The 288,358-nt window shown below is 42.6% G+C and overlaps 1 long non-coding RNA gene across 1 annotated transcript; it reads right to left on the bottom strand.

The window, feature by feature from the left end:
- Positions 1–49,680: 49,680 nt before the first annotated feature.
- Positions 49,681–258,488, bottom strand: LOC115080079. The gene is made up of 3 exons (XR_003853505.1): positions 257,511–258,488; positions 50,079–50,163; positions 49,681–49,877 (listed from the first exon to the last, which is right to left on the bottom strand). It is a non-coding gene; the product is annotated as an uncharacterized LOC115080079 (long non-coding RNA).
- Between the last annotated feature and the right edge of the window lie 29,870 nt (positions 258,489–288,358).

Raw genomic sequence — 288,358 nt, 5'->3', positions numbered from 1 at the left:
AGAACATAATTGCCATATTGGGTCATACCGAGCGTTCATCAAGCCTAGTATCTTGTTTCCAGCAGTGGCCAATCCAGGTGACAAGCACCTGGCAGGATCCCAAACAGAAGATAGACTCTATGCTGTTAATATCCAGAGATAAGTAGTGGTTTTTCCTAAGTCTATTTAATAAGTCTGGTTAATAATAGTTTATGGGCTTCTCCTCTAAGAACTTCTCCAAATAGTTTATGGGCTTCTCCTCTAAAAACATGTCCAAATCTTTTTTAAACCCATGTACTCTAGTTGCATTTACCACATCCTCTAGCAATGAATTCCAGAGTTTAATTGTGCATTGAGTGGAAAAAAGGTTAAGTCTATCTCCCAGCTTCATCCTCTGGTCCCTTCCCTCACAGAAATCATTAGCAAGCAGCCCCTATGGCTGATCCCCCTCCATAGCAAGCCAGCATGGAGCAGATGGAATAGTGTTCCACATCACTATGCCAGAAAAAAAGACAAGTAGCATTCAAGTAGCATACAAGCTGGCCACAAAGTCCCCTGCATGACTACATTTGGTAGGCATGTCATACCCACCCTGTACACTCAGGGCCAGATTTTCTAACCTATGCGCGGGCGTAGATTTGTGCGCACAACCCAGTACATACAGATCTATGCCCGATTTTATAACATGCACGTGCAGCCGTGCGCATGTTATAAAATCCAGGGTCGGTATGCACAAGGGGGTGCACACTTGTGCACCTTGCGCATGCCGAGCCCTAGGGGAGCCCCGATGGCTTTCCCCGTTCCCTCCGAGGCCGCTCCAAAATCGGAGCGGCCTCGGAAGGAACTTTCCTTTCGCCCCCCCGCACCTTCTCCTCCTTTCCCCTATTTAACCCACCCCCCAGCCCTACCTAAATCCCTCCCCTACCTTTATTATTTAAGTTGTGACTGCCTTTGGGCAGTCTTAGGGTGCGCGTGCCGGCCAAGTATGATACTGAATTGACTCTCGGGCAGATATCAAAGGAACTCTAGTCAATGACAATGGCCTCTGACATAGCAGAGCATCCTTCCTGGTCTACAGTTGCCCTTTAATGTCTTCTTTTAGTTTATCCCACAGCATTTCGACTTGTCCTATCTTACCTCATCCAGTTACTGCTCCTTAAGGAAACATATATAGTGCCAATGCTCTTTCTATTCCATATTAAAGTGTCTTATAATTATATCCAGTCATATCTATTTGAGACTGCCAGTATACCCAACTTAGCCTCTTCCATGGCAATCTCTATATCTGGAACTTCATTTCTCATACTATGAGCATTATTGTGAATAGCTTTTCAGATGTTGCCATTTTCTCCCATTTCACTATGGGGCGGATTTTCAGAGCCCTGCTCGCCTAAATCCAACTAAATCCGGGCGGATTTAGGCGAGCAGGGCCCTGCGCGCCGGTGCGCCTATGTTCAATAGGCCTACCGGCGCACGTAGACCCCGGGACTCGTGTAAGTCCCGGGGTTTGGCGAGGGGGCGTGTCGGGGGGCGGGCCCGGTCGGCACGGCGTTTTGGGGGCGTGTCGGCAGCGTTTTGGGGGCGGGCGCGGGGGCATGGTTACGGCCCGGGGTGGTCCGGGGGTGTGGCCGCACCCTCTGTACCCGCCCCCAGGTCACGTCCCGGCACGCTAGCGGCCCGTTGGCGCGCGGGGATTTACGTCTCCCTCCGGGAGGCGTAAATCCCCCGACAAAGGTAAGGGGGGGTTTAGACAGGGCCGGGCGTTTGGGTTAGGTAGGGGAAGGGAGGGGAAGGTGAGGGGAGGGCAAAAGAAAGTTCCCTCCGAGGCCGCTCCGATTTCGGAGCGGCCTCGGAGGGAACGGAGGTAGGCTGCGCGGCTCGGCACGCGCCGGCTATACAGAATCGACAGCCTTGCGCGCGCCGATCCAGGATTTTAGCGGATACGCGCGGCTATGCGCGTATCTACTAAAATCCCACGTACTTTTGCTTGCGCCTGATGCGCCAGCAAAAGTACGCCAATTCGCGCGGTTTGAAAATCTACCCCTATGTGTTTAAAGATTTAATGTCCTAAGAATTTTACTTACCTTAGGTATTTGTCCATCCATCCTCAATCATCCTAGTTTAAAGCTCTCTTCAGTAGGTTTGCCAGTCTATTTTGGAAGATGCTATGCTCTTCTTTGACAGGTAGACCTCCATCATTGTTCATCAGTTCTTGGAACATCAACCCATGGACCATGAAGCTAAATTTGCTCTCACTGACAATATCTATGCAAGCATTCATCTCAAGAATAAGAACTTCTCTGCCAGGGAATTAATCCTTGACTGGGAAGACTCAGGGGAATACCACCTGTGCACCTATCTGCTTCACCCTCTCTCTCAAAACCATTTATCACTTTTGACGGGTTCTGTGTGGCACCTAGTAGTATCATTTGTGCCAATGTAAATGAGCAGCATCTGATAGTAGTCAGTAGGCTTGATGATTCTCGCAATCTCTACATAATGGGGCGGATTTTAAGAGCCCTGCTCGCCTAAATCCGCCTAAATCCGGGCGGATTTAGGCGAGCAGGGCCCTGCGTGCCGGTGCGCCTATTTTACATAGGCCTACCGGCGCGCGCAGAGCCCAGGGACTCGCGTAAGTCCCGGGGTTTTCTGAGGGGGGCGGGCCCGATCCGCGCGGCGTTTTCGGGGCGTGTTGGGAGCGTTTCGGGGGCGGGCCCGGGGGCGTGGCCGTGCCCTCCGGACCTGCCCCCAGGTCGCGTCCCGGCGCGCTAGCGGCCTGCTGGCGCGCGGGGATTTACGTCTCCCTCCGGGAGGCGTAAATCCCCCGACAAAGGTAAGGGGGGGTTTAGACAGGGCCGGGCGGGTGGGTTAGGTAGGGGAAGGGAGGGGAAGGTGAGGGGAGGGAACGGGGGTAGGCTGCGTGGCTTGGCGCGCGCCGGCTATACGGAATCGATAGCCTTGTGCACGCTGATCCAGGATTTTAGCGGCTACGCGCGTATCTACTAAAATCCCGCGTACTTTTGCTGGCACCTGATGCGCCAGCAAAAGTACGCCAAATCGCACGGTTTGAAAATCTACCCCAATGTCTCTGATCTTGGCACATGGCAAACCAAACACCTCCTTGTACAACATGTCTGGTCAGCAGATAATTGCCTCCATACCAATTCCCCTCAGAAGTGAGTCACCAACAATCACTACTCTTTGCTTTCTATGTGCAAAGGTTGCTGAGCCTGCAGCATTGATGTTTATGATTTCCAGTTCTTCATTTCCTGGGATGGTTTGTCCTCCTCTGGTTCCTCCTATTCATGGGATAGTTTTTTCTCCTTCACTTCCATCTCTGTATGCTGATTCTCTAGCTCAGTGGAAGTTGGAGACAGCATGTAGGATCAAGTATCTGTGCATCTATTTAAAGTTGGTACCATTCCATGATACTCCAAAGTATACTTGTTTAGATCTTTAAATCTGTCCTCATATATTTTAATATGAAGACCACTGACCATTTTAGTATGCTCCCTCTGGACCAACTTTATTTGATTTATATCCTTTTGAAGTTCTGGTCTCTATAACTGTACACACAGTACTCCAAATGCTGTCACACCAAAGATTTATACAGAAATATCCTCTTTTCTACTGGCTATTCCTTTCCTTTTACACCAAAGGTCTGGAAAAAGGACACCTACCTACCCAGTATAATACCTGTATCATCAGTCAGATGCAAATTCACACATCTGGATAATGGACTTGAATTTATGAGTATTAATCAGTATACTTTTATTTAACACCCAGACATAGTCTTATCTGAATCTTTTCAGCCTCTCACCCCATGAGAAACATCTACAGTTCTGACACACACTGCTGACCTTTTCTCATTGTCTGGGCCATAAGCGAGAGCTTCCCCCTATAAAAAAGAGTCCCCCCAGGGATTAAGAGTCAGCATGGGATGGAATAGTTAGCTGGAGCAGCCCCTGAAGAAATAAATTAGTTGTGCCCTTAGGAGCGACAATCCTCAAGGAAAGGGGTTACATATATTTAAAGATGTAGTATGAAATATGCCAGAGAAATGGGGCTTCCTAGGGATCCAGCAATGATCTGCAAGTATGTCTTTAGGCTAGTGTCCTCACAGATTGCAGGTATTACCAGAAGTGAGCTACAGAGTACAGGTACCACACCATAGGTGCTGTACATTTTCATGAACTAGACTGAGTTTAGCAGTGGACTTTCATTGGGCCATATAGTTTGAGGACATAGTTTCAATTAGTAGCAAAATATCTGTTGAGAATTAAATATGAGATACTTGGCTAGTCTGGGGAATTGAAAATTTTTTGCCTGACTGATATTCATTGTAATGTACCCACATTAGGGATGTTCTTTCCTTTCATTTTGTTTGGAAAACAAAAATTAAAAAAAAGTTTTTTATTTTCACTTCAATTTTCACTAAGTAACCATTAGCTCTAGCACAGGCCCCCACCATCCTTTCCTGTCCTCTGCCAAAACAGAACACCATTACAAAATTTGAAAGCGCAAAACCCCTCCAGGAGGCCTAACCTATACCACACTCAATTGGATGCATTTTACCTCTTTATTTAAACTGCTGTACAACAAAATGGTGGCTTCCATTGAGGAGGGAGATTACAGAGATAATTAAGTCTGGTGTGTCCCCAGCAGATGCCATCATTGTAAGGAAGAAAGATGAGGATGACACGTTGGAGGCTTTGGTTCTAGGGATGTGAATCGTGTCCTCGATCGTCTTAACGATCGATTTCGGCTGGGAGGGGGAGGGAATCGTATTGTTGCCGTTTGGGGGGGTAAAATATCGTGAAAAATCGTGAAAAATCTAAAAATCTAAAAATCGCAAAACCGGCACATTAAAACCCCCTAAAACCCACCCCCGACCCTTTAAATTAAATCCCCCACCCTCCCGAACCCCCCCCCCCCCAAATGAGTTAAATAACCTGCGGGTCCAGCAGCGGTCCGGAACGGCAGCGGTCCGGAACGGGCTCCTGCTCCTGAATCTTGTTGTCTTCAGCCAGCGCCATTTTCCAAAATGGCGCCGAAAAATGGCGGCGGCCATAGACGAACACGATTGGACGGCAGGAGGTCCTTCCGGACCCCCGCTGGACTTTTGGCAAGTCTCGTGGGGGTCAGGAGGCCCCCCACAAGCTGGCCAAAAGTTCCTGGAGGTCCAGCGGGGGTCAGGGAGCGATTTCCCGCCGCGAATCGTTTTCGTACGGAAAATGGCGCCGGCAGGAGATCGACTGCAGGAGGTCGTTCAGCGAGGGTTCCGGCGCCTCGCTGAACGACCTCCTGCAGTCGATCTCCTGCCGGCGCCATTTTCCGTACGAAAACGATTCGCGGCGGGAAATCGCTCCCTGACCCCCGCTGGACCTCCAGGAACTTTTGGCCAGCTTGTGGGGGGCCTCCTGACCCCCACGAGACTTGCCAAAAGTCCAGCGGGGGTCTGGAAGGACCTCCTGCCGTCCAATCGTGTTCGTCTATGGCCGCCGCCATTTTTCGGCGCCATTTTGGAAAATGGCGCCGGCTGAAGACAACAAGATTCAGGAGCAGGAGCCCGTTCCGGACCGCTGCCGTTCCGGACCGCCGCTGGACCCGCAGGTTATTTAACTCATTTGGGGGGGGGTTCGGGAGGGTGGGGGATTTAATTTAAAGGGTCGGGGGTGGGTTTTAGGGGGTTTTAGTGTGCCGGCTCACGATTCTAACGATTTATAACGATAAATCGTTAGAATCTCTATTGTATTGTGTTCCATAACGGTTTAAGACGATATTAAAATTATCGGACGATAATTTTAATCGTCCTAAAACGATTCACATCCCTATTTGGTTCTGTCTTCCGGGCCTGGATCATGGCCAGGTGTAATTCTGTGCTCGTGTATTTCCAAGAAAGTCCTTGACAAGGTTTTTGAATGACAACCTAGCATTCTTTTGGAGTTCTGACATTGTCCCAATGAAATGTTCATCTTTAATGAGCTGCCGAATCTGTGGACCATCAAACACACCGCTAAGATAGGGCACTTTGAGATAAACAGCCTATTACCATAAAACACGCCCCTTTTCCTATTGCATGCGATATTTAGTGCATTTTGATAAATCCAGGCCTAAGATAGGCTGTAGAGAAAAAACTTGACATGATAGAAGAAAACTGCAGTTTTGAAATCAGCTGAAAAATCAAACTCAACAGGAATTATGTTAAAAATTGTTCCCCAGTGTAATTGGAGCCAGGTAAAATAATGCACATTAATGCATATCACAGGTTAGTAAATAGACCTCTTAATGAGCTATTCACTAAAACATGTAAAGTCTTTGCTGAACAGCATACAAAAAGTTATCACACATCTTTTTTAATTTATTTACCTACTGCCAATAACACATCTGCATCATTGATCATGGTAAAGCCACACCAAACCTCTACCATACCAGATGGGCCCTCTGCAGCCAGATTCCCCTCCCCCTATCGCAATTAAAAGGCCCACTGTGCCTCAGGTGGCCTTCCTCATATGTGCTCTACCTCCCTTAGATGGTATTTCCTCAGAGTTGAAAAAGGGCTCAGAATGCTGATGTCCCCTTCCCAACTCACTCTGGTATACTCACATTCAATGCCATAGGAAGTGTTCCAGAGGCAGGAGGGATCTCTATTCCCTCCTGCCCCATTTACTCATGTTGAAAATAGCACCAGTTGACCTAATGCTCTCCTTGGCCCCTCAAATGTGCATTGCAAAGGCAAGCATAAGGTAAACTGGTAGCAATTTCAGCACTGGAGCAAATGGTGCAAGAAGGAGTGGGGCTTCATTCCTGTTCCAACAAACTTTCTGTGGTATTTGATTGGTTAAGCAAAGATGGAGGACTTGACAGTAAATTGGGTGGGGTATACTAAGGCTCAGAGCCATTTGTCAGGTCTCAAATATGGTTGACACCAATGGCAGATGGTGTGGAGTTTGGCAATGAGTTACTCAGCCCACAGCAGACCATTTATTCACCTAGGTGGGAGGAATCAGTTTGTGGAGGGCTAACTTATATAAATGGCTACTTGTGAATATTGAGGTCAGACTAGGTCATATTTGGGACATTGAGACATTTTTAGCTCATATTGAGAATTTGAAGGATCACGTCTTTTGTTTTTGGACACTACTGTGTAATTTTTTTTATTAAAAATATTATTGAACTGGAGTAAATGATTGATCCATCAGGGCACTACTGGCAGTGAATCAGCTAAGCTCATAGTGGTTCTGACACATCTTGTTTTCTACAAATAAAAAGTAAAGTGCTTTCTAGAGTAGCTAAAATATTCTTCGACATTTCTACCTTACTGTGCAACCTTTTTGATTATTATAGGTAATTTTATAATAACCCACATAGGGTAAAGTACCTGCAAACATTAGCCCAGATTTTGAAAGCAGATTTATGTGCATAAGTCTGCTTTGAAAATTCATGGGCTGTCCTGGTATATAAATAAATATGTTCATAAAGTTATATGTACTTCCCAGCAGGTATAAACTTCTGCATGTACATTCATACATGCATTTTTGAAAATTGAAAACATGTATGTAAATGCTTTACCTGCCATGGCTCCACCAACCTTCACATCACTGAATGTCTCTTCCTAGGCTTTCATATGCACTTTTACATGCACACAACCTAACTGATTTTCAAAGTGACACATAAAATATGATGCTATGTGGTAAGTAACTTTGAAATCTAATTTTTTAACTTGAATTGTATTAAATAGGCTCCCTAATGCTCCAAAGATATCTCCTAGCTGTCAACCATATGAGCTTGACCATCTGCAGGAGATCAATTATTTTCCTTCTGTCCTTTGCTGGTCACCTCAATCAATTTAACTTATTGCCCTTGCATTGACACTTGCCACCTCCCCTCAAGTATATCTGAGAATGCACCTAATCCCTGACGCCCCTGCATGTGGATTAATTTAGCCTTGTTTTGTTTTGTTTTTTTGGAAACTTGATACAGTCATACTGTCATTCTATGGAAGTTAGCTTTGTTATCTCCTCTATTGGCCTTCTTTTATATTGGGGAGATAACTATAGGTTTTCATACCTAATCAATATCCAGATTCACATTTTCTTTTTTCTATCTTACCCCACTGCCCCCATGCCTGCTCGTACCACTATCATCTGTATCTGTATGAAACAATCTTAAATTTTATCATTGTTTTAGTTCCTACTACCTCTGGTGATAGGCTATTCCTAGTATCTATACCTAGTTACTTAGAACTCTTAAGTTTGTTCTACAAAAACAAACAATTCTAATATTATACTGTGAGGAAGACTACATACCCATGAGCAGGAACTATCCCAACTAACAAGAAGAAAAAAAAAGCCAGGGGTACTGATAAAACTATTCAAAAAATAAGAAATAGAAAAATGGGTGTCCCTGACACAGAACTAGGAGAGATGGAGGGGCACAAATCTTCACAAGTCAGTTCTGCCATACTGAGCAAAATAAATAAAAAGAGAAAGTGGCAACAGAAGCTCAGCAACAAATCATGCAATAGCTCATATGACAACAAGTAGGCTAATCCATGATAACTCCTGGTACTTAGAAGCCAGCAGGACCCCCAGGTGCATCAGCATTATTGAGAGTGTGCTAAACAAACTGAGGCCTGAAGATAATATCAAAGATTTTGGTGAATTCTGAGTATATGACTGAAGCCTCCACTTGTCTACAAAGTTAGTGGGCTATAAGGCTAGCCTAGGAACTGATGGGAAAACCCCAAGCCACCTAAAACATCTTATCTGAGGAAGTGGACAATGATTTTAACAAAATCAAAGAAGTAATATTAGATAATTTCAATTTATTCCAAAAATCTAAAGGTAGAAACTGTGGTCACTGTGTTTCAGTCCAATGACCAGACCTTGGACTCTAGTACAACAACTAAAGGGCATATGTTAGTGATGGTTACAACTGACCAGGCAGACAGGAGAATCCAGAGCTCAACATATACTACTAGAACTTTCATAAAAATCCTACTAGAGGGAATGCAATAATAAGCCTGTCAACAATATGTCCTATCACGGCAGAGGCAGTAAGACTGATGGAGAGGTTCATAGATTGAGAAACCACTAATCTTCTACAGATCTCCTAGCTAGAAGGAGGACCATGACATAGTCACAAATAAAGGTAGGTCGCTCAGACTCCAAATTAATTGGTAACCAACAGAAACATTCTTAGAGTTACTAGATCAAGAAAGTTTGCCTCAGACAGTGGCAAAGTCATGAGAGACTAGTTTCTCCTGTGACCGAGAAAGGACATTGGACATTAGAGATGTGCAATCATTTAAAACAAAAGTGCAAAATGTGACAAATAAGGCTAATTCATTTCATTTGGGGGGGGGGTCTGAACTGAATCAGAGCCCCCCCGAATGAAACAAACTTTATCTGTGCATTTTGTTTTAAACTAATGCATGGGGCCTAGACCTAGGCCGGAAGCTGGGGCCTTGCCTAGGGCATAGGCTGAGGCCAAAAGCAGCAGCTGCAGCCTATGCCTGAGCATGACACTGATGCCTCGGCCTAGGACCGAAGCTGGGACCTTGCCTAGGGCCTACACCGAAGCCCAAAACAGGGACTATAGAATAGTCCCAATCATTAAGTCTCAGCAGAAGCATGGGCTGATGGCAGGGCGTTCGTCAAGACCCCCCCAAATTATTTTTTTTAATATTAAACATGTTTATTGGTTTTCCCACTAGAGAGACCATAAACAATACTACTTATGCAAAGCAGTGAAATAAACAGGTCAACGGGTACAGTCTGTTGAATAAATGAAAAAGAAATTTTGAAAACAATTTGTAATAAGACAATACATTAGTTTGTATTAGTTAGTAAGCAGATGAAATGAATCTCTTTGATGCTTTAATCCCACTCTCTCCCCATGTTCCCAGGCTTTCTATGGTAGAAATTGTAGACAGGTATGGGTGTTCAAATGTTGCCCTCCAAAGCGGACCCTGGACCTTGTTGGTATGTCTTATTTAATTTTTGTTAATGTTTCTATGCTCTAATTCTCTTTTGTATTATAGAATGGACCCGAGGTTTGCCATTCACTACATGTACCTGTCTATGAAAATGTTTGAAAAAATATAACCTATCTGATCCGTTGGGTAACTCATGAAGGCCGAATCCTGACATCAGGACCTAGGCCCAGACATAGGCCTGATGCTACGACCTGACCCGAAGGCTTGGTTCCAATGATTGGGCCTCAGCCTAGGCCAGAGCCTGAGCCCAGGCATGACAACACGACCCAACCTGAAGGCCGGGTCCCAGGACAGGGCCTAGGTTTAGACCCAGGCCTGATGACATGACCCAACCTGGAGGCTCGGTTCCAACAACGAGGCCTCAGCTTAGACCCAGGACCGATGCCACGACCTGACCTAGAGGCTGGGTCTTGATTCCTTTGCCTCGGCCTAGACTGGAGACTGAGCCCAGGCCCAACACAATGACCTGATGCAGATGCGGGCTCCCTGTGCTGAGGCCTAGGCCCAGACCCAAGCACAACGCTGAAACATGATCCGAATACCAGGACCTTGGCAATGAGGGTGGATGCCAATGCCTGGGCCTTAGCCCAGGCATTGGATCCCAGGCCTAGGAGCTCCTCTTAGGATCCTCTTCTTTCTTTGGCTCTTCAACACCAAATGATGGCATCTGCTGGGGTCGTGTCAGAGTTAATTAACTCCAGCACATTCACTCTAGCAGATGATACCATTTTGATGTACAGCGTTGTACAGCATTGCTGTGCATCAAAATAGAGCTATCCTCTGGAGTGAATGTACTGGAGATAACTCCGGCATGACTCCAGTGGACACCATCATTTGGCGAAAAGCCGAAGAAAGAAGATCCAAATAGGAGCTCCCAGGCCTCGGTTCCAAAGCCTGGGCCTGACCCTTTGCTGAGGCACAGAGATCGGGACTCGGCCTGCAGGCCACAGTCTCAGACCTGGGTCTAGGCTCCAGTCTAGGCTAAGGCGTAAGCCTTGATTAGGCTGAAGCCATAATGATCTATTGTGGCTTCAGCCTATGCAAGTCCAAGGCTTCAGCCTAGTCCTTGCCAGCGGATCCCCACCGAACTGCGTAATTGGGGGCCAGGGGGATCATGGCCACAGTATTTTTCCAGGAGTGTGAGAGGAGGTTTCACTTTTGTCTTTTGGAGGTTTTTTTATTGCATGATTTTTTTTTTTTTTTTACATGAATGAAGCGAAATTCATGGGAAAAAAAACCTCTTGAAAACAAACCGCAAAACAAGAACACATTTTTTTCCACTGTACATCCCTATTGGACTGCTCCTACATGGACTGTTCCTTGGATGACACATTCCTTGTGAATAAGGGTTTATCCCCACTCCATGAACTGCTTTAGATAATGCTACTAGTGAAGGTCATCATTTTTATCAAGTTTCCTGATGGAATCTGCTTTGACTAAGACTATCAAACATTTATAGGAAAGCTATTTTTTTTTATTTTATTTATTCATTTATAGATTTTATATACCTTCATTTGGGGTACCATCACAACAGTTTACATAATTATAATAGAATAGAAACACAATAAAATAACAATAATAAAAATATAAAATTGAACTAAATCAAGTAGTAGAAAAATTAAATGTATGTTTAAATAATAAATAAATATGCAAGAAAAAAAACCCCAAAATATTTATTTACTTGACTTAAATTCCACCTTTCAGGCACGTCAAAAGATAAGATGAATAATCACAACTGAATCCCTTATTAAGAAAACCATCTTTAAAATATGGTTTTGATGAAGACTCCTTTCTCAAATGTTCTCATTTATCTACTGACTTTATTATAATATTTATCATGATAACCACTTGACTTATCTGGAACTGTATCAGAAATATGGCAAGCAGCTTTTTTTTATCAGCACTAAAAGGAGAATTCACCCTGTTTCTTACCAGCTGTCATCTACATTGATGAACTTTATACTGTATACAAAAAATCAGATTGGTCAAATTTTTTTCTGACATATATATGCTCTCCATACAAGAGTTAAAAGTGAAGAAAAGGGTTAAATCTGCCCTTAAATAATTTCTAGAGCATTTGATTTCTTATTCATATGTAACCCCTTCTCAAGTTACATAAAATAATGGGAGATTTTTCCCCAATGAGAGAAGGATCTGTCTATGAAATTTCTTTAGTGGATTCTAACTGATGGGTCATGCAGATGGCAAAGTAGACCATTTATTGAGACAGCAGGAGTGGTTTATCATTCTCTATCTTTGTCAAAGAGAATTACTGTCAGCCTCCCATCCATGAACCCTGGCTACAGTAAAACTAACATGTAGTATTAGCATTTTTGGAGCATTACGTAGAGTCACACCATTTCAAATAACCAAATAAGCTTTATTTCTGGTGAAAATCTAGCAAATATATAGATGAATAGATTGAGGTAGACCATATAACTACTAGAGATGTGCTTCTGGTTTAAATTTCGTGTCGGGCTTTGTTTTGGGCCCCCCCCCGTGGGAATTTTGTTTTTCCCGCGATTCAGGGTTTTTCTTTCAGGAACCCCAATTTTTAGGTTAGTGTGCACTAAATCCCATTAGTGTGTGCTAACTCCCGATAGTGCGCACAAACATGGCAGAGTTAGCGTGCACTATCGGGAGTTAGCACGCACTAACTCCCACTAACTTGAAAATGAATTTTTTCCGAAATTTTGTTAAAAATTCAATCTTCCAAACCATTCCAAATTAGGCAATTTCGTTGAAATTGCCTAATTCAGGAAACACGATTGCACATCCCTAATAACTACTGCATACACAGAGCTCATGGGAATATCTACAGTCAAAATAATTTCTTCACAACTTATATAAATACCTCACATAACATTAGAGTATTTAGTCTTTCCGTCTTCATTTGAAAAATCACACAAATCTCCCAATTCCACATTCAGTACATCTTTCCAGGAATATAAAGTACATTCTCCACTATGCAGCCTCCCCTCTTTACACCTGCAGGTATTATTCTCTCCCATAACTCAAATCCCATCACAGCACCTGTCTCAACCCTTCTGACTCAACAAGAAACATCCCTTACTCCTAGAACCTCTCACTCCTCATCCCATATTAGTTACTCATGCCTCCTCTTAAAATTCTCCTGGATCTTCTACTCTCCATCCTTCCAGAAGCATGGTCATCTCCACTTTCTGGAAACTCACAGGGCTCTCCTCATCTTATATAACCCCTTCCTTTAGGCCTTTATCTTCATGGGGAGGAATTACCACATCTCCACTCTGGAATCTTGGACATTACCTCAGGAGTGGTGGGAAAAAAACATCTTCCACCTCATGGCGTTGGGTCTTTTCCATTGATGGGAAAAGCCCCTGCAGGGTCTCACTTCACATTGAGGTGCTCCCTAGGTCCCCTAGTCCACAGGCTGGCAAATCCAGGCCACTACATCCTGGAGATCACTTTCTCTGCCAGCTCCATACTAGAAAGGGCTAGAAGAAAGGGCAAACTCCTGTCAACTCCTTCCATTTTTATACTCCCTATGTAACCATATCCCACCAGTCAGTCACTCTGGATCCTTAAGAGAACACCCACCATCCCTTAAGCCAAACCATAGGAATATATCACATTACAAAGGTACATCTCTCTGTGGTCACTAGCTATTACTACAAGTACAAATATTCAAAACATTCCCCAAATTATCATCTATGATAAATCCCAAGCTTCCACTATTCAGAATAGCTTATGCAACTAGAAACCAAAAAGAAGGTCAAATTTGAGCATCTCACCACATGTAAATTAATGCTATCTCCACAGTATAAAATACAACTAAAGGAATTATTAAATGTTGTGCCACATAAATATGCCTTAAAGCCTGAATTTTCAATGGCCCATATGCATAAAATCTGGGGCTTTTGTGCATAGCCGGGCCTTGCATGCATGAGATAATTTTTTAATTCTAAATTCAATTACAATTTGTGATAAAAATTCCTAAACAGAAAACACATACCACGACCGTTAACAACCTGCTTTACTCATTGTCTATTTTCATTTTTCCTGATGTCTCTATTATTAAGTACCTGTTTCTCATCTATTATCACCTTCATTAAATGTCTGTTGAAAAAGCCATGTTTTGATTTTTTTCTTAAACATTGTGTAACATACCTCTAGGAACTAGGGCAGAGAAATGTTGAATCATCATTGTGACATGAAAAGACTGACAATAGAGTGCTGTCTCTTTAAGAGCTGGGGGGGGAAAGGAGATTCAAAATTGGATTGTCTGAGCATGTGCAAACAGATCACTGCTCAGCTTGAACAGAGTTCCTGCCCTGCTCTGAATTAATAAATATTATCTGTACTGATTAAGGTGAGCAGCCCTCTATAATTGTATTCATGTGTAATGTATTTATGTTAGTTAACATTGTTTTGAGATGTATTGAAGTTGTTTTTACTTTACCTAAAGAGATTTATAAAAATTGGATTGTCTGAGCATGTGCAAACAGATCACTGCTCAGCTTGAACAGAGTTCCTGCCCTGCTCTGAATTAATAAATATTATCTGTACTGATTAAGGTTCTCTTTTCTGGAACCCTGCTGTGGACGACTTGGGAGTAGTTGAACTGTGCCCTGTCAGGATTTGAAGCTCTTCTTTCGGATAGAGGCTGCTGTATTGTGGATTTGGCAGTTGGAGCAGCAGTACTGACGCCCTCTTCAGTTCTATATTCAAATGGACACACAGTAGGATACAATCTGGGACTTTGCTTGTTCAGAGACTGCTTAAGGTCGGGTGCTATATCACATGCTGATTCTGGTTGAAATACTTAACATGAGTTTATGACAAAGTTGAGTTTTCTCTTGTACTATATACATGTGTTTATATGACAAATGCAGATGCTTAGGAAGTGAACAGATTTATTTCAGTCATTCATTCCAGTAAAGATAAAACTGTTACTCACTAAAGAGCGTGTGGATTCATTTCTGATACTGGGTTGGGAATCAAAGTGCAGGTTTCAGACACAAGAAGTCATAAAGAAAATTGAACTTCAAGGGTTACAACAAATTCTGGCGCATCAACGTGGGGCAGTGTTTTTTTTTTTTCTCTTCTCTCTGTCTGACCTGCTACTGAGCGACCCAGCATCAATAGTGAAGTGAGCACAGTATTCTCTTTGTTTCTTTCTCATACAAAATGGAGTATTGCAAGTACTATGATTGTATTCCTGATAGATCTGTTATTCTGAGTTCTGTAAATCCTGAAATATCTTTAGCAAGTGTAGAAGATGCATTAAGCCCAGCAGGTGTAGTTACAAAATTGAAACGTTTAAGAGCTGAGTCATCTGATCAAGTTTTGTGTGAGTTTGAAGAACCGCTTTCTATAATTATTTTAGAAAGAATGAGCTTAAAAGGGGAACTGGACAGTCAGTGGATAATTTTACCTGTCTTAGATGAGACAGTATCAGAACAGGATGTTGAGTCAATGTCCCCTGAAGCATGCACTGACCCACTAGTGAGTGACATACTTTTAGATATGACAGATCGACTTCAAGAAGAATTAGCATATATAGCTGACAGTCATAAAATCAATATTCAAGATCTGAGAAAAAGAACATCTGCTCTCATGATTGAGAGTTTGGGGTCACAAGAAAAAGAAACACGAGATATAGATCAATCACCCCAGAGTATATTGCAGACTCCAGTTAAAAGCCGAAAAAGAGTCCCCAAGTGCTTGGATGCTATGCTAACCCAACATCCTGTGGCAGTCAATTCTTCTCAATATTCCATTCCACCAATTTCTATTCCTGCGGATGTTTCAAAGGTTATAGTGGAGCATGTGATCAAAACTCCTAAGGAAAAGGGCGCAGAGTTGAATCATACGTACTACAAAATTAAAGTTTTCTCTGGAAATGTCCCTAAACCTAGTAAGGAAGGAGACTATGAAACTTGGCATATTCAAATTAAGCAATTACTGCAGGATCCAGATCTCACCGCAGGTGCAAAAAAAAGGAAATTAATTGAAAGTCTCCTTCCTCCAGCTTTAAATATTGTCTCTTACATAGATAAAAGCGCCACAGCAGAGCAGTGTTTAGAGGAACTGGAGAAGGCATATGGCAGTGTAACTAATGGAGAGGAATTATTTTTTTCAATTTATTGAAACTTTCCAGAATGGCAAAGAAAAATCTTCAGACTATTTGAGAAGGCTTCAGGTCCTGTTACAGAAAGTCGTGGAGCGGGGAATTTTCTTTGGGCTCGCCCCAGACAGGAAGTTACTACAACAGTTTGTACGTGGGTGCTGGGAGGAGACCCTGACTACCCGACTGCAATTGAGGGACTTATTAGAGAGCCAGTCGAAGAAACTGCCACAGTACTCGGAGCTGCTATTTAAAATCAGAACGATTGAGGAAGAAAGAAACATGAAAGAATCTAGGAGGATACGTCAATTGGGAGTTACCCAGATTAAACCTGTAAGCAGGACTTACCTAGCAAATGACATAAGCATTGCTCAACATATGACACCAGAGGCAAGTGAGTTTAAGGTGGGATCTGAGTTGGGAACATTTTCAGGAGAAGATAATGTTTTGCTCGCCCCATTGATCACTCATTGTAGAGCTGCCAATTCAGAAATAGTAAATAGCCCTGTTGCAAACAGCATGATGCGAAGAAACTCTTGGGTAGAGAAGATGCCTCAAAAAGGGAGGCATCATCCCAAGATACTTTCATTTTGCTATAACTGTGAAGAGAATGGACACATGATGGGAGAATGCATCAATCCTGTAAATGCTGCTCTAGTCCAACAGAAATTGCGGGAAAAATTTGAAAAAAAAAATACCCAGCATTAGGCAGGTTTCAAATACTCCTTTAAACTAAAAAGGTGCTTTTGCGAGGGGCAGACAAAGGCACCAAATGCAATTCAGATAAGTCCCAAAAGAAAAATATCCAGTGATCATATCCCACCATGTCCTCTACCAGATGATGTTTTGAAACGCCTCGTGGGAAAGGTTTGTTCTGCAACCGCTTATTTGGATGGTGTGCAGTGCCCTTGCTTAGTGGACACTGGCTCTCAAGTGACGTGCATAACACAAACCTTCTATGAAGACTATTTATCACATCGGAAGCTATACCCGCTAGAAAACTTACTTTGTGTTACGGGTGCAGGAGGTCAACCTGTTCCTTATCTGGGGTATATTGAAGTTGAAGTACAGTTTCCCAAGGAGGCCTGTGGAAGTGGGAACAAATATTCTGTCCTTGCTCTAGTCTGTCCCGATCAAAAGAACAAACCCCTGCCTTTAATAGTGGGAACAAATATTCTCAGACATCTAATACATGACTGTAAAGAACTGGCTGGCCCAAATTACCTTAAGGAGTTAGCCATGGACAAAAATTGGGTAACTACATATCAGACCTATGTTTCTCATCAAAGTTCCAATCAAAGAGTTACTAGGCCAATGATGGCTAGATTGACCAGCACCAGACCAATAGTGTTCGAAAGGGATGAAGCGAAGGAAGTGGAATGCATTCTGAGAATGCCCAGACATGGTCAGAGTTTGTCCATATTGCTTGAGGCTTCAGAAAATTATCCTCTACCCGGAGGCTTACTAGTACAACCTCAACTCATCCGAACTGGCAGTAAGTCGCACACAAAGGCTAGGGTGCTATTGAAGAATATATCGGATTGTAGCATCAGTTTGCCTCCTAGAAGGACATTGGGTGTAGGTGAGCCAGTCGATATAGTGAGGACCATGAACGTTACAGGCTCGACCTATAAGGATGGTGCTAAACTAGAATCTATTGGAGAGGGTAACATGGAGTCTGAGAAGGTGTCGCTAGACTTCGGAGATTCTCCAATATCTGAAGAGTTTAAACAGCATATAGAAAAGAGAATTAATCAAGAGGCAAAAGGAGCATTTTCCTGTCATGACCTTGATATTGGATGTATTCCAGGAATAATGCATAAAATCACCCTGTTGGATCCAACTCCATTTAAAGAGCGCACACGTCATGTATCCCCAGCTGACTTTGAGGATCTCAGGCAGCACCTGAAGGAGCTATTAGCCACAGGAGTGATTGAGGAGTCTGATAGCCCTTATGCTTCACCTGTGGTATTGGTTAGAAAGAAGAATGGTACCTTGAGGATGATTGTTGATTATCGTAAATTGAACAACATAACCAGAAAAGACTCCTATCCGTTGCCTCGAATTGAGGAGACATTCACTCTCCTATCAGGTAGCAAGTGGTTCTCAGTACTAGATCTCAAGAGTGGGTACTATCAGATTGAGGTAGAAGAAATGGATAGGCCTAAAACTGCATTTACCACGCCCTTTGGAAACTGGCAGTTTAAGAGAATGGCTCAAGGACTGACAAATGCTCCAGCAAGTTTTCAAAGAATGATAGAGAAAGTAATGACTGATATTAATCTACATGAAGTTGTGGCCTTCTTGGATGATCTTATAATATTCTCGGACACACTGGAAGAGCATGAGGACCGATTGATGAGGGTGTTACAACGACTGTTGAAATGTGGATTGAAGCTCTCTCCATCTAAATGTAAATTCTTTCAGAAGTCAGTGAAATATTTGGGTCATCATATCTCAGAGAAGGGGGTGCTCCCCGATGAAGAGAAAATTTCAGCCATTACTAAGTGGCCACAACCTAAAAACATTAGAGAGCTGCGATCTTTTCTAGGATTTGCGGGCTATTACCGAAGATTCGTGAATCAATACTCACGCTTGGTGAAGCCGCTCAGTAATCTGTTGGTGGGACTAACAAACAGTCGAAAGGATAGGAAAGAAGCCCGGATTCAAAGTCAGCAGCTATTGGGTACGCGGTGGACCTCAGAATGTCAGAAAGCATTCGAAATTATAAAGGAAAAACTCACGGTTACCCCTGTGTTGGCTTTTGCAAATTGGAAGCTACCTTATGTATTACACACTGATGCCAGCACTACAGGGCTAGGCGCTGCACTTTACCAAATTCAAGAAGGAAAACTGCGAATGATTTCATATGCCAGTCGTGGGCTCACTAAAAGTGAACGGAATTACCCTATCCACAAATTGGAATTTTTAGCCCTTAAATGGGCAGTTTGTGAAAAATTTCATGATTATCTATATGGTGCAGAGTTTAAAGTAGTGACAGATAATAACCCTCTGACGTACGTCCTGACGACTGCTAAACTGGATGCCACAGGTCATCGATGGTTAGCATCCCTCTCCCTGTACAACTTTGACATCGGATACAAATCTGGTAAAGCCAATATAGATGCTGACGGGTTGTCTAGGAGACCACATGATCCTGAAGAAGATGATGAAGAATTTTTGAAATATGAGGAGAGGGTTGCCAAGATGCTATCTCGTGTGAAGACAGATCAAGAAGGAATGGACACTCTATCTAAGGTAATATGTAAGGCGGCATTCCAGAAGCATGATGTCTCTATTTTGACACATATTTCTGAAGATTCGGGAGACTACGACACTCCCATTACACCTCATTCTACTTCCAAGTTTGAGTGCAGCCCTGGTGCCTTGGTGGAAATCTTACCTGCAGGAGGAGATGCTGTTCCAGATGATTTTGATGACCCGGACCTGTGGCCTGAACAACCCACCCTACCTGGGTTTACCTTGGGTGACTGGAGAGTGTTCCAGAGGGAAGATCCATGTTTATCCCAAGTCATAATGATGCTGGAGAGAGGTGAGAAATTTGAAGATCGAGACAGGAATCGGGAGCATCCAGAATTGCGATTATTCTTCAGAGAATGGCAAAAACTATGTCTTCAAGAGGGAGTACTTTTCAGAAAAGTGATGAGGAGTGGAGGACCACACCAACAACTTGTGATTCCAAGAAAATATCGTCATAGAGCTCTGGAGGGGGTACATGATGAAACTGGCCATCTGGGTTGTGAACGGACCTTGGACTTAGCACGTGCACGTTTTTATTGGCCGAGAATGGCACATGGGGTAGAGCAATGGGTGAAGACATGCGAAAGATGTGTGCGGAGAAAAGCTAGAGCAGAAAAAGCAGCCCCCTTGGTAAATATAAAAGCTTACGCCCCCATGGAGCTAGTTTGCATTGACTTCATTACCTTAGAGCCTGACGACAAGGATACACGAAATGTTTTGGTAGTCACGGATCACTTTACTAAGTATGCTCAGGCATATCCCACTAGAGATCAGACTGCAAGAACTGTTGCTGTTACCCTGTGGGAGAATTTCATCTGCCACTATGGATTTCCAAAACGAATCCATAGTGATCAAGGAGCCAATTTTGAATCTGAACTCATTTCAGAGCTATGTAGAATAGCAGGCACTAAATCCAGAACCACTCCATATCACCCTCGAGGAAATCCAGTAGAACGCTTCAATAGAACCTTAATAGAAATGTTGGGTACATTAGAGGATAAGCGTAAGGAACATTGGAGAAAATATGTTCGGCCACTAGTACATGCCTATAATTGTACTCGGAATGACAGTACTGGAATTTCTCCGTTTTTTCTCATGTTTGGAAGAGAACCTCGACTTCCAATAGACTTATGCTTCGGCATCAGTCCAGTGGGTCATAACGCTAAAACTCATCACCAATATGTACGAGAGTTACGTCAGAGGTTGAAGTATGCATACGAGCTGGCTACTCAGGAAGCTGAGAAACATCAACTAGCCAACAAACGCAGATGGGATGCGAAAGTAATGCCATCCTCAGTGGAAGAGGGTGATAGAGTATTGGTCAAGAATGTGAAGTTGAGGGGCAAGCACAAATTGGCTGATCAGTGGGAGTCTTCAGTGTATATTGTGGTAAAACAAATTGAAGGTATACCAGTCTATGTGGTGAATCCAGAAACAGGGGATGGACCCGAAAGGACGTTACACAGGGATCTACTGCGCCCCTGTGGATTTATTTCTGGAAGAGAAGAGGCTGATATTCACTGTGAACCATTCAATAGTACCAAGCAATTGATGAAAAAGCAGAAGGAGGACGCTGAGGATAGTATGGATGGCTCTATCATGGAGAGCGGAAGTTCAGATCCAGCTGAACTGGAAGAGAGTCCAATTACTGGTGAAATTCAGTCAAATGGAACATTAAATCCTAATGCGGAGGAGTTTCATCCAGAGTCATGGGAAGAGGATCCTGTGGAAGTTAGTATACCAGTAAATCATAACAATTCATGCGATTTGAACAGCTCAGTCAATGAAGAACAGAGTGCATCCTCCTCGGGGAAGAGGAAAACTCTTGATGAATCAATGACCAAAATAGGACTTCTACCGTTACCTCAAAGATCGCAGAGACCAAGGAGACTGCCTAGTAGATTCGATGACTTTGAAGTGCAATTGCCCAAGGGGTTGCACAGCCACAACATATTGAGACAGTCATATTCAAGGAATCCATTGGAGACGTGTATATCCATGCAGCAACTAAGTAGTATGATGCAAGAGATATTGAGCAAACAAACAGAGTTAATATATAAGCTGTGGACATAAATACCTGCCGGGGACGTCAGGTTTTAGGAGGGGACCATGTAACATACCTCTAGGAACTAGGGCAGAGAAATGTTGAATCATCATTGTGACATGAAAAGACTGACAATAGAGTGCTGTCTCTTTAAGAGCTGGGGGGGGAAAGGAGATTCAAAATTGGATTGTCTGAGCATGTGCAAACAGATCACTGCTCAGCTTGAACAGAGTTCCTGCCCTGCTCTGAATTAATAAATATTATCTGTACTGATTAAGGTGAGCAGCCCTCTATAATTGTATTCATGTGTAATGTATTTATGTTAGTTAACATTGTTTTGAGATGTATTGAAGTTGTTTTTACTTTACCTAAAGAGATTTATAAAAATTGGATTGTCTGAGCATGTGCAAACAGATCACTGCTCAGCTTGAACAGAGTTCCTGCCCTGCTCTGAATTAATAAATATTATCTGTACTGATTAAGGTTCTCTTTTCTGGAACCCTGCTGTGGACGACTTGGGAGTAGTTGAACTGTGCCCTGTCAGGATTTGAAGCTCTTCTTTCGGATAGAGGCTGCTGTATTGTGGATTTGGCAGTTGGAGCAGCAGTACTGACGCCCTCTTCAGTGCTATATTCAAATGGACACACAGTAGGATACAATCTGGGACTTTGCTTGTTCAGAGACTGCTTAAGGTCGGGTGCTATATCACATGCTGATTCTGGTTGAAATACTTAACATGAGTTTATGACAAAGTTGAGTTTTCTCTTGTACTATATACATGTGTTTATATGACAAATGCAGATGCTTAGGAAGTGAACAGATTTATTTCAGTCATTCATTCCAGTAAAGATAAAACTGTTACTCACTAAAGAGCGTGTGGATTCATTTCTGATACTGGGTTGGGAATCAAAGTGCAGGTTTCAGACACAAGAAGTCATAAAGAAAATTGAACTTCAAGGGTTACAATTGCTATATTTGTTTCAAGTCGTATGTCAACTGGTAGATTGTTCCAAGTTTTTGGGCCGGCAAATGACAGGCCTCTATCTCTAACCACTGCTATCCATGGATGGGATGGATAGCAGGCCTTTATTGGCAAATCTTAAATTTCTTTGTGGTATATGCAAACGTATTGCAGCGTTCAGCCATTCGACCTTATCCCCATGTTTCATCTTGTGGAGAATACATAGGGTTTTGAACTGTACCTGCTGTTCGATTGGTAACCAATGAAGTTCCCTCAAGATTGGGGTGATGTGTTCTTTTCTATTAGTACCCGTCAATATTCTTGCGGCAGAGTTCTGCAAGATTTGTAAATGTCGAATAGTGGAATAGGGTAGTCCGAGAAGCAGGGTGTTACAATAATCGGTGGATGAGAAAATTAATGCCTGTAAAACAGTTCTGAAATCTTTTAATTTTAATAGGGGTTTTAGTCTCCTCAGTATAAGTAGTTTATAATAACCTTCTCTTGTTTTGTTGGCAATATGATTTTTGAAGGTTAACTCTTGGTCCTTGTGAACCCCTAGGTCTCCAATTGCAGGTGACAGATTAATTTGAAAGTTCTGTATATCATCGGTGTACAAGTAATATTTTAATCCAAGTCCTGATAGCAGGTGACATAGTGGAATTAAGTAGATGTTGAATAAGGTCACTGACAACGCAGACCCTTGCGGGACTCCGGTATCAAGATTTATAATTTCAGATGAGACGTTGTTGATTTTAACTTGGTATGTTCTGTTACTTAAGAATGATGTTAGCCATTTTAAAGGCTTACCGCTTATTCTGATTTTGTTTAGTCTATGAATCATAATTTTATGTCGACGGTATCGAATGCTGCTGAGAGATCAGGGAGGAGAGGAGAGGAGAAAAGGAGAGGAGAGGGAAAAAGGTAGGAAGGTTAGATAGGGGTATAGGGTAGGGGTATAGGGTATAGGGTAGGGGTAGAGGGAAGCTCCCTCCCAGTCCGCTCCTTAATTGGAGTGGACCGATAGGGAACTGGGGAAGGCCTACTCACATTGCCACACATTGCTTTTTAAAATGCCCCTCTGCATGCGCGAGTCCCTACCCACTCACACATGCATGCAAAATTTAAAATCTGATGCACATGTGCACGAGGGAACTGTATTTTATAACACGTGTACGCCGACGCTCGTGTCTTATAAAATAGCTGCGTCCATGTGCGCGTGCGGGATCCGCGCGCCCATGGATGCCCGCACGCGTCTTTTAAAATCGACCCCTAAATGTTACTGCATGGCAATAAACTATAGGAAAATATATTGATTTTGAAATGAAAAGTAAATTTGAATACCTGCATCTATATAAAGTAATGTGGTTGATATATTCGTTATATCGTAATAAGTATATCATGTTGAAGAAGAAGTACTATACCAGAAGTACTATGTTTATTACATTATACTACATATAATATAATAAGAATGAGGGGCAGTGGAACATCTTTTTGGTTGGGGGGACCAAACCAATCAACCACTCACCCACTCCCAGCAAATCAGCTTGTCCGTCTTTACCCTTGCTCCCTCCCCTGCAAGTCAGTCTGCCTACAGACACCCGCTACCAATAGCAAGTCAAACTGCCAGTTTCCTCTCTCCTTCTCCATAAGTTAGCTTGTTAGCCTTTAGTCTCTCCCCCAGCAAGCCAGCCTGTCTGCCTTCAGCCCCCCCCCCCCCCCACCCCTGGCAAACCTGCCTGCCTTTAGGTACCCTTTCCATCAGCAAACCAGCCCTATCAATCCTTGTTTGTCATTTTCAAATCTCCATCTAGCCATCTTCAGAACAGCTACTGGCACTGAATTGCTTTCTGTGAATTTGAGCCTCCTGGGTGCATGTACTCTTGCACTGATCTAGGGAGATTGTGACTGTGAGAACAGTGCAAGAATACAGAGAGCTACATAGTGCCAGCAACTGGAAAAGGCTGGATTAAGACTTTAGAGCAGTGGAAAATTTAGTCGGACCAGAAGAGGACCAGAAGGCTTATCTGCATACCTTCCCCAGCAGCCCCTGAAAGATGACTCCAGAGGTCATCATGAGTGAATCCAGGCTTCAAGCTCCACAGCCCCAGCTTCCAGAGGTCCACACCCAATGCAGCAGAAGAGAACTGGAAGTGTGTGCCAGATAGCATGCATTCCTCAAAGCTCTTTACTATAAATTTACTAACAGATTTTATACAAAAAGAATTTAATTCAAAACAAGAGTCAATAAGGTGGATAACTAGGTAGATATAAGTAGATTAATTGTAGTATTTTGAAGGTCATTGACAGGCAAATATAAAATTAATCAATAGACTAAATGTACTTTAGATTAGCTTTACATCCCTTCTCCCTTAGAGATTTTAACATGATAATAAATCCACAAAATTAAGATGCAGACAAAGTCCAGCAGCTAGAGGGAGGCTTTCCAGTTTTTTGCAATGAGTGCTAGAGATGTGAATCGTGTCCTCGATCGTCTTAACGATCAATTTCGGCTGGGACGGGGAGGGAATCGTATCGTCGCCGTTTGGGTGTTTAGATTATCGTGAAAAATCGTTAAATCGTGAACACACACTAAAACCCCCTAAAACCCACCCCTGACCCTTTAAATTAAATCCCCCACCCTCCCGAACCCCCCCCCCCAATGCCTTAAATTACCTGGGGGTCCAGCGGCACACTAAAACCCCCTAAAACCCACCCCCGGCACACTAAAACCCACCCCGACCCTTGAAATTAAATCCCCCACCCCAAATGCCTTAAATTACCTGGGGGTCCGTAGCTGCGGTCCGTAGCTTAAATTACCCCCGGGTCCGTAGCTAAATCGGGGAAAGGGGGAGAGCAGGAAATCAGGCACAGTAAATCGTGGTGTCTTCAGCCGGCGCCATTTTGCAAAATGGCCACCGCAAAATGGCGGCGGCCATAGACCAATACGATTCGACGCAGGAAGGTCATTCCGGACCCCCGCTGGACTTTTGGCAAGTCTTGTGGGGGTCAGGAGGCCCCCCCAAGCTGGCCAAAAGTTCCTGGGGGTCCAGCGGGGGCCCCCTGGAGTGATCTCCTGCCGCGAATCGTTTCCATACGGAAAATGGCGCCGGCAGGAGATCGACTGCAGGAGGTCATTCAGCGGCGGTCTGGAACCCTCGCTGAACGACCTCCTGCAGTCGATCTCCTGCCGGCGCCATTTTCCGTACGGAAACGATTCGCAGCAGGAGATCGCTCCAGGGGCCCCCGCTGGACCCCCAGGAACTTTTGGCCAGCTTGGGGGGGCCTCCTGACCCCCACAAGACTTGCCAAAAGTCCAGCGGGGGTCCGGAACGACCTCCTGCATCGAATCGTATTGGTATATGGCCGCCGCCATTTTGCGGCGGCCATTTTGCAAAATGGCGCCGGCTGAAGACACCACGATTTACTGTGCCGGATTTCCTGCTCTCCCCCTTCCCCCGATTTAGCTACGGACCCTGGGGGTAATTTAAGCTACGGACCGCCGCTACGGACCCCCAGGTAATTTAAGGCATTTGGGGTGGGGGATTTAATTTAAAGGGTCGGGGTGGGTTTTAGGGGATTTTAGTGTGCCGGGGGTGGGTTTTAGGGTGTTTTAGTGTGCCACTGGACCCCCAGGTAATTTAAGGCATTTGGGGGGGTTCGGGAGGGTGGGGGATTTAATTTAAAGGGTCGAGGGTGGGTTTTAGGGGGTTTTAGTGTGCCGGTTTTCCTGCCTCCCCCTTCCCCCGATTTACGATTTTTTGACGATAAATCGGGGGAATTGGTATTGTATCGTGGCCCTACCGATTTTTGACGATTTAAAATATATCGGACGATATTTTAAATCGTCATAAAACGATTCACATCCCTAATGAGTGCCACATGTATGATTTTCTCCCAGCTGATGAGATAGTGCATGTGTGCACTAAGTGCAAAGAGCTCAAAGCCCTTAGAGAATGAGCCTGATCTCTGTAGACTACAGTGGGCAGACCTGGAGGAGCTAAGAAAGCCAGAAATGCATATCGAGTATGTACTGCCTTGGGGAGAAAGGTCATCTGGAAGGAAAGCATCACCTTGGTGAGGCAGGAAGCAAACTTATAGCTAGGACATGCCCTCAAGGTAATGTAGTATCCTATCACAATGAGGATATATCTCCCAGGACATGTGCCCAGGAAGGAAGTATTAGGATGGCCATTGTAGTTGGTGATTCGATTATTAGGAAGGTAGATGAATGGGTGGCTGGTGGATGTGAGGATCATATGGAAACTTGCCTGCCTGGTGTGAAGATGGTGGACCTCACATATCACCTAGATAGGATTTTAGATAGTGCTGGGGAGGAATCAGCTATCTTGGTACATGTGGGTAACAATGACATAGAAAAATGCAGGAGGGAGGTTCTGGAAGTCAAATTTAGGATTCTATGTAAAAAGCTGAAATCCAGAACATCTAGGGAAGCATTCTTAGAAATGGATCCCATTCCACATGCAGGACCCCAGAGGTAGGCAGAGCTCCAGAGTCTCAATGGATGGATGTGGCAATGATACAGGGAAGAGGGTTTTAGGTTTTTTAGGAACTTAGCATCATTTTGGGGAGTGGGAGTCTTTTCCAAAAAGATGGGCTCTACCTTAACCAGACTGGAACCAGGCTGCTGCTGTCCCTACCTTTGAAAAGTAGATAGCACGTCTTTTAAATTAGATAATGGAGGAAAGCCAACAGTTACTCAGAAGTACAAAATTTTGAATAATGTATCTTTGATGGATACTAAGAGAACATAGAAATTAGGGCATAAGTGCTAAAGTGGAAAGGTAAAGAGCTGACAGAACAGAAATATTCCAAATTACTCCAACCGATAAATAGGTTGTTAATACAAACAAAAAACATACTTTGAAATGTCTGTATACAAATTCTAGATCTAAAAAATAATAATGGAAGAGTGTATAGCACTAGGTAAAGAGGTAGATATAATTGATATCTCTAAGATCTGGTGGAAGGAGGAAAACCAATGGGACTTTGTGATATCAGAGTACAAATTATATTGAAATGATAGGATGGATCAAATTGGTGGAGGGGTGGCACTAAATATTAAAGAGGGCTTTGAATCAAACAGATTTAAAGTTCCGTAGGAAACAAAATGAAATTCCATGTGAAAAGGGAAATAAAATGGCAGTGGGGGTTATTACCATCCACCTGGCCAGAATGAAAAAAAAACCAAACAATGAAATGCTAAAAGAAATTGTGGATGCTTATAAAATCAGCAGCAAAGTAGTAATGGGTGATTTCAATTATGCCAGAATTGACTGGGTAAATGTCACATTATGACATGCTAGAGAGGTTAAATTTTTAAATAAAATAAGTGACTGCATCATGGAGCATCTGGTATAAGAACCACAAAGAGAGGAAACTATTTTAGACTTAGTCCTTAGTGGACCATAGGATTTGGTGCGAGAGGTAACAGTGTTGGAGCCATTTGACAATAGTGATCACAACATGATGACATTTAAGTTAATAACAGGTGGGAGGACACTAAATAAATCTATTGCAACCGCATTCTACATTCAAAAAAGTAACTATAATCAAATGAGGAAAATTGTTAGGAAACAATTGAGAGGTAACAAAGGAAAAGCGTTTACATCAGGATGAACATTGCTTAAAAATACCATCTTGGAAGCCCAGATCAGATGTATTCCACACATTAGAAAAGATGGAAGGAAGGCTTAATGACTAACAGCATGATTGAAAGGTGAGCTGAGAGAGGCTATAACAGCTAAAAAAAATCTTTTAAGAAATGGAAAATGAATCTGAAAGAAGAAAATAGGAAATAGCACAAGCACTGACAAGTTAGATGCAAAGCATTGATAAGATAATTTTTTGAAGGCTAAAAAATGAGCATGTGGCTGAAGGTGAGCCACTTGATATAATATATCAGAATTTTCAGAAAGCATTTGACAATGTTCATCATGAGAGACTTCTTAGGAAATTAAAAGGCCATGGAGTAGGGAGCAGTAGGTCTCACTGAGGACTGGAGACTGGTTAAAAAGGAGAAAACAGAGAGTAGGGCTAAATGGTAAATTTTTCCAATGGAGAAAGGTAAATAGTGGCATGAACCAGTGATCTCTTCAGGTACCACTGCTTTTTAATTTATTTATAAATGACATGGAAATGGGAACAAATGAGGTGATTACATTTGCCAATGGCAGATAATTATTAAAACTTGTTAAATTGCAAGAGAATTATCTGAAATTGCAAGAGGACCTTGCAAAACTGGGAGACTGGGCATGCAAATGGCAAAGGAAATTTAATGTGGACAAGTGAAAAGTGATGCCATTAGGGAAGAGTAACCCAAATTATAGCCTTACAATGCAAGGTTCTATATTAGGAGTCTCCATTCATGAAAAGGACCTAGGCATAATTGTTGATGCTGAGGTAGATCTTTAAAAAGTACGCGCGTGCGTACTTTTGTTCGCGCAACCGGCGCGAACAAACGTACGCCGGATTTTATAAGATATGCGCGTAGCCACGTGTATCTTATAAAATCCGGGGTCAGCACGCGCAAGGCTGCGCAAAATCGGCAGCCTGCACGCACCGAGCCGCGCAGCCTGCCACCGTTCCCTCCGAGGCCGCTCCGAAATCGGAGCGGCCTCGGAGGGAACTTTCCTTCTGCGTCCCCCCACCTTCCTCTCTCTTCCCCTACCTAACCCACCCCCCGGCCCTACCTAAATCCCCCCCCCCACCTTTGTTGGGCAAGTTACGCCTGCTTGAAGCAGGCGTAACTTGCGCGCACCACCTCGCATCCCCCGGCACAGGCCGCAGTGCCGGGGGACTCGGGACCGCCCTCCCGGCCCTTCCCCGAACCGTCGCCACACCCCCAGATTCACCCCGGACCGCCCCCCGACCCCAGACACGCCCCTGGACATGCCCCCGGACACACCCCCTCCCACCCCTTTTACAAAGCCCCGGGACTTACGCGCATCCCGGGGCTTTGTGCGCACCAGCGGCCTATGCAAAATAGGTGCGCCGGCGCGCGAGTGCCCTGCGCACGTAAATCCGGGAGGATTTACGCACGCAGGGCTTTTAAAATCTAGCCCAATATGTTGAAATCTTCTGCCCAGTGTGCAGCAGTAGCCAAGAAAGCAAATAGAATGCTAAGAATTATTAGGAAAGTAATGGAGAATAAACAGAGAATACCATAATGCCTTTGTAATGCTCTAAGGTGTGAACTCATCTTGACTGAGTACTGTGTTCAGTTCTGGTCACCACATCTCAAGAAAGATATACCAGAATTAGAAAGGTACCGAGAACTTGGAGACTGCGCATGCAAATGGCAAATGAAATTTAATGTGGACAAGTCCAAAGTGATGCATTTAGGGTAGAGTAACCCAAATTGTAGCTATATAATGCAAGATTCCACATTAGGAGTCTCCATTCAGGAACAGGATCTAGTCATCATCTTTGATAATACGTTGAAATCTTCTGCTCAGTGTGCAGCAGCAGCCAAAAAAGCAAATAGAATACTAGGAATTATTAGGAAAGGAATGGAGAATAAAACAGAGAATATCATAATGCCTCTGTATCATTCCATGGTGCGATCTCATCTTGAGTATTATGTGCAGTTCTGTTCATCACATCTCAAAAACTAAAGAGGTTAGGTCGCATCAGCTTGGAGAAAAGACGGCTGAGGGGAGACACATAAATGTTAATCAGTTGCTTACTGTTTCATATAGTACAAACACCAGGGGACACACAATGAAGTTACTAGGTGATACATTTAAAACTAATAAGAGATAATATTGTTTTACTCAATGCATATTTAAGCTCTGGAATGTGGTGAAAGCTATTAGTGTAGCTGCATTTAAAAAAGATTTGGACAAGTTCTTGGAGGAAAAGTTCATAAACCATTATTAACCTTTTAGGTACCAACGTTCCACAAATGAAACATTTTTTCATATACTTTTAATTACTTGCAAAATTTTTTATACCATATTTGGGTCTAGTTAACTAAGATATGTAAAAAGGGGCATCAGGAAATAATTCCTTCAATGAGCAGGATCTAAAAGGTTAAGACAGAATTGCAGAAATCTACTGCTTATCCCTGGGATAAGCAGCATGTATACTTGTGACCTAATTGACCACTGTTGGACACCTATGATATGAACACCATTTTTCTCTAACAAATTACATTTTTGTTATTTAATTGCTTTGCCAGGAATAAAACAAAACATCCGGCAAGTCAAGGAGAACAGAATCCCTTTACATCATGTACGCACCTTCCACAGAGTCTAATAAGAATACAAAGAATATTGACTAACCCTGCATCTCTTGTTACAGTGGCTCTCCTGCTTATGGTGACTGAGATGGCAATAAATATTTAAAGGGCTTTCTGGTGTCAAAACGTTGAGCCACTGGGTGTTAATTCAAGAGTGGGAGCCAGAAAGGACCCCTCCTTCCAGCCAGGTCTTCCAATAGGAAAAAGGGGTCTGAAACCCAGACAGTCTCCTAGAGGTAGAGCGGGAAGGCAAGGCTCTAAAATTAAAATCAGATGTAATGAGAGATGATTTTGAACCTTCAAATGATTAGACTTCATTTTGTTTAATTATGATAATAAGCTAGTAACAAACATTTAAGAATACTAAGCATATTAAAATTCAAGAAACTTTTTAAACAGTTAAGTGCTCTTTCCTTTTGTAGGATTAAAAAAAAAAAGACCTGACCAGAACTAGTTCTGTATCTAATGAGATTAAATATCATATATGTATATGTTCTGCTATTCACTTTATATTTTTCTAAGATATGTTCTACATTTTTGTTACCATAAGAAAAATGATTCTTTCATAAACTTTTCTTTTCCAGATGTTGTCAACTAGGAGTGGGCATTCTTTTGAAATGAAATAGGAAATTCCAACAATATTTCCTATTTTGTTACATTTTGGAATTTAAAAAAACAATAGGAAAAAATACAATAAAACTATGAACCTGTCCCATCCCATCCGCCGGCGTGCGCAGAACCCCGGGACGCGCGTAGGTCCCGGGGTTTTTGGAAGGGGGCTTGTCGGGGGCGGGGCCGAACGACGCAGCATTTTGGGGGCGGGACGCGGCGTTTCGGGGGCGGGACTGGGGCGTGGTGCCGGCCCAAGGGCGTGGTCCAGGCCTTCGAACCAGCCCCGGGGTCGGAGCACGGCGCGCCAGCAGTCCGCTGGCACGCGTAGATTTACGTCTGCTTCTCGCAGGCGTAAATCTACGGACAAAGGTAAGGGGGGGGGGTTAGATAGGGCCGGGGGGGTGGGTTAGGTAGAGGAAGGGAGGGGAAGGGGACGGGAGGGCGAAAGAGAGTTCCCTCCGAGGCCGCTCCGATTTCGGAGCGGCCTCGGAGGGAACGGTGACAGGCTGCGCGGCTCGGCGTGCGCCGGCTGACCAAAATCGGCAGCCTTGCGCGCGCCAATCCAGGATTTTAGAAGATAATCGCGGCTACGCGCGTATCTTATAAAATTCAGCGTACTTTTGTTTGCGCCTGGTGCGCAAACAAAAGTACGCGAACGCGCTTTTTTAAAAAATCTACCCCTATGGGGCAGATTTTAAAAAGTTGCGCGAGCGCATACTTTTGTTCGCGCAGCAGGCGCGAACAAAAGTACACCTGATTTTATAAGATACGCGCATATCTTATAAAATCTGGGGTCGGCGCGCACAAGGCTGCGCAAAATCGGCAGCCTGCGTGCGCCGAGCCGCGCAGCCTGCCTCCGTTCCCTCCGAGGCCGCTCCGATTTCGGAGCGGCCTCGGAGGGAACTTTCCTTCGCCCACCCCGCACCTTCCCCTCCCTTCCCCTACCTAACCCACTCACCCGGCCCTATCTAAACTCCCCCCTCACCTTTGTCGGCAAAGTTACGCCCCTAAGTGAATTTTGACTATATTAGTGAGACAAAAGAATGGATAAGCATCAAGTCCGTAGTCTATTTTCTTCAGAGGGAATAAGTGAAGCATGATGTTATATGTGTGAAATATTTTCTTCCAGTCTCTCTAACTTTTTCTCACTCTTTATTGTTTTCAAGCCTGATGAATATTGTGATTGCTTCAAATTATTTCTGAGGCAGAACCTGTTTCACCTTGATATCATTCAGAGCTTTTCCATATATATCTCCAAATTAGGATCAAAATATTAGGACCTAAGTTAATGTTTTCCCAACTTTTCCTCTCAAGGGAGAACATTTTTTTCTTAGAGGAGTATTTTATTTTTTCTTTAAGTTTGTTAAAACTGGAATTTTATATTTTTCAATTTTATTCTCATGCTGTCATTAATTATTTATTTATAAGATTTCCGTGCTTTTTCTCTTACTTTGATTTCTATCTTACTTCTTTTCATAAATTTATATGGCTGCCCAATTTACTGTAGCTGAATACAGATGGACAGACATTAACTAGTTTATTGGGGCACTGAAGCATATTAGAAATTTTTCAAACATCCTTCTTTCATTCCATATAATCTCAATAAACTGAATAAAAAACTTGTATTTCAGCTGTTGTTATTATTAACAAGAGCTACTCTGCTGGCTATCTCCAAACATCTCCTCTCAAGAGGATAAATTATTCTAAACAAGTATAATCACTTTTTTCCTCTGTGTTTGCAGTAACTTTAGACACTGGAGCAGTCTCTGTGAAAGAGAAGTGAAGAAACACTACTGCTCTCTACAGTGTCAACTATCACTCTCTTGAGTTCTATAACTGTAAAAGAACTTTCTTATTGTAAGATCCCTACTCCCTTGATATCATTAGAAAAAATAGTGCCAAGAGATGTTCTAATATTGTACTTAAAGAGATTTATATTTTCTAGCACCTCTCTTCCACAAGTGGTAATAAAAAGGGAGAACTTTTTATATCATTCACATTAATTAAATGTCCCCCCCAAAACCCCAGGTAGGATGGTAACAGCACGACTTTAGGTGCTTCTATGCCAACTATCTCATTCTGTTGTTTTTGTCAGCTCCTCACAAGGCAAGCTGGTTGCCTAGGCGACAGCTTCTGTAGCTGCTGTTAAACAGTTTGGAATCCTGCCTAGCTAAGCACCAGCACACCAAAAGTCCAGACCAGACTACTTATTTTTGTGTGGATCAGTTTTTGTAACCAAAAAGATATACTTTTAAACTTTATTTTCCTCAGAAAATATGCCTTAGCACTTTTAATAGGGATTGAATTTACCCACTTGTTTTACCCTTATTTTTGCTGTCATTTTTCTAAAAGGTGATGCCAAATCTGTGTACCTTTGGATGTTTTATAGCTGAAGACTCTGACCTCTGTGTGTCCCCTATTTTTATTTTAAATTATTTTAAACACTTACAGCTATTTTAACCACTTTGTATTGGCTTTGAAATCATCAATATTTTTTACATTTTTGAGCCATACAAACCCTCTCCAGAGTCTGATCAGGTTTCCATAACACCAACTCTGGCATCCTCTTTTGTTATTTTTATTTATTTTATTGTATTTTTGGCTGTTTTATTTGTTTCGGTACCAGGACCAGCATTTGTATTTCAGGACATTTATAACTTGTGGAGACTCATTTTAAGTTTCCCAGATCTTGAGATGAGTGTTTTTACTTTTATTTTTATTTATTTCTGCTTTACTTTAATTTTATTGCAGCAGTGCAGTGAAACTGAAGTGACGCCAATCACATCACCACAAAATTGCGGCCTATATTTCCTATTGCACCAGGTCTCTCCCAATGCCCCCGGACCCCTATCACAACTTTTTCCTAGTATCTGCAGCTTCCCAAGGCTGCTGTTGCCTCTCTGAACCAAGCTACAGCAGCCTGACATTGAACAGCAGCTCTGGGAGGGAATCACTGATTGCTCCACTCCCCTCCCATGCAGATGGCTGAACCACGGAAGTGAAAGCACAACCTTCTCTGTTGCATACCAAGACCTCTTATTACCCCCCCCCCCTCCCTCCCTCCCTCCCTCCCAGGACTGCAGGATGGAGCAGAAACATTCCTGCGGCTACTTTCCATTGCAGCCTGATATTGTTTTGAAATGCTGCCTTCTCATCTCTGTCGCCATGGGTCACAACAGCCACCCAAAAAATGCAAATATCCCAGCACTGCCTTGCTTGTCTACCACCTTCACCCTGGCCAGCCCCTGTACTACACTTGTTTTAAGACATTTTAGAAAATTAACTTCCATAAAAGACAACAAGCATTTTAAAATATTATATGCATTATTGAATAAAGATTTTTCCACAGGAATAGATTAGGGAAAAATCTTTTATGAATAAGGCTCATTGTAGGAAGTTGCTTGATGCTGTTTTGTTGTACTGCCTTCACAGCAGAAGCATATTCTAAAATGGCAGATATGCAGAACACCAGTTAGAAACTGAAAATTGCAGGTTGTCATGTATGACAAATGCTTTTAGTATTGCATTTCATAAGCATTTTAGAAATACTCTTCCAGGGGAGGCATGACCATTCTGCAAGAAAAGAGTAAAGTTCTAACAGTGTCACTTAGCTACTTTACAGCAGATCCTTGTCTGACTTACAAATGACCAACCAAAATGACTTCTCCACAATTTTCAAAATAGGTCATCTTTTAGGTTGCTCAGAAACAGGTAACACAAAGTTCTGAAAAAAATAACCTAAAATACAACTGTTGAAGGTAGCAGAGTATTGGATAAATTGTTGTGGACACAAGGGTAATGCTAAGTCAAGGGCCAGCAATAGCATTGTTTTTTTTTATAAAACTACTTTTTCTTTCTTTGATGCTTTATCAGAATTCTACAATTTGAAGCAGATTAGATTTGCCTTTCCATTTCTAGTCCCACACAAAAAAACTGTTGGTAATTTTTCTTAGGACATTATCTTTTTAAATATCTTGCAATAAAACAGTATCTAATTTCTCATAAATATATGATTCGCAATAAACATGTTTTCAGCCTTGATTTATTTAACATGTTTTGCTCAAGGCTTTTCATGTTTACTATCAGTTTCTAGATTGCTGTTAAATGTCCAGTGATGTTTTAAAGTTTTCTAATAGTTCCAACAATAGGTTTATATATGAATTATTTATTATTTTTTTATTTATTTACAAAATATTTGACGTGTTTTACTACTAAGGTAGTAAAGGTGACCTATGGCTGTGAATAAACATAGACAATAGGGAATAGTGTCCCATGGCTGGTAGAATGGACATCAAAATGAACGATATTGTGCTGAAAAAACTGAAAAAAAATTGTAATGGTAAATCATATCTTATGTACGAAGCAGGAACAAACGATTACATGAGAGGATTATTTCTCTGGAGGGAGAGCTCAAAAGGGCCAAGAGGGAAATGATACAAAACCCCACACAGGCAAATATTAGTGCCTATCAAGTTACACTGAGTTCCTTGCAAGCTTACTTACATCAGAAAGCTTTAAAAGCCTTTCATTTCAAGAAACATACATTCTATAGGTTCGGGAATAAGTCCGGTAGACTATTGGCCAAATTAGTGAAACTCAGACAAGGTAAAACATATATAGACAAATTAAAGACACCGCAAGGTCACTGGGTAGTTCAAGGGAAAGACATTTGTGAGGTGCTGAAAGGCTTTTATGAGAATTTGTATACGGAGGATAGACAAGGCGGCAGGGAGGAGGAAATCGCCTTTTTCAAACACCTGGACATTCCTCAGCTTACATCAGCACAGTTAGAATTCTTGAACTCCCCTATTTTAAATACTGAAATTCAAGCTGTTATTAAGTCCTGTAAGGCAGGTAAATCACCGGGCCCAGACGGGATTACCTACGATTACTATAAAATTCTAGGTGAGCCCATTTCTGAGGCAATGAGTTCATTTTATCAAGGAGCTCTTGTTAAAAACCATTTTCCACCACAGTTCAACCAAGCATATATTACTGTCTTACCTAAACCTGGCAAAGATCCCATTCATCCGGCATCCTACAGGCCAATTTCACTGTTAAATTGTGATCTTAAGATTTTGGCAAATGTTTTGGCAAAGAGGCTAGGTGAGATACTTCCGACCTTGATCTCTTCCCACCAGGTTGGCTTTGTAAAAGGAAGGTCGGCCAGTTCTCATATCGTTAAACTGGTCACTGCCATCACATATTGTCAAAAACATAACCTACCATCTATGGCCGTGAGTTTTGACTCTGAAAAGGCTTTCGACAGGGTCTCCTGGGATTACCTGTTCTCTGTTTTAAGGCGATATGGATTGTCCGGGGAGGTCCTGTCTTATATCTCGCTACTCTATAAAACTCCCTCTTCGCATATATTGGCAAATGGGCATGCTTCCCAAGCCTTTGAACCCAAACGGGGTGTGCGTCAAGGTTGCCCCTTGTCTCCTTTATTATATTTAATGGCAATAGATCCTTTATTACGCCTTGTATCTCAGGAAGAAACCATCAGAGGCCTCACTCATAATGGCTATATGTTCAAAGTGGTGGCCTTTGCTGACGATATTCTCATCTTTTTGACGAATCCCCAACAGTCTCTAAAGAAAATCCTTGAGCTGCAAAAATGGTACGGTTCCTTTTCTGGACTTAAAATAAATACAGATAAGTCAGAAGCCCTAGAAATTTATGGTGAATTGGAAAAAGTATGGGGTGCTTCGTTCCCACTTAAATGGGCCCCGGCGAGAATTAAGTATTTGGGAGTTCTCATTCCAAATTCCATTAAATCTATTTATGACATTAATGTGCAACCATTATTAAAAAAATTGGAACAGAGATTAACAAATTGGACCTCACTTCCCTTATCCCTAACAGGGCGGATACATTTATTCAAGATGATGGAACTTCCTAAATGGTTGTACTTATTCCAAATGCTGCCAGTGTGGTTAAAACAAAGGGACTTAGGCTCTATTAATAAACTTATGAAGTCTTTTATGTGGAGGGGGAAAAGATCCCGGTTAGCACTGCGATACTTACAAATCCGGCCCGGACAAGGTGGCTTGGCTTGTCCAAATTTTAGGGATTACAATCTCGTCAGTATGATGAGACATGTCCGCGATTGGATACTTGGTATGGAAATTTTTTCTCCTTCCAATCTCCTTTGTGGTTGGTTCAATAACTATTCTCTGTCCACACTCTTACAACTCCAGTACGGACGCCTCCCACTAGACTGTAGAGGATATTTGATACTACATTCTAGTAGGCAAGCATGGGCTTATTTATATACTAAAATGGGAATTCCTCGTGGTCCTCTCCCATTTGTATTGGACATATGTGATAATCCCCAATTTCCTCCGGGTTTAGGACAATCTGTATTCCAGGGTTGGGCACAGAGGGGGCTGATAAAGGTGTCACAATTGTTTGCGACTGGGGGGAGCACGCTGTATAGCTTTATGGAAATACAGAGCAGGTTTCGTATCCCCAAAGAAGATTTCTACGTGTATCTGCAGGTACGCCACTATATTCGGCAAGAACAATGGTCCTCTATTCCCATGGGCCTTCGAACAAGACTAGAAATGATGGTGTGTACCAGACCCCAAATAAAATATTCCTGCTCCATGTTCTCTACAATACTGCAGTCCCATTTGAATATTAATGCTTATGATATAATATTAACTAAATGGGCTCCTTTTCCGTCCATTTTATTAACTCCTGCCAATATTAAACAATATTTCTTACAGAGTAGTAAAATCACAGAGAATGTTAATCTGAGGGAAGTACATTTTAAATTTATCTGGCAGTTATATTGCTCGAATTCCATGGCTTACAAGGTAGGGTTAACACCATCCCCCTTTTGTATAAAGTGTGAGACTGAGGAGGGACATTACCTTCACGGTTTTTGGGAATGCCGTAAAATCCGACAACTGTGGGTAGCGGTTCAGCAACAATGCTCCAAGATCTGTGTTTGTTCCCTTCCTTTAGACCCCATGTTATGGCTGTTTGGTTTCTTCAATAATACTCATGTCTTGTTAACAGTTTCACAGAAACTTTTTCTACGTAAAGCAAGTATTGTTGTAAAGACTGTCATTCTGAATAATTGGATATCTAACGAAGCCCCTTGCTTTGCACATTGGAACAGAAAACTACTCCAAATAGCCACGTACGAACATATGACGGCGAAATCTTTGGGTGTCTTGAAACAAAGACAAGTGAAGGAGGTATGGTCAGCGTTCTTCCAACATCAACCATCTCACTTGGTCAAGCATATTGTAGATTTGGATTTGCCATGGAATTCAGAAGAGAACAAAGTTATTAGGACATAATGTTTGCAAAGTCTTTGCTACTTTTTTGACTGCTGTTCTCTGCATGATGTCTTATGTTTGTTTTTTGTGGGGATGATGCTACTCGGTGTAATAGACCATAAGATCTGAAGGATTGGCAAAGAGGCCAAATAAGGGATGTGTCATTTTTATTGTAGGACTTCTCTGAAGGTGATATTTTTACATGTGTTCTTTTTACATGTGTTCCTTTTACATGTGTTCCTTTATCTGATATTATCTGATATTACCTTATCATGCTTAAGGTTATTGGGCATTGAGTGTTACTGTACCTTATTGTCTCTTGATTCAACGTAGGAAGGATTGAGAGAGTAAGATTGAAAGCTGTTTAAGGGAGGGTGGGGGAAGGGTGGGGGAAGGGAACAACAAGCTTAATGAAGTAATGGAGGGACTCAACAGTTCATCTGAGACTAATAAGTTATAAGATACTTACAACGTTTCTCTGGGGTGGAGATAGCTTCGTCTATATTCTTACAATGTCTTACAATGTCTTATAGTGCTATACAACCCATTCTTTGGATACTTGTTATGCTGCACTGTATCTGTCTATATTACATTTCTTATCGTTCAATGTTCAGATTTTCATACAAAAAACCCAATAAAAATGATGTTTACAAAAAAAAAAAAAATTGTAATGAGAGACAAGTATACCTGAATGTCATTGGTATAGATTTAGGCCTCTGTCAGTGGCCTCACATAGATGTTGAAAATGACAGGGAGATGGATGAGACCTGCAGGACCCCACACAGCAGGATGAGACCTGCAGGACTCCACACAGCTCAATTAAACTGAATACTCATTCACTACCTGCTAGGTTCCAAAACTCAGGAAAGACCTGAACCATTCCAGAACTATGGCCTCAATACTAATGTCCCACAGCCTCTGTAACAGGATAGCATGGTTGACAAGTTCAAAGGCAGCCAAGATGTCCAGCAGCACTAGTATGCAGGGCCTTAAAAAAAATCACTGCATATTATCAACAGTACTGCCTTGGTATTGTTGCCTTTTCCAAAACTTGATTGACACTTGCCTAAGATGGCACATTCAGAAAGAAAATGTTGCCATGTGGCAGTACCACTTTTTGAAAACTTTGGCCAGTAGTGAGGTGTTAGTGGGGCTGTTTGACTATTTGGCTATGTTTAGTGGCAGCCATTTAGCTTGATAACTATTTATCTGGCTAAATAGTTATGCAACAGAGGGAATCATTTATCAAAATACATTAGGGAGTTATCACAGGCATTAGGGCCCTAACACCCACAATAATGCCATAACACATGCAATAAACATCGCATCGTGAAATGTGTATACAAATTTGAAAATTTTATTCAAATGGGAGGAGTTTGGGTAAAGTGAAATGAGGGCTGGTTAATTTTGCGTGTGATAACATAATGCACACTATCATAGGATTTAATGCTGGAAATAACTAGACCTTTTTTCTGGGGATAATGCCTACGATAGCTGTGCATTACGGTTCAAATGGGATTTACCACAAATCCCATTTCAGGAGGGAGAAGAGGAGGAGGAGGAGGGGATGGAAGGAGAGAGAGAGAGAGCACGCGAGCGAGCCTTCGTGGAGGCGCACTGATTTTTTTAAAGTTTTTATACCACTGTAAGAGGAGGCACTAGTAATTCGGGGTGAGGTTTGTGGGGTGGGGTGGGTTCTGAGGGGCAATTATACATGCACAGTCATATGTATGAACTGCACAGTTACCATCAATGAAGAGTTAATGTGATTTGGAAGGATGAAAGCTAGGAAGAGAGAACATGGAACAAATCTTTCACCTTTCATTCCTCAAATTCAGATTAACTCTACACTGATGGTAACTGTGCTGTTCATACTTATGACTGTGCATGTATAATTCTCCTCCAGAACCCACCCCACCCCACAACCTCACCCCGGGTTACTAGTGCCCCCTCTTATAGTCATGTAAAAAGTTCAGAAAACAGTGGACCTCCATGGAGGCTTTCTCTCACTCACTCTCTTTCCCCCCCCCCTCTCTCTCTCTCTCTCACTCTCTCTCTCTCTCTCCCATCCAAAATGGGATTTGTGATAGATCCCATTTCAGCCATAACACACAGCTATCGCAGGTGTAATGCCAAGGAAAAAAGGTGTAGTTAAATCTCCCGATAGTGTGTGTTACATTATCGCATGCAATGTTATCAGTCCTCATTTCCATTTACTCTGCCCAAACTCATCCCACTTAAATAAAATTTGAATACGCATTTCACGATGTGGTGGTTATCATGGGTGTTAGCGCCCTAATACTTTTTGATAAATGACCCCCTTAGCCGGATAAGTGCCAATATCCAGTCTTTTCTGGCTAAGTTACTCATGTTATTAAGTAAGTCTAGAGTTGGCTGATAAACTTATCCAGCTAACATTAAGATAGCAGAGTATATTCAGAGATGTTGCTACACTGCAGAATATCCTAGCTAAGTTAGCCATATATGTTTATTTGGTTAACTTTCTCAGCCAGATATTGACTGAATATCTACCTCAAAGTAATCTGTGACACTAGAATCCAGTGAGGGAAAAGCAACTTTCTTTAATGTAGTTGGCATTAACAAGGAACATTCACTTAAGAAGTTGCTAACAAACTGGTGATCTAGGCAGATAGTTCTACCCTTGCTATCTTGATCAATCTGGCTGGGCATGGGGGTTGAAGGAGCTGGAGGAGGGATTGTGTTATGCTACAATTTTTTCAATCTGGTCGCTGGACACTTCGTAAAATTGGTAAAATGAGGGACAGGAGGATCTGGAAGGGTTTCCAGGTAAAGTATACATATTCTGATTGTCCAGGACCACATGGTTCTCTGGGATATCTTCTTTATATGTAATCTGACTGTTCCGATTAATGTGTATCTTTTCAATCTTGTCTGTGAAACATCAGAAAATTTCTTCCACTCGGTCGAAGGGACGTGAAAAAACAAAGCAAGACCGAAGCCTTGGAAAGATAATTTCATCAATTGGATATAACCAGCCCGACACTGGCCAAAGTTTCACCTTTTATGGCTGCATCAGGGGCTCTGAAATTACATTATTTTTAATATTAATAGTAAATAGTAATTTAAAAACAAACCCAATATTAAATAATAATAGGTAGTAAAAGATTAAGTAAATATTAAGTTTAACAACAATAAGATAGAATAAAGTAAAATACAGTTAACATTTATGAACAAAGAGGACGACAGTGACTTTTCTAGACCGTTTACCATCCTGCTTTGTGGGTCCTCAGTAGAAGGGACTACAGCTTTTATGCTGGTATTCTGGCTGCAACAGCTCTTAGAATTTTAAATATTTTTCTGGTGCCATTCTGTGTGTTAACGATCAGTGAGGAGAAGATTTATTTGCCTGAAGCACTCTTGCTATTTGCAGTTTTACTTGTCTGAATCTGAGTGAGTTCAAAGCCACATTCTCTCTAGGCACCTTCTGTCTTCCTTAGTGAACATAGTTCATTGGTAAAACATTGTAGTGTTTTATGTTGTTTGACAAGGCAGACCTTCTCCACCATAAAGTGGTCTAGTGCTGTGTATATCCCTTCTTTAACCCACAGCAATAGCATGGTTTTACAGTGCTATTGCTGTGGGTTAAACAAGGGATATAAGCAGTTAAAAAAAACTTTAAAGGTTTATGCTCTTACGGCCAGATTTAAAGACGTACCCGGGGCACACAAATCTACGCCTGATTTTATAACATGCGTGCGCAGCCGTGCGCATGTTATAAAATCCGGGGTCGGCGCGCGCAAGGGGTGCACACTTGTGCGCCTTGCATGTGCCGAGCCCTAGGGGAGACCTGATGACTTTCCCCATTCCCTCTGAGGCCGCTCCGAAATCGGAGCAGCCTTGGAGGGAACTTTCCTTCCCCCCCCCCCTCACCTTCCCCTCCCTAACCTGCCCCCCAGCCCTATCTAACCCCCCTGACCTTTGTTTAATACGTTGTGCCTGCCTCTGGGTAGGCGTAGGTTGCGCACGCCGGCCAAGTGCCGGCACGCAGTCCCCCGGCACGGCCATATTAAAATCTTTGATATATGAAAAAGCTTTGGACCATCAGAGCATTGTTCTGCACTTGTTGTGTATATTGCTTGATTGCTGAGTGCAGCCCTAGCTCATGTGTTGGTATTAGGGATGTGCAGCCAGAAAATTTTCATTTTGTTTTTCGATTTGTTCCATTTTAAAATGTTTCAGTTCTTTTAAATCATTTTTCTTTTTTTAATGTGCACTAATTCAAAATAGTGCACAAAGAAATTAGTGCATACTAAACATCAAAAAATATTAAACTAATGTACATTCCTACTAGCTATTTTTCAGTAGTGCTGTTGAGATAATCTCAAGTAGGCCTTGTAGTTTATTGGATCCCCTGACTGGTACCTGATAAGTAAAGAGAAAAGTGAGATTTTGTGGCAGTTACTCTACCAGGAGGCATTCACAACCAGACAGTGGTGGATATTGGCTGCTAACTTGTAGACATTGCTGAACAGTACCTGCCCTTCCCAATTCTTTACTTGCTTTGATATTGAATAAACAAGCCTGGAATACAGAGATTCTTACTGTTAATCACACCACTTTCACTGAACCTATTTTCCACTGAAAATAAGCCAGTGGATTCTTTAAGCAACAAAATGACTATGATAGGGATTTTGTAATAAGCAGTTCATGGGTTCAGCAGAAGAATTTATAGATCCTAAGGAAATCTGATATTATAGGGAAACTAACACTTCTCAGAAGGTAGTCAGGAATTACTAATACCTTGCATGAAAACCTATTCAATATTTACCCTGGTTGATATAGAAGTAATGGGAGAGGGGCAGTAGTTCTTAGCATAACCAGCATAACAATGATCACAGTACATTTTAATCCAAACAGAAGGCTTGGACTAGAGGTTAGTAGGGATGTGCAGAGCAAAATTTTATGTTCATATTTTTTATGTCCGAAAGGGGGTCCCACTTGCGGCCAATATGGACATAAAAAAAATCCAATGAGTTGGGTATATGTACATATGTGCAAAAAAAAAATTTAAACCCCCTCACCCTCCTTAATCCCCCCCCCCCCCAGACTTACCACAACTCCCTGGTGATCGAGCGAGGAGTGAGGACGTCATTTCTGCAATCCTTGGCGAGAAGCATGTGACGTCGGTGGCACGTCGAGTGACGCGGCGTCACGTGATTCCCGGCGAGTTCGCGCCGGACGGCTCGTTCAGCCCAAAAAGAACTTTTGGCCAGCTTGGGGGGGCCTCCTGACCCCCTCAAGCTGGCCAAAAGTTCTTTTTGGGCCGAACGAGCCGTCCGGCGCGAACTTGCCGGGAATCACGTGGCGCCGCGTCACTCAGACGCGACGTCACGTGATTCCTGGCAAGTTCGCGCCGGGAATCACGTGACGCCGCGTCTGAGTGACGCGGCGCCACGTGATTCCCGGCTCGTTTGCGCCGGACGGCTCGTTCGGCCCAAAAAGAACTTTTGGCCAGCTTGGGGGGGCCTCCTGACCCCCCCAAGCTGGCCAAAAGTTCTTTTTGGGCCGAACGAGCCGTCCGGCGCGAACGAGCCGGGAATCACGTGACGCCGGCGTCACTCGACGTGCCGCCGACGTCACATGCTTCTCGCCAAGGATTGCAGAAATGGCGTCCTCACTCCTCGCTCGATCACCAGGGAGTTGTGGTAAGTCTGGGGGGGGGATTAAGGAGGGTGAGGGGGTTTAAATTTTTATTTTGGCTCAACAATCGCGATTTCCCACATATCGAACATATCTATGTTCGATATGTGGGAAATCCGATCGTTTATGTCGAATCAATTTTTTAAGTAAAAAAAAAATATGAGTTGCGTTTTACTAATGCGGTCAATCCGAATGCACACCCCTAGAGGTTAGGCATCACTAGGGATTTCTAACAAATCTACTGGAAGTCACTAGTGTCTTAATGGACTCTCCAGGAAACTTTCTAAGGGGCTTTGCAAGGGTCATCTTCCTATGAAATGCTCCATTGGCAATTCACCACCACTTAAAATGGTGCCTCTTGATGCAGCCTGGCTGAGGTACTGATATCAGGACACAGAACGAAGGAAGTGCTCTCTCCTCACTGATTTCCATGGCTCACAAGTATGCTGGATTGTAGGTGATTGAGATTGCCACAGAGGTCAGTCTCCAACGGGAGGCTTGGTTGGTAGTTGCAGGGGTTGGATGTGTTCAGCCTGACAAGGCCATTTGTTAAATATTTAGTGGGGTGAGGAAATTATGCCACTGGCCCATAATTTATTTTTTAATTATGACTTTGCATATTGACCAAAAGTTAATCTTCGAAATATAAGCACATTCCATCAATCTACATGAATTTATTTGATGGTGTCTTATAAATATGTATGGTTGCAAAAACAAAAGTGTTGATACACTTGGAGTATTTACCAAGACATAAAGTCCATGTTTCATTCATTTTAACAACAATATTTCATTAAAAATCAGCACCAAGCTGACTTCAGTATTTTGACACAACAGTGCTTCCTTCAGGAGCTGTTTATAAATAAAAAAATGTCTTCATAAAACAGATGGATAAACATGAAATACAATAGATACAAATGTCACAGGACTAAAATCTTAGAAATGCACATGCATTCAGAATCTCCATGGGATAAACCTCACAGGACTATAGAACTTAAATATGGAAGTAAAGTCTCCTGCATCATTCTAAAAAAAAAAAAAAAATTCCACGGAATATATTTGCTTCATTTTAAATACTTCTAAAAGCAAAAAATAACTAAGCCTAACTTAGTGCAATAAAAAAAATGTGAACTTATAGAAATGCTTTCCCAGAGTGTTTAACAAGGACTTGTATTAGATCAAGGAAGGGTGGATAGGAAGACATTTCAGTGTATGTGCAGGGACAGGTAGCCCCACCCAAAAAGTAGAATACTGTTAGAATATAATATTAACTAAGGATAAGAAAACTGCTTTTCCTAAATAAGCAAAAAGATGCCAAAATGTGTATGTGACTTTAAGCATGCAGCTGCTAGAGCACTGTGTTTACTGGTTGGGGTGGTGGCTGAGCTGTAAAGAACAAAGAAGATAGAACTGTGCTTGTGCAGGCCAAATCCAGTATACAAAGCACAAAAGAAGAAGAGCTGTGCTACAGCTTTCGGATGGATACATGAGAAACCAACATGATCTGAATCAACGCTGTCATCCTTGCACATGGGGGAAATTACACCCAACTTCCAAAGGAGAACCAGATGGGGACATGAACTCATCTGCTTGCTCTACTGAACCTTCACCTACTCCAAATATCCATGTAAATATCTCACTTGCAAGATTATATTCTGCATTGTCATATTGTTTACTTCTATTGTTCTCTTGTTTCCTCATTTCTCAGTTATTCTCATAAGCAGCCTTGTATTTATTGTTATTATTACAATACATGCATTTTTTTTGTTCACAACTTTGTGTCACATGACCTTATTTCCGCTGAGCTATACATGGCTTCGGTCCTTACAGAACTTCATTGCAAAACATCTGAGGTAAAATTCACTGATTGATACATTCAGCAATAAAAATAAGTCAAAAGCACTGGGCTAATCAAATTGTGACTTTATAGTCCCAAATGGTAAGTTTTATAAAACCACTGACCATTGTAACTCATTGCTCAATCCATGCAGTCCCTGGAGTTCAATCTATATATCCATCTCTGTTCTTTACACTCAAAATCATCTCTCTTTTTAAATGGTTAAATGTAATCAATTATGACAAAAATCAAATCTTTGAAGCAGCAATGTTTAGTGGTACAGTAAAAAGAGCCTCCATGCACCTCTGTACCTCTGTCACATATATCTCTGTTTTCAATCATAGCAAAGAGGCTGGCGGCACCTTAGTGCCTAATTAATTTATTGGGGCATGAACTTTCAAGCACAAGTGTCTATTTTATCAGATGCATGACATGTAATCGAGGAGGTGGGTGTATATATATATATATATATATACACATATGTGGGAGAATACAAAGTACAAGGAAGACATTAAGGAATGAAGATCAGAGTAGGGAAAGGGACCTAATAATATTCACTGCAACATTCAGGACTCATTCACCTACACTTGCTCTAATGTAATATATGCCATTATCTGCCAGTAATGGCCCTCTGCTAACTATCAGGTCGATACTGTAAGACCGCGGGAGAGCGGACGAACGCCCGCTCTCCCGGTGCGCGCACCAGCCCTTCGCCGGTGCGGGCGATTCAGTATTTAAATGAGGTGACGCGGGAAAAACGGGGAAAAGGAGGCGCTAGGGTCACTAGCGCGTCCCTAGCACCTCCTTTTTGTCAGGAGCGGCGGCTGTCAGCGGGTTTGACAGCCGACGCTCAATTTTGCCGGCGTCGGTTCTCGAGCCCGCTGACAGCCACGGGCTCGGAAACCGGACGCCGGCAAAATTGAGCGTCCGGTTTTCGGCCCGACAGCCGCGGGCCGAATTCAAATTTTTTTATTTTTTTTTAACTTTTTTTTACTTTTGGGGACCTCTGACTTAATATCGCCATGATATTAAGTCGGAGGGTGCACAGAAAAGCAGTTTTTACTGCTTTTCTGTGCACTTTCCTGGCGCCGGAAGAAATTAGCGCCGACCTTTGGGTCGGCGCTAATTTCTTAGAGTAAAATGTGCGGCTTGGCTGCACATTTTACTTACTGGATCCCGTGCGCATACCTAATAGGGCCATCAACATGCATTTGCATGTTGAGGGCGCTATTAGGTGCCGCGGGTGGGCCGCGTGTTTTCCTCCCCTTACTGAATAAGGGGTAAGGGAAAACACGCGTCCAGAGCAGGCTGACAGTGCGCTCCGACGGAGCACACTTTACTGTATCGACCTGTATATAGGTAAAAGGTCAGTCCCCAAGAAAAAGAGCAAATGGACACAAATCTAACATCAAAAACAGAAATATCCAAAAACCAGTGGGAGAAAATGTCAACCTTCCAGGTTACTCTCTAACTGAATCTATGGTTACCATATTCCTGCAGAGAAACTTTAAAAGGATATGCCATCATAAAACTACTGAATTAGAGCTTATCAAGAAGCTGGATACCATCTATCTAGGCCTGAATAAGGACAATGGTTTCATTGTTCACTACAGGTGTAAATTGACTTAACTACTGTAACAGGGTTACTGAAAACAAATATAAAGTTGAGGAAACAAATAAGTTGAGGAAACAAAGAAAACAAAGAAAACAAATATAAAGTTGAGGAAACAAATAAGTTGAGGAAACAAATAAAAAGTTGAGGAAAAAAAAGATGTTTGAAACCCTAGAGGAGTTGAGCACCTATTGCAAAGATTCTCCTTTTTTTTTTTTTTTTTGAAAGAAAAAAAAATTGGGCCAAGTAAAAGATTGATGCTCTGAAGAATTGTATTTATGCTCTATAGAGTTAAAGATAATTTTTTAATGGGTTAAGAATACTTTATAATGTTTGTGCACTGTTTGGGAATGGTATTCTCTTCACAGAGCAAAAGGGAAAAAAAACCAGGAGTCCAGCACACAGCTTATCTATAGTAGCTAATTGAAACCAAGGTTGCCATAGCAACTGTGCTTGATCCTCATGGCTGAGAGGAAAAACAGAGAAAGAAGGATTTTGCAGCACATGTTGTGGGAGTTGTCTGGAATAACTGAGAGGGAGAAACTGTGTCCAGGTTTGAAAAGAAATTGTCCAAATTGTCTCTTAAGAAGCTGTCTAGATAAAAACACGATATTTTGACTTTCTGGAAAAAGAGTTTTATGTGTTAATTCAAAGCCTGATGTGAATGTGTCGATGATTGCATTTATTTATATTTATTCTGCTTTTTCAGGCACTTCAAAGCATTTTACATTCAGGTACTCAAGGTATTTCCCTATTCCTGAAAGGGTTTATAATCTAAATATATACCAAAGGCAATGGAGCGTGAAGTGACTTTCTCAAAGTCACAAGGAACAGCAGTGGGATGTGATTGCTGGTTTGTAACTCACTGCTCTAACCACTAGGTTCCTCTTCTATCTGTGAAGAATGGCCTTTATTAAATTAATGATGGAGTAGATAAAGTAAACTCAAGTAGCATATGGAAAGTAATTGTTGCTCCATTTTAGAATGTTTTTGAGAATGAGTGTGAAAGCTAAAGAGTATTCTTTGTAAGAATAGACAAAGTGGAAATCTGACTGGATAAATACTGCTAATCCATATTAAGATAAGAAGTCTAGAGTGATTACTATTTTACATCTCTTTGGGAGATATGATCAGATACAGCAGAAAATCACTTGGGTACTAAAAGAAGTATTTCATAATAGAGACAGGATGAACATTGTAACAATTTTGTACTCTTTCGGAAAAGAATTTGGAGGGGGGGTGTAGTGCCTGCAGTTTTGGTAGAAAATATTTTTATTCTGTACTCAGAAAGGTCGATATTTAGCACTGGTTAGCCAGATAAGGACTTATCCTTGGTAGCAGTGGCTGAATGTCTGGCTGAATTTAGTGGCTGCTTCATATCCAGATACTGGTAAGTACTTAACTGGGGAAGTCCTTATCTGGCTAAGTGGGGGATGGGAAATGGGCATTTTGAGGAGGAGTTGCTTATTTGGTTAACTTAGCCAAAGAAATGCTGATATTCAGATTATTCAGTTAAGTTAGTCAGATAAGTTAGACCTGCTCAATAGCAGGTCTAAAGTTAGACAAATAAGTGTTATCCAGCTAAAGAGTGATTTAATTGGGGATATTCAGAAGCATAGCTGTGCTGCTAAATATCCCTTGTATGTTAGCCAGTTAAGACGTATTTGGCTAATTTACTTTGATGGATTTCTTTGAATATCAAGCCCAGACTATATAGGCCTCAGATCATGGTAGCAATTTCAAGATGCAGCCTTTTTTGCAGCTATCTGGTACAGATCATTACCCACTGTGCTTGTAGAAAAAAAAAAAAAAGATAAAGCCTGGGGTTTGTGCAGTTGCATGGCAAATTGCTATAAAGAGGAAACTGAGGGATACCGTGTGAGACAGTGCCTTTATAGGGTATACTAATATTCTTCTTTGAGAAATGTTTTACTAGTACTGTGCAGTTTACCTGAAATAAATGCCAGAGAAAAAGACAGATTATACTGCTTTTATTGTTTATTTTGCACCTAGTTAGTTGAACTCACAATTTGGAAAGGTTCCAGATTTAAGTTATCAACATTCATACAAAGTTTTCTGGAAGAAGATTTATACAGTTAGCATATCAAGGGTTTGCCTTTTATATTCCTGTAAAGACAGGGAGTAGTTACTCAAGAAGAAGAGGACTGCAGATTCTACTGGGACAACAGACTGCATTCCAGAGGTTGCCACATCCAGAGGAGGCAAAGCAGCTAAAGAGAGAAACAGGACAGAGATAAGTGTTTACATACCTAACATGTTCTTTTGACGGGCCAGACTAAAGAAACAGTCTACTAATGCTAATACTACAGACTGAGAGCTACAGATATACAGTCTAACAATATTGACTAGTGATACAGACTAGATATACAGACTAGATAAAATGAAACTTTTTTTGTTAAACATATACTTACCTGGGTGAATTTACAGTAGTCTCTTGCAAGAAAGAAATAAAAGATCAATCTTTATTCCACTGGAGTGCCTTTCAGGATGCAAAGTCTTAAAATAAAAAGATAAGACAGGAAATAAGATACTTATCTGTTTTACAGTATATGGTGAAGAGCCCTCGGTTTAAATGGTTCTTTTAAAGTGTTGAACTAAGCACAGAAAGCAATAAAAGGAAGAGAGATTTTGGTCTAACACATTTACTACTTATTATATTCCAGTAGACAAAAAGGGAAATAATTGTTAAGTCTTACATTGTTTGATTTCTGTTTATTCATTGTGAAATATGTTACCAAATGTTATGGAGTATTTTCTGCCAATTGCTATAGTTTATTTTATTAAATTTGCTTCATATTATAATAAAAGAAAAATATGTTTGAGGTGTTACAATAACAAATTGTCATTCTTCAACCAAAAGGTACTTGGTTCTTGTTTCCCCTCCCTAGTCCCTACCACCCTACCAGGGTGAATTTCCAGGCCCCTGTAATCTATAGAACCTGATAGGGAAAAGGAGTTATTTAAATTGTAGCTGCTAATGCAATAATTAATTTCTGAAAAACCTCTCAAATGAATAACAATAACATTTTCCCTCAGCCACCATGGTATGGGAGGGTTTTTCTATTCCTCTGGGTGTTACACTGTGCTCAGATTGTTTTGTTAATACTTTCTCTCATCCACTACAGGTGTTAAGTAGTATAGATATTCTGAAATTATCACTTCTTTCCAAACTTTGCTCTGCTGTTCTTAATATTCTCCCTGTATTTTTCATTTTACACTATCCATTTCATTTTCATTATATATGCATATGATGAAGTGTCCTTTTTCCCTTGAAAGCTCATGCTCCAATAAATTTGTTAATGTATATAGTGCCACTAACCTCTGCCATTTTTACTGTTATAGACTAACACAGTTAACTCTCTGGAATTTTATGTTCAATCATGTATGTCTTTCCTGTGCTCTTGATTTTTCTCACATTCAGTAATGATGTAGATCCTGGGTGGGCTCTCCAGTCCTATAGGGCCTCCTAACCATTCAGGTATTCATGATAACCCTAATGAATATGCATGGGCTAGATCTATATACAATTAAGGCTACGTGCATACAAATATATTTCATGTATATCTATTAGAGATATCCTGAAATCCTGACCACTTAGGGACTTTTGAGGACTGGTATGCCCATCCTTGATACAGACCACCCCTTTACTCATACTAACTTGAAATAAATAAAAAGAAATCTGTCAACCTCATGGTATACTAAACACAGTCCCATTAACTGATTTGGAACAATAGGAATATTTCCCACAGGAAACTGGTTTATGGTGTAAACAGCTTGGTCCAAAAACCTGAATGTATCAAACAATTCTGAATATTCCTACCACATTTAAAAAACAAATATCAATGAAACATAAATAAACTTATGTAGTCCCAAAACATGTTAATAATCTAGAGGTTAAAATTCAAAGATTTTGACCAGGTAATTTTGGGAGTCAGTGGGACAAACCTTGATGTTTGTCATTTCCCTGATACCCCTACACTTCATCCCTGGTTGACCAGATACATTTTTGTCTGGGCAAATCATAGCCCATACAATTTAGCAGGACAAAAAACGGTGTCACTGAGGGCACTCCTGAGGATCAGTTAAACTTTGTCTGATTAGTGATGATGTTCAGCGCTGCCCATTCAAAACCACTCAACTACTTCTGGTCAAGCAAACAGCAGGTCAAAAGTTAAACATTGTCTGGTTAACTTTAGACAGGATATTCAATCCAAACATTCAGGATGAAAATCCTGGTACAGTTAACAGGACAAAGCTGTCCAAATAAGTTTAACCACATACATCTAGATGAATACTGGCTTCATAAAATTATGAAAATGCTAAAATGCACACTAAGGGGCCGATTTTAAAATTTAAGTGCGTGGGATACATTAGTGCGTGCTACCCAGTGCGCACAAATGTACACTCGATTTTAGAACATGCACGCGCTTCCGCACGCATGTTATAAAATCCAGGGTCGGTGCGCGCAAGGGGGTGCACACTTGTGCACCTTGCACACGCTGAGCCCAAGGGGAGCCCCGATGGTTTTCCCCGTTCCCTCCAAGGCCTCTCCAAAATCGGAGCGGCCATGGAGGAAACTTTTTTTTACAACCCCCCCACCTTTCCCTCCCTTCCCCTATCTCACCCACCCCCCAGCCCTACCTAAATCCCCCCACTTACCATGCCATGCCCCGACACAGCTCGCTTTCGCCCTCCCCTCACCTTCCCCTCCCTTCCTCTATCTAACCCACCCCCCCGGCCCTATCTAAACCCCCCCCTACCTTTCTCCGGGGATTTATGCCTCCCGGAGGGAGAAGTAAATCCTCGCGCGCCGAGATGCAACCTGGGGGCGGCTCCAGAGGGTGCGGCCACGCCCCCAGACCGCCACCAAAATGCCGCGTCCCACCCCCAAAACGCCACGCCGATCGGCCCCGCCCCCGACACGCCCCCCTCGAAAAACCCCGGGACTTATGCGAGTCCCGGGGCTCTGCGCGCGCCGGCAGGCCTATGGAAAATAGGCGCGCCGGCGCGCAAGGCCCTGCTCACGTAAATCCAGGCAGATTTACGCGAGCAGGGCTCTTAAAATCCGCCCCCAAGTGTTTAGGCAGTATTATCCTTGAACTTGTTAATGTCTAAGTAGCTAATGTACTGGGGCAGTCATAGAGGTCAGTTTTTATTGAGCTTAATTTTAAATGTTTAAGATTTTGTTTATTGACATCAATGTTCCATATGTGATTTTGCATTTTGTTGTTTTATAATTCAGAGATTCACTAAAACATGCACCAAATGTGGTGTGTTTTATTGTGGTGTTCAGTACAGAGTACCTTTGGTGACAACTGATAAGACATTGAGCTAAATAAAATATTTTTCATTAAACAACTGATATAAACACTGTTACAATTTTCAAGCTGCTATTTATTTATTTTATTTATTTATTTATTTATTTATTTAAGGCCTTTATATACCGACTTTCTTGATACAAATCAAATCAACTCGGTTTACATCGAACTAAATATTTATATCAATTTAAAGATAATTTGCCCATGAAATAGTTTCTGCAGCTTTGTTGTTTATCTTTGACAAAATCTGACTAAAAGACTCAAACAGCCCCATGTTTCCAAGATTTGTGATACAAGATAATCCTACTAGGATTGGGAAATGGGCATATGAATAGGCATTGTTTATTTATTTAAATCAAATTATTATCCATAAACATCCATAATAGTTCAAAGCAGATTGCATTGAACATACATAGTTAAAAAAACATAAAAAAGGAAAGAGAACAAATACAGAAAAAAGGAACATCATACATTCTGCTACAAAGTGCTTAAATAACCCACAGATATTTTTAATCCTCTTTCGAAAAATTTAGCACAGGAGATAGTATGTAGCTGTTCAGAGAGGGAATTCCATAGCTTTAGGGCTGCCAATGAAAATGATCTCTCTCTAGTTATGAGCTTCTTTCAGTGAAGGTACCTCAAGGAAATTCTTATCACTAGCCATTAAAATGAGATTTGGTTTGTAAACTCGCAGAATGGAGTTGTAATAATTTGTGTACTGTGGTGATTATTTTGTATTGTACTCTGAACTGAATTGGGAGCCAGTCTAAGAAAATAATACAGGTGTTGTATGTTGACGTAATTTTGTTACCATTTATAGATAAGTGGCTGCATTAACCTGGTCACATTAGTTGGTAAAGAGTTGCAGTTTTCCATGTCTTTCAAGAGTAGTGCTTAGAGCACAGTGCAGCAGTCTTGGTGTTGAAGTAATGGCTTCAGTCTCCTGAGTAAGTGTAGTTTATAAAAAGAATTGTTCATGAGGTTGGCTATATGGGACTTCTTGGAAAGGGAGGATCAAAAATAATTCCTAAATTATGGGCTTGCTTTCTGATTGGTATACTATAGCTATTAACTGTGAATACTGTTGGAAATGCTATTTCTGGTTTGTTTGTTTTTTAAGTTGAAAGAATCAATATTTCTGATTTATCTACATCTAGTTATAGTTTGTTTTGTGAAAGCCAACTTTTTATTATGTTTAATTATATCCTTAATGAGTCAAGAGTGAATGACCAAGAGTATTGATATGGGGTAAAAATGGATGACATCAGCATAGATTCTGTAATTTAAACCAAAACCAGATAGTAATTAACAGAGAGGAGTGAGGTATATATTGAAGAGTGTCACAGAGAGAGCTTAACCCTGCAGCACACCAGAGGTCAAAGTATATCAAGCTAAATGAGCATTGCCAACCTTTACATGAAAGGTAAAATGTGAACCATTTTAAGACTGTTCCATCTATTCCTAGAGATTTAAGGCAATATTAGGGATGTGAATCGTTTTAGGACGATTAAAATTATCGTCCGATAATTTTAATATCGTCTTAAACCGTTATGGAACACAATACAATACAGATTCTAACGATTTATCGTTATAAATCGTTAGAATCGTGAGCCGGCACACTAAAACCCCCTAAAACCCACCCCCGACCCTTTAAATTAAATCCCCCACCCTCTCGAACCCCCCCCAAATGAGTTAAATAACCTGCGGGTCCAGCGGCGGTCCGGAACGGCAGCGGTCCGGAACGGGCTCCTGCTCCTGAATCTTGTTGTCTTCAGCCGGCGCCATTTTCCAAAATGGCGCCGAAAAATGGCGGCGGCCATAGATGAACACGATTGGACGGCAGGAGGTCCTTCCGGACCCCCGCTGGACTTTTGGCAAGTCTCGTGGGGGTCAGGAGGCCCCCCACAAGCTGGCCAAAAGTTCCTGGAGGTCCAGCGGGGGTCAGGGAGCGATTTCCCGCCGCGAATCGTTTTCGTACGGAAAATGGTGCCGGCAGGAGATCGACTGCAGGAGATTGTTCAGCGAGGCGCCGGAAACCCTCGCTGAACGACCTCCTGCAGTCGATCTCCTGCCGGCGCCATTTTCCGTACGAAAACGATTCGCGGCGGGAAATCGCTCCCTGACCCCCGCTGGACCTCCAGGAACTTTTGGCCAGCTTGTGGGGGGCCTCCTGACCCCACGAGACTTGCCAAAAGTCCAGCGGGGGTCCGGAAGGACCTCCTGCCGTCCAATCGTGTTCGTCTATGGCCGCCGCCATTTTTCGGCGCCATTTGGAAAATGGCGCCGGCTGAAGACAACAAGATTCAGGAGCAGGAGCCCGTTCCGGACCGCTGCCGTTCCGGACCGCCGCTGGACCCGCAGGTTATTTAACTCATTTGGGGGGGGTTCGGGAGGGTGGGGGATTTAATTTAAAGGGTCGGGGGTGGGTTTTAGGGGGTTTTAATGTGCCGGTTTTGCGATTTTTAGATTTTTAGATTTTTCACGATTTTTCATGATTTTTCACGATATTTTACCCCCCCCAAACGGCAACAATACGATTCCCTCCCCCTCCCAGCCGAAATCGATCGTTAAGACGATCGAGGACACGATTCACATCCCTAGGCAATATAGCATTACCTTGTAATCTAACGTGTTGAATGCAGCCGCTATGAACAAGAGCACAATAACATAGATGGTGCCTTGGTCATAGCCTTTGATGATGGAATACTTAGTGGGGTGTACTAAATTCCAAGGTCACACAATCTTATGTATATCTTCTGGGGCTGTTCCGGCTAACCATTCTCTCCCATGCTGACTCTTAATCCCCAGGAGGATCTTTTTGTTGGGGGGAAGTTCTTACTTATGGCCCAGGCAATGAAAGAAGTTCACCAGTGTTTGTGATGTACTTTTAGTGCTACTCATGGGGTGAGAGTTTGAGCAAACTCAGACAGCACTAGGTCTGGATGTTAAAACAAAGTATACTGATTAAATTAAAGTCCATTTGTCCAAAATGATGAGTGTACATCTGACTGTAGTTACAGACTTCTTTCTGTATAGGAAGATAACCTTTTTACAGACTTCTGGGTAGAGCCCATTAGAGATGTGCGTCGTACCGGCAATCGTTTCCAGTTTTGTTTCCCACTGTTCTGACTGTTTTTTTTTCAGCTGTCCTGATCCGAAAAAAAATAAACACTCTGTCCATTGCTCCTACCATGTGACAGGAACTGACCAATGGCACAGGTATCCCCTGTCACATGCTAAGGGCAAAGGGCCACGGCACCATTTTTATTTATGGCAGCCGATGGCTCGAGAGGGGGAGATTGCTCCAGGGACCCCCGCTGGACCACCAGGGACTTTCGGCAAGTCTTGAAGGGGGGGGTCGGGATGGTGGGGTTTCGTAATTAATTAAATTTGAAGGGTTGGTTGGGTTTGGGTTTTTTTTTTTTAAATATGCCCTTTCTTCCCCCCAAAAAACTATAGGAAAATCACACAAAAATGTGTGGGTTTTCCTTTCATTTTTTCAGCCCCCTCGAAATGCAACGAAATAGGAAATATCATTATTCCTTATTTCATTGCAAATGAATGAACATCACTACTACCTGCTAACTTCATGGAGTTCCCCTTAGTCCTTCAATTATCCAAAAGAGTAAATAACCATTTCACATCCCCCCTCAACTGTCTCTTCTCCAAGCTGAACAGCCCTAACCTCTTTAGCCTTTCCTCATAGGGGAGCCGTTCCGTCCCCTTTATCATTTTGGTTGCCCTTCTCTGATCAAAAACACATAAGAGGCAGTCCTTGCTCAGTAGATCTTACAATCTAATCAAGACAAACATACATTTACTGATCACTTCATTACAATCGTGAAGCAATTTAAAGGCATATGTCAAAATACAAGTACAAATTAGCAATCTTCATTTTCTATGGTGATAAATCATACAATAAAAGAAAACCACATCCAATGGAGTCAATTAAACCCAATTATCTTAGTGACACCATCATATATTTTCAGGCTTAAAGTGTATCACTTAAAAGTAATTAATGGTACCAGCACCAAGGCTACTTAAATGTAGTGTAGCACCTTATTTATAATCATTAGTCTCCTAAGAGTCACTATTTTTTTGAAAAGGATTATTTGTTGCATTTAAAAATTTGGGAAATGAAAAACATTGACACTTATCTGTTATGATTCCTACCTGTGGGGCTACTCCCCGCGAGCAGGCCTCTCCACCTACTTGCTCTCCGAAATGCGGCAAGCCAGGCCACTGCCATCACCGTCCCGCAGCAGGCCTAGCCGTGTTGCTCCTGGCTCCCCTGCAGACCTAGTGCCGCCGGCGGAGGTCTCCTCGCAGTGTGAGGCCGCTCCAGCAGCCTGCCTCGTCTTCCTCCTTCGTGGAGGGGCTGCCGCCATATGGAACTCCTCCTCTGTAGCCCAGAGATCCCCAGCATTGTCTTTGCACTGAGCGGCAGGGAGGCCGCTCAGTTCTCCTCTTTGTGGTCTGGTGCTGCCGTCAAGACCCTGCCACTGCCACTGCCACTGCCAGTCTGCTGTTCATCTTCGTGGTGATGCTGCTGCCGGGCCTCACTCCAAGCTGAAAAGTCCTAACCTCTTTAGTCTTTCCTCATAGGGGAGTTGTTCCATTCCCCTTATCATTTTGGTAGCCCTTCTCTGTACCTTCTCCATCGCAATTATATCTTTTTTGAGATGCGGCGACCAGAATTGTACACAGTATTCAAGGTGCGGTCTCACCATGGAGCGATACAGGTCAATTCTATAGCAGTTTTGAGTCTAGGACTCATTCTATAAATGTAACTTATCCTTAGTGATGAATTCTATTAAAACATAAAACATACACCCTTAGTGATTCCTGTTTGTGTGGGTGTTTCATATCTTGCACTTCCCTGTTTTGAACCTTGCATTTCCCTGGATTCTGTTCTCCCTTCTCTTTCTGAAAGGCTTGTTTAAATAGCCAAGGGGTAGATTTTAAGAAAGTGCGCCTTCGCGTACTTTTGTTGGCGCACCAGGCGCCAACAAAAGTATGCTTGATTTTAGTAGATACGCGCGTAGCCGCGCGTATCAGCTAAAATCCAGGATCGGCGCGCGCAAGGCTGCCGATGTCGTGTAGCCGGCGCGCGTCGAGCCGCACAGCCTGCCGCCATTCCCTCCCCTCATCTTCCCCTCCCTTCCTCTATCTAACCCACCCCCCGGCCCTATCTAGACCCCCCCTACCTTTGTCGGGGGATTTACGCCTCCCGGAGGGAGAAGTAAATCCCCGCGTGCCAGCGGGCCGCTAGCGCGCCGAGACGCGACCTGGGGCGGTTCCGGAGGGCGCAGCCACGCCCCTGGACTGCCCCGGGCCGAAACCATGCCCCCAGGCCTGCCCCCAAAATGCCACGTCCCGCCCCCAAAATGCCGTGCCGATCCGGCACGTCCCCGACACGCCCCTGACACGCCCCCCTCAAAAAACCCCGGGACTTACGCGAGTCCCGGGGCTCTGCGCGCGCTGGTAGGCCTATGGAACATAGGCGCACCGGTGCGCAAGGCCCTGCTCGCGTAAATCCGGGCGGATTTACGCGAGCAGGGCTTTTAAAATCCGCCCCCAAGTTTTTAGATTTTTTCTAAATGTTTTGTTTTCTCTTTGTAGTCTTAATTCCAAGGGCATGGAGTTCCATAGTATGGGTCCCGCTAATGATAACGCCCTATCTTTTACCTGGGTTAGTCTTGCTGTTTTGACTGATGGAATGGTTAGAAGTGCTTTGTTGGCTGATCTTAGATTTCTGTTGGGGATGTGTACGCGGAGGGCTGTGTTAAGCCAGTGTGCGTTTTCGTTGTGTATTAATTTGTGTATGGTGCATAGTGTTTTGTACTGTATTCTTTGTTCAATGGGTAGCCAGTGCAACTCTGCCAGTGTTTCCGTAATGTGGTCTCTTTTCCTTTTGCCAGTTAATACTCTTGCAGCCGAGTTCTGCAATATTTGTAGTGGTCTTATGGAGGTGTATGGTAAACCTAGTAGAAGGGTGTTGCAATAATTAGTGCTTGCAAATATTAGTGCTTGTAGTACTGATCGAAAGTTGGCGGTTGTTAGAAGTGGTTTAAGTTTTCTGAGGACCATGAGTTTGGCGTATCCTTCCTTTACTTTTATGGATATATGTTGTTTTAAGCTTAGTTCTGTGCCAATTATTACTCCTAGATTCTGTACTTTCTCTGCCAGTGTTATTTGATTGTTGTTATTGAGTGTGAATGGGTTGTGTGAGATCTCCATGTTTTTTTTTCTTTCTAAATGAAGGAATTCTGTCTTCTCTATATTAATTACTAGCTCCATTTGATTTAATAGTTGTTTGATAATGTCTAGATACATGTTCGCTATGTTTAGTGTTTTCTCAATTGTATCGTCAATGGGTAAAATGAATTGAATATCGTCTGAGTATATGTAGTGCGTGATTCCCAGACCGGCTAGCAGGTGGCATAATGGCAGCAGGTATATGTTGAAAAGTGTAGCAGACAGGGCGGATCCCTGTGGTACTCCTGTTTGAAGGTCTATTTTTTTTGACATGGAATCTTTGATTTGAACTTGAAAATATCTGTTGCTTAGATATGATCTAAACCAGCTAATTGTTTTGTTGCCTAATCCTATTTCTTCTAGTCTATTTAAAAGTATGTTGTGATTTACAGTATCAAAGGCTGCTGAGAGGTCTAGCATCAGTAAAATGTAATGTTTACCGTTATTGAATCCCCTCATGATGTTGTCTGTCAGTACCAGTAGGAGTGTCTCTGTGCTATAATGTTTTCGAAATCCATGTTGTGAGGGATATAGGATGTTGTCGTTATCTAGGTGTTCCGCTAGTTGCTTTTGTATAGTTTTTTCTATTAATTTTGCAGTTAAGGGTAGGTTTGAAACAGGTCTGTAGTTGCTCAGGTTAAGTGTGTCGCTGTTTTTCTTCTTTAAAATAGGTTTTACGATTGTTCCTTTCAGTGTATCTGGCATGGATCCTTCCTCTAAGGATAGATTAACGATCTTTGCCAGTGTCGGTGATACAGTGTTGGCTACTTTTTTTATATCTGTGGTAGTTATTGTGTCACAGGCATGTGGGGCGGGATTTAGTTTTTTTAGCATAACTTCGATTTCCAATTCTGATACTTCATAGAATGTTGACCATTGTTTAATTTCTCTTTTTTTCATTTTAATTTCTTGTTTTGTTGTATTTTGGATTTTAGTTTTTAGGTTCTTAATTTTGTCATTAAAAAATGTTGCAATTTCATTGCATCTATTTTCTGGAAGGTTTTTTAGAGATTCGGATTTGTCATTGGTGAGGTTTTTTACTATGGTAAATAATGTTCTTGGGTTGTTTTCATATTTTTCTATTTTAGAGCTATAGTACTGTTTTTTTGTAGCTAGAATGACTTGTTTATAGTAAGCTAGGTGTTTTCTGTATTTTGTTAAGTTTTCATTGTTTTTATTTTTTCTCCAATCTTTTTCTTTTTTTCTTAGCTCTCTCTTGATTTCCTTTATCTTTTCATTATTTCATTTATTGTTTTCCTTATAGATTGAGCTGTTTGTCCTATATAAACAGCTCCCATTTGAAACCACTGAAACATATCATCAAAGATCTGCAACCCATCCTGGAAAATGATATGATGATCTCACAGGTCGTCAATAGTCACCAGCAACCACAAATTGTACAACAATGACACCAACTCAAGAACCAGACCCTGCCAGAAACACAGATGCCAACTCTGTCCACATATTAACCCGGTGCTTGTATCAGAAGACTCAGTCATACTCAGAAATCTATAGTGACTTTAAGTTGCCACTAAGAATTGATTTTATAATAAACAGGTAACATAGTAACATATGAGGTCCATATTCAAAAGCCATTTAGATAGATAACTCAAAGGTTATCCATCTAAATAGCTAAATTGGCATATTAAGATAGGCAGCAGAACATCCGTGAATTGTAAGCTCTATTGAGAAGGGACTGTCTTTTTATATGTTTGTACAGTGCTGCGTATGTCATGTAGCACTAAGGAAATTTTAAGTAGTAATAGAATGCCTCGCGGCCTGGCAAAATAGTAGTTATTAAAAAAGAAAACCAGCAGAGGCCTTCTAGCCTGTGCCTTCCAAAGGACCTCCAGACCATCAGCAGGCCAGCCTGCCTGGATCCTCCCTGATCACTAATATATGTAAAAAAAAAAAAAAGCATCTATGTGAGTCTGTAAGCATGTTTGTGAATGATAGTATGAGAGAGAGAGAGAGCATATATGTGAGTCTGAGAGTGTGTGAGCCAGTAAGTGTGTGAGTGAGAGGTAAGAGAGAGCATATGTGCGAGCATGAGAGAAGGCGAGTGAGCCAATAAGCATGTATATCAGCCAGAGCATGAAAAAATATGTATGAATATGAGAGCACATGTGTGAGCATGTGTCTAAGCAAGAACAAGAACATTTGTATGTCAATATGTGTGTGAGAGAAAAATGTGAGTCAGTGAGCACTGGTGAGTGAGCATATGAATGCGTGTGTGTGTGGGAATAAACATGTGCATTAGAGAGAGAGGAGAAAGTTTGTGTATAGCCCTCACCCCCAACATAACCATGACAACCTCAGGGTGATTTGAATCAAACTTTTTCAGGTATGGCAAGAGGAGGATTTTTTTAAACCTTATTTTCAATTATTCAGTGTTATTTGATGTGTCTGCTGTTTTCATATATTTTATTGGTGTTTGGGAAATGTTTAAAAATGTTTATGAGTTTAATTATTGGAAGTTATATTCATCGGCTGTATTGAAATATTTATTCTTTTTATTAGAATGGTTTTACTATTGTGATTGATGTTTTATATTTTTTTATTTTATTGTTTGATGTTTTGAGGAATGTTGATTCTGTTTTTCCATTGTTGTACTGCATATACTGTAGAGTCTGGTTTGTTGTCGTTTCCAGTAAAGTTTTTTTGTCTGTATGTTTCTATTTAAAGTTTGTTCATTCTGTGTTTAATGAGGATCTGTCTGTGTTCCGCATGTGTGACCAAGGTGACTTATTTGCTAGTGTGTAGTTTCTGTTTACGATCTATAGTAGTCTGACTGCATTGGTGTTTTAGTGCCTTGTGTACTATTGGCAGGTAGGTTTCATAGGTAGGTTTATTATTGTTTGAGTACCACCAGTTAATTCTGCTTTAATATAGAAGGTTTTCTATATTGTAACTTAAATCAGTTTACTCATGGTTTTCCGAAGTCCAATCCCATACCCAACATATGTTACAATAGGTCTAATCACACAACAGAACCCACTCACACCAACTGGTGTACTCTAGTACACACCAATGTCAACAACCAAAAATAAACTGTGTACTAGTTAAAGAGCTAACAAAACACCCAAAAACGCCAAACAGTTTTTAAACAAATTTTGTAAGACCCTCTATTCACGAGAAGACATATTATGTGTTCAACCCGTTTCTCATAGGGGTCACTATTGCTTTTAATCATTCAAAACTTCAATTTTTGTTATCTTTTTCAAAGTTTTTTTAAAAGTTCCTCAACCAATTTTTTGCAACGGGTACTTATCCGCGCTGAAAAGGGACCTTTTCAGCGCGGATAAGTACCCGTTGCAAAAAATTGGTTGAGGAACTTTTAAAAAAACTTTGAAAAAGATAACAAAAATTGAACTTTTGAATGATTAAAAGCAATAGTGACCCCTATGAGAAATGGGTTGAACACATAATATGTCTTCTCGTGAATAGAGGGTCTTACAAAATTTGTTTAAAAACTGTTTGGCGTTTTTGGGTGTTTTGTTAGCTCTTTAACTAGTACACAGTTTATTTTTGGTTGTTGACAATAGGTCTAATGCCATATAGCAAGGGTGGCCAACTGTGATCCTCTAGAGCCACATAAAAGTTATTTTATTATTTATTTATTATTTAACAGTTTTTTATACCGACCTTCATAGTAAATTACCATATCAGATCGGTTTACAATTTAACAAAGGGAAAAAAAAGGGAAAAAACTAGAGTAACAAATTCACGTAAACGAAAGATAACAATAAGTAGGAATAAGTCAAAGTTACAATCAACAGGGGGAGAGAACTTGGAAGCTTGCAACAAGCTGGAAAGAAGATAGGCCGGTAAAAGAAATTTTACTATAGAGTGTACAAGTTAAAAACTTAAGGATGGTGCTTTAACCTGAATGTCTCAGAGTCCATTTATTTTTTCTTTGAGAAACGGAGTGCCAGACCGGGTAGGAATGAAGGCCGATTAGTGATTGTCTGGTGGTTCAGGGAAGGCTTGTTGAAAGAGCCAGGTTTTAAGTCTTTTTCTGAAAGTTAAAAGGCATGGCTCCAGTCTGAGGTTTGATGGGATACTATTCCAGATCGTTTCCAGATCCAAATCTGAAAACCTGGCCTATTTGTTGCTCTCGAAAACCAAATTTGGCAACCCCTGCCATATGGGATACAAGTGTCTTAATTTGTTTTTACATGGTTTTCTGGTTGGCACCACAGCAGTGCATGTAAATATAATATACATGTTTTAAGTGATGTTTTAACCTCAGAGGTCTGTATTTTAAATGTCCTTTTTATGTAAAATCTTTTATTATAAATGCATATTTTTTAATAATGTGTGGGGAGGGGAGGGTTGTGGGGTGCAAAGGTTTTAAGGTTTGGCTAAGGTGCTATTACCCCGGCTGCACTGGCTCCACATGGGAAATCAGGATTCCATCTGGAGCTGTGCTGATTTGTGTCAGTGGCTCTCCCTATTCTCAGACAGGGCTTAATTTTCTTTTAAATCCATGGAATAGCATGGATCACTTCTGGTCCACCCTTACCTGGACTAGGTATGCAGAGCAGAGCCTGGGGAACCATAAAGGCAGCAGACTGTGTAGCACACAGTGAATGAGAATGCTCTGGATGGTGGGAGTGAGGGGGCAGCAGCAGAACAGTGGCGGCAAGGAAAGAAAGAGAGTGAGCCAGGAGTATGTGCCTATGCAGTGTTGGAGAGGCTTCTGTTTGAGATGGCTGGGCTGAGTTCTGAGAGGGATAACTGGCTGTGGAACCATTAAATCTCCTGGTGAATAGGGGGTACTGAGAATGGTTGGGAATGAGATAGAGAAGGAGCTATTGCAGAATAAGGAAGGGCTGGCATCAAGCAAGAACTTTACATAATGATACAGCAGTGCTGATGCAGTGGGCATTCACTATCGGGTACATTTTAAATGGGCCACGTGCGTAAAAAATGGGGATTATGTGCGTGGCCTGGCCTTGTGTGTGCCACGCGCCTTTTCAAAGGGGATCAGCCATGAACTTAGCACCCGTTACATGCAGAAGTACCAGGCCCAAGGAAAGGAGAGGTCCGGGAGCGAGGAGGGGCGGGGCTGGATGTGGCCGGTACAGCGGCCATTTGCTGCTGTGCCGGGGTAGCATGTGCCGGCAGTTGGCCGGCACGCACAAGTTGCTTCTGCTCCAATGTAGCAGTAAGCAACATAACAAGAAAAAGTAAAGGTAGGATAAAGGGTTTAGGGGTGGGAAGGACAGGAGGAGAAGAAGGAGGGAGTATGGGTACGGGGGTAGGGAAGTTCCCTCCCAGTCCGCTCCTTAATTAGAGGGGAATGGGAGGGAACTGGGAGAGGCCCATTCTTGTCACAGCACATAATTTTCTAAAATTAGGCCATCCTGCTACGCCACTCACACATGTGTATGCGGATTATAAAATCTGGCGCACATGTGCTCATGGCCCCCGGATTTTATAACATGTGCGTGCCGGTGAGCGCATGTTATAAAAGTGGCATGTCCGTGTGGGAAGGTTTTAGAGTTCTCAGTCTTCCCCATAGGATAGGATCTCCATTCACTTGATTTTATTTAATTTTTTTCTATGGTATCGAAGACTTTAAATGCTGCTAGGGTGTCTGTAATTAAGGTTGGTAGTTCTTCTATTTGAAAGAGGTGGCTCACTGAGAAGTCCTCTTCTTCAGAGGACCATTCCCCTTCATGATTTTCTAATTGGTCAGAATCTAGGCTTCCTGGGGATTCCCTGGATTCTAGCGTTGAGGCTTTACTAGATGGTCTCAAGCTCCCTACCACTAGTTTAACCCATTTGTGAGGAGGGCCCTTCTGAGGCGAGTGTCCTGGGCCTTGATTTGTTTGCATTGTCTCATAAGCTTGGTGCCTAAGCAAGATAAATTCAGTTGAAAAGTCCCCAATATGGAACTTGCCCCCTGGTTTTGTTATAGTTGCCTTAGGGGTAGATATAAAAAAAAAGCGTGTTCGCGTACTTTTGTTTGCGCAGCAGGCGCAAACAAAAGTTCGCTGGATTTTATAAGATATGCGCGTAGCCGCGCGTATCTTCTAAAATCCTGGATCGGTGTGCGCAAGGCTGCCGATTTTGCGCAGCCGGCGCGCGCCGAGCCACGCAGCCTGTCTCCATTCCCTCCGAGGCCGCTCCGAAATCGGAGCGGCCTCGGAGGGAACTCTCTTTCGCCCTCCCCTCACCTTCCCCTCCCTTCATCTACCTAACCCACCCCCCGGCCCTATCTAAACCCCCCCCCCCACCTTTATCCATGGATTTACGCCTCCCGGAGGGAGACGTAAATCCACGCGCGCCAGCGGGCTGCTGGCGCGCCGAGACCCGACCCGGGGCGGTTCCGGAGGGCGCGGCCACGCCCCAAGAATGCCCCCGGGCCGGCACCATACCCCGGGCCCGCCCCCCAAACGCCGCGCCACGCCCCCCCAAACGCGGCGTCACTCGGCAACGCCTCCCCGACACTCCCCGACATGCCCCTTTTCAGAAACCCCGGGACTTACGCAAGTACCGGGGTTCTGTGCGCGCCGGCGGCCTATGGAAAATAGGCGCGCCGGCGCGCAAGGCCCTGCTTGCATAAATCCGGGTGGATTTACGCGAGCAGGGCTTTGAAAATCCGCCCGTTACTCTGTATGCTTCCAGAGGAAGGTATGGAGGGGGGTTTGTTAGGGATTGACTCTTCCATTCCTTCCCTGTCTCTTAGTTAGAGGATACCAGTCTCTTCCTGTCCCCTGGGGGGGTGGGGAGGGGAGAGGATGCATTAGGGGTGTGCATTCATTTGCAACATATTGGCAATCTGCAACATATAAGGACATATTTTTTGTATTCGTGGGGAAGCGAAATGTATCACGATTCCCACGAATACAACGAATCTTCACCGAATTATTCGGCCGTCTAAAGGAGCAATTTTAAACAAAGAACTCAGAGTGGTGTGGCATCTGTCTCCACCAATTGCAGAGAGGGGAGTTCTCTAATGTAAAGACTGGTGTAGCAGAAAGATAAAGAATACTAGGATAAATCTCTGCACACTCACTTAAATGTGCATAATATATGTTATACCATGAATAGGTTTGAAAGTAAGGTTCCCTCTATGTAAGTACACTTTGAAAACTCGTGTAACTTATTGCCAATTTATGTATGTATAAGCTGCACCAGCAATTTACAAAATTACCTCCTAAAGGGTACATCTAATGTTTTATTTGACAATTTAGCATCTGTTGGTTTATGATACCATTTTCAACTAGATTTGCTCAGACCTGATAAATATCCTCATCTTTATTTATTAATCATCAAAACAAAATTGCTCTTGTAATTACTGGTGCAGACCTTAAGTGTAAAAAACTACCTGTGCAGGTAGTTTGGATTATTGCCTGCTAAAGATTACTGGCTTCCCAGTAATTGCCTGCTAAAGATTACTCGCTCCCCAGTAATAGAAATATATCTCCAAAGTTTAGATTCAAGTGCATAGTTTTCCAATGAGGGTCTGACACATTGATAATGTTAAAGGATGTTATAGTTTCTTTCATTAAATTGCTCTATGTTATAATGAAACCTGATATTCTTGGACCTTTACTCTGGACCTAGGGAGGGTAAATTTATAAAAGCCCCCGTATATACATACATTGTACATGTAGGCTTTAAATACATAGATTTGGTTTGAAAATCTTCAGGTAACTGGCTGAGAATGCACACAAATTACTTTCCAAAAATGTACACCTGCTCCAAGTTGCATGCGTATTTTTTACAAACACTGAGCCCGTTCAACTTTAGAATAGACATTTACATGCATGAAACTGGGTTTTATGCACAAAAATGGGCTTTGGAAAGTTTCTGCATAATTCCAGTGGGCAACATCCCATTCCACAAAAGACATTTTCATTGATTTGTCTACCATTTAGTCATGTAATCCACATTATTTCTTGGAAATTTACATTAAAATTTCATCCTTCGAACATATGATTTCTCCTACCTTTTTTCTCCTTTCTTTTTCTGTTTTATTTGAGCAGCAAATGCCAAGGTAGATTCAATAGACTTCAAGGCATTTTATCACATCTGAAAAAGTCAATTAGCAAGCCAAGTGAACAGCTCCCGACATTTGGTTTTGTCACTCTTCAGAAGAGAGGTCACAGTTAAATTGATCCAATTTGTGGTAATTGTACCATGACTTTTTATTTTTAGGCATATTACCAAGACACACTCAATGTCTTAATGAAGAAAAAATAAAGGGAGGAACTTCTAAGAGGTGTTAGAATGTACCAATATCAGAAAGCCAAAGCAGTTATCACGTTAATAATGCCGTTGCAAAAGAGACAGTAAAATTATCTTGTGCCATCATGCAGTCAATCGGTCTTTTAATTTTTTATTATGCCACTTTATTAATAGCAACTGAAAATTAACATGCTTCCATTTCATGTGGTTATTTTAACAGATGTTTGTATTTTTCTGATTTAAAATGTTATTCAGGCTTACAACTGAATATGGGTTTAATACTGGTTTTTACTTGTGAAATTTAAAAAATGGTCTGGAAGATTCTGAATACTACAGATTAGTTAGTCTAACCTCAGTGGCAAATGAATTAATTAAATAACTACTAAAACCGAAGATAGTGGATTTTCTGGAATCTATTGGATTATGGGATCTGTGGCAGCATTTTGTTTTACCAGAGGTAGGTCTTCAGATGAATCTAATCAATTTCACTGAGTGGGTGAACAGAGAGTTAGATCAGGGGAGAATGCTAGATGTAGTATACTTGAATTTCAGCAAGACCTTGGACATGGGTCTGCATAAGTGACATGAACAAATTCAGTGCCCTAGCTATAGGCCCTAAAGTGTCTGACTGGAATAGAAGTTGGTTGAGTGGGAGATGATAAAGGGTAGTGATAAAAGGAGTTCATGCCAAGGAAAGTAAAGGTTTACTAATGATGTACCATAGGGATCAGTCCTGGTTCTGTTTAACAATTTTGAAGGCAATATTTTATGAAAGAGCGATCTGGAAAGATGTCTTTTTTGTGAATGATATGAAAATCTGCAGCAGAACAGATATCCTGGAAGGTCTGTAAATATGAGATGGGATGTAGTGAAGCTTGAGGAGCAGTCTAGAGTCTGGCAGTTAAGATTTAATGCTAAAAAATGCAGGGTCATGCATTTGGGTTGCAAGACCCAAAGGAAGCCATACAATAAATGGTTTAGGTTTTTCTGAGAACAAAAAGGAGTGGGATCTGGGGGTGATCGTATCTGATTATTTTAGGATGGTCAAACAGGTAGATAAGGCAACAGCAAAAAGTATGCCTGGGTGCATAGGAAGAGGAATAGACAACAGGAAAAAGGAGGTAATATTGCCTATGTAAAAGACTTTGGTGAGACCTCATTTGGGTACTATGTACAATTCTGGAGATAACCTTTAAAATGATATGAACTGAATAGATTCAGTTCAGAGTGCAGTTACTAAAATGGTCAATGGTCTTCATCTCAAAGCATATGGGGACAGGCTAAAAGATCTACATAGGTATACTCTGAAGAAAAGAAGGCAAAGGGAAATATGATAAAATGTTTAAACATCTCCAAGGAATAAATGCACAAGAGTCTAGCCCCTTTCAACAGAAAAAAAGTCTCTGGAATGAGGGGTATTAGGATGAGGGTGAAAGGGAGTAGACTCAATTATAATCTAAGGAAATATTTCTTTATAGGGTGATGGATACATTGATCAGCCTCACTGTGGAGTTGGTGGAGCCAAAGACAATATCAGAATTCAAAACAACATGGAACAAGCACAAAGGATCTCTGAGGGAGAAAAAGGGACTATAAAGCTGAACAGGAAATGTAGAAGGGCAGATTGGAAGGGAAGTATGGTCTGTATCTGCCATCATGTTCTATATTTCTATCTTGCCCCATACAATCTTTTTTCATGTAGATAAGAAGCTGGTTTGCTGACCTTCACCCCAAGTCCATGTAACCAAATGGGAGTTACATAGATGAATGAAAAAAAAAAAAAGGCTGGTAAAGTGTTTGTATACATAAACTGAAGAAAAAAATAAAAAGTGCTATACAGAATGCTAAAAGAAATCATCCCTGAGGTTAATGGTTACCTCCTCACCCACTACCTACCTAGGTGGCACTGGCCCCTTAATTTAAAATAAAAACCTCAGCCAAATGCATGGTAATGGCCCCACTCCCTTCCCCATCCCTTCCTTAAAGCCAAAAAATGGCTGTTTTGCATAGGATATCCTAGTCCAAACATACACCTCCTTTCAAATATAATTAAATCCCTGGTGTCTAGGGTCTCCCTAACCCTAAGCCCCAAATATTGACCATAGTAGTCTGGGGGCAGCAGGTTGACCCCCATCTCTACCCCTTAAACCCCCAGTAACTCAAAATGTTATCTTTGATAGTCAGCAGAGGGTCTGTGGTGCCCCTTTGTCCTGGATCCGACCAACGCTATTTTTCAAAATGGCATTGATCAGGCCTTGCTCCCTTTCATGTGATGGGGCAAGGCCTGGTTGGAGCCATTTGAAAAATGGTGTCAACAAGGCCAGGAGCTAGGGCCCTCTGCTGACTATCAAAGATAATATTTTGAGGTACTGGAGAGTTAGAAGTAGGGGTGGGGTTCCCCTGTCCCCAGACCATCAGGGTCCATTTGTTTTGGGGTTGAGGGAGCCCTAGATACCAGGGATTTGATAACATTTGGAAGAGAGTGTCCCATGCCAAAGAGTCCATTTTTTGAGTGTAAGGGGAGGGGATGGTGAAGGAAGTGGGCCATCACCATACATTTGGCCTTATTTGTTTTTAATTCGGGGGGCCTGTACCACCTTAGTAGGTGAAGGAGGGGCAGGCAGAGAGTCACCATTGACAACCCCAGAGTAATTTTTCTTATTCAGGGGAGGGCCATTTTTCAGGTTGCTGGTTCTTTAATTATTCCGTGGGAGCATCGGGGACTCATGTTAGCATTCCTTTCCTCCCCTGGAAAATACCTACAGCTCCCTGAAATGCAATAAAAATAACAGGGCTGAATTTTTTCCTAAGTCAGCTGTAATATTTTATTTACATAGGTTTGTTCATACATAAGTTGTTTTGCATGCATTAGGCAATTTTATGCATGCAAATGGATACAAAACAGCTTATTTCCATAGTGGGAGGAAATCTTTTGTTATATCATATCACTCTTTACTTCTTGTTGATTCTGCAGATGGAATACTCCAATCCACATCCGGCATGTTAAAAATCTCCCATCAATACTTCCCTCTTCATTTGCACCTTTGGATGTCTTCAGCTAGTCTCTGCCCAGTTCACCTATTTGAGTTGGAGGACTGTAGACCACAGTAATGTAGACAGAAGTGTCATTTCCCTTTTCTAAGACATTTCATAGTGCCTCTTCCTTTCCCCATTCAAGAAAGGTAAGATTGGCAGAAAATTGATCTTTATGTAAAAAATAATATCAAAGTGACTGAATTGCAGGGGGTATGGGGAAAGGAAGAGGCACTGCTTTGAGAAGAGTTGGTCTGGGCGGCAGCGTCTGACGCAGTAAAATCTTCGGGTATGATACAAATTGTTGGAGACTTAGGGCCTCATTTTCCAATATCGCATTGGTAACACAGTAGGGGGCATTACCAATGCAAATGAGGCTTCTGTCATGCAGTGGGGAAACATTAGTGCAATATTTGCCAGTTTTTCATCATGGGCCACAATAGTTCCAGATATATATAAGAGAGAGAGAGAGAGAGAGAGAGAGAGAGAGAGAGAGAGAGAGAGAGAGAGAGAGAGAGAGAGAGAGAGAGAGAGAGAGAGAGAGAGAGAGAGAGAGAGAGAGAGAGAGAGCGCCTTACTATAGTGCTTATGCCCTAGACAGGTATTTTAACCCCTATGGGAGGGCCACCTACTAACTCGGGGTGGGGATTAGGTATGAGCGTCGGGGGTTGGGGGCCACTTTCGCATTCCACATGAGACCTACGGAAAGAACAGTGGTCTCTAGTGAAGATTTGCTGGCCGTCGGAGTGAGGAAACTCACTCCAAGAAGAGATTTGGGCTACATTCTCTCCACCTAGCTTGTTGTTGCCCAGGTAGAGTGTCCATCAAGCTAGGTGGAGAGAACATTGCCCAAACCACTTCTTGGAGTGAGCGTCCTCACTCCGACGGCCAGCAAATCTGCACTAGAGACCACTGTTCTGTCCGTAGGTCTCATGTGGAATGCGAAAGTGGCCCCCAACCCCCGACGCTCATACCTAATCCCCACCCCGAGTTAGTAGGTGGCCCTCCCATAGGGGTTAAAATACCTGTCTAGGGCATAGGCACTATAGTAAGGCTCTCTCTCTCTCTCTCTCCTTCTCCTTGTAACTTGGTCTGCCAGTTAAATGGTTAATAATCGTGCCCCCATTGAATTGAGCTGTTGTAGACGTTGATGCTCAGTGCGAGTGATATCCACGCAATGAACATTATGGAATCGATTGATGCATGAACATTGAATATCATGTGTTATGAAGACTACAATACATCTGGTCATTTGAATATTACAGCACTTTCCCTGAAGAAGCCCCAAGGCAGGGGTGAAACGGGTATCCTGTCGGGCATTATATGGTTATGATCTTATTTTATTTAAAATAATATACTATACTGTTAATTGTTTAAACATTGTAGATACTTGGTATCTGTTATAACAATTGATAATATTTTTTGATTTAAAATACAATGATATGATACTACCTACCTGCTATATAGAGAATCATGATGTGTTGTAATATTGTGGGTATATAAGAACTGTTACTGGCATCGTTATTGTACATGATGTATTTTTTATAGAATGTTGGTTGTGGTGAGGGTATGTATGGTATGTATGGAAGTATGACGTGAGTATTTTTAATGTGGGTATTGCTTGTAGCACTTAGCATTTTTTGTGATAAAATGTATTTATGACATGTTTGTGAAATAAAATTATATAAAGAATATTGGTTTTGGCATGAATTTGTGCCGAGTTCCTCTGTGTCAGTAGTACTAGTAATTGTCTATGTATAACAGAGGTTGCACTGATGTATATGACCAAAAAAGAGAGTAGTCACATAAAGCACAAAGTCCTGAATTTCAATCTTACTGATTAATAAAATGATCAAGTACCTGAAAAAGGCACTAGCAGGGTGGGAGGTGGCAGGTAAAGTAGAAGCACAGTGGGCTAATCTAGAACAAGCTATTATAATGGCATCAAACATATGTCATGAAAGTAAACACAACTAAGAAGAAAGAGGTGGATGAAAAAAATATTGGCTAAGAAAGTAGTATTCAAAAAATACAAAGGACCTCAAAAAGAAGAACAAAGGGTAAAATATATGACAAAATTGAAGTAGACTAGGAAAGAGAACAGAGCTTCACAAGTAAGAATGGCAGTAAAAATAGCTAAAGAGGTAAAGCAAAGGGACAAGATTTTTTTCAGATATATCAGTGAAAAGAGGAAGACCAAAGGTGGAAATATAACATTGAAAGGAAATGAGGAGCAATGTATGGAAAGAGATGAAGGAAAAGTAGAAATGGCAGAAATGCAAAAACAAATATTTCTGTTTGGGGTTCACTGAATAACTTGGCGAAAAACCACAAACTGTTGGCAAGTGGAATGAATATGGCAATCATTTACAGAAAATATTGTTCTGTTCCTGTGGAGCTAGCAAAACATAAAGTGGACAAAGTCATGGAACTGAATATGATATTAAAGTCTCTTGAGAAGTTCTTGTGGGTGCACTGAAGGACCCGTTCAATAGAATCTTGGAGATGGGAGTAGTTTCACAGGATGGAAGTGGTCCCTCAACATGAAAGGGGTAAGAGAGGACGTTGGAAATTACAAACTGGTTAGTCTTATCTCAGTGGTGGGAAAATTAATGCAGGCTCTACTTAAGGAACAAAAAGTGAACTATTTACAATCTAGTGAGTTGTAGGATCAGATGAGGCATGGTTTTACAAGAGGAAGATAATTTCAAATTAATCTGATTGATATTTTCAATTGAGTGACTAGAGAGCTAGATCAGGGGTTTACACTAAATGTGGTTTACTTGGATTTCAGCAAAGCTTGTGATACTGACTTCCATCGGAGGATCATTCATAAAATTAGCAGTCTGGGCGGAGGTCACAAGGTGGTGATCTGGATTAGAAATTGGTTGACTGACAAATGGTAGTGGTAAATTGAATTCACAGAGGAGAGAAAGATAATTAGGGATTGGATCAAAGATTGGTCCTGGGGCCAGTTCTGTTCAATATCTAAAAGCTGAATTTTCAACAGGTATGCTTAAAAATCATATATATGAATAAATAGCTTAAGAACATAAGATTTGCTATACTGGGTCAGATCAATAATTCATCAAGCCCAGTATCATGTTTCCAACAGTGGCCAATCTAAGGCTCAAGTATTTGGCAAGTACCCAAACATTAAATAGATCCCATGCTACTAATGCCAGCAACAAATAGTGGATATTCCCTATTGATTAATAATAGTTTATGGACTTCTCCAGGAACTTATCTAAAACATTGTTAAACTTAGCTACCTTAACTGCCTTAACCATGTCTTCTGGCAATTAATTCCAGAGCTTAATTTCACTGAGTGAAAAATAATGTTTCCAATTTGTTTTAAATGTGCTACTTGCTAACTTCATCGAGTGTCATCTAATCCTTATATTATCCAAAAGAGTAAACAGCCAATTCACATTTACCCATTCAAGTCTTTTCATAATTTTGTAGATCTCTATAATACCACCCCTCAGCTGTCTCTTCTCCAATCAGAATTTATCCAGATAAGTGTAATATACTATATATATTTGTGCAATTTTTTACATGCATGCACATGTTGCAAGATACATTTGCAAATATTTTATAACCTGCGCATATCATATACTGCACGTACAGGTTATAAAGTGCAGAAGTTGATTTTCACAAGCCTGCTTAGTTCACCCAATGGGACACACCAGCATCGGTGTGCCCCATTCACATCTTCTATCCATCAAACAGTTTGTAATCCATAACACCACCTTGGAGCTCACTCCAAAGCTTCTCATTTTGTTGATGAGTCTTCTATGTTGGACCGTATCAAAAGCTTTACTAAAATTCAAGTAAATTATATCCAGCACTCTTCCCTGATCCAGCTCTCTAGTCACACAATCAAAGAAATCAGTCAGATTCATCTGACAAGACCTTCCCCTGGTGAAACCATACTTTCTTGGGTCCAGCAATTCTCCTGACTAGATAGTTCACTATCCTTTCCTTCAGCAGAGTCTCCATTAATTTTCCCAACAACAAGGTGATGCTAACCGGCCTGTAGTTTCTAGCCTCTTCTCTGCTCCTACTCTTGTATAGCGGTACCACCACTGCTCCTTTCCAGTCCATAGGCACTAAACCCTTATCCAGGTTTCTATTGAATAGGTCACACAGAGGACTCACCAGCACATCTCTGAGCTCCCTCAGTATTCTGCGAAGAACCTCCTCAGCCCCAAAGCTTTGTCCACTTTCAGTTTTCCTAGTTCTTCCCATACATTCTTTTACTAGCTATTAATTAAGTTGACTTAGAAATTAGCCACTGCTATTACTAGCAACGGTAATATGGAATAGACTTAGTTTTTGGGTACTTGCCAGGTTCTTATGGCCTGGATTGGCCACTGTTGGAAACAGGATGCTGGGCTTGATGGACCCTTGGTCTGACCCAGTATGGCATGTTCTTATGTTCTTATATTCTTCTCCAGGGTCTTCCTTAGTGAACACTGAACTGAAGTATTTGTTTAGTATTTCTGCCATTTCTTCATCTCTCTCCACCCGTTGATCTTTATCACCTTTCACTCTGTGAACCAGATTTGTTTATTTCTTTTACTTTGTTTACTTTTCTAACATAAAGATGTGTTGCTTTTGTAATTGCTCCTTTTAGTTTGGCCCACTGTTGTTCCACCTCTTCCATTTTCTTCCAGTCTTCAAGTTCCATTTCCAGGAATTTTCCCATTTTGACAAAGTCTGCATTTTTTAACTGCCAAACTCGGGGCTTAGTGTGACTTCTCCATAACCTATTTGCGATATCAAACCATACTGTTTGATGATCACTGGTGCTGAGGTGGGAACCCGGACATTAGAGACATTATCTCCATTAGTGCGCACTAAGTCACGTATAACTCCCTCCCTCGTGGGTTCCATTACCATTTGTTTGAATAGAGCCTCTTGCAGGGCATCCACTATTTCTCTACTGTTGTTAGATTCTGCAGAAAGGATTCTCCAGTCCACATCTTGCAGATTAAAATCTCCAACAATCAACACATCTCCCTTCCTTCCCACCTTTTGAATGTCATCTATCAGCTCTCTGTCTAGCTCTTCTGTTTGAGTAGGAGGCCAGTAAACCATTCTGGTAAAAATAGATGTACCATCCTCTTTTTTTTAGGATGGCCCATATTGCTTCTTCTCTACCCCCAAATCCTTGCAGTTTAGTTGCTTGGATATTGTTGTTGACATAAAGAGCTACTCCTCCCCCTTTTCTGTCCTCTCTTTCCTTCTTTAACAAAATATAACCCGGTATGGCCGTACCCCAGTCATGAGATTCCGTGAACCATCTCTCCATAACAACAACAACATCTAAGTCCACCTCCGTCATTAAAGCTTGCAGGTCTGGGATTTTATTGCCCAGACTGCAAGTGTTAGTGCTCATAGCACTCCAGTTTAGATCGATCTGATTAGTGCTTTTCTTATGCTTGGTTTTTGCCTTATTAAGCTTTGTTATTGTATTTGTTTTTGTCATTCGGGGCTGATGCTCCACTCTCCTGCTGCTAACCCCATTGTTTAGTTTAAATGCCTTATGGCATAGGATTTGAATTTATCCCTTAGTATCCTATTTCCTGCCACAGACAGATGTAAGCTGTCTTCGACAGAGACCTTTTCTATTCCATAAATTGCTCCAGCCTCCAATTTATCCAAAACTTTGTCCCTTGCACCACGTTTTGAGCCATGTATTGAATTTATGTATATTGCTTAGTCTTTCTTTCCCCTTTCCATGAACAGGTAAGACTTCTGAAAAGGCAATAGTCTTTGCCATGTGACCAATCTGCTTCGCCAGAGACTGGAAGTTACTCTGTACCACTTGGATGCTGTTTCTAGCAAGGTCATTGGTTCCCAGATGTATGATAATATCAACTTCAAAGTCCTTGCCTTCTTCTTTGATTACATTGACTATTTGATCAAGTGTTTGTCAATAAAGATTCACTTCAAAAAAGGGCAAAGGCATACATTTACGGGCGGATTTTAAATGCCCTGCTCGCGTAAATCCGCCCGGATTTACACGAGCAGGGCCCTCGCGCACCGGCGCACCTATTTTGCATAGGCCGCCGGCGCGCGCAGAGCCCCGGGACACGCGTAAGTCCCAGGGTTTTTTTAAGTGGGCGTGTCAGGGGCGTGGTCGAATGACGCGGTGTTTCGGGGGTGGGACCGGGGGCGTAGTGCCGGCTCGGGGGCGTGATCGAGGCCTCCGGACCAGCCCCCGGGTCAGATGACGGCGCGCCAGCAGTCCGCTGGCACGCGTAGATTTACGTCTGCTTCTAGCAGGCGTAAATTGAGGGACAAAGGTAAGGGGGGGGTTTATATAGGGCCGTGGGGGTGGGTTAGGTAGGGGAAGGGAGGGGAAGGTGAGGGGAGGGTGAAAGAACGTTCCCTCTGAGGCCGCTCCGATTTCGGAGCGGCCTCGGAGGGAACGGAGGCAGGCTGCGCGGCTCGGCGCGCGCAGGCTGCCCAAAATCGGCAGCCTTGCGCGTGCCGATCCAGGATTTTATAAGATACGCGCGGCTATGCGTGTATCTTATAAAATCTAGCGTACTTTTGTTCGCGCCTGCTGCGCGAACAAAAGTACGCGATTGCGCTCTTTTTTAAAATCTACCCCTTAGGGTGAAGAAGTCTAAAGGAAATGTATGTGATGGGGGTGAGACACTGATGTGAACTGGCCAGAAAAAGGACCTGGGGGTAATAATATCTGATGATGCTGGGGTACATAGGTATAACCAGTAAATAAAGGTAGGTGGTAATCCCTCTGTACAGGTCATTGGTGAGGCCACACCTAGAGTACTATGTTCAGTTCCGGAGACTGAATCCCAAAAAAGATAGAAATGGACTAGATAAGGTCCAAATAAAGCAATCAAAATGGAACAGAGTCTGCACCAAAAGCTGTATGAGATGAGAATGCAGGAACTAAATATGTATAGCCTAGAGAAGTGGAGAGAAAGGAGGGTTATGTCAAAGAATTTTAAATACCTTAAAAGGTATTAATCATAAACCAGAAACAAACCTATTCCAGTGGAATGGAGCATGTAAATCTAGGGGTATGATGTGAAGTAATAACAATAAGAGATATATTTCATGGAGAGAGTGATAGATGCCTGGAATATTCTCCCAGAGGAGAATTCAAAAAGGCATGGGATAATCAAAGGCATGGGAGAATTCAAAAAGGCATGGGATAATCTTAGAGGATCCTCACTAACAAGAGAATGCTAATGAAGCACTGGGAAACCTGAACAAAGCAGCAGTTCGGCCCAAAAGCAACAGTGAAAGGGCTGCATTGTGCTTCCAAGAAGGCATGGGGTAATCTCCACAAATTGACAATTACAAACCTTAACAGAATGTATGGGAGTAACCTGCATGGAACAGCATTTCCAGCCTTAAACATAAGGCATGGAGTAACCTATATGGAGGGGCAGTTACAACCCTAAACAGAAAGCACAAAGGTAACTTGCATGGAGTGATAGTTACAAGCCTATACACATTGCTGGGCAAACTGGATGGGACATTTTGGTCTTTATCTGTTATTTTTTGCAAAAAAGGTAAGGTGGGCGGAGTGGAGATGTCAGACAGCGATAGTCGTAACAGTACCCCCCTTCAAAGGGCGGTCTCCTCTGCGGGTACCAGGTTTTGGCTTCACAGGATACACGAGATGAAATTGATGGAGCATCTCTTTATCAAGGATATTAGCCTGAGGCTCCCAAGAGTTTTCTTCGGGGTATTCTAATGTTTTGCCTCGTCTTCGGACATCAAGAATGGCTTCGACCTTATATTCTAGGTCATCTTCTGCATTGATGGCAGGTGGTTCCTGAGTCTTGGAAGAGAGTTCACTGAGTATGAGAGGTTTCAAGAGCGAAAAGTGAAAAGAGTTGTTGATGTTTAGTCCAGGTGGTAGCTTCAGACTGTAAGTGATGTTGCCAAGATGTCGGAAGATTGGAAATGGTCCAACGTAGCGAGGAGCAAATCGAGTGGAGGATAACTTTAGTCTGAGATGTTTGGTGGATAACCAGACTTTGTCACCAGGTTTGAAAACAGGCACTTGAGAATGGTGAGCATCATAATATGTCTTAGCACGGTTACTCGCTTTAATCAGCATGTATTTCATCTGAGTCCACAGATTATGGATTTCATCAGCAGTAGATTGAGCTGCTGAGGACGTCACTGAGGGCTTCAGTGGAAGTGGGGGTGTTGGTGAACGTCCATATACCATTTCAAAAGGTGTTGATCCAGTTGATGTTGCTGGATGGGAATTGATGGTGAATTCAGCCCAAAGTAACAGTTCAGCCCAGTTATTCTGACAGCAACTCACGTAGGCGCGAATGAACTGTTTTAAGATTCTATTCATCTGTTCTGTTTGGCCATTTGATTGCGGATGATAGGCTGAAGTGTAGTCTAGAGAGATGTTGAATAGCTTGCACAAGGCCCTCCAGAATCTTGCCGTGAATTGGGATCCTCGGTCTGAGAACTGTGTGTTTTTGGTAGGCAAAAAATGTGTGATTATGAAGAGCTTCGCAAGCTCCAAGGCTGAAAGTAAGCCAGGCAGTGCCACGAAATGGGCCATCTTGCTGAAGCGATCGACTGTTACCCAGATGGTATTCATTCCTCCAGAAAGGGGTAAATCGACTACAAAGTCAGTAGCGATGTGTGACCAGGGCTGTTCTGGAACTGGCAGCGGTTGCAACAATCCCCGCGGTTGATGGATGTCTGGCTGCTGCATTGTCTGCCTGCCGTCCTCTCCGGCATCCCCGGTCCGGCTTGGGTGCTGCATCCCACCATGTTGTCCAGGTACCATAGGGCGCGCGCTGCGCGGCCCTGCTTCTTATTCTCTCTTTGGCGCGAACCTCAGGGGCGTCCCCCTGTGATGACGTCACGCATCCCGGATACAAAAGCCTACACTTTTTGCTAGCTAATTGAGTTAGCAAGGGATCTCCTTATGGATGGGATTCGCTCTCCGTACCTAGCTACTCTGCCTCTCCAACTTTTGGACTTTATCCTAACGGGGTACCCGCTCCTCGGGGGCCTCTCTCATTTCTTTCAGGTTGCTATCAGGAACCTGTACGTGCTCCTCGAGGGCCCATGTTCCCTGACTCACTGCCTGAACTTATCTCTTCTGCTTGGAAGAAACCGCTGCCTACATCATCAGTGAGTTACCAACTTTATTTCCTCAGAGCTGTTCCCTGGAACCAGGTACTCGCTCCTCGAGGGCCTGCCTCTATTCCAACTTCTGTGTCACCTTCCAGGAGAAACCGCTGTGTGAGTCACTTTACCAACGAGGCTCTATACCAGAACTCTGTGTATGCTCCACTGTTATCACTATCTCAGTTTTCTCCACTACAGCACAGCCATAGAGGGAATCGCTGTTCCATTATCCTGAGGAAACCTAGTCCAGCCGGGCTTCATCTCTACTCACCACTTGCCACCTCTGGTGGCTTCTTAACTGTCTAATAAAAGATATAACTCTGTGTTGTGTGTCCCAAAGCTGAGCCTGAACTGTGGCACCTCACGAGATTTCCCCCTGTGGGCGTGGGCAGCTGCCACAGTGTCCAAGGGTCCACCCAAAACCTTACAAACAATAACAATTCCTTTGTGTAGTACCTTTTCCAGCTTATTTTTTTTTCAAAAACCCTTGCTGAGTGTACTTTTCCATTGTTTATGCTTTATTCTACACCTGAAGTAGTCTTTTGAAAGAATGTGGGCATAACTTAAGATAGATCACTATTTGTTAGACCCCTGCATCACTTCTTTTCATCTCAGTCAGCAACCAGGAGGAATGCAGGACACCAAGAGGCATTTGATTCCTAGGTTAGTAAAAGTTGACTGTTTCTTCTTTTCATCATATATATGTGACATCTGCAACAACATCAAAGGAAAAGGCAGAAGTGGCTGAGTATGAGGAGCTTTTGCTTTAAACATGAATGATGATTTTTCAGATCCCAAAAGGAGATGTTAATGATTCAGTTTTGTGTCAACTGATTGCCTATATTTGTTTCCCTACCATTGGTTCATTCTTAACCATCTTAGACATGAACTTGCTGTTCTTTGCTCAACTGCAGTACTGCAAGTATTAATTTCATAAAGTATGGCTCTTACATCTGAAATCTTTTCCTGCATGTTTTTATGCCATTGCTGCAAGAAAGCTTGCACGATCTTAGAATATATAAAAAAAATAAGATATAAGAACTCTCTATTGCTTGCTGCAGAAAAATAGCCTTCTTGGTCTTAATATGTTTACTCAAACTCAGTTATCTTTCTTGACAAAAATTCACATCCAAGATTTCCTATCCCTATCAATTAAGATTTCATTGTATTCAGTACAAGTGAATTATTAGCTTGAATGTTATTAGCAAGAGGATTCTGTTTCCAGGTTTCATCTTCTCACTGGATTCACTGACTTGTAATTGAAGAGCTGACAAATGAACTGAAATGTTATAGGAACTGAAATGCTATATGAACTAAAATCAGTATGTTCGCTACAAAATTAATTCAGTGAACTGAAAGGCACTGTTCTACCTAAATTAAATTGACCCCTCCATGGAAAAAACCTTTTCAAGAAGCCATTCACCTTGCCATTTAATTCTGAATGAAGATACTGTGCATCTTCATAGAGGAACATTCAGCATACTGAGTGCATCCAAAGAACTGGCAAGATGTGTCAGAATAACTAAAACGGACGGCATAGTTTGCCAGGAAATAGTGTTTTGTCAGGAAAAAAATGTCTTTGTTGCTTTGCTGCATGGAATAAGAGAAAAGTAAGGAAATATGTTATAATCAGTCTATACAGAAAATTAAGGAATCAAAGATTGTTTAGTAAATATTAAAAAACCAATATAATTTCATGCTTAAATATGGAACTATTTCCATTGCTATTGACTACATAATGTACCATAAGCATCATGTAGTAAAGAAAGTGAAGATCGGTGTATGTAAAAAAGCCCTTTATTGAAATTTGCCCGACTCTGGCCGAGTTTCGCTCTTTGGTCGGGCAAATTTCAATAAAGGGCTTTTTTACATACACCGATCTTCACTTTCTTTACTGCTACACGGCCAACTAGATCGGCTTCCGATTTGTTTTCTGGGTCCTTAAGCATCATGGAAATTACACTATTGACAAAGTCCTGTAATCAGTATTCACATTATTAGAGATAACACACATAACAATGTCTGGATTATGTAACCATTTTTCCTTTATTCAAAGAGGTCACCTAAAAATTCTATACCAGAATTGTGCAATGTTGGCTTGTAAGGACTTCAGACCAGTCTGGTATTCAGGCTAACAAAAATATGTAACTTGGCCTATTTTCTAGATTGAATGGAAAAAAAAAATAGCTCATGAATATTTATTTTGAATCTCCTAAAAACCAGATCTGTTTTGACCCTCAAAGGCCAGGTTTCCACACTATTGAGGCCAGTGTTCAGCAGTACTTAGTTGCGGTCACTGAATATCCAGCTACGTTCAGTGGTATCCATCCGAAAATGGTCAGCCAAAGCAAGGGTCAGTTCCAGGTATCAGTCCAAGTATAGTCAAAGGCGAGCAGAGGTCAGTTCCAGGTATCAGTCCGAGCGTAGTCAAAGGCAAGCAGAGGTCACTTCCAGGTAGCAGTCTGAGCGTAGTCAAAAGCAAGCAGAGGTTTGTTCCAAGGATCCGTCCGGGCGTGATCACAGGCAAGCAGAGGTCAGTTCCGAAGATCAGTCCAAGCATGGTCAAGAGAAGCCGAGGTCAGTACCGGGTATCAGTCCGAGAAGGTACTACCTGGGTAGCAAGACGAGGAACAGGACTCAGGAATGCAGGAACTCAGGAACAGACACTGGAACACAGGAAGGACCACGGGAACACAGGAGCAAGGCAGGAACACTGGAAAAGGCACAGGAATAAGGAACGCAAGAACACTGGAACAAACACAGGAACAAGAAATGCAGGATCACTGGAACAAGCACAGGACAGAGGCTGGAAAACTACCTCACACAGAGGTGATGACCCAATTGCCAAGGCAAGGGACTGAGGAGTGGGCCCTTGCTTAAATATCAGAGCTATGTGATGTCATCTCGGCGCGCCGCGGAGTGGTTTCCCATCCTGGGCTCTTTAAAGGGCTCGTCGGTCGCCTGTGAGCGCCTAGAAGCAGGCCCGACGCTGAGGAGGATGCAGGGAGCTGACTGCTGTGGCGGGAGAGGTCGGGCCGGGCCCCGCTGGAGCACGAGCGAGGTAAGCAGGCCTGCGTGCGGGCCTAGCACGGCCGGGACGTGCAACATGATGTGCACATTATAAAATACTAAGATAAAACTATGACCAGCTCCATATACTGAGGAAGTCAAAAAAGCTTTATTATATCTCTCTATTCAATTCAGTTCAATTCAACTTATAATATTTTTTACTGATTCTTGCTATGAACACTTTTAGATTTTAACAAGAATAAAAGAAATGTAATATAGATAAAATATAATAAGGAAAAATACTGAAATCTAAAAAAATCCTTTGATATGCAGAGAATCGCTATGTTGAAGAATTAATAGTATTCGGTAGAAAATAAATATAATAATGTGTGATCCTTTCTTGTGGCACCAAAAATGTGTTGTGCTTGCAGTCAGGACCTGGATCATGCTGACCTGTTAACTAGTCACGATCTAAGACATCTAAAGATGTGCTGTTGAAGCAAAGTGTAGAAATGAAACTGGGATTATCCAATCTGAAATATGTTTGCTAATTATGTTTTTGCATAAATAAACAGTATATAAGAACATAAGCCTGATTGTATATATTGGATCTTAGAAACATCCACTGAGAGTTTGATAATGTGAGATCTTTCTTATGTAATATTACTTTAAAAGATGTGGTTACTTTGTACTACAAAAGATTTATCTATTTTTATTGTGGCGCAAGTTAAGATGAACAACTTTATCTCCACAATACACATACGGTATATGCTGCTGCGCTCAGTTGTTTTAACGTTATCCTTAATGCATGTAAAAAGGAGTATTTATGTGCATAATTAGCCTCTACGCAAGTATGTCATATTTTTTAAGTCACAAATACATGCATATTTTCATTTTTGCACGCACATATATGTGTGTAAAAAATGGTAGTCTATGAACATTCACTTATGCCTAAAAGTTGCTATTTTAAAACCACTGCATACATTTGCCAACTTACTCATGTATTTTTACACCTCTCAGTCACCTAGGGAAAGTGATATTAAGCGTGTTTATTGTGTGGTACTGACTGAGTGGGAGGTCTAGGTGAATGGGGGTGTTCAGGCTGAAGAACCAGGAAGGTGTCAAGAACGTGAGAAGGATTGGGCAAACTGATGGACAAATAGGTAAACTGGTTACTTTCCTTGATGCATGTATGCTTTAAAATTAACCAAATTATGCGAGCAAGTCCAACTTCAATTTCAAGCATAAAATATATATGAAATTGCATATAAAGTTTTAGAATAGGTAGGAAAAGTACTCACATTCAATGCATTGAAATGTAGTTTCAATGCAATACATGTATTTGCACATAAGCGAACACAGCCACATATGGCTATTTTACAATAAGTGTATATTTTAGGGATGTGCAGAGCAAAATTTTATGTTCATATTTTTTATGTCCGAAAGGGGGTCCCACTTGCGGCCAATATGGACATAAAAAAAATCCAATGAGTTGGGTATATGTACATATGTGCAAAAAAAAAATTTAAACCCCCTCACCCTCCTTAATCCCTCCCCCAGACTTACCACAACTCCCTGGTGATCGAGCGAGGAGTGAGGACGTCATTTCTGCAATCCTTGGCGAGAAGCATGTGACGTCGGTGGCACGTCGAGTGACGCGGCGTCACGTGATTCCCGGCTCGTTCGCGCCGGACGGCTCGTTCGGCCCAAAAAGAACTTTTGGCCAGCTTGGGGGGGCCTCCTGACCCCCCCAAGCTGGCCAAAAGTTCTTTTTGGGCCGAACGAGCCGTCCGGCGCGAACGAGCCGGGAATCACGTGACGCCGGCGTCACTCGACGTGCCGCCGACGTCACATGCTTCTCGCCAAGGATTGCAGAAATGGCGTCCTCACTCCTCGCTCCATCACCAGGGAGTTGTGGTAAGTCGGGGGGGGGGGGGGATTAAGGAGGGTGAGGGGGTTTATATTTTTATTTTGGCTCAACAATCGCAATTTCCCACATATCGAACATATCTATGTTCGATATGTGGGAAATCCGATCGTTTATGTCGAATCAATTTTTTAAGTAAAAAAAAAATATGAGTTGCGTTTTACTAATGCGGTCAATCCGAATGCACACCCCTAGTATATTTCATACATGCAGGTTATAAAGTACTCTGGTATAACTTTCAATAAACTGGCCAGCATGAGTAGTTTATTGAAAGTTATCCTCCCTGACACTTGGCAACTGAATAGCAGATGAAATTTAATGTGGAAAAGTGCAAAGTGATGCTGGGTTCTGTACTGGGACTCACTACCCAGGAAGAGGACCTTGGAGCCCTGATGGACAATATAGGTTTTTGTGGCCTGGTTTGGCCTCTGTTGGAAACAGGATGCTGGGCTTGATGGACCCTTGGTCTGATCCAGCATCGCAATTTCTTATGTTCTTATGTTTGACTCAGTGCATGGCACTGGCCAAAAAAGCAAATTAATTGTCACAGTTTCACCTGTTACACCAACTCTCCATGCCAAGGTTCAGGCTGCTGTGCAGGCTTCCCTCCACCAGGAGTCCTAGTGAACCTTGCCTATAACCTTGCAATGGACCTTCTCTCTGGTTACACCTCACCCAAATCTCAGTCCCATTTAACCCTGCCTTGTCATTACCTAGTTGATTTCATCGAGTCATCTTGACTTTCTGACCTGGCCACCTAGTTCTCTCATACTGTCTAGTCTTGTGGCATAATCAGGCCTCCTGTCTTGCCTTGCATCTTACCCAAAAAAGATTCTAGAAATTGGAAATTATAAAAATATATCACATACTTTAACACATCATATCATAAATAGTGACATATAGATTAATTAGAAAATTTTTATTGTATACAAAACTTTTTATCAAAAACACTTCCAAAAATGTACAATATTTATTTTTCATTGGACACATAGAGTGAATATCAAATTTTCAAAATATCATAGTTATTAAAACCACCATTCATGCACACATTCATACAAATTTAAAAAAATTGAAGAATCTGTGTAATCATACAATTTTTATACTCCCTCTTTACAACATTATTTCAACATAAATCAATACTTCCATTTGCACTCCCTTTGCACTCCCAATATGTTTTGCCGTTCAATAGGCTTCTTCAGGAGAGCATAATATGAATCATTTATAACATCAATCTTCAATGGTCTTCTCCAAATTCACCCAAATGTATCCTCACTACAAAAAATAGGGAGCACTGGACGGCCGCCGCCATCTTTAAAAATGGCGCGGGCCATCCAGTGCTCCTACCATGTGACAGGGGCTGGCCAATGGCACGGATACCCTGTCACATGGTAAGGGCAAAGGGCCATTGGCACCATTTTAATTAGTGGCAGCCGTCGGCCCGGGAGCGGGAGATCGCTCTCGGGACCCCCACTGGACCACCAGGTACCTGTAAAATGATTTGGGGGGGGGGGTCGGGAGGGTGGGGGAAGCAAAGGGATTAGTTTTAAAGGGTCGGGGTGGGTTTAGGGGTTATTTTTGTGTGCCGTTTTTCCCGCCCTCCCCCAAAATGATAAGAGAACCCCCACGATCAATATAGTGGGGTTTTCCTATCGTTTCGGGAGAGCCCCCGATTTCTGACGATTTTGAAAATATCGACGATATTTTCAATCGTCCGAAGCCTGTTTCACATCCCTACTGGATGGTAAGCCAACAGAAAAAGAGCTCAGCAAGGCTATTGGTGGTCTATCAAGCAGGAAGCCCCCCTGGAAAGGATGGAATTGCACCTGAAGTTATCAAACAAGCAAAAACTGTACTGCTAAGACACTTTCTCCAGCTTCTCTTTTCATGCTGGAAGAAAGACATCATTGCCTTGTTTAAAACAAAAGTGATAAATATGGTTAATAAATAATCACTTTTCAGTGATAAAGTGGTTAGTAAATAAAAGATTATGATCATGACGATGTTAACTGCAACAACTTTTGCAACGTCTTCCTCCTAAGTATACTATAACTGGCATACCTTTTGCACACATTTACTTAAATTGACTCCACATCCTTGATAACAGTCTAACCTGAGTCACAGAGTGATTTCTAAATTGACAGCCAAACTTTCTGTACTTTCTATGGTACATCATTTCTTCTCATAAGTGGTCCTGTTTGGATTTATGCTATTATTTCTGCCCCAAAAGTGAGTGTGTCCATTGTTTCTTGTCTTAAATTGTATAAAAGTGAGAAACAAGTCTCTTTTAAATAAACAAATAATAACACACATATATTTGTAATGAAAGAATATGTATCCTTTCTTTATCCATCTAAATAAATAAATAAATATATATATATATATATATATATATATATATATATACACATTTATTTTACAGCAATTCACACATAATGTTCCAAAATTATATATGGAGGCAGGTATATTGTAAAGTATCATAAAGGACAGGCTCAATGAGTCTCGATTTTACCCCTTTGTATATGTTTTATACTGTGCACAATTTTGGTCACCGCATCTCAAAAATGATATAGTTGCACTGGAGAAAATATAGAGAAAGGTGACGAAAATGATAAAGGGGATGGAACGACTCCACTATGAAGAAAGGCTAAAGAGGTTAGGGCTGTTCAGCTTGGAGAAGAGATGGCTGAGGGGGATATGATAAAGGTCTATAAAATCATGAAAGGACTTCAATGGGTAAATGTGAAACAATTATTTACCTTTTAAGATAATACATGGGCACTCCATGAAGTTAGCAAATGGTACATTTAAAACAAATTGGAGAAAATTATTTTTCACTCAATGTACCATTAAGCTCTAGCATTTGTTGCCAGAGGATGAGGTTAAGGCTAAGTTAAGAAAGGTTTGGATAAGTTCCTGGAGAATTCAATAAACTCCTATTAACCAAAAGGGAATAACCACTGCTTGTTGCCACATCAGTAGCATGGGATCTATTTAATGTTTTAGTACTTGCCAGGTACTTGTGACTTGGCCACTATTGGAGGTAGGGCTTGATGGCCCTTGGTCTGACCCTGTATAGTACATCTGATGTTCTTATAGTTTTTCTTAGCAAAAATTGAGCTATGAGTCCAAAGAGACAATAACTAAGACTGGCTTAGCTTATATTGTCACTTATAACCTGGAATAATCTCTAATCAGTTTAAGATAATGCATTAGGGTACCCTGACTTTGATGAATATATTTTAAGTCAAAATGGAGTAACCTGAGAGTCTCTTTTAACACAGAACTCAATAAAGAAATAGATGATGTGAATATAAATAATTAGAGTCCATTGCAAAAGCAGCAATTTTAATATAAATAACTATTACATTGATATTTTCTTGAAAGAGACCAAGTTACAGACATTAGAATTAACAGTAGAAGAATAATCATGCTATCTGTTTAAATGAAAGCATGAAATATAAATGATAATGTTGAGCTATAAGACTTGAGCTGAATGCTTACATTGCATAGTATTGCAGTAAATTAATTGCTAACTTATAATTCAGATTTAAAACTACAACAGTTTCCTTGTGCAACATTAAATGAATATTTTTTTGTAACTTTTAGCATTTTGCAACTATTGCATACAGCCACAAAAAAAAAAAAAAACAACCTATGTCTGCAGGAAGTTGAAACTTTCATACCAATGCCTATTATGTCATTCAATTAATAAAGTCACTGGGGATTTGACCTGATTGCAGGTAAGCTCACAGAGAGGATAACTTTCAAAAAATTTGCACGGCAGCATATACATGCGTAAATAGCCATGAGCAGATATGATATATGTGTATGTTTTATAAAATATATGTACATGTATCTCTGCCCTGCAGCATACGTGCATATGTAGGCTTACACATGCAATACATTGAAATCATATATATGAATGCATTGAATATGCATACTTTTCCTATTTATTTTAAAAATATTAATGTATATATTTTATGAGTGTAAGTATAGTATGACTTACTTGCGAAAGTCCTGGCTTATGCTTATAAGTCAACCAATTTTAAAACATGTGCATAAATGAAATTAACCAATTTACCAATTAATCCACCAGTTCACCCAGTCCTTCTCCAGGTCATTAAGACCTTCCTGGTTCTTCTGCCTGAATTCCTCCCATCCAGTCTACACAATAAACACATTTGATATCACTTACACCAGATAATTGGCACATGTAAAAATGCAGAACTAGATTGGCAAATGCAAATGCATAGCAACGTACATGCATACGTTTTGGCCTTGTCTCAGAATGCCCCAGTCTGCCCCATTTTTATGCGAAAGTGAAAATATGCATGCATTTTCAACTTTTATAAAATGCAGAATACAAACGTAGAGGCTACTTGCATGCATATTGTATATGATAATTTTTAAATGCGGATTAGTGAAAAGCTGCTTTGTGCTTCAAGGAATGCTAGCATGCACCAGAATGGCTGTTCCAACCCTAACCAGCTCTGGGCAGTCTGAATTCATTTTTGGTGGGGTTTTTCTGCCATCATTTACTATCTTAATTCTTGAGCAAAAAAAAAAAATAAAATCTGTTTTATTACATTCAAAGGTCACAATAATCTGGCCAGTTATTTAATTTCTAAAGAAAATATAATAAAGTTTTTAGTGATTTATAAACATAAATTTATTTTACTTTACCCAAGGACTAGCATTATGTATACTCTTGTATTATTCAATCAAGGGCAAAGCTTCATTAACTTTGAATGTGTCATGTATTAATGTCACAGAATTTTCAAAAAGTCTCCTCTAAATGCCAAAGAACTACCTTTGCAGTGGAACCCATATCTTCCTGATTGTCACCAGAGTATTTTAAAGACTCTGCTTCATTCGGTTACAACTCCAGAGCGGGCATTAAAATACAGCATGACTAACCGCTAGCATGCCTCAAAGGTTAACAGGTTTATATGTTACAAATTATTACATATTGTTGCAGTTAAAATAAATAAATAAAACTGAGACCTTTGTTAATCATTAAGGCATGATTTGTTATTAAAAATCGAAAAGGGCAATCCACTTTTAACCATTTATGCAGTGATCTATCTAGTATTTTAAAGGTTATTCTTGCTCTTGTCTTTGGCATCTGAACCTTTTAAGTGTGATATCCCATTGGATGATTTATTCAAAAAGAACATCAAAACGTCTACGAGTAGAAAAGTACAAATGGTTTCATTATTTTTTTTTTCTATGAGCTAATTGTAAGCAGGTGATAGAATCATTCTTGGTAGATTGTATTTGTTTCCTCCATGATCTTTCCCTGGTAAAATAATAGAAAATATTATTTTCTATTTGTAGGTGGCACATTAAAGAATAACTTTTTAATAGATTGCCTAACTTCAAAAGTATGACCACACTTTTCAAGCTGCACAAACTCAATTGTTATCCTGCTAAGAAGCAGATCTGAATGATGGCATAAAATATGTACAATATGTTAGTGACATGCCTATGATACACATTTTTTTTTCAATAGGGAGAGTAATTTTCAAAAATAGTGGTTCACCTGCAGAAATAGCCCTTTAGGAAATTGTGAAACCAATAAATTGTCACAAATCGCTGCCTAGACCTTGCATGACCCACTGGAATACATTGGTTAGAGTCAGCCACTTGCAGTAAAAACAACTTCATTTCAGACATCAGTGTTCACGTCATACAGTTTCAATTCCTTTCCTAAGACACCAGAATCACCCCAGTAAGATACACTGGAGGTCATTTGTAAGCCAGCCATATTCCCCAGCACCATATAGAATCTACTCCCCAACTGTATCATTTGTAGATTTAAAACCCTAACCGAAAGCTGCAGGCACCTCTGCTCCTGGGTTTAGGTAAGCCTTCCCTCTTGGCTCCTGCCTGGTTCTGTATGTCTCTCTCTCCATCTGCTTGCAAGGCAGTATTCTCTCTGGCTTAAGAGCCAAGCTGTTTCCCCTGAAGTTTCTAATTAATCTCAGCTATGTCTCCCAATTAGCATTACACCTTACCATGGCTGCTGGCTTGATCCTAATTATTCCCTGCCAAGGATGTCAAAATTACATTTCTCAACAGCCTTGAGCTTCCTTTTCTTTCTGGCCTTCCAATCCCCTAGCCTACTCTGGTTTATTCTTGATTTCCTCCTTGAAGCAATGTTCCCCCTAGACCTCCCACCAGAGCTTCCTCTGCCCTCTGGAGTCTATCTATACCGCCTCTCCAGGCTGCACTAGCCTGTGTGAAACCCTGGCTTCATCACAACATGCACAAAATTACATAGATACCCACTCTATATATGTACTTTATACATGTAGGGGATAGACATTTAAGGGAGGGAGTCTGCACGGAGTTGGGACTTATGCATATTTATGGGAGTAATTTACAAAAGGATTTACACACTTAAAACTAGCTTTTACACATGTAAAGTTAGCTTTAGAAAATTGCTACTATATATGCTATTGAATTGTCAATAGGTTTTATCATGTAAGTGCTCTTTAAGGAAGTAATTTTCAAAAGAGTTGCATGTATAAATATAACATTCTATCATAGCAATTTTCAAAAGCCAATTACCCACATAAAGTGAACTTGCATGCATAAAATTGTACTTATGCACAGGGAGGGTGATTTTATAACTCCCTGCCTAACGGTAAAGTCTGTGTATAGTATGTACATGCAGTCTTTACCAAGGATTTTCATACATATATACATTTTCTTTGAATATCCTTCCTTAATTGGTGGGGAATGCACAAAATAGTTCATGCACAAAATTGCACTTGCTTGAAGGAAGGTGTAACGTGCACCTGGTAACTTATATGCATACTTTTAAAGATATGAAAGTATGTGCAAAGTCTTAGCCCTACCCTCAATTGTGCCTTCCAGAATGCCTACTCCTAGACCACCTAAAAGTATAAAAGAGATTGGATATCCACTTACTATTATGAGCACTGTCCCCCTGTTGATTTTCAAAGTGCCACTTGCATGAATAAAACTAGGTTTTATGTGCATAAATAGCTATGAAAATTAATCCTATCAAGCACAACTTTACATGCATAAGAGTAACTTTACGTGCATGAATGCAAAGTTAAATGTGTAAAGTCATGAAATGAATTGAAATGAAATAAACATTGAGAAGGAAGAAAATGATTTCCCATACATACCCCTAACTTACAGGCCTTTGTAACTGAGGCAGATCTGGATATTGTTGCTGTATGGAGTATGTAGTGTAATGTGTCTCATGGTTGAAATATATGTATACCAGGCTGTTCAGGAAGGGCAAGGAAGACAGAAATAGAGGGATATGGGGATGAAAGGAGGCACTGCATTTTATGTAAAAGGTTTCTCAAATTAGCTAAAATGCAGGGTTAAAGGGAAGTGAGATGGCACAATGTGTTACCTCAGAAAGGGGAAATAAAATTCCTATTTATACAAGTATGTACAGCAGATCTCCAGCACAGATTAAACAGTCAAAAGAAATGCATCAGATTACAATGAAAGGAGAGCTTTTACTTCTTAGAGACTTTAAAAGGACAATGTAATAAAACCTGGGATAAAAACTGAGTTAGATTTTAGCACAGGTTTTCTTTAATGCATGTGTTAAAAAAGTGAACTCTGAGGAATGCAAGAGTAAAAAAAAACCCACGCTAAACTGAAAAAATACACTTTTTTGGACTCATGATTCATTTGCATTCTAATCCATAAAGGAAAAAAAAAAAAACAAGTTCCCCTTCCTTCTGAGTGGAGGCCCCTCTCTCCTGCTTGGCCTGATGTGGTGTGGCATGGCTGGACCCGGCTAGCTCAACAAGTCCGCCCACCTTCCCTCCCCTCCTAAGCATGATGAATCTCCTCTCTTTCACCTTAAAAAAAATGTGGGCCAGGGAGAACAAAATGGCGTCATGAAGGAAGGACATGCTGAGAGGAGCTCCTGGTCATCTGTTTTTGAATTTTTTCCTAAGTGTCAGTGAATATGCCCCATACCAAAAGGAAGGGGAAGGTAAGGGAGGGTAACTTGACCCCCCTGAAGCCTACCCAGGTTCAGATGCAAATTCAGGAGTTCTACACCACTACAGGGATGAATCTAGGAGAGTTGGCTGCAGTAACTGAGTTAGAGCAAGACTCAATACCGCTCGACAAACTATCTCTGAGCCCTGGTGCACCGGATACTCCTTCCCCCCCCCCCCTGCCTATGTTGGAGCGACTGGACCTGCTGAACCCCAGGAGCCAAAGTTGCTTCAGCGAGATGAAGTGTGCGAGGAAGGCACAGTTGCTGGAACGACGGCACAAATCCAGGGAGAGAATGTTTTAACCGCCCTGAGAGAAGTAAACATCGGGGTGATAAGCGGTGTAGGCAGTTCCCTGCCATCTATCGCCACTCAAGGAAGAGCATTGACTGGCCTAATGGAGTTGGGAATATCAGCGCAGAAACCACTGGTAAATATACCTGACTTAGGGCCTTATTTTCTAAATGTATCGCACGTGAAATGTCCCTTTTCGCGTGCGATACCAAAATGGGGGCGGAGTCGGCCCTGGAAGAGGAGGAGTCGAGGCATCACCAGGGCCGACTCCGTGAAGCCGCCGTGGACGACGAAAAGGTAAGGCCCTTTTCGCGTCCGCTTTTGCTCCCAATAGCTACACCTCCTATGGCCCAGGCCTGTGATACTTTAGAAAATGAGGCCCTTAGTATTGCTACAAAAACCTGATATTGTGACTCTCAATACATTATGGAATGCTGTGCAGTGCTTGAAAAAGCAATTGTTTCAATAACAACTGTCCTAACAGGCTTTTAAGACCAATTCAGTTTGTTAAATCCTGTGGTTCTGGCAAACTCTGCCAAAATTCAAGACCTGGACTCTCAAATAAACCAGATGAAGGGTATTCAAACAAATTTAATCCAAGGAGATACTAGGACAGAAAAGAGACTAGAAAATCTGGAGAATAATCTTAGATATAACAATCTAAGAATGATGACTTTCCCCAAGTGTAAGTTAAATCACCTAAAGAACAGCTTATTAAATATTTTCATGAAATATTGCTTTTTTCAAGTGAGCAATTACCTACAATAATGAATGTTTATTTCCTGCCTGAGACTGTGCAGAGAGGTGGGGTGGTGACTGAGAATGTTCTTTTTCACCATCACCGCTTGAAGATTTTAATGGATTTCTAGAGACTTCACAGGAAGAGAAGAGGAATATTGCTGGTGAAATTTTTAGTTTCAGCTGAAAGAGATAATGTTCTTAAAAGTTTTTTCCAAAATAGAAATAAACTTTATTTAGGTGAACAAATTTGGACATTTCCGGACATTATAAGATTGACATAATTACGTAGGAAAAAATTTCTCTCTTTATGTCCAAGAGCTCGTACATTGGGTGCTCAAATATTGATAAAGTTTCCCTGCAAATGTGTATTAACAATTGATAATAATAAATATGTTTTCATGGAGCCCGATCAGCTGGAAATATTTTTTAATTCTAGGAATGAATCTAGGCTAAGTTCAGTCAGTGATACCAGTATGATTTTAAATCCTGTAACGTCCTTTATTACAGAATGTTTGCATTTCAGAATTAGATTTAATTGAACATCATTGCTCCTTTTCTGTTTGTTCTCCCAAATTTCATAGTATATATTTGAAGGAGTAAAGAAAATGTTTTTCTTTGTTAAAAGATATAAATGCTGTTTAAAAGATATGTTAAAATATTTTCAATTTTGAAATAATGTTAATTTCTTATGGGTAAAGATTATTATGTACTCCTATTTAAAGCATGTAATAATGCTTTTGTAAATGCTGGAAAAGCTTAATAAAGGGATAATTAAACAAAAATGTGGGCCCCTCCATCTCACTTTAAAAAAACATAAATCTGACCCAGCAGAACTTCCAATCCCACCCCCCTACACACGCAGGAATCCCACCCAGAAAAGATCTCACCTACTCCAGCAAGGCTAGTCCCTCACTGGAAGTGGACTGCTCCCTCCACTGTCACATGTCAGTGAAAGAACCAATTCCCTTTCAGAATTCTGAAAGGAAAGCCTTCTGAAAGGGGATTGTTTTTTTCACTGATAGCTGACAGAGGAGGGATCAATTGGCAGACAGAAAAGGAGTGAATAATTAATATTAAGTGCCCGACTTGTAATATTAATGCATTCACTCCTTCACTGTCTACCGATTGATCCTCCATTATCATCTGTCAGTAAAGACTAATCCCCTTTCAGAAAGCTGTCCTTTCAGAATTCTGAAGGGAGATTTGTCTTTTCACTGACATGTAACATTGGAGGGACCAATCAGCTGCCAGTGAGGGATCAGCCCTGGTAGAGGAAGTGATGTCTTCTCTGGCAGGGGTTCCTGGGTGGGAGGTTGAGATTTGAAGGGCTTCCTCTCTGTTAATGGGTAGGAGAGGATTCCAGAGATGAGAGTTCTGCTGGGACAGATTTATTTTTTTAAGGTTTGAGAGAGACAGAGGCTGGGATGGGAAGGAAGTCCTACTGGAGTGTACCCAAACTGGAAACTGGACCAAGACCCAACCCTGCCCTGAATTTTTTTTTTAAGGTTGGATGGATTGGCATACTTTGGATGGAAGGGAGGACTCACCTGGCTTACCTACCCAACCTGTCCTGGCCCACCCAAGTGGTGTTTGAGTGCCCTCCTCTTTACCACGGGGTTTAACTCCTGCCTCTGACTAGGAGTTAAATTTTGCATGGTAAAAGGAGACATGCTAAGCAGCTTCCCTACTAGTGTGCCTCCTTGTACTACAGGGTAATTGCTAATAAGGATTATTACCCTGCAATTAGCATGAGATGCACTAATGTTGTCGGAGGTGTTTTAGCATTAAAGCCTCTGTTACATACTGGGGTTAGGTTAGTGTCAAAAATCTCATGCTAAAATAGGAATTAAAACCCACAGTACTGCCAGCATGGCTTATTACATTGGCTTTAAATTGCCAGATTGAATTGAAGCATCACCACTGTAAAAACAGAAACAGGAAGATCCTAGACTCCCTTAAAGGGGCATTCCTCAGTACCTAGAAGGGAGAGTAGTACTGATCTTGATGATGGGGAGTTCTTGTGTGAGTAGGTCATGGGTTTTTGCTTTCCATGATATAAGATTGTATTTTAATGATGTTGTACACCATGTTGAGCAAGTCCTGATACTGTAGCATATAAACAATAAATGAAAGAATGACAAATGGGGAAAATGCTTCCACTAGAGAGTGTAGTTTAATATAAGAGTACAGGAAGGAATAGGTCATACAAAAGCCAAAATCCTAGAGGTCTTATTTAAAAACTTTGTCCAGATATGTTTGTGGCTTAGCTGGGCAAACAGTGAGATTTAAAAATCCCACCGTGCTGACCAGTTCCATTTTATCTTGATAAACTTTTAGCCAGTTAAAATGTATCCAATAAATTGGGGGCATTTCAGAGATATTCCAGGACAGGGCTAACTCATATATTTAGAGCTGATGGGTAAATTATCCAGATAAATCTGGTGACGCTGGAGAAGTGTCCTAAATTTATCCTGATTATTTGGACTTTATCTGATTATAATCAGCAGAACCCATAACTGGCTGCATTCCGCTGAGTAACACTACCCAGATATATTACCTACTCCCCACACTGATGAATATTAACCTCCTAGACATTAGGTGTACACAGGGCTGGTGAAAGCACTAAGCATACCAGGCAGTTGCTTAGAGTGCCACAGATTTCGGGTGGGGGTGAGAGTAGTGATGCAGTGGCAGGACCATGGCAATTGCTCCTCCTTGTTTTTCCCCACCTTCGTGGGCTGAAAACATGGCTTTTTAAGAAAGCCTTCCCAGACCTCTACTGATTCTTACCTTTCCGGCCATTTACTATCAGACCTCACCAACACACTGTTAACAATCTCCTTCACTACATTAATGCTACAACATTGTAAATAATTTGCTCTCGGTTAAACTCCTTCTGCTACTTTCTCTTCTGCTCCCAGTTGTGCACTTCCCTGTTTTATTGTAACTGCAATATTTCTAACCATGCACCTGTTAAAAGTTTTTTGTATTTCTCTGTGTTTTTCACACCCTGTTAAATGTAAACCGGCATGAAGTGATACCTGTCATGAATGCCGGTATAATAAAAACACTAAATAAATAAATAAATAAATAAATAAAATAAATACAATAAATAAGTTGTGATGCATTGGTTCACATGGGTAGGAAGAAGGAAGCAATCATCATGGCCGGAAAGTGCAGGAGCAAGCTGCAGCAGTGGCCAGTGTACAGTTAGAAGAAAAGAGCAGGAGCAGTGTTGGCCCAAGAGGCAGGAAGAAAAAGTAGGAGTTCCATTGGCAGCAAGGGCAAAAGGAGGAGGCTTCAGCCGATTGTGTGTTCCAGTGGGAGAAAAGAGTGTGTATGTGGGTGAGTGTGCATATGAGAGAGTGTGTGTGTATATGTGGGTGAGTGTGCATATGAGAGAGTGTGTGTGTATATGTGTGTACCTTCCCTGCTAATCCAAGATAATCTCAGGGTCACTGAAAATCAAATGTTCCCTCTCACATCATACCTGAGATGTTTTTAATCCTTATTAGTTTAATTACTGGGTGTTAATTGATATGTCTGCCTTTTTAAAAAAATATTTTATCCGTATTTAGGAAAATTTAAAACATTTTAATATGAGTTTTCATTATTGGATGTTATATTCTGTTTGTCAGTTGTTGTGAAATAATTATTGGGGTCAATATTCAAAGGAATCAAAGCGGGAGACCTTTGGATGCCACCACATTTTGTATGTGCCTTTAAAGGGGTTTGGAGGTGAAGGAGTGCTTGGCCTGGCAGGAACATTCAATAAACTGTTGTGTGCATGTGGGTGTGTTGGGTTGGGGTGTTGGGGGAATGGAATCAGGCCCCAGGCCAATACTTCTTTTATTTTTATTTTTACCAAAACAGTGTCACTTAACCAGATATCTTTTGAATATATCCGATTAAGTGGCAAGTTACCCAGCTACATGCAACTGGATACATTTAAATCTAGCTGGTTATGTTCAAAGAATGTTAGCTAGATAATGTTAATTATATATATTCAACAGGATATTTATCCATACATTGGAGGCTGGGACTGTGTATGGAGCAATGAAAGATTATATGGTAAAGATGGCCTATATATGTCTATGGCAGGAAGAGGATGATAAGTGAAAAATTTGTATCATACATTATCAGGCATTTAAACTATGGACTGGGCAAGGCAGGAGTGATCAGTGAAACTGGCATGTCAGCCCCAAGCAAAACAGGAAGAGGAAGGTGAAAGTAACAAATTCATCAGTTCTAAAAAGCAGAAAAGGTGACTATGAAGAACACCTGGAAAGTTATGACTACAAATGTTCGTAGTCTGGACAACAAAATCCCAGACCTACAGTGCTTAATGGTGAAGGCAGACTTGACATTGTTGCTGTTACAGAAACATGGTTCACTGATTCACATGATTGAGATATGGCTATCCCGGGCTATAACTTATTAAGAAAGGACAGAGAGGATAGAAAAGGGGGAGGTGAAGCTCTTTATGTAAAAAATAATATCCAAGCAACTAATTGCAAGGGACGTGGGGTAGAGAAGAAGCATTATGGACCATCCTAAAAAAAGATGGTGTTTCCATTTTTACTGGTGTGATCTACAGGCTACTGACTCAAACAGAAGAACTGGACAGATAACTCATTGAAGACATCCAAAAGGTGGGAAAGAGGGGTGAAATATTGCTTGTTGGAGATTTAAAACTGCCAGATGTGGATTGGAGCATCCCTTCTGCAGAATCCATAAGTAGTAGCGAAATAGTGGATGTCCTTCAGGTGGGTCTGCTCAAACAAATGGAAATGGAACCCACAAGGGAGGGTATGATACTTGATCTAGGGCTAACTAATAGTGATATTGTCTCTAATGTTTGGATAGGGGCTCACTTGAGAACCAGTGAACATCAGATGGTATGGTTCGATTTTGCAAATAAGAATACAAAGAAGTCACATGAAGACCTGAGTTTTGAATTTTAAAAATACTGACTGTTAAAATGGGCACATACCTGGAGGAAAAGCTGGAAGACTGGGATAAAGTGGGCCAAATTAAAAGGAGCTATTATAAAGGCAACAGATTTATACATTAGAAAAGTAAGCAAAAATATGAGAAAAAAGAAACCAATCTGGTTCTCTAAGGTGATGGCTGAAAAAATAAAGGAAAAGAAAACAGTATTCAAGAAGTATAAATTATTCCAAAAAAAGGAACACGGGGAAAAATATCTGATAAAACTAAGGGAGACAAAGAAAGAAATCAGGAAAGCAAAAGGTAAAGTGGAAGAAAGGATTGCCAAAGAGGTAAAGCAAGGTGACAAAACGTTTTTCAGATAGAGAAAGAAGCAGAAGTGGTACAGTGAAATTGAAAGGTGACAAAGAAAAATGTATGAAAAGAAGCAAAGAAATGGTAGAAATATTAAACAAATACTTCAGTTTAGTGTTCACTAAAGAAGGCTCTGGAGAAGAACCATTGCTAGTTGACAAGACCGTAGATAGGGATGGAGTAGACAAAACTCTGTTTACAGAAGAGATTATATGGGAGAAGTTAGGCAAACTGAAAGTGGACAAGGCCATAGGGCCAGATGAGATGTATCTCAGGATACTGAGGGAGCTCAGAGATGTGCTGGCAGGTCCACTGAGGGATCTGTTTAATAGATCTCTGCAAACACGAGTAGTGGTGCTGCAGGATTGGAGAAGAGTGGTAATGGTCCCACTTCACAAGAGTGGTATCACAGAAAAGGATGGAAGCTACAGGCCAGTTAGCCTCACCTTGGTGATGTGAAAATTATTAGAGATTCCTCTGAAGGAAAGGATAGTGAACTATTTACAATCCAGTGTTTGCTGGTCCCAAAGTAGCATGGATTCACCAGGGGAAGATCCTGTCCAACAAATCTGATTGATTTTTTTGATTGGTTGACTAGAGAATTGGCTTGAGGAAGAGCATTCAATGTGATCTACTTGGATTTCAGTAAAGCTTTCAATATAGTGAGCGCCAAGGAGGGAGCATGGATTATAAACTGGTTAACTGATAAGAGACAGTGTGTAATGATAAATGGAGCCTACTCTGAAGAGAGATCGGTATTGTGGAGTGCCACAGGGAACGTTGTGACTGATTCTGTTCAGTATTTTTGTGAGCGACATTGCGAAAGAAATAGAAGGTAAAGTTTGTCTGTGGATGATACTAAAATCTACAACAGAGTAAACATTAGGGGTGTGCATTCGGATTGACCGCATTAGTAAAACGCAACTCATATTTTTTTTTTACTTAAAAAATTGATTCGACATAAACGATCGGATTTCCCACATATCGAACATAGATATGTTCGATATGTGGGAAATCGCGATTGTTGAGCCAAAATAAAAATATAAACCCCCTCACCCTCCTTAATCCCCCCCCCCCCGACTTACCACAACTCCCTGGTGATGGAGCGAGGAGTGAGGACGCCATTTCTGCAATCCTTGGCGAGAAGCATGTGACGTCGGCGGCACGTCGAGTGACGCCGGCGTCACGTGATTCCCGGCTCGTTCGCGCCGGACGGCTCGTTCGGCCCAAAAAGAACTTTTGGCCAGCTTGGGGGGGTCAGGAGGCCCCCCCAAGCTGGCCAAAAGTTCTTTTTGGGCCGAACGAGCCGTCCGGCACGAACGAGCCGGGAATCACGTGGCGCCGCGTCACTCAGACGCGGCGTCACGTGATTCCCGGCAAGTTCGCGCCGGACGGCTCGTTCGGCCCAAAAAGAACTTTTGGCCAGCTTGGGGGAGTCAGGAGGCCCCCCCAAGCTGGCCAAAAGTTCTTTCTGGGCCGAACGAGCCGTCCGGCGCAAACGAGCCGGGAATCACGTGACGCCGCGTCACTCGACGTGCCACCGACGTCACATGCTTCTCGCCAAGGATTGCAGAAATGACGTCCTCACTCCTCGCTCGATCACCAGGGAGTTGTGGTAAGTCTGGGGGGGGGATTAAGGAGGGTGAGGGGGTTTAAATTTTTTTTTGCACATATGTACATATACCCAACTCATTGGATTTTTTTTATGTCCATATTGGCCGCAAGTGGGACCCCCTTTCGGACATAAAAAATATGAACATAAAATTTTGCTCTGCACATCCCTAGTAAACATGCCTGAAAGAGAAGAGAGAATGAAAAGTGATTTAAAAAAGCTTGAAGAGTGGTTGAAGACTTGGCAGCTGGGATTCAATGCCAAGAAGTGAAGAGTCATGCAACTGGGATGCAGTAATTCAAAAGAGCTGTATGTGATGGGGTGAAAGGCAATATCTAAAGCAGGAAGAATGCTGGGCTGCATAGAGAGAGGAATAACTAGTAAGAAAAAGGAGGTGATAATACCCTTGTACAGGTCATTGATGAGGCCTCACCTGGAGTATTGTGTTCAGTTCTTGAACCCATATCTCAAAAAGTATAGGATCAGGATGGAGGAAGTCCAGAGAAGGGCAACTAAAATGGTGTGGAGACTATATCAAAAAACCTATGAGGAGAAGCGGAAGGATTTGAACATGTATAACCTGAAAGACAGAAGGTGCAGGGGAGATATGATGGAAATCTTCAAATACCTAAAAGGTTTTAATGATGCACAAAATTTAAATCTATTCATTTAGAAAGAAAACAATTGAACTAGGGGTTATGAAAGGAAATTCCAGAGGAGATGAGTCAGAACGACCGTTAGGAAATATTTTTTCATGGAGAGGTTGGTGGTTGTCCTTCTGGAGGAGATGGTGAAGACAAAAACAGTTAAAAAATTCAAAGGGGCATGAGATAAACACTGTGGATCTGTAAAGGCCAGAGAACAGAAATGAGAAAAGCGTGCAGGGGGTAATTTGCTGGTGCGGCAGTTACTACCCTTAGCAGAAGACATGGAGATTACTACCCTTAACCAATATGCCTTTATGCTTTTAATACAACTGCAATAAACAAAAAATTCTGCTACTTATAGCTCTTATACTACTATATTATATATAGAAAAGGTGTGGATGACCATCATAAGTGTCTAGTCACTGGCTCTTAATGATGCCTTAAATGACACTGAGACCTGGTGTATATATAGTGCAGTAAGCTGAAGGCACAATATCCAGTTTAATCATAGGTCTTTCCTCACCACAGTCTTTTATAGGCTCAAGATCACATAACTATGATGAACATGAGATAGTGCACTAAACATTAATTTAGAGTGCACTTATCTAAGTCCTGAAGGTGATCCTCCAATGCTGCAGGGTTTCGGAATATGACACTCCTTCTTCAGGGAGCTTCAGGATGTCTTGATTATAAAACTTGAGCTTTCATAAGCCTGTATAATATTAGGGAAAATCAGAGCCTGTATGTGCTTCCAAGAGGTTAGCAATGAGATGTTGGCTACATTGGAGTAGTGTCATTCTCCGAAACCCTGCAGCGTTGGAGGATCACCTTCAGGACTTAGATAAGTGCACTCTAAATTAATGTTTAGTGCACTATCTCATGCTCATCATAGTTATGTGATCTTGAGCCTATAAAAGACTGTGGTGAGGAAAGACCTATGATTAAACTGGATATTGTGCCTTCAGCTTACTGCACTATATATACCAGGTCTCAGTGTCATTTAAGGCATCATTAAGAGCCAGTGACTAGACACTTATGATGGTCATCCACACTTTTTCTATATATAATATAGTAGTATAAGAGCTATAAGTAGCAGAATTTTTTGTTTATTGATTGTTTCAAAGTTTCTGCTCTACACAGGGGTTGATACACTCTTGTTTAATACAACTGCAACATTGTTCCCTGATTAGATGGCAATGGGGAAAATCAGAATTAGATTCAGATGACAATTGAGGGCCCTGACTTCCACTGTCTGGGATACTGATATAAGGGAAAAAGCACAGGACTGCTTCTTCGGCCAAGTCCATAAGCAAAGCATTTCAAGCTGCAATGTCTGAATTTTCAAGAAAGCTCATCACTCAATTCAAAATGTTGCTAGCTGCTATTTTTATGTGTTATCATATGGCTTGGGGATAAATGCATGAAGTGGCAGTAATTACCCTTAAGAGAAAGATGGGATTATCCTGTACAGATTGGCATTTACTACCTTAAGAAATGTTGGGCATACTGGATGGACCATTCTGTCCTTTTCTGCCATCATTTCTATGTTTCTGTATTTCTATGTTGTGGGGTTTTTGTCTATTTTTTATTTTCAGTTCAATCTTTCCAAAGTAAGGGTTTGGATCTACTGCCCAGTTCTTTAACTTGGGACATCTTTGCAGCTCTGGCTCCAAATAAGTATATAAAAGGCAAAATCATGAATGTTTGGTGGGAGCTTGGTTGAGCAGCACCTCCTCGGGACAGAGCATAGCCACAAGTCTGACTTTGTACCAATTTTCAAAAAGAAACTTTTCTCTTAGAAAATTGCCTTAAAAAGTAATAACACAAATTTGTCCCTTCTTTTTGTATAGATGTTTTTTTCTAGATAAAGTCAAGCACATTCTTTGAAAATTCAAAATTGTGCAAATACCTGCAAGCCTCATTTCTAATTCCACCTGTTGGAATGCCTTTTCTCATTATGGGTAACATTGCATGCATAGTAGCACTATGTACATAATTTTCCCTATAATTAAAAAAAATAAAGTAAAAAAAGGAAACCATACCTAGTATTGGATTTTATTCATGGTCTCAGTGAAAGAGGATGTGGTTTATGGATGATGTATTTTGGATATGGTCAGGGTTTCATATACAATGATTAGAGTTTATTACATGGATTAACACATTAGACTCTAAACTGTAGTTCACTGTCCAGTTCATCAAAAAACTATTCAGTTTTTGGATATTAGGCTATACATGAGCCAAGGTACTAAAACTACATCAATTTACAGGAAATGTACATTACTTCATCCTCGGTTTGTAAAGAAGAACATTCCCATCGATCAATTTCTGCGATTATGTCCAATATACACCTCCAAGGAAGAATATAAAAATCATGCAGGATATTTGATTCAGAGGTTTACAAATTAGGTTCCTGCATCAGTGTAATTATAAGAGAGCATTGTATACAAATTAGCAAAACCTATTAGTCAAAAACTAGTGTAATTCTTTTTTTGACTGAAATTATTAAAATATTTGACAGACTTCAATAAAGGACAGGAAGATTAAATTTCCCATAGAAAAGGAAGCTCAAGGACAAGAGGTCATGATCTCAATTTGCATGGCAGAAAGTTCAAAGGAAAAATTATAAAATACTTCTTTACTGTGAGGGTGGTTGGTGCCTGGAACAACTTACTGGCAAGGACAGTAGAAACTAAAACAGAGACAGAATTCAAGCATAGCTGAGGAAGATACTGTAGGAATACGATTAAGAGATTGCAGCAAATGCAAATGACCCTCACTTCAGTTCATTGAGAGCAAAGGCAAGGGAAGGAAATGCTAAGGAGAAAATAAAATGCAGAGAAAAGAACCACCTAATGATTCCGTCATGGAATACTTGAGCGGGGACCAACAAATAGCAACTCTCTAGAAGCCAAGTGAGTCAATTCTGGCAGGTTGGTGGTAGCCAGGTACCATCCAGCAAGGCCACAGAAACTTAAGTGGCCATATGATAGGGCAACAGCCTTGTAAGTTTTGGAAGATATTGAGATTATTACAAAGCTTTTTGGTAAGACATGAGAGTTGAAAGAGCCTGGGTGTTGAATTAAATACAAAAACTTGTATGCTCTTCTCCCCGGGATGGTAAAAAACCCAAAAGGAAGACAAAAAAATACTGACTTGGATAAGGGGTTATATCCTTTAAATAGTCAAGATTCTGTCACTGATAGCTGGATTTTATCCTTAGCAGTGCAGACAAGAAAAACTGGGCAAATAACCATTTTCCCCATAGGCTCAGAATGAGAGAAAAGCCTTAGTAAATCAAACCCTGTGACACCTATCTCTAGCTCACCTTGTAGAACTGAAATGATAAACACTCAGACTAAACTACTTTACAGCAAAGTTGGGCAGAATCCCAGACCCTAAAGTTATGTCAGACTGACAGATGGTTATGGAGATAACAATTATATTAAAATGACTACTACTTATCATAAATCAGTAGTTTTCAACCTGGCTCTAAAGTTCTTGAACATATCTGGATTTCAGAGCAGCATGCAAACAGAAAAATTAATTGTTTCCTAATCACAGAGCATAAAGATATGTTATGTATATTCAATAGAGATATTCAGAAAATCAGACTTGGGGGGGTCTTTTATGATAAGATTGAGAATCAGCGTGGTATAAGGTGGTTGCGCATGACATACTGTATGTCTTCAAAGTAATGATAAACTGAGTTCTGAATTTATGAAGTTAGGTTCATTTTGCAGAGAAAATTTAAAATACTTTCTTCTTGACATTGGCTTTCTAAATCACAAATCATATTTGTCCTCAATTTACTGCTATTTGACTAGAAGGCATTCTTTTGGAAAATTGCAGTGTGTGAAATATAATTTCATATATTTCTTTTCTGCAATATATTTTCCAAACCCCTTAAAAGTAGCAGGAAACCACTTGATACTTCTGCCATAAAGTCTGGCATTACAGCAATGTACAGTATATTTTATTTACTAAAATGTAATAGATTTAAAGTGCCAAAATGCTCTTGAAAGCTAGGTTACATCCTGTTAAAATATGACATACAAAAATGCATACTAATTTTCTATTAGTTATTAGTTACATGTATGAAAGAAACTAGATAAGTATATTCTTAGCGGATGACCCCAGCTTAAGTTCATACTTGACTATTGCTCTTTTGTGCCTCTTTTCAGACACCATCTATTTTAACCTTATCAGTATAGTCCTCTTTTCACACCCCTCACTTTAATCCCATCTCTCTCCATTCTTGCTTATATCCTCTTTTCTCAGAGGATGAGAAGGCTGAGAAGTCCTCACAGCTGGATGATTTCATCTCACAGAGTACGGATATGGAAGATTACGTCAATGCACCGGAAGCTTTTGGCACGCTCTTGAACTTTCCAATGATACCAATGAACCAACACTTTCAGCCCTTTGATGCAGCACAAGTTGGATCATCTCTCTAATGCCTCCCCAAAAATTGATGATGCCAGTATTACATGGGAAGGAGGAGGAATGGGACACCTGAGGGAGATTGGTGACTGGTATCTGGGTCCTTGGAGACAGTTGTGATTGCAGAGATCACTGCAAGGAAGGATCATAACTAGAATGGAGAGAGATGTGATTAAAGTGAGGGGTAAGAGAAAAGAGGAATTTTCTGATAAGGTTAGATAGATGGTGTCTGAAAAGAGGCACAAAAGAGCAATAGTCAAGCATGAAATTAAGCTGGAGTCAAACTCTAAGAATATACTTATCTAGTTTCTTTCATACATGTAAATAATAACCAATAGAAAATTGATACCAATGAAAAGCAGGCCAAGCAGCTACAGTTTTACAATACAGTAAAGTTGCTGAACCAAGAACAAAGCAGAGTAGGAGAAGCAGGCAGGCCAGTAATAAGTCTCCAGGATCCCAAGGCTTTCATAGTGGGAGAGGGGAGCAGAAGGTTTTCTTTTCTTTTCCTTTTATTATTTTTGTTTTGAGGCCAAAACACTTCAGTATATCCAAGAGAGAGGCAGGGCAGGAGTAGCAGGTAGGGCAGCAGTGAAAGAGTGGCAACTATCACAACATGCCATTAAGGGTAAAATACATGGACATTGTTTCACATTGGCTGTCCTCAGTCCTCCTGCCACTTTCCAGGAAATTCAGGGAAACTCGGTAGAAAGAAGGTGTTTTGTTTTGTTTTTTTTTTTAATGAAAATCAACTTTCCTCTAACTCTGGTACTGGCTATGAATGATGTTGAATCACACCATCCCCTGCCATTGAGAATACCCATTCTCAGGAAAGGTAACTTTCAAACAGGCATGCATGCTCACACATATATCAGCCTACGCTCAGGTATGTGGTAATTTTAGAACATATGCGGGCATGCCACATATGTGACATAGTGACTTAGTGAGGGCAAAGTGATCGGCGTCATTTTGAATACTGGCAACTGATGGCCTGAGTGCAGGAGGTCACTCCCGGACCCCCACTGGACTTTTGGCAAGTCTTGTGGGGGTCAGGAGGGTCCCCCAAGACTTGCCAAAAGTCCCTGGTGGTCCAGTGGGGGTCCAGGAGCAATCTCCTGCACTTGGGCCATTGGCTGCCAGTAATCAAAATGGCACTGATAGCCTTTGACCTACTATGTCACAGGGGCTACCAGTGCCATTGGTCAGCCTCTGTCACATGGTAGGAGCACAAGATGGTACCGATGGCTATGTGACAGGGGTTGACCAATGGCACTGGTAGCCCCTGAGACATAGTAGGTCAAAGGCTTTCAGTGCCATTTTGAAACTGGCAGCTGAGGGTTTGAGTGCAGGGGATGGCCCCCTGCTGGACCACCAGGGAGTTTTGGTAAGTATTGGGGGGGTCAGGAGGGTGGGGGGTTGTCGTTAGTTTAATTTTAGTGGGGAAATGAATAGGAATTGAAGTACAAATGTATTGGGGGCCCCTTGCTGAATGCAATGTATCTGCCCCCCCCCCCCAAATACAAATCCTGAATGCAACATATGGCATCCCTCTGCCCATCCCTAATATTTGGTGTAATGAAAGGATATTGGGCTCACACTTGAGACAGAGACAGAGTCAGAGACAGACTAGCCAAAATGGCCTCACACTAGATAGCTATTTATATCTCTATGGGAGGCCCACCTAGTAACTCGAGGTGAGGTTTAGGTATTAGTGTAGGGGTTAGGGGCCACTTTGACATTCAAAGTGAGATGTATGAACAGAAAAGTGCTCTCTTGTGAAGATTTGATGACCTTTGGAGTGAGGAAACTCACCCAAAGATGAGATTTGAGCAATGTTCTCTCACCTAGCTTGATGTTACCCAGGTAGAGAGTCCATCAAGCTAGGTTGAGAGAACATTGCACAAATCTCATCTTTGGGTGAGTTTCCTCACTCTGAAGGTCATCAAATCTTCACAAGAGAGCACTGTTCTGTTCATATGTCTCACTTTGAATGTCAAAGTGGCCCCTAACCCCTACACTATTACCTAAACCTCACCTCACGTTACTAGGTGGGCCTCCCATAGAGATATAAATACCTATCTAGTGTGAGGGCATTATGGCTAGGTGTGTTCTCTCTCTCTCTCTCCCTCTCTTTCTCTCTCTCTCTCCCCCTCTCCCCCTCTCCCCCCTCTCTCCCTCTCTCCCTCTCCCTCTCCCTCTCCCTCTCTCCCTCTCTCTCCCCTAAACATTGTACCCCCAGTGATTGTATGTAGGAAATAGAACAATTCTGGCACTTATCGCAAAATGTGAAAAAGTTATCGCAATTTGCACAAAGATAGCACATCACATAGGTATTAGCGCAAATTGCAATAAACTGGCTGTTACTATAAAAACACACCCCTTTTCTTATCATATGCAATATTTAGTGCATTTTGATAAATCCAGGCCTTGGTTTGATAGTGTTCACTCCTCCCAGTTTACCCCAACCCTTAAAACCCCATAGATCTCCCTAGTTTTCTTTAAATATTAACTTACATGGCATCCATAGCAGAAATCAAGTTATATGGCAGGGGACATTGGCATGCATCAGGTTGGATCAGTATTTACATATACATTTTAAGTTCACACCCTGAAACACCAATGCCCCACCCAGTCAACACCCATGACCTGTTCCTTTTTGAAAATTTTCCAGATCTGTGTGCTGCAGGAGAAACGCATGTATATTGAAGGCTTTTAAAATCTGTTCTGTGCATGAGCCTGACTTCTTCATGCATCACCTAATTAATGTATTTGGCTGGATTTTAGAATTCACCTCTAAGCAGGCAGGTTGGTGGATAAGAATTGAAATGCTGGGCCACATTGGCAAGGTCTGCCCAGACCATAACCTAGATGTCAGTGCGAGATAGTGTATAACTAAAATTTGTGCAGGGGACTCCTGTTCTGAGGGTGGATACTGATCTCTGTTGCCAACCACTGTAACTTTAGACTGTATCAGTAGAGCCCATTCTTTCAATGTCACACTGGGGTGATAAATACAGTTGAGGAAGGAAGTGAATTTGAATTTATTAAAATTTGCTGTCCACACTCATCACAATGGGTTCAAGGCAGAGTACATATTCAAACATATATAATATCAATACTCTAAACACTCCACATCAGAATATACAATATCAGCAAATAATATAAACAAAGCCTACATCTTCCCTTATCTGCTAGCTTATTCATATCTATAAAGTAAGAAAGAACATTGCCGGTAACTAGCCCTTGCCTCCCAAATTCAAGCCTAGACAGATGCTTTTTTTGGTTGAACACTAATTTAAGCAAATACGTTTTAAAGCCTTAAGAGTTATAAATTTCAATTGCCCAGATTTACTCTGGTAATAGTTTCTAGAGTATCAGCTCCGCAACTGAGAAAGCTCCGTCTCTTGTAATGTCAAGATGTGTCAGCCAATCTTAATGGCAGGAAGGCTTGTAAACCTGCAAAACTGTATTGACTCAGCAGTATGCATCCCCATGGATTATTTTATGTATCAGAGAGGATATTGAATTCTATTTTTAAAAGATAACTAGTGTAGTGAAACCACTACAGGTGATACATGTTTCCACATTTGTGTGCCAGTGAGAACACACCTTTCGGAACCAACTGTAATAGATGCAGCACATTTGCTGAGAGCCCAGAGTACAGGGCATTGCAATAATCCAATCTGTTCAATATTAAGGACTGTAAAACAGTGCAGACATTTTGTGGATCTAAAAGCAGCTGGAATCTTCTAATCATACATACAGGGTCATTTATCAAATCATGTTATGGTGTTTTGGCATGCAAAAAATGCCTTAACGCATATGAAAAGTACCATAATGCATGCTGCAATGAAAAATTTTAAAAGGAGAAGGGATTGGGGAGGAGTCAGCAGCTGGAATTCTGTAAAAGAGGGCTGGCTTCATGAAGCCATAGTGCATGATATCGCACAGATTTAACGCTGAAAATAACTACACCTTTTTCAATTGCGTTAAGCTGTACAATTTCCCCATAACACAATTTGCAACTTTTTTGCAAATTCCATTATGGACATTTTTAGGCTGGGGAAGGGCCTGAGATGTGGGAGAAGGGCCTGAGATGAGGAGAAACAAGAGAGAGATAGCGTGAGAGAGTGAGCCTCTGGGGGTGGCACCATAGTAAGCCACTATTTATGCTACTATAGGAGGCCCACCTAGTAAGTCAAGGTGAGGTTTATGTAGTAGTGTAGGGCTTAGGGGCCACTTTTACATGCAGAGTGAGACGTACGAATAGAACAGTGTAATCTTGTGAAGATTTGGTGTCCTTCTGAGTGAGGAAACTCACACAACGATGAGATTTGTACAATGTTCTCTCAACCTAGTGTGATGTTATCCAGGTAGAGAGTCCATCTACTAGGTTGAGAGAACATTGTACAAATCTCATCGTTGTGTGAGTTTCCTCACTCCGAAGGACCTCTGTTTTCATTCATTCACTCAGTCAATTATGTGTCATAAAGTTCATTCAATGATTTTCTACTTTAAGACTGCTTTTGAGTACACCTGACTGATTTGGATATAGAATAACAGTTTAGCAGTTCATCCTCTGCAGTCTCCCAACAGATTCTGTTTTGGATTCTCAAGTGTTACTAACAGTAAAAAAGTTACTATATTCTTCCTTGCATGATGCTACTGAAGAACTATTTTCAGGAAGTATCTGAGTCTGTGTACTTATGTGTCAGTTTCAGCTATGCTAACTCCTTGTTGCACCTAAGTACAGCTTTGAGATAATTTTCCCCTGGTCCTGGTTACTTTACAAAGTAAAGTAGTGTTCTTCATCTCACCTAACAGTAGGCTGCTTCTAGGAGTGGGGCTGATCCTAATCAATAGAGGCCAGATAGTCTTGTGAATAGCATGGGCAAGTGCCAGTCTTTTTTCAGGTTATTTGCTGTCCAGAATGGCTCCCAAGCTAAATATATGGTAATACCTTAAATCTCTGAAATATAGCCAAAATGTTTTGTATATTTGCATTATTGGTGTGTCTTTGAGGGGTTACCTAGACACAGATATTTCTAGCCCACAGGATGTATCTCAGATTTGTAGTAGGGAAGCACTATTTTCAGTATTGCATCTGCCAAACATCTGCATCATGTATATTCATAAATGTCTTTCAGCAGTTGCAGCATATCAATGAAAATTAAGAGATGAATTTTCAAAACATGCATGTGTTAAAAATAGCATCTGTGCATGTAAAATGGCTTATACACAAGTGCATAGAATTTTAAAAACCATAACATATATGCGTACATCAGGGACTGCGAGTAAATTTTGCATGTGTAATAAAGGGCAGGCCAGGGATGTGCCAGGGAAGGGCCAACATTTATGTGCATAAGTTGCTATTTTGCAACATGCCAAAGTGACATGCATAAGTCTTTAACTTGCATATATTTACTCCTTCTCAATATCTGGGATAAGTTATTGCAAGCATCTTAAAAGTAAAACAAATGACTGGGTGGGGGTTCTGCATGAATAAGGGGGTCTTCAAGCTGAAGAACCAGGAGGGTCTTCACAAGCTGCAGATGGTTTGGGCCAACTGGTAGGCTAATTGGCAAAACTAGTTATTTCATTGCTGTACATATGTTATAAAATCCCCTGACTTGTAGATGTAAAGTTGACTTATGGGGGATAAATATGTCTAAATAATGCAAGTAAAATCTATTAACATATCCCTTTAAAATTCAAAGTACTAATAGCGGGTTTATCATTTGCATACACTCATCCAGCTAAATTCCAGCTTATCTGACTAGGAAGGTCCTTTGTTGCAATTTAGTTGGAGAAATTTGAACTTATCCAGATAAATAGTGCTTTTTTTTTTTTTTTACATACCCAGCTAAGTCCAAAAAGTGCTAATTAGATGGACAAGTAATGCTTTTCAGACTACTTGTCTGATACTACTTAGCTGCATAAATTGGAACTTAAAGGGATAAATGCTGCTACTTTTCCAGATAAGTCCAAACTTGTGTGGCTCGCAGTTTTTATATATGCAAGCATGTATGTGGGCATAGGTACTCATATTTTATAACCTGCGCATATCATTTGCACACAGATTATAATATACAGTAGTAAAGTGAAGTCATAAGCCCATAGTGACTGGACATTGCTCTATACCAGGAGGCATGAGCTGGTACAAATACATTGTCTGCAAAGATACCATGATAGATACCTAGCCCATTTAGATATTGAACAGTGTTTCAGACAAGACTGAGCCTTGAGGAACCACAGTAGCTATCTCCTGCCAAGCAAAAACATCAGATCCCAGTCTAACCTTCTGTGTACTATCAGAAAGATAAAAAGAAAACCATTGATGTACCATACCATCTCTCACAAATGAGTTAATGAGAGAGTGTGGTTTAGAATGTTGAAAGCAAATGATATTTCTAGTAAAACTAATATATAACTAGTACCATCTTTAAAACCACATTTGACACTGTCAAGAGTGGAGAGTAATAACACTTCTGTTCTCAGAAACAGCACTGCTTCAACAGCAAGAGGTAATAGGGAATTGGGGTCAGACAACAACCAACAAGCACCATGACTTTGACAGTCTGGAAAACTGATAAGTATGGGGGGTGACCTGTATGGTGCAGCAGATGCTACTATAAGCTTGTTGGGCAGACTAGATGGAACATTTGGTCCTTTTCTCCTTCACTTCAATGTTTCTATAGTAGTTGTCAAGCAAAGAGTGTTCTTCCAAACAGTCATTTAACTGGTTTAATTCCACCGCCTCAATTACTTTTGACACAAATGGAAGAGATGAGACTGAGCGACAGTTGGTGACAGTGGATTTCTTTAGAATAGAATGAATGGAAGCCCATTTCAAGGCATTTGAAACATACCTTCAATAAGTGATAAGTTAAAATTTGGGTCACAGAATGTATAATATCTTCACATAAAAATTTAAGAGGAGTAGCACAAAGTTCAAAGGACAAAAGCAATTATTCATCTTCTGAATTATATTTAAGATTTCAGTCTTAGAAGTCACTTCAAATTTCATCCATTTGAGTCTGCATCCTGTTTATTATGCAAAGACAACACCACATTATAATTAAGTTGTGCAGAAATATTAGAAATTTTGTTCAAAATATAAGCAGCAGCTGGAGATGACCACAAGAGAAGAGGACAATTTCCACCCACTACAGCTGAGCTTCCTTCTTCCACCAAGATGCTGCTAACTAAGTCATTGGGTGGCATCAGAAATTGCCTTTAAAACTCGGGCACGGCAGCAGTGAGCTGCCAGCGTGCATCATTTAAGCTGCACTCCAAAGGGGCATAACCCTAAGGAGGAATTTGTGTCATAATTGGGAAGCTCCTGTTAACTTTAAGTCTCCTCATTTTCTTCAATTTCCTTGTGGCAGTTATATGGGGAATAAGAGAAAGGGATTTGTGAGGCCTTCCCCATCTGGCCCCTCTGTTCCTTCTTCTATGACTCAATCTGCTATTTCTAGTTAGATGTTGTCCAGGAATTTACAACTTCTTCCAGAAGGTCAGCTTGGCACATTGAGTACCACTGTTAGTGGAGATTCTCTCTCCCTCAGTTTGGATGTTAGGATACCTCCAAGGCCTCAAGACATACCCCAGGATGGGAATGAAAGTTTAATACCCGGTAATGAGATGAGGTCAACTCAAGCTGGCCAAGTTAATTTTGGTGGTATTGTTACTTCAACTCTAGTGGCTGAAAATACAACAACTGCTTTGTCTAGTTTCAATTAACAAAGCCAGTTGTAATCACCATGGACAATTTGTGGTCTGCTATCATGTGTAAGGGCAGTTTCTTTATCTGAGAAAATTGACTCTGTACTCCCAAAATAAGACTTTCAAAAACATCTGCATCTCATGAACAGCAACTAAAGATACAAGAGGAAAAGATCATTGGTCAGTATTTAATATGAACACTCGCAACTATGTCAGTCATCACTGATTATTTATTTATTTATTTATTTATTTATTTATAACTTTTATATACCGGCATTTGTAAAAAAAAAACATCATGTCGGTTTACAGACAACTGAGAAAGGAAATTACAATGATAGATCGAGGAAGGATAGAAAGTTAAAAGGGGACAACTTTACTGTAGAGCCAACGGGCGCCACAGTTATTAAATGAGATTACATATGGTTAACCAAGTTGGACATAATTAATTATATACAAGAGACAACAAAAGTGGGGGGTAGCGCGGGGGTGGGGATGAAGCGCATAGGGGAGGCGGGGTGGGGTAGGAACTGTACAAGGGGGCAGGGGGTGGCGAGGGAAGGGAAATTAGGAATGGTGTTGTCACCATTTTGAAAATTTGTATAATTAATCACTATCCCCGTTCTTCTCTCCCTAGCCTCAAGATCCCTATTTATATATTTATTTGTTTTAAATATTTATAGCCCACTTATAGTGGACCAGCCGTACTAAGCGGATTACAACACATCAATTACATAATTCAAAATTCAAAATATCCAATCTTAAAATACATTCAAATTAGGAAAATAAAAAACATTAATAATCAGAGCATATTACCCTTAAAACAAAAGATTAAATCTACCCAAAGGCTACCAGGAATAAAAATGCTTTCAGCTGCTTACAAAATAATGTTATGTCATCAATTATCCTCAAGGTACAGGATAAGAAATTCCAGATCGTGGGCCCTATTATAGAAAATGTCTGACTTCTTTAAGTGGGTCTCCGAATTGATGGAATTACTAAACAATCCTTATTTTGAGAGCATAAATTCCTAACAGTATAGGGTTCCAAAAACTAGGACCAATAAGTTGGACCACCTAATTTTACTTTTTTAAAAATTTAATATTTTAAAGTGAATTCGCTGTTGGAGTGGTAACCAATGTAGCTCCTGTAGCATGGAAATTTCATGGTCCCATGGTAAACTTCTCAGTACTCACTGAGCAGTCAAGTTTTGCAAGATTCTTAGAGCACGTAAACTTGAAGAAGGGAGCCTTAGATAAAATGCAGTACAATAATCTATCATGGATAATATGAATGGTTGAACTAGAATATGAAAATCCTTTCGATCAAAGATATATTTCACCTGAAGAAGGGTTCACTACTTTAAAAAAACCCAGATTTAAGAACAGATTTCAATTGAAAAGAAAAGTTAAATGTGAATTGAAAAGAAATCCTAGATTCTATGTTGTAGATTTTTCTGGAATCTTTATTCCATTAAACAAAATTGGAAATAAATCAAGGTCTGTAGGAGCTTGGATCCTATGTTTTTAATAGATTCAGGGTCTACTTGTTTTCCTCCATCTAAATGTCAACAACAGAGGGACAGCAACTTTTAAACAGGTGCACAGGCACACATCTTTGCTGGCTCACGTCCAGAGACACGTCCATTTTATAACATATGTTCGTATATGCGCGCATGTTATAAAATAGCCTAGACATGCATACATCTGCTCACAATTTTAAATGGACATGCACATATGCATGCAAATGCTTCTTCTACCGCACAAGTGGGGGAATTTTATAAGGGACGCACTGATGCCATTTGCCATTTTCCCAGTTCATTCTCAGTTCGTCCAGTTAAGGGATAGGACTTCCAAACCTCCCTAATTTAATAGCCACCCTTCTCCACTTATTAGCCCCAATCCATAAAAACCCTGTTGACTAGCCTAGATTTTTTTCTTTAATATTTACACACCATCCATAGCAGAAGTAAATTTACACAGCATGCCCAGCCAAGAAATATGCATGTATTTACAAGCTCATTTCTTGGTTGGGCCCCAATACTCCCATGCCCTGCCCAGACTACGCCCATGCTCCGCCCTTTTTTTGAAACTTTTCACTTGTGCATGCAGCAAGAGATAAGTGCATCCATGGACATCTTATAAAAACCACTCGGTGCGTGCTGGCCCAACTTGTGCACTAACTCTCGATTGTGGTATGCTTAGGGCTTTTAAAATTCGCCTTTAGACATTTTGAGATGTGTGCAGTCAAACTGGGCAGTGTTACTATAACATAAAGCTGTAAATCATCTGCATATACTCTGAACTCTGATAAATCTATTTGATCTTCCTCTCCCCATCCTGAGATTCCTTTTTCCTCATTCTCGCCCAACCCTAAGATCCCCATGTAATCCCACCGTTTTCATCACAAAGATACCTGAGATCCCTTTCCCCACCCAAAAATGCAAAACTAATATCACCATAGAAGAAACCTGATTTACATCTATAATAAAAACATGCAAAAGATGCACATTTAAATAAAATGTGACAAAGAATTGCCACATAATTTCTAAAACTTTGCTGCAGAATTTCTGAATTATTGCTGGAAATTTACTCCTGAGCTTCCATAGGAAACTGGGTGCTGCATTCTAGCCAAACTCTTAAATAAGTCTTAACTGGCAGACACTAAAACAAAATTTACAACCCTAGTATTCCCAACTTAATTAAAATGGTCACATTGTCTCTTTATATTTCAAATACAGTTTTAACAGAGACCACTCTTAATCAATTATTAATGGCAGGGTTTTGAACCTTATTACTGAATTTGAACTACAGGTGATGCAAAGTTAGCTTTAAGGCTTATCTTGCACCCCACAGGGAACACTGAATTTATAATATCAAGAGAAAGTGAATGCACGTGTGCATACTAATTTTTTATTTTTCATTGCTAGTTCTATAGACTTAATTCAACCATGCCTTTTCCTCTCACCTTCTCCACTTTTAGCTAAACATTGATTTCACTATAGTTAAAACTTAGATACGTAAACATAAAATCAGCATCACTCTTTATTTTTATTCATTATCTAACCCTTCCCAGAGTGTTGCAGGCCAGAAGGGCTAAAGCTCAAGAGCAGGGATCACTTGCTGTTGCTCAAGGAGCATTCAGGAGCTGTCTTAGGAGGATTCTCTATTTCCCTAGAGAGAAGAAATGAGTTTCAAGATCACTGAGAGACGTGTGATGATGAGGCTATGCTTGTAGAGAGATCTGAGGGGAATGTGAGTAATTCATTCCACTAAAGTGAAGAACTGGGTAGTGATGATGGTATTTTTACTATCGAGTACATAACAGACAGATTTGGAGGAAGAAAGTTGTATTTTTTTGTTTGCTGATACCGCTACGATGTCTGCTATGATAATCTGAGAATCCTCATTAAATCTGTTCCTTTTAATTGTAACCCTTTGTCCAAGGTTCATGTGTACCCTAAGGCCATAAAAGTATTTATTTGCTGAGGGTCTGTTTCCACATTCATTTTACCCTTCTCCGCAGCTCCCAAGGGGTGAATTATTTCTGTGAGGGGTAAAGGTAGTCCTTTGCGGCTCAGGTGAGGGAGTGTTTTTCTCCTGTTTGTAGTTAGTTGCTGATCTCACAGGGTGAGATGCTGGGACAAAATAGGTTGGAGAACTTGCTGGGTATTCAAAATATAATTTACTTATTCTTTTAAAGTTAAATCAATGTCCAATCGATCCAAATGGTCAGATTACAGCTGTGTTGCTTACAGATGTTTCTCTGTAAGCAACACAGCTGTAATCTCATCATTAAGCAAGATAGGCAGAAGCATTAGGTGAGATAGGTGGTGGAAGGGGGCGGGGTGACAGAGTAGCTGGAAAGGGTGAAGGTTATGAAAGGATGGATGAGATGAGAAGTGGCACTGGTGAGGCATGGAGTCGGAGGCATTTTCTGTTTTAGGGTATGCATTTCTTTGAGGAGCTGGGATCATTTGTCATATGCAATTTGAGAGAGAGAAAGAAAGAGATCATGTGTCATCACATGACAACATCGCTGCCTAATGTGGATAGACACCTTTCCACCGGCACTGGATGAAGCTTACCACCTCTTCCCAAAGAGATACATTTCAAGACCCACACACTGATGCAAATGTGCGTGCAATTGCCGACTCATGCACATGGATGCAGCAATTTTAATACATGCATGCATATATGAATGTATACATGTGCATGTTTTAAAATCAGCTATTCATGCATACATGTGCACATGATTTCAAATTGATGTGCACTGATGCAGCTAACATCCTCTCACTGTAAACACTGAGAATGTTCGAGATGCTTTGCATAATTCCTTTGTAAATCTTGGCGGAAAAGAATGTGTATTTAGAAGCTTTCTCAGAGTTTTTAAAAAAGCTTTGGGATTTGCCACTAGTTTTTGCCTGCTTCAGATCATCTCTGTGCTACAGTGGTCTCACTCTCAGTGTGCTAGTATAGAATATTTATTTCATCTAGGATCTTTACCTCTCTAGTATGTCACATCAGGCACAACAGAGAGATAAATTTCCTAGATGAAATAAATGACTGCATTATGGAGTAGTTGGTACAAGAACCAGCAAGACGGGAAACTATTTTAGACCTAGTCTTTAGAGGAACACAGAATTTGGTGTGAGAGGTAACAGTGTTGGAGCCATTTGGCAACAGTGATCACAACATAATCAAATTTGACTTAATAATTGGAGGGAGGCCAGTAAAGAAATCTATAGTAAAGGAATTTAACTTTCAAAAAGATGACTATAAACAAATGAGGAAAATAGAAAATGCTGAAAGGAGCCACTGCAAAGGTTAAGAGTACATTATACATGAATGTTGTTTAAAAATACCATCTTGGAAACCCAAACTAGATGTATTCCATGAATTAGAAAACTTAGAAGGAAAGCTAAATGACTACCAGCATGGTTAAAAATGAGGTGAGAGAGGCTATAATAGCCAAAAGAACATCTTTCAAGAAATGGAAAATGGATCCAAATGAAGAAAACAGGAAACAGGATAAGCACTAGCACGTTAAATGCAAAGCATTTATTTATTCATGTATTTATCTATTTATTTATTTAAAAACTTTTCTATACCGTCATAATAGATAACCATCACAACAGTTTACAAAAAGGCACGATAAAGAAAGTTAAAAGTGGTATAGTTTACAAATTAAACATGTGCCATCATAGTACAGTAACAATTTAGTAAAATAAACTATGTGTTTAAGTTAAGCCTGTTTGTTCGGAAATTATTAGGCGGTTTGAAATTAACATTAATACGCATTTGTAAGTTAAAAATAATATCAACTTCTTGTTTGGTGCGTCCGTATTAATCAACTGTTTTTCTCCTTTTCTTTATCTTTATAAAAAGCTTGCTTAAAGAGCCAGGTTTTCAGATTCATTTTGAATATTTTCATATTTCTCTGTAGCCTTATTTCAAGTGGCATAGTGTTCCATAGCACAGTTCACCAGCCAGTGACAGTGCTCTTTCCCTTACTTGTTTAAGGCGGGCTGAGTTTACCGAGGGGACAGTTAGTAGAGCCTTATTAGCAGATCTCAGGTTTCTTTGTGGGACATGTACACGCAGTGCAGTGTTAAGCCAGTCTGCTTTTTCATCGTGGATTAGTTTGTGAATTATACATAGTGCCTTATATTGTATTCTTTATTCAATTGAAGCGAGTGAAGTTCAGCAAGTGTTCCAGTAATGTGGTCACTCTTTTTTTAGCCAGTCAAAATTCTAGCGATGGAATTTTGCAGTATTTGCAGTGGCCTAATCGTAGATTGCGGTAGTCCTAACAGTAGTGAGTTACAATAGTCTGTGCTTGTGAATATCATTGCCTGTAGAACTGTGCGAAAGTTGTTTAGTGTTAGTAGGGGTTTTAGTCTTCTCAGGGTCATTAGTTTAACGTATCCTTCCTTTATTTTCTGTGATATGTGTTGTTTCATGTTTAGTTCAGGGTCAATTATTACTTCTAGATTGCGTACTTTTATTACTAATTCGATGGTTTGATTATTTTTGTTTGTGAATATCGGTTGTATAGAGTGTATGTTTTTATGCTCAAGGTGTAAGAATTCAGTTTTGTTGATGTTTATTACCAGTTCCATCTGGTTTAGGAGCTGTTTGATTATTTCAAGATACATATTGGCTAATTTCATTGTTTCATCATTGATAATGAAGGCAAAGAGAGAATTAAAAAAGAATCTTGCCGTGGAAGCAAAAACTCTTAATAAAATTTTTTGAAATATATTCAAAGTAAAAGCCTGTGAGGGAGTCAGTTGCACCATTATATGGTCAAAGAGTAAAAGGGGCACTTAGGGATAACAAAGCCATAGCAGAGAGACTAAATAAATTGTTTGCTTCTGGTTTCACTGAGGAAGATGTAAGAGAGATACCGATGCCAGAATTGATATTCAAAGTGATGATTCAGCACAACCGAAACAAATCTCAGTGAACTTGGAATATGTACTAGGGCAAATTGATAAACTAAAGAGTAGCAAATCAGTTGGACCAGATGGCAAACATCTCAGAGTGCTGAAAGAATTTAAAAATGAAATTGTGAACCTGCTATTGGTAATTTGTAAACTATCATTAAAATCATCTATGGTACCTGAAGACTGGAGGGTTGGCAATGTAATACCAATTTTTTTAAAGGGATCAAGAGGTGATCCAAGAAACTACAGACAAGTGAGTCTGACATCTATGCCCGCCCCGAACCTTGGTGGGTGTGAGATATAAATCTGTTTTAAATAAATAAATAAATATAAACTATCATAAAGAACAAAATTGCTGAACATATACATAATTTAATAGAGATGTGATTCACCCGAACCTTTCAGTTTGGCCTTCGTTATTGGCCTGCCACAGGAAATTTCTTTTCCCATGGTTCGGGTGATTCTTTTTCGGCTGTCCCGAACCAAAAAAGAAAATCACCCCAACCCTTCAGATTTAATTAATTACAACACCCCACCCTCCCGACCCCCCAAAAACTTGCCTAAAGTCTCTGGTGGTCCAGCAGGGGTCCCGGGAGCAATCTCCCGCTCTCGGGCTATCAGTTGCCAATAAATAAAATGGTGCTGGTGGCCCTTTGCCCTTGCCATGTGACGGGGCTACCGGTGCCATTGGCTGGCCTCTGTCACATGGTAGGAGCAATGGATGGCCAGTGCCATCTTAAAAAATGGCATGGACCATCCATTGCTCCTACCATGTGACAGGGGCCGACCAATGGCACTGATAACCCCTGTCACATGGTAAGGACAAAGTGCTATCAGTGCGATTTTGATTAGTGGCAGCCAACAGCTTGAGAGGGGGAGATCGCTCCGGGACCCTTCCGAGAACCCCGGGACTCGCGTAAGTCCCGGGGTTCTCGGAAGGGGGCGTGTCGGGGGCGTGTCGGGGGGCGGGCCCAGGCGTCGCGGCGTTTCGGGGGCGTGTCGGCAGCGTTTTGGGGGCGGGTACGGGGGCGTGGCTATGGCCCGGGGCGTGGCCGCGCCCTCCGTACCCGCCCCCAGGTCGCGGCCCGGCGCGCAGGAGTCCCACTCGCGCGCGGGGATTTACGCCTCCCGGAGGGAGGCGTAAATCCCCCGACAAAGGTAGGATGGGGGTTTAGACAGGGCCGGGCGGGTGGGTTAGGTAGGGGAAGGGAGGGGAAGGTGAGGGGAGGGCAAAGGAAAGTTCCCTTCTAGGCCGCTCCGATTTCGGAGCGGCCTAGGAGGGAACGGGGGTAGGCTGCGCGGCTCGGCGCGCGCAGGCTATACGAAATCGATAGCCTTGCGCGCGCCGATCCAGGATTTTAGCCGATACGCGCGACTACGCGCGTATCTACTAAAATCCAGCGTACTTTTGTTTGCGCCTGGAGCGCAAACAAAAGTAGGCTATTCGCGCTCGTCTGAAAATCTACCCCTTAGGGAAGAGTAACCCAAATTATAGCTACACAATGCAAAGTTCCACATTAGGAGTCACCATTCATGAAAAGGATCTAGGCATCATGACTGATAATACATTTAAATCTTCTGCTCAGTGTGCAGCAGCAGTCAAAAAAGCAGAGTGTTAGGACTCGGAAAGGAATGGAGAATAAAACAGAGAATATCATGCCTCTGTATCACTCCATGGTGCGACCTCATCTTGATTTGTGTTCAGTATCTTAAAAAAGATATAGCATGTTGAGCTGGGAGTGGCCCCTTGGCCTCGTGCAGGATTGGTACAGCCTTCTGGTCGGACCCAGAGGGTACCTTCCACCAGGAGGCGGAGCACAGGAGGAGACAGTGGCTAGCTGGAGCTTCACCAATAGCAACCTGGAGTTCCCTCAGGTTGAGCCCTTGGTTACCCAGGCTGCCTGGTCTTAGGTGGGCCTTGCAGGGTCTCCTAGAGAGAAAATTCAAAGGAGTGCCCACCATGAACAAGGATGCACGATCAGTGCTCAGACAAGTAAGTCAAGAGGTCGCAAGAGGCCAGAATAGAGTGTTCGAGTATAAAACGAGAATTAAGGCCAGAGTCTTGGTACAGATGGTCAGCCAGGCAGGGTCGGTAGCAGAGGTCAGGTCAAGCAGGAGGTCGGGTTCCAGATGGCAGACGAGAGTAGTCGGTGTTCCAGGCAGAGGTCAGGTCATGCAGCGATCAAGGAATAGTCGGAGTTTCAGGCAGAGGTCAGTTCAGCAGCAATCAAGGAGTAGTTAAGAATAAACAATGGTCAGTACCGTGACATCAGTCCAAAGAGTACTACCAGGGATGGAGAGATGAAGGAGCAGGAGACACTGGAACAGATACACAGGAGACGCTGGAACTGGAGACACAGGAGACGCTGGAATAGAGAGACTGGAACAGGAGACACAGGATATGCAGGAAGGCAAACTTGCTATCACTAAGTAATCGACCCAATTGCCAAGTCAAGGAAGTGACGTGAAGCAATTCCTTTTATACTAGACTCAATCTGGGTGCACCGCAGAGCTGGGGCTCACCCTTGGCTCTTTAAGAGGGCGGTCAGTCTGCGCGTGCGCTCCTAGGGGCGGGCCGATGCCAAGGAGGACGTCGAGCACCACCGTGAGGCCTGGTTGGAACTGGGAGATGAGGCATTGGGGGATGCCTCCGTGGAACGCCGTGGCCATGAAGAGCTGGCGGCAGAGGTGAGGGAGGCCGACCCAGGACTGGCAGGTGTGGAGGAAGGGTAAGTGGGCCCTGGAGCAGGTCGGGCGCAACATAGCAGACTTTGAAAAGGTACAGAAAAGGGCAACCAAAATGATAAAGGGGATAAAATGATTCCCCTCTGATGAAAGGCTAAAGAGGTTAGGGATATGCAGCAGGGATGGAATTGTCCCATTCGGTATTCATATTCATCGGGACACAAAGCCGTTACATCCATTCTCAGGGGGCCCCGATCCATTCATTAGTTACATGTGTATTTGTTTCCCCCAAAAAAACCCCATCCCAGCCCTTTCAATTTAATTAGCTACAACCCCCACCCTCCTGACCCCTCAAGATTTGTCAAAAGTCCCTGGTGGTCCAGCGGGGGTCCTGGAGCTATATCCTGCACTCGGGCTGTCGGCTGCCGGTATTCAAAATGGCGCTGATAACCTTTGCCCTTACTATGTCACAGGAGCTACCAGTGCCATTGGTCAGCCCCTGTCACATGGGAGGAGCACAAGATGGAGCCGGCCGTCCATTGCTCCTACCATGTGACAGGGGCCAACCAATGGCACTGGTAGCCCCTGTGACATAGTAAGGAGGTCAGGAGTCCCCCTCCCAAGACTTGCCAAAAGTCCCTGGTGGTCCAGCGGGGGTCCTGGAGCGATCTCCTGCACTTGGGCCATCGGCTGCCAGTATTCAAAATGGAGCTGATAACCTTTGCCCTTACTATGTCACAGGGGCTACCGGTGCCATTGGTCGGCCCCTGTCACATGGGAGGAGCACAAGATGGCACTGGGCATCCATTGCTCCTACCATGTGAAAGGGGCCGACCAATGGCACCGGTAGCCCCTGTGACATAGTAAGGAGGTCAGGAGTCTCCCCCCCCCCCCCAAGACTTGCCAAAAGTCCCTGGTGGTCCAGCGGGGTCCTGGAGCGATCTCTTGCACTCAGGCCATCGGCTGCCAGTATTCAAAATGGCACCGATAGCCGTTGCCCTTACTATGTCACAGGGGCTACCAATGCCATTGGTCAGCCCCTGTCACATGGTAGGAGCCCAAGATGGCACTGGCCATCCATTGCTCCTACCATGTGACAGGGGCTGATCAATGGCACCGGTAGCCCCTGTGACATAGTATGGAGGTCAGGAGTCCCCCCCAAGACTTGCCAAAAGTCCCTGGTGGTCCAGCAGGGGTCCTGGAGCGATCTCCTGCACTCGGGCCATCGGCTGCCAGTATTCAAAATGGCACCAATAGCCTTTGCCTTTACTATGTCACAGGGGCTACCGATGCCATTGGTCAGCCCCTGTCACATGGTAGGAGCACAAGATGGCACTGGCTGTCCATTGCTCCTACCATGTGACAGGGGCCAACCAATGGCACCGGTAGCCCCTGTGACATAGTAAGGGCAAAGGCTATCGGTGCCATTTTGAATACCGGCAGCCGACGGCCCAAGTGCAGGAGATCGCTCCAGGACCCCCTGCTGGACCACCAGGGACTTTTGGCAAGTCTTGGGGGGGCTCAGGAGGGTGGGGTTTTATTCGTTAGTGATATGTTGAATTCATGGGGGTTCGCCATACGTTTCTTGACCCCCCACGAATACAACAAATATGGCATATACGTTACAGATTGCCAATACGTTGCAAACGAATGCACACCTCTAAAAGAGGTAAGGACTCCTCAGCTTGGAGAAGAGACAGCTGAGGTAAGATATAATAGAGGTCTATAAAATAATGAGTTAAGTGGAAAGAGTAAATGTTAATTGGTTGTTTAATCTTTCAAAGAATACAAAGATTAGGGGACACACAAAAAGATTACTAGGTAATGCATTTAAAACTAATACAAAAACATATTTTTTTACTCACCAATGAAACTCTGGAATTCGTTGCCAGAGGATGTGGTGAAAACTATTAATGTAGCAGTATTTAAAAAAGGTTTTAATAAGTTCCTAGAAGAAAGGTCCATAAACAATTATTTAGGTGGACTTGGAGAAATCCAATGCTTATCCCTAGCAAAAGCAGCATGGAATCTTTTGACCCCCTTGGGATTCTGCCACATACTTATAGCCTGGATTGGCCACTGTTGGAAACAGGATACTGGCTGGGCTTGATGGACCTTTGGTCTGACCAAGTATGGCCAGTCTTATATTTTTATTTTATTAAGAGAGGCAGTGCACTGCTGATTTTTCTCTGCATTGTGGGAGGCTCAAGGTGACAGTGTGGAGGAAGTCTCTATCTGGAGATCAGTAAAGTGATCAACAGTGCACGCTCAGAGACTGAAGAAAATAATCTTCAAGTATTTCTGCTGCTATTAGTGTTGAACAGTTTTTTAATTTGTGCAGTAACGTCCGGATTTTAAAACACCTATGCGCGTAAATCCCGGGGATTTACACGTGTAGGTGGCCTTACGCACACTGGGCCTATTTTCAAAGGTCCAGCTATGCGCGTGTAAGTCCCAGGGCTTCGGGAAAGGGGTGGGGTGTGGAGGGGCTAGAGGTCCCCGGCACAGCGGCCATTGCTTGCCACCAGGGTGGTGGCGCATGCAAATTGTGCCTGCCCCAAGGCAGGCGCAAAAGGTAGGACAAACATTTTGTGGGATTTAGGATAGGGCTAGGGAGTGGGAAGGTTAAGGGAAGTGGTAGGAAGGTTAAATTGGAGTGGTCTGGGAGGGAACTGGGGAAAGCCGTGGGTGTTGGCGCCCGCAAGTTGTACAAATGTGCAACCCCCTTTGCGTGTGCCGACCCCCAATTTTATAACATGGGCGCACCGGCGCATGCCTGTTATAAAATCAGGCGTCCATGTGTGCGCGCTCGGTAGCATGTGCCATCAGCACCTGTTCTTCTTTCTGTTATTTTGAAGCATGAGGAAAAGGTGGAAGAACCATCCAAGGCAGACAGGTCCTAGTTTTCTTACATCGAACTGGCAACAACAGTGGGACCATAACTTTTAAACAGGCGCACGGGTGCACATGTGGGCTTGTTTGCCTGCTTGCATCCAGAGATGTGGTCGTTTTATAACACAGGCGCTTATTTGCGTGTGTGTTATAAAATAGTCTGGATCCATGTACATGTGAGCACAATTCTAAATGGATGTGCATATGTGCGTGAAAATGATACTTCTACTGCATAAGGACAGTTTTGAATATAGAAACTGAAGGACGCTGAAGCAATGGTTATAAGGAGGGTTTGAATTTCAAAAGATGATATGATCCTGATGCAGCATATTGAAACATGTACATGTCGACTGATCATAGAATCCTGTCTACTCTGTGAAGAAAGAGAGTTGAATTAGATGTTTGGGGAAAGTATTATACTGTTGGGATACCAGCAATTTTTTTGAATCATTGTAGAGATAAGTATTTCATGACTGAGCGATAAAAGGAATCATCCATTCCAAGATAGGAACTAAAATTTGAAGTTCATTATAGAAGAGATCTTGATAACAACCAAGAATTCCCCACTTTAAAGATATGATTGATTGTATTTTAAGAACTTTGCACTTTAAGAGACTTTTTTGCACTTTATGATTGAGAAAGAGATTTGCCCTTGTCAAGGAAGGACTATTTGTGTCTTTTATTTAGCTCTCAGGAATCATGTTTTCTATTAATGTTTTAAAATTGCACAATATGTGAGTGTTTAGAATTGTTAAAAAGATTGAATTTCAAAATTTGTTGTGCAATAAAATTGTTCTAAATTGTTAAAAGTATGCATATTCTTTTATAGTAAAGGATATATAGTTATGAAAAGCTAGTGAGGATTATATTAGTGTATTTCTTTTGAATTACACTATTATTATTGCAAAAGTTACGCCTGCCCAAGGCAGGCGTAACTTGCGCACGCCAGGCCGGATGCCGGTGCGCCATGTTCCGGTCCAGGGGCTGGTCTGGAGGCCGCGGCCATGCCCCCAGAACACCCCTGGACTGGAACCACGGCTGAGGCCCTAACCCCGGAATGCCCCTGATGACGAACCGGCCGCGACATGCCCCCGACATGCCCCCCGACACGCCCTCCCAGGGAAGCCCCGGTACTAACGCGCATCCCGGGGCTTTGCGTGCACCGGCAGCCTATGCAACATAGGCTCGGTGCGTGCAGAGGGAGCTTGGGGCAGGTTTTCAGGAGGTACGCACGTAGCTTATGCGCATACCCCTTTGAAAATCTGCCCCTAAGTTAGCTTGATTAATAGTAGTTAATGGACTTCTCTCCAAGAACTTATCCAAACAATTTTTTGAACCCAACTACACTAACTGCACTAACCACATCCTCTGGCAACAAATTCCAGAGCTTAATTGTGCGTTGGGTGAACTGGAGACACATTTTTAAACTCCCAGATTTATGTGGTAGAAGCAGGATTTGCGCACATGTGCTCATCCTCTTATAATTTGGCATACAGATGCATGGGGTCAGGGTATTTAATAACATGCACACATATGCATGTGTATGTTATAAAGTGGCTGCATACCTGGGTGCAGGCTGACGTATAGGCACAAATGTGTGCATGCGTGCCAGTTTGAAAGTTAGCAGAGGTAATTTTCAAAAAGGTTATGAGTATGTTATAGCAATTTTCAAAAGCCATTTATTTGAGTAAAGTATACTTACATGAATAAATTCTATGATCAATTCAATGGCGCATACTGTAACAATCTTCAAAAGCCCACTTACTTGTGTAACGTGCATTTACATGTGTAAAACCAAATTTTAACTGTGTAAATGCTTTATAAACTTAGGCCTGGTATAATTAAGTTGTAAAGATCTCCAAATTATTCATTTCTTTATTTTCTTTGTGGACAGAATCTTCTTTCTGCAATCACAGATGAGTTTTGAGGAAGTAGGGATGTGCAAGCCAAAGATTTTTAATTTGGTTTGGTTTTTCTTTTTTTCTTTTTGTTTCTTTTTTCACATTTGGAACTTCATACATGTATTTCCATAGCTGTGTGACAAAATTCACTTTGTGTGCCACATCAGAGGTTATACACATAAATTGCCAATTTATGCATGCAACTACAAACTACACATAAACTTCTGAAAATGAATGAAAATGAAAATTTTTGTTCTTTCTGGAATCACTGCTGATTCAGTTTGTTCCAAATCAGCTTTTCTGTTCTAAAAAAAATACATTTATTTTAATGGAATGAACATCATTAGTAGACAACTTGTAACCACTGCAGAAATGAAACATGGCTGGTAAGTGTTTCATGATTGGTAAGTGCATCATTACATAGGAATACTTGACCTGTGACTGAGGAAACAAAGTCCCACTGTAAAGGATGTAGACCTGTAACTATTTTTTATTTTATCAGATCTGTGCATAGTGTTTTGTCAACTTTATAAATGTGTGATGAGAATTCAGGTCTTTGGTGGGTTGTTGGATCATCAAAGTCCAGTGAAAATTCCAGTCTAGTTGACTTTGTAAGTTTGCTTTCTGTAAATGGTGTTTTCCATTGATAGCAGGATGAATTAACCATGACATGCAGAGATGACATCATGCAGTGTTACCAAATGGACTCCTCTCTCCTAGCTTATAAAGCTTTGAGCTTTACTGAGCATGTGTGAGAATTCCTAGGTGGGTGTTGCCTTGCCTTGTGAGTCTTCTCAGTCTTTAACAAGGCTAATACTAGTTAGCAAGTTCACTCAAGGGAGGCAGGTGATTATTTAGCAGTGCTAATTCATCCTATCTAATGAAACAAACATTTACAGTAAGCAAACTTGCTTTTCCATAAATAAGTAGATTGAATTAGCCAAGACACAGAGGGCATTCAAAGCTGAGGGTTGCAGCAGATCATTTCCTGAATAAGCAACCCAGAACCCTCCATGGAGATTAGATTATTTGGGGAACAGGTTATGCAAAATTGTTTGTCCAAATTTACTATCATTCTTTGAAAGATAGTCTAGAAAAATGGGACATAAAGGTGTGAATTTACAACCAAGTTGTAGCTTTGCAAATTTCTTTGAGAGCTGCTTCTCAGAGATGGGCAATAGAAGAAGCCATAGCTCTAACTTGATAAGCTTTGTTAAATTCTGTAATATTTAGGCCTGCTGCTGAGTAGCAGTGCTGAATGCAATCCGTTAAACAGATAAATAAAGTATGTTTGGTGGCTACCCTGCCAAGCCTCTTGGGATTGTAAAATATGAAGAGCTGTGAAAATTGACAATGCAGATACATTCTTTTATTGAGATAGGCTAATGCTCTTTTGCAAAGTATGAAGATTTTTTTTTCTCTCCTTCATGTATCTGCAGTCAGAAAGAAAGTATGCAGCATGATGGACTGATTGATATGGAAAGCAGATACAGCTTTTGGGAGAAAATTTGTGTGAGTGCAGAGCACCACCCTATTTTGGAAGAATTACATGTATGGTGGAGAGCAAATAAGTACTTGGAAGCTCTCTGACTCTTCTGGCTGCTGTTACTGTTACAAGAAAAACTGTTTTCAGGTCAAGAATTTTAGAGAAGCTGTTTCTAATGGTTCAAAGGGTGGGTTAATCAACTGAGACAGAATAACATTCAGATACCATGAAACCAGAGGTTTCTATACTGAAGGTTTAACATGCCATGGTAAGTGGTCTCTGCAGCAATCAACAGCAAACATGTTAATCAGTTTGTGTAGTTTGCCAATGATCAATATATTTGCTCTAGAGCACAACAGGAAGCTGGAAAATATTTGCTCACTTTTGCCCAGCAGATTCAGAGCAGCTCAAGATGCTTCCCTTTTCAAGTTGGAGTACAGACTTCATGTATGCTTTTCCATTGATTCTGCTGATAGCTAGAATTATGCAAAAGGTGTTACAGGACTGAGCCCACCTTATCCTTATTGCTCCAGCATGGCCCAGTAAGATTTAATATGCAGATCTCGTACAACTATCCAGCAGTCCTCCAGTTCATCTTGGTTCAGATCCTGTCTTATTCATAAATCTCTTACCAACACATGAGTTGAGATGGGTTTATTGTCAATTGTACTATGATAAACTGCTATGACATTGAGATATATCCTCACCGAGGATGTAGTGAGGACTGAATCGGATAAGGAGAACAAGTAGATTAGTATGTGTTTGGACTCTGAAGAAAACAAGTCTAAAGCTTTTTAATGACACAAAATGGAAAAAAAGTGATGATGATTTATCAAATATTATGTCATCAATCTCTCTGGGCAATGAGAGAACAGAGATTATTGAGTGCTCAACATTCAAGAAGTTAGGTTGAGAAACTGAAGGTTTGGATGGAACAGAAATCTTTCATCTTGAGGTGATAAGACAGGATCTGAACCAAGATGAACTGGAGGACTGCTGGATAGTTGTATGAGATCTGCATATTAAATCTTACTGGGCCATGCTGGAGCAATGAGGATAAGGTGGGCTCAGTCCTGTAACACCTTTTGCATAGTTCTAGCTATCAGCAGAATCAATGGAAAAGCATACATGAAGTCTGTACTCCAACTTGAACAGGAAAGCATCTTGAGCTGCTCTGAATCTGCTGGGCAAAAATGAGCAAATATTTTCCAGCTTCCTGTTGTGCTCTAAAGCAAATATATTGATCATTGGCAAACTACACAAACTGAATAACATGTTTGCTGTTGATTGCTGCAGAGACCACTTATGAAGATGGAACAGTCTGCTCAGCATTCTGCTGAGATAGTCTGCTAATGTGTTTGAGATCCCTACAATATAGATGGCTTGTAAAACAACTTGATTCCTGCTTGCCCAATGACACATTTTTCGGGCTTCCTGGCAGATTGGCCATAACCCTGTGCCTCTGTGTTTGTTGACATAAAACATGGCAACTATTTTTTAGTCTCAATTAGAATGTTTTTCCTTGAAGAAGATATTGAAAGATCAACCAGGCATACCTGATTGCCCTCATTTCCAGCAAGTTGATCTAAAAATGGCTTTTTAATGATTGAGCAATTGCACAGTGCTTGCTTATTCTGATGGTAGAAAAGCTCTCTCTAGTAGGGAATCAATCCAAGTCCTGATACATTTTATCTTCTGAGATGGCACTAGATTTGACTTCTCAAATTTCATCAAAAAATAAAACTTCTGCATGAGTTGAATGGAGTTTTGTAGGGAGACCAATGTTTCCTGTTATGAGTTGGCTGTGACTAGCCAGTTGTCCAGTTATGGGAAGATATATGTACCGTGACAATATAATGTAGCCAGGCATTTGGCCAGGCATTTGGTTAAACCTCTGGGAGCTTCTGACAGGCTGAAGAGAAGTACTCTGTATTGATAATAGGAAGAATACACCTGGAAATGAAGATAGCACCAGTAAGTGGAATGGATGAGTGTATGTGCATACACATCTTTGAGATTGAAGGCACAGATCCACTCCACTTTCTAAATTTATAGAAATATCATGTTGAGGCAGTTCATTTTGAATTTCTCCCAGAACAGGTGCTTTTTAGGCATCTCAACTCCAGAATGGGTCTCAATCTCCTGATTTTATGGGGATGAGAAAATACAGGGAGTTGAATCTCTGTTAATGCTGTAGAAGAGGTACTGGCTCTGCCACTCATTGCTGAAGAAGCGATTCCACTTTCAAGCATAGTTTTGCCATGTGTTCCGTCGGAGATGAGCTGAGGTGGGGTTGACGCAAACCGGAGGTAAGGACCTATGGGTCCCCACTGTTGGCAGGTGGAATGGGCTGATAGACAGAGGCCGCTGGAGCTTCACCTATACTAGCTCTCATTCCTTGTGGGTTGAGCTTTTGAGCTTTTGGGTGCCGGGGCCAGCAGGACTTAGTTGGGCCTCTGTATGTAGTTGCAGTAGGAGTTGGTTCAGCAGGTGAGAGATGGTACAGTCTTACTCCGGACTGAGTAATGTCCTGGAAACTCATGTGGCAATGGAACAAAGGCAGACAGGGGACGCTTGAGCAAAATCAGGCCGAAGCCTGAAGAAGCCATATCCAGGGAGTAAGCTGAAGAGGCATCTAATGGTAGGCTAGAGTCAGGGCTGGCGGCAATCCAAAGGCAGTGGCAAGCAAGGCTGAGGTCTGATCACGGAGATAGTCAAGAGTATAGTCAAGCAAAGCAGAGCTCTGGGTCTGGAGATAGGCAATGCGTAGTTGGATGAAGCAGAGATCTGGGTCTGGAGATAGGCAATGCGTAGTTGAATGAACAGAGGTCTGGGTCTGGAGATGAAGCAGTGGTCTGGGTCTGGAGATAGGCAGTAGCATAGTCAGGCAAAGCAGAGGTCTGGGTCTGGAGATAATCAATGGCAAAGTCAGGAAAAGCAAAGTCAAAGTCCATAGAGTCAATCTGAAGCATGAAGCAGGGTAGGAATGAAGAGACAGGAACCAGGAACAATGAGGAACAGGAATGCAGGGATGAGACGAATCTCTAGGAAGCAACGAGTACTCGACCAGTGAGGAGACCTGTTGCAAAGGCAAGGCTAGGGAGCAAAGCCTGAGCTTAAATACTGTAGTTAGGTTGACGTCATCATCCAGGGCTGCAGCTAGGATACCGCCGCGGTCCCTACTTAAGGATCAATGGTGCATGCACAAGTGCCTAGGGAGGGGTAGCAGGCCCGGGAACGCTGGGGACTGTGGCAGAGCTGGAGGCACCGGGGGAGGCCCGAGGATGGAGCTGACGGCCCACCGCCGCTAGCGAGGAGGAACCAGAGTCTGGAGTCCCTGTGGAAAGGTGAGGGGGCCGTGCCGCAGATGGCACATGTAACACAATGTGAAAGGGATTTGGATTGAGGATCGAGCAATATGGAAGAGACTGGTGCTGAGAAAAACTCTAATGATATCCAGATTCTAGAGATGTGAATCGTGTCCTCGATCGTCTTAACGATCGATTTCGGCTAGGAGGGGGAGGGAATCGTATTGTTGCCGTTTGGGTGTGTAAACTATCGTGAAAAATCGTTAAAATCGTGAGCCGGCACACTAAACCCCCCTAAAACCCACCCCGACCCTTTAAATTAAATCCCCCACCCTCCCGAACCCCCCCCCCCCCAATGCTTTAAATTACCTGGGGATCCGGCGGTGGTCCAGAACGGCGGCGGTCCTGAACGGTCCCCTCAATAGAATTGTGTTGTCTTCAGCCGGCGCCATTTTTCAAAATGGCCGCCGCAAAATGGCGGCGGCCATAGACAAAAACGATTCGACGGAGGAGGTGGTTCCAGACCCCCGCTGGACTTTTGGCAAGTCTTGTGGGGGTCAGGAGGCCCCCCCAAGCTGGCCAAAAGTTTCCTGGGAGTCCAGCGGGGTTCCGGGAGCGATATCTTGCCGTGAATCGTTTTCGTACGGAAAATGGCGCCGGCAGGAAATCGAGTGCAGGAGGTCGTTCAGCGGCGGTCCGGAACCCCCGCTGAACGACCTCCTGCAGTCGATCTCCTGCTGGCGCCATTTTCCGTACGAAAACGATTCACGGCAAGAAATCGCTCCCGGAACCCCGCTGGACTCCCAGGAAACTTTTGGCCAGCTTGGGGGGGCCTCCTGACCCCCACAAGACTTGCCAAAAGTCCAGCGGGGGTCCGGAACAACCTCCTCCATCGAATCGTTTTTGTCTATGGCTGCCGCCATTTTGCGGCGGCCATTTTGAAAAATGGCGCCGGCTGAAGACAACACGATTCTATTGAGGGGGCCGTTCTGGACTGCCCCGTTCTGGACCACCGCCGGATCCCCAGGTAATTTAAAGCATTGGAGGGGTTCGGGAGGGTGGGGGATTTAATTTAAAGGGTCGGGGGTGGGTTTTAGGGGGTTTTAGTGTGCCGGTTTTCCTGCCCTCCCCCTTCCCCCGATTTACGATTTTTTAACGATAAATCGGGGGAATTGGTATTGTATCGTGGCCCTAACGATTTTTTGACGATTTAAAATATATCGGACGATATTTTAAATCGTCAAAAAACGATTCACATCCCTACCAGATTCTACAATCTTGAGGACCCAATGATCCTTGGTAATTTGGTGCTACTCTTCCAGGAAGGCTTGGATTCTCCTCTCTACTGGAGAGGTTGACTGTTAAGCACTGGCAAGAGTCAAGAGCTGGGCCCAAACTTAGGCCTGGATTTACTAACACCGCCGGGCTCTCTGAATCCTGTGGTACAGGGGGCGAAACGGGGTGGGGGGGGGCAGTCCTGCGATAGCAGCATTGCACTGAATAACTACACCCTAACAGGTGTAGTTATTTGGAGCAAAAAAAAGCAGAGATATGGAAGTTTACCATTTCGTCATCTTTGCAGTGTCCGTCCCAGTGCCACCCCGACTCCTCCTCTTCCAGTCTTGACACCGCCCACATTTAGTGATCGCACGCGAAAAGGGATTTTTTACATACAAAAAGTCCCTTTTTGTGTGCGATCGCTTTAGTAAATGACCCCCTTAGTTTGGGTCTGTTGAGTCGCTTTAGTCTGATTGCACTCACGTTGATGAGCACAGGCCAGAAACTTCTGCTGCTGCTGAGCCGGAAAAGGTGGGAGCTAGTATGTTGAAAGGACCAGAATGGATGGTTTTGGTAGTATGGCCTTTTAGAAGAAGGTGTGTCTCAAATAGGATGGCTGCTTGGGTGCCATTGAGAGAAAATGTACCACTACATTTTGTTCTTTTATTTGTGCAACTGTTTCTCATAGCTTGTCTCTGAATAAGTGTTCTCTCAAGACAAGGTGCCTCCGCCAACTTTTTATGGACATTGTCATGAATACTGTTGATTCTTAACTAGATCATATCTTGAGATCCAATTAAAGTTTTCGAGGTATGCAAATGACATCAAATTCATAGACTAAGCAAAGGATGTGTTGTATATACTCTTCTGCATCTAGCATCAGCTGGGGATGGTAATTTCTGCCCTTAGGTTGGAGGAAAGAGTTTAGCTTTTGTGTACAGTCATGTACACAAATTGCACCATATAAAATTGGTGAACAGAGATTAGAAGAGTTAGCATTGAGCTCTGAAATACCTTCTTGTCAAAATTATCTAGTAACCTGGGATCTTTGCCTGGAGGTGTTTGAATAAATCCTTGTCTTCTTTGCTTTTCTCAGGGCAGACTTCCCAATTGGATTTGGTCTAGTTCAATTATGAGGCAATTGGACTACCAAATCCAGGTGATTTCTGCTCCCTATAATTTAGAGCTAACATTCTTTCCATAGGAACACAGGAAATAGGATTTTCCCACATTCTCATCTGCAGTTGATTGAGGATATTGTGAAGTGGCAACCAGTGGTTTCAATGGAGCATCCAGAATTTGAAGGAGTCGAAAGACCTCTACCCGGGGTCTTTAGCCTTCTGTGCATTAACTCCGAGTGCTTTTCTCAAGTTTACTAATAACTTGGATTAAGAGAGGTCTTCTGGAGGAGGGTTATGATCCAGAGGGTCTGGAATCAGATCAGAAGGTATACCTATTGAGCTTTCTTTGAAGCCCAAAGGCATTAATATGCTAACCCAGGATCCCATTGATAAAAATTATGAATCACAAGCTTCCTTCAGTTGTCTCTGAGGGTAGTAGCCCTGATATTAGAACATCAGAAATACAATCCATAACTGTCAGATTGGTGTCTGCTTCTGATCAAATGCAATATGAAATAAATGAGTTTTAAGCATTTTTCTAACCTAAAATATAGATGTTGCTGCTTGTGGACCAGACTATGAATTGCCACTATGCTTGTGGTGAGGAGTACCACATAATAAATTTTATTTATTAATATGTTTTATCTTCAGGTTCGTACCCTGAGTGGGGGATGAAACAGGGTCCTGGTCACCCTGATACCACAATTCTGTACTCTCACCAAACAACTTCTCACTTGTGGTACCACAAACCATATAAAATCATCACACCGGAATAAAATTGTAATTAACTTTTTTTTACTAGTATTTTGTAAGTATACAGTAAATCCAACCAGAATATTAAATGGGAAAAAGTACAGTTGTGATGTATAATATACACTTTTAGCTTTCTTATTTTAAATCAAGCAATGTAAAAGTAACTTTGGGAATGGCCTGTTAGCCAGGGCAATCAACCTATTCATATGGATAGTAAAAAAAACAAAATAAAGGAACACTAATAGAGTATGGTTGGGGAAAAACAGTGAAGTACACAACTTTCAGAAATTGTCTTTACCCCTGAGTAGTCAAAAGGGAGGGGGGTTAACAGATTCAGCCCAATGTTACCAATTTGTAAAGAGTGCACCCTGTCCCAAACACAAAATTGTGTTTTGTGGAACTGGCTAGATGACAAACCAAAAACATGAGCAATGCAGTGTGTGAAAGGTCTCTCTCTTCTGGGGAGCTGGCCTGTTTCAGTCTCTTACATAAAGACCATGGACCATCAGCTTCTCTATCCCAGCCCTATCTTGTCTGTCTGTACGTGTCAGCTAGAGTTTATGCTTGATTTCAGCAGAAAGGCTGCAAGTACCTGATATCCTTCTGGCTGCAGAGTTTTGGATCAGCTGCAATGCCACCATACTTGTGGTGCTGGGGCATAATAATGTGCATTTTTCAAAATACTGTGCATTATCTCAGTGTTAAACCATTTATTTATTTAACCAGTACAAGCTCTAAAAATGTTTTATTTACCTTATAGTAACCCACAAGTCTGTAGTTTTGGGAGGGAGAGAGAGAGAGAGAGAGAGAGAGAGAGAGAGAGAGAGAGAGAGAGAGAGAGAGAGAGAGAGAGAGAGAGAGAGAGAGAGAGAGAGAGAGAGAGAGAGGAGCGAGAGAGAGAGAGAGAGAGAGAGAGAGAGAGAGAGAGAGAGAGAGAGAGAGAGAGAGAGAGAATATGACACGCTATATAATCTCCCATTGTAAGAGGGGCACTTTCAACTCAGGGTAGGTTTTGGGAGGGGCAGTGTTACATTGGTCTGCCTAGGGCACAGAGGTCTATAGATCCTTGTATCACCCGCCCCCCCCCCCCCCCCTCAAAAACTACCCTGAGTTGTAAGTGCCCTTCTTACAGTGGGAGATATATAGAGTGTCAGATTGTCTCTCTAAAAGAGTCTTTTCTTTCTTTCTTTCTTTCTTTCTTTCTTTCTCTCTCTCGCCCTCTCTCACCCTCACTCCCTCTCCACTCTCCCTGCAAGTACATGCATAAATGCTCCATATATACTCATGGTAGGGATATTTTCGATGATATACATGTACTTGCACACAATATAAAATTGAGCATATTTTTGCTCATGTGCCCAATACGCACATTTATGGGTGCATACACTCTCCTTTTAAAATGTCCCTATAAATGCCAAACAGAGCTTTGTAAAACAGACCCCTTGATTAGCGAACTCTGTTTTAAATAGATAAGCCAGCTTCTGGCAAAATCTGCAAAGGATCAATGAAAAATAATAATTGGATTTCCATAGTTTCAAAAGTTTCCTTTAATCTTTTTTCAGAAGAAGGTTGTAGAGTATCTGACAGCCCTCCCTCCTGCTAAAGTCATCAACAGGGCCCACACTTAGCCAAGCCCTCCACAGAGTGAGATGATTTTGGGAGCCAGCAAGAAGAAGATGTGGGTGCTGGCAGGATTTTTTTTACCTGAGTCCCTTGGACTCAGTGCTGCCTACCCAGCCATAGGGCACCGTCCTCTTCCTGTTTGCTCACTGGCCTATAAAGCCTCATCCATCTGCTGATACCATTAATAGGAAGCATATTTAATCAAGCGTCACCTTGGATGGAGAGGCCTTCAGGAGTCAGGGGAAAGAAGATGTGGGTGCACAGAGGCTCTTTCCACCTGATCCTTTTGGACTGCTGTCAGCCTTCCTGAAGGATTCTCCTGCCTTCCTATTTGCTTGCTGGTATCTAAAGCCTACAGTTAATTGAGCCTCATCATGCATGCAGGTCGCTCTCGACGGGGTTAACCTAAGGGAGGTCACCTCTTTGGGAGCTCCTTCAGGAGAAATCATGGGGTCAGGATTGTATAGCTGTAGGTGGGTTCATAAGTAGTATGGTGGTTAAATTGGGGGGGCTTCCTTTTATATAAACTGAATAGTAATATTATGTTAGATTTATACTGTAGGAGCCATGATTTTGCTTGTCCTTAGCAAGAGTGGGGTATGGCCAAGTTGGGCTTCCTGAAGTATGTCTATGTATTTGTGTATTTATTGATGCATTGATCACTTTATTGTACAACTTGCTTTATATTATTATGTTGTATCTGATGTAATGACTATTGAATTTTTAATTATTGAAAACTGCTTTGAGTTGTTCTTTGTACAAGGAAGGCAGTTTATAAGTATGAAATAACATAATATAACATAACAATTCACTTGCAATTTGCTCAGATTTTGCCAAGAGCTGGGGAGGGAAAAATGGGCAGATTGTGCCTGCGTGTCTTGGGAAATCAGTGGATTTTGTTTAACTCACACTAGGCTGAAATTGCTTTGTACGAATTCAACTCAAACTAGGTCACAGATCTCTATCCAGAAAGCCCTTCAAAGATGTCACTTTCTACAGGTTCACAGCAATCTCTGTGATAAATAAGCCTTCTAATTGCATGAACCTACAAGTTAATCTGCACACTGATGTTATGCATAGCCCCATCATTGCTTAGCAGCATTACGACTCAATTCAGATACGATTTTGCAAAGTCTATTTTTGGGTTCTTAAAATGAGTTTGTTGTATAGATACAGTGGCTTTAATCCATTCAAGAGATGAAAGATCTGACTGCTGACATGAGGACTACAAGTGCCCTCCTCTGGATATTTGATGCTACTCCAGCATGTTCAAGAAACAAAAAACATCCATACATATAAGACTTCTCCTGCTCCAGTGGAATGCAGAAGTGGAGTGTTTTGATATAGATGGCAAATGAATAAGAAAAGATGTAAAGTCATTTTGAAATATAAATCAGTCTATCAGCATCTAAATGTAATAATAAAATTTAGACCTAGAAAAACTGAGAAAAACGTAGCTCCAGGTAGTATAAATTAATTCATAGAGGTCTTAATATTTTTATTATTCTTTTCAGAATAATAGTTTACTTAGGTGTCACTTTTTTAAGAAATACCTACATTAAACATCCCTTTATTTTCTCTGGAATAGAATCCTAAAATACTTCAACTGTTTGCCTCATATTGTCTACATATGGATAGAAGCACAAAACCACACAGATGCACTTTATCTTTAAAAGGCAAACTGAAGGTTTAATAGGCATGTTTGATACTTATCTTAACAATGAACCCAAATAAAAAGGAAACCATTCTAATAGAATTAAGCAAACCAGACTAGAATGCTTATACAAGAATGATTTTTAACATCAGTATTCCAGAACATGGTATTTCAGTTCAGATGTAGTAAAGAGTTTTTTCTCTTTTTATGTCTATGGGAAAATGCTTAATACATTCATCCCTGAGGGCCTTATTCAATAAAGATTTTTTCCATAAGAGCAGAATGTGGAAAAGTTAATTTAAGAAAAGACCCTTACAGGCCTATTCATGAAAGATTGCTACAGTGATAAAGAGTGTTAACAAGTGATAACATGCGTTATTAGTGAATAGGCCCCATGAGATCTAGTAGGAGCTGCAGTAAATAATGTGCATTAATGCCAGTTATTGCGGTAGTACTCTTTGTGAATCAGCCTGTTGATTATGTTAAGTAAGCTTGCAGAATGATTTGGACGGACAAAAAGAACAGTGGTAAAAGCAGGCAGGGGCTAACAAGTAGAATAAATGAGATAGTGGTATTTAGTCATAAGGAGGCCCATATTCAAAAGTCATTTAGACGGATAAATAAAAAATGAGTCTAAATAGCAAACGTAGCATATTCAGCTACTTAAACGGCTAAATTACAGTCAGAAAATTACTTATCTGGCTATAATTTAGCAGGATAAAAAAAAGAGGCATTCCAGGGGCGTTCCGGGAAGGGGCTGAAATATCTGACTAACTTAGCCGAATATCTGGTAAACGAGTATGCAGCTAGGTTAGCCGGATAATTTTAGGACCTCTTTAGAGCAGGCCAAAAGTTAACCGCCTATGTGTGGCCGGACAACTGTCTACTTACCTGGATATGTTTAAAAGATACCTGGGTAAGTAACGCTGTCAGAGAAGGAAAAGAAATAAATTACTAAAGGGGTCAGTGGCTCAATTCTTCCCCACCTGCTTCCCGAATTTTGTTTATTTGGCCATGCACCCCTTACTCCCAAACCTCTCCTTAAATCTTGACAACTTGTACAGTTGCTGAGACCCCTGCCCCCTATTCCGCTTAACATTTGCCAGTATGCAGTTCCCTTTCCCAGTCCCTCCCACCTACCCACAGAGGTGTTAGTACTGCCTGCTTCCCCACATTCTCCCAGAATCCCCATCTCATTCCCATACAAAAATAATTAACCCTGCTGGAAGTGAGGTGTCAACTCACCCGCTCCTGACGATCCAGCGTTGCTTCCGTCTTCTAGCGCTGGACGCGTACCCCACCCATCATTTATGCTTGCAGTGATAAGAATAAGCGTACACTTCTAATACTGAAAGCGTAAACTAAGAGTAGCATATGCTTCCAGCGCTAGAAAACAGAAGCAGCGCTGGATTGCCGGGAGCAGATGAATTGACAACTGGCTCCCAGCAGGGTTTTGTTTTTTTTCTCTACGGGAGTGAGCTGGGGATGCAGGGGGGATGGGGTGCAGGCAAGACTAATACTCCTGCAGTGGGTAGGAGGAATTTGGGGAAGGAATTACATACTGTTTAGAGTTGACCACCCCTGCTATACTGGCTCAGACCAATGGTACATCAAGCCCAGCATCCAATCTCCAATGAGGCCAATCCAGGTCACAAGTACCCAATAGGATCCCAAAGAACAGATCCAATCCTTCTTTCTCATAATCAGGTGTAAGCAGTGGTTTTCTCAAATCTACATGGTTATTAATGGTTTATGTACATTTTTTTCAGTAACTTCTCCAAACCCTTTTAAAAACCAACTTTACTAACTTCTTTCACCACATACTCTGGCAATAAATTCCACAATTAGATTGTGCACTGAGTGAAAAAATACATTTTCCATTTTGTTTTATAAGTGCTATCTATAAGTTTCATGGAGTGTCCTGTAGTCCTAGCAATATTGGAAAAGAAAAATAATTGTTCCTTATTTACCTGTTCCACACCACTCAAGATTTTATAAACCTCTATCATATCTCCTCTCAGCTCTCTCTTTTCCAGGCTGAAGATCCTTAACCTGTTTAGCCTTTCCTCCTAGAGAAGGTGTTAAATCCAGTTCTGCTCTTTTTTTTAGACAGGATGACCAGAACTATACTGCAGATCATTGCCGACTCTTTTTCCAGCAATCAATTTTTTTGTCCTTTCACTGTGTATCTTGTAAAGTCCTGGATCCATTCATAACTCGTTGAGAAAATGTGTTATAGTGCATACAAGCTAAATAAAGTCTGGAGTCAGAACCTGGCTGATTAAAAGCTGCACACTCAGAAGTGTAACATTTAAATTAATTTTTATCTTATACTCTGATATGAGAAAATGAAAGCAACAGGTTGTAAGGAGAAACTACAAAGAACTTATTTGCTGTTCATTGTACTAGTCAAATTTAAGTTTTAAAGACAGGACAAAACAAATGTGAAAAAAATATCTGGTGAAACAGTTTGCTATCACAATTCTGAAAGCACATTTTCTGCCCTTCTGGAAGGGAGAGCATTGTGCTAGCAAAAATATGCAAAAAGCACTGTAGAACTTTTGCTGGACTGTTAAATTCTGAACTTGTAGTGCTTTTTTTGCTACAATAATTTTTTTCTGTACTAGAAAATTTAGGAAATGAAATATTTGAGCAAAAGACATTTTATTCCAAAAATGTGGAGGCAAATTGACTTGCAGGACTTCTACACTTTTTGTGGGCAATTTTCAATAGAAGGTAAATGACTATTTGCCAGGGTAAAAGTTTTTTTTTTGAAAACTGCTCACCCTCCTTACAGGTAAAAGTGCATGTGTTGTTGCAGGACATGCATACTTTTACCTGCATTGTGAGGAAACATTCCTGGGATCGGGACAGGGCAGGGAATGCAACGACAAACATAATTTTGTATTTTCAAGACTATGTGCATTGTTTTGAAGGGAAAAATATGCACAGATAAACCTGGTATTTTTTCCCCAGGCAATTCCCTTTGAGAATCAGTGTGAACTCTGTGGGTTAAAGCACTCATGGATTTTGCAAGCATCTGCATAGTTTTGAAAATCACCTACTTTATGTCACAGTTTTGGCTCAAAACTTAAATCTGGCCCTAAACAGCAGTAATTTTCTTTTTTAGAGTGTTTAAATATTGTACTGTTGTTCCAAGCAAGGATTCAGTGCTTTAGATTTGATGCATTGATATCAGATAGATTCCATTTGATTGGTTAGCTTCTTATTCCAGTTCTCAGATAAAGGAATACTGTCAGCGGATAGTAACATATTAGGATGTGTATGGGAATAACTGCAGTACAACTCTGGATATGTGAGACAAGAGGCCAAATGCATTAAAAATTGTAATGCACCCACAAGGATTAGGTTAAAAATGGAGAGGTCTATATTAAGCCACAAGCCAGCTAGTAAAGTTAACTTGTATTTATCCAACTAAGGGCTAGATTAATCAAACTATCACATGTGATAGGAAGAGGGGTGTATTTTATGGTAATAGCCTATCTATCACATAAGAACATAAGAAATTGCCATGCTGGGTCAGACCAAGGGTCCATCAAGCCCAGCATCCTGTTTCCAACAGAGGCCAAACCAGGCCACAATAACCTGGCAATTACCCAAACCCCAAGAAGATCCCATGCTACTGATGCAATTAATAGCAGTGGCTATTCCCTAAGTAAACTTGATTAATAGCAGTTAATGGACTTCTCCTCCAAGAACTTATCCAAACCTTTTTTGAACCCTGCTACACTAACTGCACTAACCAGATCCTCTGCCAACAAATTCCACAGCTTAATTGTGCATTGAGTGAAAAAGAATTTTCTCCGACTAGTCTTAAATGTGCTACTTGCTAGCTTCATGGAATGCCCCCTAGTCCTTTTATTATCTGAAAGTGTAATTAACCGATTTACATCCACTTGTTCAAGACCTCTCATGATCTTAAAGACCTCTATTATATCCCCCCCTCAGCCGTCTCTTCTCCAAGCTGAACATCCCTAACCTCTTCAGCCTTTCCTCATAGGAGAGCTGTTCCATCCCCTTTATCATTTTGGATGCCTTCTCTGTACCTTCTCCATCGCAACTATATCTTTTTTTTAGATGCAGTGACCAGAATTGTTCTCTCAACCTAGCTTGATGGACACTCAACCTGGGTAATATAAAGCTAGGTTGAGAGAACATTGTTCAAATTTCATCTTTGTGTGGGTTATCTCACTCCGAAGGTCACCAAATCTTCACAAGAGTGCACTGCTCTGTTCATATGTCTCACTCTGCATGTCAAAGTGGCCCCTAATCCCTACACTACTACTTAAACCTCCCCTCGAGTGACTAGGTGGGCCTCCTATAGAAGTATAAATACCTAACAACTAGAAGGACCTTATAGCTAGTATCTCTCTCTCTCGCTCGCTCGCTCACTTGCTCTCTCCTATTTGTAAAAAAAAAGTGCAATATAGCCATATTGCACAGCTTAAAGCCAATGAAAAAGGTATAGATATTTCCAGTGTTAAAACTGTGTGATGTGGCTTCATAAAGTGTGAAGCAAGCCTACTTTGATGGAAATCCTGTCCCAAATTAGCATTGCACTGTGTGTAATGGTGCTTTTTGCATGTAAAAAGGTCATAATGCAAGTTGGAAAATTACCCCATAACTTTGCTGGGATATTCAGCAGCATGGCTGCACAGATGAATATACCCGGCTATGTCCAAGTTAGCCAAATAAGATTATCCAGCTAACTTTAGGACTGCTCTTTGGCAGTCCTAAATCTATCTGGATATGTTAACAAGATAGTTGGTACTGCTCCAGAACAAGCCGGACTGGCCCCCAAGCCAAATAATGTTTTAGCTGGATAAATAGTTATCTAGTCATCTCAGGGCCTGTTAACATGAAACTGAATATGGACATCTGATACCTTTTTTGGGGGAGGGGGGTTTACTCTACAATACATACAACTATTTCATTGGGCATTTCAGCAATAATTTATCATGACTGCATAGTCATAGAAACATAGAAAGATAGAACATGACAACAGATGAAAACCATATAGCCCATTCAGTCTGCCATCTACATATCCTGCTCAGTTTTACAATCCCTACCTTACCTTCAGAGATCCTCTGTGCTTGTCTCATGATTTCTTGAAGTCCGACACTGTCTGTTTCCATCACTTAGGGGGCCATTCCATGAATCCACCACTTTCTCCATAAAGAAATATTTTCTTAGATTACTCCTGATTTAGAGGAGAACAAGATGGTGGATGCATGCTTTCATGTTGTGGGACTCCACATGAAGACCTGGGCTGCCTCCTGACTTCTGTATCATCATGGTAAAACATAAAGATAAAAACAAAGATATACCAGGCCCAGTATTCAAGGATATGCAGTTATCTATGCTATATGGAAATAACTAAGCTGCTGAATACAACCGGATACGTTCTAGTTAGCTAAATAAGTTATATCCAGATAACTTTAGACCTTCTACTGAGCAGATCTAAATTATTCAGTTAACCGGATAAGGCTGAATATAGGAACTTATCTAGTTATGATAGCCATATAAGTTGTCCTGCCTTGATCCACCCACTGCCCACCTCCAAGATATCCAGCTATCTACTTAGCCAGCTAAATCTGGCTATCTACTTTGCCAAATCAATTCTTATCTGGCCAAGTGGCAGCCACTGTTCAGCGGCTGCCACTTAGCCGGATTAAACCCTATTTAGCCAACTAAGTATTGCTAAATATCAGCCTCACCCTGTGTCTAGTTGGCACCATCCCAGGAGGCTGGCCCACTTGATTCTTTTGTCTTGTGGATGGCATGAGTTGGCTCAGTTGAGGCTTTTGGCTATGAGTGGTTAGCGGAGTTTGGAGCCCACTTGATCAATGTTATAGGCTGCTCCATTGGCTTCAATGCCAAATGATGAAATCAGATGCCGACAGATTGAAGTGCAAGACCAGTGAGTTAGTCTATAGCTGGATCTCTAGAGTAGCTGACAACTGGTGCTTTATATCCTCAAGTTGAAAAGCAAATGGAGGGTCTTCAAACCATGGTAGGGACTTCAAACCATGGAAGTTATGCAGGAAGGGGTAATTCTGGAGTATAAGGATTCTTTGGAGGGAACAGTAAGGTCACAAGAACAAATCTTAGTTGATTTGCCAGCTTCTGTAAAGTTTGTACTTGCCCCCAGGCCATTAACCCCAATTCAGTTTTGCTCCAGGAAATTGGTCTGTCATGGCTAGAACAGAAGCTTCATTGATAGCATAAACTTTGTGCCTTCTCCTGTGACAGTATTATACAATTTCAGTCTTAAGATTTAACATTGTCATCATTTGATAATTGACTATGAAAAGAGTCTCCAAGAAAAGACAAACTTGTAAAATAGAAATGGTAGAAAATGGTAATAGAAAATGCAGTCTACAGTTAGTTAATTTTACTAAGTCTTTTATGATTTCACCAAAAAATATGTTAAACTCTGATGTACTAAACTAATGAAATACAGAACTCTGCAATGTTAAGAGACCAAATGGGATGATTTCCCACCAAGGCGGACACCCCTCCTTCAAGTTAAACTTCAGTCAAATAGAAGGCTGAGCCAGCTAAGCTGCAACCCCCCTTCCTCCCACCCATGCAAGTTAAAAAAATAAACATACAGTCCAGGGCACCTAAGATTCCTCCTGATCCCCCAACCCCATCTGGAGGAGGAGAAGAGTACATCTCTCAGATGTACCTGCTTTAATATTAAATTATTCACTTCACTGGATGTCCACTGATTGGTCCTTTCACTGTCAGCAGTAAGTGAAAAGATCAATCAATGGCTAGCCACTGCTGGCGTGTGGGGGTTGGGAAGGCCACTACTTTTATTTTTTTATAACTTGGGTAGGAGGGGATTCATAACTCAGCCTACTCAGTCCTCTCTCTGGTGCACAATAAGTGTGACTGCAGCCGTTGTAGTCTCTGGACTGCTAACTTTTTTGCCATTTTTTTGCATGGATTAGCAGTTTTATCGTCACAGTATATTGGCCCCTGAGTAAAAAACTTGTGTTTTTTTACATTTACATTTTTTACATTTCTTTTTACTTATGGGACACTTGCATACTATTAGCTTACTGTACCCCATGGGGTCCAGGATTTTAACTGCATGCACAATTTTAGCATAGGTTTTATTATATCAGCCCCTAAGTAAGGATACTGTACATGGGTTTGTCTCATGATTTATGCCAAACTACTCTCTCCTCAGTGACTAAAAGTATTTGCACAAGGAAAACGGGTGAGATGGGGGCTGGGGGGATGATGAGAGGTAAAGTATGCATGGGGCAGAGATGTTGCTAGCTATGGACCATGCCCCAAGTCTCCTCAACAATGCTTCATGTCTCGTCAGTCCCCATTTCATACAAGCATGCATGTCTGCCCTGACAGTGGTGGAAATTCCTGCAGAAAGCGAGAGAGAGAGAGAGAGTGCCCAGCCAACCAGTATTCAGAGCCAGACCCTGGCCTAGAGCACTCTTCAGTGGCAAAAACACACATATCCCCAGCTGATCCATTACCTGGAGACTGTCATGATTAAGGAGTTCTTAAGTCCTCAGCAAAGCAAAGCAGCATAAAACATTTAGAGCAGGGCCTGTGAGTTGACCCTCTCCTTTACTCGGCTTCCCATGGTACCAGGAAACTCATGTTGGAGGTGGGGGAGGGGCCATCACAAGACCAACTCACAGGCCCTGTTTTCACTTTTGCTTTTTGTTTCTTTGATTTGCTTTTCTTTCCTTTGCTGAGGCCTAAACATTTCCTGATTCAAGACAGCCTGAATGCCTCAGGTAAAGAAAAGAGGGGAACAGAAAGCGGCCTAGGGGGAATGAGAGGAAATGGAAAGAAAAAGAGGATATTGGGAGAGTTGGGATTTTGCTGGGCAGGAATTGGGAAGAGAAAGGGAGCTGCTGCTAGATAGGGGGAATTAGATCAAAGAGAGAATTTGAAAATGTGTATTTGTTTGTGAGTTGTCCTATTTCTCCACTGTACCCATTCCTGGGGGAAATTTTCTGGATACAGAATTTGTTTAGAGGACTGAATTTTCAGGTTTTCTGTTTGAGTTCTATCCTATCATACGTAGCCCTCAGACTTCAGTTTTGTATAGAATTGGGTGAATGATGATATCTGCCTAGGTCAACTCCCCCCGTTATGCCTCTAACTTATCCGGTAAAATTTTAGCTGGATAAGTGCCCAAATCTTCATTTAGCTGGATAACTTCTAAGTTATCCAGCTAAATGCCTCTGAATATGGACCTCTGTATATTTTGCTGTCTTATTTTCAATGGCTTTGTCTCTCTTTTCCTGTGCTGTTACCATCATGGAAAGGCAATACAAAGTTAACAAATAAATGTTAATTAGGATGTCTTATGTGTTTTTACAAGATCATTCTAGGAGATGATTGTAATTGTTCCATTTAATTATCAAAATCAGGGGGAGGGAGAGTGTGGGGAGCGACTGGAGGATCAATGAACCTATGCCCCAAATCTTTTAAGTACTGAGTTAAGAAGCCACTCACCCTAAAAGGATGTATAAAATTGAACCTGAGCCTGCAGTTTTGCACAGGCAGGCCTAAGCAATAGGGATGTGAATCGTTTTTTGACGATTTAAAATATCGTCCGATATATTTTAAATCGTCAAAAATCGTTAGGGCCACGATACAATACCAATTCCCCCGATTTATCGTTAAAAAATCGTAAATCGGGGGAAGGGGGAGGGCAGAAAAACCGGCACACTAGAACCCCCTAAAACCCACCCCCGACCCTTTAAATTAAATCCCCCACCAATGCTTTAAATTACCTGGGGATCCAGCGGTGGTCCAGAATGGCGGCGGTCCGGAACGGCCCCCTCAATTGAATCCTGTTGTCTTCAGCCGGCGCCATTTTTCAAAATGGCCGCCGCAAAATGGCGGCGGCCATAGACAAAAATGATTTGACGCAGGAGGTCGTTCCGGACCCCCGCTGGACTTTTGGCAAGTCTTGTGGGGGTCAGGAGGCCCCCCCAAGCTGGCCAAAAGTTTCTGGGAGTCCAGCGGGGTTCAGGAAGCGATTTCTTGCCGCGAATCGTTTTCCGTACGGAAAATGGCGCCGGCAGGAGATCGACTGCAGGAGGTCGTTCAGCGGCGGTCCGGAACCCCCGCTGAACAACCTCCTGCAGTCGATCTCCTGCCGGCGCCATTTTCCGTACGGAAAACGATTCGCGGCAAGAAATTGCTTCCTGAACCCCGCTGGACTCCCAGAAACTTTTGGCCAGCTTGGGGGGGCCTCCTGACCCCCACAAGACTTGCCAAAAGTCCAGCGGGGGTCCGGAACGACCTCCTGTGTCGAATTGGTTTTGTCTATGGCCGCCGCCATTTTGCGGTGGCCATTTTGAAAAATGGCGCCGGCTGAAGACAACAAGATTCAATTGAAGGGGCCGTTCCGGACCGCCGCCGTTCTGGACCACCGCTGGATCCCCAGGTAATTTAAAGCATTTGGGGGGGGGGGTTCGGGAGCGTGGGGGATTTAATTTAAAGGGTCGGGGGTGGGTTTTATGGGGTTTTAGTGTGTCGGCTCACGATTTTAACGATTTTCACGATAGTTTACACACCCAAACGGCAACAATACGATTCCCTCCCCCTCCCAGCCGAAATCGATCGTTAAGACGATCGAGGACACGATTCACAGCTCTACTAAGCAATACAAGATTAAGTCATCAACCATGTGATGGCCTTTACTATTTCATTTTTAAAGACTGTATGAATAGTACAGCAAGAAGAAACTGCACTTGTTCGTCTATCAGCTGTCTCTCTATACCTCACAATTTACTAGTACACCCTGGACACAAGAAATGACAAGCATATCCTGGGTTTAAACTTTTTATATAGCCTTGAAGCTAGCTATGAAGCAGGTAGTGGTCGTGAATGACTGCTGATGAACCTCATTACTGATACTGAAAATATACACATTAGAAATGTGCATTTGGGAGAAAAAAAATAGAAAATAAAATTTCCTATTTTGTTTCATTTCATTCTCAAAATGAAATGGTTGAATATTCAATGAAATTAATTGGTTTTCGCGACTTGTTTTGAGAACCACAAAAAAAAGTCACCCGTCAGGCCTAAGCTTAGGCCCGACACCAGGGTCTCACCTAGGGAATAAGCCGTAGCCCAAAGCAGGGGCCTCGGCCAGCACACAAATGTGGTACTAGCACCTCGGCCTAGAAATGAGACCAAGGCCTTGCCTAGACATAGGACACAGCCCAATTCCAGGGCCTAGGTTGAGGCCCAAGCAAAGGCCCAGGCCCCAAAAATTTTGCTAGGGCCATGAAACTTCCTAGCCCCTACTTATCTGATCCAATGTCCAGGCATAGCCTGGAGACTGGATCCTGATGCTTGGACCTTGGCCTAATACTGGGGCAAGGTCTGGAGGAGAAGTCCCAAGGCCCAGATCCAGGACCAGTGCTAGGGCCTTGGCCTAGGCTAAGGCCTGTGCACAGTTCCAATGCCAGATCCTGGTCCAGAGACCGGGCCCCAATGTATGGGCTTCAACCCAGACCTAGGCCCAATGCCAGGTCCTGACACAGAGGCTGAGTACCAACACTTGCACCTTGATCTGGACCCAAGCCTAAATGATGGGGCTCAACCCACAGGCAAGGTCCTGATGTTTGGGCCTCAAGCTGAGCCCAGCCTGATGCTGAGTCCTTGTCCTCAACTTAGATCCAGGCCCAGAGGTTGGAGCCCAGACCTCCAATATATCATCTTCTTCCTTCTTCTTTACTAAGATGACATCTGCTTAAATTGCCATACAACAAAATGGTGGTCTCTTCTGAGGAGGGAGGTGCTAGAGTTAATTAACTCCGTCACGTCTCAACAGACACTGTTGTCATAAAGAAGAACGATGAAAAAAGAGCAAGATGCATCAAAGGCCTGGTATCTCCTGCCCTGGGCTTGGGCCAAGTCCAAGGCCCAGGTGTCAGGCCTGGGCCCAGGCTTAGGCTCAGGTGTCAGGATCTGGCTCTGGGCTAAGCTCCAGGCCCAGGGTTTGGGACCCCATTTCTGGACTGGACCCTTATGTTGGGTCTAGGTCTGGGACTTGGCCTAGTTTGAGGCAGAGGTGTCAGGATCTGGACTCCTGGCTGGACTGGGCTGAAGCGCAGGCATCAAGACCCAGTATCTGGACTAGGTCCCAGCTTCAGACCTGAGCCTAGGCTGAGGCCAAGGCCCTGGCATAAGGAGCTGGCCTCGAAGCCTGGGCTTTGCTTAAGCCTAGGCTGAGGTTGTGATGACCTATCTCAGCCTGGTCCTTAACAAGGCCGAGGCTTCGGACCCAGCCTAGGCCTCATCAGTGGATTCTTCCCCCCTAACCAGGTAACTGGGGGACAGGAGGATCATGGCCCCTGCATTTTTGCAGGTGGGAGGGTTGGGTGGTGGGGATGGGTGCCTTCGGTAGGCCCTGTTTCTTTATTTTTTACAATTTTTGGGGTGTTTTTTTATGTTTATTTTATTTTGTAAACTAAAGTAAACAAAATAAACATTAAATGAAATGAAATTTGTAGTAAAAAGCACCCAAAAAACAAAAAACAAAAAAACAAAAACAAATGTATACCCCCTGTGCACCCAATGCATATTCATCTGGACTCAGAAGACATTATCAGCATCTCATCAATCCTGTGTCTGCAGATGGTGGTGACATTCAATCAAGGAGCAATGTTGAACTTTATGGAATTGAATATACAATTAAGTCCCAAGCACAGAAAAAGCTTCTGGGCTCTACTGAGGAACATTTCTCAGGGAATTTTTCCTGGAACCTTTCCTCAGAACTTCCCAGACATACGGCTGCCCTGCCAGCATTACTGCTATCCTTGCAGAACTTTTCAGTTGTTGCAGTTCATTACACCAATGAACTCTCCAACTTTAACACTTAGCTCCTTACTCGGCACAGCCTGCTCCATTAACCGTGGAGTAGTTGCTTGTCATACTTATCAACCTTAACCCTGCTGGAACCTTGCCAAACCAAGTCCTACTTTACCATCTTCCTGCCAACACACCTCACAGAGACCTCTGTGAGTCCTTTGAGTTCTATTTCTCTGAGGCTCTGTTGAATCCTGTCGTTTGCCTGCCAGAGGTTGCTGGATTCACTCTCAGGCCAATGCAATTTCGGCAAGCGTTAAACAGGCACACATGATTGAGCTTCCGAGCCCTTAATGCGTGCCAATCCACCTTTCCCAGGCACCCATTTTAAATATTTAATATTTAAATCGGGTGCCATGGTAAAAAGGAGGCACATGGGGAAATTGTGCGCCCCTAGAGCTTCGTCAGCAGCAGGCGCCCAGGAGAGGTGGCTGTCAGTCAGTTAGGAAAATGGACGCTCAACTTTATGAGCGCCTGTTTCCTAACCTGTGCACAGCCACGGGTAAGGAAAATGGACGCTCATTAATTGAGCATCCCTTTTCCTAACCCGACTGCCGGCACACTATTTTTTTTTTTAATTCCCCTTATTTGGTTCCTCCAACTTAATATTGCAATGAAATTAAGTAGAGGAACAAAAATAAGAAACAGAAAAGCAGTATTTTATGTAATTTGTTTGAGCTCCTCAAGAATTAACATCTGTTGTGGGAAGGCGTTAATTTTTGCGGGTTAAAATGTGCGTCGGGCACATGTGTTTTTTTTTTTTGCATTGGGTGAAATAGTAATAGCCTCATCAACATGAATTTATATGCGATGAGCGCTATTACCTACGCGCTCGATTGGACATGCGTTTTGGATGCGTTAACCCCTGTTTTGCACTGCATTCATTCGTGTGTTGAGCCGTGCGTATCTGGGTTCATTATTTTGGTGTTGCATATTGCCAAGAGCAGGCTGACCTTGAGATAGTATGAGAATATTTGCTTAATCATAAAACAGTGCTTTACTTTGTAAAACTAAATTGAAATTTAAATCAAAACTATATCAATCATATTAAACCTTGTAAACCATTATGCTACTATAATAAAACTGATTCACCACCTTGCAAAGATGTAAGTTTCTGCTCTCTTAAACTTCTGAATTCATATCACAAGTCATCTGTTAAATCTGTAAATTATCTGTGGCCATAAATACTTAGCAAAACCTCTGGCATGGTGATTTCATTTAGAAATACCCCTGTGTATTTTACCATGCGTACTCTGCATGCTGGAAAGGGGTAAAAATTCCATGTGTGGTTTTGTATTTACGGTACCTGCAAACCCTATATTTTCAAAGGGAAGTTCCCTGGGGATTTTCCTTTTGAATTGCCTCTGGGGTTCAAAATTATATTATTGGTTTATTTATGGGTTTATTTAGAATACTTTTGAATCACAACTCAGACCATTTAGTAGTAAAAAAAAGTATCTCATTTTCTCCTTTTTTTTTCTATACTAAGAGGTCAATTTTTAAAAACCTGTAGAACGACTAATTTATCCAACTAAAGTTAGCGAAATAAGTTATCCTGGATATTCCGAAGGATAAACATTCCACTGATTATCCTCAAATCATGTCAGCAAACTAACTTTAGCTAAATAACTTTAAACACATCCAGCTTTCTTTAAATGTCGCTGGTTAGGTTTAAAGCTCTCTGGCTAAAGGTAACCAGACAACTTTAGCCTTAACCAGCTATATGCAAAAGAATAAGCCAGATAAGTGGAGATGGCCTCAATAAAACAAAGTGATGAGCGATGCTGGGGGCCCAATTCCCAGCCCCCAAACCCCTTCAGGTATTATTTAGAAATAAATTATAACAGGTCTGTGACAGAGGTCTCCCATCTCCCGCCCTATCCATAATTAGGAAAACTCTTAAATCAATGCCTCCTCCCCTCCCCTCCCCCTCCCCACCCCAACTCCTCTCCTCCCCCTCCCCCTCCCCCCACCCCAACTCTAACTCTCTCACCCACCAAGTAACTTTGTCAATCTCTTTCTGAGAGCAACACTGGAAGCAGCAGGGATCAGAGCCTACCATAATCCCAGCACAGAAAGGAATGGCAAAGGTACCGGGCGTATTGGAAGGTTAAGGCTGAAGTGGGGTTGAGGGAGGGAGAGGAGGGGATATTGAGATTTAAGAGTTTGCCTAACCAGGGAGAGGGAGGATACAGGGCAGGGAGAGGGAGGATACTGCTGCCAAACCATCATATTTTTATTTTTAATTAATACTTTGAGGGGCTTGGAGTGTCTGTGTGGGGAGGACTAGGACAGGCAGGGCACTTTTTTTTCACATTTAGTGGGGGACTGGGAATCGAGCCCCTCCCCAGGCCCGTGGTTATTTTTAAAGGCATTGCCAAGTAACCGGCTCTATTCTTTTGCATATAACCACTGAAAGGTAAATGTATCCAGGAACACATTTCCTGGATAACATTAGATCAGCTCTAGTCACAGCCCAAAATCATGTTTGGTTAGCTCCTAATATCAGAGTTAGATGGATAAGATTCCCAGTTAATTCATCCCCACCCCAGAATACCCCAATATTATCCTTTACTTATGCAGCCAGTTAAGCACCACCAAAATTGAAAACTCAGCATTTAGTCAAATAACTTGTGAATTATCTGGCTAAATGCCTTTGAAGACTGGCCTCAAAATATTTCTAGGGTCTACCTTAAAATTTCCCCTTCTTTTTTATTGTTTAAACTATAAGAATCAAAGAATCTGAATGACTTAAAGGCACAAACTATGCATTAATGTCTATCTATCTATCTATCTTTGGATTTATATACTATGTGCTACACACTAGTAATCTGGAGCAGCTAACAATAATTTCAAGATAGGAAAAATACAATACAATTTAAAATGACAAAATATATAATAATATATGGTAAAATAATAATAATACAATAAAATCATTCAAAATTACTGTTCCAGAGCAAGCATTACATTCTCTGTGCACATTAATGCGCATACGTTCAAAAATCGAAAGCATGCATGCTTTCCCCACCCCAGCTCCACCGGCTGGAACGTCTACTGTGAGGGAGGGGAAAAGACGTGCATAATCAAGATATGCATGTAGCTTTCCGTGCGCAGCCTCTTCCCCACCGTCCCCCAGTTGAATTTCAAAAGTCTAATTACACTCATAAACCAAGGATGCAAGTAACTCCTTTTGAAAAATTACCCTCTGCAAGATGTGGAATGTTTCCAGATTTGTTATACTGAAACAGCTGAATTCTGAGCAGAAACCATGTGACTCATAACTATCATACTGGTGATGCAGATACAGTGAAGCTACATGAAGTGAAATCCAGGTTTATGGCCATGCGCTGTCATTTCTATACCAGTTTATCCAGTGAGCAGCTCTAGACCTAAATTTTATTTTGAAGACTAGAAAAATGTTCTCAAATCCACTGATCATTGCTATTGTGACTAATGATCGAACAGTTTAACTATAATCAAAGTGGAAAAAAAACTAAAATATCTGATGCACAAAGCTCATGGGCCCTCTAGTCGGGGCCCTTATCTCTTCCCAGTACAATACTGCAAAGTCTTTGCCTGAGTTTTTCATTAAGTAACATAATGGAACACTAAACTTTGATTTAAAGTGGGGTTTATTGGAGTATACTGAATTGCAGTGCATGCATGATGCATTAAAAGCATTTCCGTGCCTTTTGTCATAAATGATGCATATTGATTGTCATGCATTACAGTGAATTGAAAATACATTATGCATTTATGAATATATTTCAGAGATATTTTTTATTAAAAGCTGGATACAACAGATAAAATATCAGGAATACTTGTATACAATTCCCCCCTCCCCCTTTTATTTTTTAAAGTAAACTTAATTTGTAGCATGTTCTTAACTTTGATGGACAGTACAGTTCTCAGTAAATGCATAATTGGGTTAAAAATCAGTGACCACAGAAGATCATTGTGATCCAGAAACACAAGACTTCAGTCACATGCAAAAGAATGTGTTCAAAAATGTAAGAGCTGTTTTGTGTACTATGTTTAGATATAATAAGTCAGAAATGTAAATAGCAAGCACATAGGCAGTGCATCATTTCAAACAATTTCTGAAACTACTTTGTTTCATTATTCAAAAACTATGCATGTGTCCTTTTCCACTACTGCATAAGAAGCCCACTTTTCAATAGTCTGTGCAAGTCACCAAATGCATGCATAAGTAGGTGCACAAATAATAAAGCAAGCATTTTATAAACTATTTGACAGGAACTGCACACTTTTTTTAAAAAGCATTTCTCCCCCCTCCCCTCAAGTACACACATTATTTTTGTGTGCAAAATAGCAGGCAAGGTTTTCAGGTCATTAAATAGTAAACATACACTTTTTTGAATATATTGTTTTTGCTCCCCCTGGGGCAGGCTCATCAGCAATATGGTGGCCCCTGTGCGAAAGCAGAGCTTCATGGGTAAGGAAGCCTACAGGCTGGTGGACCTGATCGTTACAAATTAAACTGTTCTTATTCCCTATTCCACAGGATTTTGTAGAAGGTCAAAAGAAAGACTTAAGCCTGACAGGGCCTGCAGATGAAGTTTAATGGCTAAGTTTCCAACTCCAGGGAGGTAAGTGCTTACAAGGAAGTAGATGGACAAGATACTCTGTAGGAAAGCGAAAGATGATGGTGCATGCTGATGCCAAACTTGAAGGGTCTTCCATTCAGCATGCTGTAGTACACAGAAGGGAGAGATAAGGTCACCTGCATAAAGGAGGTTTTTGGTATGGCCAGAAAAGTCATATCTAGAGCTGCAGGAGCAGTATAGCTACACAAACAGTAGGGGCATGGAGGTTCTTTTCTGATGAAATCTACAATGCTATTAAGGTACTGTGTCAGGGGTTTCAAGGGAAGAACTTCAATAAAAAATGGTAAATCAGTTGCAAAAAGCAGGGGAGAAGCACATAGCATGCTTAGATTCCTAAAAAGCCTAGAAAGTGCTGAAACGAAGGATAGTAGTGATTGGTGATCCTCTTTTGAGGAGCACAGAGGTGTCCATCTGCTGTCCAGACATGCTGTCCCAGGAGTTATACTGTCTGCCAGGTTCCAAGATCTAAGACATCACACAAAAACTGCAATGAATCATCAACCCTACTGTCTATTATCTGATGCTGCTCATCTATGTTGGCACAAATGGTACTGCTATTTACCACACAGATCATATAAAAAATGACTTTATGGCTTTGGGAGAGAGGGTAAAACAAATAGGTGCACAGTCAATATTCTCCTCAATCCTCCCCAGTCAAGGATCAAGGCCCAGATAGGAAACGTCACATTCTGGATGGAGAAGAATGAATGAGTGTGTAGATGATGTTGAAGAGAGTGTTGTAGCTTCATGGACCATGGAATAATGTTTTAAGAAATACTGAGCAGATATGGAGTCTACCTGTCAAAGAAGTCTTCCAGGACAAGTGGACTCCATCTCTACTTAGAGTCTTCCAGGAAAAGCTGGCAAACTTATAGGGTCATTCATCAAAATGTGTTATGGCGTTAACGCATGCGCATGCATTGAATACTGTGAAGGCCTCCCCAAAGGTTCTCTCCTCTCCACTCCACTCCATTCTGCTCCCTCTCCACTCTCCCCCTCTCTCTCTCCCTCCCCAAGCCCAGAAATGGCCAAAATGCAATTTTCAATCTTTAACGCAAATTTTGTTACAGCCATTTCAGGCATATCACAGAGCTTAACGCCAGGAAAAATGGTGTAGTTATTTCCGGCATTAAAAATATGCAATAGCATGCATTATATTATCACACGGGTGATATTGGCTCTCATTTTAATTAATTCTAACCAAACCCCTCCCCAATCCCGCCCCTTCAAAAAATTTGCATTTGCACCATGCTGTAACATGATTGATGGCTCTATAATAGGGTACTATCAAGCTATGGCAAGAGAACATTGTAGAAATATCATCTTTTAAAGACTTTTATGCCAGCAGAATCCATGATATCCAGTACGACGCTAGGGCCCTGTTTTCCTATGTATCTCAACTCACCAAGCCCTCTGCTCCTACCATTCCTGACGATCAAGCTCAATCCAAAGCCAATGAACTCGCAATCTTCTTTCAGAATAAAATTGCAAACACCCTAGCGCTGCTCCCTACTAACCCTACACCTCCAACTCTAAACTACGCCACCACAGACTCCCCCAGAGCTACCCTAGAGTCCTTCGAGCCCACCACCCCTCTGGAGATAGAATCAACACTCAAGAAGTTGAAACCATCCAACCACCCGATGGACCACATCCCAACAAAACTTCTGCTACTCATCCCAGGCACCATCTCCAGATCTCTAGCCAACATCATTAACTGCTCCCTTGCCCAAGGAATTTACCCAGATGACCTTAAAACAGCATCTATTAAACCCCTCCTGAAGAAACCAAACTTGGACACTAATGAGCTCTCCAACTTCCGACCCATATCCAACCTCCCGCTGCTAGCAAAATTGACCGAGAAGGTGGTGAACACACAACTTTCGGACTACCTTGAGGAACACAAAATCCTATACCCCTCCCAGTATGGCTTTCGCAAGTCTTCCAGTACTGAAACCCTCCTCATCTCATTAACAGACCACATCCTCATGGGCCTAGACAAAGGGATTTCATTCCTGCTAGTTCTCTTGGACATATCTGCGGCGTTTGATACCGTGAACCACAACATCCTACTCAATCGTCTCTCAGACATTGGATTATCTGGAAACGCCCTCCAATGGTTCAGCTCATTCCTCGATAATAGAAGCTCCAAGATCACTATCAACAATAAAGAATCCCCTAACTTCAAATCCACTCTAGGTATTCCTCAAGGCTCCTCTCTATCCCCCACCCTCTTTAATATCTATCTATTGCCTCTCTGCCAGCTCCTCACAAACCTTAACCTAATTCATTACTTATATGCTGACGATGTTCAGATCCTGATCCCTATAAAAGAATCCCTTCCAAAGAAGCTCTCCTTCTGGGAGGACTGCCTCAAGTCCATCAACCACCTACTCACCAACCTGAACCTAGTCCTCAATGCAGCCAAAACGGAAATTCTTCTCAACTCATCTGACCTTTCTACCAGCCATCATCAGACAACCTCTATTCCTCAGACCACTCAAGTCAGAGACTTAGGAGTCATCATTGACAATCATTTAAACCTAAAAAAATCAATTAACAATATTACTAAGGATTGTTTCTTTAAGCTACAAGTTATGAAAAGACTCAAACCCCTCCTCCATCTCCAAGACTTCAGAACGGTCCTCCAGTCAACAATATTTTCCAAAACAGACTACTGCAACACTCTCCTCTTAGGACTTCCAATCTCTGCCACTAGACCACTACAGATGCTCCAGAACTCAGCAGCCAGGATATTAACCAACACTAACCGGAGAACTCACATCACCCCAATACTTAGAAATTTACACTGGTTACCTATTAAATACAGAATTCTGCACAAAGCACTCACCATTATCTACAAATCCATACACAACCAACTTCCTTTAGACCTTCAGTTCCCTCTCAAACTATACACTTCTGCAAGACCCATCAGAGCGGCACACAAAGGAACCCTTCAAGTTCCACCAAATAAATCCACCCGTCTAACCTCCATGAAAGAACGAGCTTTCTCCACAGTGGGCCCCATCATCTGGAACAACCTGCCGACTGACCTAAGACTGGAACCCTGCCTGACTACCTTCTGAAAGAAACTCAAGACTTGGCTTTTCATCCAAGCCTTCCCTGAAACCTAACAGTGCAACAGTTTTTCGTCTTATAGCTCAATAGACTAAATGTCCGACCTAGCCATTGTATATTCATTCGTGTTCATTCTCCAGTTCTTTCTGTCCTTTGTTTCCTGGCTACTCTAGCCCCCAAGTTTATTCTCCATGTTATTTGTATCTGCGCCTCGGCCTTCTTGTTCTATGGTTCTGTTAAGTTAACCCCTAAGTTTGATGTAAACCGGCCTGATATGAAGCTTGTCATGAAGTTCGGTATAGAAAAATGTTAAATAAATAAATAAATAAATCTTTGTGAGACTTTCCTCAGTCCAAATATCGTTAATTCTAAAATTACTATAAACACGCTCCTTTTTTCTTACCATGGGCGTTATCTATGTAATATATAACATTCTGATGAATCTAGGGACAATTGAGGAGGGCTTTAAATTAGGATCATTGGGGCTGGGTGAACAAAGTCCTCAGGTAAATAAAACATTTAACACTTGTATAGAAATAGAAAAAAGGAGCAATATCTGGAAAGCTATGTACAATAATGCTCATAGTATGGAAAATAAAGTCCCAGTTCTACAGGCAATCATGGAAAAAGCTGACTTGGATGTATTGGCTGTCACAGAGAAATGGTACATGGAAAACCGTGACTGGGATATAGTTATAAGTAAAAAAAAATCTGAAAAAAAATGTACTTAATTTTTATCTGTGGTCAATAATAAATTATAACCAGAGCATACAAATATTAAGAACTCATAAATGTGTGAAGACACTTGTATAAAGTCACACATTATTTTAATCACAGGTCAATGGATAAGTTCAACAAAAATCTTCAATGAAAATCCTATTTATTTATTTATTTATTTATTTATTTATTTATTCTATTTCAAACTATGCACATAAAAAAATTTCCATATTTTGCCTGGATTATAGAATCTGAGATATTATTATACCCAGTTAAAATCTAGAAAGGACAGGGTAGAAAGAAAGGGAGAAGGAATGGTGCTATATATAAATAAAATAAGTAAACCAAGGATGCAAGAGAACCGCAGGCCTTACAAGGTAAGGAGGCAGCACTAGGGGTTAATCTGGAAAGAGGGAATAGAACATTTATTTATATTGAGAGAGAGAGAAAAAAAGATGAGATAATTTTGACCAGAGTGACTATATGTGCCCAGGTTAAAGACTACAGCTATAGCTCTTTCAACAAATAATGAAGTAAGCTGCCCTGGGATAGGGACAGGTCACTGACATGAAAACAGCCTATCCAAAGGGCAGTTTATCAAACAGGTCCGTTCACAGAAAAGCAGTGACACAGCAGGGCATTGCTGGTCAAGAGGTTACAGGACTGAGACCATGTTCAGTTGCCATGCATCAGGAGTAGTAACCCCCCCCCCCCAATGGGAGAGGGGGGGGGGGGGGGCTAGCAATCTGAAATGGAGAAATGACCTTGTCCATCCCACTGCTTGCCTATGCATGTGCTTCTTACATATTCAAACTTTGCCTGTTAAAAGCAGCTATGAAGACAGCTCAGGGGGGCCATCAAAAGAAGAACCATTAGCACCTGAGGATGATGCCCGAGCTAGCACCCCTTGCCCCTCACTGTGATTTAGCAGATGAGCTTCTGAGTCCTCACATACAGCTAGCCCTGCTGATACTTGGCTCTTCGTCTCGAACCTATACATTTCTTCTCCACGGCTCCAACCAGCCTTAGCTCATCAAGCAACTGGGACCAAGAAAATCTGTTCCATTTGGCAGAGACTGCCTTCTCAGAGACTGCTTCAGGGTGGAATAGGAGGTAATCTCCTAAAGTTACGGTGTTAGTTAGCTAGCTACATTTATTAATATATCCAACGCAAGTTAAATTCTTTGGTATGTTTATGTTTACTAATGATGCAGAGCTTTACTTAGTATAAACTGATGCTGAGCAGCAAGGGCTTTAGAGATATATATTGTTGATTTTGTTCTAACTGTTTAACCTGAAATATCTGACAAATAATTCTGTGGTCTTTTCTGAGCCATTTGGATTGCATAGGTATAGAAGGTGATATAGGTACCTGTCTGTAGCAGGGGAAGGGGAAAAGAAGTGCATAGTATCAGACAGCTACAGAACTCACTTATATTGCTTACAAAGCCATATCAAGTCACATTATGTCTCATGGTTGAATACTGAGCTAAGTCAGATGAAAGGTGTGCCGCAACTTGCTGAAAGAAAATGGCAAGGCACTCCTTACATTCATAATTCTGCATGTTGCTAAAGATCATCCAAAGGAATACAAAACTGTAAAGGATATTGTCAAAAAAGCTTGCTTTGTCATAAGAATTCACAGGGCAGGAAAAAAATGTGCAAGAACTATTTTGCTCATATAGATAAGCATTTAACCCAGTTTCCACCAGGCTAAGAAAATCATACTTTGTCACTGACAGATATGACCCATGAATCTGTTGCAATATCATTAAAAGATAAAAAAAAATAGCAGAGAACTTTAGAGAGAAGGTGCTGGTGCTCCTCTGCTTGGTTCTAGCCCCTGCGCAAGGGGCAAAGTCACTGCTCCCTTGATTAGTGGCATAGATTTCATCAAACACAGCCTTCATATTCCTGCTTGCAGTGATGCACAGTCAAGGGCTTTAGGGAGAAGGTGCTGGTGCTCCTCTGCTTGACTCCAGTCCTGGGCGAGGGGGTAAAGTCACTGCTCCCTTGATTAGAGGTATTCACATCATCTAATGCTGCCTACATCTTTCTGCTGCAGCAGCAAGCAGCCACCGGGCACGCCCCTTTAGAAACCTTTGTGGCTCTTCCAAGTATGAGGAAAAAACAAAAGGGGAACATTTTGGGAGACCCTGTGAGCTCAACTCCAGTGAAAGGCCATCTGGACCATGATTTCAAGCAGTTAAGCAGTGGCAAAACTGCTAATATAAGTGAGGAAAGTATTGGAGCATCATTGAGTCCTGGTGATCGAGCTCTTCTGCCATTACCTACATCCATCAAAGGAGGGGAGAATGTTTCCACTTCACTGCTGAGCAAAGTAGGAGATCAAAGCTCATGTTTACATCTTCATGGTGTCACTGCTGTAACTACTCTGCCCAACCCAATGAGTCAAGAATTTAATGTTAATAAGCCAGCAAATGGACAAACCCTCGATGATGTGAGGGTTTTGGTGCCCGAGTCTGTTAGCTCGTTAGAACTTGGTAGAAATGATGCAGGAGGACTGGCTGTCAAACCTGCTGGTGTGACACTCCACGATGGATGGAGGGTGGTTTCATGGACTGAAGCCACCCTAGCTGGTACAGTCACCTGTCTTTGCTCTTTCAGCTAGTGTCACCATGAATTTGACAGACTTGGAAAATAGTCTATCAGAGCTGTATAACCATTTTGTAGCAATGTCATCTTCTGTTTCTACCCTACAATCTATGGTGGTTGAAGATATTAAGGATAAACATGTTATATCACAAATGTGAATCATTGGAAAATATAAGAGCAAAACAAAAATGTGCTTTTTAAATTTTCCTAAAACAAAATGCTTATCACCTGTTGAATTACTTAATTAGTATTTAGAGGAAGTATTACAATTTTCCTCACAAAAATAATTCATTATTTTCAAAATGTTTTATTTACCTGAAAAAAAAGAGACCTAAATTAGAAAGAAGGCTTTTTTACAATTAAAATAACGTGTTACTGATTGGAGGGCTTCCTTTTTTCTAAAGTTCCCATGTAAATGTAATTGATTATCAGGGAAAGTTTTATTTTTTCTGATCCTGCTCATATAGAAACTTTTCTTGTTGATGAGACTGGGGTGATTATAGTGGGCAGGGGGGAATATTAGAGTATTGTTGAGGATATTAACACTGTTTTGTTCTTTCTATTTTATATAATTTCCTTGAATTATTTCTTTTCCCTCCTTGATGAGGACTAATGGTTTTCCAAGATAGAGTAAATTATGTATTTTTTATATATTTCCTTTTTTTGCTTATTTACCACTAATTCTTTATTTTTTAAATGTACATTGGTTAAAATTTAATAAAGAGATAATTAAGGAAAAAAAAGATAAAATAGCAAACATATATTCTAAGTTCTCTAACAAACAATCACTGGGAACTATCAATATTACATTTGTTGAATTTCTGTGAAAATCATTCTGACCTGCTACTATAGATGAAGTTATCAAGTATATTTCTTTGATAAATTCCTCTACATGTACTCTAGTTCCTGGTTCACCTGTCTTAATGAAGTTTTTGCCCCATGATTTAGGAGAAGTGGTCCAAAAGATTGTTTTCGCTTTCAGAGGGTACAATTAAAAACAAAGTAGTAAGATTTGTCTTAAAACATCAACAATGGATATCCCTGATCTGACAAACTACCAACCTATCTCAAATCTGCCATGTTTAGCAAAGGTTGTAGAAGGAATGATTCATAAACAGGTGCAACAATATGTTGAAGAGCAGAATATCCTCAATCAATTCCAATTTCACTTTAGGCCAGCACATAATACTGAAATGTACCTTCTTTCGAGTTTAGATATTTATAGATGTGAAATCTGAAACAGGGACAAAATTCATTCTTATTAGATTTATCAGTAGCATTTGACAACATTAATCCTAAAAAATGGTTCTTAAATGGTTCACATCTTTTCCTTGCCAGGTTCTTATGGCCTGGATTGACCACTGTTGGAAACAGGATGCTGGGCTTGATGGACCCTTGGTCTGACCCAGTATGGCATATTCTTATGTTCTTATGTTCTTACTGGCCAAAAGTATCAGGTGAGAATTGGTTGATCAGCTTTAAATATTCATATTATCAGAACTGGAGTTCCTCAGGTTTCACCATTAAGTGACCCTTTTCAATATTTTTCTGTGTGCATTCTGCAGTTTCCTCAATAATGCAAGGGTTAATGTTTAGGCTGTATACAGATGAAATTCATGTTTTATCCCAGTCATGACAAGATTAGATGATCAGTGGCTTACTGATAACAAACCGACCTTAAATATCAAGAAAACTGGTTGATGCTATTAAATTATCTTTGGATTCAGTTTCCCCCTCATTTAAGGTTCAATGACTGGAATATTCCATTCTCTGATCACTATAGTTAAATTGCTTGAACCAAATTTATCCTTAAATCGCTAGGTAAATTACAAGTGTAAAAATCTTATTTAGAAACTTTGGGCCTGATTCTTTCCAGTTCTGTGTCTAAAGGAAACAAGCTAACAGTTGAATTTTCAAAGGAGTTATATGCATAATTGTAACATATTATCATAGCAATTTTAAAAAGCCATTTATGCGCATATAGGACCTAATTTTAAAAAGCATTTACCTATTTAAATTTGGATTTCACATATGTACAAGCAATTTACTTGAGTAAATGGCTTTTGAAAATTGCTACTATAGAGGGTCATTCTCTAAAGGGATCGCACATGATGTTCTCTCAACCTAGCTTGATGTTACCTAGGTAGAGAGTCCATCAAGCTAGGTTGTAGGGATGTGCAGAGCAAAAGTTTATGTTCATAAGTCCATAAGTCGAAAGGGGGTCCCATTTGCGGTCAATATGGACATATGGAGAATTCCATAAGTTGAGTCTATGTCCATATGTGCAAATAAAAATTTAAACCCCTCACCCTCCTTAATCCCCCCCCCCCCAAGACTTACCAAAACTCCCTGGTGGTCCAGCGGGGTCAGGACGCCATTTCTGACCTCCATTGCAAGGAGCATGTGACGTCGGCATCACGTCGGAGTGATGCGGCGTCACATGATTCCCCGCAGGTTCGCTCCAGGACCCTCGTTCGACCCAAAAGGAACTTTTGGCCAGCTTGTGGGGGCCTCCTGACACCCCCCAAGCTGGCCAAAAGTCGACCCAAAAGGAACTTTTGGCCAGCTTGGGGGGGGCCTCCTGACACCCCCCAAGCTGGCCAAAAGTTCCTTTTGGGTCGAACGAGGGTCCCGGAGCGAACCCGCGGGGAATCACATGACGCCACGTCACTCCGACGTGGTGCCGACGTCACGTGCTCCTCGCAAAGGAGTTCAGAAATGGCAGAAATGGCGTCCTGACTCCTCGCTGGACCACCAGGGAGTTGTGGTAAGTCTTTCGGGGGGGATTAAGGAAGGTGAGGGGTTTAAATTTTTATTTTGGATCAACAATTGCGATTTCCAACGCATTCAACATAGATATGTTGAATAAGTTGGAAATCCGATCGTTTTCGCCTCATCACTTTTTTAAGTTAAAAAAAAAAAAGTAGCGTTTTACATTTAAGTTCAAAACGAATGCACACCCCTACTAGGTTGAGAGAACATTGCACCAATCTCATCTTTGGGTGAGTTTCCTCATGAAATCTTCACAAGAGAGCACTGTTCTGTTCGTACGTCTCACTTTGAATGTCAAAGTGGCCCCTAACCCCTACACAAATACCTAAACCTCACCTTGAGTTACTAGCTGGGCCTCCCATAATACCTATCTAGTGTGCGGGCATTATGGCTAGTCCCTCTCCCTCCCTCCACCTCCCTGAGAGGGTTTTACACAAATGAAAAAGGTGTAGTTAAAGCCATATAATACAACTTTGCAAAACTGTGAGCCCACTTGGCCAAATATCCTCCCCCTTTTTCTCATGTGCATTGCACCATGCGTTATTGTACTTTTCGATGCATTAATGGTGTTTTTGCATGTGAAAACGCCATATAGCACTTTGATAAATGACCCCCATAGTGCACTTACATGGGTATATCCTATGGACAATCCAATGGCTTATATTGTAGAAATTTTCAAATGCCCACTTACTTTTTAAGCATGTAAATACTTTTTAAAAGTAGCCTCTTAGTGAATCAAATCTTTTGTATCTTAAGGAAGGTAAAGACTTACTTATCTTCATCAGATTTTCATTCTGTATTGCAGGCACTTGTACTGTATTGAATAGTCTTGAATATTTTAATGCTTTATACCTAAGGCAACCAAGTTCTACTTTAAGGGACCTTCAAATAGTACAGAATATTGCTGAAAGTATCTTAACAGGAACACTGCTTAAAAAGCATATCACTCCATATTCCACTATTTACATTGGAACCCAGTAGCCTCAAAATGTAAATTTAAGTTCCTAACTTTAATTCACAGAGCACCTTAAGGGGTTATTTTAAAAAAGCAATTTACACTTGTAAAAAAATGTAACTACTACTCTAGCAATTTTCAAAAGCCCACATACACAGGTAAAATGCATTTACACATATAAAACCCAATTTTAAGCGTATAAATTCTTTTCTAAAATCAGGCCCTAAGTGGGAAGACATCAGTTCATTATTAAGAAATTTAAACCATCAAGGGAATTAAGATCTCTTGGTAGGATTGTGTTAGATATTGCTTTAATATATCACATTCATCTAGATGACACTCGAACTGAGGCCTTTACCATTGCAAGACAGAAATTACGGAACTCACATCCTGATGATATTAGAACCATCATTGATGCATAGTCTTTCAGAAAAAAAGTTGAAAGTGTTTTTTTTTAAGAGGCATATGATTTTGAGTGAGGCAGATTTTTTGAAGTTATCAGACTTGTTTACTTTAACTTATTGCAAATGCATAGTAGGATGGAATCATTCAAGAAATTTGTATTGAGATGACAGTGTGCATATTATCTGTTTATTTCACTGTGAATGTTTTTATTGTACATCTCTGAATTATAGATATAGCATGGTCAAGAAATTCTTTAAAATAAATAGAAGCCATCCTCATGTGGCCACCCTGAAAGTGGTCATAAATGCCTGACTGTAACAGAATGTAAGGAAAAAACAAAGAAGTGGATGCCACAAAATAGTCCTTTTCAATTTTTAATCAAGGAGATATAAAGAATCTTATACACATGCCCGACTCTGGCCGAGTTTCGCCACCAATGGTGGCTGCCTCAGGGGCTACAAACAAACATATATAAATATTTAATAAATCATAAATCATGTTAAAAACATAAAAATTAAAACATAAATAATCATAAACATATAAATGAATGATTAAAAAAGTTTTTTTTACGAACTCTCTTCAAAGACATATAAACTGAATCAGAATTCAAATAGACAATGGAATGGAATGTAGACTTAAAAGAACGAGATAAACTGCTTAAGAAGTAATAAAATTAACTTGAACATCATAAAGATTACAATAAAAATAGAAAGTACCTTATTAGTCACAGAGCAGTATTCAGGTGATGGTCCAAATAAGGTAAAATGTGTACCTATGTCTATTTAAAAACAAGTAGATCATGGTCAGCTATATATAAAAAATAAATATTGAGTGGATCAAAACAACTCCACTTATGTATGTTGCATGAAACATCCCCTTTCTTTTAAAATGCTTTTTTTGTTAGGAAAACTTTTTATAGTCATTATTCATCAGAATATGTGTCAATTTAATTATTCCAATATTGTTCTAATGTTGTGAACATTAGGTTTGGATGTACAATGATGTGTAATTTATTTAATTAATTCTACTACTGTGTTAGATAAGACGAGTGTTCCCTATGACATTAGATTAATACTGATGTTTAGAAAAAATCTTTCAAACCTCTAACATCTCTCAAAAACACCCCAAGTGCACGTGATGAATTAGACAAAGAAATAAATTCTCTTGTATAACTCTAAAGTGACCCCAGTAGTGCCAGTGATATCATTTATTCACATAATACTGTAAAAAGTAACAACAAAATTGGAATTGATGTATATTGAGAGTAAATTATTAAAAATTATTTAAAGAAAAATGAAAGCGATTCTTTGTGTATTAATAACAAATAACTTCATGTTAGCCGTATAAGTGGGCTTGTGAAAATTGCTACAATATGTGCCATTCAATTGTCCTTAGGAAACTCATGTGTAAGTGCACTTTACATGCGTAAATGGCTTTTTTAAATGGGTACAATAATATGTTACATTTTCTTGTGTAGCTCCTTTTAAAATTACCTGCATAGTCTGTTTCTAAAATACAGAAGTATGCATGTACTTTGAAACCTTGCCCTGTATCACTCCAAGCATACCCTTTTAGTATATGCTTACTGTTTTGCGTGATGACTTGAGTACACGAGTTCTAGCGAGGTTTCTAAAAAGCATATACACTAGGGATGTGCATTATTTTAAAACAAAATAAACATTCTCTATCTTGTTCATTTTGTTGGAACACGAAACAAAAGAAAAAACACGCTACAATTTTGTTTTCTTTAGTTTTGTGTTAGTGCACATTAACAGGGTCATTCTTTAATCCGCGATGTGCCATTGTCGCGTGCGTTAGGGCATTATCGCGGCAGTACAAGTTAAATCAGGGGAAGGGGAGGAGTGTGAGCGGGGTTTGGGCGGGGTTATGGCCCTGCAGCGCTGCGGGCGATAATGTTTTCCACATTATCGCCGGCAGTACCGCCGGGAAATAACAACGCCTTTTCCCTTGCGCTATGGGGGGGGAAAGTGCACGGCCCGGTCGCAACCATGTTGGGTGAAAACTCCCCGCCGCGATGCTGCCAGCTGCATTCTTTTGCCCCCTGCCCCTTTTTTCCCCATGGGCCACCATTCCACTATATGATGAATCTCGGGGTAAGTTCTGTCAGTGTGGACTAACCACAAAATTAGAGAAAAACGAAAAAAAAACCCCTAATGAACCATTTTGAAAAAAAATAATCAAACAAAAAATGACATGAAATGAAAATGACACAAAAAAACCCCCACTGCAGATCCCTAATATATAGGTGTGCATGCTACTTACATGTAAACATGCTAAGTTCACATTCATAAACCCCATGTAACTCTGAAAAGTATGCCCTTAAAGTCCTATATAAGATTTGAAATATAACAAAATGTTACGCAACAATCAAGTTAAAGCAGAAATGATTTAGGCTTACACTGAACTTCTGGAAAACATTTTCAGTGAATAATGTCCTTAGTAACATCGGATTTTATAAAACAAACAGAAAAAGCTTCTTCTAGAATACAGATATAGATATAAAGGGTGCGATTTTCAAATAGTTGCAAATTATAGTATGTGAGTGCTTTTAATGTGCTTACTTCATGTAAAATTTCAAATAAAAACAGCCTGTATCATTTCCCATTGAAAAGCTGCAGCTGCAAACTATGCGCACTAAAAGACCCCTTATATTTTGCTCTTTGTGCATGTGGTGGTGGGAGGGAGGCTTAGTAGCACGCTTACATTAGAAAAGTGAAAGTGTGTGTTGCCCATCCCTGGCCTACACATGCCCACAGGAACAATTCTTCTTTCTCCTGACTAAAAGTAGCTTTGAGGCCAGCATTCTTCAGTCAGGTCATTTTACCTGGGTAAATATCTATTTCTCCAAATAAATGCCTTTGGATACTGCCCTACAAGAAACAGATATCAGCCTTCAAAGCAATTTTCTATGCTTGCAAAACCTCAAATCAGACTTCAACATAAATGTCATCACCCAAATTTTAAAATGTATCCCATTCTATTACTTTTTTTCTCCCTTTTCTAATTACCTATCCCTGGTCTTCTTTAATGTCTCTTTTCTTTCTCTGTCCCTCCCACCCTACTTATCTGGAATACAGTAAAATATTTCAGAGCATTCTTTAAATTAATTTAGACTTCACAGTTTTGAAAAAGACTACAGGGAGTAAAAAGGATTATGCGAATTCATATGCTACAGCAGAACGACAGGGATTTTGCTATCTGTGATTTTAATTTATTCTGATACTGTGGACATTTTGTGAAGAAACATGATTAATTTTCATACCAGTATACTGAAAGATTAGAGACTTTTATGTTTCAAATATAGTATTGAACCTCCACAAGTTCAGTGAGATTCTGTAGAAGGGAAACAGTGACCTTTTAATACACACAAAATGATCATGTCAGAGATCAGATACTAAAATGCAGACAATTAAGTAAAATGACCTTTCATTTTAATGCTTTTCAAATTTTCTGTTTTCTTTGATTAATTCTCCCTTTATCTCTTCTTCTAATTGCAAGTTTTCTCTGGGAATGGCATTTCCTTTTGAAGAGTGTTCTACTGTTTTCCCTTTCTACATTAAATTGAATTTCCTCAGTTTAGCCATAAACAGTTCAACTACATTATTATTATCATTTTAGAAAAATCTGCTATCCAAGCTTTGCTAACAGAGCACCCCTTCAAATCAAATTTGACTTCTTGGATAACAGCTATTCATATGTGTGAGGAATGGGAAGGAGTCCTTAAAGGAGTAGTTTTATAACAGCCTTCCTACATTTGACAGGAAATCAGTGAAGTGCAAAGCCCAAACCTTTTGGTTCGGGCTTTGTTTTCAGCCCGCCGTGGAAAATATCGTATTTCCCGCGGTTCGGGGCTTTGAAAATTTGGGGAGACCCAAATTTCAGGTTAGTGAGCACTAACTCCCATTAGCGTACACCAACGGGAGTTAGCGCTCACTAACCCGAAAATTAATTTTTCCTGAAATTTTGGGAAAAATGTGTTTGGGATTCATTGTCCCCGAAACAAGACAAATGCACATCCCTACAGGAAATATGTGTATAGGTTTCATCAATTTTCAAAGCAAACTTAGGGCCTCATTTTCCACACGGATCGCACGCGATACCAAAAGGGGGGCGGAGTCGGCCCCGGAAGAGGAGGAGTCGGAGTGTCACCGGGGCCGACTCCACGAAGACGCCGCGGATGACGAAAAGGTAAGACCCTTTTCGCGTCCGAGTTCACGCCCAATAGCTACACCTTCTATGGTGGCGCTATTGGGTGTGAAACCGGCAGCGATCGCACCGCAACGGTGCAATCGCAGGCCCCCCCCCCCATTTTGGCCCCCCACCCCTCATTCCCTAAAGTATCGCAGGCCTGTGATACTTTAGAAAATGAGGCCCTTAGTCTGTTTGCTTTGAAAATTATTCCAACAAAATTACCTGCACACAATTACACCTGCTAAATTGTGCATGGTAATTTTCTTGAAAATGTACTTGCTTTTTAAAATGCAAAAGTATGTATGTAATAGGGATGTGAATCGTTTTCCATATCGTCTTAACGATAGAAATCGTGTGGCAGGGCAAGAAAATCGTCTTAGGCACGATTTTTTAGTTAAAAAATCGTTAAAAATCGTTTTTTCCGATTAGTGCGCACTAACTCGAGTTAGTGCGCACTAACGGGAGTTAGTGCGCACTAACTGGGAGTTAGTGCGCACTAACTGGGAGTTAGTGCGCACTAACTGAAAATGATACAATTTGATACTTTTCAGGTCAGTTAAGGTCAGTTTAGGAATGAATATGTATTCCTATTGGCTGCCCTCTTATTTATTCATGTTACCAAGTTTCCTACTGACAGTATATGGGGGATGGGAAATGGAAACAGTTGGTAGCTTGACAAAACAAGTAATGTGATCAGTCAATGTGACTAGAACTTGTGCCCTAACCCTGATACCAGGGGTATTGTGATCTTCCTGCACACAGTGCCCTATCCCTATTAATACCAGGAGTGTTGTGATCTTCCTGCACACAGTGCCCTATCCCTAATACCAGGGGTGTTGTGATCTTCCTGCACACAGTGCCCTATTCCTGATACTGGGGGTGTTGTGATCTTCCTGCACACAGTGCCCTATTCCTGATACCGGGGGTGTTGTGATCTTCTTGCACACATCCCGGTATCAGGGATAGGGCACTGCATGCAGGAAGATCACAACACTCCTGGTATTAATAGGGATAGGGCACTGCATGCAGGAAGATCACAACACCCCTGGTATCAGGGATAGGGCACTGTGTGCAGGAAGATCACAATACCCCGGAGGAGTGAGGGTCAGGCAGCTCCCCCCTGTCTGTGAAGCCAGCCTCTCACTAGTAATGCAGGGAGGGAGCTGTCTCAGACTTCACCATCCTCCCCCCCCCCCCTTACCCACACACCATTCACTAGCTGGGACATGGGGGAAGTCAGGAGTGAGGGTCAGGCAGCTCCCCCCTGTCTGTGAAGCCAGCCTCTCACTAGTAATGCAGGGAGGGAGCTGTCTCAGACTTCACCATCCTCCCCCCCCCCCCCTCACCCACACACCATTCACTAGCTGGGACATGGGGGAAGTCAGGAGTGAGGGTCAGGCAGCTCCCCCCTGTCTGTGAAGCCAGCCTCTCACTAGTAATGCAGGGAGGGAGCTGTCTCAGACTTCACCATCCTCCCCCCCCCCCCTCACCCACACACCATTCACTAGCTGGGACATGGGGGAAGTCAGGAGTGAGGGTCAGGCAGCTCCCCCCTGTCTGTGAAGCCAGCCTCTCACTAGTAATGCAGGGAGGGAGCTGTCTCAGACTTCACCATCCTCCCCCCCCCCCCTCACCCACACACCATTCACTAGCTGGGACATGGGGGAAGTCAGGAGTGAGGGTCAGGCAGCTCCCCCCTGTCTGTGAAGCCAGCCTCTCACTAGTAATGCAGGGATGGAGCTGTCTCAGACTTCACCATCCTCCCCCCCCCCCTCACCCACACACCATTCACTAGCTGAGACATGGGGGAAGTCAGGAGTGAGGGTCAGGCAGCTCACCCCTGTCTGTGAAGCCAGCCTCTCACTAGTAATGCAGGGAGGGAGCTGTCTCAGACTTCACCATCCTCCCTCCCCCCTCACCCACACACCATTCACTAGCTGGGACATGGGGAAGTCAGGAGTGAGGGTCAGGCAGCTCCCCCCTGTCTGTGAAGCCAGCCTCTCACTAGTAATGCAGGGAGGGAGCTGTCTCAGACTTCACCATCCTCCCCCCCCCCCCCCCTCACCCACACACCATTCACTAGCTAGGACATGGGGGAAGTCAGGAGTGAGGGTCAGGCAGATCCCCCCTGTCTGTGAAGCCAGCCTCTCACTAGTAATGCAGGGAGGGAGCTGTCTCAGACTTCACCATCCTCCCCCCCCCCCCTCACCCCACACACCATTCACTAGCTGGGACATGGGGGAAGTCAGGAGTGAGTGTCAGGCAGCTCCCCCCTGTCTGTGAAGCCAGCCTCTCACTAGTAATGCAGGGAGGGAGCTGTCTCAGACTTCACCATCCTCCCCCCCCCCCCCATACCCACACACCATTCACTAGCTGGGACATGGGGGAAGTCAGGAGTGAGGGTCAGGCAGCTCCCCCCTGTCTGTGAAGCCAGCCTCTCACTAGTAATGCAGGGAGGGAGCTGTCTCAGACTTCACCATCCACCCCCCCCCCCCCTCACCCACACACCATTCACTAGCTGGGACATGGGGGAAGTCAGGAGTGAGGGTCAGGCAGCTCCCCCCTGTCTGTGAAGCCAGCCTCTCACTAGTAATGCAGGGAGGGAGCTGTCTCAGACTTCACCATCCTCCCCCCCCCCCTCACCCACACACCATTCACTAGCTGGGACATGGGGGAAGTCAGGAGTGAGGGTCAGGCAGCTCCCCCCTGTCTGTGAAGCCAGCCTCTCACTAGTAATGCAGGGATGGGAGCTGTCTCAGACTTCACCATCCTCCCCCCCCCCCCCCCCCCCACCCCACACACCATTCACTAGCTGGGACATGGGGGAAGTCAGGAGTGAGGGTCAGGCAGCTCCCCCCTGTCTGTGAAGCCAGCCTCTCACTAGTAATGCAGGGAGGGAGCTGTCTCAGACTGGTATCAGGGTTAGGGCACTGTGTGCAGGAAGATCACAACACTCCTGGTATTAATAGGGATAGGGCACTGTAAGAGATGACTGTAGTAGATTGAATAAAGATCTGATGTTTCTGCTCTCCTCACACCAAACAAAAACAACACACAAGCAGAGAAGCCCTTCTTACAAAGCTGAGCTAGTGAGTTAAGTAGGAGGAAAAGTAAACATACTGGTGCCAGTGTGGCTACTTAAAAAATACACTTACCAACAATCAATTACATATATTTGAACTGTGTACAGTTCCAGCCAGGACCACCTTTCTAAAATGCACAGTGATTGGCAAATTCAACATGCACTAGCATTTCAGGTGCCTGCTAACAAAAATAATAATCAAACAAGTTCTAGTCACGTGAGTGCTGATCATTACATTACTTTTTTTGTCAAGCTTCCAACTGTTTCCATTTCACATCCCCCCAACCATATTGGTAACATCAATAGATAAGAGCACAGCCAGCCAATAGGAATACATACATACATATTCATTCCTAAGTGACCTTTACTGACCTGGGAAGTGTGAACACTTTGTTTCATTTTCTGTTGGTGTTCGTTAGTTTCCAGTTCCATTTCCCATCCCCCCAACCATCACCTCAGTGGTAACCTTGGTAACATCAATAGATAAGAGGGCAGCCAGCCAATAGGAACACATATTCATTCCTAACTGACCTTCAGTGACCTGGAAAGTGTTTATTTGTATCATTTTCAGTTAGTGCGCACTAAATCGAGTTAGTGCGCACTAACGGGGAGTTAGTGCGCACTAACTCGAGTTAGTGCGCACTAACACGATTTAACGATTTTTAACGATAAATCGTTAGAATTTCTATTGTATCGTGTTCTATAACGATTTAAGACGATATAAACATTATCGGACGATAATTTTAATCGTTGAAAAACGATTCACATCCCTAGTATGTAACTGCAAACTCATCTTCATCCCCTGCCCTGAGAATGCCTCCATCAAGCACAGCATCCTATCTTGGATAATGGCCAATCCAAGTTTCCATGTGTTTGACAGGATCCTAAAGAATAGATACATTCCTTCTTGATACCTAACTAAGGATAAACAGTGGCTTTCCCAATTCTGCATTTCTATAATGGTTTATTGACTTTTCCTCCAGGAACATGTGAAATCCTTTAAACCAACTACTATAACTGCTTTCATCATGTCCTTTGCCAACAAATTCTACAGTTTAATTGTATTCTAAGTGAAAAAATATTTTCTCCAATTTGTTTTAAATGTGACACCTATAAACTTCATGGAATGTCCCCTAGTCCTAGTACTATTTTAAAGAGTAAGATTTTATAGACCTCTATCACATCTCTCCTTAGCCATCTCTGCTCTAAGCTGAAGAGCCCTAACCTGTTGAGCCTTTCCTCATAGGAGATTCATTCCATCCCCTTTATCAATTTAGTCACCTTTCTCTGTACCAATTCTAGTTGCACTCTTTTTTGAGATGGGTCAATCATCAGTCAATACTCAAAGTATGTTTGCCCCATGGATCAATACAGAGTCATTATTTATTTATTTATTTACTTATTTATCGAAACATTTTTGTATCATACTCTGTCACCAGCTTTAGGCAGATAGCAACATTTAAATCATACAACTAAACAATAAAAATAAATAAATAAAATAGGTCCACATTAATTTCAATTATAAAAATACTGAAACTAAAACTAATAAAACAAATTACAAATAGCAGCTAGCAGCTAGCAGCAACTCAGCAGACATATGAAACAAGCAGCAAGGTTACAATCATATAATAATAAAATGTCCTTTAACTTGCTGATCAGAATGGATGAACGATAAATATGTCTTTGTCTGCAGTCATTCACTATATTACTATATTATTTTCTATTTCTTTCTTAATAATACCTAACATTCTATTTCTTTTTTTTAACCGCCATCACACCTTTGTTTGATCATTTCAAAGTATTATCAACAATGATTACAAAATCCTTGTCCTGGGTGGTGACACCTACTTATGTACCTGGAGTATGGAATATTCTTCCCTATGTGCATTACTTTACACTAGTCCACATTACATTTCATCTGCTATTTAGATGCCCAATCTCCATTCTCATAAGGTCTTCTTGCAATTCCTGAAAAATAAATTTATGATGTTGACAACTTTGTATAATTTCATGTCATGTGCAAATTTGATCACCTTACTCATCACTTTTTTTCCAGATCATTTATAAATATATTAAAAAGCACCAGTCCTATTACAGTTCCCTAGGGTACTTCACTATTTACCTTTAAAAATGAAAGAAATTAGTTTTGTCCTATTTTCTGTTTCTAATCTTTTAGCCATTTACCAGTCCACAATAGGACATTGCCTCCTATCCCGTAACCTTTTAATTGCCTGATGAGTCTCTGATGGACTTTGTCAATCAGGTTTTGAAAATTCACATATATTACATCAACCAGCAGCAGCTTATCCTTGTCCACACATTTGTTCACCCTTTTAAAAAATTCTCACAAATTTGTAAGGCATGACTTCCCTTTGCTAACTCCATGTTAATTCTGCCCCATTAGTCTGTATCTAGTCAAGTGGCCAGTAATTTTGTTCTTTAGAAAATCTTCTACCATTTTTCCCAGCACTAATAATAGTGTTTCAAAGTAGGTATCTCTCCAACACCCTCCTGAGTAAAGACTGAAGCCAAGAATTCATTTAACGATTCTGCAACAGTCTTGGGTTCCCTGATAAATGCCTTTACTCCTTGGTCATCAAATGGTCTAACCAACTTCCTCACTGGCTACTTGTTTCAAATATATTTGAAAAAAAGATTTACTTTTCAAAATTCCCTTTGGCCACTCATTCTAATGTGTTATATCTAACTTGCTAATGCTTATGCTGTCTTTTTTTTTTTTCTTTTGCTTCCACTTTCCAGTTTTTGAAAGATGTTCTTTTAGCTTTAATAGCCTCTTTCACCTCTCAGTTTAACCATGCTGGCACTAGAGATGTGCATTTGTTTCAAATGAATTTAAATAATGCAATGAATAAGGACAATTTGTTTCATTTGGGGGGGGGGGCCTGAAATGTATTGGGCCTCCCCCCAAATGAAACAAACCTTATTTGTTGCATTCATTTGAAATTAATGCATCAAGCCCAAGTCTAAACCTGAAGCCAGGACCTCACCTAAAGCATTGTCCAGGGCCCAAAAGAAGGGGTTGCGGCCTGTACCCTAGCATGACAATGGTGCCTTAGCCTAGGCCTAGGCCTAGGCCTGAAGTTGGGGCCTCGACTAGGGAATAGGCCGAGGTCCAAAGTAGGGGCCACACTGTGACCCAGCCAGAGGGCAGGTACTTATGCTTGGGCCTCAGCCTAGGCTGCAGTCCAGACCAGGCACAATGCCGTGACCCGGCACGAAGGCTGGGTCTCAATGCCAGGGCCTTGGCCTAGGTTGGAGCCCAGACCCAGGCCCAACACCACAACTCGGCCCGGAGGCTGGGTCCTGATGCCTGGGCCTAGACCCAAGCCTGACACCACAACCTGGCCCGGAAGTCAGGTCCTGATGCCAGGGGCTCGGCCCAAACCCAGGCCCGATGCTGTGACCCAACCTGGAGGTCAGGTTCTGATGCTGGGCCCTCAGCCTGGACCCATGCCCAATGCTGGGGCCTCAGTCTGGACCCAGGCCCAACATCACAACTCAGCACAGAGGCCGGGTCCTGACGCTGGTGCTTCAGCCTGGACCCAGGACTGACATAGCAACCTGGCACAGGTCCTGGCCTCTTGGTAAGATCACAACATCAGGCTTGGGTCCAGGTCAAAGCCCTAACATCAGTACCTGACCTCCATCCTGGTTCAAGGCATCAGGCCTGGGTCCAGGCAATGGCCTAGCCGGGCAATGGCCTAGCCTAGCCTCTGGGTCGGTCACGGCATGGACCTGGGTCCGGGCTCTGGCCTTGGCCTCAGCTCCAGAATTGGAATACAGCCTCCAGGCCATACCCCAGCATCATCTCTGGGTTTGGCCAAGAACTCTGCTTTATGTAGGCTGAGGCTTCTTCCTGGGCCTAAGCCTCACCGCGTATCTTCTCTGGACCAGATTAGTGGGGGCTGGGGGGTATCCAGGACCTGTCTTTTGTCTGGGCAGGGAGGAGCCCCATTTTTTTATTTTTGGCTGGTTTTGGTTTTTGTTTTATTGCTTGATTTGTTTTTTTTTCTCACAAATTAAATGAATCAAGCAATACACAAACCGAAATTCATGGGAAAAAACTCATGAAAATGAATATGTTTGCCTTAGCTAACAGTCATTTCATCCTTTTACTACCTTTTTTTAAATACATCCCTAGCTGGCAGTCATTTCATCCTTTTTTAATACATGGAATACAGCTACTAGTCTGAGCTAATGTAGTGTCCATGATAGAAGCAAACTTTTAACTTTTGTCCTGCTCCTGTTAATTTTCTAAATAATTTCTTCCCTTTTAAAGTCTCCCTTTTAAAAGTTAAATGCTACTACAGTAGTTTTATTTAATGTCCTCCATTTAATGATTATGATACATTTGATTATGTTAAGATTACTATTGCCAAGGGGTCCCACCACTGTTACCACTTGCACCAGATCCTAAATTGTAGTGAGGATTGGATCTAGAACATTCTCTCCTCTTGTCAATTCAGTGGCAGCTGCTCCATGAAGCAGACTCTATAAACTTTACTTCCATAGCAGGTCCTTTTGAGACATTTACCCAATCAATGTTGGGAAACCTCCCAAGACTGCTATTTTTATCGTACTGCCTAATTTGTTAGCTTCCCTCTTATATTTGTCTCTCTTTATCCTGCCCAGGTGGATACTAGCATATCCCCACCACTATATTCTTCCCCATAACACATGGAATTTATACTCCTGGAGATTCCACAGTTCATTAAGATTCCTTCTGAACTTTAATCCTGTCTGATTCTTTGCTATCCTTAGCATATTGCAACAACTCGTCACCAATTTGATGTGGCCTATCATTTCAATACAGTTTGTATACTGGCATCACATATTATCCCATGGGTTGTGCTCCTTTCACCAGGTCTCTGAGATGCCCATTATATCTACATTATTATTCAGTGCCATGCCTTACAACTGTCCAAACTTATTTTTTAGACATTCACATACAGACAATTCAAAGTATGTTTTTTAATTGTCTTCAAAATCTCCCTAGCAGCTCAAATGAGTAGTTTGGAATTTTCTATCTCCGCATGCTCTTTATTTAAAGGCATCTGGGCTACTTCATCCCCTTATGCCAGTATTTTTCGAAAATATTTCAGTCTGAACCATGTGCTCCTGAGCCACTGTAGATTTCCCCCATGATTTGATTTAAAAGCTCCTCTAACTCCTTTTAAAATTTAGAACTGGGTTCATCCTGGTGACAGTGGAAACCATTTCTTTGGAATAGGCTTTCCCTCCCCAAAATGTCACCTTGTTCCTAACAAATCTGAAGCCCTTTTCTCTGCACCATCACCTCATCCATGCAGTGAGACTCCAGAGCTCTACCTGCCTTTGGGGTGCTGTGGGAGCATTTCCAAAAAAGCTACCCTGGAGGTTCTGGATTTCAACTTTCTACCTAAGAACCTAAATTTGACTTCCAGAGTAGCCCCTTCTGCACCCTCCTATGTTGTTGGTGCCCAGATGTATCATGACAGCCAGCTACTCCCCAGCATAGAAACATAGAAACATATATAACACAGAAATGATGGCAGAAAAAGACCAAACGACCTATCCAGTCTGCCCAGCAAGCTCCCACACTTATTTTCCCATACTTATCTGTTTTACCGACCACCAAGTTCAGGGCCCTTGTTGGCAACTGTTTGATTCGAATTTCCTGCCATCCCCTGCCTTTGATGCAGAGATTAATGTTGGAGTTGCATCAAAGGTGAATCATAAGGCTTAATGGTTAAGGGCAGTAACCACCACATCAAGCAAGTTACCCCGATGCTTGTTTACCCAGACTGCACAGATCAGTGCCTTGTTGGATGTTGTCTGAATGTAAATCCTTTTTTCCACATTTCCCCCTGCCGTTAAAGCAGAGAGCAATGCTGTATATGCATTCACTATCAGGCTTAATTGGTTTAGGGTAGTAACCGCCACAATAAGCAAGCTACCCCACATTTATTTGTTTACACAGACTGTGTAGTTCAGTCCTTGTTGGTTGTTGTCTGAATGCAAATCCTCTTTTCCCCATTTCCCCTTGCCATTGACGCAGAGAGCAATGTTGGAGTTGCATTAACCGTGTGAAGGCTTATTGAGTAAGGATAGTAATCATCAGGTAGTAGCCACCATTTTAGCAAGCCACCCCCATGGTTCTTCTCTTCATTCCCATCCTCTAGCTTGTATGGATCCACAGTGTTTATCCCATGCCCATTTGAAATCCTTCAGTTTTAGTCTTCACCACATCCTCTGGAAGGGCATTCCAGGAATCCTCCACCCTCTATCTAGAATTCTATCTATGTGACATATGAGATCTGCCACCTTTGTATCAGGCAGGCAAGGTACCAAGAGATCCTCATGCTCTTCAGACACCCATCTATATATATTCCTAATGACTACAACAGCCATCATAACCCATAGCTCCTAGGCACATACTCCTAGAGACACATCTTCAGTGTGAAAGAATACTATATTTCCTGGATGGCAATACCATAGCTACAGTTTCATTTCCTGCCACACTATGGTGATGGTCTCCTTCCAGGTGACCTTGCTTCTCCAAGGCAGCACAGGGATAACCATGTGGCTATGTCTCTGAAAGTCTCCTCTATATACCACTCAGTTTGCCTCAGCTCCTCCAGGTCTACTTCTCTAGCATCAAAAATCAGACTCATTCTCTAAGAGCGAGGAGCTCTTTGAATTGGGTGAACACATACAAATTCTCACCAACTGGCAGCACTGGGTACAAAACACTGGATAGCCCCCATTTTTCTACTGGAGTGCTGTCAGCATCTTTATATTATTTTATAACAGCCTGCCTAAACTAGGAAGCAAATATACTTGTAAATTACACTAATTTTCAAAGTGAACTTTCATGTTTAAATTCACTTTGAAAACTATCGCACTACAACGACCTGCATGCAATAGCATCTGCTGAATGCATGCGAAACATTTTCAGGAAATTTACATGCGTAGCTTTGAAAATACTAGAGTGTGCATGCCAGTGCAAATCTCTCCCCTACTCTACTCCCAAGAACATGTCCTCTCAGTCTGGGTAAATTTATGTGCATAGGTTTATCCACATATCTGGTAGAAATTTTATATTAGGTCATTTCCATGGGATAAGCACCTTTTTAACAGCAGTAGTACCTTTCATAATTATCCTCTTTGCATGTGGTAACACTTTCAATAGCATTAATCCACTTTAGAACATTGGCCCTATGCTTAGCTAAAATTTTGCACCCTACATTATAAAGAAAGAAATTAATATTTTCGACAGGAAAGTAAATGTGACAGATGAAGGGGTGACATCAAATTTGACTGAGAAGGATTATAGAGTACATATATATTACAGTAGCTCTGTAATGGTAGTGCTATCATACTTATGGTTCTAATGGCACTTCTCTGCTAAAAGGATACTTCAACATGAAGTGTCCTTTGCAACCAATTCAGAGATTGCAAAGCTTTCTCTAAAATTAGATGATGATCTGCCCACATTACTGAGAAAATACCATGTAACTGGCACTAATTGAGCCCTTGGGTGGCCGTCGGAGACAAGAGGCAAAAGGATGAATAGGAATGAAACTGTCACAGTAAGTAGTCTTTCAAGAACTGGATGAAGGAACATTTTATAGCAATCCAGAAAAACTTTAATATTATAATCACAGTTGCATATATATATTACTTTTATAAAAATATACATATTGCGCAGCATTTAATAAGGGATACATATGTTAGACATTGAGTAGAATCTTTTTCTGAGACAAATCGAGATCTTTTTATAGGGATAATATTAAGAGCCCACAGTGTAAAACATATGTTTTTTTTTATATAACCACAAAAACTGGCATCTGCTGTGTTGTACAAAGAGGCATGTTATGCCTACAGAGTAAAAAATTACAAACCAAGACAAAATATACAAAGAGACAGCTTCACTGTATCACATTGTACCACTGTTAGCATATGTGGTCTAAACTAGGAGGTATTAGCAAGTCAATAAAGCATGTTTATCATACGTGTCATTGGCCTGCTGATACCTCCTAGTTTAGACCACATATGCTAACAGAGATGTGATGGGATACATTAAAGCTGTTTTTTGTATACTGTGTCTTGATCTGTAATTTGCCAAGTATATGACAAAGTTTGTCATTTCTCTTTGAAACTGTGATGTCCACAGAGTACACAGGACCTTGCTTTAACAATTCATTTGACAGGAAACGCTTTCAGAAGTGTTTCCTTTCTAATATAGTGTCTTATCCGGGCATTAGTTCAAAACTAGCTCAGAGGAAACATTTGCCTGTTGAATTGCTAACATGACATCCTGCATAGCCCATTGTTTTTTGTTTTTTTTCCCCCTTAGATGTCGCCACAGTGATCTTGCTGGAAGAGGCTCCCAGGAGCTTCATCTTAAATTAATCCATGAAAACAAAAAACAGCTTTCCATATATGGAGCTGAGTTGAGTAAGTTCTAATGATTCCAGAGTAATATATGGTTACATACCATGCAGGGAAAGGGACAAAGTTGCTAAATTTAATACAAATCAATTAGCAGACACGTGGAAATTCCCCAGAGGCCCCAATGAATTGCCCTCACCCTCAACCCCATCACGACCTGCCCTCCCCCACCGCCCAGCCTAAGGAAAAGAACCGTATGCCTCTACCCCACCCCTCCCCCAGCCACAGCACAGTGGCCCATGAAACTTCCGCAGAGACATCCAGGGACGGATTTAGGGTTTCACCATCAGTAGGCACTTTCAGTTTTTCACCCACCCTGCCTCCTATAAGGATCTGTTAAAGGTAACAGAGGGCTGTTCTCTGCCAAATGAGATTCAATGAGCTGGAAGGCAGTACATCTTAGCCTCCATGCTGCCCTTAAATTCCACCATAGGCACGGGCATAATGGGTGCCTATTGACAAATCCAGGGCTGGAAACTCCTAGTTATTGCCGTCCCCTCTTTAGATCCAGCACAGCCTGCCCAGCCCCTAACAGCCTCAACACAGCCTGCACCCCCCCCCCCCCCCCCAATCCCAGCACAACCAGCCCTCGCCCCAGTTCAAAGTCCTCACCCAGCCCCAGAGCAGCCTGCCCCTCCAGTCTGAGCCCCTCCCATAAGCCCCTCCAGTCTGAGCCCCTCCCATAAGTCCCTCCAGTCTGAGCCCCTCCCATAAGCCCCTCCAGTCTGAGCCCCTCCCGTAAGCCACAGCCCAGACTGCCCCTCACCAGCCTAAGCCACAGCCACTCTAGCCTCCAGAAATCAAACTCATTCTCTGAGGGCTCAAGCTCTATGCACTGAGTGCATACATACAATAAAAACAGTGCGTCTATTTGTTATCATGTTTTGTATTATGGTATATTATTTTATGATTCGTGATAATTGTTTGTAAGCATTTGATATTCCACCTTGTCCTAAAGGTTGGCAAAAGGCAGCTTATATAAAGTAACAAGGTTTTGAGTTCATAAATCATGTATGCATGCATACAGATATGAGATACATTGCATGTAAACAGATAAAAAGTGGGGCTTATTAGGTAAGAGTTCGGAAATAAGAGCTTTGGGTACAAATTGCATATATTAGTAAGTTAAACACCATTTGGATAGATGTAGCCCAAAAGTGGGCAAATTTGGGGGGATTTGCAGTCAGGGAGACTTCTGGTGTATATTAGTTACCAAAGGACGAGTCTCTGCTGTGAAGCCTAAAGGAAAGCTTAACTGTTTTCCGGAAGGTGAAGTAACAAGTTTGGTGAAGTGTTAGGGATATCTTGTTCCATATGTTAGGTGCAGTGCTACCCCCTAAACCAAGCCTGAATCTAGCACTCTCATCCCCCTTCCTCCAGCTCTGACTTGACCTGATCTAAGTAATCTTATTGGTAGTGGCAATGGAAATTTTTATTTGACAGATTTTCTTTCAATAAATCAAAACAGTGTACAGGCAAAAATTAAAATGACATCAAAAGACAACAATTTAAACAAAATATTATTTTCCAAAAAGATACAAACATCAATTAAAATTAGCAAATATAAAGCAGCAATGAAACATAAATCAAAGCAATAATATATAGTAAAAACTGTAAAATACCATCTAAAGGCTCAGAAATGACTAAATAATGAATTGATCCATAAAAATAGTTCTTCTTTATTAAATACCTGTATAAATAAAACATGTCTTTAGTAATTTCCTAAATCTCAGATAATTTTTTCCAAAGTATAAATTCAATGGTAAGGAGTTCCACAGTACAGGTGCTTGGTACTGAAAAGAAGATCACTTAAACACGTCTAGCCTAACTTCACAATGAGAAGGCAATTTTAATAACTCCAATTGTAAAGATCTTAATATTCTAAATGAAATTAAGAGATTACTCAAATACATAGGGGATCCTCTATGCACTGCTCTATGTGTAAGACACTAAACCTTATTTTCCCCTCCTACCCATCTGTTTACTTCTCTCCAGGTCCACTGTTCTATTTTCCAGGCCATCTATTTGCTTCCATCCAATCCTGTGGCTCTCTGGTATTCTGTGTCCCTGCTAACAGCCGCCATGTCCACTACATGTATGAGCTCCTCAGTGGTAGGCAGAGTATGCATGTGCAGCTCACCAGCCCTGGTGTCTGCTGGTTTGGCAAAGGACCCTGTGTGCCTAACTTGGAAATAATGAAGTTATATACATACACTCTGTGCTGTGCACCTAGATCAGCGAGTACACGCGTGAGTTCAGAGCTATGCGTGTAAGCTTCTTTGTGTTTAGTGGAGTATACATGCATTCTGGCATGCATATGCGCACACCACCTGATCCCAACAGCTACCATTTTAGGTTAAGCATATTATGTACAGTATATTGATGATGAAGATGATTGAACTTCTTTGTACTCATTTAACTAAAAATAGATTTATCTAAATGAAAAATGGCAAAGCAGCTGACTAAAGATGAAATCTTCATAAGACTAATGCATATTTAAAGAGGTAAGCTTATGGGACTATGAGCACTCCATGATTTGGCAACCTCTAATAGTAAGGTAAAGGCTAATAGAAGAAAGAATGCTATGTTATCCAGTGAGTTGGAAGATGTTGTATATTACAAAATAAATTGTCTTCAGCCAACATGTAATGCATTTAATATGGATTTGAAGCCAATTTTAAACCCATAGTGACTGTTAACCTGTAACACATTGTTTCATTTGAGATACTTGCATAAATTGAGTCAGTCTTAGATGCAAATGATCTCCATAAAATGATCCATGTAATGTTTATGAGTAGGTTAAACTATTGTAACTCTTTATATCAGAGCTGTTCTGTGTCATCTATAAAAAGAATTCAACTTTTACAAAATATAGCCATAAAACCTATTAAAACGTTTAACTAGCAAATCTGATCATGTGTCCCTATGTTGATAAAGCTACACTGGTTACTTGTGTCATTCAAAATTATTTTAAGATTTTAATTCTTGATTTTAAATGCCTATATAGGGGCTGCTCTATTTATTTAACTGGTCTGCTAACTAGATGTGACCCTACTCAGTATTTATGTTCTTCACAGAAGAGCTTCTAGTCGTTCCACCACCACAAAAAAATTAGACTTCAGAATACACACCAGTATTAATTTAGCTGTTGTGATGAAACAGAGGTTTCACACAAGCAGAAGCTGCCTGGAGAGATGAGAGAAACTACAGAAAGCAGAGGGAGCTCTAAAACGAGGTACGGGGAAAACAGCTTCAAGAGGTGAACGAAAAAATTAACCAGAGTTGTCTAGGGGATTGACAGAAAGAAAAGGAAGCACAGGGCTGCTGGAAAATGTAGTTTTGAGATCCTTGGCAGATAATTAATTAGTATCAAGCCAGCAGCATGAGATAGGTCTACTGTTAGGAGAAATAGCTGACACTGATTAGAGAATTAATCCTGCGGGAATTCTGCGCTACCGTGGAGCGCAGAATTCCCGCGGAATTCCCCTCTGCGCGTTTGTGCAGAATCTGTGCAGTATTTGGCAGGACCCAGCATGCTGCGAGCAGGCCGGCCTCCACCCACGGAAAGCCTGGGCCTGCTCCTTCTTCACTGTAAGCGGGACAGCCTCTGCTCACGGCACGCCTGAGCCTGCTTCATTTTTGCCTTGAGCAGGACGGCCTCTGCTCGTGGCGAAGATGGAACAGGCTCTGGCGTGCTGTTAGCGGAGGTCGGCCTTCTTGCGGCAAAGAAGGAGCAGGTCCCGGTGTGCCACAAGTGAGGTCATCCCTGTCACGGCAAAGATGGAGCAGGCCTCAGTGTGACTGAGCATGTGTATGTGTGCATGTGTGTGTGTTAAGACTGCAAGCCTGTAAGGTGAGAGGGAGTATGTGTGAGGGTGTGTGGATGTGGGTTCCAGAGAGAGAGAGCAAATGTGAGAAGATTGTGAAGGAGTAGGTATATGTGTGAGAGACTGGAAGCTGGTATGTTTGAAAAAGGAATTGTGTGTATGTAAGAGTGCTGTTTTACAAGAGGGAGTTTGTGTGAGGTGCTTGTTTGTGAGAGAGGGAGTCTGGTGAGGGTGTGTGTATATGTATGAAAGAGAGCCTGTGTGAAGGGAACATAAGAACATAAGAAATTGCCATGCTGGGTCAGACCAAGCGTCCATCAAGCCCAGCATCCTGTTTCCAACAGAGGCCAAACCAGGCCACAAGAACCTGGCAATTACCCAAACACTAAGAAGATCCCATGCTACTGATGCAATTAATAGCAGTGGCTATTCCCTAAGTCAACTTGATTAATAGTTAATGGACGTCTCCTCCAAGAACTTATCCAGATCTTTTTTGAACCAGGCTACACTAACTACACTGACCACATCGTCTGGCAACAAATTCCAGAGCTTTATTGTGCATTGATTAGTCTTAAATGTGCTACTTGCTAACTTCATGGAATGCCCCCTAGTCCTTCTATTATTCAAAAGTATAAATAACCGAGTCACATCTACTCGTTCAAGACCTCTCATGATCTTAAAGACCTCTATCATATCCCCCTTCAGCTATCTCTTCTCCAAGCTGAATAGCCCTAACCTCTTCAGCCTTTCCTCATAGGGGAGCTGTTCCATCCCCTTTATCATTTTGGTTGCCCTTCTCTGTACCTTCTCCATCGCAACTATCTTTTTTGAGATGCGGCAACCAGAATTGTACACAGTATTCAAGGTGCGGCCTCACCATGGAGCGATTTAGAGGCAGTATGACATTTTCTGTTTTATTAATAATAATTCCTAACATTCTGTTTGCTTTTTTGACTGCTGCAGCACACTGAGCTGACAATTTTAAAGTATTATCCACTATGATGCCTAGATCTTTTTCCTGGGTGGTAGCTCCTAATATGGAACCTAACATTGTGTAACTACAGCAAGGGTCATTTTTCCCTATATGCAGCACCTTGCACTTGTCCACATTAAATTTTATCTCCCATTTGGATGCCCAATCTTCCAGTCTTGCAAGATCCTCATGTAATGTATCACAATCCGCTTGTGATTTAACCACTCTGAATAATTTTGTATCATCCGCATATTTGATAACCTCACTCGTCGTATTCTTTTCTGTTGTGTCCATCGGTGCCCGATGCCCTCTCTCCACCCTCCTTACCTCTCTGGTGCCTCCCTCTCTGACCGTGGGAAGATTGGCTTCCGCAGCGTTCTTCTGCCAATTGTCCTCGGGCGTTCCCGGACTGGTTCGACGCTGCAACCGCCATGTTTCCTGGAGGCCTTGGGGCACGAGCATGGCACGGCCCCGATTGAAGTACCGGCATTGGAGCGAACCTTGGGGGCGTCCCCCAAAGATGACGTCACCCGTGACGGATATTTAAGGTCTCAGTATTTGCTAACAGATCGAGTTAGCAAGGGTTTCGCTACCTAAGCAACTCTGCCTCCTTGGACTTACCAGAGGTACCCGCTCCTCGGGGGCCTCGCTCTCTCTTTGTTTTTTCAGGTGACAGTCTGGAACTGGTACTCGCTTCTCGAGGGCCCTGATCCCAGACTTGCTTCGTATACTCTTCTGCCTGGAAGCCTTCACTACCAACTATATCAGCTATATCAGTGAGGTACCATCATTTCTCTCCGAGCTTTCCCTGGAACCAGGTACTCGCTCCTCGAGGGCCTATACTTTCCAGTTCCTGGGCTTCATTGGGACATTGTGTGAGTGTTACCATCTGCATACCCTGCCTACTCACTATATCTCAGTCTCTTTTCAGCTCAGCCTCCAGGGATTGCTGTTCCAGTCTCAGAGGAACTACAGCCCAGCCGGGCTTACCAGCTCACTACTGCCATCTCTGGTGGTTCAGTATACTGTCTAATAAAAAGAACTAATGTGTGTTTGTCTCCTAACTCTGAGCCTAACCGGTGGTCCCTCTTGGGATCATTCCTTGGGGGCGTGGTCATCTGCCATTGGTCCAAGGATCCATGCTCTACTCTCCTATATAACTACAGATTGCTATCTCCAGCAACTCCTTTAATAACAGATTGCTACTCCTATCTGATTGCTCCTCCCATCAGGCATCAGATTAACAACACTTTCCAGATCATTTATATATATATTGAAAAGCACCGGTCCAAGTACAGATCTCTGAGGCACTCCACTGTTTACCCTTTTCCACTGAGAAAATTGACCATTTAATCCTACTCTGTTTTCTGTCTTTTAACCAGTTTGTAATCCACGAAAGGACATCGCCTCCTATCCTATGACATTTTAGTTTTCATAGAAGCCTCTCATGAGGGACTTTGTCAAATACCTTCTGAAAATCCAAATACACTACATATGTGTGTGTGCATGTGTGTGTGAGAAAGAGCGAGGAAGCCTATGTGTAGCGGGGGTGAGTGAGAGAGGGAGCCAGTGTGCAGGAGTGTGAGAGAGAGAGACATAAGTAGCCTGTGTGAGGGAATATGCATGAGAGAAAGAGGGAGTCTGTTGTGTAAGTGTGCACGCAAGAGAGAGAGGGAGCCTGTATGAGGGTGTGTGTGTGTGCAACATAGAAAGAGGGCTCCTGCAAGAAAGAGAGTAGGGAACCTGTATGAGGGACTGTGTATGTGCATTAGAGGGAGAGAGCCTGTGTGTGAGAGAGAGAGAAAGGACATAGGGAGCCTATGTGAGGGCCAGTATTGAGAGAGGGGTAAAACTCTGGGAGTGGAGGAGAGATAGTGGCAGGTAGAGGAGATGGGGCCTGAGAGGGCAAAGTGAAAGGAGACTGGCCATGAGAGTAGGGCGAGAGGGTGGAAGAGACACTCTTATAGTGAACTTCTAGGGAAATTCTGCTGAAAATATTTTAAATGCTATATCTTTAACTAATAACTTTTTTCTGTAACACATTTTAAATTAATTACTTAAAGACTGTCATCTATATTGTATTATTTTGACCCAATATAAAGTATCCAGAATTTTGCATAATTTTAAGTTTTTGTTTGCAGAATTTACTTTTTTTTTTTTGCACAGAATTCCCCTAAGAGTAGAGAATGCAAGGAAATCAGTGTGGCTTTTAAACCAGAGAATACTGCCTTTCAGGCAGACAGGGAAATGGGGATCCAGGAAAGAGAGCTCACCTACACACAGATGCAGAGATGCCCACAGCATTTGGTTAGGGTTTGGAATTTGCAAAAAGTATATGGAAGTAGGCTCCATATAGTCCGAAAACATTGGGTTAGCCTACAGTTGTTTATCAAAATATCTTACTGGGAAATCATAGTGCTTCAGGAAAGGAACTGAAAGTTACTAGTATGAAGTGAACACTAATGTCTGGAATAAAGTTGTTTCTACTGCAAGTGGCTGTCTCTGAGCAGCGTGTTCCAGAAAACTGTCAGAGGTTGTGCAGGACCTATTCAGTGACCTATGACACTACTTAATTCCTTTATTTTAGAATACTATTCCGATAGGGTTAAAAAACATGTTATTTAAATTAGCTTTTAATTGATTGTTGAGGCCTATTGATGATCATGGTTTATTTATTTAGGTATATACATTTTTTATTTAAGGTTGACTTTAACTTTTTATTACTAAAATTAGTCTGTATTATTTTATGATTTTATTGTATTTTGATTTACTTTATAGTGCTTTTGTTTTTACTTAAATATTAAATGTACACTGCTTTGATGTTAATAAGAATTGTGATATATTAAATTATAAATTACAACTACAATTACAAAAGTGGATAGGGAGAATGTTATTGAGGGTTGTAGTGAACATATACTATAAGGGACAATTTTCAGTAGCTTGTCTGGATGCAAAGTCCATGGGTAGTTTGGTATGCACAGACGTGGTAGAACATTTTCAAACAAACTATATATATAGTTTTTCATTTGAAAATTACCTTAAGTGAGTACTTAGTATCAAAAGTACTTGCACCTTCTTTTTCTGCAAGTAGAAGACGTCAAGGAGAAAGTATATGGTTAAATTGGAAAATTCTGTTCTATACCTTTACTTTAATTCCTTGATCTGTCAGAGGCAGCAGCAGCTTCCACCTGCGTCCCTACGTGTTTAAGACCATGGGATTTTGCAGTGAAACCACAGGCACTGCAGCTTGGCAAAAATCCTGTAGAAATTATGAAACTAGGGAGACCTGCCTCTGGAAACTCCTTAATGGATCAGCATTAGGTGTGTCCCAAATTAGGACTGCACAGCAGTCCTCATGGAGTTTGCTCTGCAATCATGCCACTGCCTGTCCTCCTTCCTATATGATCCTGGTTCTTCCTGTATCCTGCTCTGCTTCTGGTCCTTAGCTCCACTCTTTGTCCCTAGATTCTACTTTACTTGTGGATTCTTGGCTCTTTCATTTTTATTTATTTATTTAGGAAATTTATATACCCATGAACGTTGGGAACATCTCATCGGTTTACATTAAAACAAAATTATAGCCAACTGAGCTTTACATAGAAGTTGGAACTTGGAACCAAATGTAAATAGTAACAGAACAGATAATTATATACAGTAAGGGTGCGATGCGCACCCTTACTCGTGGCGCATCACACCCTTCATGGCTCCTGTTCCACCTGGTAAGTTGTGGCAACTGCCTGAACCCAAGGACTCAGTTGGCGGGGGAATGGCCACTGCTTCAGGCAGAAGAATGAGTGTTCCAGGGCCCCTGGATTCTCTGATATGCTCCTACTCTGGCAGCGTACCTCCTCTCTGTCCTCAGTGGAGCACGCCGTGACACTCCTGGAAATCCCATTTTTTTAATACCGCTAAAAGTACATCCACTGGGGACTTTATTTTCAAATATCTGCAGGGATCTGCCAAGTCTGTGGGTAATTTTCTTCATGGACTTTGTACCAGTTCTCAATGGGAAATTACACACCTACATTTCTCTTTGAAAACTCTCTAGGAAGAAAGGACCCTCAGAGATTTACAACTGCTTTTTCTCTTCAAAATACGTGCAGTAATGCAAGACAAGAATCATTGTGGCATTCCTGACCCCAGGAATCCTTGCACAACGTGTCTATTTTTACCTGCAGGGAGAATGGGCATTTTTAAAAAAAAACTTTTTACACAGGTAAATGGCTTTTGAAAATTGACTCACAGTTAAACTTTTGTATGCTTTTTAGCCATTCACAGAAGGGCAATTTTCAGACAGGCCAATTTTATCCAAGTGAATCATTATTTACTTGTAGGGCTGCCAACTGGCTTCAGATTTTCAGGCCAGGTTGATCCAGTCCTGGTTTTACCCCATTGCATGCTGGGATTTATTCTGATTCCCCTATTGCATTCCCTAAGAAATGCAAGATTATAAGCATTTGCATGCAGGGGAGTAAAGCCAGGACTGGATCAACCTGTCCTGAAAATCTGGATCCAGTTGGCAACTCCATTTACCTGGGATAATCACTTTGAAAATTGCCTTCCCAAGACAACGTAAAACAACATAGAGGTCATTATTCAAAAGAGTTTGTCTGAAAACCTTTTATGTTAGCCAGACAAACCCTGGGATTTGAAATTCCCAAGCCTCTCATGGACAAAATGTACCCAAGTCATTACCTGGCTATACCTTAGCCAGATAAACAGAGTCGATGTGGGGCATTCATGGGACATAGCCAAAATTTATCCAGCTATCACTGATATTCAGCACTATTCAAATAAACTTAGCCAGGTAAGTCTTGTGTAAAACGCTGTCCTAAATATAGTCAAATAATGTTATCCATCTAAGTTCTGCTGAACATCCCAGATAAAATTACGCAAATTACTTTATCCAGCTATAGTTTTTCTTGCCAGATTACTGAACATCAACCTCAGCAAAAATATCTTAATATGGTATTCTCTAAATAAAGCTATGACTGACAAAGAAACTGAGAAATATATAGGAATATCGGCTGGATAAAATGTGCTTGCTCAAAAAGAAAATAATATTGTAACCATATCTTAAATAATTAGTTGATGAGCTATGCAAAAGATTTCCTCTTTTCACATGCATATTTATAACTTTACTTTACTACTTCTCTCTTTCAAGTGGTACATAAGTTGCTTTAGTTATATTTCTGCAGAAAAGAAGAGTGTTCTACTCCATTAAGATGCAACAGGGGCTAAAGAAGCTGGCTTTGTGTTTTTATAGCTCAGTGACTAATGCCAAAGTTTGATTCAGGAGCACTAATTAATAGGAGCTATATTCCATTCTCCTGCAGAACAAAACAAAGATTGCAGAGTCCACATGCATATCTCACACTCCAGGCGAGTTTTCACCATATGCTATCATTTTTGTTGTAAGAGAGCAATACAAAAAGCAAAAGAGTGGCAGCCTGCAGTGCACTGGATATGAAATACAGCAAACATCATGCTCAGTTACTATCTCACACATGACCCAGGTATGCATTTTGGTGATGTGTTGTGTTGTGTGTTGGGGAAGAGAGACCCCACACAGGGAATAGGCAAAATAAGATTAAAACCCTACCTTTTACAAAACTGGCTACCAGAAAGTGCTGTTAGAGTTCCAATGGCTAGTGGTCCCAAATGAAGGCAATTAACACAGTTTTTAAGATGAATTTAATGAGCAGGTTTTTTTTTTCTCAGTGTGGGTTCTGTGGGGAGATAGAGCTCCAGAGTGAAAGAGCAATGGGCTACCACTCTTAACTGGGTTATGCTAGGGATAGACCTGAACTTGGGAAGAGTTAGGCATAATTGTTTCTTCTCAATGAGTTTGTCATAGTTGAATCCTGTATTAAAGGACTTAAATGAGAAGTTTATGAACTGGCAACTCAAGTTAAGCCAGTTATAACAGTTTTAGACACTAACAGGCGTAAACTTTTTGGTTTGCAAATGTGTTTTCTTTATTGGACTGGTGTTCACTGTCCACTTTTGAAGCAAAGTAAAATGCTTCTTTATAGAAAAGATATCTGTTTGGCATTCAGATTCTGTAAAGTAAGGGATCCAAGGGGCAACTTTCCACAGTTTATAGCACCACTAAGCATGAAATAAAAACAGCAAATGTTTATTAGGTGAAAAGTTGATTCTTAAATTTTTCATCATCACTGTTATCAAGGAGGAATAGCCTAGTGGTTAGAGCAGCAGGCTATAACCCAGGAGACTAGAGTTCAAATCCTGCTGTTGCTCCTTGTGACCTTGGGCAAGTCACTTCATCCTTCATTGTCTCAAACACAAACTTAGACTGTAAGCCCTCTGGGGATAGGAAAGTACCTGAATGTAAACCAATGTGATATGTCAGTATATAATATGTCAACTTATTATTTTGGCCCACCTTGCCTTTTTACTGCATGGCCATTGTGGTCTTCTTGCTTTACTTTGTTTGTGGCTTTCTTGCCTTGTCCCGTGACCTTTTCGGAATAACACAATGGCATCTGACATTCTGTGCTGGCAGCTGGGATTTCCTCTCAGAAACTGAAAGGCCCTGCTTAGAAAAGTGTCCACTTTAGGTAAAAATGCTTTATAAAGTCTAAGTGATAACCATTCATTGGGCATCAAGCTACAGTCTTCTGAATTTTTTCCAATGTAATAGGGACTGACAGTTTGTTGTTTTGCATTTCAGTTACCTGAGGGAATCATATTCCCACCATATTCTCATTTATTTCAAAAACCAACTTTCCTTTCTCCCCAGAATATAGCCTAGCAAAAAACTTGCAAAAGTATGGTTAATAACACCTGTTTGGTATGTCAGTTTCCCAGATCCAGTGAGCACTCTGAGAATCGTATTAGCTACCCATCTCTTCCACAGCATCTAGCCAAAAAGGCCCCTGTTGGGGGAGGCATTCTTGAGCAGCAACCAAGATGGCTGCTTGATTTAGTTGTTCTCTAAGATCCCTTTTTGAAATCTATCCTGCACCCTTATAATTTGTTATGACCAGCTTCGGACACCTTCATTTTCTGCCTGCTTATGTTGGGGTCTAAATCGGGCAAAATAGAAGCTGCATTCTCCGTGGCTGCTGGCACGAAATGTACGAAGCAGGATCCTCCAATGCCGGAGAAGACAACACATGCTAAAACAATGGTGTCGGCCAACCTCATACTTACAGGGCTCAAACAGATTAAAGATATGGTTCAGGTCAACATAGATGTGATGTTGACAATTCGGATGGATCTATCAATGATGTCCCAGCAACTTTACACATTTCAAACGAGGCTCAAAGATGTAGAATCCCAAATGGCGTGATTGCTGCTTGCAATTGGTCCACTCCCTCAGCTTAATCAAAAGGTGAAGCACTTGCAATGGGACATGGAAAATCTTGCCAATTGGAACTGCTGGAACAAAGTTCAGATCCTCAGCATCCCTGAAAGAGCTGAAGGATCTGACATGGTAGGCTTCCTGAATACAATGATCTCTGTTTGCCTTGTTAGCTGGCTTGTTACGGCGGTTACTACCCCAAACCAAATATGCCTGATACTTCACTTTCAATGCATATACAGCATAGCTCTCTGCTTCAACGACAGGGGAGAAGAATAACTGATACTTCACACATCCAGCAGAGCTCTCTGCTTCAACGGCAAGGGAGAAGAAAAAGGGTTCGCATTCACAAAGCGGGGAGTAGCTGGCTTGTTACGGCGGTTACTACCCCAAACCAAATGTGCCTGATACTTCACTTTCCATGCATATCCAGCATGTCTCTCTGCTTCAACGGCATGGGAGAAAGACTGATACATCACGCATTTCCAGCATAGCTCTCTGCTTCAACAGCAGGGGAAAAACAAACAAACAAAAAAAAACAACTGATGCTTCACGCTTATCCTGCATAGCTTCAACGACAGGGGTGAAGAAAAAAAGGATTCGCAATCACAAAGCGAGGAGTAGCTGGCTTGTTACGGCGGTTACTACCCCAAACCAAATGTGCCTGATACTTCACTTTCAATGCATATCCAGCATGGCTCTCTACTTCAACGGCAGGGGAGAAAAAAACTGTTACTTCACGCATATCCAGCATAGCTCCCTGCTTCAACGGCAGAGGAGAAGAAAAAACAACCAACAAGGGCTGTACAACATAGTCTAGGTAAAACAAATAAGCATGGGTGTAGCTTGCTTATCGCGGTGGTTACTACCCCTACTACCCCTAACTAATCAAGCTAGATATTTCACTTGGATGCAGCTCCATCACTGCTCTCTACATTAATGGTGGGGGTGGAAGGGGAATAGAACAAAGAGCTAAGAGAAACAGATAAGTATGAGAGAAAAAATGTGTGAAGCTTGCTGGGCAGACTGGATGGGCCATTCGGTCTTCTTCTGCCGTCATTTCTATGTTTCTATGTTTCTATGTTTTGAACTTCCCTTTGAAATTGAGCGGGCTCACAGGATACCATCTAGATTTCTGAAAAATTCCAGATTTTCCAAGCCAATCATTTTTAAAGCTCTCAGACACCAGCAAGCTTTGGTGATACTCACGATGGCACATTACCGATCTCCAATCACCTACAAGGGAATTTTCTTCATTCCTAACTTGGCCAGATCTACTGCAGCGAAATGCAAAGCCTTTTTGATTCTGTGTCCTCGTTTACAAGTGCTAGGCGCTCGCTATGGCCTCCTCTATCCAGCACGGATGAAGGTAAGATCTCACAACCAGACAAAGCTATTTGACATGCTGGATGACTTTGTTTTGCTCCTTACCTCCCTGGAAAATGCACAGGCCATGGTGACTTCAGTTTTCTGGACATGGCCTATAGTCTCTGCAATGCTCTTTTTAGATGGGAACTCTCTACATGTTTGCTTATACTGATAGACATGCTATTCCAGTTTCTCCCATTTTTGGTGTTCTCTGGAATTTCTGCGATTGTTCTGATAGAGGATGACCTCCTTTTTTGATCCTGGTCTGTTACGGGTCTTATTTTCTATTCATTTAAGGCATATACTCAATTTTTTTGTATCTCAACTGGATCTTGCTTGCTACTGGTCCTGCCCCGAGGCTCATTTTATATATGTTGCCATTAGTTTGTTCATTCTCTTTGTCTGTTTATTCTTCTTTTCTCCCTGATAACCTCTTCTACATGGCTACTGTTATTTTGTCCTGGTTTCTTTTTCCTTGCCATTTTTTCATGCAGGTTTTCTTCTTCATTTTTGGTTCACTATTACTATGGCTCCTGCTTCTTCTTTACACGTAATTTTTTTCAATGTTAATGGTCTTTCACACCCTATTAAACGTAAAGATATTGACATATTTACAATCCCTACATGCTGATGTGGCTATGCTTCAAGAGATTCACATTTCTGCTGCAGAATCCTTTCAGTTAAAACAAGCTTGGGTAGGTGAGGTGTTTTTTTTAACCCTGCATAACACAAGAAAAAAGTGTTGGCTATTTTATTCCATAAAAAAATTGTGGGTGTAGGTATCTCATCAAAAGAAAGATCTTGATGGTCGTTGGGTATCTATACAAGTAACTGCTGGGACTGAATCTTTTGTTTTCTTTAATCTTTATGCTCTTAATACTGATGAGCCTGATTTTTTTCATACTATTTTTGCTCAGGTTTTTGGAATAGGTACGTCTAACTTGATTCTAGGTGGTGATTTTAATCAACCCCTAGAACTCCTTTTAGATAAACAGTCTTCTTCTAGAATTTCTTGCACCAAAACACATAAGGTTTTGCACAATTTTATTGATATTTCTTATTTGGCTGACCCGTGTTGATTATTACATCCCACTGGTAAGGACTACTCTTTTTTTCCCCTCCCCATTCCACTTACTCTCCCATTGATTATTTTTTGGTTTCTGGGTCCCTAATATTCATTCTGCCAACATTCATCCTATTCTGGTTTCCTATCACACTGCAATCTCTCTTCACCTTACATTGTCTTCTAGTTCAGTGGAGAATCACCTGTGGAGATTTAATCTGGCCTTGCTGGCAGATCCTTCCTTTTCTGTTTTCTTCGCAATAAAATTGCTGCATATTTTTTGAATAATGTCACTCCTGATGTTTCCTTCTCTACAATCTACAATCTCTACTTCCTTTCCAGGAAGGAACAGTGAACAGCTCTCTCTTCTTTGCAAGCTAAGGTGGATAATTTAGAGAAGACTCATATTTCTTCTCCCAGTCCTGCAACTTTACTGGGCTTGCAAAAAGCATGCTATGAATATAAGCTTTTAAGTTCCCAGGTTGGTAAAACCCTTTTTGCTCACTCTGCTCAGTATTATAAGGAAAATAACAAGTGTGGTCACCTGTTAGCCTCTTATCTCAAAAAGGAAAAGGATAAGAAGCATATTCAAGTGAATCAATCTCATTCTGGTGATTTTCTACTCTCTGATGATGATATATTATGTGCTTTTCTTGACTTTTATGCTGACGTATAAATATGAGTCTACTTCTTCTGTTGTGGATATTAATCAGTTTCTTTCACAGCTTTCAAATTCTTTTCTTAAGACCATCAGATGTTCCTTGATGGTACTGTTACTGCTAAAGAAATAGTTATGGCCCTGTCACACCTGTAAAGTGGGAAAGCTCCTGGAATGGATGGCTTCACTGTGGATTTCTATCAGACTTTCCAACAAAAGCTTGTTCCTCTGGTCTGGTATCTTATCCCACATCTAGCTCTTTCTTTACTAAGGCCTATATAGTTGTACTTCCAAAGCCAGGAAGAGACCCCCAGTTGGTGTCTAATTACAGACCGATTTCCCTTTTAAACAAAGATTATAAATTATTTTGGTTTACAGAATGACAGATGTCATGTGTCACCTTATACACCCCAATCAATATGCGTTTATTAAAAATCATTTAAGTTCTAACAATGCTCACCTTTTTCTTCATATGCAGGTGAAGGCTAACTCCCTCATAACTCTGGGTTTGGCTCTTTCTCTTCATACTGAAAAAGCATATGACCATGTCAAGTGGCAATACCTTTTTGCTACTCTGTGATGGTTTGGTTTTGGCTCCACTTTTTGTCATGGATTCATTTGCTGTATCATCATCCTTTTTATTTCTCAATAATAGAGGTACTCCTTGGTTTGTTTTACACAGGGTGTACCCTCTCTCCCTTCCTCTTCAATTTGGCTTTGGAACCTCTATTGCTGGCTATCAGGCAAAACTCTAATATTGAAGGTATTTTTATTGACATGGAAGTTTATAAACTATCAGCATATGCAGATGATGTCATGCTGTTTCTTGCTGCCTCTCTTCCTCATCTGTTCTTTCTTATTTCCATTTATTCTTCTTTATCTGGCTATAGAGTTAATTGGCATAAAACTGAGATGCTTGCTTTAAATTCTCTTGTGTCTTTGGACAAGCATAACAAATACTACATACCAGTTACAATGACATTATTGGCCATGTGGAATAAGGGTCCATCTCCGCTCTTGAGGAAAGGTTGGCACACCTTATTTGATGAGTCGGTTGAAAATGTAACTATTTGGATTGAACTGGAACTTCTTTCAGATCTAGTGGGAAGTATAAGGTGATAAGGAACTTTTGGGAGTCTGTAACTTCCATCTTTACACTTGAAATGAGAGAACTTGCCTAACTCTATTAAAGTTGTTTGTCTTCCATTATCCACTGTATGTGTTGCGTAGGAGGTGGATCCTTGGGCTGAGGTGGGGTTGACGCAACCAGTAGGCAAGGGGTTGCATCAACCCCACCTCAGCCAGTGGCCTCCAGCTTCAGCCCACCATCAACAGGCGGAGTGGGCTGAAGCTTGAGGCCCTGGAGCTTCACCTATACCAGCCCACATTCCCCTCAGGTTGAGCCTTTGGATGCTGGGGCCGGCGGGACTTAGGCGTGCCTCAAGGTTGAGTATAGGTAGGAGATGGTTCAGCCCAGAAACAGCAGCCAGCAGATGGCGTGGTCCTATCCTGGACCGGATGTGGAACAGGAACTCAAGCACCAAGGGACAAGAAGGAACTGAAGGTGCCTGAGCAAAGGAATGCCGAAGCCACAATAGTCCATGTCCAGAGGATAGGGGCAGAGGCATCACTGTCAAGATTGAATGGAAGCTGGCAGTCCTTGGAAGGTGTAGCAAGCAATGTTGAACTCTGTACTCAAGAAAATCTGAGGCATTCGTAGCAGTGGTCAAGGCATGGAGAGCGCAGGTGTGGTCAGTCATAGCAGTAGTTAAGGCATGGAGAAGGCAGGCGTGGTCAGATGTAGTAATGGCCAAGGCTCAGAGAAGGCAGGCATGGTGAAATGTAGCAATGGTCAAGGCTCGGAGAAGGCAGGTGTGGTCAAACATAGCAGAGGTCGGGCTTGGAGAATGCAGGTGAAGTCAGGCATAGCAGAGGTCAGAATCAGGTAGTCGATCCAATAGACGGATGAGACTACCACGAGGAGCAGGAATCAGGAATAACAGGAACAAGACAAGTATAAAACAACTAGAACTCAGAAACCGGAACAGGAGACCAAGGCGACCTGTTGCAAAGGCAACGCTGAGAAGCTGTCTGAGCTATTATATGTTGAGGGAACTGACATCAACATCCGGCTCCACGGCCAGGTTCCTGCCACGGGCCCTTTAAAGGTTTCACTGGTGCACGCGCATGCGCCTAGGGAGGGGTGCGATGCTGCTGGTGGCGTCTCTCTGCGAACCCCGTGGAGAGTCCTGATGGATGGAGGCATCCTGGCTGGAGGTCCCGGTAAATGGAACAGGGCCGGAGGAGCTGGTGGAAGTTCGAGGTCGAGACTGGCAGCCCACCGCTGCCAGCAATGAGGAGCTGGAGCTTGAAGCTTGTGTGGAGAGGTGAGAGGGCCGCACCGCGGGGCTGCCACGGGTGCAAGCATAACAGTATGGACTATTGGTGAAAGTATGCTTTGTATTTTCCTGTAGATTATCAATCTGATGAGGGAGGGGGTTTGGTAAGGGTTGGAGTGGTGGGGTGGGGTAAGAAAAGGAAAATATGGTTGAACATTCTGTTGTTTATTTCTATATTTTGCTCTATTCTTATATCTCATTTGAGTTTATGGATTATGTTGGTTATCTTAGTACTATTTGATTTTATGTATTGAACAGTGATGTTGTGTATATTCTTTGATTTATACTCAATAAAAAAAAATATCTCACAAAAACTACCCACACATATTTACACCTTCTAGCATTTACTGGATGTTTTTACAAGAAAAAATACATTCTGGCAGGTGAATTGTCAAAGGACTTATACATGTAAATGTAACAAATTATCACAGCAAATTAACAGGCTGATACAGTAAAAGTCATTGGAGAGTTTTGCGGGCCCTCATTTGATTCTATAATCAAATGAGGGCCCGCAGCAAAAAGAGGCGCTAGGGACACTAGCGCGTCCCTAGCGCCTCTTTTTGGACAGGAGCGGCGGCTGTCAGTGGGTTTGACAGTCAACGCTCAATTTTGCCGGCATCAGTTCTCAATCCCGCTGACAGCCACGGGTTCGGAAACCCATGTATATGAAGTGGCAACCCATAACAAAGGAAATAAAGAAGTGTTCTGCATCACTGGCCTGGGGCAAGAGTCAGTCAACATCTAATCTAGTAACAGGGTGTATCACGAAAATGATTGCCCTGGATGACCAGCCCCTGTAGGTAGTGAAGAAGCTAGCCTTTAAGCATATACTTTATTTGTAAGCCTAAATTGCAAACTGCCCTCCAGGACTACATTTAATAGGCATGTTATCCCCTCTGTACACAACCAGTGCCATAGTCAATTACAGGTGTGGGCTAAGGCACATGGATGCAGAATGCATTTCACCAGTAATATATGTACCAATGCAAATGCAGCACATGCTTACCTCTCCCTGAAGGCACACTGGTAGGAGCTGGCTGAGGCAGGGCAGGCAGAAACTCTAGTGGGGACCGAGCATCAGAGTGCAGGAAGAATGTGCTGCACACTCAGGTGATGGATAGCCCTCATACTTCATGCAATATTGTTGCATCGGAGGTGGACCCTTGGGCCGAGGTGGGGTTGATGCAACCCATAGGTAGGGACCTACGGGTCCCCACCATCGGCAGGTGGAGTGGGCTGAAGTTAGAGGCCACTGGAGATTCAAATATACCAGCCCTCGTTCCCCTCGGGTTGAGCCTTTGGATGCCGGGGCCAGCAGGACTTAGGTGGGCCTCGAGGTAGGTTAGTACAGAGAAGTGGTTGAGCCCAGAAACAGCAGCTGTTAGGTGGCATAGTCCTACCCTGGATTGGGTTCGGTACAGGAACACAGGCGCCAAAGGAACGGAGGGTAACTGGAGGCGCTTAAGCAAAGAAAGGCCGGAGCCTTGTAAGTTCACGTCCAGGGAGTAGGCGAGAGGAGGCGTCACTGACAGGCTAGGATCAGAGCCAGTGACAGGCGGAGGTCATGGCAAGTGATGTAGAACTCTGGACACAGAGAGGTCTGTAGCATAGTCAGTCAAGGCAATGGTCAGGACACGGAGAAGGCAGGCATAGTCAAGCATGGCTAAGGTCCAGGACTGGAGATAGGCTGAAGAGTAGTCAGGTGTAGCAAAGGTTCGGGGCTGGAGATAGGCTGAAGTGTAGTCAGGTGTAGCAGAGGTCTGGGACTGGAGATAGGCTGAAGAGTAGTCGGGCGTAGCAGAGGTCCGGGACTGGAGATAGGCTGAAGAGTAGTCGGGCGTAGCAGAGGTCCGGGGCTGGAGATAGGCTGAAGATTAGTCAGGCATAGCAGAGGTCTGGGGCTGGAGATAGGCTGAAGAGTAGTCAAACAAAGCAGCGTTAAAATCCAAAGAGTCAGTCCAACACATAGATGAGGCAAGAACAAGGAAGACAGGAACTGGGAACCACAGGAATCAGGAACACAACATAGAGAGGATCAGCAACGAGTACTCGGAGTATGAGGAGACCTGTTGCAAAGGCAACGCTATGGAGCAAGGCCTGAGTTTATATACGCTGAAGAGTCTGACTCAGCATCCGGGGCCGCAGCCAGGTTCCCACCACGGGCCCTTTAAAAGAACTAGTAATGCACGCGCACATACCAAGGGAGGAGAACAGCGCTGATGGTGGTATCTCTCCGCGGGCCACGCGGAGAGGCCCAACAAGCAAGGACATCTTGGCTGGCAATACTAGGGACCATGGCAGAGCCGGAGGCACCGGAGGTGACCCAAGGTTGGAGCTGGCGGCCCACCGCCACCAGTGAAGAGGAACCAGGAGCTGGAGTCTGTGTGAGAAGGTGAGAGGGCCGCGCAGTGGGTCTGTCATGCCGTGGGTCTGCCGTGAGCGGCACGCGTAACAATAATCTATCGGCAATAAGAAAAATGCTGGAGGGCAGACAGCTAGATTGGAGAGGCAGGAGTCTTCATGCAGGATTTCTTGTGACAGACAGTGGGAAAAATAAGCTATGGCAGTGGAGGGTGGGGGCTATCAGAAAATCTGTTGTTTTGCATAGTTGCTGCACCTGGCGGTAAGGGATACTCTGACACTGGAATCTAAGGACCTGATTAAAACATGCTGGAAAATATGGTATTTCCATTGAAGCATAAAGGGGGAAGCTTCTCTGTGATTTAATGACTGGATTTAATGACTTCTCTGTGACTGGATATAATGACTTCTCTGTGATTTAATGACTGGAAAAGGAACAGTGTGCAAATCCAAGGCTCTCATGCTAAACTTTCAAAAGGGAAACTTTGATAAAATGAGAAAAATTGTTAGAAAAAAACTGAAAGGAGCAGCTACAAAAGTAAAAAATGTCCAAGAGGCATGGTCATTGTTAAAAAATACCATTCTAGAAGCACAGTCCAGATGTATTCCACACATTAAGAAAGGTGGAAAGAAGGCAAAACGATTACCGGCATGGTTAAAAGGGGAGGTGAAAGAAGCTATTTTAGCCAAAAGATCTTCATTCAAAAATTGGAAGAAGGATCCAACAGAAGAAAATAGGATAAAGCATAAACATTGGCAAGTTAAATGTAAGACATTGATAAGACAGGCTAAGAGAGAATTTGAAAAGAAGTTGGCTGTAGAGGCAAAAACACACCGTAAATACTTTTTTTAAATATATCTGAAGCAGAAAGCCTGTGATGGAGTCAGTTGGACCGTTAGATGATCGAGGGGTTAAAGGGGAACTTAGAGAAGATAAGGCCATCGCGGAAAGATTAAATGATTTCTTTGCTTCGGTGTTTACTGAAGAGGATGTTGGGGAGGTACCCGTAATGGAGAAGGTTTTCATGGGTAATGATTCAGATGGACTGAATCAAATCACGGTGAACCTAGAAGATGTGGTAGGCCTGATTGACAAACTGAAGAGTAGTAAATCACCTGGACCGGATGGTATACACCCCAGAGTTCTGAAGGAACTAAAAAATGAAATTTCAGACCTATTAGTAAAAATTTGTAACTTATCATTAAAATCATCCATTGTACCTGAAGACTGGAGGATAGCAAATGTAACCCCAATATTTAAAAAGGGCTCCAGGGGCGATCCGGGAAACTACAGACCGGTTAGCCTGACTTCAGTGCTAGGAAAAATAGTGAAAAGTGTTCTAAACATCAAAATCACAGAACATATAGAAAGACATGGTTTAATGGAACAAAGTCAGCATGGCTTTACCCAGGGCAAGTCTTGCCTCACAAATCTGCTTCACTTTTTTGAAGGAGTTAATAAACATGTGGATAAAGGTGAACCGGTAGATATAGTATACTTGGATTTTCAGAAGGTGTTTGACAAAGTTCCTCATGAGAGGCTTCTAGGAAAAGTAAAAAGTCATGGGATAGGTGGCGATGTCCTTTCGTGGATTGCAAACTGGCTAAAAGACAGGAAACATAGAGTAGAATTAAATGGGCAATTTTCTCAGTGGAAGGGAGTGGACAGTGGAGTGCCTCAGGGATCTGTATTGGGACCCTTACTTTTCAATATATTTATAAATGATCTGGAAAGAAATACGACGAGTGAGATAATCAAATTTGCAGATGACACAAAATTGTTCAGAGTAGTTAAATCACAAGCAGATTGTGATAAATTGCAGGAAGACCTTGTGAGACTGGAAAATTGGGCATCCAAATGGCAGATGAAATTTAATGTGGATAAGTGCAAGGTGATGCATATAGGGAAAAATAACCCATGCTATAATTACACAATGTTGGGTTCCATATTAGGTGCTACAACCCAAGAAAGAGATCTAGGTGTCATAGTGGATAACACATTGAAATTGTCAGTATAGTGTGCTGCGGCAGTCAAAAAAGCAAACAGAATGTTGGGAATTATTAGAAAGGGAATGGTGAATAAAACGGAAAATGTCATAATGCCTCTGTATTGCTCCATGGTGAGACCGCACCTTGAATACTGTGTAAAATTCTGGTCGCCGCATCTCAAAAAAGATATAATTGCAATGGAGAAGGTACAGAGAAGGGCTACCAAAATGATAAGGGGAATGGAACAACTCCCCTATGAGGAAAGACTAAAGAGGTTAGGACTTTTCAGCTTGGAGAAGAGACGACTGAGGGGGGATATGATAGAGATGTTTAAAATCATGAGAGGTCTAGAACGGGTAGATGTTATTTACTCTTTCGGATAGTAGAAAGACTAGGGGGCACTCCATGAAGTTAGCATGGGGCACATTTAAAACTAATCGGAGAAAGTTCTTTTTTACTCAACGCACAATTAAACTCTGGAATTTGTTGCCAGAGGATGTGGTTAGTTAGTGCAGTTAGTATAGCTGTGTTTAAAAAAGGATTGGATAAGTTCTTGGAGGAGAAGTCCATTAAGTCCATTACCTGCTATTAAGTTCACTTAGAGAATAGCCACTGCCATTAGCAATGGTAACATGGAATAGACTTTTTTTGGGTACTTGCCAGGTTCTGGAGATATGGTTCAGGAAAGAGTGGCCATACCAGAGAGTGGTACAATCATGAGCAGCAAGTTGTTAGCTAGCACTTCCTACCCCACCTTAATATGCTAAATCCATAGTGCCCCCACAGAACTATCTTTCCTGACCCAGGCCATACTTAAGTATTTACTTATGAGTGGCAAGTTAACTTAAATCACCTTGATGTCCCACCTTGCGGGTCTTGCTGCCACTCTGCTTAACTGTCATACACCAGATATACCTCATTGAGGGTATGGCTGCTTCTATGCTAGCTGCCACTACCCAGAAGCTATACTCTGGCAGTTTTGATACCTTCTTGTTTTCTGATTAGATCCCAGCCTAATTCTTATACCCTGCTTCTTTCTTGTTTGTACTGAGGTATTTTGTTTCCAAAATAAAACCCCATTAGCGTTAAGAGTCCAATGGTAGATTGGAGGCAGAGTAGCTGGGTACGGAGAGCGAATCCCATCCGTAAAGAATCCCCTTGCTAACTCAGCTAGCAAACAAAGTAGACTTTAAATATCCGGGCAGCGTGACATCATCACAGGGGGACGCCCCTGAGGTTCGCGCCAAGTAGGAAATAAGAGTGAGGGCCATGTGGCGCGCGCGCCCTAAGGTACAGGCAGAGCATGGCGGGAGGCAGCATCCAAGCAGGTCCGGGGACACCAGAGAGGATGGCAGGCTGACGCCGTGGAACCAGGCGTCCATCAATAGCAAGAGGAGGTGCAAGGAAAGAAAGGTAGGTGGAGTGAAGCTGTCGGGAAGGGACGGTTGCAACACACACATATTATAAAATCGGGGGTCGGCACCTGCAAGGGTGTGTGCCGACACCCGCAGCCTTCACTGGTTTCCTCCCAGGCTGCTCCAATATCGGAGACAGAAACAGTAATACAGGGATACATCACTGGGAACTTGTGGGAAACTGAAATGAAACATGATGTTTCCAGAAAAACAAAGAGAGAATATATCCTTCTGATTGGGAAAAATGCACGAGAATAAATCTCAGAAAAGAAGCAAAGGATTTCAGCAGGAAATTCAGCTGAGAATTCTCCTATGTATGAGCAAATTGCTAGTAATACCATATACAGACAGGTAATAGAAAAGAGAAATCATACAACAGGCAAAAGCTTTGTATGTGATGTGTGATTTTCCTCAGGGATCCTGTAACTCTGAAATCATAGCAGAGATCTAAAATGGAAGACAGACAATACACATACAGACAAGAGCAAGCGTCTTTGTCATAAGGAAGAAATATAGGCACAACAGACAAAATACATGCACATGAGAGACCTTTTACATATTCTGAATGTGGAAAAGGTTTCAGTAGAATGCAAGAATTAATGAAACATCAGAAAATCAATAAAAGGAAGAAACTGTGTTCAACTACAGAGAATGGAAAAAGCTGTCTTAGTTAAAGTTTGTTGTGAACCTGCCCACGAGGAGCACGGGCAGGTCCCCTACCTCCTGCAGCCAGTCGGGCCACTGATGCTGCTCCTTCCAACACAACAAACCTAAATTCCCTGCACCTCCAAAAAACTTTTTTTTGGACTATTGTCAAAATATTCCGTATAAATATTCTTAAATAGAATTCTTATGATTTCTCAATATGAAACAGTTTCTCTTTATTTTGTTGCAATATATTCGAAATCTCAGAACAATATTATTAAGGAGAAGGTGAAATGTTTCATAAATTTTCATAAAACCAAAAACAATTGTAACACTGGTAATTAATTCATATGAATCAATCTCGCCAAATATATGTAGGCCCCTCACTCTAAGGGTCTGTCAAAATAATACAGACTCCTAATTAGGTATAGGGCCACCTTGCTTTAATTATAACATCTTTAAACTTTTAAACTTTTTTTGCAATTTTTCCTTTTTTCTTTTTTTAAAATGTCAAGCAAAATGATCGATGATAGGCATTAAATCACCGCTGTTCATAGCACAAAGGTGTCAAAAGATACGAGAGGAACCGCAATACTCATCTGTTGCCAAATTTTGGCTGGTCTCCCTCTCCCCGACACGCGCGTGTTTCGAACCCGAAGTTCTGCCTCAGGGGGATGTCCTTCTGTATCTGATACTCAACGAATTACCCAGCTTCAAAATCGCGATTTGCCTCCTTCATTCTCTAATATCTTGGCTTCTTTAGAGCTGTCTTCATTTTTCAGCGGCCGCTGAATTAATTACCAGTGTTACAATTGTTTTTGGTTTTGTGGGTTCACAAATAAGGTACGCTGGAATACAGTGTGTGAAAGGGTAGAGGTTTGTGATTCATAAATTTTCATAACATTACTACAATGTAATGTATCAGATAGTTTAATCATGAACTCTCCACCTCCGTCCTTATTCTTTTTTTATTTTATGAAATGTGCGCTATATGGGGCGGATTTTCAGAGCCCTGCTCGCCTAAATCCGCCCAAAACCGGGCGGATTTAGGCGAGCAGGGCCCTGCGCGCCGGTGAGCCTATTTTACATAGGCCTACCGGCGCACGCAGAGCCCCGAGACTCACGTAAGTCCCGGGGTTCTCCGAGGGGGGCGTGTCGGGGGGCGGACCCGGTCGTCGCGGCGTTTAGGGGGCGTGTTGGCAGCGTTGGGGGCGGGTACGGGGGCGTGTCTACGGCCCGGGGCGGTCCGGGGGCGTGGCCGTGCCCTCCGTACCCGCCCCCAGGTCACGGCCCGGCGCGCAAGAGGCCCGCTGGCACGCGGGGATTTACTTCTCCCTCCGGGAGGCGTAAATCCCCGGAGAAAGGTAAGGGGGGGGTGTAGACAGGGCCGGGCGGGTCGGTTAGATAGAGGAAGGGAGGGGAAGATGAGGGGAAGGCGTTAGAGGATTCCCTCTAAGGCCGCTCCGATTTCGGAGCGGCCTTGGAGGGAACAGGGGTAGGCAGCGCGGCTCGGCGCGCACCGGCTATACAGAATTCATAGCCTTGCGCGCGCCGATCCAGGATTTTAGTGGATACGCGCGGCTCCGCGCGTATCTACTAAAATCCAGCGTACTTTTGCTGGCGCCTGATGCGCCAGCAAAAGTACGCCTATTCGCGTTTTTTGAAAATCTACCCCTATGTGAATTAAAATGAATATTTTTAGAATTTTTTTGTCACTGTTTCTCAAAATTTTATAACAGCATGATCATTGCTATATGTTGCTATTAGTCTATTCACTGAATATTAAATTGAACCGGCTTAATTTAAACTTAGTAGCTGCATTATATGCCAACCTCAGTTTACAATCCAAATATGACAAATTGATTTATTTATTTTATTTTATGTTAACATTTTTATATACCGATAGCCATTTGCACATCGTACCGGTTAAAAGATAACAGATGGAAGGCCACTGGAAGTAGGCACAACCTTTACAAAGAAAAACTTATCTTAGGCCCACCTACTTATCTTGAATGAGTGTCGTAATCCTCCCGTGGTTATCCGCCTCGGTTTACAATCAAGATATAACAAATCACCGACTTATCTTGAGTGAGCATCGTAGTCCACCCGTGGTTGTCCACCCGACAAGGCCTTTCTTCAGGGGATGTATTTATCCTGCTAGGGTCGGGAGTGCATGTCTTTCAAAATGTTCTTTTAGTCGCTGCAATGCATTCAACTCCTTTGGATTGTGCTCATATTATAAGATGTGCTGCTCTTTTCATATAAGCTGTGCTCTCATCTTTATTAGAATAGGACGGGAACCACGTTCTCCTTCCCTGCTGCACAGGGCCGAGTGCCGGGAGCCTTCCTTTGCAGCTGGGTTGCCCGCTGCTGCTCCAGTGCGCTCCGATGCAGCTGGAGCCGCTCCTGCTTCTTCCTGGGGTCCTCAGATGGCAGAGAGCCATCCTTGCCGATGCCGGGGTCTTCAGCTGGCAGGGAGGCCGTCCCTGCTGGTGCCTGCTGCTGCCTGGGTCCTTGCCCGGCAGGGAAGCCATCCCTACCGGTGCCTGCAGCCAGCCTGAAGCCCTTTCTTCTTTCTTCGCGGCTGGAGCCGCTCCTGCTTGCTTCAGTGGGCCTTCCACATGGCAGGGATGCCACCAACGTCCCTGCTCTCTTCTCCTCCAGCTTTCTAAGGCACGGGCGTGCGCCTCTCTCTCCTGCTCTTCAAGGGCCAGCCAGGTGTGGCTGCCTGCTAGCTCCTCCCTGGGCATTGTCCTCTTCAGCCCTACAAAAGGGCCCAGCATTCATTCCAGCAGGGCGTTCGCAAGGAGCTAGTTGCTCCTGGATGTTCCTGTCCTTCGCTCCAGGAGTCTCACTGTTCCAGCTCTTCTTCAAGGTCCTGTGTTCTTCGTTTCCTGTCAGAGCTCCATGTCTCACTTGAAGTCCGTGATCCATTCCTGATGTCTGTGTTCCAGTCCAGATGTCCATCTCCTGTTCCTGATGTCCATCTCCTGTTCCTGATGTTCGTGATCCAGTCCTGATATCCGTCTCCTGTTCCTGATGTCCGTGATCCAGTCCCGATGTCCTGAACCCCAGGTTCCTTGTCACCACCTTTCCTGGCGTGCCATGTCTTGGTCCACAACCAGTCCCATGGGTGGGCTGATTAGGGAGCTTCATGGTACAATGCCTTTTTCACTACCGCAGCTCAAGCCTCCAGAGGGAATCCCTTGCTTGAAGCCAAGCCGTGTCTTGGTCCTGAATCCCTTGCTTAAAGCCAAGTTGCATCTTGATCCTGTGTCTTGAACTTTGCTCACACTTGGATACCTTGTGCCTGCACCGTCCATGCCTAAGACTCTGTTTAAACCTGCTCCGTAGCAGCGTGGTCCACGACCAGCACTGATGGCTGTGTAGGGTGCACCTCGGTGCAAGCCTCTTCAGTATTTTTGTCATGTTCCAGTATCAGTTTCCATCATCTCGTCTAGAGGCTCTTCGAGTCCAGTGTGGTCCGTAACCAGTCCCGCGGGTGGACTGTGTAGGGTGCGCTGCGTCGCAGTCTCAACCCAGTACTTTGCTTGACTCTTCTGAATACCATGTGCAATCAAGTACCTTGTTCCTGAGTCTCGTCTGTGCATCCAAGTACCTCGTTCCTGAGTCTTCGTCTGAATCTCCATGTTCCGGTCTTCTCTGCCCTGGCCTCCATTCAGCCTTCCACTTCTTGCCATTACCCCACGGCAGGTCTGAAAGGGCTTGGAACGGTCGGAAGGCTGTTCATAAGACCACCATTGTGTTGATGGTCTTCCCGAAGTATGCAGGTCTGGAGGAGGGTCAGTCTCTTCAGTCATCTGTCTTCAGTCCAGCCTCGCTCCTGCCCAGCACATGCTCGGGCATGCCTTGCCTGCCACGGCACCTCTTTGGAGTTCCTCTGGGGTCAAGCCGTGGTCCAAGAACACACTTTCCCCTGGTAAGCGGAATTGCTCTCCTAGTACTTCCATTCCCAACAGATGCAAAGCCCTCTGAGCTTTCCCATGCTCAAGGCCTCCATCTCCATAACAAAGCTAACCTCACAAATTACCAGAAAACCATACTGATGAGAAACCACTGGATTGTAGAAAAGGTTTTAATTGGAAAACAAATTTCACAAGAAACCATAATTCCACTCAGCAGCAAGTTTAGTTTTTAGTAGGGAATGTAATAAAAGCTTATGTCACAAAAATGATACTGATGACAGATCATTCTCTTGTACTTCAACAGAATGACAGACATCTCCCATGCCAGTCTGCCTGGATGTTATCCTACATCTTAGGAGTTTTTCTTCCATTTAGCAATGCTGCCATACCAAGACTTTGCTTGCTACCTTGCCAGACTTGCTGTCACTCTGCCTTGCTGACATACCCCAGACTCTAAACCTTGGGGTGTTCTTGTCAGTGTGGGAGGGGGAGGGACTGCTTTGCACCTTTCGTGGTGCCTTGGTATGTTGAAGCCACTTTTTCTGCAGCTTTGTCCCTTTATAGGTGCCTAGGGCATTTTCCTGCCTCCTTTTCTGCTTTGTTCCTCCTTCATGGCACCATGTGAAGTTGTTGCCACTCTTTGAGCCAATTTGCCTCTCATGGTGCCTTTGAGAGTACATGCCACTGTTATTAGTGCCTTTTTTTGAAGCCTGTGAATGTTCATCCCACTCTTGTGCCATCTTTGCTCCTCTAATTGTACCTTGGAAATCTCCTGCTACTGCTGGTATCTCTTTGCCCCTTTGTCATAGGCGATTCATGCCACTTTGCCATGTTATAGGTGCAGTTCTTTCCCCTTCTGATGATGTCTTCCTACAAGTTTCATTGTTGAGAAAACCTGGAATCTAAAATAAGCTGAAGTGCTTTCCCCATTGACTTTAATAGTAAACAAATGAACCAATAAAACAAATAATGTTTTTCTTGTTTGAAACCAACAAAACAAATGAAGATCACCTATAAAACAAATTAAGAAATCAAAATAAAAATGTTGCCTCTGCACATGCTTAATATTAACTAATCAATAAGCTGGGTGAAAGTTGTTAAAAGCACTGTTCATGTTTTCCAACACTTAAAAATATATAAGATATTTTAGCACAAAAAAATGTCCTTCAGTTTTACAATTGAATCACTAGTTCACCATTCATTAGTAAAACCAATTTAATATTTTTTGCTTGCATTTCAAGTATGCAGTGAGCTCAATACATGTATATGGTGAAAATATACCAATAACATGAAATAGCCTGGAAAGCAGCTCTCCCATCTTTATCATCCACTTATGACATCTATGTAAGCCTGAGCTTTATATCTTCTAGTTTCAGCATGGTCCACACAGTCATTCATTCTTCTGTGAAAGGGTGATAGATGCCTGGATCAGCATTTCAGTGAAGATAGAGAGGAAAAGCATTACTGGAATTCAAAAAGACACTGTACAACTATAGGGCACCCTTTCCAAACAACTTTCACTATGTCTATCTGGATCTCATTAATATTTCTTGCATTATGAAGATAACATGAAATTTAACAGAACTGCAGGGTATATTGGGATGAAAGTGACATTTTTCTACAAAGAGATTTAATCCCTATTAAACATAGAATTTATTTTTCTGTTTGTTTTAAATTTTAACCATATTATGTTTAATCAAAGTAGAGCATTACCATTACTTATGGGATTAGAATAATTTATGCATATTGGAATTCAATGGAGTTTAGCATTGCTTCTAGTTTATATGTAGTTGTGATGCTCATCAAGGAGGAAAAAATAGGGGGAAATGAGCATTTATCATATGTCAGGCTACCAAGAAATAAAACTATTTTTCCAGTAGGCCACCAATAAGTCAGGTAAGAAGATTTCAGGCCCATTTCACAAAGTCTTGGATCCCATTCTGTGTCTAAGGGGGAAAAAAAGCTTAGTGAATTAGGCCTAAAAATAATTCCTAACAATAATTCCTTGGAAGGAATTCTTCTCATTTAGTGTAATTAATCTGATTGAGTAAAGCTAAAGGTTTTAAAACTTTTCTTTGACTCTCTGAAAAGAAATTTCCATATAGGGAAAGCCAAGGACCATCACTCATATCATTGAGTTAATAGACATCCATCTTTTTCTTTTCATACTCACATTAAAAGCCTTACTAAACTACAGAAAACCTTTGCACGTGCTTAACCACAATACTTTTTTCCAATTTTAAAACCATTTCTCACAAGACAACAGAACCCTGTTTCCAAGGGGGTACTCTTTGCTCTCATGTTAACTAGAAGTGATATTGAGACAATTAATTGAACATTGAAATGTCCTGTTAACTATGCAAGAAGTATTTTCTGACTGTATCAACCTGAATGGAATCATCTTCCTTAAGAGCCTATTGAATAACAAACTGCAATATGAGAAAGAAACATCCCTGCTTCCCGCTAACATAGTCCACAAGATATGTGGATATACTAAGTCCATTCATCCTAGGATAAGAAAAGAGCTCAGAGGATCTGGCAGTCCCCTGAAGGAAAATTTCAGCAGATCTCTGGGGACAGGAGTGGTCCTGTGAGACTGGAGAAGGGCAGATGTTCTCCTCACAAAAGTGAAAATAGAAGAAAGATTGGAAACTACAGGTCAGTTAGTTTTATCTTGGTTGTTGGAAATTAATGGACATTTTATTGAAGGAAATAAAGTATCTATAATCTAATGGGTTATATGATCTATTTATTGAGGTAGATAATGTCAAACAAATCTTATTGATTTCTTCAATTGGGCTACCAAAAAATTAGAACAAGGGCATATGCTGGACATGGTTTACCAGGATTTCAGCAAAGATTTTGATGCTGTTCTATATAGGAAGTATATAACTAAACTGAGCAGTCTAGGTGTGGGTTCCAAAATACTAGACTCAGACTGTATTAGAAACTGGTTAAGTGATGAAAATGTAATTCACTTGTAGGAAAGGCGATGTTCAGTGCCTCAGATAAGTGATGACTTTGCTGCTACTTAGATAAATTGGAACTTGTCTAGATAAGTGCTGCAACCAATATTTAACTGGATAAATCAGAATTTATCTGGATAAGTAGCACACAACAACTACACTCACATATTTTTATGTTTAACTTTAAAAATATATGTATGCAGATTTTACCTGCATACTGTGGGTTATATAGTGCACTCGGCTGAGCGCTCTGTATTGCATCGGCCCCCAAGCCTACAAAAGATGAAGAACTGTCCCACCAAACCTGGTTAGGGAAAAGTCAGACTGATCCCACGTTTCCTGGCAGGAGAAAATACATTTCAGAGTAGTAACATCCCACTGGGCCCAAAGTGGGAAAAAGTGTTCTTGATGCTGCTCGCCACTGGTACTGCTTTTCAATTGTATCTTATTAACAATAACTGTATGACTAGATTATAATAGCATTGTTTTATATTTGGGGCTGTTTCATACTTGGGTTCATACTGTGGCTGAAAATGCACTTCTGGCACTATTTTATATAATTTTTACAATACCATGGATCCTATTTCAAAAAGAATTATATAGCATCGTAGAAGTCACTTTGTTTAAATGACTGGAAGGAACATAATTTCTTTTGAAATAGGATCCATGGTAATGTAAAAAGGGACTGCAAACTGAATTTGAATTCATAAAGCAGTAATGCCATGGGTCTACTTAAACCAAGGATGGGAAACTCCAGTCTGCGAAGATAACCAACCAGACTGTCATCCTAATGACAAATGACAGATAATGTGGGCAATTGCAAAGTGATGCACGTAGGGAAGAGCAACCCAATTATAGCTACATGATACAAGTTTCCACATTGGGAGTCAGCACCCAGAAAAAAATATATAGATGTCATTGTGAACAATATTTTGAAATCTTCTGCTCAGTATGTGGCAGCGCGAAAAAAAACAAATAGAATGCTAGAAATTATTAAGAAAGGAATGGAAAATAAAGCAGAGAATATCATAATGCCTAAGTATCACTCCATGGAACAACCGCACCTCGAGTGCTGCATGCAATTCTGGCCATTGCATCTCAAAAAAAGATATAGCAGAATTAGAAAAGGGACAGGGAAGGGTGACCAAAATGATAAAGGCAATGAAATGATTCCTCTATGAGGAAAAGCTAATCAGATAAGGGCTTTTCAGCTTGAAGATAAGATGCCTGAGGGGAGATGTGATAGACGTCTATAAAATAATGAATGGAGTGGGATGGAGAAACACAAATTGGCTGTTTATCCTTTCAAAAAGTAAAAATATTGGGGTAGATTTTACAAATTTGCGCACACGTGTACTTTTATTCGCGTACCAGGCACAAACAAGAGTACGCAGGATTTTAATAGATATGCACGTAGCCGCGCATATCTGTTAAAATCCGGGATCGGCACGCGCAAGGCTGTGCAAAATCGGAAGCCTGCGCACGCCGAGCTGCGCAGCCTGCCTCCGTTCCCTCTGAGGCCGCTCCGAAATCGTGCACCGGGCCGGCTGCCGGCACGCGATTCCCAGGCCCGGGAGCCGTTTCGGAGGCCTCGGCCACGACCCGAAAAGCCCCCAGGCCGGAACCACGCCCTTGGCCCCGCCCCAAAATGATGTACCACCGCGACACGCCCCCCCAGAAAGCCCCGGGACTTACGCACATCCTGGGGCTTGCGCGCGTCGCCGAGCCTACTCAACATAGGCTCGGCGCATGCAGAGAGAACTTCGGGCAGGTTTTCGGGGGGTACGCGCGTATCCTACGCGCGTACCCCTTTGAAAATCTGGCCCATTATGGGGACATGCAAAGAAGTTACATTTAAGACAAATAAGAGACAATTATACTTAATATATAATTAAATTCTGGAACTCATTGCCAGAGGATACGGTAAAAGCTGTTATTGTAGCTGGGTTTAAAAACATTTGGACAAGTTCCTAGAAGAAAAGTCCATTAAGGTGGACTTGGAGAAATCCACTACTTGTCCCTTATCTCTCAGTCTCACACACAAATAGAGATGCACTCTCACACATAGGCACTCTTTCTCACTCAGATACAGAGAAACTCTCTCACATGTAGACTCCGTCACTCTAGCTCACACATACATACACAAAGATATTCTCACTCTCTCTAACAAACATACACACTCTTATTCAGATACAGAAGAACTCTCTCACATACACACAGAGACTCTCTCTCACTTACACACACATTCTTACAAACTCACACCCAGAAGCATTCTCTCATGCACACAGAGGCACTTTCTGGACTTCTACCTCTTCTTCAGCCGCTAGCTGCAGTAAATGCTAGTGGTTCCGTAGGGCTTATTCCTCAGCTGCTAGGTACAGGAAATGCCGGCATCCCCTCAAGGCCTCTTCTTTGGCCGCTGGCTCCAGAAAACACCAGCGGCCCTGCAGGACCTCTTCTTCAGCCACCAGCTGCAAGTAAATGCCAGTGGCTGAAGACGCAGAGATCGAGGCACTGAGGAATGGACTTGGAGCATGAACCCTGTGTACCCAGTGCTAAAAACACACCAGCAGGGTTGTATGTGTATTTGTGTACAGGTGTGGGTTTGTGAATGGGAGTCTGCCTGGGTTGTATGTGAAGAAAGTTTGTGCTGTCCCACTAATCTCAAAGTGATTGGAAATCAAAAGTTAGCAGGTAAGGAGAGCAGGGGATTTTCTCTCATTAGTTTTAATTATTGGGTGTGCGATTTGTCTGCTATTTTGAAATATTTTATTGGTGTTTGAAAATGTTTAAAAACTTTTTATGAGTTCTTAACTATTAGATGTTTTTCTTTTCATCAGTTCTTTGGAAATATTCTTTTTATTAGTACAGTTTTATTATTATGATCATTTTCTTTTTCTTGATTTTATTGTTTGATTAATGAAGACTGGTGATGCTTGTGTTTTTCCATTATTTCATTATATACAGAGTCTGGCTTGTTGCTGTTTTCAGTTTGGTTTCTGTCTACATGTTTCTATTTATACTTTATGGTCTCTATATTCTGTATTTGGACCTTGGAAAGTCTGGAGTAAACTTAATTACAATTATAATATTTGTATTTGTATTTATTAGTATTTATATACCACTTCTGCCAAAGTCCTAAGCAGTGAACAAGAAAGCAAAATGTACAAACTAAAAACTTACATAAATAAACAAAATCATAAAGTAGACAAAATAGAAATATCAAAGAATGCCACATCCTTGAGTGAGAAGTCACTAGGTTTGAAGAAAAAGTCTGCCTCAATAGCTCGATTTTCAACATCACTTTTAATGTTTTATAGCAAACTTCCCATTTTGGACTTGTGGATGGGGTTAGATAGCTCAGGGGTGGGTCCATTTCAAAAGTTTGGATCACTAGAGGGTGCAGGGCATTTTTTTGGCAGAGAAGGAGGACCTTGGATAGAGAGAGAGACTCGACAGTTTCTATTGTGTTGGTTACTGAAAAAAACAAAAAATCAGTCTTAAAAAACAAACAGAGCAAGGAGATTGGGGGCCAGCACATTAATTGTTCACACAGGTCAGCACAGGCCCTGCCCGCCTAGGCTGGTAGGTTGTTTAATGATGCCAGCTGCTGGGATCATCCATTCCTAAAAGATTAAAAGGGAGGGATGTTTCTAATGAAGGTTTGTATGTATTGAACTATTGCACAGTTAAGTAAAATAAGATAATGTTAAAATGTTTTTCCTCTTTCTCTATTTAGCACTTACTGTTTGTGATTGGATAACGGTGTTGAGCTAATGACATAAAACACACCTTGTATCTCTCTCTCTCTCCCTCTCCCTCTCTCTCTCTCCCTCTCCCTGTTTGCTGCTTTCAGGTTTCCTTTCTGTTCTCCAAACATCTGTGCTGCTGCTTCTAAAGAGGCATTATTGTTTTGCATAGATGTTTTGTTTCTCAAATAAATACTAAGCTGTATTTTAGAACTAATTATTAAGTGGCATGTGCATTCTTTCTGCTGGACTACTTACTTTGAACACAAAGCCTCTGTGGTACTGTTGCCCCCAGCTGTGAAGACCCTGAGCTAGAAGAGCAACATTAACTATTATTGTCAGAAGTGTTAGAGATAGGTGAGCTCTTCCTATACATGCACTTGCATTTTTTTTTAATGTACCCCCCACCCCCTCACACACACACACACACACACACACACACACCATAACTGTTGACTCACCTTCAGCAGCTATTGATGTCTGCAAAGTCTCCTTGCCTCTCTTCTGTGATGGACCTACCATGATTGCAGCTATCTGATGCTGAAGCTGTGTTGCCTGGGCAACTAACTACTTCAAAGTTGGTTGTGATGCCAAGGCTCCTATATTCCCAGTTCCAGAGGTGGCATTAGGGAACCACAGCAGTTGCTGCATTCTCACCCCATAAGGCCATGCCTAGGACAAGCCAAGGTAAGAGGGTGGTCCTTTGACCTAAGCGGAGGGATGCGGACACCTGCCAGAGATGCACACTAACCCACTGCTTGAGAAGGACCCCACCACACATCCACACATACCCAACCAATGGGCTGACCTGTAAGGAGGCAGTGTCATGTTTGCACGATCTCCCCTTTCTTTTTGGGACCGGCCCATGGTACTCTATTCTTTCCTCCCCTGGGTGAATCTGGGTTGCCCTGCCCACCAGATCCATCCTTGCTTTGGCTAGTCCTGCCCTACACGTTTTCCAGCTATGGAGCCCTGTCACCTTGCCCTACTTTACCCCAGCCCCACTCTAGTCACCATGCATGCTGCACAAGACTGATCCAGCTCCGCTGCCACAGATTCCATTTGGTTAGTAGCCTGCTGGGCCGGGGCATTCTTTCTGCATTACATGCAGTGCATTGAAGCTGCAGAATCAGACCCATGGGCATTTTCTGCCCAGTGAACTCCAGGGAAACCAACAGGCAGCAAGACTTACCTGCTTATGTGAAGCCAGAGCTAAAGATGGAGCGAGAGAAGAAGAATGTCAGGCACCTGGAAGCTGTTGCTGCTGAAAACAAAACAAATTAATGCAATTTTTTTTTGTTTTGCTATGCCAGGGAGAGATTTATTTTATTTATTTTTCAGCACATGGGCAGGCCTGTGCCTGCAATGATCAGCAGCCTAGCTTGACCCCTGGGAAGAAGGAGAAAGAGGCTGGGCTGACCATTGACTGTGTCATTTATCATCTATCCTGGACCCCTGCCCACCTAGGTGTGTGCCCTTCAATGGGCAGTGATGCTCCCCCTACCACCACTAGATTGGAGAGGAAAGAGGAGGCAAACCCAACCCATGATTCCATGGGGCACTGGGGTGCATTAACTGCAAGTCCCAGCATCCCTGTCAGCCCCTATCCTTGCTAGGCTGACCATCACGAGCTGTATTTTCATGCTGGACAGGGAAAGCAGCAGCAAAAACATTTATTTTTCCTCTGACTGCACCCCAACTTCATCTATTGACAATGCCTCTCACGAACCCAATCATTATAATTTAAAAAGGGTCTCATTCCAAAGTATCTTCAAACAAGATGCCTTTTTTTTTGTTCTGGGGGTTCCAGCAGGCAACAATTATTCTTAAAAATAATGTGTCCAGTTTTAGCCATTATCTGGCTAGCACAATTAGCCAGATAAATGTACCTGGCTAACAATGCAGGTATATTCAGTGGTGCAAGCATGCTGTTGAATATCCCCGGCTTTCTATAGTTAGCCAAATAAGTTTATCTGTCTATCTTTAGGACAACTCTTTGACTGTCCTGAAGTGATTCGACAGTATTAGCCAGATAGCACTGAAAATCAGCATTTACCAGCTAATTTAGCTGGATTGCTGATTCCACTTGGGAATACCCCCGCCCTACCCAGCAGTTAGCAAGGTAACTTTTTAATCAGAAAAAATGTTATCTGATAACTCACACCTGGTCAGTGAGTAATTTAACATTGTAAAATCTTTGACATTGTGTCATTCCTCTCTGTGTCCAACTAGTAACCTATCTAGTGAACATTCTAATGAATTTGCGAGCTACTGTACCGCAAAAATCACCAATATTAGTAGCTAATATTTGGCTCTGGTCCTTTGGCTTCCTGCTCAACTGATACTCAACCTAGAAATGTTTCATATCCTTGTTATGCTCAGGCTTGTGGACCCTTGGGCCGACGAGGGGATGTTACACCTTGCGGAGGATCCATAGGTTCTCTCGTCGGGTGGCGAGGCAGGACAGAGGAGGAGAGCAGCTGACCCTTGGTACTGAAGACAGAAGCTACTGTGGAGTTGGACGAGGAGGTGAGCGGATGGACGGTCTTCACCACTGGTGGTCTGCAGTCTCCCTGGGAGGAACCCGTAGGGACCCGACCGCTGGGACTTAGGTGGACCTAGAGAGGTCAGGGTATCGGTGCAAAGGCCAACTGGAGCTTCGCCCTGGAAGCCCGCGGTCCCCCCAGGAGGAGCCCTTAGGGACCCGGGCCGCTGGGACTTAGGTGGGCCCTTGGAGACGGTGGTCTTGAAGGAGTCCTAGGTCAAGTGGCAGAGGGTCAACGCTCACCAGTCTGAAGTCGTGTGCCAGAGAATCACCGCTTGCCAATCTGAAGTCAGGAACCAGAGAATCACCGTAAGCAAAATCCGAATTCAGGAACCAGAGAATCACCGTAAGCCAATCCAAAGTCAGGAACCAGGAACACCAAGACGAAACAGGAACCAGAGTCCGAGCACAGGGAACTAACCGAAGCAAGCAGACTAGACAGCATTGGAGGACGTTACCAAGTCGAGGAATGAGCAGAGGAAGCCTCTTTAAATACTTCCTCTGCTCTGGATCATTGGAAGCAGGTGAGCATCATTAAAGGGATCAGGTCCTTTTAAATTCAGTGAGGGGGCGCGGCCTCGCGCCTAAGATGGCAGCGGCCATCTTGAATCCCCTCCGCGGGGAAGAAGCTGTGGTGCCGCGCTGAGGAGGCTAGGATGGCTCTCCAGCGTGTGGGCACCCCGAGGGCCCGCGCCCACGCACGGGGGCATCGGCGCCGGACCCGGGCTCCTGCGGTGACCCGCCACGGTCAGGTAGGGGTGCGCGCCCGCGGCCGTCCGTGGGCACGGCACACAACAATCTTCAGGAAAGTGAACTCTAACTCTTGTCCCCTAAATTCATGCCCCGCATATTTGCTAAAATTGTTTAAAGGCAATATTCCCCAAAATAATTGCCGACACATCTAAATGAATGCTGAATGAACTACAGAGCTTCACTAGAAATGGATCTGCACTGAGTAAACAGATCCTTTCCCAATCACATACTTTCTTGTGATATGAGGAGGGGGCAAAGGAAGGACAGAGATGAAAAGACTATAGGAATGGCACTGCAGCTAGAAAGAAAAGAATGAATCAGAAAGCTGTTGCTGAAAAAGTTCTAAAGGAGATAACAGAGAAGCCTGTTCATATCCATTTAATAATGGTATTGTTTTCATACCTTTCTCTAGAAAATCCAATAAAACATTCTAAGGTAGGACAATAATTTTGTTTGCTGGAAGATTAACTAGGAACAAGCGTTTACATGACATACAATTTTTTTATTCACTTCACATCTGCTTGACTTCAGAATTTACTGTGAAATGGCATGCAGAATATGTCTGCAATAATTCTAAAATGGTTAAGAGCTTAAATCTTAAATGCAATCCTATGAGCCCAAAAGAAACTCATTAGTAATGAGACACTTTTGAGTGAGATAATAAAACTAGAATACTGTCAAGCAGTTTTGGTCAATGTCTTATTGCTGAAGAAACCAAAGCATTCAAAACTGTAAAGAAATGGAAACACACAAAATGTATTATTATGACATATTTGAAGTTCTAAGTATACAAAAGGCAATTACCTAGGTTTGTACAGTGACTCATAATAGTCAAAATTCTTCCACGTTTGTGCCAGCAATAAATCAATTTTATTCTTCCGCACAAGAAAAATAAAAAAAGATACTAAAAATGATAACACAATCAAGTATAGCATTCATGATCTCACCCTTCACATGAGATATTAGCAAAGCAAGACATATTGTTCCTTTGTCAAGTAAGACCCACAAGTAATCATCCACCCAGGAAAAGAATATTGCAACAAGTAATTTCACAAAAAACGACAAACAATTAAAAAATTATTTTAGCATCATTGCACCAAAAGCAAAACTGTGAAAGTCTGACTAGATGACTTTCAACATTGTTCTAAGATGTCTGTGTCAGAAAAAAAGAAAAAAATGTACTTGGCCACATATCACCCTTGCTCAGACTTATAATTTGTGTCTAAAATGAAAATTAGAGCCCAGTTGGGGAACCAGAAAACATAGTCACCTTAAAAGACAGTTCAAAAATCTAAATCCCCAGTGCACAAGGAAGATGGCTTTATGTCAGGCAGTAATTATTTATTGCACTGGATTTCAGCGGTTAACCATCCATACCTCTGCACCAGTCCAAAAGAGGGACAATATGCATGAACTGAAGTTTCAGGATGATGTGCTGCAGGAAACTGTGGCACATAGCAATGAATGTTGCTGTAAAGTTGTTCTGAGATCAAATGTGATACCCTAAATCAGATCACTTCAAAGAAGTAAATTGCCCATGTTCACTGTTGTACGTAACACAAACTGTTTTTCAGAAAACATGCAGTATTACACTTTAAACTTGAATCCAAAGTAAAGTACATTTTGCAGGGTCGATGAAAAAACCCACAGTAATATGTTGCAGCACTAGTACTAGTCAAAGCAAACAAGGAGAAGAGGAAGGAGGCAAGCATACAAAAATATATTAAAACATATACTTTATAGGGATTTTTCCAATTTGTTTCTACTTCATTTTGAATTTTGTTTAAAGAATATAGCACCCCCAAAGTAGTGTTGCATACTTCCTTGAAAATTGTTTCATTCAACCTGGTTAGCTGCTTTAAACTCACATTTCCTTAAAAAAAATTTTAAATGTAAGTGTAGGAGCAAAGTATCCCCTTCCCAAAAGCACTAGCTTTCATTTTGTAACTCAATCATTGCCTGTCTTATGAATTCTAAGGAGCAAGAAGGTGGAACCTATAAATTCTAAGTCAGACTGCATGAGTGAACTGAAAAAAAAACCTGATTAAACAAAATAAGATGGCTCTGGGCCAGCCTTATCTGCCAGGGGCAATATACTGCATATGGCACTGATTCTTAATAGTGTTACTGTGTCCTCATTCATGTTACTATTCTAAAGGGGTGTTGCTGGATTTTATTTATCACCAATGTCTAAACTCTTCGAATGCTAAGTGCATAATTTATTGGTGTTCTAATCATCACTACATGACATCAAAACAATCAAACAAAAAATAAATTATTCTGCAAGGATCATCACAAATAATGTGGAAATTACCTCTTCTTACCAGTGCAATCATGAACAGTTTCTGATATTATGGTGGGAAGGATTTAATAGTTTGCCAGACAAATACTGACCTTTCATTCTAAGACTACAGTACATTTTACTTCTAAGTGAAGGGGAGTGAGAAGGTGGGATCACAGTGGTGGTTTTTATTTCAGTTGCTGCTGGTGCTAAGAGAACATGATGTGTGTTGCTGTGCAAGAAAAAAAAGTTATAAATTACTATCATACCTATATCTGTACTTATATATATTACCTGACATCCATAGAAATTCTTCAGAGGCCCCTATGAATTGTCCCAGTAGAGCCTATTCAAATTCATCACAGGCTGCCCTCCTTTCCCCTGCAGCCCAGAAGCAGCACAGACTGTCTCCTCCCTCAGCCCCAGGCCAGGCTACCTCCTTCCATCCCAGCCCTAGCACCAGCACAGACAACCATGGAAATTTCCAGGAGGTTCCCATGTATTGCCCCCCCCCCCCCCCCCCCCCCAGCACCAGCAGCCTGCCCTTCCCCCTCCAGCCCTAGTATAGCTTGCCTCTGCAGTCCTAGCATAGCCTCCCCTCACCCCCCACAAGCCTCGACACAGCCTACACTCCCCCAGGTCCATCACATCCAGTTCCCCCCTAGGCCAAGCTCCTCCTCCACCCAACACAGCCTGCCCTCCCAGGCTCAGCCCCTACCCCAGCCAAAGCACAGACTGCCATCCCACCAGTCCGAGACCCAACCACTCTAGCCTCCAGATATCTGAGGGCTAGGAGCTCTTTGCACCGAGTGCACACATACAACCTATACATATGGAACTCAGTATAAAATTCTGGATGGCTCCCCTCACTGCTAGACTACTATCTGCATCTTAATTTTGTTCAGTTGTTAAGGAAGTAGGGATGTTCAAAACTAATTTAAAATACTTTTAATCTTTTGGTTTATTTTATATTTGTTTCTCGCTGATCCTCTAGCAACTACAATTCATCTACTTATAATTACTTGGTTACATACCCTATTAACCCTGTTCTTGAACAAATTCCCTGTTCTTGTATCAAATAAATAAATCTGTTATTAAAAACTTACAAGACACCTTCTAATTCTCTGCTGCTGGAAAGAAGGGGGATATGGAAGCTGAACTGTGGGAACTGAAGCCTATGTTGCTTACAGTGTCCTCTAGAATCGTCTGCTAGTGCAGATGGGAAAAGTAAGTAAATAAGTCAATTTTCTACACATGAGAGTTAAAAAAAACAAGTTTAGACAGCTCATAAATGTCTTCTGCTGGGACTACTGAGAGAAATATGCAAATGAGCTTTTAAATCTTCTGTATGGTGGCTGTAAAAGCTGAAAGTATCTTTCAGGCCCTCTGTTGGAGAAAGTATTCAAAGGAGCCTTTAAGCCAGCAGATACTGATAAAAGCATAGGGGTTGTGAGAGTGGGGAACCAGATGGCTCACAATGTCATCTAAAGTCTTCTACTGGGGCTGCTGCTAGAAACAACATTGGGCTGTGGAAGTTAAAGCTCAGACAGGTCAGTCAGTGCTCTCTAGAATTCTTTACTGGGGCTACTAGAAAAAATATGCAAAGGTGATGAAAACAATGTGGGAGCTATAGGAACCAAAGCCTAAACACATACTGATGTTTTCTGGAGTCCACTGCTAGAGCTATTGGGAGAAATATACAAATAAGTTTTTAGGGTCTCTGATACTAGGAAGAGTGCAGGGGCTGAGAAAGCTGAAATCTAAATGGATTGCAATGTCCACTAGAGTTGATTGCTAGGGCTAATAGGAAAAGTATGCAAATGAATGTTCTACTTTTCTACATGTGGAAACAGTATGGATGCTGTGGAAGTGGAAGCCTGGACAGTTCATAGTGTCCTCTGGATTCCTCTCTTGGGGCTGCTGAGAGAAGTATGCAGATGACCCTTCCAATCTTCTGCTGCAAACAGACAGATATCACTTTCTTCCAAGCATATAAATCATAAAGTATGTATACTGTATATATATGTGTGTGTATGTTTTTGTGTGTAAATATATCTAAATCATAATACTGCTGATACATGGGTAACACTGAAGGGTTTAGGCCATAGAGAAGACTCCCCTTGCAAAGGAAAGTTCATAGCTTGCCAGAAGCCCACAAAATTTGTCATTCCTCGAATAAACTCTTTTAATTATGATACTACAGTAGAAATGAAAATGTTGGTTAAAATAAAAGATTATATTTATGTTGATATATATATACCGTATGTAAGGATCCATTGGATTCTTTACCAAGCACTTTGTCCCTGGTAGCAAGCACACATTGTTGGTAAGTGTAGGATAGTTGAAGTTTCCATTTCCTCAAACACCTCCAAGGGAGGGGCCATAATGGATCAATCCAGTTAATAACACAGTGACCCCTAGAGTATTCCAGAATAACTTTGGTTTAGCTCAGAGTCAGTGTGGAATTGGAATGAACAGTAACCTAGAATGTAAGCAGCAGTTTTCTCTCTCAGCCCTGCAGGAATCTCTAAAAGGGGCAATGGCTGAATTTGATCTGCTTGTGTCCTAGCAGCAGTCACTTGCTTAAGAAAAATCAACTCGCAAGTTCTTTCCTTCTGTTTTTGTCAAAGTCATGGACCAAGAAAAGAAGTAGTAATTTTCCTACTAGGTTTATTTTTCTCTAGGGTGGAGCAAATTATGTGATTTTTGGCTCCCCAGAAATAGTTCTGAGAATCTGCAGCACCCTGCTGCAGTTTTTGGTGATGAGGAGAGTGTCTCACTAGCTTGCCTAACTAGTGCACTAGTGCCAATCCAGTACCTGAGGGATTTATCGATCTATTTATTTATTTATTTAGCATGTTTTGTATACCTTGTATTTGGTTTTGCCATCATAACGGTTTACAGGACAAGAAATATTAGGAGAGTAACATTAGAGTTTTAACAAAGAATTTCATAGATAAAGTTGGGTAACACTGGGGGAGGTAATAGTGGGGTTAGTTTTATATAGGAAAAAAAAAAAGGTTCTTAGATTACTATTGTAGATTTTGTGGTTGTGTTGATCTTTCATGGGTTGATAGGGTGGTGTCTCTGTTTTCTTGGAGTTGTCTGGTTGGGAGTCTGGTTTTCATCTGAGAAGGCTCTGGTAAAAAGCCAGGTTTTTAAGTCTTTTTTGAATGTTTTGGTGTCAAATTGAGTTCTTAGATTGTGGGGTAAGGAGTTCCATAGAGATGGGCTGGCGATGGATATAGCTGTCTCTCGGGTTGAAACTAGATGCGTGATTTTTGCGTGAGGGATTTTGAGGAGGCCTTTATTCCTTGAGTGAAGGTTCCTTTTTGGAGCATGTAGTTCAGTTAGCCAGTAGTTTTGTTGTCTTGTGATTAATTTGTGGAGGATTGATAAAACTTTGTATTCTATTCTGTATTTAATTGGGAGCCAGTGCAAGGATATGAGAGTAGGTGTAATGTGTTCTTGTTTCTTGGTTCCTGTAAGAATCCTGGCGGCTGCGTTCTGCAGTATTTGTAGTGGTCGGATGGTGGTAAAAGGGAGGCCAAGGAGTAGGGCATTGCAGTAGTCTAGGTTTGTAAACAGTAGTAGTTGCAGGACCTTTCTAAAGATGAAGTTCTAAAGATGAAGTTAAGATGAAGTAAAGAGTTCCCATCTCATAGAAAGACCCACAGGAAAGGAAGAGAAGATGTTTGAAGCCAAAGGATAACAGGTGCTGAGGAGTCCCCTTAAGAGAATAAAGCCCATTTAGGAGGTCCAGGCAGCCTTCTCGAAGGACAAGGAATCCTTAGAGAATATGAGACAAGTGCAGTCATTATGGAAGATAATGATTCATCACCTAAGAAGTGTATTGTTGTCAGAAGATGAAGAAGATGAATAGTAAGTAAAGTTTAAATTGTGTTGAAACACTACCTCCAGACTTGAGAATGAGTGTAAGTCATGATCCTAAGAGCCTCAAAGCTTTGCTTTCCCCCTGTTTGAAACACACCTTGGGGCTCTAACAAGTTGTGTCAGGTGTCAGCAGCCTCATCACAACATGATCCTTTCTCAGCTGTGAGGAGGTGGGTTACACATACTTATAAACAGTTTAGATTAAAGGACTTCAGTTTCAGGGCTACGGTGAGTCTAAACTTACAAATAATGATAAATATCCCCCCCCCAAAATAAATATATATATATATGCAAAGTGAATATGTTATAGTGAAACTGCTTGTATGACACAAGTAATTGCTATGTGGAATCATTTCATGCACAATCATAAATCTGTCTTTTATGTACGTAATTAAAGCATGAGTGTCTTTATATTTTCCAGAACTGCAGATGACAGAACTTGCATTATGATCATCTCTGGTCCAAAGAGATTTTCTTACAAACACGTAAATGTGAAAAAAAAAACAACCACCTTCTGACTTAGATCTTTACTGATGGAAATTGGAAATTCCTGTTGGTCTAAATATCTGGCAATCGCAACAATCAAAATTTACATCATGGAACATTTAAATTTTATTTAGAACCCATTTCTGAAAATTACTGAAACAGCAGTGACAACCATTTTTAAGAATATTTACACACTTCTTAAATGACAGTATTTTGAATTTTTTCACAGTCTTGGCATATTTACAGAGTCTGAAGTGCTGCAAAGAACTGCCAGGGCCCTCTTCCATTAAAAGCATCTAGATAAATATTGTTAAACGTCACTTTGTGAAAATATGGCACCAGCTCCATGTGCTACATGGTCTAGTTAGAAGCAGTTTGTTAATATCAATTACTGCTCAGTTACAATGAATCATTCATCTCAGGACATCAAACTTAGCCCAGCCCCTCTGATGTCATAAAATGGCTGAATACAATTTGGGCACAAGTCATTGTCATTGAACTGTGACTGAGAGATTTACCAAGAGTCTCACCAGAATAAAAAAAAAACCATAGGAAGTGGAAGAGAAATGAGGGACTTAATCATTTAATTTTGCAAAGTAGCTTTCCGAGAAATTTAAAAAATGTATATTCTGACCATGCCAATCCCATGGCTCAGTATAGGGTTGCAATGCAACACACTCCTGTTCAAGTCTGCTGTCTGATGGAGCCAGCAGGGCTCCGACACAGCATGGAGGTGAAGTGCAGAAGAGGGGAGGGAGAGATGACGGCTGACTCCAGCTAATGTAACTTGGAAGGGCAAGCATGACATGAGGGAAAAACTGACAAAAAATTTTAAATTAAAAAAACCCCAGCAATCAGTTGTGTTTTAGTCTGGTGCACTATCTTTTATGTATTTATTTATTTAGAGATTTTTATATACCGCAGTATGTAAGGATATACATCACCGCGGTTTACATTTAACAATAACTTAGCAACAGGCTTTACAATTGACATTATTAATAAGTATTAATTAGAATTAATTACAAATAACGGGATTGACGGAAAAACAGGCTGTACAGACCGTGGACCATCCATTAGTGTTTAACATACAAAAATAAAATTGAAGTAACTTAAAATATTTACGAACCAACACTAAAACAATAGAGCATATAATACAATAACGGTGCTGAGAGGGAATACAAGTTCTAGATTGAACAGAGGATAATTCTATTATATAAAATCAATTAAAAAATCATAATCGGGGAAAGAGCGGGCAAATGGGAGGGGAAGAATTTAGGGAGGGATAGTGGGTAGGAGGGACAAGGAGCAGGGGATAAAGAGGGGGTTGCAAATTGAATGGCATTTCATTTGGCACAAAATCATGCTATGTTGCAGTAGTTCTGAGACTATTTGACTCATAAACATGAATTATAATTACTGGAAAGCTGCAAATCGTAATGGGGGGGGGGGGGGGGGGTGTCAATCAGGTACTTGAAATGATCCCAGGGCGTACATGAAGAATGGACTCCTCAGCTTCTGCAGGGGCATCACCAGTGCTCCTCACCCAGCCTCAATAATTCTTCCCCAGAGTGGGACGCAGCTGACAGTGGGTGCCAGGGGGATGCAGCACTGGCTTCTAATAACCAACATTAGCAGCAGGTATGGCAAGAAGAGAAGGCAGTGGCAGTACCACCATGGGAAGAGCAAGCAATGCGCATAAATGTCCCTTTAAAATCACTGCAACGAACACTTTCTGCCAGCTTCGGCAAATAATATACAATAATTATCATCTATGGTAAGATGCCATTAATGGCATTGTCACTCGAAGTCTTAATAGATGCAGTAAATAGTAAAAAGAGGAAAATGTTAATCACATGGTAAACCATTTTAGTACATTGGGGTGGCCAACTCCAGTCTTCATGAGCAACCAACAGGCCAGGGGCTCAGGATATCCACGATGAATGAATATAAGATAGATTTGCATTCACTGCCTCCACTGCATGCAAATCTATCTCATGTGTAATCATTAGGGATTTCCTGAAAAGCTGACCTGTTTATGGCTCTCAAGGACTGGAGTTGGCCATCCCTACTAAGGGACAGTAACCTTTAAACAGCCATGCAGGCGCACATATGCCGGCTCGCACCAAAGAATGTGGCCATTGATGACCTGAGAGAACAAACAAGCGCATTCCACTGACGTTTTTCGATCATAATGCACTTCCTTTCTGAATTACAACAGCTTATGTATAATAACAGAGATTTTAAATTGAACCCACCATTTTATTGGGACCCAATGAAGATCACATAGCACGAGAGTGATGTGATCCCATGCACCAACGCCACTTAGGACACATTCAGCAGCATGCAGAACTAGCTGTATGGCACAATGCAGTCTGGCTGGCAACCCCACCAAACGAGCTACTGCAATAATTGATATGTCCAAGCTCCAAGGTTTCTAAGGAAGTTCTAAATAAATCACTTGGTAGCAAACACTTGAGAGGCCACAACAGTTCCACCTGGGCTATGTGCTTTATATGGGGCTTCAAAGTCAATTCCGAATCTAAGATAATGCCTACATTTCTTACTTCCTTTAATAAAAGCTGGAGTCAGCCGTCATCTCTCCCCGCCCCCCCCCCCCTCTTCTGCACTTCACCTCCATGCTGTGTCGGAGCCCTGCTGGCTCCATCAGACAGCAGATTTGAACAGGAGTGTGTTGCACTGCAACCCTATACTGAGCCATGGGACTGGCATGGTCAGAACATACATTTTTTAAATTTCTCGGAAAGGTACTTTGCAAAATTAAATGATTATAATAAGGATATCAGGCCTTCCTTAAACTGACCCTTACCCATCCATAACAGTTTAGTTTTGTTAATATGCAAAAATAAACTATTATTTTTCTAGCCAGTCCTGGAAAATATGCATACATACCTGAAAGTGTGGAACTGGAAAATAATGTTACTGTCTCAAGAAATGAATAGCTGGATATTATCAGCATATAGGAAATATAGTACCTCAAGGGACTTCAACAGAGTCCCCCGATGGATACATGTATATGTTAAACAGTACAGAGGTCAGCTCAGGTCCCTGTGGAACCTCTGAATTCAGACCCCACCAAACAGAAGCAGAATTTCCAATAGAGACGAATTACCCTTTGTCCTGCAAACAGGAGACAAACCACACTTGTAACATCCCTGAAATACTGGTACCATGAAGCCACAATACTATGATCTCCTGACATATGGTATAAAATGCGGCTGAGATATCCAGCTGCACAAGAATCCCCGATTCCCTATGCTCTAGGCACAGGCCACTTCCCCGCGCATACACCAGACACACATAGACAGGTGCACGTGTACGCAGGCATAGGCAGGCACATACACAGGCAGAGACACACACAAAGGCACAGGATCACACATACACAGGCACATGCACACACAGGCTCCCCCAAACACATACACACGCACACACACAGGCAGACACACACATACAGGCACAGGTACCGACTAGGGATGTGAATCGTTTTAGGACGATTAAAATTATCGTCCGATAATTTTAATATCGTCTTAAACCGTTATGGAACACAATACAATACAGATTCTAACGATTTATCGTTATAAATCGTTAGAATCGTGAGCCGGCACACTAAAACCCCCTAAAACCCACCCCCGACCCTTTAAATTAAATCCCCCACCCTCCCGAACCCCCCCCAAATAACTTAAATAACCTGCGGGTCCAGCGGCGGTCCGGAACGGCAGCGGTCCGGAACGGGCTCCTGCTCCTGCATCTTGTCGTCTTCGGCCGGCGCCATTTTCCAAAATGGCGCCGAAAAATGGCGGCGGCCATAGACGAAAAAGATTGGACGGCAGGAGGTCCTTCCGGACCCCCGCTGGACTTTTGGTAAGTCTCGTGGGGGTCAGGAGGCCCCCCACAAGCTGGCCAAAAGTTCCTGGAGGGCCAGCGGGGGTCAGGGAGCGATTTCCCGCCGCGAATCGTTTTCGTACGGAAAATGGCGCCAGCAGGAGATCGACTGCAGGAGGTCGTTCAGCGAGGGTTCCGGCGCCTCGCTGAACGACCTCCTGCAGTCGATCTCCTGCCGGCGCCATTTTCCGTACGGAAAATGGCGCCGGCCATACGCGTATGGCCGGCGCCATTTTCCGTACGAAAACGATTCGCGGCGGGAAATCGCTCCCTGACCCCCGCTGGACCTCCAGGAACTTTTGGCCAGCTTGTGGGGGGCCTCCTGACCCCCACGAGACTTGCCAAAAGTCCAGCGGGGGTCCGGAAGGACCTCCTGCCGTCCAATCTTTTTCGTCTATGGCCGCCGCCATTTTTCGGCGCCATTTTGGAAAATGGCGCCGGCCGAAGACGACAAGATGCAGGAGCAGGAGCCCGTTCCGGACCGCTGCCGTTCCGGACCGCCGCTGGACCCGCAGGTTATTTAAGTTATTTGGGGGTGGGGGATTTAATTTAAAGGGTCGGGGGTGGGTTTTAGGGGGTTTTAATGTGCCGGTTTTTCGATTTTTCGATTTTTCGATTTTTTAACGATTTTTCACGATTTTTCACGATATTTTACCCCCCCAAACCGCAACAATACGATTCCCTCCCCCTCCCAGCCGAAATCGATCGTTAAGACGATCGAGGACACGATTCACATCCCTAGTACCGACACAGACAGGCAGAAGCATCCACACAGACAGGAAGAGGCATCTACACACACATACCCAGGAGCACACACACATGTACACACACTCACACAGGCTGTTATAGAACCGACTACCCAAGCAACTCCAGGCACTTTTCACTGGTACAATTATAGATATGAACAAGAGAAAATTAGGTATCTGTGTGTCTGTCTTTACCTATATACATAGTGAGCGATCATAACTTGACATATAGACCAATGAAAACATAACTATGAGGTCTATTGTACTAAAGTGTGTTAACTCTAACTCAAGCATTTAACACAATAGTTAAAGCATTTTAACGCGTTAAAATTAATACAGATTTAATGTGGTCTAACTCACAAAATATTAAAATATGTTGCAGAGCATGATACAAATGCTCACTGAGGAACTCATTCAATTATTAATAAGGGTTAGTGGGAATCCCACGGAAGTCCTATGTTGGGAATGTTGGGCTGATAGGGGTGGGGGAATAATCAGCCAAGGGGGAGTCCTTCTTATGCACAGAGAAAGTGGGGATGGGAGGATCAGAGCCCCAATCAGTGTTGGCTTTATTGCTTCTGATAATACCCGACGCATTCCTGACAATAATGAACAATCATTACTGCTTGGATTAAAACCCACTAGTACACTGGGCACTACATTGCCAACTAACACCCATGTTAAACTTGGCATGTTAACCTGCATGAACAGATGATTTAGTGCGTAGGCCTCTGTGTTATGCTTCCAACACCTTGTACATTTTCTGCTCTTATTTCGTGACACTATATAGCATTAACTCAAGATTCTGCCTCAGAGGCGAGTAGATTTGGAGTTCAGTTTCTCAGCTGGCCAGGCCAAGTAAGCTCCTAATTAAAGCATCATCACTAAATATGCCTCCCCCATCACCACCACCACATGCTTTTCGGTAGGCTAGGCTTTTCGGTAGGCTAGACTGTTTTTCTCTGCATGAGATTTTTTTCCCTCCACAGCAGACTACTCTGAATAATGAAGATTTTGGAAACTCTTCTAGCAGCAGAGGAGGGGAGAGTGCTTTCCTTTACAGGTCAGAAGTCCCCTGAGGACAGAAATTTGCTTGTCTTGAAAGCAATTCAGACTTTAGAATGAAAAACTGATAAATGGAACGAGCTGATGGAAAATAATGTACAAACCACATCTAGAGACAGTACTCTTGACAAGGAGGTACACACTGGGATTCAATTACCACAAGTTAGCAAGTTAAAGGTTTAAAAAGGGAACTTACATCTGTTAAATTACAACTGGATGCAAGTAAAGTAGTAAGTGCTAGTCTGACAGGAGAAAATTGCTATAAAAAAAAAAGTGAGTCAGACCGAAAATTAGATCTCTCTGATGGGGTGGAAAAGAAAAGTTTTCTGGTGGCCCAGAAGTAATTACTGGTCTGCCAAGTTGATAAAAGTGCTGAAAATTGTTAAATACTACCAGAATTAAAATCTAGCAAAAGGTATGAAATTTCCCCAGATTAAGGAAAATACAAGTTGTAAGAAAAATTATTTCAGATTTTAGAAATAATTAGATGGTTAGGGGCACTCTGCTAATCATCTGGATAAAGCTGAATAAAAATGGGGGTGCTGAAACCAGCTATAAACAAATGCATTTTGCTGCATGAGAGCCGGAGAGTTAACATTTTGTATTGATCTGCAGCATGCCACAGAAAATATGTTAAATAAATATGTACCCCTGTGTGCAGATTTTGCCCTGATAAAAGCAGATAGGTCAATATTGTATCTTGCAGGATTAGTATGGGCAAAAAGATTTTTTAAAGAAATATGATGCCATTAAAGTTCATGTAAGGGGATTTAATGAGATTAGCATCGACTTTATTTGAGCTTGGACTGTAATTAATACGTGTAACTGGATATTAGCTTTATTATATGTATAGTATGTTACTTTTTATCTTTAATTTTTTATGAATTAATTCTATTTAGAGTGTGACATGCCTTCTCCCTAAGCTACAAGCTGAATTTTGCATTTTTAAGAATTACTTTAGGCCTGTGAGGGTTATTGGGTTTTGGGTTCTTTGAGGGGCCAATTTTTGGAAAGCCTGCATAGCTGCAAAACCTGTGGGAATAAGAAGTTAGCGGACTTAAAAACACAATTGCTTCCTGAAAACTAGATCTTAACTAAAACATTTTAAGTTTAAACCAACTGTATTGTAGGAACAAAGTTATAAATGGGGAGACTGGTTTCAGCATCAAGGCATAATACTCTCTTTTCACCAAAAATAACCTGGAATTTAGTAATATATAAGTCTGTAAAAAGCACAGACATTGTAAAACATTAAATGTTTTTATATCTGAAGAAGAATGCACCAAATGAAATACATTTACCTTTTTTTTTAATTTTAGATATTTTTATTTTGGAGTTAAAAGATTTATTTTCACATGTGCCCACATTTTCGAAGACAGGCGCATGCAAATACCGGAGGATACGCGCATGGCCGGGTCCTGCGCATGCTGAGCATATTTTCGAAAGGGCCCAGCCACGCACGTATCTCCTGATACAAGCAGAAGTGCTGGGCCAGCGAAAAGGGGCAGGCCGGGGGTGTGGTCTGGGCAGGGAGGGGCAGGATAGGGGCCGGCCAGGACAGTGGCCATTAGGCCCTATCCTGGGGAAGCGCACGCCACCTGGTGCGCACAACTTACTTCTGCTCCAAGTAAGCAGAAATAAGTTATAAAACAAAAAAAATAGGGTAGGTCGGTAGGGAATAGGGATCAGGAAGGAGAGGGGAAAAGGTAGGAAGGCTAGGTAGGGGTGTAGAGAAGTTCTCTCGCAGTCCGCTATTTAATTGGAATTTTAAAAAGCAATGCACAGCGACGCGGGTAGGGAACTGGGGAAGGACTACCCGCGTCACTGCGAGCCACTTTTTAAAATCCCCCCCCCCCCCGCGTGCGCGAGTCCTGACCCGCCCGCACATGTGCATGCAAATTTTAAAATCCACGCACGCATGCGCACGCGGAAACCACATTTTTTAACTTGCGCGCACTGACGTGCACATTTTATAAAATAGCTGCATCCATGTGTGTGCGCTAGGAACTGCACGCACAGGGATGCATGCGCGGACGTTTGAAAATCGACCCCTTAGTTGGCACCTGGAATTTGTTCAGACAGAAAACAGATGGAAAAGAATGGTTCTGATTTTCAAAAGCACTTACACATTTAAGCGCTTTTGAAGGGGTAAAGCCCACTTTACCTGTGTAATTAGGCTTTTGAAAATTGCTACAATATATGCCATTGAATTGTCTATAGGATTTACTCACATAAGTGCAGTTTAAGTGTGTAAATGGCTTTTGAAAACTGTTATGATTGTGTGTTACATTTATGCACATAACTCCTTTGAAAATTCACCTTTATGTACATAGATTTCAAAATGTGCACATTCTTCCCTTAACTCACCCTTTTTCCACCTCCAGGAATGCCTCTCCTCAGTTTAGATAAAAGTATGTGCACTGTGGAAGCCCATGTATACATTTAGCCCATCTGATGGAAGATTTCAAATGGACTAATTTACCCAGAAAAAATTGTTATTTATCCAAGTAAATGGCTTTGAAAAACTGTTCTCCTAATCTGTCCTGTGGCTGTAAGTAGGTTTTCCTAAGCCTTGATACTGTCAAACATTAGAACTAGCTGCCATCAATGGAAATTCTCCGGAATCCCATACGAAATATCCTCCCTCCAAACACCAGTACAGCTTTCCCTCTCACTCCGAGCACCAATACAGCCTACTCTGCCCCATTACAGCCTGCCCTTCCCCTGGCAGCCTCAAAAGCAGCACAGTTTGCCTTCCTCTCCTCCAGACCTAGCATAGGCTATCGCCACCCCCCCCCCCCCCCCCCCCCCCCCAGCTCCAGCATCAGTACAGCCACCTATGGAAATTCCCCATAGACTCCTCCTCATTGCCCTTCAGCCTCAGCACAGACTGCCCAACACCAGCAACCTGTCCTCCCATCTCAAGCCACCCCTGCAGCCCCATCCTCAGCATTGTCTGACCTCATGCCCCAGCAGCCTCAGAGCATCTTGCATGCCTCCAGCCCTAGCACAGTCAGCTCCCCAGACCAAGCCCCTCCCCCCAGTCACAGCTCAGCCCGCCCCCTACCATCTCGAGCACCAGCCATTCTAGCCTCAGAGATTGAACTCACTCTTTGAGGGCAGGGAACTCTTTACCCTGCACATCTACAACCTTTCACCAACTGACATATAGCCACACATGTGGCACTCGGTGCAAGACTAGACAGCCCTCTCTCACTGTTGGAGACTGCATCTTAATTTTGTTCAGTTGTTAGTGATTAAACATTTCTAAGGGAGTAGGGATGCTCAAACTAATCTAAAGTACTTTAAATCTATTGGTTTATTTTATATTTGTCTGTCAGGTTTCTTCAGAAGCTACATTTAATCTACTTATAATTACCTGGTGACACACCTTACTGACGTGTTCTGAACAGAAATAAATCTGTTGTTAAAAATTTATAGGAAGTGGTGTTACGGTGCATGTCTTCCAATCCTCTTCTGCTAGAAAGAGAGAGAGAGATGGAAGCTGGGGGCTAGATGGCTATTTGTTTCTTCTAGAATCCTCTGCTGGAGCTGCAGGGAAGAATTTGCAGAAGAGCATTTTGTTCCTCTACTGCTCGAAAAAGTGCAAGATCTGTGGAAGTTGTAGCCTAAAGGGCACACAGTGTCTTCGTCTGGGGCTTTTATGAGAAATATGCAAATTATTCTTCCAAACCTCTACAGATAGAAAAAGAGTATGCACTGTACTATGGGGCTGTGGAAACGGAAGACTAGATGGCACACATTGTTCACATATGGAGGCTGCTGGGAGAGGTACACAGATGATTAATCGGTTATTTACACTTTTGGATAATAGAAGGACTAGGAGGCACTCAATGAATTAGCAAGTAGCACATTTAAGACTAATCGGAGAAAATTCTTTTTCACTCAACGCACAATTAAGCTCTGGAATTTGTTGCCAGAGGATGTGGTTAGTGCAGTTAGTGTAGCTGGGTTCAAAAAAGGTTTGGATAAGTTCTTGGAGGAGAAGTCCATTAAATGCTATTAATAAAGTTGACTTAAGGAATGACCTCTGCTATTACTGGCATCAGTAGCATGGAATCTTCTTGGTATTTGGGTACTTGCCAGGTTCTTATGGCCTGGTTTGGCCTCTGTTGGAAACAGGATGCTGGGCTTGATGGACCCTTGGTCTGACCCAGCATGGCAATTTCTTATGTTCTTATGAGTCTTCCAGTTTTCTGCTGCTAGAAATAATGCAGTTTGTGAATCCTGAAGCCTAAAAAAGGTCAGAGTCCTCAGCTGTAAAAAAGCAAGCAGATAAGCCTTCAAGTACTCTGCTACTAGAAAGAGTGTAGGAGCTGTGGAAGCTGATACCTAGGTGGCTCATAGTATCCTCTGGAATCCTCAGCTTGAATGCTGGGAGAAGTATCCAAATTAGGTTTCCAGTTCCCTGCTACTGGAAAGAGCACAGGAACTGTAGAACATAAGAACATGCCATACTGGGTCAGACCAAGGGTCCATCAAGCCCAGTACCCTGTTTCCAACAATGGCCAATCCAGGCCATAAGAGCCTGGCAAGTACCCAAAAACTAAGTCTATCCCATGTTACTGATGCTAGTAATAGCAGTGCTATTTTCTAAGTCAACTTAATTAATAGCAGGTAATGGACTTCTCCTCCAAGAACTTATCTAATCCTTTTTTAAACACAGCTACATTAACTTCACTAACCATATCCTCTGGCAACAAATTCCAGAGTTTAATTGTGCATTGAGTGAAAAAGAACTTTCTCCGATTAGTTTTAAATGTGCTACATGCTAACTTCAAGAAGTGCCCCCTAGTCTTTCTATTATCTGAAAGAGTAAATAACTGATTCACATTAACCTGTTCTAGACCTTCCATGATCTTAAACATCTCTATCATATCAAGCAAACACATAGATGTTTTGTAATATTTCCTAGAATCCTCTGTTAGAAGTAGGCAAATGAGCCTTCTAGTTCTCTGCTACTAGAATGAGTACAAAGACTGTGGAAGCTTGAGCCTAGATGACACACAGTTAGGGTGGCCAACTTTTCCATGGACCATAACTGAACACCCCACTAAACTTCATGCTTTGGGAAGGGAGGTGGGGGGATGAAGTTGCAGACTACTGTCAGTTGTTGATGCACTCATTAATTGGCTTTCAAGCACCCCCTTCAATATACTTTGTTTATAAAATGTTATTTCAACTATCATCATAAATACATCAATTGCAGCCTTTCTCATGCAGTTTTGTTTTCTATCACTACTAAAGCCTTTCTAATACACACACACCTCCATACTTCCCCATAAACAAACAGCCTCCTATCTTATACACACACACACACAAAAAAAAACTCCCAAACACACATCATCCTCTCTCATACACACACATAAACTCCCAAACACACATTCTCCTCTCTCATACATACACATACACACCCAAACACACATCCTCCTCTCTCCGACACAGATGGTTCATGCTCCCTTTCCTTAAAGCTTTCCAGCCTTTCATCTATAACTCCCATGTGCCACCTGTCTCTCAATATGCCCTCCCCTCCTCTATGCACTCCTCTTTTGTGCTGTCCTCCTGTCTCTAGACCCCTCCCTCCATATGCTCTTGTCTTTCATTTCCTTCTTCTTCCCTCCTATCTCCTCTCCTCCCCAGTGCTTTCCTCTTTCTCTATCTCCTATCCTCCTTTGTCCCCTTGTCTCCTTTGTGCCTCTTCTGTTTTTTCCTTCCTTTCCCCATCTATGTCTCTGCCTTCCCTCATTCTCCCGTTGTCTCTCCCCTTCCCTGTTACCTTCCTTCCTTCTTGCTCCCCATGTATCTATCTTCCTTTCCCTCCCCTTTTCTCTGTGTCCCCTTTGTCTCTCCCCTTTCCCCACCCTGTGACTGACTGTATCTTTCTCCAACGTCCTCTCCTCTGTTCAAGTTCCCTTCGGCTGGCTTGGTGCAGCCCTTCTCCAAGGTCCTAGCCCAGCACTCAGTGGAGGAGGGGGAGGGACCCAGAGGCCATTGCTGCAGAGATCTGCAGAGGCAGGGGGGGGGTGAGGGCTGTGCTGTTCTCCAGGACTTGCAAGAGAGAGTCTGCTGGACTCCCTTGTTTGGCAGAGAAGCCTAGCCTTCCCCTCCACCAAACCTCCCTTCCCTGCCCCTCCCTGCTTCTGCTGCTGCTCTCCCCTGGAAGCCTCTTTTTACCTGTAAGGATCCTGAAGTTCTCAAACAACTGAAGGTAAGGGTTTGAATTTACTTTTCCATTTACCTTCTAGAACAGTCAGGCTGCAGGTGGGGCTCAAACCTGGGGAGAGTAACAGCAAAAGGCAAGGGCTTTGTATAGGAGTGGGAATCCTTGTCCTGGTTTTGTTTTTTGATTCCTTCCTCATTCTTTTAACCCCCATTTTGTGTTTGCTTAATCCCTTTAAGGTTCCTTCAGCGCTTGGTTTTTTGTTAGGCTGCAAAACTAGGTTATTTTGAAGTAGGAAAGATACTTTCTAAATTAAAAGGACATACCAAATATGGAAAAAAAAAAAAAAAAGGCACAGGCCTCAGCCCCCTTCACAAACTAATGAAGGGGCAGGCCAGAGTCCAGAGCCCCCAAACAATAACGACATACGCAGCAGCTAAAGGTTCTAGTGAGGGAACCTTTTCCCTCCCCACCCCTAAGCCTTACTGGCAAATTGAAAAATCTGTTAAAGAGGAGTGGAAAGAAATCACTAGGACAGTCAAAATCTTCCAACAGAGTGCAGCACCACCAGTCCGGGCCTTTGATGGAAAACCTGGCCCTCTTCCGACTTTTGGAAATCTGATGGCAGAAAGCAAAAGACATAAAAGGGAGAAAAACCTGGGAAGAATAGCAGCGTTAGAGGCCCACATACACACTCCAGAAAGGAGGGGAAGAGGAAATTAGGGATACCACAGGAAGTCACAATGTGTGGATATGCCTGACCCCTGAGGCAAAGATTTTCCTTCAAACCTTGGAACCTCGGGAGAAAACAACCGAAAACTCCTCAGTCAATGAGGAGAGGTGGAAGCGACCACTTCTAGCTCACAGAGTGGCGACATACCACCTCCTCCATTTCTTTCCAATGCCCCTTCCACAGCACTAGAAGACACAGTGGAGGATGAGGGAGGAGTTAAGGCCAACAACCCTGAAGATATCCAGCAGTCTCCCTCTTCTTCAGAAGAGGAAAGCCTCAAAGTCTCCTAGGAGAATAGCGTTTTAGATGTTAGAGAGTTCCTCGCTGAATCGAGGTATGAAACAACAGAACCCCGAATTAGAAAATCGTAAGGGGAGCCTCAGGAAGGGATCACTTCCCCAGGAGCTCCAGAACAAATCAAAATGAGAGGGATAAGGAAGGAGAAAGGAGAGGAAGGAGAGGTTTGCCTTATTACGCAGGTGCCTACATTAGGATCCAGCCAGGCTCACTCAGATCCTCCCCCTTCCAACCCACTCTCAACTGGAGTGACAAAAGAATATAATGTCATGGCAGTAGGTAAAGTGACAAACCCCCCCCCCCCCCCCCCAAAAAAAAAAAAAATTTAGACATCTTGGTGATCAGAACTTCAGGGACCTGCCCCAGGGGAAAAGACTCCCCAAGGAATTTGTGGTGCCAAACCCGAAATGTCTCCTCCCTTTCAGATGCCTGGGATATCCATAGCTGCCGATGAAGTTTTTACCTTCAGGGCAAACGCAGGAACAGCTGACAACCACAGCGGAAACTCTGAGGGGAAACGAGTACACCAGAAAATAGAGAGGAGACACAACTCGAACAAGGAGTACCGGCAGAAAGAGGCCAGAAAAACAAAACAAAACAGAAAAACAAACATATTAATGATAGGAGATAATTAACGGAGAAATCTGAGTTAGGTCCCCTTGACGCGGAAATGAAAAACCTGCCTGGCAGCAGAACCATAGGCTGGCAACACATGCTCTCCTGTCGCATGATGCCAGGCTTAAACATACATCAGTCTGCCTCTGCTGTAGCAAAAGTGGTGAGTCCCAAAGATATTTTAGCAGCCACAAAAGCAAGCAGGGAGGCAGTTCTCCTTTTTGCATCTGAGACTGCAGTAAAAAAGAGCAATGGCAGGGGAAATTCAGATCGGGAGTACAATCCCGCAGCTTAAATCCATGAAAGAGCCTGGAACAAGGGTAGTACAGTCAAATGTCCCACCCTATCTCCCAGATGACATATTGCAGCCACACTTAAAAAAAATCTAGGAGATGCTTTGCAGCACAGGGAAGCAGGTTTGAGACATTTAAAATCTTTCAACCACCAGGTTATTATCAAATTTTCTGAGGGAAGGAAAGAAGAAAAGTGGTGGTTTAGAGGGGTTTTTTTTTTGGGCCACCCCTACAAGGTTTATTGCACCGCAGGTGATGACAGGCGTTATCACTGGCACCGGATAGGGCACACCGAACGGTGGTGCCCGAAGATAAAAAATCATCCGCCCCGCCTCCCCTTGCCTCGCAGTCAAAATGCGCCTCAACCTCACTCCCTACGACATGGAAGGGGGTGGCTGCAGGTCTTTCAAATCTGGGAGGATCCAGGGGCACCTGAGTTCCCCAGGAGTGGAACCACTGGCGCTATAAGTCAGCAGCAATATAACCCCCCAGGAACATCTTTAGTGCACTGCTCTTCCAAGAGGAAAGTCTAACGAGGTCAGTGTTCAATAGAACAATAAAAGGAAAGTTGTCGCATCGAGCAAAGGGAAAAGAAAACCCCACAAAGTGGCCCCCAACCCCAGGATGGCAAAGTCAGGGGGATAGCGGAGGAGGTCCAAGTGAACACTTCCCCCCCCCTCCCCCTTTGACCCTCCCTTCCAAAGTGTCAGTGAAACCTCAGAAACTTAAGAAAGTGATGCAAAGGTTGCCCCTCGCCCTGAAAACTGCCCAGGAGAAGCACCAACCCCCTGGGGACTTTAGAGTTAAAGGGGCAGCCACCACCTTTGAAGGAAGCGGCAGGTGAGCCCAACCTCCTTTCCCAGATTTGTCCCCTCACCTCCCCTGGCAGGTTTAGGCTTAGGGTAAAGGAGAAGGGGGATAAAGTACAGGAAATTAAGAGTCAGGCTGTAGGAAATGCAGACTTTTGAAGTTCTTGTCCAGGTAGCAGAACCTCTTCCTCCCTCTGTAAAGTACAGAAAGTGGGAGGTGGAGAATGACGACGTGGTAGAGGAGCTGGGGGTTCTCATTGCCTCATGGCAAGAGGGTGAACCTAGTGAGAAAGCAACATTAGATGCAGAAACTCCCCAGGAACAGGAGGCAGAGCCACTGGGAATGGCTGGTATTACCTCCTCCGGAGGTACAGGCTCTCTATCCCTCTCTTTCCAATAAAAAAAGTAAAAAACGTAGGCTGTCTGACATCACGGCCTAAATAATATGAAATGCACAGTTAATCTAATGATCCTTTTTTTCTGGTATAAGCAACAGCATAAAGCAAAATAATAGGTTATTGTAGGACCCTTAGAATAATGTTTTTATAACAGAACTCAGATTCTGGTTTCCTGGAAAAGTTTGAGTCGGGAAAGCGCAGGACCCAAACTAGGCAGGGTATTAGGGTTTCTGGTTTTGGTTGTTATGTTTTTTTCTATCCACCAATCCACCCCTCACGCCTTCTTCCATGGAACAGGTCTGTGATGATGAGCTAAAGGACATTGACTGAGCATCAATGATTCCTTTCTGCCTCCGGGCAGTGTATGTTGATGAGCAGACTGACTCCATTGAATTCCCTGGTTTTCCTTTCTCTTTTACCTTTCTTGGATTCTTTGAAAGGTAGATTACCTATGATTATTAGTATTTTGTTTTGTTGATAGATTGTATATGTTTCTTTGTGTGGTAACACACACGTGTTAGGTTCTTTTCTTTTTATTCTGTGATTTAAAGGACACTAACTAATTTCTGCTTTGCAGAGTATGTTCTATAAGCAGACTATCTCTCTCTCTCTTGCTCCCTTGCCTTTCTGTATTCCTTGAAACGTAGCTTGTCTTGAATATACTGGACATTTAGTTTTATCGGTAAACTGTACATGTTTTTCTCATGTGAAGTCCACAGAATGTAGAACACACACTTTTTATGATTCTCTTTTCTGACCAGAGCAGGGCACCTTTGGCACCCTGCCCTTGCATTTACCGATAAAAATAGTGGGAACTGAGAACTATGCTGTGCCCCACCTCATTTCCCCATGCCAGTCAATCACAACACAGAAAAAGAGGCAACTGGGCAGGAACATAGTTTGGATCTCCACTCTGTCTTTCCCTATAACCAGGAAGCTGAGGGAAAGAGGAGAAACTTCTTACAAAAACCTAATTTTCAGTGTCCAGTCAGTGCTTCTGACTGGACACTGTACAGCACAGCACAGCTGAAAACCTGGCTGTCCAGTCCAAAACCGGGCAGTTGGCTACCCTACTCACAGTATCCTTTATAGTCCTCTGCTGGGGCTTCTAGGAGAAATATGCAAATGAAGCTTCCAGTTTTTTGGTGATAGAAAGAGCACAGAGGCTGTGAAAGGTGAAACGTAAGATGGCTTGCAATATCTCTGGATTCCTCAGTTGGGGCTGCTGGGAGAAGTATGCAAATAAGCTTTCTAGGTCTTTGCTGCTAGAAAAAGCACAGGAACTGTGGAAGCTGAAACCTAGATGGTTTGCAGAATCATCTGCTGGAACTGTGGGAAAAACCAGTCAAATTATCCTTCTAATTTTCTGCTACTGGAAAGTTTGTGAGGGCTGTGGATGCTGAAGCCTAGACAGCTCACAGTGTGCTTTAGCCTCCTCTGCTGGGAAAATTATGCAAATGAGTCTTCCAATTCTCTTGTGATGGAAAGAACACAGGGATTGTGTAATATAAAAACTAGAAGGTGCACTGTGTCCTATGCTAAGAGAAATATAGAGATAAGCTTTTAGGACCTCTGGTGCTAGAAAGAGCACAGGAGTTGTAATAGCTAAAGCCTAAATACCTCACTGTTACTCTCTAGAGTTTTTTACTGGGGCTTAGGGATGTGAATCGTGTCCTCGATCGTCTTAACGATCGATTTCGGCTGGGAGGGGGAGGGAATCGTATTGTTGCCGTTTGGGGGGGTAAAATATCGTGAAAAATCGTGAAAAATCGTGAAAAATCTAAAAATCGAAAAATCGCAAAACCGGCACATTAAAACCCCCTAAAACCCACCCCCGACCCTTTAAATTAAATCCCCCACCCTCCCGAACCCCCCCCAAATGACTTAAATAACCTGCGGGTCCAGCGGCGGTCCGGAACGGCAGCGGTCCGGAACGGGCTCCTGCTCCTGAATCTTGTTGTCTTCAGCCGGCGCCATTTTCCAAAATGGCGCTGAAAAATGGCGGCGGCCATAGACGAACACGATTGGATGGCAGGAGGTCCTTCCGGACCCCCGCTGGACTTTTGGCAAGTCTCGTGGGGGTCAGGAGGCCCCCCACAAGCTGGCCAAAAGTTCCTGGAGGTCCAGCGGGGGTCAGGGAGCGATTTCCCGCCGCGAATCGTTTTCGTACGGAAAATGGCGCCGGCAGGAGATCGACTGCAGGAGGTCGTTCAGCGAGGGTTCCGGCGCCTCGCTGAACAACCTCCTGCAGTCGATCTCCTGCCGGCGCCATTTTCCGTACGAAAACGATTCGCGGCGGGAAATCGCTCCCTGACCCCCGCTGGACCTCCAGGAACTTTTTGCCAGCTTGTGGGGGGCCTCCTGACCCCCATGAGACTTGCCAAAAGTCCAGCGGGGGTCCGGAAGGACCTCCTGCCGTCCAATCGTGTTCGTCTATGGCCGCCGCCATTTTTCGGCGCCATTTTGGAAAATGGCGCCGGCTGAAGACAACAAGATTCAGGAGCAGGAGCCCGTCCGGACCGCTGCCGTTCCGGACCGCCGCTGGACCCGCAGGTTATTTAAGTCATTTGGGGGGGTTCGGGAGGGTGGGGGATTTAATTTAAAGGGTCGGGGGTGGGTTTTAGGGGGTTTTAGTGTGCCGGCTCACGATTCTAACGATTTATAATGATAAATCGTTAGAATCTCTATTGTATTGTGTTCCATAACGGTTTAAGACGATATTAAAATTATCGGACGATAATTTTAATCGTCCTAAAACGATTCACATCCCTACTGGGGCTACTGAGAGAAGTATTCCAATGAGCCTTCTAATTCTTTATTGCAGGAAGAAGGCCACAGAGATTATGGAAGCTAACACCTAGATATCTCATAGCAGCCTCTCAAGTTATCTACTAAGAATACCAAGAAATATATGTCAATGAACATTCAGGTCCTCTGCTGCTAGAAAGAGTGTGGGGGCTGTGAATGATGGAATCTAGATGGCTTGCAGGGTCCTCTGGAGTCTTCTACTGAGACTCCTGAAAGAAGTATGCAAATGAACTTTCAAGTTTTCTACTGCTGGAAAGAGAACAGGTGCTGTGGCAAGTGAAATCTAGATGGCTGGCAATGTCCTGCAAAGCTAAACCTAGATGGCAGTTGGGATAAGTATGCAAATGAGGCTTACAGTTCTCTTCTGCAAACAGATATATCACTTTCTCCTAAGTGCATGATATGTATATGGCCAACCAGAAAGTTAAACATTGTGTAATGTTATCACCTGCCAGTATTATAATGCAATAAATGCTGCAAGAAATGTCTCTTGGTACACAAGAAAATCATTCCATGAAATGTAAGCAAAAGACTAGTTCAGCAAAATTTCACATACTTGCATCACCATATGCAGTAAGAGTTAAATGACGAAACTCAGTCTGACCTAATAGCCATGATATGGCCAAAACATCAGACCAGAGAGAAGAGCTGGAAATATTAGATCCATTTTGAAACAGAGATGTTGTTGCAACACAGTAGAAACCTCAGAAGAACATAATAAGAGTTTATTTATGCCTTTCAAGTTTGGAACTTTCATTTTTAACTTGCAATTATATAAAATAACCTGATAAGACTACGCAATTCTACTGACTGATATTTAAAATCATTTGGCAGTCCTCAGTAGTTCCCTCACTTACAGCCTTGCTCTGATATCTTTTCCTCCATTTTTGGCTTTTTTAGTTTTGAGTTACTTACTGAAACACTCCAGTGAGATTTGTTTTGGATTGGGCTTTCCTCATTTCCCCCTTTGGTATTTCTGACTATTATATGCTCAACAGGGAAAGCAACAAGAGCAAAAAAGCTGCCATGTGGAGTACTGACATGTTGCTAAAGCTCCTCAAAAATAAACAGACTCTTGAGATTTAAAGTATAGTATATACCAAAATTTAAGCTTCATCTGCTTGTATTTGTTGAGATTTTTAAAGTACTGCAGCATAGTACAAGCATACTTTTTCTTATTTCCTTTGCTACGGATTTTTAGATTTTTATTTTCACCTGGATATTCCAGAGTGCACATAATCCACCAAAGTCTTTCGGATCTTCTTACTAAAGATTTTCTTTCATTTCCATCAGTGGGAAAAACATCCTTAGAGGCCAATTGAAATCTTTCATTGTAGGCATGTATCCCTTAAAAGGCCATGATCTGAATCGACTCCCATGCACAGTACAGATAATAAAGTATTAAAACTCTTTTCTTGTTGCCTTAATAGCAATAATAAACCTAAACCTTATGTTGCCTCATGAATGATAAATCCTTCTCCCAAGCATGACAAAAGAGAATTCACTACACTATGTTAAATGGATAAATTGGCCGTAACTTTACTAGATGACTTGACAGGGGAATCTAATTGGATGCCCAAGGTTTTTAACTACTAACTTCACCCCCCCCCCCCCCCACTTCTCTCTGAGTGAGGGGGATGCCATTAAGGATCACTATTCTGCTAACCCTATGGAACCATAACAAGACCTGTCACAAATAGCAAGGCATCCAAAAAAGAAAATGCAAATATTGACCCAAATCAAAAGAAAAGAGAAAAAGATTCAAAAAGCTAATATGACTAATCAATCATATCACCAAACATCGTATCAATTTAAAAAAATAATTCAGGGTTTCAGCAAGTCTGTCATGCTATATATGGTGAAATTCCATAAAATTGGAAACAGGATTATTCCACCACTGAGCTTTACAAATGAATGCTAGTTGGCTAATTTTGTACTCACTATCCTCTTGAATAACCCCGTTAATCTAGCATCTAATAAATAATCTATCACCAGCCATTCTGGAATCACTCCTCCTCGCCACCCTTTGTCGATGAGAAAGATGGACACTCTGCTGTATACTTGGATATATGCACCCAAGTTGGAAGGAGCAACAGATCTTTGCAACAGATCCCATGTTTCTTCACTTCAAGTGTCTATAGGGAACTGGGACTTTGTAACCCTCAATATCCATTTCCAGAGCTTCCATCCTGAACAAGGTTCACATACAGCAAGAAACAGAGTCAGTAATCTTATTATGGACACTTTGAATATGCTGGGCCCTTGCAGAGAAATTCTGGTGAAGGCAGCTCAACGCAAATTCAAGTAAGAGCTCAGATAAGAGGAAGCACTTTGTAGATTGGTGATTTAGCACCTCTATCACTACTTCTCAGTCACACCAGAATACAACTCTCCTGTTCACAAGACACTTTCCCCAAATATGGAGATCAACCACAATGGGGAACAATTCAAGGAATAATGCTCTTCATAACTTCTCCCTTCTCTCTTCCTCCACTCATGTGATCAAAACTATGGCCACCTTTAGAGTATAGTTCCAGATTTGTGCTGGAAATAGGTGGGGCAACCAGGGGGAGACACCATTAAACTCTGCAATTTAGCCAGGTTTTCCTTGGGTATTTTTCCTGCATGAATGCAGTGATGGTCTTGGAAAACACCCACTGTAGATAGCGTGAGCCAGTGCAAGAAAAGGTAACTCATAGGTAACATCATGACAGGCAAATGACAGGCTCCCAATTAATGAGTGCACATATTTCCTAGCTCTGCTGGTCTCCAAAACTTAAGAATATACTTTCTGAAGCTTATCATCAGACAATCTGGAAACCACATGCTCAGAAGCCAAATCAATACTTAAGAAGGTAATACAGGTGGACAGGGCTTGTGGCTTTTTGGTGACCAGGGGAATGTCAAGCTCTTGTCCCAAGTCGTAAAACTTCTGAAACAACAGTGCACATTCTGGAGACTACCCTATCCCAAAGAACAGGAAATCATCCAAGTAATACGCTACTCAGTCTATCCAAAATTTGCTAGTTGAGAATCCAATATATGAATGTACAGAATTTCTCAAAGTAAGCACATGAGACAGAACATCCCATAGGCATTCATCTGTCATAGTAATATGCTTCCTCACATTGGAAGTCCAATATGTGATATCTACTGGGGTGAATAGGAAGCAAATGGAAAGCAAACTCTATGTCAGCTTTGGTTATTAATGCAGCCTCTGCAAATCCTGAGTAACTCAAGAGCGCTATCAAAGGAGGCATTTTAACCAAACATTCCTCAGGTGGAATAAAGTAATTAACTGAATGACCTTTGTGGATGGATAAGAACATAACATAAGAAAATAAGAATTGCTCTGCTGGGTCAAACTGAGGTCCATGAAACCCAGCATCCTGTCTCTGACACATTGATTATGTCCTTTGGCAACAGATTCCACAGCTTGATAGTGAGCTGAATGAAAAAAAGTGCTTTCTATGATCTATTTTGAATCTGCTATTTGCTAGTTTCATGGAGGGTCCCATTGTTTTAATATTCTTTGTAAGGGTAAATAACCATTCTTTATTTCAATCATTTTCTATCATGTCCCCTCTCAGCTGTCTCTTTTCCAAGATGAAGAGCCCTAGCCTGCATAGCATCTCATAATAGGAGTGATGTTCCATCCCCTTTATCATTTTTGTCACCCATCTCTGCACCTTTCTTGTTCCATTATGTCTGTCCTGAGATGGTGTGACCAGACCTGCACACAGTATTCAAGATGCAGTCATGCTATGGCAACACATAGAGGCAATATGATATTTTTTCTTTTATTCTCCATTCCTTTTTGTATCATTCCTAACATTCTATTTGCTTTTTTGACTGCTGCTGTGCACTGAGCCAAGGATTTTAATGTATTGTCTATAAGGACTCCAAGGTCCTTTTCCTGGGTAGTGACTCCTAATACAGAACCTAAGATCATGTACATATAGTTGAATTTTTTTTCCCTATGTGAATCACTTTGCACTTTTCCATATTCAGTTTCATCTGCTATTCAGTTGCCCAGTCTCCTAGTCTCATAAGGTCTTTCTCTAGGTCCTCGCATTCTGCTGCTATTTTCAGAAATTTTAATAATTTTGTATCATCTGCAAATTTAATCACCTCACTCATCATTCCATTTTCCGTATGATTTATGAATATGTTAAACCACACAGATCCCAGTTCAATCCCTGTGGTACTCTACTAACAACCTTTCTTCATTTGGATAACTGACCATTTAGACAAATCCTCTAATTCTGGGCTTTTAACCAATTACCAATCCACAATAGAATGCTGTGTAGATGTGAATCGGTTATTTACACTTTTGGATAATAGAAGGACTAGGGGGCATTCCATGAAGTTAGCAAGTAGCACATTTAAGACTAATCAGAGAAAATTCTTTTTCACCCAATGCACAATTTAAGCTCTGGAATTTGTTGCCAGAGGATGTGGTTAGTGCATTTAGTATATCTGGGTTCAAAAAAGGTTTGGATAAGTTCTTGGAGGAGAAGTCCATTAACTGTTATTAATCAAGTTGTCTTAGAGAATAGCCACTGCTATTAATTGCATCAGTAGCATGGGATCTTCTTAGTGTTTGCGTAATTGCCAGGTTCTTGTAGCCAGGTTTGGCCACTGTTGGAAACAGGGTGCTGGGCTTGATGGACCCTTGGTCTGACCCAGCATGGCAATTTCTTATGTTCTGTCTACTATCCCATGACTTTATAATTTCTTAAGGAGACTCTCATGGGGGACTTTGTCAAATGTCTTCTGAGAATATCAACTGGCTCACCTTTATCTACATATTTATTTACACTTTTAAAACATGCTATAAGATTGGTAAGACAAGACTTCCCCTTGCTAAAACCACATTGACTATTCTCTAATAAGCCATGTCTATTTATATGGCCACTGACTTTGTTTTTAAAATTGGCTTCTACCATTTTGCCCAGTTCTGATATCAGGCTCATCATTCATAGTTTCCCAGCATCACATTGGCCACCTTTCAGTCTTCAGGAATCATGTATGTTTTAATTAGTAGGTTACAGATTAATAGTAGTAAGTTAGCAATTCTATGTTTTAATTCTTTAAGAACTCTGGGGTGGATGCCATCTGGTCCTGGTGATTTGTTACTCTTTAGTTTGCCAATCTGATCTCCTACATCCTTCATTGTCTCACTTATTTGTTTAGTTGCTCAGAATCTTCACTATTAAAGAATGTTTCAGGTGTGGGTATGTTCCCAACATCCATAAAGACCAAGGTGTAAAAATTCATTAGTTTTTCTGCTATTTCCTTCTCCTCCATAAGCACCCGTTTTGTTGCCTCTCAGTCATGTAGCAGCCCAAATGACTCTCTCACAGGCTTTTTTCTTCAAAAGTACTTGAAAAAGATTTTATAATTAGTTTTTCCCTCACTTGCAAGCTTTTTCTCAAAGTATCTCTTGGCCTGTTTAACTACTATTTTCATCTAACTTTAACCAAACTCTCTCCAAACTCCTGTCACACCCACAAAGAGGCAGCTACAAAAAGCCTGTATATATAAACTGGAAAAAGATAATTCATGACGCACTATTTTATGCTAGCCGCATAAGATGACGCAGCATGGGCTGACCCAACGCGCTGCATGGTCATGTAGCGCACAGTGTGCTGATGCAATGCCAAGTGCACTGACAGCACTGCATGCAATATTAACCTATGCAATGCGGCAAGCTGAAAATTACCCTAACCACACCCCTTTTTTATCACAGGCACTATTTTCACTATATTTATAGCAATTTGATGAATCTAGGTCTTAGTACCTGATCTACTAAGGATATTCTCCCATTCTGTGTCTATGGGAAAAATGTTTAGTAAATGAGGCCTTTAGCTGGATAAGTCTCAATATTGAGACTTATCCAGTTAAGTTTATAGGATAAGATAAAACTGCTCCATAGCATAACACTTATCTATTTAAGTAGCGGCAAATACAGGGATGTTCAGCAGCATAGCCTGATAAATCTTATCGGGCTAACTTACCTAGCCAGCTATGGGGTGGATTTTCTAAGTTCACAGAACTTAGAAAATCCAGTGGTAACAGGGGCGGGGGGGGGCGGTCCTGCGCTAGCCGGCAGCGATCGCACAGCCGCGGTGCGATCACTGCCGGCAACGCGCCAAATAACTACACCATAAAAGGTGTACTTATTCGGAGCGAAATAGGCAGCAAAAAGGCTCCTTACCGTTTCACTGTCTGCACTGTCTTCGCGGAGTCGGCCCCGGTGACGCTCCGACTCCTCCTCTTCCAGGGCCGACTCTGCCCCGATGTCCCCTTCGCAGGCGTGCGCTACGATTTCTAGCTATCGCACGCTTGCGCTGGTAGCGCAAGCGTGCGATAGCCTTAGAAAATAAGGCCCCATGTCTGAATACTGACCTCTCTGCATTTTCTGAACTCAAATATACATATTAAAAATGGCATGATCATCATATCTTCATGGATGTTCACTGCACTCTATTCAAGTGTGACTAACGCCTATCCCATGCATCAAAGTTTCAAATCATTGGTCTGCCAAAGAAAGGGTGTATTTTTTTATTTTCCTACAAGCAGTATGAACTAAATGTATGGATGATCAATATATACCTTCTAGGGATTATTTATAACAAAGTGAACCACTCTATTTTAGTATTCTAAAGCCTTTCCTTCCAGTCTCTTTATTGGTTAAGGGATTTTGAACATAATGATGTCTGATTCAGTTTATCGATGAAGTGATGTCACTATTATGATAATGTCTCTTCAATGTTGCAATTTTGATTGTGCTGATTGTGTGCATTTTGTGATGATAAGCTGAAATATTTGTTCATTCTTTTCCCTGTTTATGTGCACCTGATGCAGAAGCTGCTTTTTCTAAACTATGAGAAGAGTTGGGCATTAGACTATGAAAATAATGAGTGCATAAACTTTTTCAGTGATTCACAGAAACTTTTCATTAAAGTCTCACAGATAAGTTGATTTTTATTTTCATGCATACAAAAATACATACTTTGGCAGAATGATGCTAAATTTGATTGATTTATGATCACTATTGCTTTGCGGACCACCACAGTAACCCGTTGTACCAGGTTGTCCCTTCCACTGAGGATTAGATCTAAAGTAGCTGCCCCTCTGGTTGGTTCTAGGTTAAGCTGTTGTATGAAGCAGTCATTTATGCATCTAGAACCGTAACCTCTCTAATATGCCCCAATAAGACCCAATTTTGAAATTCAAATCACTATAGGTTTCTTGTTAATTAAGTTTTTGTAATTTTAATTTGATATTGATCTTATAATTATTTATATTCTACGTTGTTAAACTGTTATACTGTATTTTGTCTTCAAAATATTACCTGGAGACAGTTCTGTTATATGTAAACCTATGTGAACATTTGAATAGAATGTCGGTATAGAAAAACAAACAATAAATAAATAAATAAAATTAATACCAGGCAATTGAAATCTCCCATTATTATTATGTTGTCAAATTTATGTTCTTTCTCTCAGCTAGCATTTATAGTCTGTTTCTTCATTTTGGCCACATAGCTGGTAGAATTCACCCACTGCTATACTCTTACCTGTCACGCATGGAATTTCTGTCCAAAAGAATTTCATAGTGCATTTTTCTTCCTGCAAGATTGTTATCATACTTGACTCTATGCCACTCCTCCACCATGCTGTTTTCTCTATCACTTCAAAAGAATTTATACCATGGTATCAAAGTGTCCCCATTGGTTATCCTCCTTCCATCATGTCCCTCAAATGCAAATAATATCTACATCTTCATATAATGCTATAAATTTTAACTCATTAATCATACTATTCTGATTTCTGACATCCAGACTTTTAAAGTATGTTTTCTTTCTGTATTAATCTGAATCTACCCTGCTCCTTTTTGGGCACCATTGCCAATGGGAAAAGAATCATGTTAATGAATGGCTTAGTGGGAAAGGGACAGCTATTCTGCCCAAGTTCAACTCATTTGCAATGTTTTGGCAAATGATGCCTGTGATGTGATAGGCAGAATGAGAGTTTCAAGGGCCTGGGCCTTTTCCGGGGCCTTCTTAAGGAATCTGGAAACCATAGCAGAACCAACATAAAGGACCTTGGCTGAGTTAGAGTCCAGATAAATGTTCAACCAAGAGGAAAGTGACAACCACTGCACAGATGTAGGCAGGGTACCCGCAAAGGAAGGCTTATTTAGCTGCAGGTGTCTTCATAATGCACCTGGAGACGAGGTAGATTGCAGAGAATTTCTTGCAAATGTGCCAGTACCAACAGTCTGAGAGAATAAAATTCCCTTTGTGAAACCTCCAGCATTCATCTGAGGTCATCTGGGACTTATGAGTCTGTGTGTATGTAGGATTATCCTCTCAAAAGGGGTGATTGGCCTAGGCATCATAATTCACCATGGAAGATGACCATGAGTTGTTCTCTTGTGTCTTCTATGTGACTGAAGTATTACCAGCCATCTTAGCTTAATCATAGTTAAACCGTGCAAAGCACCTCATAGGTCTTGTATGCCCCCCAAAATGATATTGCCATAAGAAAATAGTGATATACACTATTCAGGACTGGCTCAGCAGATTATAGATGCCATCCTGCTCTTACCCAATTATCTATTTTCCTCTGTTCTTTTCTTCCAGTTTCCATTGTCTCTTAGTTTGACACCTTCCCCCTTCTGTTCATGTAACAAACAGAATATGTCTAAATAATGACAGTATATAACCCTCCTTCTTTGTGATCTAGGTATATTGCACCAGAGAATAGAGTACTTATTCAGGACTAACAGCTAGAGGAACTAGTTTGAGTGCTGGTGGAACTGGAGGAAGAAGATAAGCACCACCTATGCTTACATTTTTTGCTATGTGACATGGTAGGCACCAGTTCCAATACATAGACCTCAGGTGTCTCACCTGCCCTATTTTCGGAACCTCTAGCTGTAGATCTTCCTTCTGAAGTAGTAACAGTGATCCACTGCTCTCTGGGAGGCTGTGGCCCCCTTGGACCTAAGCTCTGAGCCACCAAAGTGTTTGTATGAGGAAAAGAAGACACCCCAGGGGCAGGTGGAAAGCCTTGTTCTGGTCCAAACCAACTTTCAATGGAAGGGGAAATCACTGATTTAGATTCAGTGAACCAACAGTGTCTCTCTGACCCTGAAATCCAGAAATGCCCCAATAAATGGGAAAGGTGTAGCAGCCGGGCACAAACCCCCGGCTGAAGGTAACTGCTGTTCCCTCATCTGGTCATGGTGCCAATCCCTGGAACTTGAGCCAGATGACATGCCAGGTGGAACAGGAGTGTGATCCTTGCCAGTGGTTGATGTCTGTTTTTGGACTACAGCTCCTCTCTGCCCTGAGGCCCATTTGCTGCACATACCCCCCTCCCCCCCCCCCCCCCCCACACACACACACACACAATTTATTCCACTGCCATCTGTGACAGTCTGCTTAGATTTAGAAGATGTAGAGTTCCCAGAATGTCTGCCTTTTTCCCTGTCTCATTTTCCCCCTGTGGCCCTTGATGGTGCCTCTGCTTTGTGCATTCTCCTCCTCCTTCAGCCCCACCATGCCACCATCCATTCTGGACAGCAGTAAGGGTCTGTGCCCCTGTCGTACCTTGGCACTTGACAACCATTGGTCAGAAATACGCTCTCGGACCACAGGGTTAATGCACTCTTTCCCTGAAGCTGTTAGCTCCAAAGTGACCACACTCGCTAATCAAGCCTTTTGTGGGGGGCTCGACATGTCTTGGTGGAGGATGCCAACCAATGGGACAAGCTAATACAGCAGAGCTTGCAAATGAGCTGTTTAGGGGCCTCGACCCAAATTATTGTGTTTTACAAGTGATGGATAGCTGAGTAAAGAAAGTATTCACCTGCTTACATCACAGAGCATCCAAGGATGAAAAGACCGGACTGTGCAAGGCCCTCCAAGAGTCATATAATATAATCGTTTTTAAATTAAATAAATACATTGAATAAAATAAAATAAAATAAATCTTTCTCCCCTTTAAAGGGAGGGAGAGGATACTGAGAGGGGAAGGGAAGAGGGAGAGATAAACTCTCTGATCCACCTGAGGCAGGCAGGGAAGCAGAAAGCAGGGAATCTTATTTGCAGTGATAAAAAAAAAAAAAAGAGAAGCCTATCCCTATAAGAAACAGGAAAGACTCCTTTCTCTACCAGGGAAGCCTTTGTTTATACCTTGGCAGGAGATCAATGCAGCTCAGAGCTAAAGCAGGCATGACAAGCTGGAGAGCTGCAGTAAAAGGGAGAGTACTTCTCTCTCTCTCTCTTAAATCTCACCCCCTTCCCATACGCCTTACAGGAGACTTTAGTGCCTGCTGCCAGCCAGATCCTTGGAGTGCAGGATTACGTGCACTGGAAAGGGACATGGGAGCAGCGCTGGCTGTTGGGTAAGAAGAAAGTGTCCATGGCTGGGTTCAAATCCTGCGGCAGGCTCCTTGTGACCCTGGGCAAGTCACTGCACCCTACATTGCCTCAGCTACAAACTGATAGGTATATTTATGACTAAGTCGTGATAAGTGAGTAACATGCAAAACAGTGCTTATTGCACATGAAGCACTGTTTATCATGAGATAATTGCATATTGCAATGATATTGTATGATATTTTTCTATATAAACCCACCCCATATTGAAAATGCCTCCTGGAGTTCTGAGTAGACCCCTGCCCAACCTCCCACCACTTGTTGAGGTGGTTCTGTAGCAAAACAAATTTTCAAAAACTTGTTTTTAATATCATGTGGCAATGCCCAACCCTTTTCCTAAACCCCTCCTCTTTGATTAAATAGTTCCCACCCACAGGTTCCAAGTCCCTTCATAATGTATCCTGCCTCTTCGCCCTCCGACATTAGAAGTAGTCCCTGGTATCTAGTGGCACACACACACCCCTGACCCTCCCACCTTGAAAAATGTTCCTGGAGTCTAATGCCCCCCCCCCCCCCCCCACTCTAGTCCATGCCGGTTGATGCCATTTTCTAAAATGGTAGTGACCGGCATTTGCCCCATCACATATTGGCCTTTGCTCCACCCAACTACAACTGGTCCTTCTGCATGGGTCTGCAGGGTATACGTTCTTTTATCCTTCTGCTAGATGCATCTGTCTGATGACTGAGGATCCTATCAATAAAAGTATTTCAGAAAAGTATTAGTTTCACCAGGCATGACTATGTTTCAAACAACTAATATTATGTTTTATTTAACAAAGAAAATTAAGACTGATTTGTATTGTACAAGGCAGATCACATGCCATGAATAAGTAAGACTCAAATGGCCTGTTCATAATCAAAGCTGAACTGTTTACAGAAAGGTTTTTCACTGCCCTTATCGGACTTATAAAAGTGGCAGGATGAATTAAATATAATGAGGCAGTTATTAGTGCTTAGTATTTTTCAGTATGGCATGATCAACTTTTATTAAGAATGCATAAACAGTCACTCAGCCATTAGAAGCTTCCTATACCAAACCTTATAACTGTCATTATCTCTAACTTATTAAGTAATTCCTTCCAAATTCTTTCATGCACTATTATGTTTGCTGAAACATGAAATGATTGCAGGATACTGTAACACCAAAACATGGTCCAATTTAGAGTCCCGTTAGAATATTTGTTTGGTTTTATTCAAGCTTCTTTCAGACAGTGTGTGTTCTATAGGCTTCATGGCATTGATCTATAGCCAGCTGTGCATACTTGCATGTTAACAAGTTATACTTCTATTTGGCAGGGCAAAAACTTGACAATAGACTCAAAAACAATCTTTTATTTTATGAAACAATAGATGTACTGAACCAGTAATAGCATTATATAGTTTGCTGTTCTGTGCATACCTAATAAACTCAAAATAACTAAACATTCTGATTTCTGGATTTTAATGGGAAAAATGTAATTTATTTTCTAATAATCAGTTTCAGAGTTTTTTCCTAATACTGCATTTATGAGGGGCTGTTAAAGACCACATGCCTCCACTTGAAATCACAGTCATTGGTTGAAAAAATGAATGAATGTAGAAGCTATCAGTGTTAAACAGATTCTAAAATGTTATATTGGATTATAAGCTGTAAGAAAGTCAGTGATCTACACTACATGCCAATGCCTAGGCAAAATAAATACACGCCCATCAGAAGCATCTGTTTCAACCCCTTTTTTTCACATTAGCCTGACATACTCCATATATATTTCCCAACAAGGCAAAACAATAATGTACCAACATTTCTTCACTTCATAGCCGCATACTCTTGCTATATAAATCTAACCTTTTCTGTAAATAATAGATGAGAGGATTAAATCCAACCATGAGTCTGCAAATGCTGCTCCAAATACACTCAAAAGTAGACCTTGCATTTGTAATATATGCAAACCAGTGAAGAGAAAAGGCACAATTCAATATATATTTGAGAGGCTGCTGCCTTAATAGAAAAAAAAAAAAAGAAAGAAAAAAGCCCTGGATTTTGAATTGAAAGTAGGAGAAAAGTTCATGTGTGCAACCGAGACAGTAGATGAGAGAGATCAAAGGAAAAGCAGAACAGTCCAAAATCTCTGGATGAGTACTCTCTCTCTCCCTCTTCAGTACTGATCTGTTTCATCAGGAATCCGTGCACAGACTAGCAAAATGAAACATACCTACTAGCCTTAGTTAGGATTGCACATTGAATATCTGATTTGTTGCACTTCCCCACCTCTCAAATGCATAGTGTGTGCACTCATACATACATTGTTAAAATGAAAGCTCTATATGCGACCTGTTTACTAAGTGGGAGGAAAGGCAGATCCTTAATCCAAACCAAAATGTTACATCATATGTCATACTTTAAGGTTGATACTGACACACTCTTCTATTTTAACAAAACTCCGGTTTACATATTTTTTCTTTTTAACAAATCTTGCATTAAAAACATACTTAATGGCAGAAGATCCATGTTGTGTACTGTACAGAATCAGCACAATGTTTGAACATTCCCTGCAGAAGTACTGTATCTCTAACTTGGGATTATAAATCTATCATGGCGTGCAGTGACATCCTAAGGCAAAGTTTTATTGCTGAAAAGGCTATCCCCTTGTATTCAATTATTTGTTTACTACTAAGGCATTCTAATGAACAACCACTTATCTTGAACTATCTGCCTTTTAAAGATTTTTTTTTTTTTAGAGACCTGCTCAGTAATTTCTACTGAAGCTTGCGTTTGGCTTTGGGTTTTGCTAAATGAACAAAGATCTAGCAGGGGCTACCAAAATATAAGCAGCAACACTAAGCAAAATCAAATCCGACAGAACATCAAAGAACGAGAGAATGAACAATCTCTAAAAAAAAATAATACATGAACAAGGCAATTATCGTTTGAAAACAAGTCATCTCAGAAAACCCTCAAATTTAGTTCAACTTCAGAGGGGAGATCAGCAGCTGGGGGGGGGGGGGGGGCGCAAGGGTGGAGGGGAAGAAAATGGACCCTCCCCAGCAGCTGAGATTAATGTGCCCTCTGCGCTATGTGCCCAAGGTGCTGATGTAAAAACAGAGAGTCCAGGGGTTATCGCGAGGAGCCGAAACAGCTGGGACAAGAAACAAAACTCCAAGCCATTACTGTAATTTGGAGATCACACATCACTCCTTCTCAAGCAGTACTACTTGCTTGCTTGCCACTGCTAGCTCCATAAGTACCAGAGCAGGGTGCTGAGAACGAGCACAGCGGAGAAATGCCACGATAAAGACAGGAGGGTCACCTACCTTTGAGCTCTTCAATGCCCAGGTTTGGCGATCTGTCCATGAAGAGCTAAACCGAAAGATTCGGAGGGAAGTTGTAAAAATCTATGCTGGACTCTGTTTCCAGTGTAAACTCAGCCTGGTCCTCCCAACCCTGGCAGCTCCTCTCCAGCTCATTCTCAGTGATCACACCTTCACCAGTTTTGTTTTGTTTGTTTGTTTGTTTGGTTGGTCGATTATTATTTTTTTTCTTTTTTAACAGAAACAAGGCAATTATAATTCACTTTTTTTTTTTTTTTACTTCCTTTGGATTTTTAGTGAGAGGCAACCTTCCCGGTAATCTGGCAGTTTCCTTTGGACGCTGAACAGAAAGATTCATTCAATCTTATATTTCTTCTGCAATAATCTGAGAAACAGTGACTTGCTGCATCCAAAGGAGAAAAAAAAAACTGCTTCCCTGGACAGCATCATGCGGCAAATTCCAAGCAAATGTGTTCAAATTGAAGAGTAGAGTACATGATAGAAGCCTTTCTCTGTCATGCTTACTCTGGCAGTCAGTTTAGCACCTGGTGGGTCCCAGACACTGGCAATTATTAATGTCACTAGCAAGACAGCCAAATCCCTGAAGTCATGCCCAAAAGAAGAAGTGTCTCCCTGCTACAAGAAGCCCCTTTCATAAAATAAAGAGAATCACTTTAGAGAATGTTTGCCTGTGACGGTTATGCTAAAAGAGTTGAGAGGAGACGAGAAGGTGGATCTCTAGCAGAAAAGAGAGAAAGAGGGGGAAGAGATCTCCGCTTTTCCTGTTTTACTGTCCTTCACCAGCAGGTGACTGGCTTCACTTCTCGCTTCCCAGGGCCAGGGCTGAGGGGATTTCTCTCATCTGTCAAAAAGCAACATTTCCTCTCTCCTTAATCACATCATCGCCCGGGTCTTAGCGCCTGCCGGGTTCACTCCTTTCCCGGCATCAGCCTGCACGCTTTCCCCATTCGCCTGATCTTCCACTTCGATCGTTACTAAGAGAGGCTGTCAGAAATCTCCTCTCGCTTTGCAGGGTAAAGAAAAAAAAAAAAGAAGAAGAAGAAGAAGCCTTGCCCTCTGAAATCCCTGCAGGTCTCTTCTCCAGGCTCACGCTTCGGCTGCTACGATCTCTCCGTTTCTTGAAAACAGGGTTGTCACTCCCTCCTGCTTGCTGAGGAGGAGCCAGGTGAAGGACAGGATCTGGGGCAGTATGCCTCACCGAGAGACCCCCGATGGAAATGCCTTTTCATCACATACGAAGCCTGATCACATTTGCCTGGAATTCGCCACCTGATGCAGCCCAGGTTTCATGGGGGTTTATTTTGCCTTTCCTTACTGATGCGGCAATTCTGCTTATTGCAGGGTGGGGAGGAGGAGGAGGAGGGGGGGTGGGGGGGGGGGATATTGACAAGAGTGGCTTTTCCGTTTCACTGTCCCCAGGATAGGAGTATGTGATCGCTAAGGAAAATCTCTCACTTAAAATACCGAGGAAATGAAAAAAAGTGACAGGATAACGGTAGTCATTGTGCTCCTTCTCGTTATAAGCGGAGAAAGCTGAATCACAGAGAGGCAACTGGGCAAAGGGGCAACTGTCAGGGGATTGGAGGACCAGGTGAATGTACACAGGACACTCAGAGGGTAGATTGTTTGGCAACTTCTCCTCCCCTCCCCCACCCCTTCATGTCTTTCGATTTTGCTATAAAGGGACAGATCTCCCAAATCTGGATACTGGAGGTAGGTAAGCTTTTTGTTTCTTCTGGGTTTCTGAAAAGTATTTCTTTGCTGGGTTGCTCTGGCACTTAAGGCGCTGGATCTGCAGAAAGAAGCCCCTTTAGGCTCCCGATCGAGTGAGCACACAAAGGTCCTTTGTTCTGCACAGTGCATGGCTAGTACTGGCCTAGAAGTCGCTTTCAGGGACCTTGAAAGGGGAGTGCTGCCTGCTTTGTAGCTTTATCTTGGCCCTCCCCCATGTAAAGGCATAACTGGTATATTTTCAAGAGGGAATGGAGGGTCATTGCCCTGTGTTGCTGCTTCTCTCCTCCCCCCAGGACGGGTCAGTGGTGCAGGGGTCGGGAGACCCTTTTGGGGAAAAGGAAACAGAAAGAAAGCGGGAGAGCTAGTTTTTTGTTTTTTTTTAACTGGATGTGAAAGGGCAGCTGCAGCTTCCTCCAGACTATATACCAAATTTTTAGATCATCGCTCATTGCAGAACTCTGGATGTATTTCTTCTGCTCGTCTTCTTTTAGTTCGACAGGTAAAGTACCTCCTGTTTGACCATTCACACGGTTTCTCTTACTTGGCAGACAGCTCAGCATAAAGGTCTGAATTAAAATAAAATAAAGGTTCATCAGAACACTGCTGCAGCTGCACGTAGCCTCGTTGCTTACTTGGTTTTTGAGATTGGTCAGACTGAGGCAATCAGAACTCCTCTGGGTCCTACCGCCATAAGTTCCAGCAACAAACACACTTAACCCCTTCAGGGGATTTTTTGCTCCAATCTGGTTTCAAGTTGCTCAGTTTGGATGGGGTGTTAGTGGGGTCCTCAGAATGTAGACAGAGAAGGGGGCAACCCTTCTCTATGCACATTCACACTACATTCCTTCTGTGATGTATCAACCTTATCCCCCATGTGTATGCAGTGTGCCTCTCTCCCCCCCGGTTAGAGCTTCATTCCCCTAACCCAGGCCAGAATGGGCACAAAAAAACATAAGAACATGAGAAATTGCCATGCTTGGTCAGACCAAGGGTCCATCAAGCCCAGTATCCTTTTTCCAACAGAGGCCAAAACCAGGCCACAAGAATCTGGCAATTACCCAAACACTAAGAAGATCCCATGCTACTGATGCAATTAATAGCAGTGGCTATTCCCTAAGTAAAATTGATTAATAGCCATTAATGGGCTTCTCCTCCAAGAACTTATCCAAACCTTTTTTGAACCCAGCTACACTAACTGCACTAACCACATCCTCTGGCAACAAATTCCAGAGCTTTATTGTGCGTTGAGTGAAAAAGAATTTTCTCCGATTAGTCTTAAATGTGCTACTTGCTAACTTCTTGGAATGCCCCCTCATCCTTCTATTATTCGAAAGTGTAAATAACCGAGTCACATCTACTCGTTCAAGACCTCTCATGATCTTAAAGACCTCTATCATATCCCCCCTCAGGCGTCTCTTCTCCAAGCTGAACATCCCTAACCTCTTCAGCCTTTCCTCATAGGGGAGCTGTTCCATCCCCTTTATCATGTTGGTTGCCCTTCTCTGTACCTTCTCCATCGCAACTATATCTTTTCTGAGATGCGGCGACCAGAATTGTACACAGTATTCATGGTGCGGTCTCACTATGGAGCGATACAGAGGCATTATGACATTTTCCGTTCTATTAACCATTCCCTTCCCAATAATTCTTAACAATCTATTTGCTTTTTCGACTGCTGCAGCACACTGAGCCGACGATGTTAAAGTATTATCCACTATGATGCCTAGATCTTTTTCCTGGGAGTTAGCTCCTAATATGGAACCTAACCTCGTGTAACTACAGCAAGGGTTATTTTTCCCTATATGCAATACCTTGCACTTGTCACAAGCAGGATATAGCTGTGAGCCAAGGCCTGGATACTTCTGTTTTTGGTTTTGTTTTGTTTTTTTTTTTGGGGGGGGGGCATTGGTTGTGGAGTTGATGGGGTTTCTCAGATTTTGCAAACGCCTTCTGAAAATCCAAATACACTACATTTACTGGTTCACCTTTATCCACATGTTTATTAACCCCTTCAAAAAAATGAAGCAGATTTGTTAGGCAAGACTTCCCTTGGGTAAATCCATGCTGACTGTGTCCCATTAAATCATGTCTTTCTATATGCTCTACGATTTTGATCTGAGGTATATAAAAAAAAAAACTTTTTATATACCTTTGAAAAGCTGTTTGTTGCAATAGCCCTCCCAAAAGCAATGATTTGGGTTGCTATAATCCTCCCAGTTCTTTTCTCAATATGCCTCCAAGACTTGTGAAGCAAGCAGGAAATAACTGCTGTTCAATGCCTGGGTACTCAGGGCTTTTTTTATTTTTCAGGGGGGGGGGGGGGTAGGCAGTAAGTGGGAGAACATAAGATCATAAGATGTGCCATACTCAGACAAAGCCACCCTTCCTTCCCCCACATTCACACTACAATCACGCTGAGCTCTACCAATCCATTCCACCATGTTTGCCCCATGGTTCCAACTCACAACTGTGATTTGCAATGTCCAGTCTGGGCAACAGAAACACGATCTTTGAAAAGCTGTTTTGTTGCACAGGGCTCCCCCAGTCCCCTCCCCCCCCCCCCCCACCCCCGAAGCAGATGGTAAGGGTCAGCACTTTTCCCCAGCATGTCAGCAAAGTTGGTGTCACAAGCAGGATATAGCTGTGAGCCAAGGCCTGGATACTTCTGTTTTTATTTTTATTTTTTTTTGGGGGGGTGCATTGGTTGGGGAGTTGATGGGGTTTCTCAGATTACAATTTTCACCTGATTTACTAAGGTGCAGTGAGCAGATCTACAGCTGGTGGTTGGGCAGTAAAATGTCCTTTCCTTTTCTACGACTCCTGGGAAGGGGGAAATGGGGAGGGGATCTCCATGTTCTTGCGGCAATGGCTCTTATGTTAACAACCTTGCTGCGTGACGTGCTGTGCCGCCTGGCTGCAGATGATGGGACCTGCAGATTCTAGGTCTCTAGTGTCCAGCTTGATCTCTTGGTAATCTCTTGTGACCTCGGTCATGCAGGGCACACCTACCCGTACTGGGTACTTCACAGCAGTGTTGAGGTCAGAGCAGCAATTACTAGGAAACATGATATTATAGACAATTATTTATCACATGTCCAGAGCATGGCAGAGCAATAACATTAAGGTACATTAAAATACTAATCATAAAATACATTCTACATGTATAATCATATTATAAAACTCTCCTATACAAATTATGACATCCATTATACACCAGGGAGCAGCCTGGAATGCATTTGCAGCACTTCTTTTCAGGTTTGAGAGGCAGAGCAGCAGAGGTGTTCTGCTCCAGCCCCTCCCCTTCAGGCAGCCTGCATGGAAGAGGAGAGGAGGGGGTAAGCTGGAGCAGACAATACAGAGAACAGAAATTCTGCTCCCTAATTCAAGGAGCAGAAGAGGAAAGGTGTTACTGAAGCAGAAGATGCAGAGCAAGGAGAGGCACAAAAAGGTGTTGCGTTAACACAAATTTGAGACCAGTTATCAAAGCTTCAACCCTGGCCTTGGCGATTGGCACTACAGCTCACAAACTCTTCAGGGTGGGTGTTACCCAGGGCTTAATTTTTGATGGAACAACTCAGAATGGAGTTCTGTCACCTTTTTTTTTTCTGGGATCCAAGGAAGCCGAGTAGAGCCAGCAGTGAAAAATCAGTTTTTGTTCCCCCGCCGAAATGGAGCAGAGCTTGTGGTGGCACATAGCATTTCTGGCCTCCCAGACCACAAAGCAGAGGGTATTGGAGCTGCTCACCCTGAGATGGGGAAGCCACATAGCCTTGATGTTTGTGCAGTTTCTTGGCACCTTTGAGGTGGCCTTGAGAGATAATGGCCAAGGTCAAAGAGACAAGAGGTGAATGCCTGTCAGCCTCACTGCTTCTGCTGGTATTGGTTGGGTCAGTTTCCTGGAAAGGTTGCTGCTTATTGTGCCAGCTTCCTGGGCCCCATCCTGCTGGTGACCACACTAGAGGAGGGGGAAGGGGCAAGAGAGTGAGTGAGGAGATGGTGGGAGGGTGAGTGAATGAACAGAATGTAGGAAAGCAGAGTGATGGTGGGGGAAGGGGCGGGCAAGAGAATGTGAGTGAGAAAATATGGAATGTTAGCAACGAGTGAGGAGATCAGAGGGAGGGGAGGGCAAGTGAAGGAGGGAATGTGGGGGGGGGGCAAAAAGAGTGAGTGAGTAAAGGGATTGTGGGTCTGTGTAATGTGTGAAGGATGAGGGTGAGTGAGGGGATCAGGGGGATTGTGAGGTATGAGTGAGATTAGAGTAGGGGCAGTCTGTGAATGAGGCAATTGGAGGGGGCAGGAAAAGAGTGCATGAGGAGGGGGAAAGGGTTAGGAGGGTGTGTATTAGGGGGAGGGAGAGAATGAATGAGGAGAGCACATGGTGGTGCACTCTTACGTTCTCCCTTGAATTTCAGACTCTCTCTCACCTTGTCTGAGGAGGCTGAAGAGAGCAAGTGGTGCATGCCAGTCTGCCTTCACCCAAAGGTAGAATTTAGCTAGCTAATTTCAACTCAGAGGAAGCCTGTGCCTTACTGGTCAGAGGAGAGGAGGAGAGTTGCTGGAGAGGATAATTTTCCATGAAGGGGAAAATAGTGACCATCAGGGAAGGGGAAATGGGGAATTGAGAACCACCATGGATGGGGGTGAAACTTGGAGGCTTTAGAACCATTGGGGGGGAGATAAGGACCACTGAAGGAATCATGAGAAGGTGGGAGGGTGTGTGTGTGTCTTGGAATGGAGAACCAGGATCACTAGGGCAGGGAGGAGGGTGAGGATAGAGAGAAAGGGTGCCATTCTCTCTACCCTCCTCCTCCTTGCCTTAGTGACCTCCATCCACAGCCTCCAATCTCCAGTTCACATTCACTCGCCAGTGGGTGAAGAATAGCTGGGAGATGAGCACTGTTGAGGGCTGGGGATGAAGGGTCACTGGGATGAGGAGGAAAAGTGTGAGAGAGTGTGTGTTCACACCTAGCCCTGGTCCTGGGCCCCTCCCCACACACAAGTCACACCCTGCCCTGGCCCTGATCCACTCACTCTGTTCTCCCCTCCCCCTCCCACAGTTCCATTTCCTTTCTGTCTACAAGTCAAGCCCTGGTTTATTCCTATCAGAGGCACAGGCAACTTCAATCCTTGAGTGCTGCAAACAGGTCTGGCTTTTAGGATATCCACAATGAGTATGCCTGAGCATGCCTGGGAACTCTCCAGATTAATACTGCAAACTCCGGGTTTGGAGATCCAACTCCGGATCTCCAGGAGAACCCTCATGACCTATGGATCTCTAAAATCATCCTCCTCTCTTCGCTGTGGCTGTCCATTTCACGAAGCTAGCTGGGAGAAACCTTTCAGCCTGCAGCTACCTCCCTGCAGCCCCCCCCCCCCCCCCCCCCCGACTGGGGAAAACAATGAGCATACTCTGTTAGGAAGCATTTTCTCTCCTGTGCCCCTTTTGTTATTTCAGCCCTCACACTGACAGTACTGACCAAAGGGGTAAAGGAAAAGAGAGAGAGAGTGAGAGAGACTGACTGTGTGTGGGGGTGCAGTGAGGCGTAAGGGCAAGACAAGTGCATGTATGTGAGAGGGGAAATCTAAGGTTAGGAGGAAAAGGGCACAGCTAGGAAGAAAGACAGAGTGGATAGAGAGAGGGGAGGGCAAGCCTTTTTATATCTTCTTTGCCTGCTTTTGCTCTTTTTTACTCCTCTCCCTATTTTTCCCACCTGCTCTCCTTTCAGCTTTTCTCTTCCCCTGTCTCCTGCGTGGTCTCCTCCATTCCTTTACCCCCTTCCTCCTCTGTTTTCTTCCTGGATTCCCTCCTTCCTCCATACACACCCACAATCCAGGGTACTCTCCTTTATTTTCCTCTTCTTCTCCTCCCCCTCCCCTCCCTTCCTCTCCCCTTCCTCCCCTGTTTGCTGTCTCCTTACCCTTGCTATCCCTGATCTTGCCCTCCCCTCTCTCTATCTGCTGCTGAAGCAGAGAGGAAGAGACAGAACATAAAAAGAAATGGAGGGAGGGTACCAGAGAGAATCAGGAAGCAGAAAATGAAATAAAGACAGGGGAAGAGAATCAGGAAATCAAGACACTGAGCTAGGAACCAAGCATCCAAGTTTTCCCATCTGATGCCATGTTAGTCCCTGTGCTCTGTCACAGATGTAGCTTTTCTCACTCGCCTCGAACAGTGGAAGAGGTGGGATGTAAGTGTTTAAAATAAAGCAACAGAACCAGTGGCACCCCAGGCTGGAAACTATTTGTCTGATGGAGGATAGGAGAAAATAGTTACCTAGGAAGGAAGAGAACAGGTTCTTGCTGTGACACCTTACCCCGTCCTCTAATCGCAGGGTGAGCAGGGCTCTTATGTGCATGACACATATTTGTATGCACTGCCTCCATCTCATGCCAGCACACTGTGGCTATCCTAGAAACCAGACCTGTTTGTGGCATTTCTGCACTGAAGTTGCCTACCCTTACCCTGTAATATTCTCCAGCTCTCTGGTCTCTTTGGCATCCTTATGGAGAGTAGGGATGTGAATCGTTTTTCAACGATTAAAATTATCGTCCGATAATGTTTATATCGTCTTAAATCGTTATAGAACACGATACAATAGAAATTCTAACGATTTATCGTTAAAAATCGTTAAATCGTGTTAGTGCGCACTAACTCGAGTTAGTGCGCACTAACTCCCCGTTAGTGCGCACTAACTCGATTTAGTGCGCACTAACTGAAAATGATACAAATAAACACTTTCCAGGTCACTGAAGGTCAGTTAGGAATGAATATGTGTTCCTATTGGCTGGCTGCCCTCTTATCTATTGATGTTACCAAGGTTACCACTGAGGTGATGGTTGGGGGGATGGGAAATGGAACTGGAAACTAACGAACACCAACAGAAAATTAAACAAAGTGTTCACACTTCCCAGGTCAGTAAAGGTCACTTAGGAATGAATATGTATGTATGTATTCCTATTGGCTGGCTGTGCTCTTATCTATTGATGTTACCAATATGGTTGGGGGGATGTGAAATGGAAACAGTTGGAAGCTTGACAAAAAAAGTAATGTAATGATCAGCACTCACGTGACTAGAACTTGTTTGTTTATTATTTTTGTTAGCAGGCACCTGAAATGCTAGTGCATGTTGAATTTGCCAATCACTGTGCATTTTAGAAAGGTGGTCCTGGCTGGAACTGTACACAGTTCAAATATATGTAATTGATTGTTGGTAAGTGTATTTTTTAAGTAGCCACACTGGCACCAGTATGTTTACTTTTCCTCCTACTTAACTCACTAGCTCAGCTTTGTAAGAAGGGCTTCTCTGCTTGTGTGTTGTTTTTGTTTGGTGTGAGGAGAGCAGAAACATCAGATCTTTATTCAATCTACTACAGTCATCTCTTACAGTGCCCTATCCCTATTAATACCAGGAGTGTTGTGATCTTCCTGCACACAGTGCCCTAACCCTGATACCAGTCTGAGACAGCTCCCTCCCTGCATTACTAGTGAGAGGCTGGCTTCACAGAGAGGGGGGAGCTGCCTGACCCTCACTCTTGACTTCCCCCATGTCCCAGCTAGTGAATGGTGTGTGGGTGAGGGGGGGGGGGGTGGATGGTGAAGTCTGAGACAGCTCCCTCCCTGCATTACTAGTGAGAGGCTGGCTTGACAGACAGGGGGGAGCTGCCTGTCCCTCACTCCTGACTTCCCCCATGTCCCAGCTAGTGAATGGTGTGTGGGTGAGGGGGGGGGGGGTGGATGGTGAAGTCTGAGACAGCTCCCTCCCTGCATTACTAGTGAGAGGCTGGCTTCACAGACAGGGGGGAGCTGCCTGACCCTCACTCCTGACTTCCCCCATGTCCCAGCTAGTGAATGGTGTGTGGGTGAGGGGGGGGGGGAGGATGGTGAAGTCTGAGACAGCTCCCTCCCTGCATTACTAGTGAGAGGCTGGCTTCACAGACAGGGGGGAGCTGCCTGACCCTCACTCCTGACTTCCCCCATGTCCCAGCTAGTGAATGGTGTGTGGGTGAGGGGGGGGGGAGGATGGTGAAGTCTGAGACAGCTCCCTCCCTGCATTACTAGTGAGAGGCTGGCTTCACAGACAGGGGGGAGCTGCCTGACCCTCACTCCTGACTTCCCCCATGTCCCAGCTAGTGAATGGTGTGTGGGTGAGGGGGGGGGGTGGATGGTGAAGTCTGAGACAGCTCCCTCCCTGCATTACTAGTGAGAGGCTGGCTTCACAGACAGGGGGGAGCTGCCTGACCCTCACTCCTGACTTCCCCCATGTCCCAGCTAGTGAATGGTGTGTGGGTGAGGGGGGGGGGGGAGGATGGTGAAGTCTGAGACAGCTCCCTCCCTGCATTACTAGTGAGAGGCTGGCTTCACAGACAGGGGGGAGCTGCCTGACCCTCACTCCTGACTTCCCCCATGTCCCAGCTAGTGAATGGTGTGTGGGTGAGGGGGGGGGGGAGGATGGTGAAGTCTGAGACAGCTCCCTCCCTGCATTACTAGTGAGAGGCTGGCTTCACAGACAGGGGGGAGCTGCCTGACCCTCACTCCTGACTTCCCCCATGTCCCAGCTAGTGAATGGTGTGTGGGTGAGGGGGGGGGGGTGGATGGTGAAGTCTGAGACAGCTCCCTCCCTGCATTACTAGTGAGAGGCTGGCTTCACAGACAGGGGGGAGCTGCCTGACCCTCACTCCTGACTTCCCCCATGTCCCAGCTAGTGAATGGTGTGTGGATGAGGGGGGGGGTGGATGGTGAAGTCTGAGACAGCTCCCTCCCTGCATTACTAGTGAGAGGCTGGCTTCACAGACAGGGGGGAGCTGCCTGACCCTCACTCCTGACTTCCCCCATGTCCCAGCTAGTGAATGGTGTGTGGGTGAGGGGGGGGTGGATGGTGAAGTCTGAGACAGCTCCCTCCCTGCATTACTAGTGAGAGGCTGGCTTCACAGACAGGGGGGAGCTGCCTGACCCTCACTCCTGACTTCCCCCATGTCCCAGCTAGTGAATGGTGTGTGGGTGAGGGGGGGGGGGGAGGATGGTGAAGTCTGAGACAGCTCCCTCCCTGCATTACTAGTGAGAGGCTGGCTTCACAGACAGGGGGGAGCTGCCTGACCCTCACTCCTCCGTGGTATTGTGATCTTCCTGCACACAGTGCCCTATCCCTGATACCATGGGTGTTGTGATCTTCCTGCATGCAGTGCCCTATCCCTATTAATACCAGGAGTGTTGTGATCTTCCTGCATGCAGTGCCCTATCCCTATTAATACCAGGAGTGTTGTGATCTTCCTGCATGCAGTGCCCTATCCCTGATATCGGGATGTGTGCAAGAAGATCACAACACCCCCGGTATCAGGAATAGGGCACTGTGTGCAGGAAGATCACAACACCCCCAGTATCAGGAATAGGGCACTGTGTGCAGGAAGATCACAACACCCCTGGTATTAGGGATAGGGCACTGCGTGCAGGAAGATCACAACACTCCTGGTATTAATAGGGATAGGGCACTGTGTGCAGGAAGATCACAATACCCCTGGTATCAGGGTTAGGGCACAAGTTCTAGTCACATTGACTGATCACATTACTTGTTTTGTCAAGCTACCAACTGTTTCCATTTCCCATCCCCCATATACTGTCAGTAGGAAACTTGGTAACATGAATAAATAAGAGGGCAGCCAATAGGAATACATATTCATTCCTAAACTGACCTTAACTGACCTGAAAAGTGTCAAATTGTATCATTTTCAGTTAGTGCGCACTAACTCCCAGTTAGTGCGCACTAACTCGAGTTAGTGCGCACTAATCGGAAAAAAACGATTTTTAACGATTTTTTAACTAAAAAATCGTGCCTAAGACGATTTTCTTGCCCTGCCACACGATTTCTATCGTTAAGACGATATGGAAAATGATTCACATCCCTAATGGAGAGTACTTTCCAGACTAATAAATACATTTTCCCTCTGTATGTTTTTGTCAGCTGGATATTCCCATAGCCACAAAGGGCATCCATTCTACCTGTTCATATCAAATTGAAAAATTCTAATTCAGTAGGATTCTAATCTCTGAAGAAGAACTTTTAGCTAATCCTATTATTCTGAATATGCTTGGGCGAGTAGCCAGGTCTTAAGTCCCTGTTTAAAAGTTGTATAATTTTGCGTTAAATGCAGAGAGTTCCAGATCCACAGAAAAAGCACTCTATTGTAGGGATGTGAATCGTTTTTTGACGATTTAAAATATCGTCCGATATATTTTAAATCGTCAAAAAATCGTTAGGGCCACGATACAATACCAATTCCCCCGATTTATCGTTAAAAAATCGTAAATCGGGGGAAGGGGGAGGACAGGAAAACCGGCACACTAAAACCCCCTAAAACCCACCCCCGACCCTTTAAATTAAATCCCCCACCCTCCCGAACCCCCCCCCCAATGCTTTAAATTACCTGGGGATCCGGCGGTGGTCCAGAACGGCGGCGGTCCAGAACGGCCCCCTCAATAGAATCGTGTTGTCTTCAGCCGGCGCCATTTTTCAAAATGGCCGCTGCAAAATGGCGGCGGCCATAGACAAAAACGATTCGACGGAGGAGGTCGTTCCGGACCCCCGCTGGACTTTTGGCAAGTCTTGTGGGGGTCAGGAGGCCCCCCCAAGCTGGCCAAAAGTTTCCTGGGAGTCCAGCGGGGTTCTGGGAGCGATTACTCGCCGCGAATCGTTTTCGTACGGAAAATGGCGCCGGCAGGAGATCGACTGCAGGAGGTCGTTCAGCGGGGGTTCCGGACCGCCGCTGAACGACCTCCTGCACTCGATCTCCTGCCGGCGCCATTTTCCATACGGAAAATGGCGCTGGCCATACGCGTATGGCCAGCGCCATTTTCCGTACGAAAACGATTTGCGGCGAGAAATCGCTCCCGGAACCCCGCTGGACTCCCAGGAAACTTTTGGCCAGCTTGGGGGGGCCTCCTGACCCCCACAAGACTTGCCAAAAGTCCAGCAGGGGTCCGGAACGACCTCCTCCGTCGAATCATTTTTGTCTATGGCCGCCGCCATTTTGCGGCGGCCATTTTGAAAAATGGTGCCGGCTGAAGACAACACGATTCTATTGAGGGGGCCGTTCCGGACCGCCGCTGTTCTGGACCACCGCCGGATCCCCAGGTAATTTAAAGCATTTGGGGGGGGGTTTGGGAGGGTGGGGGATTTAATTTAAAAGGTCGGTGTGGGTTTTAGGGGGGTTTAGTGTGCCGGCTCACGATTTTAACGATTTTTCACGATAGTTTACACACCCAAACGGCAACAATACGATTCCCTCCCCCTCCCAGCCGAAATCGATCGTTAAGACGATAGAGGACACGATTCACATCTCTACTCTATTGTCTATTCCTTGCTCTTGTTAACCAAACTCCCCCCTTTTTTTAATTTTATATTTATGCCAGTTTACAATAATTACAAGAACAAATCTTGATAGGGAAAAAAAAAAGAAGAGATTACTTTCATTCAATATCATAATACTATTATATAATTCAGAATAAACAAGAAAATAAGATAATTACAGTATCTCTTCATATTTTAAAGTCATCAATTAGGAGGGTGGATCCTTCCAAACCTAAAGGAAAAAATACATATGACTTATTTAAGGAAATGTACCAGATATTACAGCGACACATTTTTTTTTTAAGAAAGACTAGGAGCATCCAGACAGGGTGCTTCAGTAGCTATGGGAGCTTTCCCCACTAAGAATTGAGTTAACTGGGGTGGATCAAAAAACATTTAGGTATTCTGTAAATAATATTTCACCACGCATTTGCATGGAAATGTAAGGAAATATCTCGCCCTAATTAATAAGACCTGCAGTCTCAGCAGGAGGAAAGCTTTTCTCCTCCTCTGGGTCTCACGAGAGACATCCGGGAAGGCTCTTATTAAACTTCCCATAAATCTTTCATTTCTATGCCTTATACTTAATTTCAACAGCCATTCCCTGTCAGTCTCTAATGCTAGAGTCACAATCAACGTTGCAGGGATTGCTAATTCCGTATCAGATGTTTCCAGGATTGTTGTTATATTGAGAGACTGATCTCTTGCAGGTCTCAAGATCTCTAGTTCACCTTCTTGATTGACTGCCTCTCTTCTGGAGTTTGATATATAAAATATCTTTATAATTGATGGAATCATTTCCTCTGAAACTTTAAGTATATCAATCATATACTTTTTAAAAACCTCTCTCGGAGATCTCATAGGTACCTGAGGAAAATTTATAAATCTTAAATTTTGACTTTTTGCAATATTCTCAAGGTTTTCTATTTTTTGAGCAGTGTTATTCTTATCTTTCATCATTACTTGCGTTTGTTGAAGCATTTTTATCTCAGTCCTTGTAGAAGCAGTCTGGTGTTCTAATTCTAAGTTCATATTCGCAAAAACTTCCATTTTCTTTTCATGCTGTCTTACTTGTTCCGTTACTGGAGTTAATTGCTGCAATATGGACAGTCTCATCTCATTTATAGCTTCCCACAACTTTTCAAAGGAAAAAACTTGCGGTCTTACCATTGATGGTATTTCTATCGCGGGGAGACCCCCAGCAGCTCCCAAAGCTTCTCCTCTTAACGCTCCACTTTCACCACCGCCTTGCCCCAGTGCTCCCAAGGGGCTAGAAGTTGCCATCAGCGCTGCTCCGGACCCCGCTGGGTTGAAATCCTTCACACTTTCGTCTCGGGTTTCTTCCCCCGGAATAAACGCTGTTCTACCGGCAGCTGGATTAAGCAGTGGGGTCCGCTCAGCGGGACTCAATGGTGAAATTGAGCCTTGTAGAGAAGGGAGCTCAAATTCCCCTCCCCCTCTCTACAGCGGCTGGTCTCCCGCTCCTCTGTCGCTGCATGTGACATGGACGTCCATCGGACCGGTCGGAGTGCTCGCCTGAGTTACCGCAGGGTAAGGAGTTCTCGGCTTGCGCTTCCTCCCCATCATAAAAAGGTAACTTTTCCACAAGAATTCAACACTTGAAGATTCAAACAAGCATTTCCGGACTCCAATTAATTTAACCTCTCACCATCAATACATAAAACTCAGCCATTTCAATGTTAACTATTTGTAATTATCGTTAGCCAACGTTAACCTTTCCTTTCCTTTTGTTTCTCTCCTCGCCCAGTTCAACCACCCTTGTTATATGTAACTGCTTTTTTCCGCACCATAGTTCCAGTTTGAAGTTTATTATGCACCTCTGTTTTACTGTGAACCAGCATGATGAATGCCGGTATATAAAAAACCTAAATAAATAAATAAAATAAATAATCGGGAACGCTCAGACCACGCCAACACATCTGGTGGCCATCTTGGATCAACCAAGCCCCTTTAATCGAGGTGACTACAAGAAATGCCTCACTCGACCTTAAAGTCTTTCTTAGAGTGTATCTACTCAGATGCTCCTGCAGATACCTTGGCCCTTGTCCGAATAAAGCTTTGAATGTCACCTTTAATACTTAATGCTACAATGAAAGTGTCCAAAAGATTGTAGGTCATACCCCAAGAAATATTGTCTCTAAATAAATAAACAAATAAATAGATAAGCAGGCAAATTGTGTAAATGCAAAATCTCAAAAGAATCCTGATACGCATGTTTCGAAGGTCAGTTCTGCATTATTCTGTGATCACGCTGCAATGTCTGGGTGACTTTTGGGAGGTGGGGAGAAGGGGGAGGGTGTTACAGACACATTCAGAGGTATCCATTATAAAACTGACATCATTAAATAATTTTAGACCATAAAAGTGATGAAAATTCTAACAAGAGCAATTTATTTGGAAAGGCAACAATGACAAATCTGAAGATATTATTACATCTCTGGTGCTGGCTGCAGTGTACAAATGAACTCCTCTTTTTAGAATTTTCATCACTTATAAGGTCTAAAATTCTTTAATGATGTCAATTTTACAATGGACACCTCTGAATGTGTCTGTATTACTGCCCCACTAAGCCCAACCCACCTCCCAAAACTCACGTAAAGCCCCGGGACGCTCGTAAGTCCCGGGGCTTCCTGTCGGGGGCGTGTCGGGATGATGCGGTGTTTAGGGGGCGGGGCGCGGCGTTTCAGGGGCGGCGACATGGGCGTGGTTTCGGCCCGGGGGTGTTCCGGGGGCGTGGCCGCGGCCTCCGGAACAGCCCCCGGGACCGGACCACGGAGCGGGGCAGATGGCCGACGCGCGCAAAGTTAAGTGGGGGGGGTTTAGATAGGGCCAGGGGGGGTGGGTTAGGTAGGGGAAGGGAGGGCAAAGGAAAGTTCCCTCTGAGGCCGCTCCGAAATCGGAGCGGCCTCGGAGGGAACAGGCAGCGCGCGCTGGGCTCGGCGCGCGCAGGTTACACAAATGTGCACCCCCTTGCGCGCGCCGACCCCGGATTTTATAAAATTTTATAAGATACGCGCGGCTACGTATGCTGTGCGAACAAAAGTACGCGCTCGCGCAAGTTTTTAAAATCTGCCCCTATGCGTATAGTTTATAAAGTAGCGCATATCGTTGCATGTGGAGAGATATGGGTGCACACACGACCTTTTTAAAATCTACCCAGTACCAAGTATTCTGACAAAGACAGTTTGCCTACAAATAAGATTTCACTTTTGGCTGTGTTTAAGGATAGTCTGTTTTTAACAGTCAAGCTTTGAATATCATTTAACCTAGAGTTTAATTTCTCTGTAATATTTCCTGTGTCTGCTCCTAGTGTAACATGAACTTACACATCACCTGCATAAATATAATAATGCAAATAGGGACGGTAACTTTCAAACCAGAGCACGGGCATATCTTGTGGGGGTCAGGAGGGTTCCCCCAAGACTTGCCAAAAGTCCCTGGTTGTCCAGCGGGGGTCTGTGAGTGACCTCCTGCACTCGAGCCGTCGGTTGCCAGTATTCAAAATGGCGCCAAAAGTATTTGCCCTCACTATGTCACAGGGGCTACTGGTGCCATTGGTCGGCCCCTGTGACATAAGGAGGGCAAAGGCTATTGGCACCATTTTGAATACTGGCAGCCGACGGCCCGAGTGCAGGAGGTCGCTTCCAGACCCCCGCTGGACCACCAGGGACTTTTGGCAAGTCTTGGGGGACCCTCCTGACCCCCACAAGATATGCCCGTGCTCTGGTGTGAAAGTTACCGTCCCTATTTGCACAAGATGGTGCCGGCCATCCATTGCTCCTACCATGTGACAGGGGCCGACCAATGGCACTTGGTAGCCCCTGTGACATAGTGAGGGCAAATGCCATCGGCGCCATTTTGAATACGGCAGCCGACGGCCCGAGTGCAGGAGATGGCTCCCGGACTCCCCACTGGACCACCAGCGAGTTTTGGCAAGTCTTGGGGGGGTCAGGAGGGTGGGGGGTTGTAGTTAATTCAATTTTAGCCGGGAAACATATAAGAATTAACGCATGAACGTATCGGGGGCCCCTTGCCGAATGCAACGTATCTGCCCCCCGATGAATACGAATCCCGAATGCAACGTATGGCGTCCCTCTGCACATCCCTAGTATTTTGGCATGTGTGCGTTGGCACGTGCCCATATACGCTGCCATTTTATAACTTGCACACATATGTGCATGCATGTTATAAAATAGCCCGACTGCATGCACATGTCTGCCCAATTTTAAGTGGGTGCAAGCCTATGCGCGCAAATCCCTCTTCTACCGCGTAAGCCGGGGAATTTTAAAAGGGGCGTGCGTGCATTTTCAGTTTCACCAATTCATTCACCAGTTCACCCAGTTAACATCTAGGTCCTCCAACCCCCCTCCCCCATGGTTTGATAGTGTGTACTCCCCCAGTTAACCTAGACCTTTTAAACCCTTGAGAATTGGCCCTTTCTTTTTATTTTTAAACTTACATCTGCTCTATTGCAGAAGTAAACTTACGCAGCAGGGGATCTGGGTGCGTGCCCAGGTGTGTAAGTATTTATGCACACATCTATTGGCTGTACCCTGAAATGCCCATGTCCCAACCAGAGCATGCCCACAACCTGATCCCTTTTGAAAACTTTTGAGATGTGTGCACAGCGGGAGATAAACACATCGGGGTGGCTTTTAAAATTCAGTGGTTGCACGAGGCCAACTTGTGCTTGATCTACTTAGTGTTTGGGTACTGGCCAGGCACTTGTAGCCTGGATTGGCCACTGTTGGAAACAGGATGCTGGGCTTGATGAGCCCTTGCTCTGATGCAGTATGGCAATTTCTTATGTATCTCCAGATTTTGTTGCACACCAGGCATTTTTAAAATTTACCTCTTAATTGTTTAAGTGCATTTGTTAATAGCTTCAAATATACATTAAATAAAACAGGCAATAGTGAGGACCCCTGGGGGATGCCATAGTTCAGCTCAAGACAAGAGGAAAAAAAATGCCAGTTACTGCTTTCTTACTATTTCTGGAATTGTTTCCGGTATCATGTTCGTACTAGAACCGGGGAAAATCTTCGTTTCTGGCGGGACCCATTTTTTTCAGCTGTTCCAAGCCTAAAAAAAACCCCCCCACCCCGACCCTTTAAATCTCATTATTTAGAATCCCCCACCCTCTCGACCATGTGTCAGGGGCCGGGCAATGGCACCAATAGCCCCTGTCACATGGTAAGGGCAAAGGGCCATCAACGCCATTTTGTTTACTGGCAGCCAACGGCTCGAGATCAGGAGATCGCTCCCGGGACCCCCGCTGGACCACCAAGTACTTTAGAAAAGTTTGGGGGGGATTCTAAATAATGAGATTTAATGGGTCGGGGGTGGGTTTGGGGGTTGTTTTTGTGTGCCCTTTCTTCCCGCCCCCCCAAACGATAAAAGAACCATTTTCGTGGGGTTTTCCTTTCGCTTTTGGGAATACCCCCCGATTCCTGACGGATGAGAAAATATCGTATAATATATTCATCCATCAGAAAAATGATTCACATCCCTACAATTTCTTCCTTTCAAAAAGGAAGTCAGCCATGCCAGCATCTTAGGGATGTGCAGATGTTTCAGAGATAGGGTGGGTGGTCATTCTTCAGTTCACTTAATAGTTTTATTTTTTTAGGGTGGTTCAGTTCATTTGCTGAGCCAAAACCTCCCCAGTAAACTTAACCCCCTCAAAAATCAAAAACAAAAAATACTCTAACCATTTTAATCAGTCAAATTTTCAGTCTGTCCCTATTGAATATGCATGAGAGAGAGATTTGAATGCACATTGCCTCAATTGTATGCAAATATGTCTAATGCATATTCCTGAGAGAAACCTGAGAGAAACCTGACCAGTTGGTGGCCCTCTTGGACTGGAATTGCCCATCACTGCTGCAGATATACTATTTAACGGGCCGATACAGTAAAGGCCGCGGGAGAGCGGGCGAATTCCCAGCGCGCGCGCAGGCCACTCTCCTGTGCGCGCGATTCAGTATGCAAAGTAGGCCTGGCGGTAAAAACAGGTAAAAGGAGGCGCTAGGGACACTAGCGCGTCCCTAGGGCCTCCTTTTGGTCCGGAGCGGCGGCTGTTAGCGGGTTTGACAGCCAACGCTCAATTTTGCCAGCATCGGTTCTCGAGCCTGCTGACAGCCATGGGTTTGGAAACCGGACGCCGGCAAAATTGAGCGTCCGGTTAGCCGCGGGCTGACTTCAATTTTTTTTTTTTTTTTTACTTTTGGTAACTTTCGGGACCTCCAACTTAATATCGCCATGATATTAAGTCGGAGGGTGCACAGAAAAGCAGTTTTTACTGCTTTTCTGTACACTTTCCCGGTGCCCGAGGAAATTAGCGCCTACCTTTGGGTTGGTGCTAATTTCTGAAAGTAAAATGTGCGGCTTGGCTGCACATTTTCCTTTCTGAATCAAGCGGGAAAACCTGTTGCGGGAGCTATTAGGTTCGGGGGGGGGGGGGGGGGTTGGACGCGCGTTTTCGGCCCCTTACTGAATAAGGGGTAACGCTAGCCCGTCAAAAACGTGCGTCCAATCGAGGGTTAACAGTGCGCTCCGTCGGGGCTGCCTCCTGGAACACCTTCACCACTCAGGAGTTACTCCAGTGCTTCCCTGCTCCTTGGGGTTGTGCCTACGTGCTGTGTTGGACTGTCAGCGCTTCCCCGCTCCTCGGGGTTGCGTCCTCGCACTATACAAGAAACTCTCAGCACTGTCCCGCTCCTCGGGGCAGTGCTCTGTACTGTATCGGCCCGTAAGTGTGTAGCAACTCAGTCCCCACTCACTTTCTAATATCTGTTTATGTCTTTGCTTTCTAGGAATGCATCCAGACCCTTCTTGAACGCTGCTATGCTACTTGCTCTGACTACATCACAAAGATGCTACAACTTAAATACCTGCTGACTACAGAAATATTTTTTTGTGTTCATCTTAAAACTCTTAACATATAGGGATAGATTTTAAAATAATATGCGTGCGCATCCATGTGCGCGTGCTACCTGGCGCGCACACATGGACATGTGATTTTATAACATGTGCACGCCAGTGCGTGCATGTTATAAAATTTGGGGTGGTGCATGCAGGGGGGCGGGGGGTTGAATTTGGCATCTTTCACGCGACTGGGAGGGAACTTCCCTACCCCCTACCCTAGCCTCCCTTCCTCTTCCCCTCTCCTCCCCTCTCCCTACACCTAATCTGCCATACCCTTATTTTTTCTTCTTTAAGTTGCTGCTCCTCCGGAGCAGAAGCAACTTTCAAGTGCCAGCCAATTGCCAGCATGTGGTCATTTGGTACAGCAGCAAATGGCCACTGTACCGGTGCCTCCAGCCCTGCCCGTCACCGGCCCCCAGACTGCCTCTCTCCACCCCTCCCAGACTGCCCTCTTTTCAGGCCCCAGCACTTACTCATGTACAGAGGCTTATGTGTGTGCCCGGGCCCGTTTGAAAATTGCCCTGGCGTGCTTAAGGCCCGGCCATGTTGTTATGCCCGTCGGTCGCAGATGGCTGCGACCATGTTTACTTACATCCTGCACCATCCTCAAGCCCTCCCCGGGTCTGCCCGCCATGCAGGCCAACCTCCACCGCCAATTTCCCTATGGCTCCTCGTGGCTCCTCGTGGCAGTTTGAGTCGGATAAACCTGGTGCTGAGCCACATTTTATCACCAGGTTTGAACGGGGGTGCTTCACAATGATGGGCATCAAAGAACCTCTTCGATCTCTGGGCAGCCTGCTTGAGCAGCTGTTGGGTCTTGTGCCACAATTGGTGCAATTCTTGAGTGGTAGATTGTGCTGCTGTTGAGGCCATGGACAGAGGGAGTGGTAGTGGTGGCAAAGGCTGGCATCCATAGACCAGCTGGAAAGGAGACAAGCTGGTGGAGGTAGACTGATGAGAGTTTAGAGTGAATTCTGCTCATGGAAGGAGGTCAGCCCTATCATCCTGTCATAGGATCACGTAGGCCCACAAGAATTGCTTTAAGGTTCTATTAGGCCTCTCAGTTTGCCCATTGACTTGGGGATGGGAAGCCGAGGTGAAATCTAATGTCAAATGTTTTGCGGAGAGATCTCCAAAAGCATGCAGTGAATTGCACTCCTCGGTCCAAGAGGATATGCTTGGGGACACCGTGGAGCCAGAATACATGCCAGATGAACAGCTTAGCAAGCTGTGGTGCAGAAGGGAGATCGGGTAGAGCCACGAAGTGGGCCATTTTAGAAAAACAGTTGACGGTGACCCATCTGGTGTTGTTACCATTGGAGATGGGCAAATCCACTATAAAGTCCGTCGCGATATGGGTCCATGACTCATTTGGAATGAGGAGCAGTTGCAAGAGTCCCCACGATCTTCCTGCTGGAGGCTTTTGATGGCCACACGTGGGACAGGACTCTACATAAGCTTGTGTGTCCTTTCTTATTGTAGGCCACCAGTAATACTGCTGGAGTGTAGAGAGAGTTCTGGACTGGCCCGGATGTCCTGAGGTCAAAGAACCGTGAGCCCATTGAAGAACCCTCCGTCATAGTTTGCGAGGGACCACCATCTTCCCCGGTAGGACTGGAAAAGTGATGGACAGGATGACCTTGACAGGGTCTATTATACGCCATGGGGTATTGGGTACATCCTCTTAAACGAAGGATCTGGAGAGAGCATCAGCTCGACCATTTTTATTGGCTGGGCAGTAACACCGCAGGAAATTGAATCGGGTAAAGAAGAGGGCCCAACTTGCCTGCTGATGGTTTATACGCTGAGCATGATGTAAATACTCAAGGTTCTTGTGATCCATGTATACTGTGATCTGGTGTTGGGCTCCCTTGAGCCAGGGTCGCCATTCCTCAAAGGCCAGCTTGATGGCCAGCAATTCTTTATACCCAATGGCGTAATTCCATTCCGCTGGAGAGAAGTGCCAGGAAAAAAATGAACAAGGGTAGAGAGTATGGGTAGTTGAGTATTGACTCAAAACGGCTCCTACTCCAACGTCAGAGGCATCGATCTTGACGACAAATGGCTGCGTAGGGTCCGGATGGCGGAGACATGGTTCCTTGAGAAAAGCGGTCTTGAGATCCTGGAAGGTGGTCATCACTTCAGGTGATCACTGAGAGGGGCTGGCCCCCTTGTGATTCATGGCCGTGAGTAGTGCAGTTAGTGTAGAATAATGGTGGATAAAAGACCGATAGCAATTGGTGAAGTCAAGGAATCTTTGAAGGGCCTTGAGGCCTGTAGTCTGAGGCCAATCATGGATGCTCTTCAATTTCTGAGGGTCAATTCTGAACTCCTGGCTGGACACCACGTAGCCAAGGAAAGAAACCGTCTCTTGCTCGAAGGAGCACTTCTCGAGTTTGGCAAAAAGTTGGTTGTAACACAGATGCTGGAGAACACAAGAAACATCCTGGCAATGGATTTCTATTCTTGCGAGAAGAATAGTATGTCGTTGAGATACACGACTACGCACTGGTAAAGCATATCTCTGAAAACCTCATTCATCAGGTTCTGAAATACCGCGGGTACATTACATAGGCCAAATGGCATCACAAAGTATTCAAAGTGACCGTCACACGTGTTAAATGAGATCTTCCACTCATCACCTTTGCGGATCCAAGCCAGATTGTAGGCTCCCCGGAGGTCCAATTTGGAGAAGAGTTTTGCTCCAAATTGTCGAAAAGCTCTGAGATCAGAGGCAGTGGGAAGCGGTCCTTTAGAGTGATTTAATTTAGGCCTCAGTAATTGATGCAGGGACGAAGGGAGCCATCTTTTTCACTACAAAAAAAATCCTGCTCCTGTGGGAGACTTAGAGGGCCAAATGAAGCCTTTGGCCAGGTTCTCGCAGATGTACTCAGACATGGCTTGGGTCTTAGTCTTTGATAGGGGATAGGCAGGGCCGGGTATAAATACCTGGGGCATCTGATGTCATCTCAGTGCCAAGAAGGCTTTTCCCACTGCTAGACTTTTAAATCTGGCGACGCGCATGTGCTTAGGGATTCAGGCCGAGTGCAGCACGTTGGTGGTGTGGGATTCCCGTGAGGGTAGTCCACGGTCACAGCCTCCACTGAGGAGAGGCAGCAGGAGAGGTCGGCGCGGGCTTCCTGCATATGCAAGTGAGGGGCCTCGGCCGTGGTCTCTAATGGGTGGGGACCCTAACAGTACCCCCTCCTTTATGCCCCCTTTTAGAAGGACCAGGCTTCCTCGGATGGCAGGCGTGGAACTGCTGGAGTAGTGCCTTGTCGAGGATATTGCAGGCGGGTTATCATGTATTTTCATTGGGGCTGAACCCCTCCCAGGTGATCAAATATTCCCACCTTCCTTGTCAAAGTCTCACATCTAGGACTTCCTTGACTTGGTATATTTGTTCCTCCTCTGCTGAGACGTCCTGCGGTTTGGGAGTCTTGCGCTGTGGCCAGGATAACACTAGAGGTTTCAGGAGAAACACATGGAATGTATTGTGAATCCTCAGGTTGTACATGACAGGACCGACTTGCTGAGTGACAGAGAAGGGGCCAATGTATTGAGGGGCTAGTCTATTCGAGAGCACCCCAAGGCAGATGTGGCGGGTACTGAGTCTCACCCGATCTCCAGGGTTAAAGTGGGGTGCTGGATGTCTATGTTTGTTGGCCGCCTTCTTTGCCTTCTCTGCTGCCTGGCAGAGATTGTTCTGTGTGTCCGTCCAAAGAGAGAGCAGTTGTTTGGCTGTGAGCTGAGCCGTGGGCGAGGACACCGATAGAGGCGTGGGAAGTGGTGGTACCAGTTGTCTTCCATAGACCAACTTGAATGATGAGGAACCGGTAGCAGAGTGGATGTGAGAGTTATGAGATAACTCTGCCCAAGGAAAAAAGGCAGACCAATCATCTTGTCTGGCATTAATGAAGGAGCAGAGAGGGGTTTTAAGGTCCAGTTGACCCGCTCAGCTTGACCATTGCCCTGCAAGTGGTATGCAATGGTGATATCGAGCTGGATACCGAATTTATTACACAATGATCGCCAGAAGTTAGCCGTGAATTGGACCCCGCGATCGGAGGCAATGTGTTGCAGGGATCCATGAAGGTAGAGGGGCGAATGAACACTCAGATGAGGTTCTCCTGGATGTACTTGGACATGTTGTGGGTTTTAGGCAGTGATAGCTGGTATACCCGACCACGTGGTGGAGTGGTGCCAGGAAGGAGATTGATGGCGCAGTCAAATGGGTGGTGTTCAGGTAGCATCTTCGCCCTCCATGAAGCCCAGGGCCCAAGGTGGAATTCCACCATATACTCTGCCTTCCCATCGAGGAGTGATAAGATGAAGGTAGTCTTGATACTGTTGCTAGCAAACTGGGATGGCTGCAGAGAAAAATGCATAAAGCAATAATTTAGAAATCCCTGACACTGCCACGGATCCCCTGCATAGTGCGAAGGAGCAGATAGGTGGAGGCCAGCCGAGGGCATAGGCGGCACCACTGGAACAGGAGGATTGGCAATGGATGCCTGGACGGTGTCTAGCTGCTCCACTGTAGAGGCCAGCATATCTAGTCATTGTTGTTGGAGTCTCTGGGCCAGTCCGGGGATAGACTGCAGGACGGTCAGGTCTGCCGGGTCCATGGCCTCAGAAAAATGTAAGGGAGGTGGACCCTTGAGCCGAGACGAGGTTGACGCTACCACCAGGAGAGGGCTCCTGGTGGTCCTCATCGTCGAGCAGAGATGACCCCACAGGAACTTCACCTATACCAGCCCTTGTTCCCCGAGGGTTGAGCCCTTGGGTACCGGGGCCGGCAGGACTTAGGCTGGGGTCTCTCAAGGCATGGAACCAGAGGAAGAGGCTGAGGTGGTATCAGGCAGGCAGAGGATGAGGCGAGTGGCAGACAGGCAGAACCAGGAACAGGCCAGAGGTCAGGATGGGCAGCAGGCAGGGTGAAGACGGAGAAGCAGGCTGGAGGTCAGGGCAGGCAGAGGTCACTCAGAGTCAGATTACCAGGCAGAGGTCAGGCAGGTGGAGGGCACACAGCGTCAGAGTACCAGGTGGAGGTCAGGCAGGCGGAGGTCACTCAGAATCCGATATCCAGGCAGAGGTCAGGCAGGCAGAGGTCACCCAGAGTCAGAGTACCAGGCGGAGGTCAGGCAGGCGGAGGTCAAAAAGAGTCAGATTACCAGGCAGATGTCAGGCAGGCAGTCAGTCCGGAAGGGTGAGGAGCAGGAAGGCAGGCACGGAAGACAAGGGGTAGGCAGGAACACTGGAGCTGGAATCAAGGCAGGAACACTGGAACAGGAATCAAGCAGGAATGATGGATATGCACTCTCACAGAGCAGGACCCGTTGCTGAGGCAAAGTGGAAGAGGCAGGTCTGAGTATAAATACCCAGGGTATCTGCCAACATCTCAGTGTGCCAAGAAGGCTTTTCCCACCGCTGGGCCTTTAAATCCGGTGATAATGCATGCACTCTTAGCGAGTTAGGCTGCATGCAGCGCGTCGGCGGCGTGGGATCGCTGCTAGGGTAGGCCGTGGTCACATCCTCCGCTGAGGAGAAGTGGCAGAAGAGGTTGGCGCAGGCTTCCTGCCAATCCAGATGAGGGGCCCCAGCTGTAGTCTCCAACAGGCGGGGACCCTAACACAATGTTCCTGCAGGTAGAACTGGAAGACTGGAAGAAAATTAGAGAGATGGAATAACAGTGGGCCAAACTAAAAAGGAGAAATTTCAAAAACAACAAATCTGAATGCTAGAAAAGAAAACAAAAGTAAGAGGAATAAGAAACAATCTAGTTCTCAAAGGAGGTGGCTGAAAAAATAAAGGCAAAAAAATAGAGTTCAAGAAGTATAAAGAATCCCAAAAAAGAGGAACACAGGGAAGAATATTTGGTGAAATAGAGAGAAACAAAGAAAGAAATCAAGAAAGCCAAAGGTCAGGTGGAGGAAACGATTGCCAAAAGTGTAAAGTGAGGTGACAAAACATTTTTCAGATATATCAGAGAAAGGAGAAAGGTCCGAAGTAGTATAGTGAAACTGAAATGTGGCAAGGATCAATGTGTGGAGAGCGATGGAGAAATGGCAGAAATATTAAACAAATACTTCAATTTGTTGTTCAGTAAAGAAGATCCTGAAGAAGGACCATTGCTGGTTGACAAGAACATAGGAGGGGATGGAGTAGATGAAACCCCATTTACAGAAGAGAATGTATGGGAAGAGCTAGGAAAACTAAAAGTGGACAAGGCTATAGGGCCAGATGAGATACATCCCAGAATACTGAGAGAGCTCAGAGATGTGCTGGCGGGTCTGCAGAAAGACCCATTCAATAGATCCCTGGATATGGGAAAGGTGCCGCAAGATTAGAGAAGAGCAGTGGTGGTCCTACTTCACAAGAGTGGTAGCAGAGAGAAGGATGGAAACTACAGGCTGGTTAGTCTCACCTTGGTGGTGGGAAAATTAATGGAGATGCTCCTGAAGAAAAGGTTAGTGAACTATCTACAATCCGTTGGGTTGCTCGACCCAAGATAGAATGGATTGACCAGGGTCCTGTCAGACAAATCTAACTGATTTTCTTGATTGGGTGACTAGAGAATTGGATCAGGGAAGACTGATCAATGTGATTTACTTGGATTTTAGTAAAGCTTTTTATATGATCCTGCATAGAAGACTCTTGAACAACATGACAAGCTTAGGAGTGGGTGCCAAGGTAGTAGTTAACTGGTTAACTGGCAGGAGACAACATATAATGGTAAATGAAACCTACTCTGAAGAAAAAACAGTGTTAAGTGGAGTGCCACAAGGATCAGTTTTGGGACTGGTTCTGTTCAGGTAAAGTTTGTCTATTTGCGGATGATACTAAGATCTGCAACAGAGTGGACACCCCTGAAAGGGTAGAGAAAATGAAAAGTGATTTAAGAAATCTTGAGGACTTTTTCAAGGATTTGGCAGCTGGGATTCAATGCATAGAACTGCAGAGTCATGCATCTGGGGTGTGCTGATCCAAAAGAGTTGTATGTGTTGGTGGTGAAAGACTGATGTGCATGGACTGGGAGAGGGACCTTAGAGTGATTGTGTCTGGTGATCTGAAGGTGGTGAAGCAATATGACAAGGTGATCACTAAAGATAGAAGAATGCTTGGCTGCATAGAGAGAGGAATAACCAGTAATTAAAAGGAAGTGGTGATGCCCTTGTACAGGTCTTTGGTGAGGTCTCACCTAAAATATTATGTTCAGTACTGGAGTCTGTATCTCTAAAAGGATAAGAACATAAGAACATGCCATACTGGGTCAGACCAAGGGTCCATCAAGCCCAGCATCCTGTTTCCGTGACCAATCCAGGCCATAATCCTGGCAAGTACCAAAAACTAAGACTATTCCATGTTACTGTTGCTAGTAATAGCAGTGGCTATTCATTAAGTCAACTTAATTAATAGCAGGTAATGGACTTCTCCTCCAAGAACTTATCCAATTCTTTTTTAAACACAGCTACACCAACTGCACTAACCACATCCTCTGGCAACAAATTCCAGAGTTTAATTGTGCGTTGAGTGAAAAAGAACTTTCTTCGATTATTTGTAAATGTGTCACATGCTAACTTCATGGAGTGCCCCCTAGTCTTTCTATTATCCAAAAGAGTAAATAGCTGTTTCACATTAACCCATTCTAGACCTCTCATGATTTTAAACACCTCTATCATATCCCCCCTCAGCTGTCTCTTCTCCAAGCTCCTAACCTCTTTAGTCTTTCCTCATAGGGGAGCTGTTCCATTCCCTTTATCATTTTGGTAGCCCTTCTCTGTACCTTCTCCATTGCAATTATATCTTTTTTGAGATGTGGCGACTAGAATTGTACACAGTATTCAAGGTGTGATCTCACCATGGAGTGATACAGAGGCATGAAACAGGATGGAGACGGACCAAAGAAGAGTGATCAAAATGGTGAGGGGCCAGCATCGGAAGACTTATGAGGAGAGGCTAAAGGATCTGAATATGTATATTCTGGAAGAGAAGAGGCGCAAAGAAAATATGATACAGACCTTCAGATGCCTGAAAGGTTTTAATGATGCACAATTTTTAATTTCTGTTGGAAAGAAATCAATAGAAATAGGGGTCACAAAATGAAACTCCAGGGAAGACGACTGAGAACCAATGTCAGGAAATATTTCTTCATGGAGAGGGTGGCAGATGCCTGGAATACCCTACCAGAGGAGGTATTGAAGATGAAAACAGTGAAAGAATTCAAAGGGGCATGGAATAAACCCTGTTGATCTCTAAATGCTAGAGGATGGAAATGAAGAAAAGAGTGCATGGGGCAACTTGCTGGTGCGGTGGTTACTACCCTTAACCAATAAGCCAGATACTTTTGATGCAACTTGAACACTGCTTTCTACTTCAGTGGAAAAGGGTATAGGAGAATTAGATTCAGACATCAACCAACCAGGGCCCTCATTTTTACAATCTGGGAAACTGATAAGCATGGGGATAACCTACACGATGCGGCCGATACTACAAAAAGCTTGCTGGGCACACTGGATGAACCATTTGGTCCTTTTCTGCCATCATTTCTATGTGTCTGTTTCTATAAGAAGAAATGTTTTCTAAGAGCTAAATAGGTAAGTGCAACAAAAAAAGAGGTAGGGACTGTAGGATTAGGGAGACAGGAGTCAAGAATGGACTGAATTAAAGCAATAGCTGCATCTTAGGGAATATTATTATTATTTATTTGTATACCATCAATCTGGTAAACAATCTTGGAGGTTCACAATAAAATCAAATTACAAAAACATAACATCAAATTTAAATCATACATGATCAAATACTACAATAAAATATTAAGTAGTCAGGTTTCCAGTTTCAGTCGGTTGCAGTTCATTGTGATAATTAGCTGCTATCCTTTATCTTTGAGCAGAAATGCAATGCCGAATAGCTAAGTTTTTAGACCTTTCTTAAAGAGCTTGATGTCTGTTTCCAATTGTAGCTCTACTGGCATGGTATTCCAGAGTTTAGGTCTGGCTACTGAGATGGTTCTTTCCCTGACCTTGCTCAGATGAGCACTCTGAATATTAATATAAAGTCACTAGATATTCAGTGTAATCAAATAGATAAGGTCCGCAGGGAGGGAAATGGAAGAAAGAAGAAAGATTATATGACTTGAATCATGAACATAGAACATTATCTGGTGTACAAAAAGTTGAAGAAACCTATCAATGAAAGTTGAAAAAGGTTCTAGAAGAGAGCCAATGCTGGCCACAATAGGGCAACAAGGATGTAAGTCTTAGATTTGTGAATTTTAGGTGAAATATAATATACTGGAGTAATTGGATTGTTCTCAACTAAAAAGGATACCTCCGGGGGAGGGGGGGGGAGGATAAATTGAGAGGTCTCTTCTTGGACCAAAAGCTTACTTTCAGATAAAAGCAGAAGAGAGCGATTCTGAGACAGTGGAAGATAGAAACAGGAGTCAGAAAGTTGACAAATAACCTCTTGGATATAGAACAATTTATCTAAGATCATGACGCCCCCCACTTTTATTTGTAAGTTTAATCACAATTCAAGTGTCTTGCTAAAAGGGAGTGAAGGGCTTTGCATCTTCATGTGATAAATTACGGTACAAGTAAAGGTGTCATGATGATCCCAGAATATCAAGATCGTGAAAATTTAATTTCTTTAAAGCAATAATGAGAGGGTCAGGAAAGCCTGGAAGGCACTAACAGGAGGGATGGATATCAAGAGAAGGATCAGAAGTGGAGTGCAGAGAACAGAAAAAAGACAAGTTTCAATAAACGTATGAAATGATACAGGTGTGCATGCATATGAAATGAATCATATGAAGAAAGTACAAATGAAAGTTCATAATTTAACAGGTATATTTAGGCAGAGGATAGACATCTCAAAGATAGGCTAATCACCAACAACGTACCTATTAAGCTTGTTGAAATCTTGTGATGTGCAATGGACTAGGCATGGTGTTTTGTGGACAGCCTTGGGGCTGGTGTTTTTGCTGAGATAATACTGATGGACGAGGTTCTAAAAAAGAAGTAGACACAGAGGGGCTGAAATAGCCAGTAACTGAAGCTGTAGGGGGATGCAAAGCAAGAGTATCATCTCCAGAGGAGTTGTCAGAGGATGAATCTGTTATGAATGAGCGGTGTTTGGGTGGATCCTTGGGTACTGTGGCAGATGGCCACGCCCATGGGGAGGAGCCCCATGAGGAGCCACAGTACTAGGCTAGACTCAGAACGCACAAACACAGTTAGTTCTTTATTAAACAGCTTTGAAGAGTATCACCAGAGGTGGCAGTAGTGAGGCAGTCTGGAAGTTGCAGTCTCAGTGACCTCGGCAGAGGGAGCCCTTCTCACCCTGTTGGTATTGAGAGGTTCCGAAGAAGGTTTCCCAGCAAGGAAGTACTGTGGATGAAATAGACTGAGAGTTATTGTACTCCCTAGGTATTTGCTGTAGATAGGCAATTCCTCCAGGTTGTAGAAGTAAGTGCAGGCACCGAGGCAGGGAGAGCAGGTCCTCAAGGAGCGAGTACATGTTCCCTGTAAGGCACCTGAAATAAAGCAGAGGGCCCCCGAGGAGCGGGTACTCAGGTTAGCAGTTACCCCGAAGGGCAGAGAGAGAGCTTCCAGCGGCAGCACGGAAGCGGCAGAGTAGCATAGACAGGAACGGAACGTATCTGGAATCAAGTTTTTACAAGTCCTTACGAGACCTTGCTAACTCAACGAACTAGCGAAATAAAAGATGTTATATACCCGGATGGCGTGACGTCAGTAAGGGGGAATGCCCCTGAGGTTCGCGCCAAGGGTTGTATAAAGATAT

The sequence above is a fragment of the Rhinatrema bivittatum genome, chromosome 1 (assembly GCF_901001135.1).
Source record: "Rhinatrema bivittatum chromosome 1, aRhiBiv1.1, whole genome shotgun sequence".
NCBI lineage: Eukaryota > Metazoa > Chordata > Amphibia > Gymnophiona > Rhinatrematidae > Rhinatrema > Rhinatrema bivittatum.
This window is presented reverse-complemented; position numbering and strand designations above follow the sequence as displayed.